Here is a 264,714-nt window from a genome sequence, read left to right as displayed (position 1 = left end):
CAATCCATACTGAAAGAACAGGGGCAGAACTGTAAATCAGGTGCGTCAGGGAGCCAGAGACAGCAAGCTGGATAACGGAGAAAAAACAACAGGCTAGAGGGCACAGAGGGAGGAAATGAAAAACCAGAGACTGGGAGCTGGACAGAGAGAAGGGCAGAAATTAAATGGGCAAGTGCGACAGGCCACAGGGCAGAGAGGGAGCAATGGATAAATACGGACAGAGGACCAGGCAGAACACAATGTGAAATAATAGGAACAGGACTGGCATACAGGGAAGAGGGAAGAATTAAAAAACGGGGACTGGGAAGCTAGACAGAGTGACATGGAGAAACAAAAAATAACAGTGACGGCTTAGAAGACAGATAGGGAGCCTCAGGCAGAGAGAGATGGAGGGGAAACAAACAAATAGCGTGGAGCTGCAAGACAGAGAACATAGAATTAGAACCAAGCATTATAACCAGGTGGGCTAGCTTTGTGGATTTAGCCCCTAGCACCCATCGCTGTGCAGAAATTACAGAAGTAAATACCTCTGCTCTGTGCGTAAGCCTGGCGTACTGCGCACTGGGTAAACAAACCCAGATTTGGGACAGCAAGAGGGATAGGGAGCAGGACAGAGAGATGGAATGGGAAAGGAAAAAATGCTGGGAGGCTGAACAAAGGCAAAGAGAAACAAAGACAGAAAGCAGGGCACGGGAATGGAAGCAAAATAAAAAAGCAATGGCCTGCAGGACTGAGACAGAAATTCAAAAACAACCATGGGGAGCAGCACAGAATGACAGAGAATAAAGGAACAGAGAGCAGGACAGCTCTGGAGGAAAAATCAACTGTGACGGGCAGTCGGAGAGAGATACCGAAAAAGAAAAAAAATAGTGAGGGAAAGAGAAAGGAAAGAAGAGACACCCAGCTGTCCAGGGGAGTACAGTTAGAAAAGACAGGAGAGCAAACAGGACAGAGAGAAACAGACAATAAAGTGCAAGGAAGCAGAGGAAAAGGACAAAAAGAGGAAAAAATAGGAGTGAGATCGGGACAAAATAGGGGGAAAAAAAACACTGATCGAGGAAAAGAGACAGAAAGAGGGACAAGGGAGAAGGCAGAGAAAAAAAAACGGCAGCAGCAGGATGGAGATGCGGGGGTAAAAAAAATAACCCTTGGATAGTCAGCAGGACAGAGAAGAACATGAATATGAGCAACGATCGGGACAAAGGGATATAGCGAGAAAAAACAAGACAGGGAGCAAGACAGACTGACAGACAAAATAAAAAAAAACATTGAGAGAGAGAGAGAGCACACACTTGTGAGAGGCACAGGGGTTGGAGAGACCAAGATAGATCTTGAAAGGGCTACAAAGGCACAGCAACTTAATAAAACAGGCCAGGGAACAGCACGAAGGCCCAGAGACAGCGAGAGGTGAACAGGATGGAGTGAGAGGCAGAACGGAAGAAAAACAGCAACACCACGCAAAGGGGTACAGCACCGAAGGGAAGGGAGGAGAGAGACAGGAAGGCAGGGGCTCAGAAAGGCACGTACAGGCACAGGGAGGAAACAAACGCCAGAAAACAGACCAGAGAAACTGCAAGGAAAAAAGAGAAGGATGCAGACTGGCACAAAGGGAAATAAAAGGAAAAACAGCAACAGGCTGCAGGACAGGAAAGAGGCATGGTCACAGGGATTAGAGAGGTCCCAGAGGGACCAAAGAAGTCTCAGGGATGCAAGGAGCTCAAAAGGGAATTGAACAAAGTACAGACGTCCTCAGGGGACTGAATGGAGGCACACTGAATGGGTGAGATGACAGAAAGACTGACCTGGGTAACAGATGCAGATGCAGGAAGGGTTCTGAGGGGAAAAGCGGGGTGCAAAGTGCCCTCCTGAGCTAGAGCTGGGCTCTGGGGCACAGGGGATGTCTTACAAGAGCTTAGCAAAGGGCGCGCAGGGATCCAGAAGGGGCCCGAGAGACGAAAGAAGCCTCAGAGATAACAACGAGGAACTCTGAAGGGGATTTCAGCAAAGTACCCTACAGAGAAAGAGAGGCAGGCAAACATCTAGAGAAGGCTGGCAGAGATGGGCCCGGATGCAGAGAACAGGACAAGGGACTCACCACAGCTCCTGGTGCAGGTAGGAGACCTTCACCACCCTGAAGCTTCTCTCTCTGCCTCTACCCCTTCCTCCTCCGCAGCGCTGCCTGTGCGACCCTCACCCATTCAGCAGCACGCAGCGGACACCTCGATGCTCCCCGATACGTGGTGGCTCACACAGGTGGCCGACAGAGGCACAGAGCTCCCAGCACTGCGTGCTGGTGTCTGCTCTGAAAAGGACGACTCAAATGGACCAGCCACTCCTTGCTGGAAGCACCTGCCTGTGATTCGCTCCCCAGCCCCCACAGGCAGGCATGCCCAGGCAGCCCCCTTTACAGCTGGAGGCCCCTCATACAGCAGGGCCAGGGCCAGGGCCAAGCCCACCCTCAGCCTCACTGGCTGCCCCACCTCCAGCCCAGCCCCACCCAGAGCCCATCGGGAGCAGGGGCCATGGCCAAAGCCCCACAGCACATCACCCCCTTCCCTGTGCCTGTCCTCAGCCACGAGCTCTGCACCCAGGGGCTGCAAACACATCCAGGGGCACAGAGGAGGTCACAGACAGTGAGATACAGAACAAAAGAAAAACTGTGACAGTGTGCAAGACCAAGAGATACAGAAAGAAAAGAAAGGAAGGAGAGAGATAGGAAGGCAGAGGCACAAAGAAAAGGCCAGACAACAGGCCGGAGAAATTAGCCAGTGGGAGAATAGGGATGCAGATCAGGACAAAGAGATGAAAAATGCAAAAACAGCGCTGGGCTGCAGGACAGAGACAGAGGACAAAAAAGGAAGGAGAGGGAGCAGAAAAAAAGCGCAGGAATAAAACCAAAAAGAAGTGGTAGAATAAGAGATTTGAAGGGAGAGAGAAAGGGGGAGCAGGACAGAAGAACAGAGAGAAGAGGAGAGGTAGAAGGAAATAATAACAACAAAAAAATCACTGCAGCATAGGAAAGGTAGGAGGCCAGGGGAGGGGTAGGGAAGGACAGGGACGCACAAGAGAGGAGGCAGAGCCCCAGGGGCCGAGGACTCACCACAGCTCTCACTCCCGGCACTGCTGGCAGAATCTGACAGGTCAGATGCTGCTTTCTGCTTCTCTCCTCTTCTGTAACTCCGACCACTTGGCTGTCCTCCACCTAAGAGAATACGTGGGTGTCTTACAGCTCTTAGACAAAAAGCTTCCTAGACACGTAGCCACCCACGCTCGCTCGCTCGCTATGTGGCCGTACCGTGCTTCAGGTTCCACGTACAGACTGTGCAGTGCGCAGTGGCGGTCTGGCCTGCTGAAGAGTACAAAGAGGGATCCTTCCTCACCCGGAGAGGCAGGCTAGGCTCTCTCTGGCCTGCAGCGGGAGGCAGCTGCTGGCTGGCTGGCCTTTGGTTTCTTCTTCTTTACCTTTCTGTGGCCTCTCCAGCTTCAGCTGCAGCAGCTCCTCTCCACAGGCAGTAAGCGCTCCATCCGTTCATTTTCGCTCCCGCACCGCCAGGAGAGCGCGGCCGGGCAGAGACAGCCCACACAAGCCTGAGGCGAGTGCAGTCAACAGCATTCCCAGGGGAGGAACGGACAGCCACGGCCTCTGGGAGAGGGAAAGAAGAAGCAGCGACCGTTATTACCGCACGCGGCCCCTGGCCGGAGCGCCTGCTGCCGCAGGGGATTCTCCAGATACACTGAGGTCCCCCCTCGCAGCCTTCAGGGCAGGGCGTGGCCCGGTGCTACGGGACAGGCTTCAGGGGACGCGCCGGAGCGGCGGGCAGCTGCACGGGGCCGGGGGAGGCTCGGGGGGAGCTCTGGCGAGCTGGGGAGGTGCCCGGCGTCTCCGCCCGGGAGGGGGGGCCCCCTCCTGCCCCTCTTCCCTTCTCTCTGCTCTCGGGTCACTCCCCGGGGCTGCCCTCGCCCGGCTCGGCTCCGAGCGGGCGGCTTGAGGCTCCCCGGGCGGGCAGGAGACAGCGCTGCAGCCACGAAAGGGGCTCGCTCACCTCACGGGTGCCCTCGGTACTCACCCGTCACCGCTGCCGGGACCCGTGCGCTGCACACCGCCATGCTGCTCCCGGGCGCATGCGCGGGCGAGCGAGGGGCGCCACAGCACCCACGGGGACAGCAATGCGCAGTCCGGTCCCTGTGCCTGCCAGGAGAAGGGCGGAGCAATGCGCATGAGCGAAGGGAGCCCGCCACCCGCGCATGCCCAGTTCGGCAACTGTGCCTGCCAGGAGAAGGGTACAGCAATGCGCATGCGCGGAGTGTGTCCCAGAACCCCCGCACGCCCGTTTTGGTGACTGCGCCTGCCAGGAGAAGGGCAGAGCAGTGTGTATGCGCGGCGGGCGCCCGGCATCCGTGCGTGTGCCTTCGGGCGACTGTGCCTGCCAGGACAAGGACAGAGCCGTGCGCATGCGTGGCGGGGCGGGGGGGGGGGGGGTGGGTGTGCCTGCACCCGCGCATGCGTGGTCGGGCGACGGTGCCTGCCGGGATAATGGCAGGGTACTGCGCATGCGCGGCTCCGAGCTGCAGTTCCCGCTTTCCGTCACCAGGTGGCAGCAGCCCCCCACCGCTCCGCTCCTGGGTGTTCAGCCGGACGAGCCACGGCCGGTTCCTCCCTCCCGTTCGCGCCGTCCGCAGCCGGTCACCCCTTCCCGGGGCACGGCTACCCCTTCCCCCCGCGCAGCCTGGGCAGTGACATTTGTGGCCTCTGTACCAAAAAGCGTCCCCGTGGGTCGAGCGCCGCGCCCTCCCCTCCAGCGCCTGCAGTGGCCGCGGAGCAGGGACAGCGCCGAGGCGCTGCTGTGTCCGGTGGCCTCAGCCGGTCACCTCAGAGCCCTGGAGGCTCCATCTCCGCTCCACACAGGAGCTCTGCGCTCCTTGCCGCTCCTGCCAGCACGCGTCACAGCGTCACTGTGCTGCCTGCCGCACACGGCATGGGGCGGGGGGCTGGAGGGGCCATTCTGCCACTGCACGGCGAGCAGCTCAGTGACTTTGGCTGCCTCATTTGCCTCCTTAAAACAATCACTTCAACGCTCTCTCTCCTTGTTTCAGACCCCTCTAAATATCTGCTGGCCCACGAGCCGTGTTCAGCCAGCAACACAGCTGCAATACAGCGCCGGGAGAAATCCAGCTGTCATCTCGCTTTGATGCAAAAGGCTTTTGGAGTGAGAAGCGAGAGAAAGGGGCCTGCCAGGTGCCTCGAGAGGCAGAATTGCTGTGGATTGCACCTGCTGCACCCATCATGGCCAGGCTCTGAGGCACAGCTGCTCCCATTTTGTGCCAGGACAGCTCTCCAGGGCCCAGGGAAAGTCTCCTGCGATCCAGCCCTGCTGCCTCTGGGGTCACAGCTGCCTTCGTTTCAGAGGGCTCCCGGCTGGCGAGGGCAGAGGGCACAGGCAGCTTGGGGCAGGGCGAGCTGCATCCCTTCGGCCCCACATCCTCCATTCCTACATCCCCACATCTCTGCATCCCTGCATCCTCCATCTCTACATCCCTGCATCCTCCACCCCTGCATTCGTGCATCCCCACATCTCTGATCCCTGCATCTCTGCATCCCTACATCCTCCATCCCTGCATACTCTGTCCCTGCATCCCGGCATCCTCCATCCCTGCATCCCCGCATCTCTGCATCCCTGCATCCTCCATCCTTGCATACTCCATCCCTGCATCCCGGCATCCTCCATCCCTGCATCCCCGCATCTCTGCATCCCTGCATCCCTGCATCCCTGCATTCTCCATCCCCACATCTCTGCATCCCTGCATCTCTGCATCCCCGCGTCATTGCATCCCTGCAGCCCTGCCCACAGCCCTGCAGCCCCCTCTGCCCTCTCCATCGCCACGGCTCTGGCTGTCGATCCACCGAGCCTTGACTGCCCCCCGCTCCCCGCGGTGGGTGTTCGGGGTGCAGGGGCGGGTGCACGGGCGCGGGGAATGCCCACGCGTGTCCGGGGCGCGGGGGGTGCCCACGGCCATCCGAGGTGCGGGGGAGACCTCGTGGCCCCGGGGAACTACAAATCCCAGCGGCCCCCGCGCGACGCCGCTTCCGGCCGGTACCGGGCGGGGCTCGTGCGGCCGGGAGCGGGTGAGCGCGCGCCGGGGGCCGGGGAGGGTTGTGACGTGGGGCGGGGGGGCGGGGGGGGGGGGCACGGGGTGCGGGGGTCTATGGGCAAGGGGTGAACGGAGCAGGAGGGGGCTGGGGCACTTGAGGCAGGGGGGTGTGTGAGCCGGGGGGGGGCCCGTGGGGCGGAGGGGGCGTGGGGCGGGAGGGTGCACGGAGCAGGGGGGTTCATGAGGTGGGGGGGGCGTGAGCAGGGGGTGCACGGAGCAGGGGGGGGCTTGGGGCTGAGTTGTTTGGGGCAGGGGGTGCCCCGTGGGGCAGGGGGGTGCGTGGGGCAGGGGGTACACCGAGCAGGAGGGCAGGGGGTCCCGCAGCCACCCCGCGTCAGTCCCCAAGCAGGGCCCGAGCCACCATGGAGCACGGCTGCATGATGGACACGTCGGAGCCGGGCAGCGCCGCCGAGGAAGAGGAGGAGAAGGCGATGGAGCCGCGGCCCAGGACCCGCTCCAACCCCGAGGGGGCTGAGGACCGGGCGCTGAGCGCCCAGGCCAGCGTGGGCAACCGCAGCGAGGGAGAGGGCGAGGCGGCCAGCGCCGACGACAGCCCGCAGGGCATGGCCGTGCCTGACGGCACCGCCTGGCCCACTCCCGCTGTCCCCGCCGAGGTCCAAGTCAAGACGCCGCGCGTGAACTGTCCCGAGAAGGTGGTGAGTGCCCGCGAGGCGGGGGCAGCACGGCCCCGACGCCAAGGGTGAGGGGCTCCAGGGGGGGCTCAGCCCTGGCTCTCTCTCCTGCAGATCATCTGCCTGGACCTGGCGGAGGAGATGGCTCTGCCCAAACTGGAGTCCTTCAATGGGTGAGTGCTGGGGGCTGCCCCAGGGACCCCAGCTCTGCCATCCCCAGATTGGCGAGGGGACCGGTGCGGCTGGGGACCGACCGAGGAGGGGACGCCGGTCTCCGCTGAGCTCTGTCCCCCGCGGCAGCTCCAAGACGAACGCGCTGAACATCTCTCAGAAGATGATCGAGATGTTCGTCAGAACAAAGCACAAGATCGACAAGAGCCATGAGTTCGCGCTGGTGGTGGTGAACAACGACGCCACGTGGGTAAGCGGGGCTATGGGGACGGGGACGGGGGCGGGGACGGCTTCACACCCCTCTCACGCTGGCTTCTCTCAGCTCTCAGGGTTCACCTCGGACCCCCGCGAGGTCTGCAGCTGCCTCTATGACCTGGAGACCATCGTCTGCAAGTCATTCAGTATCCCGCCACCTGTGGGGCTGGGACAGGGAGGGGCTGGGACCCCGTGGGGTCTCTTGGGTGCAAACAGGGTCCCTCGAGCGCAAGTGGGGACCCTCTGGGCCCGTTGCCTGCGGATGGTAGCAGATCCGCAGCCTCACTGGCATCCCTAGCGCAGCTGAGCCAGCCGCAGCACAGCGCGGTGTCAGCGTTTGAGGCTGGGGAGTCAAACCGGGCCCCCGAATCCCCCAAGGCGAGGTTTAACGCTGGACCCTCTGGACCCACCAAACACCATTTTGTTGGTGTTTTCTCCCTATCCTGGTGCCCAGTGCGATCACCTCCCTCTGCGGGAGCTTCCCAGTGCCAGTGTGGCACCTGGATCCAGGTGCGGGGCATCCCCAGAGGCGGGCAGGGCTCAGCGTGCCAGGATTGGTCCTTACCTGGGGCTGCAGATCTGGAAGGGCTCTTCAACCTGATGTGAGTACGGCTTAGGGGGTGTGGGGGTGTGGGTCGGGGCTCCCGCCTGGCCACGAATTTTCTGCTTTGCTGTGAGAACGCCACGAGCCTTTCACCCAGACAGCTCCTGGGGTGGGTGCTGCTTTCCCAGCCCCAGCCCAAAGCGGTCAGACGCTCGTTAAGTTTTCCCGAAGCGCGGGGTCGGGGGTGGTCCCTGGGCCACAGGGGGGTCCCTGAGCCTCCCTGAGCCTCCATCCTCCTGGCGCAGCCAGCAGAAGATCGAGCTGCCAGTGACGGAGAACGTGCAGACCATCCCGCCGCCCTACGTGGTGCGGACCATCCTGGTGTTCAGCCGCCCGGGCTGCCAACCGCAGTTCTCCGTGTCGGAGCACGTGAAGGTGGGTGTCTCCCCCCCTCCCAGCCCCGGCCGAGCTCGGCGGCTCCGCATCCGACGCCGTTTCCCGGCTTGTCGTCTCGCAGAAGATGCTGCAGTGTCCCTACTTCTTCTTCGACGTGGTTTACATCCACAACGGGGCAGAGGAGAAGGACGATGAGACGAGCTGGAAGGTGAATATGGGATGGGGCGCGTGTCCGTCCCCCCCTCCCCCCAGCACCATGGCGGGGGGGCTGGGTCACCCCATCCGCGTGTTTTGTGTCCCAGGAGATGTACGCCTTCTTTGGCAGCCTGGACACCAAGGGCACCAACTACAAGTACGAGGTGTCGCTGACGGGGCCGGCCGTGGAGCTGCACAACTGCATGGCCAAGCTGCTGGCGCACCCGCTGCAGCGGCCGTTCCAGAGCCACGCGGCGTACGGCTTGCTGGAGGAGGACGAGCCCCCCGAGATCGAGGCCACCGTCTGAGGAGGGCGGCGGCGGCAGAGGGGGCTGCCGCCTGCGGCGTTGCCCGGGACGGAGCGGGGGGGGCGGAAAAAAGAGCCGTGTTGTTCCTCACCGGGCGTCGCGCTGGTGCTGCGGGTGCTGCGCCAGGATCGGGAACCCGGGGGGGGAACAGAGTGGGGGTGGCGTCGCCCCGCCCCCCGGTGTCGTGCTCCCACCCCACCCCCCCCAAGCTGTGCAGACTGGGGGTCCCGTGCCCGGCGGTGCTGGCGTGGGGACACCGAGGGGCGGCTGGGTGCTGTGGAGCATCGCTGGGGCTCTGGCCATTCAGGGTGGTGGGAGGTGCTGGTGCAGGGCACTGGGAGGCACTGGGTGGTGCTGGTGCAGGGCACGGGGAGACCTGGTGGAGGGTGCTGGGAGCACTGGGCAGCACAGGTGGGGGCACTGGGTGCAGCCGGGGCGGAGCACTGGGAGCCCTGGTGCAGTTACTGGGAGCCCTGGTCAATGTCAATGTGGTTACTGGCGGCCCCAGTTACTGGGAGCATTGGCCCATACTCGTGGAAGGCACTGGGAGCCCTGGTGTGGTTACTGGGAGCACTGGGCAATGCCGGTGCGGTTACTGGGAGCCCTGATGAATGCTGGGCGGTGCTGGGGAGCTATGGGCGGGGCCATGGGCGGGGCGGTCCCGCCCCTTCAGCTGCGCCCACATCTGGTGGGGGTGGGCGGGGCAGAGGCTGCGGCGGGCCGGCTCCTATTGGCCACCTCGTCAACCAATGAACGGCGGAGTGGCCGTGCGCGGGGTGTTCGACCGGGCGGGGGCGAAGTGAGCATGCGCGGGATGAGCGGCGCGGGGCGGTGTGAGCCGTAAGGGGACTTCGCCGGGGGCGGGGGCGGCCGCGCACGGGCGGGGGCTCCGCAATAGCGGCGGCGGGGGGGCCCCACCATTGCGCGGGGTGGGCACGGCATTAGGGGTGCCCTCAGGTTGGGGTGGGTCCTGGTTTGGGTGCCCCCCTCCACGGCTCCGACCCCGGGGGGCGATGCCCCGGGGGACTGCGGGCGGCCCCCCCCGTGCGCTGCCCGGGCCCGGCTGGGCTGGGGTGGGATGGGGGGCGACCCCAGCCCGCTGCTCCCGGAGGGGCCCCCCCCCCTCGCCCATTTGGGACCCCAACGCGGGGGCGTGTCCCCCTCCACGATGCCTGAGCCTTCGGTGACCCCGAGGGGACAGCCATGACCTTGGCCTTGACCTTGACCCGGCCGGGCCGGGGCGGCAGCGGGCTCGGGGTGAAGCCCTGCTCCCCGCTCCAGGTGCCCTGCCGAGCCGAGGCCGCCAGGTGTCGCCGCGTCCCGGTGCCACCGCGGGTGTCTGGGGCTCCGGCTGAGGAAAAGGGCGGACGTGGAGCTCCGAGACCAGGTCAGCAGGGACGGGGACGGCACTTTGGGGGTGCTGCCTGCACTGGAACCCTCGTCATCGGCAGGGGCGGGTGAGCAGCGGGTGCCTGGCTGGCGCTGGCAGGGCCACGTCACCCCAAGATTGGCTGTGTCACCCCACGGTGGCCCTGGCAGTGGTGACGGCAACGTCCCTTCCCGGCAAGATGGGAAAGGAGCCATCGACCTGGCGCTGGAGCAGGGCAAGCACGTGCGCGTGTGGAGCCGGCGGGACGCCCAGGGCTGGCTCCCCACAGACGGTGAGGTCCCCGGCGTGTCCCCCTCGGCCAGGGCAGGTGTCGGAGGGGGCTCCCAGTTTGGGCCGGACGCTGACTTCCATCTCTGCCCTCAGACGCAGGGGGAGCCAGGCGCTCTCTGTCCTTCCTGACCGAGGACGGCACCGAAGGCAGCGTCACTTCCAGGCTCCCCAAGGCTGGGCCACTGAGCAGCACCCGCAGATCCCTGCTGGAGGAGCCGCAGCTGGGGGACAGCTGCGGTTTTAGGGAACCCCCGCTCTGGCGAGACTGTCCCCCAGAGCCCCCGTCCCTCACCATCCCCTCCCTGGTCCCGTGGCCCCACACAGACCTCGGGAGCTTGGCTCTCCTCCCGCAGCCCCTCGCCTACAGCACGCTGCTCTCGGCCGGGGATGAGCTCGGGGAGGGACCCTGGAGCCAGATCGCGGGGAGAAGAACAGGGGGTCCCCCCGGGGCTCTCCCCAAGCCCAGCCCTGGCCCCTCTCCCCAGTCCCCGAGCACCTCCCAGCCCCAGCATTGCAACAGGATCCCGGGGGCACGTGGGACATTCCACAGTGACCTGAGCTGCTCCATGGCATGCCGGAGCCCCAGGGACAGTGACATTTTGGGTGCTGCAGCTCAGCACCATCCCGGTGTCCCCTGGGGACCACCAGTGGGCTGGGCAGGGCTGGGCGTTGTGGCCCCGGCTGCCCTCGACCTGGGGGCGACAGTCCTCGGGGTGGGGGGCTGTGACCCCAGCAGCCTTGGGGACAGCAGCAGTGCCAGCGAGCTCTTCGTCACTGCTGTGGAGACCCTGGAGCCCAGCGAGGCTGGGGGTTGCCCAGGGGCTTGTCACCACGGCTCCCCTCAGCCCAGGGCAGCCAAGGGGCCGGAGCCGAGCGAAGTCCCCTCCCCAACCGGAGCTGCCACCTGGGAGCTGCCCCCTGCCAGTCCCCCGAATGCGGGGCAGGTACAGGGTGAAGATTTCTGGGGGGGCTCGAGGGCAGCCCCTCACTGTGAGGATGGCTCCAAGGCGGGCGATATAGAGCAGCTGCTTGTGCGGCTCCAGGGGTGCAGCCTCCGGGGCTCCCCACCCCACGCTCCAGAGCCCCCTCGCAGCCCGGCCTGCCTCGCTGCTGGGGATGTTACCCCCTGGGGACTGGAGCCCCCCAGGCACTGCCATGTCACCCCCAGGACCAAGAGCCGCCTCCAGGCCTCGGCATCCCGGCTCAGCGCCTCCTCTTCCTCCTCCCTCTTTGACGAGACCCTGGAGAGGCCCCGGAGGCCCCCCAGGCTCAGAGCACCCCAGGGTGTACCCAGGGACCCTGCCACCACCCTGGGACATTGCATCCCCCCGTGGGGCGAGGATGTGTCCAGCGGGGACGGAGAGGGGACAGGCTCTTTGGATGACACCGAGATCCTCCCCGTAGTCCCCAGCCAGCCCAGCGTGCCCCCGGGGGCCAGCAGCTCCCCCAGCTCCAGCCCCACGGTGCTGCTGGTCCCTGGGGACCACGGCCACCCCCAGGACTCCCCATCAGACACTCAGGGCTCCCCCCATGCCACCAAGAGCCCCAACCCCAGGCTGCTGCAGGGTGGCTCGGGGTGGCAGGACCCCTCGCCCTTGGGGACACACCAGCCCCGGTGGCCCCGTGGGAGTTTCAGCCGTCTCCTGGCCAAGGGCAGCACCGCGGTGGAGCCAGGGAGCTCGCTCAACGGCTGCAGCACCCACCGCACCGGGGAGCGTCCCGAGGACGAGGCACGCACCGAGCAGAGCAGCCCCAGCGCAGAGGCCACCACCATCCCCGAGGACACCGTGGTCCAGGACAGGCGGGCGCGCACGGTGCCGCTGCGGCCTCTCTCGGACGAAGCTCTGCGCCGGCAGCTGCGAGCGCTGGGGGATGACCCGGGGCCCGTCACAGAGCTCACCAGGCGGCTGTACCTGCAGCGGCTGGAGGAGCTGACGAGGGGACCCCGCGGGAGAGTGGCAGGTGAGTCCTGGGGAGCCCCCCCTGCCCAGCTGGCTGGACCCCACGGTGCCGGTGTGGGGCTGACGGTGCTCCCCGCTGCCGGCGTGGCCGCCGCAGGGCATAGTCCTGAGCTGGTGGCTGCGCTGAGGACTGGGCACGTCCCCGACTGTGGCCAGGACGAGCTAGCGCTGGCCCAGCAGTTTGACTGCCCTGACCGGAGCCAGCACTGGCGGGAAGGGCTGCTCAAGTACAGCTTCAACTACCTCCTCCTCGACCCCAGGTTGGGCCATGCCACTGCGCCGCGTGTCCCCTCTGCTGTGGGGGGTTCTGAGCAGGGACCCCTGGGAGGCATCAAGCCTCAAAGCGGGGGATTTACACCCCCAGGACCACCCAGAACCTGCCACTCCGCTCCCACCGCCTGAGCCCGGCTGAATGCTTCAGGACCTTTGTCAAAGCCATCTTCTACGTGGGCAAGGGGACGCGCGCCCGGCCCTACTGCCACCTCGCCGAGGCTCTGAGCCAGCACCATGCCGGGACACAGAAGGTGGGATGGGGAAAGGAGGCTGTGCTGGGGGGCTTGGAGCTGTGGTGATGGGCACGGGGGGGGCCGCAGCGAGGGGCCATGGTGACGGTGCCTGCTGTCCCACAGGGCTGCCCCAAGGTGAGGCGCATCCTGGAGATCTGGGCGAGCGGGCAGGGCGTTGTCTCCGTGCACTGCTTCCAGAACGCCGTCCCGGCGGAGGCGTACACGCGGGAGGGCTGCCTCGTGGAGGCTCTGGGTGAGCAGGGCCGGTGTGGGGAGACGATGCTGCCCTGGTCTCCGTTCCCGCGGGGCTGTGGGTGCTGCTGGGGAGCAGGGGGCTGGCGCTATGGGTGCTGACCCCGTCCCCACAGGGCTGCAGACCATCACCAACCAGAGGAAGGGGCACTGCTATGGCACGGCAGCGACCTGGCCAGCGGAGCGGCGACGGCGCCTCGGCGTTCACATGCTGCACAGGGCCATGCGCATCTTCCTGGCCGAGGGCGAGCGGCAGCTCCGGCCAGCGGACATCCAGGGCGGGCATTGAACGCCCTGGGGTGCTGGGGGGTGCCCCTGCCTGCACCCCCCCCTCCTCCCTGTCCGAGGAGGTGGCTGTACTCAGGATGCGGGTTTTATGTCGTGAACACTGGCAAGAAATTTTCTATTTTTCTATTTCCCTAACGGGTGATAAATAAATCACTGCAGGTCTTTTTTTTTTTTTTTGCTAAGAAATCCAAGCTGCAGATGATTTCTGGCTTCACTCCCCTGCTCTGCTGTGCTCCTAGGACAGCCCCCCATGCCCGGCACATCCCTCCCCATCATCGAGTCGGACGCAGCTGCGAATATAACACGGCTTTACTGCGCGATATGGCACTAACACAGCGCGCAGCTCGGCGGCAGGGTTACGGTGCACGGTTTGCCTCGGCCTTAGCACAAGCGATGTGGTACAAGCAGCACAGACTCCGTGGCAAACAGAGGCTGAAGAGCTGTGGCCTGCAGCTGAGCACCGATAGTTGCCCGGAGCCGGCTGGGGGGGTCATGGCAGGGGCAGAGCCATGTTTTGGGATATAGTGGTGTTTCTGGGGACCCTCATTGCAGAGCCAGGCTGTGCTGTGGGGTCTCCCCTGGCCAGGACGGGGTTGGAGGGGTGTTGCAAAGAAAGACTCATGGAAACAATCAATAAAATTCTCATTATGAGACAGGTTGTGGCAGCAGCAGGCAGGGGCAGCACTGGCACAGGAGCAGCCCTGCCCCAGTGTGGGGACAGAGGGGGTTCGCCTGGGGACACTCATCACACAGGGTCCCTGTCGTGCCAGGGCTGGCTCTGAAGGGCCCTTCCTCTTCTACATCGCCCAGTTTGGGGAGGAAGGCAGGCTCAGCCTCAGGGAAGGCGCATTGTAGGTGGGTGCCAGCTTGAGTGGGAGCAGCCCTGCCCAGCCAGGAGCCCCTCGTGCTGACCTGGGGTCAGCGGTGCCAGCCCCGCTCGGGGCAAGGTGGGGTCTGGGTGGGACATAGGCCAAGGGAGGCATTTCCATGGGACTGGTCATTTCTTTGGTTTAAAGGGGGTAAATAAGAGGGAAGCAAAGCTTTGGGGTAGTGGGGAGGCCAGGGCCATCCCCAGTGCACAGGTACGGGGCTGCAGAGCAGCCGTGCTAAGCACAGCGTCCTCCTGGCTCGCTCAGGCTCCCACCCATCTCGGCGCAGCCAGGAGCCCCCAGACCCTGCACCCAGGTCCCCACTCAACACTTCTCATGTACCTTCTCGGTCCTGCCCGGCTCCTGTCAGCAGGATGCGAAGCGCGGAGGGGAGGAGATGATGAGACCGGTGGGTTATGTACAGAACGACGTCAGCAGGTAACGAGTTGTTGTCCATTGTGATCAGATGGTTGCAGTTTGCTTTGTCACTCCTGTGTCACTTCGAGACCCCACGGATCCGTACAGGAGCTGTGGGTAAGGACAGACACGGCGGCAACTGGTCCCCTGGTGCGCGAGGAATGGGTGTGATCCCGGCAGGGACGTGGCCTGGGAGCAAGCGGTGGGTCCCGGAGTCATGGAGGAGATGGAAGGCGGGAAGGGCGAGCTGATCGGATGCTGCGGGAATCGCTGTGTGGTGGCGATGGCTTCAGTCCCCTCGAGGATGTGGCAGTGGGAGGGAAGCAGAGGGCTCTGCAGAAGCCAGTGCTGTGGTACCTAAAGCGACGGTGGTAGGGGATGCGACTGCGCGGACAGTGGCACCGGGGACTGCGAGAGAACTCAGGTTTGGCGTTGTCCTCCCCACCACAGCCATGACAGTCCCACCACAGCAGGGGAGCTGACGGTCCTTCTGGCCATGCCTATGGGAGCAGGTCACCTCCTCGTCCTCATCTCCTGGCCAGGCAGAGACGAGCTGTGCTGCTGACAATAACGGTGGTCCCATCCTCCCAGCCCCACAGACGGCTTGAGCGAGGCGCTGTGGGGCTCAGAGAGCCAAATCCCACTGCTGAGGCCAAGGAGCCTTTGGCTTCTCCTTAAAGCAATCCCAGCTCAGCTCCTCCAGCCTTGGCCGGGAAGGTGCCAGAGCCAACGTGCTCTCCCTGGAGGAACTCATCTGAGCTCTTCCCATTTTGCTGCCGGTGAGGCCAGTCTCCCTGCAGCTGCCTCCTCTCTGTCCCTGGGGGCGGGGTCGCTGCGTGAGGAAAACAATACTACAAAGACACAGGATGAAGATGCTCCAGTGGCTGCCATGCTGTCCCCAAGGGGCCGGGGACCAGGTCTGCCATGTTCCTGCTGCCGGCCCTGTGCCCCCCTGCCTGGGGGAGCCTCTGTGCTCTGCCACCAGCCTCTGATGCGGCCCAGAAAGAAAATCAGCTTAGCTCTCGGCAAGGGCAGCGTCTGCCGCACCCCTCTGCTCTTGCAAACCCCTCTCCACTGCAAAACATCTCTCCCATCGGAGCAGCCTGGTCACCGCGTCCCGCCGCCTTATTTCTTCTCCCCTTGCCCATCCCCAGCTGGCGTCTCGGGCTCCCACAGGACGAACTCGTGGAGCAGCGTGTTCACCGTCTCGGGACACTCCATCATCACCATGTGGCTGCCCTCATCGATCACCTTCAGGAAGGCAATGAGCAGGATCTGGGGGGGACAGTGGCAGCGGCAGGCGTGAGCGCCAGGATGAGCCCTCTGCCCACATCACCATGTGCTGGCAGGTAAACGCCAGCTCTCACCCACCCTCCCAGCCCCACTTGGTCCCGTACCTCAGCCATTCGCTGGTCCTCCTCTACAGGGACGAACTTGTCATGCATGCCGTGGACTAGGAGCACAGGCACGACCAGCTCCGCGTGGTAAACCTCATCACCCTCTGGCCAGTACTGCCCACTCATCATGGCGCGCAGCACGAAGGAGGACACGTTGAAGGCGTTGCCTTCCTTCAGCAGCTGCTTTTCTTTGGCACCCTGGCGAGCGAAGCCAGCCCTGCGGGACAAAGCCGGCACGGGCAGCGGGTTAGCCCTGCACGGTGCCTTGGCATCAGGGGGATAGGAGCGTGGAGTGTCCCTGCCCGTGCTGGGGTCCCTGTGGTGGCTGGAAGCCAGGATGGCAGGGGACAACCTTCTCCAGTGCCGCGGTGCCAGGACAGCCACTTACTTGAGGAAGCTCCACGCCAGGCACGGGGACAGGCAGTGCAGCACGCAGGTGGGCATGTTGAAGATGGAGCAGAGGCTGGGCTCCAGCGCCGTTGGGCCCCCTCCGTTGATCATGATCACCTTATGGACCAAGTCTGGGTACTCGTGAGCGAGGAAGGTGCAGAAGGACACCCTGTGGAGAGAAAGAGACATGGGAGCCATGCTCCAACTCTGTGGCACCAGGGGGTGCTGCATCTCAAGGCAGATTCCAAGGATCCCCAGCCAGAGCCCACACAAACCCCTCCCCCATTTGACCCACGCTTCCCCTTTCCATGGCGGGGTAACCTCAGCCGAACCCCCTAGCTGGTGCCCCGCAGGGCCCAGGCAGAGGGGCTGAGCTTGGGGGTTCCACTCCTGTGCAGACCAAAGCAGGGTGCTGGGACCCACTTGGGTGCACGCTAGCCTGGACCAGCCTTGTCCTTCTGATCCAATCCTGCCCAGCTCGGAGTCCATCTCCAGCTCCGTCTCCTCCCAGGGCTGCTCTCTGCACTGCTTAGTCTCCATCTAATTGACTTTCTTGGGCTTACTCTATTTATAGGCTGTGCTCTGCCAGCTTCCCTGCTGGAGGATGGGCTCTGGGATTAGCTGGACCCAGAGACACACCAAGAGAACGTAAGAGATCAGAGCAGAGAGAGAAAACCAGAATGGGAAACCCCACACCCCTCCTCTGCTTCTCAACCCACAATGTGCAGGATTTTTTGAATGCTTGCTGCCTAGGAGAGGATTGGAGGGATTAATCCATCCTGTCCATGTACGAGTCCCTTACCCGTACGAGTGTCCTATCAAGATATTCCTCTTCTTTGCATAGCGCTTAAAGATGGCCCTCATGTCCTCCGCCAGTGCGTAGAAGGTGTACGCAGCGGCAATTTGGGGAGCTGAGCTGCAGCCGTGGCCAGCGAGGTCAGGAGCCACCACTTCGTAGCCCAGTTTGGTAAAGAAGTCCAGCTGCTCCTTCCAGATGTCCAGCGAGCCGCCCACGCCATGGATGAAGAAGAGGACCACGTCGCTGTGCGTCCCTTTGCAGCTTGTGATCTGCTTCTTGCAGTCGATATTGATGACTTTCTTGGGTTTACGTTTCCGACGCTTGCCAGGGGCAGCTGTTGCTTCCCGTGCACCACATCCTGGCGTGCCGCATCCCGGCACGCCAGCAGGAGCCTGGGCAGGAGCTTGGCTGGCCAGGTCGGAGAGCTCCAGCTCCACGGTGCTGTTGGGTTCACCGGAGCTGTTCTGGCAGTGCAGGATCTCGGAGCGGACGGCGTCGCCCAGGTTCTCAATCACCAGCTGCCCGTTGCGGTAGACGGTGATCTTGCGCTTGCAGTGCACCGTGCCCTGCTCCGGCCCCCTGGGCTGGGTCTCCTCGGGCCCCTCTGGGGCTGGGCGGTTGGGCATGCTGTGCCTGACCCGCAGGATCCTCCCCGGCTTCACCTCCATGAAGCTGTAGCCGTTGCTGGACTCAACGCTGTCCAGCGGCCCCACGGCATTTGTGGTCTTGCCCATCAGGCAGCACAGGAGCCCATCGGTGATGCTGTTCAGCATTATGCTCCCTGCAACGAAGGCAAGAAGGGGGGTTAATCACCAGCTCCAGCACCCCGCGGGGACATATACTGGGGATCCTGGCTGGGGCACAGGGGACCAGGGACAGCCCAGGGATTCCCCCTGCCCCACTTTGCCACCAGCCCGGGGGAAAGCTGCAGCGGTACAAGCAAGGGCAGAACGTGCCTCTGGGGATGCATTGTGGGGGTGAACGTGGTGCTTCCCCAAACGCATAGCCTTCCTCAGCACCTGCAAACTGGCTTTTGTTTCAGATCAAAGATGGACCCAGAACTCCCCATCCAGCTTTGTCTGGGCCATGTCCCTGTCACTGAGCTGCTGCGATGTCCGCTGGCCCAGCAGAGATGAAATCGAGCGGCTGCTAGCCCTTGCAGTCCCTGGGGCCTCTGAGAAGGGATCTGCCCTGGCCAAGGGAAGGAACAGGCAAAGAAAAGCCTGTTTGAAATGAAAATGCTATTTCTGGCACCAAATATAGAGGTAAGGAAAGATTCAGCTATGAAAATAAATTATTTATATAAATTATATATATATATATGTATCTCTAGTCTAAACCACCAATACCGATAGCGAGAGATGGAAATCACAGGGACTGGAGATGAAGGTTCAGATTAAAGTCACTCTGCAAATCAAGGCTGAAAATCTTACAGCAAGAAAACGAGGGTGGGGGCCAGCGACCTGGTGCCCACTCAGGGGTGGGAAACCCCCTCCCCACATCCCCACCCAGCACCATGAGGCCTCGGGGGATATGGCATTGTCCCTGCTGTCCCCACAGCGCATTCCTTGACGTTTGCTCTTCCAGATGCGCTTGGTTGGCTTTGGGAGAGGGCTGCAGATGTCGGGACCACCGAGCCTGGCTGAGAGCGAAGCCAGACCCAAGCAAAGGCAGATGCGAGGTAGGAAAGGCTGGTGGCACCAGGGGCATCGGTGATGGGACCGGAACATGACGCCATCCCGGCGGTGCCGAGGGTGGCTGCAGAGGGGGCTGGGGGCTGCCCTGGCTGGCAGCCTGATGCACCTTTATTATTGATGAAGCTAAACAGGGTGAATTATTGATGGTGATGGGCAGAGAGCCGGAGCGGGCACTGCGCTGTCCCTGCAGGAGGGGGCACCAGCTGCCCCCCTGAGCAGCGGCTGCGGGTACCAACCTCCCCTCTGTGGAGGGGAAGAGAAGGAAAAGCGTGTTCCCAGGGGGGGATTTAACATCTAAATCCCAGTGACGCTGTCAGGAGCAGCCCCTTCAGCTCCCCGAACAACGCCTTCAAGTGCACCCGGCAGGATTATGGGCGCTTTGCTGGCAGAGCGCACAAAACAAAGCGAGGGCTGGAGGCTGGCTGGGAGTGCAGCCCTCGCTCGCTGCAGCTTTTATCATTCACTGCGTTTGGAGAAGCCAATGCTGTGCCCTCCTTAGAGACCTCATAGACCCCAACGCTCTCAGCCTGGTCCCCGCGTGCTGCTGGGAGCCGTATGGGCTCTGCCGAGAGCTGCTGGATAGCAAAGAGCCGAGGCACTCCGCTCAACACACGGCTTGTGGGTTTCCCCAGGAAAAACCAGCCTGTTTGCTCCAGGCAGGCGATCTGGGTAATGGTTCCCTTGGCAAAACCGGAGCGGCTTATCTGGGGAGCCTTGCCAGCTCTCGGGACTGTAGCCAGCGTTTGATTCCCGCCTGGCTCTGCCAGCGACAGTGGCCAGACGCCCATGCAAATGCCGTGTAAGGCTCTGGGTGCTGAATGGTAAGGACTGCAAAGGTGGTCCCGGGTGCTCCTTCTCCTTGCTGCTGGCCAGGGAGTTCCCTGGGGGCTTCCCCCAACGTGAGGCATGGCAGCCCCAGCTCTCTGTGGATTGCTGTCTGGGCTTGCATCAGCGATCTCTCTTCTGGACACAAGCACATCCGTGCAGGATCCAGCTGCGCCGAGAGCTTTCCAGCATCCGCCTGCTCCCCGCAGCCTGGCCGAGCAGCATGCTGAACAGCTGCATCACCCTCTGGGCTCCCTTCGTTGCTGCGAAGACGGACCCAGCCAAGCTGATGAGCAACAGCAGGAGGTCTCAGAGCCCTGGGAAGGGGAAGCCAAATCCAGCCTTCGCTGGCAAAGGGCCGGTCTGCTCTGCCGAGCCACGCTTCCACATGGGTGATGAGCCTGAGGAACCGGGCACCAAACTGGCTGGAAGATGCCCTCGCACTGGCACGGACACGCCACTGCTCCTGCTGTGCTTTTGAGCACCAGCTTGGGCTGCTCTTGATCCCCAGGGAGCTCTGAGCTGGTAATGCGGAACAGAGAGACAGGGCAGGCGGAAAACCCAAGGAGAGAGGGTAAACCAGGCAGACCCTGAGCCTCGCAGTCCCTGGGAGCGTGACCGCAAGCTCTCTGCAAGCTCTGCCCGCAGCTGGCAGGCCGCATCCTGCACCTGCGCTGGGTATTGTTCCCTTGGGCTCAGCCTGTGGGACCTGGACATGATTCTGCCTCTGATTTCCATAAAGCCTGGCTTTGCACTGCGCCTCCATTTCACAAGCCACTAATGATCTCTGTATGGATTATAAACAAGACTTCTGGCCAAACCACCTCAACATTGATTAACTTCTCAGGATTAACTCAATTAGTCCACCCTGTTCATTTCCAGAATTGATTTGCTGGAAGGCTCTGGCGGTCAGGAGCTCTGCAGGCAGATCCAGGAGCCCAGGCTCCAGCCATGGAGCCGCCCTCCAGCCTCATCGGTTCTGGGTATGAGCCTGGATCACAAGAGAGGGGCTATGCAGCAGGGCAGGGCCCAGCTCCCGGAGTGGAGATGCCTCCACTCGGCTAAGTCCAGGCTGGAGCTCATGGTCCAGGACACGGCTGGGTATCAGACTGGGAAAAAAACACCCGAATCCCATCAGAGAGCACATTCCAGTCAATCTGTGCTGGTGGGAAATGGAGGGACAGGAGGTTAAATGACTCGACTCGATGTCAGGCTTCATCTCAGGGGCTGGGAGGCAAAGGGTGCCAGTCTCCCACCTCCCACGCGCCTCCTCTAACCCGCCGCGCCGTCTGCCATGCCTGATGCAGCCATAAACATCAAGGAATGTTCCCTCCGTGAGATGAAAAGGGCTGAAAATGAAACCAGATGGATGCGAGGAACTTTGCAAAGATGCTGGTAACCACGGCGATGAGCTGCTTTCTCTCCCCCCCCCCCCACCCCTTCCATCCTGGCTCCCTTCCATCGCCGCCCCCAGCAGAGTGCAAGATTTCAGCACCAGTTACATAAGGCCAGGCACAACAATGAGTCAGGCATGGCGTGAAGCTGCTCTTGGCCCCCATGTCCTGGGAGGCCGAGGACGCGGCACAGGCATGGGAAGGTGGACGGCATTGCCCCGAGCTGACACCCGCATCACAGTCCCCCCCCCCAAAATCACAGCTGCCCCAGCAGAGAGGGGATGCTTGAGGGATGCTGGGGATTAATCCCAGGAGGATACTTTATTGCCCAGGTCCAGACCTCGGCCCAGAGCATTCACACAGGGTCCTCTGGCTTCACCCTCTCTGCCCCTGCAGTGAAAAACCCAGCTGGGGAAAAAAACAACTTCCTGACCTACTTCGGGCTGCAGCGCCTCAGATTTTATACAACTTGACAGCACCGTGTCACAGCTGGAGAAAAATGGGACGAGACGTGATGTGGCAGGGTGGAGGGCGGAAAGCCTGACGGGATAATGTGACAGGCAGCCACAGAGGGCTGACATGGAGCCCGGGGGGCTGATGTGCAGCCCGTGGCGTGGTGTATCAGGGCAGTGCTCACACCACGTCTGCTCCAGGGGCGCGACAGCCCAGCCAGGACGGGCTAGCCCAAGCTGGCTCTTCCCTTGCCACCCTGCAGAGAGGAGGGTCTCTCCTGCCCCAAAGAGCCTCCTGGTCCTGCCGCATTGGTCCTGTCCCTGCTGGGTTGCTGGGGACAGCCGACGTCCCAAGCACCCAGGATGCTGAGAATGACAAAATTCTCCTCCTCCTGTCGCATCCCTGCTGGGGGACCTTGAATCACGGGCAGGAGAAAGGACATTTCTCCATGACAGCCCTCAGGGCAGCGGTGAGCGTGTCCCTGCCAAGAGAAGTCCTGGTAATCATTTGGTCCCAGTAAGCAAGCTGAGAGAATCATTTACCGCAGGGGCAGCACGAGTGGGGGTCAGCACCAGAGCTGATGGCCATGAACCTCCCCATAACCCAGCGAGTCCCACCACCACTCAGCACCTCCATCCCCCTCCCTGCACGGAGCCCTGGACCCTTGCAGGGAGTAGCAGGGACTCGATATCTGCTAATTCCTTGCAAATCCTCAGAGGATCGATGCCAGAGAGGAGCGTGAGATGCGCTGCAGCCAGAATCCGACCTGCCATAACAATTTGTTCAGCTCTAATCCCTTCCCTCTGGGGCTCACAAGTATTAACAATGACACACGACACTCCTGAGGAACGGGCAAATATTATTATGCTCTTCCCAGCCTCCCCAGTCATTCACTCTCTGCAAAGTGCAGAAACTGCAGCATCGAGGAACACATAAAGAGAACGACTGGTTAAGCACCGACCTCGGAAACACGCAAGAAAACGCTGATGCCTCTGGGTCTCTGTCCCGCAAAGTAAACTTCCCTCTGGGGGAATATGAAAAAGCCGCTTTAGCCGGTGGCGAGCACCTGGATTTATTCTGTTACGCCTGGCCTCACCGTCCTGATACAATTAGAGCAGCTTTATCAGGACAGTCAGGCGGAAGCGGTCAGGAAGGCTTTATCAGTTGTACAAATAGAAAATCAAGGAGGCAGCCCTGAAACCCTCATCATGGGCAGGGATGCAGCCTCCCAGGGAGGGGAGGGCTGGTCCTGATCTGCGGGCTGTAGGACTTCACCGAGGGCCCCACGGGACACACAGAAATTGCATTCAGGCAAGAAACAGCACGGCAGGGAAAGCAGAGCGTCTGCAAGACGTACGGCAGCCTGGAGCCGCGGCTGGCTGCCTGCCACACGTCTCTCTTTAGGAAGGAAGAAGACCTTGAGAAATAAAAGCTTATGCAATGCACAGCGGAGTAACCTGTGCCTGACCTCTGTGACCGAAATCCCGCTTAACCTCCTCCGTTTCCCAAACCTCCTGGATTTCCAAGGGGATCGCCCCTGGTCCCACTGCATAGCCGCAGGGAAGCCGGTTGCATTCCTCCGACAACAAACATCCTCCAGCAGCAAGCTGGAAGAAACCATGGCGAGGAGGCAGGAGAAGAAGAAAACCCTGCCCCCTCCTCCGGGCAGCGATGCATGCAGGTGCCCTCTCGATCTCCAACCAAAAATCCAAGCAGATTTGACATGCACATAGCAACAGCAGGTCTTCAGGCAGAGCCAGCAATCATTTACTGTAATTGCATCACAGCAGAAGCTGTCCCTGAAGTTTTATTGCCAGGCAGCTTTTTATAACCCTGCGCTCAAAGCATGCTTGATATAACAGGGCTATTTAAGCACAAGCAGTGCCGTGCTGCTCACAGGCTACCATCTCCCCTTCTCTCCCTCCAATCCCATTTAACCCCTCTCAAATCCCTTCCCGCTGTCAGCTTCAGAAAAAAAAAAACAAACATCTTTTGGCCATTTTGCTCCCCACACAGAGCACCTTCCTCCCCTCTGCTTCAGTGCATGCCCTACATCACGGCTTGTGCTCCAAGTCCTCTGCACAAAGAGAGATGGGAGAGGATGCTCACCTCATTTATCGACGAGGATTGTCAGGAGTGGAGATTGCAAATGAAAGGCTTAAATCTTGCAGGAGGCAAAGGGGGACAGGAAGAGATGCTCAAGGCGGCGGGAGCCTGTGCAAGATGCAGGGTGCCAGCGCTGGCAGGCTGCTCAGCTTTTCACCTCCTCCGATTACATTTTTTTGGGTGGGAAGGATGGAGCAATGCCTTCAGCTCAGCTCATCTGCTTTAGACCGAAATCTCTCCTTCCATCTTCTCCCCACGAGCAGCTTCATAACTGAGCTCTCGGGTTTGGGGGTGCGATTTGTCCTTGTAGTCTATAGCCACAGAAAGCCCCTTAAATCCCTCCTAAAGAGGAGGGCTCTCGCGTGACAGACAAGGAGGCTTGCCAGTCAAACCAGCGCAGCCCCGCCACCCGCCCGTGGGGAGCCAGCCAGGAGCCCGAGGACTTGTCCTGGGTTTTTGCCCCTTCCAGTGGGATGACTGACCGTGGTCTTTTATTACCTTTTACCGTTTTCTTGCCTTTCTGGTATTTGCGGCTTCCCAGAGGCCACGAGCGTGTCAGTGCCATGAGCATGTCGGAGCTCAGCGCAGGTGACCGTGCACGGAAAGCGTGAACGTGCAGACCCCAGGGGCCAGAAAGGAGGACAAAAATAAAATAACGAATGTCTCTCGGGTTTATTTTCACAGGTGTGGGTTTGGGAGGGCTGGAGGTCCATCCCCTCACCCTGATGGGCTGACTTCTGGCGGGAACACACCAAACGAGTGTGGAAAAACTGGTGCCTGCTCTTGGCAATACGGCTGGGCTTGGCTGCAGCAAAGCAGTCTGAAGGATCTTTTTGATGATCAGAGCAGACAGTGAGGATGACTGAGATCCTAGGGGTTACCAGTGACTCAGCCTCTGACCCCCCCAGCCGGCCTTCTTCCTCATCCTCTTCTTCCTCCTCCTCCTTCATCTCATTTTCCTGCTCTGTAAAACATAGAAAATCACATTCACGTCCTTGGGAACGGGCTGAGGCTGAACCTCTCTGTAGGTGCCTCGGCACATCCGACACGCTGCTGCTCTGTGCGTGTGTGTATACATCAGAGGACAAAGGCGATGGGAGAGCCCAGCGCCAGTTTACCCTCTGCCAGGCCGGTCGCCGCGTCCGATGGGGCTTCCAGAAATGGGTGCCTGCGCTCCACGCAGCTTGCCGTGCCAGTTTTGGGGGCAGCGTGAGCCTCACGCAGAAGAGTGGCGAGGCGGCTGGGCAGCGAGGGCGGCAGCGCGGGCCCCCGGTGATGGCAGGGCCCTGGCCCTGGCCCTCCCGCCCTGGTGAGGCTCAAGCGCTGGAGCTGACGCTGGCAGAACTGTCCTGGTGAGGAATAAATTCACCTTTAGAGGCTGCTTGTGCTCTGTGAGCGGCTTGTGACGGGAAGGAGCCCGGCACTCGGCAAATCCGGGGTGGGGGGGGGACCCAGGCCGTACCCCGTGGCAGTTGCCATGGTAACAGCGCAGTGGGCCTGGCCCTCTTCAAGACTACAACTCCCATCAGACCCTGCGGCCCGCCGCGTCGTTACGGCCGTGCCCCCTCTCGCCCAGTCCGCACGCGCCTTCCCACCCGCAGTGATTGGTCGGGCGGAGGGAGCCAATGGGAGGTGGCGTTGTTGGGAGGACGGTGTGGTCAGGACGGGCGGAGGGTGATGGCGGCCGTGGGCCGGCTCTGGCCGAGGGCTCTCGGCGGCAGGTAACGGCGGCAGGTAACGGCGGCCGCCACCTGCCCGGGGAGGGCTAGGGTGTTATCCTGCGGGGGTGACCATGGGCTGGGTGAGGGGTGCGACAGGGGCGGCTCCGTCCCTCACAGCTGCAGAAAAGCTCTTTATTTTCCTGTCAGTGCCAGCGCCAGGCTCTCTCTTCTCACTTCTCTGTCGTTTTTGTTTTATTTTTTCCAAAGATTTTTTCTACTGCAGCAAGCTACAGCCAGCCCTTTCCAGCTCCGGACAGCCTCAGTCCTCTCCACTTCTCTGGAGCTGCCTCTCAGCCGCCGTCTGCCCTTCGGGCCGGCCGGTGTCTGCCCCAGCCCGCTGGCTTCCTGGAACCACCAGCAGACCCGCACCAAAGCACGCGGCAACGAGTATCAGCCCAACAACCGCAAGCGCAAACGCACGCACGGCTGGATCAAGCGCATCAGCACACCGGCTGGCGTCGACGTTATCCTGCGGCGCATGCTGAAGGGCAGGAAGTCCCTGAGCCACTGAGGGCTCCTGCCCGTGAGGTCCCTTTGCCGTGGGGCGAGGCAGAATCAAGCCCCCGGAGTGCCGTGGCTTTGGAGTGACCTGGCCTGAGTGGCTGTGCCGAGCAGCGGCCACCAGCTGCATGATTCAAAGATAAAATTTGTGAAAACACGAGCTGTAATTAAAGTGTCAAAGCGTCCTGTGCTCATTGTTAGCTTGAAAACTAACAGCAGGAGGAAAGCTGCCTTGTTGGCGGGGTCATGGCTGCTGGGGAGCCTTTCGGAAGGATGGCAAGAGCGTGGAAGCAGGGCTGAGGGTGGAGGGAATTTTGGGTTTTTTGTTGACGCTGGCTGCCATCGGCAGCGCCTCCGCTCTTCCGTCCCCAGGATCAGGGTCCTGGTTCTCGGCTGGGGACGAGGTGCAGGGCAGGAATTGCCTTCTCTTGTTACTGTTCTCCTGGTGCCGCTAAGGAACTGCTGCGTAGTTAACAGTGGCTTAATTAACGAGGGCCAAGGGGAATGCGGTGCGGACTACACCTCCCAGCGCGCTCCGCGGCCTCCGCCACATCCGGGCCCTCCCGGCCTGCGCGCGCACACCCCCCCCCCTCCCGCCCCGCGGGCCTTCCGAGCGGGGCATTTCCTGCCTCAACCTAGCCCAACGCTCCACAGCGCCGCACTGAGTGACGGACGTGGCGCCCAATAGAAAGCGAGAACGGTGCTGCACGGACCAATAGGGACGTGCGGGGCGGGCGGCGGAGGTGGTGGATAGGTTGAAGCGCGGCGGCGGGGCGGCTCCTCCCGGTTGGCGGCGGCGAAGATGGTAGGTGCCTTGCGCCCCCCGCCCGAAATGGCGGCACACCACCCCCCGCCCAACCCCGGCCCGGCCCTGCCAGGGGAGCGCGGCCCCTTGGGCCCCGCCGCTGCTGCCGCTGCCCCGCCCAACCCGCGAGTGGGGCCCGCGGCCGCCTCCGGCCCTGCGGGGCCCGCACCTTCCGGTCTCGCCGCCCCGGGGCCTCGGGGGGCTGCGGGGGCCACGACCGAGGGCTGGGCACCCCGAGGTGGGGGGGTGTCCCACCCTCCGGGGCGAGGGCGGTGTGAGGGGTTGCTGCGCGTCGAGATGGGGATGTCCCGCACCCCAAAATGGCGGGGCTCCCCATCCCCGGGGGGCTGAGGAGGGTGGGGAGAAGCTGAGGACGCGCCCCTTCTCTTGGGGTGGGGGGGTGGGGGGAGGCCAGGCTGGGGTGGGGTCCCCTTCCTTCTAGTGTTTGGGAGCTGTGTGATACTTCAGGGTACGGGCTGTTCCCCACCGCGTCTGGAGGGCGAGGGCTCCCCTGGGGTGTGGGGTCTGGGATGGGGGACTGGGAGCAGCTGGGGCACTGCCAGGGTGCGGGGTGTTTCCTCCATGCCCGAGGGGGAAATTGGGGCACCTCTGGGGTGCGTGGTGCCCTCCCGTCCCCAGGATGTGTGGGGGGCTGTGGGGGTTGCTCAGTCCTTTCTGTGCCCCCTAAGCAGGAACAGACACTTGGTGCCTGAGCATTCGGTGGCGGCTGTCATCGCCAAGAGGCTGCCAGTCTCCCTCCCTCCTTTTGTAACGATGTAGTAATTCTTGGAGAAGGAGAATTTTCCTTCAGCCCCTCTGCAAGCTCAGTAACTAAGGGGAAAACAGCGGCGTGCCAGCGGTCTCTGTGTACGGGCATACCGTGGGTGAGAGCTTAGGCGGCCCTTCCCAAGCCTGTGTCAGTGGTTTTCCTCTGACCCGCGTCTGTGTGGGACGCAGCCCTGCTTTTGGCATGTGTGTGCTGAGCCTCCTCTTTCTGAGCATTGTTACTGCGCTTCCTTTCAAAAGCTGAGAACGGGGCACGTGTATATGGGTTTTTTCATCTTCTGCTTTTAGATGAGGGCTGTCGTCTTCCTAGGAAGCCGAGCACCCTTGTTGACAGAGGAACAGTAGATCCATCTTATCTCTACCTCCCTTCCCAAATCGTAGAAGGAACCAGTGTTGTCTTCTGAGGCTGCATGATCACAGTCATTTTGTTGATTTTTTTTTTTTAGTTTGCCTCTCCCCAAAGGAAATGAGGCATCTGCTCGGCTCGAGTGCTGGTTTTTTGCTTCCGTGCAGGACACTCCATCAGCTTCGGTACCTTGGCCAGGGCGAGCTTTCCTTGGTTAAAGAGTGGCAGAAGGCATGCAGGGGGAACGTTTCCTCGTGTGATGTTGTACGGGAGGTATGGCTCCGTGTGCCTCGTCCGATAAGTGCGTAAACACGGCAGTGACCCGCTGGGGCTTATTTATCTGGTGCCCTTGGAGCAGATAAGGATCGTTGCACTTGGAGTATTGTCTAATTCTGAGTATCCAGGAATATGACTGCAGGCAGTTCCCCTGAGGGAGCCTTTTCGGTGATCTCTGAGATCGTATCAGTAGATAGCCACTGAAACCTGCAGTATCTTTGCAACTGACTGGACGTAATTGACTCTGCCGTAAAAGTTTGTTAAAAGACTGCAGAATCTCTGGAGAGAGCTGTGATCCTGCTTGTCCGGCCTCTTTCCAGGGAAATGTGGGCTCTGCCAGACCGAATCTCTGGCTGGAAAGTAGGGAGTAGCCCGGTGTGAGGAATTTGGGGTGAGCTGTAGCTTATTGAAGAGGTACTTTAAGTTGTGTGCTGCTAAATGAGAACGGTTATTTTTCATTCTTACAAGCAGTAATAAAACCAAGCAGTTGTCAGGCTTTTTGTGCAACAGAAGAAATCAAGTACGTGTCTGGCTCTTTCTGGATGAGGCTGGTGTAGCAGAGCAGGCAACTTTGTCGTAAAAAGCCTGCAAATTTAACACGATGGGAAGGTGAGATGCTTTGAAATGTAACAGGATCTTTTTAAAGAGTCTCAATCCTTCTGAGCAGGGTGATATAATTAGTAATTCTTAAATCTGGGCTACGTGGAGAAAACTGTCTGGCTGTGCCTTCGGAAGTCGTTAAAGGGTTCCCCATCCTTTTCAGCCTGGAAGCCCTCAGGTCGCGTGCGTGTTTGCTGCTTGAGCCGACTGCGGATGTCGGTGAGAACAGATGAACAGAGAGCCCCGTTGGGGCGGGCGTGGGAAGTGGTGAGCTGAGAGCACAGCGTGGTCTGAGACCGAGGGCTTCTGTTATAGCAGAGCCTGCCTTCGTTCCCCAGCCTGGCTGCAGTACGGACATCACACAGACAAGCGGGTGATGGACTCTGTCCTGCAGAACTGGCCACTGAAGGCAGTGGAGGCACAGGGAAATAGTGTTGCTCCTGGGGGGGTTAAGGTGGGCAAGAGAAATTTGCAATTTGAACCCAAGTCCACTCTTGTAACAGGATTATTTCTAAAACCAGGCATGTGGGAAGGGTTGAACGTGGAAACTAGAATGTCAGTAGAGTTCTTTTTAAGAACAAAAGTATGAATAATATTTTCTGGTTTGGCTAATGATAGCTCTTTGTTTTGAATTAAAGAGGCAGTGTTAATAAAAATAATGGCTTCTATTTAAATGAAAACAATGTCTTCCAACCTAGCAGTTTTGTAGCAGCAGAGTCTATTTATGTGTTGCTTCTAGGAAGCGACTGAAATTAAATGAATTCTCATCTGTTGCTTTGCTGTCCTTTTTAAAATTGCTTATAAACGAGGTGATGTGTGTCCTGGAGTAGAATTCTTTAGCGTCCGGTATAAAAGACTTTGAATCCTTAAGCAAGTGTTGCTATGATGGAGGTAGCTGGTCTAACGGCTTTGAGGGATGCTGGGCCTCCCTCTCTCCTGCTTACCGCACAGGTACCTTATGTGCGTTACCCATTTTCTCTTTACTTCAGAGACATTGCTGGGCACCTTCCTTTGTGGCTGCTGTGAGCAGGGAAACTCCAACGCACTTTGAAGCTCAGTTTTCTCCTGATGCCATAATGTTTTCTGCCCACCCTCCTTTTTCACTTTGGAGAAGGAAATTCCTCTTTCATGCTGCTTAATTAAACTGAGAGGACTCGGCAGGGTTCCCGCGGCTGTTTAGCAAATCGGTTTGTTGGCCTGTGTGATCGGCGGTTTTGTTGTGAGTGATGATCTAACAGCTTCCAGCAGAAGTTGAGATTGTTTTTTAGTTTTTTATTTTTATGTAGCAGTGGCCTCGACACACATAGGGATGTGATCTTTCAAGAAAATAAAAAGTTGGACCAGGCTGATGAGTGTGTGATGAGGATTGGGCTTTTGAGGCCACCTAGGCTTTTGTTGTTCTGTGGAACCAGCCTTGGCCTGGGACAAAGAATGTTAACTGAGAAACTGAAAAAGTTTGAAATGGTGTGATATTCAAGACATCAGCGTAGCTGTGGCAGAGTTTCTGGTGTGATGTCGTGATTGGTGTTGCTGAATTGCTGTGGTTTCTGGTCTGCTCGTCAGTGGTGTTTGTATCTGTGCAGTGCAAACCTTACTTCTGTCAGAGCTCGTCCAGTTGGACACATACCTCTTTAATCACCTCTATGCCAAAAGATATTTAATGAGCAGCTTTCCAACGGAGTTACTGAACTTTGGGGCTGTAATGAGCCAAATGCAGAAGCTGGGGGTTGGCTTACTTTACAAAACCAGTTTGGGGCTGGTTTTGGTATCGGGGACGTGGCAGCATCCTTCAATTCCTGCAGTTGTTTGTCTTCATGACCTGAGCGGCTCCTTCAAGAATCAGCACAAAGCAAACAGCGACCAGAACGTCACTCTCATTCCTCGCTTACTTCTCTGTTTGTATTCCTTGTCTTTTTAGGCGGATTTTTTGAAAGGATTACCAGTCTACAACAAAAGCAACTTCAGCAGATTCCACGCGGACTCCGTCTGTAAAGCATCAGTAAGTACTGCCACACCTCAGTGCTCGGGGGAAGGCTTCCTTGCGCAGCTCAAAGGATGCTAGAGTGAAATAAACTTGAAATGAGTGTTTTGTGTCATAAAACACATGTATGATCACAGCTGATAGTTCATGAGTTAGGATTGGCAGGGAGAACTTCCTGCCTGCTTTGGTGAGGAATGTGTCCCTGCATCGGCCAAACCACATCTGTGGTGCTTGCTTTACGTTCTTTAATGGTCATTGCGTTCTTTAATGGTCATCTTAGGCCCTGAAGCACGTAGGAAGAACGGACCTTAGTCTTTATCTGTGTGGGTTTCTGTGTTTTAAAAAGCTGTAGCCGCACAGTGTCGTGTAACGGGGCGGAACATCATAATGCATTTGTAGCCTGCGTCAATGAGGGCCTGTTGGTTGGTTTAGCTGTGCTTGGGTTAGAAATCGCCTTTTTGCTGGCTTCGTTCTGTAACTGTTCTAATTCTCCTACAGAATAGAAGACCCTCGGTATATCTTCCCACGAGAGAATATCCATCTGAACAAAGTAAGTCTGCCCTGCTAAAGTTTGAGTTTTTATAACTTTATTCTGTTCTGTTACTAAAAATCTGGCATACACACAATCTCTCCTATTTTAAACTTCAGGTCAGGTGATATTGTTGAACTGTCATCACAGTGATTAGCAGCCTGTGTCTACTTACTGGTTTTTGTGTTTTTCCCCTGTCCTTATCAAGTGATCGGTGTTCCTGCATACTGTCCTTTTACTGAGAAGGACTGTGCTTACTGTCTGAACTAATGTAGGGATTACTGCACCGTTTTAAAAGTCGTCTTTAAAATGACCTCTGTATGTTTCTCTCTCTTTTTTTTTTTTTCGGCAGTCATAGTAACAGAAAAGACAAATATACTTTTGCGTTATTTACATCAGCAGTGGGACAAAAAGGTAGGTTTGTGTTTTCTTAATACTACCATTTTGTCTTGGTTTGCTGACTCGGGCTAATTGGGCTGAATATTAATCACAGTCAAAATATTGAAGATTAATTAAAGGAAAGTGCAGACTGGGCTTCAGCAAAAAAGATAGTGCAAGGAGGCTCTGCACAACACTTATTTTAAAAAACAAAACAACTTTTTCTTCCATTTCAATGTAAGGGACGTTAACTCGGTGTTTAGTCTAGAACTTGAGAGTTTGCAGCTCCATCTCCCGCTTACTGCTGGTTGCCGTTGTGACCTTGACGAATTGGTCTCCCTGTGCCTCGGCATCTACTTTACAGCTAGGGTAAAGCTGCTCTGTAGCAGCATTTGAGACTAGAAAGCGGGCATACCTCAGTTGGGAGCGCTTGGAGCGAGGCCGTGACTTAGGAGCGGAGACGTCGAAGCAGCAAGAGTAATCATGGACAGAGCAGAGCTTGCAGAAGAAGGTGAAGAGAGGTAAAATGATAAGGAACCTTGAAGCTGAAAAGAAAGTGTTTGTGTGTGACAGAAGGCTTTGGGAGATTTTGGTGAGTTAAGGGGCTGACTCAGAGCAGTGGGAAAGAGAGTCTTACTCGTGTTTATGCAATAGTTGAGATCTGTCTATAAAAGGTGCCGAGATCAATGATTGGTGTTTTAGTCTCACCCTCAAATTTGAGGAACCTTAGAAGGAGCATCTTTTGGCTTTGGACAAAATCCCCTTCGGTGTTTGTTCCAGTTAGGCCATCACAGCACTATATTCCATCTGAAAACTTTTACAAACAAGAACTTCTACTGACGTTAGCTCCCACTGTAACCTAAGGCATAATCTGTGGCTTTCTGTGTCCCAACAGAATGCAGCGAAGAAGAGAGATCAAGAGCAAGTGGAAATAGAAGGTGAGAATTCGGCGCCACCACGGAAAATCGCTCGGACAGACAGCCAGGATATGAACGAGGACACTTAAACTCTTGGCTTTCTCTTCTTACTACTTTGCAGGCGCTTCCTGTTTTGTCTCAAAGTGTGTAAATTTTGCCCCTTGCCCCCATCTCTCACCCCTCCACTATGCAGCCCAAACCACTTCTGACTTCATAGGAGCCAATGTATTTATTTTTTTTTTTTTCTCTCCATTTTTTATTTATGCCATAAAACTTGCAGAGCAGTGTTGGAACAATTCAGTAAATGATGTAGTATAACCTCAGTTCCTCCTTTCTAAAAATATACACTGTCACTTTCACAGGTTTTTTTTTTTTTTTTTGTTTTTTTTTTTTTTTTTTTTAATCTGTTACCTAATCAACCTGATACAGCTACGGGAGCCTGGGTGGGAGATGTGGGTTGTTACAGAACCTTTCCATGGTACAGGCTTTCCGGTTCAAACACCCGTTGAGGTATTACAAATGGTTAACTCTTCTTTGGATGTGCCCAGTCCAGCCATAAGTGTGGAGCCTCACTATTTTTCTCAAATATTCTGAAACGGGCACTGCACTAAAAAAAAAAAAATCATGGGTGTCATTTAGGGTTGTGTTGATTTTAGCAAACATGTTGTCAGCCTGATGTGTCAGTTGTATTCCTTTGGTCTGTTCTGAGAGGGCCACGGTTGTTTGGCAATGTTCGTTAATCTCATGCATCAGTAGTCATGGAGAATTCAAGTGAAAGGTGTGTTGCTTTTGTTGCAATTCTAACCGTCTCTTGGTCTTGAACGGACTAATATGTGGAACTTCTCCGTTGGAATAAAAGGATACGCTTGTCCTATTTGGAGTATTTGATCGACAGTGTATTTAAGCAACAGCTGATGAAATGGAGTTGGGTAGGCACCCTGCAGGCAGCGCTTGGCTGGATAAATCCAGGAGATCTAGCGCTCTGTCCCAACTGCTGGCTCTGAGTGGTGGTACGTTGTATTTTCCTGCAATATCGGCATTGCCAGAATGGAGTCCAGGACTTGGAGTTGATCAAAATGTGAGCTTCCATGGTCTCTGAAGACCAGTCTCTTTTGGACTGTGACAGTTCAGTGCCTGTTGCCTGTAACCTTTCACTGACTCTTCGATAGGAGCCAAAATGGAGACCTGTAAGTCGTCTAGGTGGATTCGGAGGTTCAGAGACTAAAAGGAGATGAGCATCGTCACCTGAAGGGGACAGGAAAGGTGTAGCTTAGTAATGATGTCTCATCTGCTTTCTCGTAAGAAGCTGACTTCACACTGTGTTAGTTTATATTGTTGCATTTAGAGCTGTGTTTTTCTCTCCTTCACAAATCCTAAACACCAATTCAAGAAATTGCAAGAACGTTTTTCTAGAGATCCTGGATAAGCCTCGTTCCGAGCGGCTGCAGTGGCTGTGAGCTGTGAGGATGTCGGCTGTCCCCTTTTCCACGGCATCCCTCCAACCAGGGGATGCCGCGTGTTCAGGTTTGGGGGCGAAGGGAATGTGAAGGGAGATAACCTGCTGTTGATGACCTGGTATTGCAAGGCAGAACCTTAGGAAGAGTGAGGTGCAGCTCACGTTGCATTTTTAAATGTACATTAGGCACCAAGTTTCTGATGCAGTGAGTGAATTTAACACTGAGTAGTTTAGAACTTTGTATCTGCCTCCAAAAACGTTACCTTTTTGCTATGGCAGTAACCTCCAAATTGCTGGAATGTCGTTGAAAATGCCAACTGTGTTGGTGAAGATAAAATATGCTTGGGTTTCCGTGTGATTTCCTGGTGATTGCAAGAGGACTCCTCCCAGAGTTACGCTGTCAAAAAGTGCTTTTCTGCAAAATGCAAGGCGTTGACTGAAGATGCCAGGTTAGCATCCGACCTTGCGGGGATTATCTGAAGCTGAACTGAGGAATCCTTTGAAGAGCTGCAAGGTACCAAGAGAGAAACTGAACGTGCAGCTGGTGGTAAAGCGTGACCAATTTGTGTGTTTAGCAAAGCTTGAGAGCTGCAACCTTGCGGTAATGTTTGTACAGTGCTTTAAAGTTGTAAAATGCTGTATAATTCTTGATTGATACGGCAAGGTTTGAGCTTTGACTTCTCTGCTAGACAGAGTGATGTACTATTAAAGAGAGCCGGCAGTTCCTTTCTGTTGTAAACCCCCGTCTTTGTTCCCTCTGTGTCTTTTAAAAATGATCTTGTTGGTTATGGTAGCCTATGAAATGTTTCAGATATTTTTAGGAAGTAAAAGAAAGTTGCCTTTTTAAATTAGTTCTGAAGTGATGGAGAAACAAGCCTTCTAAGGGATGTGACTTTGTGACGCTGGTTGGTTTTTTGGTTTGTTTTTTTTTTTTGCCTTGGTGGTTGTGTACAAGCAGTATGGCTTTCTGATACCCACAGTGAATCTTTCTACATCCCATCTGATCCGAAGCCAGAGCTCCCTTCCTTCCTCCTTCCTTCTCCAACTCGCTTTCCATGCTGCTCCTGGCTCGAGAGCACTGTCCTCAAGCTGTTGCACTTTGATCCTATATTCACGTCTGTTTAACACGTGGTAAGTGTATCGGGTTTGAATGTTGCATGGAAGACCTTGTTTGCCTAACTGTGACTTCCTGGTGCCTTAGCGCATTGAAAACAACAACAAAAAAATGTTTAAAAAAAAAAAACCCAAACCCTGGGGTTTTGCTGACCACACTGTTTGTATAATACCTAGCTCCTCTGACTTCCAGCTCTTTGGTTACCGAGTGACTGAGATGTAGTGACCCTCAGGGTTTTTTTGTATATGTCTGCATAGTGGTATTTTTATTGTTTCTGTTACCAATGTATACTAAAGGTTTGGGCTTTTTAAATGAAAACTTGAGATACTTGTCAGAGATTGGAATTTCTTGTTTTTCAGTTGAATAGTCTATCTTTTCTCAAAAGTCAGAGCAGCAGAAACGTGTTTCTTGATGCCAGGGGACGATGAGTCCGTCTAGGAGCGGCCCTTTCCAACAAACTGTCCCGTTTGCGGGCGTCTGCCCTGTATTAAACAGCGCTGGAACTTGTGCCCCATGCAAGCAATTAGATGTATGCTGGGTAAGTTTAGAGTATTAAAAAGTTAGGCACTGCGTTTTTCTAACGTAAAAATACACTAGTGACTGATGTGCAGGGAAACAAAGGTTTTGTTTAGCTTAATTCTTGACAGCGTATGATTTTTTTTTTTTTTTAGGGGAGAAGTAGTTTTAAAGAAATACGTAAGAGGTGAGAAAATGTTGAAAGAAAGGACAGATGTTAACAGGTTCTGTGAATTTACAGCTGAGGGGACAGGTAACTGGGCGAGCAGCAAAGTCTGGGTTTATTGTTTGCACTGGTGGTTGGCTCCTGGAGTTCGGGGCAGTTTATTTTGTCGGACTGTGCTCAGTCAGGTAACATTGGCACGTTCAGCTTTCAAGGTGTTTCCTCTTTCTGGCCTTGGAAGTTTTTTTGCGACCCTGATGAACGATGCTCTGCGTTCCGTCTCACTCGTGCTTTGAGTGGGAGGCTGGAGGCAACCTCCCACCATCCCTTCCGACTGATAAACACCGGGAAGCGCAAAAATGTAGCGGAATCTGTGGCTGGAAGGTCTGGTTTTGTAGGAAGCTGGCAAGCTGTGGAAGAATGTTAGCAAAGCTTATGGAGTTTGCAAGTACATGCCAAAGTTGACTTTTCTGTTGTTTGTTTGGTTTTGGTTTTTTGTTTTTTTTTTTTGACAAGCCCTGAAAACACACTGTGCTACAAAGAACAGCGAGTGGTGGTATGGAAATTCCGACTGGGATGGAAGGAAGGGAGCTGCTCAGCTCCCTGCCTGCCCAAGGCTGTCGTGGGTTTAGACTCTTTCCTGTAGGAGTCTTTAAGGTGAGCAGAAGTTTTTAGACGCATTTCACTAAGAGGATGTGTTTAGATGCATTACACTGTAAGAGGACAGGCTTTTTGAATAATTGAGATATGTTAGATCTGAGTTGTGTTTTTTTTGTGTTTTTTTTTTTTTTTTTAAAGACTTGTTTTCTTAGCCTTGGCAAGACAGGAAGCACCAGCGGTGTTCTGGTTTGGGTGTCCGGGATGCGCATCCCGGTGAGTGTTGGCAGCTGGTTGCTGAGCTGGGTTATGATGAATCCAAAGGACACGCTTAACCCAGCCGTTGTTTTCCGTCATCCTGGTGAATTTGCCAAGCTGTTAGCGAACTCCACGTGCGCGCAGCCATTTGGGGTTGTACCAACGCCTGTGAGGTCCGAATCAGCTGGAAAATGGGTTTCCTTCCCTCTCCAGCGCGTGCCTTATGCAGCAGTTAAGTTGTCGGTGTTTGGACTGTTTCCTGGGAGGCAAATTTTGAATGTGCTGGACGCTAATCTTAAAATTTTCACTCTACACCAGGTAGTTATAGCAGGTGTAACTCCAAAGCTTTATTTTTTTATGAGCTCCTTGACACTGGCCTTAAGGGCAAAGCCTGAGCAGGAGTCTTGGATTTTTTTCTGACGCTGCAGCTTTCAGCTATGTGACCACTTACCGTTTCTTGGTTTGTCTGGATACCGCTGGCTTCATTTTTTTTTTTATTTTGAAGATTTTTAAAAAGACATGCATACCTGTAATAGGAAAACTAATTTGTTTTCCTCAATTAATGACGTCAGCCTGGCAGCAGGGGAGTTGTGCGACATGCTGACCGTGACTGGGGGGTTCCTGCTGATCTCTCTTTGTGTCGGGTTTTGTCTTCTACTTTTTGATGTGTAAGAGAGAGTGGGAAATCCTTTTCTTTAAAGAAGAGAGGGTAGCGTTTACCTGGGAGCTGCTCAGGGTGTTTTTGGGAGTGGTGCAGAGGATGCCCTGGCCGCTGTGCCCAGAAGGGGGTGTTGCATCGCGGCTTTGGTGACCTCTGTGCCGTGCTGACCGCGCTTTCGCGGTTCTCTGCTGCTGGTTCCCAACGTCTGCGCCCTGAGAGCGGAGAGCGTGGCCCCAGGGTCTCGTCTGCCAGGTGATCTGGGCTGGTTGCCGCTAGTCGTGACCCAAAAAGGCTGAGTCAGCAAGCTGTCCAGGTGACAGCTTACTTGTGGGTCTCATGGTTGCATCCAGCCTGCGTTAAATGACTTGCTGTCACAGCATCGCCTTGCAGCGCTCGTCCCGAAGCACGTGCGCTGGCAGCTGAGTTGCATTTTATATAAAAGATGTGTGTCATCTCGAGAGCTTAATGTCAAGGAGGAGATAGGACTTCTAGAACCTCATCGTGGTTCTCCCCCTCACATAGGGAGAAAAACATTTTCTAGATACTGAAAAGGTTGAACCTGGCCTGCAGGGGAGACTGTCTTTGAAACAAGGGAAGGAAATATCAGCTTTCAAATTCCCTGTGACGCTGAGATCCTGTTTTTAAAGACACAATTTTCCTAGTGTGTCCCCAAATACAAAGAACCTAAGGCCCCCTACGTGTGTGATTTTAGAATTAGGTTGTTCTAGGAATTAAAAAAGTCCTCTTGGTGGTCAATGCTTTTTGAGGAGTCTGGGTGGCTCTAATTTTCATGGTAGAATTCCCAGTTTTACTGGTGTAAACCTGAAGGCAGGTATTTGGCTGGCAAGACCGAAGGGCAGCGCTGTTAAAACCTGACCCTGTTTCAGATTGGAATGTTTTTCATCCGGGAGGTGGCTGGCTTCATCGGCTGGCTGCCACAGGGTGAGCAGGGATGCCTGCGGAGCAGCATTTGCCGCTGTGCATGCTGCGGCTGCAGATGAGGTTTTTCACAGGCCGTCAACTGCTCTCGTGCTCCAGCCCCTCGGCAGCATTCAGAGGCAAGAGACGTTCCCGCTCCTCAGCTCGCCACCCCATAGGACAGGGAAGCTGCCCTACAGCTCTTTGTGCTGGAACTGCTTTTCATTTCCTCACCTGCGTGACTGAAGCAAGCTTTGGCTAGCAACTACGGGTAATATTTCACTTTTTCTCACTGCTGCCAGCTCTGTAATCGTCCCCAGCGTGACTCGTCCCCGTGCGCTCCTCAGTGAGTTGCAGTGCCATCGTCCCTGGGATGCTGCTGTTGAACACACGCAGTGCTTTTTTTTTTTTTTGAGACACACAATGCTGGACAGTCCAACACATGAAAGACTCGCACCTGCTTTGATCAGCAGCATGTGAGGGTGAAAAGGAGCGAGGGGCTGGAGGGCATGGAGGCAGCGGAGCGAGCTGGGGGAGAGCCAGGCTGGTTGATTCCTTCACGACGGCTCTCCGGGCTGCGGGGACGTGGGTTGACTAATCACTGACTGCAAGAAACGGCCCGCAATCGGAACGGTGGTCAGAGCTGACTCACCGCGTTGTCTGTGCCGCAGCTGTGCTGATTTCCAAATGCCTTAGTTTCTTATTATTCAGTGCACGGTGTGCCACCACAGGCTTTATTGGGTATTTTTGGTTGAACCACCCCGTCCTTGACCAGTTGCACATCACGGCTGTGTGTCTGAGAGCAGCTCAAAGCCTTCTGTCGTCTGCAGCTGCTCTGAACTCCTCCAGTCTGTTCAGCACGCGCAGTCCCCGGCTGCTTTTTTCCAATGCGGCATCAAGCTTTTCGAGCCTCTGTTACTTCCAGCCTGTCCTTGCAACTTGATTTTTCCTCTCTTGCAAAAAAAAAAAAAAAAAAAATTGTCTTGTGGGGCTGGGAGAAGGTGGTTTTACCTGGGAGCCGTGTGTTGGCAGAAGGGCTGCCCTCGTGGAGTGACTGTAAATACACGCTGTTAGTCGAATGTCACAGCCATTGGATTTTTTTTTTTTGCATTTATTTTTAAACTATTCCATGTTTGATACTGTGTATAATAAATTTGCAGAATTTAGAGGATTATCACTTTCTTCATTCTTCCTGTACCTGACAATACGCGCGAGAGCTGCGGCGTGGCTGCCGGCGGGCGCTTGGTGTTGAATTGGGCTGGGGGAGGGCTTGTCCTTGCATTGCTGCCTCAGAGCTTTGCCCTGCAGTAGAGGGACTGCGAAGGGTGACAGCGTCCCTGCCATCCCCTTCCACCTTCCTCAGGGCCAGGAGACCTGAGACTCGTCCCCTGAGCTGATGTGCTGTGCGGGCAATAATTTAGCCCACGCCTCAGGCTTGTTGAAATAGATTTTTTATTGCATTTCTGCAGGTTTTACAAAAATATGACAAAATAAATTAGAAAGAAATAAATAACCTCCTTCATTTATTTTAGTTTCCGAAGAAATAAAACACAGCAAGGAAGAAAAAAAAAAAAAGGAGAAAACAAAACCAAACCAACCTAACTCTTCCCTCCTTTGTGCAGTAACTGCCCAGAAGAGCGAGACACCAGACAGGCAGGCGCTTGTAGAAATCCTTTGTAGAGAGAAATGTTTAAAAATGCCCTGGACTTGCAGGGTCCCAGCAGCAGCGGGACCCTGCCCTTGCCTCCGGGAAGCGGTGCAGGAATAGATGGTACCAGGACTGTTACTCCCAGGAGGGAAATGGGATGAACCGAACTCCCTTTAAGACCAGCGTGTGTCTGAGAGGGGCAGAGGTGAGAGCTGGCCCCAGCCAGCCCCATCCAAGCAGCAAAACGAAATGAAACCGAGAAAGGGAGAGCGCCTCGTGGCCCTGCCTGATCTCAGGGCGCGCAGGCAGAGCGGCCGGGCGTGGGGTGAGCTTTGGGCTCCGCAGAGCCCTGGGGCCGGGCAGTGGCGCAGCAGGGCACCAAGCCGAGGCAGAGGTGGGTGTTTCAGTACCCCCGGCCACACTAGGCTTTCTCCTGCCATCATGAAATGTGCTGCTGCTTCTCCCGCTCCGGGGTGCGGCCACGGCTGTGATGGTCTCGCTGAGTTTCCGAGAGCCTGTGTGCCCGTTTCCCAGCGCTCCATTTTCCCTGGCCCTTCAGCCCAGAAATCTCTCCTGCATCCTCTGCTCTGGGAGAGGGCATGGCTGGTGTGGGAGGGCGAGGGGGCATCACCGGCCCCCTTTGCCCCGGGGAGAGGGTTCTGCCTGACCATGAGCCAGCCCTGGCCCTGCTGTCCTGGGGACAGCAAAGCTCAAGACCGTCCCTGGCTCACACGGGGATCTTGTCCCCGCTGCAGCGCAGGGAGCCCACCCTGGCGAGGAGGACGGTGCCCCCAAGAGCGTCTCCCTGCCTGCTCTGAACCCTCGGGCAGCACCTCGGCTCCCGTGCGGGCGGCGCAGGTGAGCACAGCAGCAGATAAAGCCCTCGCCCTCTCCTGCCCTTATTGCTGTACAGAATGGCTTGATTTAGAGACCAAAAAAAATTACGCAACCTGTGGAAAGAGACGGTGGAGGCGGGGGAAAATCAACCTGACGTTTTCTACAGCCCAGGCCTTGGGGAGAAGAGGGGTGAGCGGACCCTGCGTGACCACCTGGACCAGGCACAGTGATGGGGTGGCCGCCCCAGCGTCCCCTGGCTCCTGGCAGCCCTCCGCCTCTCCCCTGCTTGCTTTGGGAATGCTTGGTGGCTGGTAGGCAGAGAGCAGAGCTGGCAGCGAGGGGCAGGAGGGAGCAGGATCTCCCCAGCCTGGTCCCTGTGGGCACTGCGTCGGGGTGCCACCACCCCGGCCTGGCCTGTGAAGCGAAGCAGCACCGAGCAGAGCCGCTGAAAAGCAAGGAGCAGCTGCGTCGCAGCCCCCATTAAAGCACTAAGATTAGACCCAGCGATGGCAAAACCTTCGCCCTGGCAGAAGCGAAGCTGCTCCCACCCCCCACCCTGCCCTCGCCGAAAGCTCATGTTCTCCCCCAGCCCTGGTCCTTCTCCTGGGCTCCGGCACGACCTCCACGTGAGAGTGCCTTATTGCGAAATAATTCCACGAAATGAGAAAGCAGAGAGGGAAGGGACTGTCCCGGCTCATGTTGCAGGCGCTGGGGCCGCTGCCGACCACGGTGTCGGTGCCAGCTCTCGCGTCCACCGTCAAGCCATCAGATGAAGAAGAGGAGAGTCGCTTGCGTTGGGTTCTGTTTCAGTTTTAGTGCAAGAAATGCTGCCCATGCATGGGAATCCAGCCCCCTCCCTCCCGGTCGTCCAGGCTTCGGGCAGGAAAACGTCCTGGTGCTGGGAAGGAATCCCTGCGGAGGCTGCCGGGAGCTGGACGGAGCAGGGCATGGCCTCAGTGCCAGCGGGACCCCGGGCGATGGCTGTACGGCAGGGGCTGTAGGCACGGGTGAATCGGGCTCCTCTTGCTCCCATCTTGTCTCTCCGCCATCGGGGACGTGGCGCTGAGCTCGGTGGGCTGGTCCTGCTGGATCTGGCAGCGCCGGGCTTCCTTGTGTCTCCTTGGGCTGGAACACGGCGTCTCCTGGGGACGGTGGGTGCAGGGCCAGCAGCTTGAGACCCCAGGCTCGTGGCGCAGAGCTGGACCAAAGCATCTCCCACCCGTGAGCGCATGGAGGGGCAGAGGAGGGAAACCCGGCAGGATGCTCCTTTCGTGGCTGTGGCCAGCCCCTGCTGCTGCTCGCACCGACGGCGCTTTGCTCCGGTGTCCTCGGCGCAGGATGCGGCCGGGCCCTCGCCGGAGCTGGGGATGAGGAGGCAGCAGGTCCCAGAGGAGAGGCTGGAGGGACGTGAGGGGATGCAGCAGAGGGGGACGGTGCAGAGCGAGGGGCCAGCGCTGGCACCCGATGGGCTCAGCCCAGCCCTGTGCTCCCTGCGGCGAGGGACGGCAAGGGGAGGCGAGAGGGTGATGATGTCTACGGCTGCCAGGAGAAGGGACTGGGCAGCCCTGCTCGTCCCCGCTTCCCCAAAAAGTCCTGTTAGAGTTTATAGCCCTCCTCCTCTGCCCGGCTCTCCGGCTCCTCTCGGCCCACCTCCTCTGGCACCCCGTTGAGATGAGACTTGCTGGGGACCGGTCGCTCACTCGTGTCCACCGAGGGCCCAGGCCGGGGCTGTGGGGAGGCGGTGGCCGCGGCGCCGTTGCCCCCGGCCCCTTCGGACTTGCCGAAGTTGAAGAGCTTGCCGGGGTTGAATGGCTTGGTGGGCGACTGGACTTTCTCAGTCCCCGTGTCCCGTTTAGTCTCTGGGGATTTCAGGAACTTGAAGCTGAGGAAGCCGGGGAGTTTGTTCTCGCTGCCCGTGGGTGACTGGGGGGACCTGGCAGTGGCCGTGCTGCTGGCCCCAGCCCCCCCGGAGAGAAACTTGCCCTGCAAAGGGATGATCTGCTTCAGCTTCATCACGTTGTTGGTGGCCAGGAGGGAGCTGGGTCGCTTAGGTTTGTCAGAGCTGTGCAAGGAACCCCCGGAGCCCTTCCCTTTGCTCTGGCTCTTCTCGTGAGCTGGGTCCTGCCCGGTGGCCTCGGGCTTGGCCTCGTCGCGGCTGGACTCGCGTTCCTTGCGGGCCTGGTACTCGGCGTGCCGCTGCCGCTCCTCCTCCTCCCGCTTGCGCCGCTGCTGCTGCTGGAAGTGGTGCTGCGCCTGCCGCTCGTGTTTCTGTCGACGGGGAGCGCGTCAGCCCCAGGGAGCCCACCGGCCCTGGGGACCAGGCATCCCCACTCCGTGCCCAGCCCCGAGGAGGGTCCCGTCCCTGGCGTCGCCTACCTTGAAGGCCTCGCGGCGCTGGTACTCCAGCTTGGCCATCTCCTCGGCCACCCAGGCAGGGATATCGGGGATGGCCACTTGGATGACGTACTTCAGGAACAGGGCGAAGTGCTGCGGGGGGACAGGCGGGTCCGGCTGAGCATCCCCGCCCCAGCCCCGTGGGCACCGCCAACCCCTCCCAAAATCCACCCTGCAAGGGATGGGGGGGCCAGAGGGACCCTACAATAACAGCCTGGGGGGGCCTGGGCCCCTGAGGGGTGGCGGCACCGTACCTCCAGCACCACCACAGAGATGATGGCTCCTTCAGGGCTAAGCCAGGGGAAGAGGCGCTGGAGCTGCCCGCACTGGGCGATCAGGTAGCAGTTGACCACGATGGCCAGGACGCCCATGGCCTCCATCACCTTCTGCAAGAACAACAGTGCTGGGGATGAGCCCCCGGCCAGCTGGGACCCCCACCGGGCCCCCCACCACCCCCCCAGCCCACCTGCCACTGCCCGATGCTCTCGACGCGCTGGCCAAAGGGACGCTGGAGCCCCGTGCACAGCTTGAAGGCGTCGCTCCGGATCTCGATGACGTTGTTCACCAGGGCGCACATGGCGGCCAGGGGGAAGGCAGAGGAGAAGAGCACCACGTAGCCGAACTGGATGAACATCTCCTGGTAGTCTTGGAAGGTGTCCTGGGGAGAAAAAGGAGGAGGAGGAGGAGCACGTTGCAATGGGGCTGGGAGGGGGGTACACTGCACCCCACCGGCCCCGTTGCCCGCCCTGGGGCCGCTCACCTCATACTTCTTCATGCAGCTCTCCACCTCCGCCTGCGTCAGCTGTGTGGAATAGTCCTCCTCCGGCGGGTCAATCCACGATGCCCGGTTGCGCTTCCGCCCTTCCTCCTCCCCTTCCTCCTCCTCCTGGCTCTCAGCCCCCCGCCTCCTCCTCCCGGCCCGCGGGACCACTGCCGGCTCCGCTGCCTTGATCGGGCTGCCGGGGGGACCTTCGGCCTCCTCCTCGTCCTCGCAGAGCTCAAAGACGGACGCGGGGTCCATGCCTTTCTCCACCATGGTGGGGCTGCCCTCCTCGAGGAAGCTCTCATCCTCGGGGCCGCCGGGCTCCCCGCCGCGCCGCTCCGCCTTCTCGATGAAGCTCACCTTCTTCAGCTTCAACCCGCAATCCAAGGCGCTCTCCTCCTCCGAGTCCGACTCGCGCCGCTCTTCCTCCTCCTCCTCCGGCACCCCGCAACCCCCGTTCAGACACTTCTTCTCGCCCCGCGGCCCCTCGGGGTGGGCCGGGGGGTGACGGCGGAGGGCAAGCAGGTGGAGGACGGCGTGGGCGAGCTGGCGGAGGCTGCGGAGGCTGAGGTCCCCCCGGCGCAGCCGGCGGTACAGGTGGGGCTGCGACACCTCCCTCACGTTCTGCAGGAACTGGCGGGTGATGAGCAGCGTGGCCAGCATCTGCACGGGGACACGAGGCACACGCTGTCATCCGGGGAGGAGGAGGAGGGGGACAGCACCCGGGGGTGTTTCTGCGTCCCTGCGTCCCCATCGCCTGCCCCCGTGGGGTCCCTGCTCCTTCCCACGGCCGTGCTGGCGGAGCGGGAGATCCAGACCTGGTGTCCCCCCAAATCTCCTGTGACCCCATGGTCGATGGCAATTGATGGGATGGGACCTCAGCAGCGCTGGGGTCACCTCTGCCACCAGAGCCGGGGTTGGGGACACCCATCTCCCTCCCGGGGGGGGGGGTGCGGGGGTCGCAGGATGGGGGTGTGAGGGGGTGGGATGTGGGGGGATGCCCGGCCCCCCTCCTCCCCGCTCCTACTTTGGATACTCCCAGTTTCCAGCAAAAGCCCAGGAGGCCCTTAAAGAAGATGAGAGAGAGGTGGAGGTGGAGGAGGATGAAGGGAAGGAGAGCCTCTTTGAGCTGACGCGCGAGGCTTTGGGAGAGAGAGAAGATGAGCAGGAGCTGTGGAAGGGACAGAAGAGACAGAGAGAGACTGTGAGTGGGCGCTGGGGACCAGGGGCAGCCATGCAGGGTGGCGGGGGCGTGCGGGGACACCAGCCCCCCAGGAAGGTGCGGAGGGGATGGTGGCAGGGGTCGAGGACATGCGTCTGTCCACCTGGGCGATGCCGGGGGGGGCTCAGGCCAGCCCCGCCGCCCCCAGGCACGGCCCCTCACCTCCTTCAGCCGCTCCATGTCTTTGAGGTAGAAACCGATGTAGAAAAGACTCAGGTACGAATTTACAAACTGGAACTGTGGGAGAGAGGGGGTCATGAGCACAGGCCAGAGGTAGGACCCCACCATCCCCTCCGGCCTCCCCCGACCCCTCTCACCAGGACAATTTTGATGATGAGGTGTTTCTCGTAGGCACTCTGCAGGCGGTAGTTCTCTGCAAAGCAGAGGAGGGGGGTTCAAGGGGGGCTCGGGGGGGGGGTCCTGGCACCCCGCCCTGCCTGCAGCACCCCTGGGTGCCACCTCCACGCACCCATATCGTTCAGCCAGTATGCAATCTTCTTGTAAACCTCGTCGCAGGTGGTGACAATGACGGCCAGGACGATTTTGGGGAGGAAACGGAGGATTCGGGGCAGCTCCTGGACGCTAAGCACAAACTCCTGCGGGGACGGGGATGGGGACAGGGATGGGGACGGGGTCAGTGCATGGGGGGCCAGCAGCCCCGGCGCGGGCGGGATGAGGGCCCACCTGGAGCTGGAAGCAGCCCAGCATGAGGAGGAAGACGAAGGAGAGGCAGGCGAGGCAGACGGGGAGGCTGACCAGGCACTGGAAGAGCAAGCGCTTCCACGGCGGGTAGTAAAACTCCTCTGCACTGGTCACGGGGCTGATCCTCTTAATACCCTAATCGGGGGGGGGGACACATGGCAGCGTGTGACCCTCCCTGCAGCGGGGAGACCCACAGGATCCCCCCGTGACCCAAACACTTGTGGGACCCAGCGCAGACCCCCTCGGGGTGCAGACGGTGTCACAAAGGTGCCGGTTCTCTGCGCCAAGGCCAGGTGGCTCATAGGGGTCGGGGGGAGCTCAGCCGGACCCCAGCCTCAGGGCACTCCCCCACCCAGGGCTCACCCTGAACTGGGGCCGGGGCTCCTCGATGGACTCGGCCGGGGTGTCCAACGTCCCCCACTTGTAGGCGAACTCGGCCCCGCGGCGCTTCCATTCCTCGAGGAAGAGAGTGGCCCAGATGACGTTGAAGATGGCGAAGACCACGCAGCAGATGTCCTGGCTGGTCTGCGGGATGGACGGCACCACACGCACCGAGGTCAGTCCCTTCCCGTCCCTGACAACCCCCTGCAGTCCTGGGGAGCCCCACGGTGCTGCCCTGGCCCCCCATCATGGGCCTGCGAGCCTCCCATCTCAGAAGCAATTGCAGCGTTAAAGCCCTACAGGGAAACCCCCGCTCCAGCCCCCAGCTGCCGGGAGGGACCCCATTTCCCGGCCCCTCTCACCTGGTCACTCTCGGTGAAGGTGTAGAGGATGGAGCCGAAGACAGCGGGGTAAACCATGGCCGAGGTGTAGAAGCCCAGCCAGGCGAAGTACATGGCGATTTTCACTCCGAAGTAGTCGCAGATCTCATCTGCAGGGGCCGAGGACGGTGTGAGCAGGGACCCCCAGATCCCCTCCCATGGCACCCCCCCGCCCCAGTCGGCACCTTACCGAGCGGCTGGGCCTCGCAGATCGCCTGCACCCAGGACTTCATGAGCCGTTTGAGGATCCTCTGCTCATGCAGCGGGAAGACCTGCTGGATGACGCCACGGGCCGCCAGCTCCGGGACTGCGCCACGGGGCACGACGTGAGGAATGGGCTGCGGGGACGCTGCCAGCCCACCCCGGCCATGTGTGCCCCCAAATGGCCCTGGCACGGTGGGGTTTGGGGCAGGGACAACAGGGAGGACAGGTTTGGGGTGACCGTGGCACATCGGGGCTCTGTGCCCAACCCCGGCGCTGCCTGGCCGCGGCGCGGCACAGGCACCGCGCACCCACCACCCCACCCAGCAGGCAGCCCTGCGGATGGGGATGGGTGGTGACATGGGACCCTTGCTGGGCTGGTGGCCTGTGGGGCCACCACAGCACGGCTTGGGGACAGGGTGGGCAGAGGGAGTGGGGCAGTGGGGTGATGGTTCTGTGCCATGTGGTGCCACACCATGCCATGTGGTGCCACGCGGTGCCACGCCACGCGGTGCCGTGCCGTGCTGTACTCACTGATGGGTTGCCCCTCAAGGAAGTGGATGTTGTGCAGCGACTCGCCCTGCTTGGCGCGCAGGTTCTCCAGCCAGTACCTGATGATGTTTTGCCGTTCCTGCAGCACCGCAGAGGGGTTGAGCCGGGGCGATGGTCCCGCTGCCCAGCCCCACTCATGTCCCCAGCCCCTCCCCCTGTCCTGTCCCCTCCCTGGACCCGTCTTGTTGTTAGCTTGAGGGATGGCTGGGTCGGTCCCTGGTCCCCTTCTTCACCTGGCGAAGGGGACAGGACCTGCTGTCCCTGCCCTGTGTCCCTGCATCCCTGCACCCCCGCATCCCACATCCCCGCACCCTTGCATCCCACATCCCCGCACCCTTGCATCCCCGCACCCCTGCATCCCCGTGCCCTTGCATCCCTGCATCCCCGCATCCCTCCTCCCTCCCCATCCCACCTGAGAGGTGAAGAAGTAAAGCTCGTTCTCGATGTTCTCGTAGATGTAATCCTCCTCGCAGGAGAAGCTCCGCATGCCCCCACCGAATTCAGCTTTCACCGGCTTCCGCAGCCCAATCTCGTCGGCCCCACGCAGCAAACTGCAAAGAGAGGGGAGTCAGCTGGGGACATGGCAGGGGACACGGCTGGGGTGGGGGACGCAGTCAGGACCCTACCTCTCGTAGGTGGCGGTGACGAAGAAGGCGTAGGCACGGGTGTGCTTGTGGTGCCGGACCTGGACAATGAGCTCAGGGATGCCGAGGCGGATGTGGTTCAGGAGCCAGAGCAGCGTGTGGTCGTCGGTGGTGTCTGGACGGTGCCAGTCAGCGCCGCGGTGGGGACCAGGCTATCCACAGCCCATCCCGGTCCCCATCCCTCCCCATGTCCCCTATCCCCATTGCAGCTCCGTGCCGCCATCCTGGTGCTCCCCACCGGCACCGTCAGCCCCAGCCCCTGCCCCAGGGACCCCAGGCACCTCCCTACCCGGGAAGGTCATGAGCACATCGCAGTTTTCCGTGGGCACCGTTTTCATCCAGGCTTTGTGGGACATGATGTAGCGCCCAGCCTGGAGCAGCCGCTTCCCGAAGAGTTTATCTGCCAGAGGGAGGGAGGGAGGGGGTGAGCAGCTGTGGGGCACGCCCCCACCCACAGCCCTGGCATCTGGACCCCAAAGCACCCATGACTCAGCTGCCGGCGCGCGGGGTGGGTGTGGGGACCCCTGGCACACCCCTGGCAGTGGCTGTCCCCAAGCAGCGATCACGGTGGGGGGATCATGGCGGTGGCCGTCCCCAAGCAGTGGCCACGGCAGCAGGTCACGGCCTCACTCGTGGTGACACTGGCCCCGGCTCAGGTTTCCCCTCCGGCAGCTCTGGGTGCCCAAAAAGGCCCCGACAGCTGCCGGGGAGGAGCTGACGGCCGTCCTGGCACCCCTGGGGTGCTGGCTGCTGCGGGATCCCCCGAGGTGCCCCCCTGCAGCCATCCCCAGCCGCTGACCTCTGCCCGTAGCCCCTCGGCCCTGGGATCCGCAGCTCCGGGAGATGGGAAACCGCAGGAAAAATGGGGAGAGCGAAAAAAGCAGCCGGTCTCCATGGAAACCTGGGGAGGCCTCGCGTTGCCATGGCAAGGCAGGACAGGGACAGTCCCCAGGGTCCCCTCTTCACCCCCTGGCTGGGTCCCACGCAGGGACATGGCCCCTGTCCTGCTGCTAGGTGCCCATGCCGCAGGGCCACGTGGTCCCCGTGCCCAGTGTCCCCATCACGCTTCTTGGGGTGGACGGGGATGGGGTGCATCCCAAAACACTGCCCAGAGCTGGCAGGGTGGGCAGTATGAGGTTCCCCAAAAGCACTGGTCCCCCGTGGGACCCCCTGTCTCCCTGCTCCACACCAGCAGCAGTCCCAGCCACCTCCCTGCCTCAGTTTCCCCTCCTCAGCAGGGGTGGCAGAGCCAGGACAGTGCAGGGGGACCAATGCCCAGGGGATGTCACGGCTGCTCCGGCTGCCCCAGGGCTGGGAGGGTCCCTGGGCTCCGGAAACGCTGCTCTCACTGATCCCGAAAAACAGGAAATGCCAAACCTGCCATGGCAGCTCACCCCAGGGGTTGCACCCTGATTCCAGGCACCCCCGGACCCCCCTGGGCTGGGGGAGCAGAGCAGGCCTCCCCTCGCCAGCCAGGCTGAGACCTGACAAACTCATGGCCTGAGCCGGGAAGAGGCTGCGGCGCTGGGCTCTGAAAGGCCGCCCTGTCCCAGCACCGTCGGCGAAGGCCGGGGACGGCGCCAGGCTGCCAGCCAGCCGCCCCAGAGCAGACCTGATTCTGGAACCCCGGGGGCGCATCCCGCACCTCGGGCCCCAGTGCTGCCGGGGCGCTGGGGTGGGTGCACGGTGCTGGCAGCGGTGGCTCGGCCGTGCTCGCCAGGCACGTCGCCGGTAGTAGCAGCGTGAAATTCTTTACGCCCTGCCAGGAGCGTGGGCAGTGGGACGGGGGTGTGGCGGGGGCCCAGCCAGAGAAGCCCGCACACGCATGTGTGCCAGCATGCAAACCGGGGTGCTGGGTGCGCACCCCGAGGCCTCGGCTCCAGATGCAGGAGGGTTTTTCCTGCCCAAGGTCAAGGGAAAAGATGTGGGGGAGCTGCAGAGGCGTCCCCAACACCGCTCCTGTCCCCCAATCCGTCTGGGCATGGCGGGCTGGACCCTGCCTTTGCCCCGCTCCGGCCACGGGGTCCTTCTCGCGCCACCGCCAGCCAGAGCAGCCCCCAGCCCCTTCCTGGCACCCGGTGCCATCACCATGCCGGCACGCGGGGTCCGCCAGCAGAGCAAGGGAATGGACCCCCCGCAGCATCCCAGCCCAAGCCCCGTGTCCCCCACCTCCCTGCTGGCCCCCACGGACCCCACTCCTGCCGGCACACCAAGGCCCTGCCGCTCACCTTGGTTTTCCGGGATAAGGTCACGGGAGCCGCAGCATGCCAGGGGACAGGCATGTCGCTGCCCCGCCATCGAGCGGAGCCCGTGGCCCAGGGGGAAGGAGGCATTTTGGGGGTGCCACCTGCCACGGGTGGCTGCGCGCGAGGGTGGGGGGGACACACACAAAGTGGGTCACCCTCCCACGAGTGAGAGTCCTGCTCGGCCGCACACAGGCCCTGCCGGCCCTGGGGACCCCAAACCGGCCACGACCAGGGGGACATTGCCTGCGCCCAGGGGACCCCAGCCCCAACGGGGAGACTCCAGCCCAAAGCCCCCATCCTGCAGCCGTGGCCCAGCTCTGTCCTGGGAGGGGCATGGAGCCACTCTGGGGGGACATGGGCCTGTCTGGGGGGGGTAAACAGACCTTCCCGGGGGCTTGCACGGCCCGGCGGTGACATGGGGGGATGCGTGGACCCCATGCTGGGGAGGTCACAGGGACACAGAGCTGTGCGTGGGCCGCATCCCGGGGGGGCACGGACCCCTCCTGGGGCGGGGGGGGGCTGACACAGCCCCCATCCCCAAATGACCACAGACCCCCTCCAATGGGGCAGAGACAGGACCCCAGGGGCTGCCCAAAGTGGGGCACGGAGTGCCACGGCGTGTGGGGGGGGCCGCATCTCGGCCGCCATCCGCATCCAGCCGCAGGGACCGACACCCCCCCCCCCCCCCCGCCTTGTCCCCCCCTTACCCAGGACACCGGTCGGGGCCGCCGGTTCCGCTCGTTCCTCGCCGGTGGGGCCCCGCCGGGGCCGCTCGCCGTCCTGCGATCCCAGCGGCGGCTCGAGCATGGTGCGGGGGGGGGCGGGGGGGCCGGGGCATGGGGGCCGCCGCCGCCGCCGGTGCCGCCGGTACCGGACGGGAGGAAGGGACAAAGGGCGACGGAACGGAGCGCCGAGCTCCCGGCCCCTTTAATTGTCTGGTTGGTCGCCGTCTACCTCAGCGCCGGTCGCACCGGCCACGCGTGTCCGGCCGCGCCCCGTGGGGTGGTCCTGCGGGGAGCTGGGTGGCGAGGAGCGGGGCGGTGGGCACGGAGCATCCCGGCTGCCAGCCTGCCCCGGCCTCAGCATCCATCCCCCACCGCCCCCCCCGCCCCGCCCGCCACCCCGGGCCGGCCCCACCTCCCCAGCATCCCCCCTCCCTCCCCCCTGCTCGGGACGATCCCACGTCCCCCCCGCCCCACCCGGGCTGCTCTCCTGCATCCCCAACCCCTCCTTACCCTGCCTGCCCCCCTCGCCCCCCCGTGCCTCCCCGCGCTCCCCTGCCCCGGCACGGGCTAGGCTGTTCCCCAGAGCACGCGGGCCGGGGGGGGAGACACGACACAGGACATGAGGGAGCCCAGGCCGGTAACCCGACCGGGGCCGCACGCCGCCTCCCTGACCTTTCAGGAGACGTCCTCTGCCCCCACTCGTGGGGACCCCCCCACCCCGTCCCCATCACCCAGCCCAGAGGGTCCTGGGGCCCAGCGCAGCCCAACCAGGGCACCCTGTGAGCCTCCCCTCCACGGCAGCGTCGGCATTGGGGTGGGTGGCATCCCTGTGCCAGGTCCCGCTTGCCCCCCCGCAACCCCCCAGCTCCGCGCACACCCGCGGCTATTTTGGGGCAGAGGCTGGGTGCCAGCGCTGATGAAGGGTGACACAAGGAGCTGTCCCCTCCTCTGGCATCTCTGTTTCAGCAGCTGGAGGGGGGGGGGACACACAGGCTGGCATGTCGCCCAGACCTAGGCCTGGCCACTGTCCCTGCCCCCCGCCGCCTAGGGGGTCCAGCGGAGCCCAAACCCCACCAAACCCTCCTGGGACCCCTGAGGGGTCCACTGAGCAGCTCAGAGCTGGGGGGGGGGGGGGGGGGGGGGCGGGGAGGTAAGGGAAGGAACACAAGGAAAAGCTTCTGCACCCCAAAGTGGGGAGAGGGGGTCAGGGCTGGCCTGGTCACCTGGGGTCTGTCCCCTCGCAAGGCTGCATGTGTGGGGCACACGCACCGGAGGACCCCAAAACCCCCGGGGAGGTTCCCCCCCTCCAGCCCCAGAGCTGATGCTTTCTGCTGCGGCTCCTCCTCTGGGTTCCTGTCCCTCGTCCCTGGCTCGCAGAGTGGGGCTGGGGGGTTTTGGGGCACCTGCAGGGCTTTGGCACAGGAGGCAACGTTGAGGGGTCTCCAGCATGCTGGGGATTCCAGCATCCCTGTCAGCATCCCTGCCTGCATCCCTGCCAGCATCCCTGCCTGCATCCCAGCCATGCTGCCGCTCGCTCCTCCCTGCTCCAGCGCCTTTGTCTGCATGGCCGCCCCGCGGCCGCCCCCCCCCCCCCGCCACCGCAGTGGCCTGCTGCCGCCCCAGCCCACCCAAAACCGCTGCAAACTGAGAATTTGGGGACCACGAGGGGAGGACCCCCCCCAGAGTATAGGGGACCCCATTGTCCTGGCTGCCTGCACCCCAGCCCCCCTGCAGTGGGCTGGTTCGGTGTGTGCCCCCCCCGCCCCGGCCAAGCCGTGGGCCCTGAGCAGGAGGGGCCGGGATGGGGACGGGGAGGGAGTCCTCCAGCCCCGGGCACGGGTGGGGAGCGGGATGGGGAGCAGGTACCATGCTGGGATGCTGCTTGGGGAAAATTTCTATGGTTTATGGAGGACTGGGGCCACGACTGGCTGCAGGCGCCTCCCAGCTCACACGGCATGGGGGCCTTGTGGGACCCCCATCCCAGCCCAGGGGTCAGCCCCGACCCCCCCGACTCCTGGGACGTGGAGTTGGGGCGGGGGCGCTCCAGCTTGACTCGAGGCTGAGCCTTGGGGCCTGGGGGTCCCCAGGATGGGTAGGGGTCCCTGAAAAGCCCAAGCACTCTTGGACAGCCTGTGTGGGAGTGGGGACAAGGGAACCCCCGCCCCCGCGGGACAGAGACACCCGTGGGTCTGGAGGGGACAGTGGGACAGGGATGGGGCAGGGGTTGTGAGAAACAACTGCTCGCCATGAGCAAAGCATCTTTTATTTGCGAGTCAGCTGCGTCGGGAGCGCCTCAGAGCAGAGGCACCCCTCCCAGGTCAGAGTTACGATATCGACACCCTTCCCCTCACCACCCCTTTTGTCTGTCTCCTCTTCTTTTTTGTTGGAGCTCACAATCTACTCGACTGCATCTGCGTTTCAGTTGCATTTGCTTAATTTTAGTAAACGGGACCCCTCGGTTATCCATACGGCTCAGGATGGGGGTTTGGCGATCCACACGGCTCAGGATGGGGTTTGGCGATCCGTACTGCTCAGGATCAGGTTTGGGGATCCACACGGCTCAGGATGGGGGTTTGGCGATCCGTACTGCTCAGGATCGGGTTTGGCCATCCACACGGCTCAGGATGGGGTTTCCTGATCTGTACTGCTCAGGATCGGGTTTGGCGATCCACACGGCTCAGGATCGGGTTTGGCGATCCACACGGCTCAGGATCAGGTTCCGAAATGGCTTAAGCAAAACCTTCGCCCTTTTCTCACAGGTGGGCTCTGCCATTGGGGGACGCAGGTGCTCCAGCTCCAGACACGAGGACCCTCCCTCAGCTCAGGGTCCTGCGGTGCCAGGGGTTACTTTTAGGGTGCAGCCGGGGGTCGCGGGTGTCCGGCTCCCGCCCGGCCTCGCAATACGGGGGGGACCCCCGGGAAGGGTCGGGGGGGACCCGCTGCACCCCGACACCTCGCAAGGGCAACACCCGGGGGGCAAGCGGGCGTGTAGTGTCTCGAGAGGCTCAGGGGCAGGGGGCTGCAGCCCGGTTTGCCCCGGGAGGTGGGGGTGACGGGCAGGGACCCCCACGGCCGCCCCGGGCAGCACCGTGCCGGGCGGAAGCGGTCGGCTCCTACAGAGCTTCAGGCGGTGCAGCCTCATGGACCGCCCTTTGACCAATCAGAAAGGGGCGACAGGCATAAAGCCCGCCCCTCGCGGTGGGCTGGCCAATCGTCGAGCGCAGGTGGCCCCGGCGAGGCGCCTGCGCTGAGGGCGCCGCGGGGTGCGGGCGGCGTGGGCCGGGTGTTCATGGCGCTGCGGAGGGCGCTGAGCGCGGCGGGACGGAGGTGGGGGCACCTCGGGGCGGAGGGGGGGTGGTCCTGGGTCTGGAGGTATCCCAGTGCGGGGGTAGTGCATGAAGGGGGGTGGGAGTGCATTTGGGGGTGCACAGTGCACCCTCATGGGGGTTGCACAGGGAATGGAGGTGCGCTCTCGTGCCTTTGAGGGGGTTTGGGGTTGAGGGTGCACCCTAAAGCAGAGAGGGGGCTGCGCATTCAGGAAAGGGGCGGCTGGGGGCTGTGGGACGCACGGGGGGGGTGGGGTGTGTGCAAACTGGGGCAGGGGGCTGCAGAAGGAGAGGGTGCACCCCGGTATCTTGGGGGGGGCACAGGGAGGGGTCTGCACCTCAGGGCCCCGTGGGAGCCCCTTGGGGTCTGTGGGGCGCACGGGGAGGGGTCCCGGGGTGTGAATGGGGGGTTGTGCATCCCTGCACACTCTTTGCTCCATCTGGGGGGTGCGGATGGGGACCCCCCAACCCCTGCACCCCCTTTCCGAGCTGTCTGCTCCGTCGCAGGTGGGCGCAGTGCCTGTGCTCCGCGGCGTGGGGGGGCGACACCATCTTCGCCCTCTCCTCGGGTCGGGGCCGGTGCGGGGTGGCCGTCATCCGCACCAGCGGGCCGGGCAGCCGCGGGGCCCTGCGGAACCTCACCGCGCCCCCCGACCTGCCCCCGCCCCGCGTCCTGGCCCTGCGACGCATCCGCGACCCCGCCACCGCCGAGTCCCTGGACCGCGGCCTCGTCGTCTGGTTCCCAGGTGGGGTTAGCACCAGGGCTGGGTGCTGGGGGGGGGTCGGGTCCTGGGTGCTTGCTGGGGGCCTGGGTGCGCGGCACAAGCAGGACTCAGCCCCTCTTGGCTTCCCTGGCGGGGGTGGTCCCGGCTCGCTGCTGGCCCCTTTGCACCGATCCTGTGTGGCTGCGGCACAGCTGCTGGGGGCGGGGGTCTTCCTGAGCCCCTCCAAAGCCGCAGCAGGTGCGCTGCTGTGGGAGGGGAAGGGGTGGGATGTGCCAAATCCAGCCGGTGGGCTGAGCCGGTGCCTGTCCAAGCTGCGTCCTGACTCCACAGGTCCCCAGAGCTTCACCGGTGAGGACTGTGCCGAGCTGCACGTTCACGGTGGGCCGGCGGTGGTGAGCGGGGTGCTGCGGGCGCTGGGTGAGGCTCCTCCCGTCCCTTCTCCCCCCAACCCCGAGGTGCTGTCGGAGGGTGCCCCCAGCTCGGGGAGGGGGGCTCACCCTGGGGCCGGCAGGGCACCTGCCCGGGCTGCGTCCTGCCGAGCCCGGGGAGTTCACACGCCGAGCCTTCCACTGCGGGAAGCTGGACCTGACGATGGCCGAGGGGCTGGGGGACCTGATCCGGGCGGAGACGGAGGCGCAGCGGCGGCAAGCGCTGCGGCAGATGGAAGGCGAGCTGGGCCAGCTCTACCAGCGCTGGAGCAAGACCCTCACCCGGGTAAGGGTGTCAGGGCGCAGGGCCAGATCTGGCCACCTGGCTTCCTCCACTGGTGCCTGGTGGCTTGGGGACATGGAGACAGGGTGTCCCTGCTGAACCCCTCCTGGCCACCAGGCTCTCGCCCACCTTGAAGCCTATATCGACTTCAGCGAGGATGACAATGTGGAGGAAGAAGTTTTGTCCCAGGGTGAGGGCTGGCAGGGTGGCGTGGGGACTGGGACACCCCCTCCTTGCTGTCCCCCCATCCCACCACATCCCCCCAGCCCGCACTCTCCCCCCGCAGTGGATGCCGCTGTGCGGGTGCTGGAGCAGGAGATCGGTGCCCACCTGCAGGACGGGCGCCGCGGGGAGCTGCTCCGTGAGGGCGTGCATGCTGTCATTGCCGGCCCCCCCAACGTGGGCAAGAGCAGCCTGCTCAACCTGCTGTGTGAGTGGGGCGCGGGGGGCTGCCTGCCGCCCGGGTGAGACTCCCCCTCCCCGGGGCCAATGCCAAGGCGAGGTGTCCCTGCTGTTGTCCCCTGAGCCCTGTGTCGTGTTGTCCCTCCCCGCCCCAGGCCAGCGTCCAGCAGCCATTGTGTCGCCGGTAGCGGGGACGACGCGGGACGTGGTGGAGGTGGCACTGAATGTGGGCGGTTACCCTCTGGTGCTGAGCGACACGGCTGGGCTCCGCGATGCCACCGACCCCGTCGAGCAAGAGGGGGTCAGCCGTGCGAGGGACCGGTGAGGCTGGTGGCAGGGGTACCCCCCGCTTGCAGGGGCTGGGAGGTGGCAGAATGCACCCCCTGCACCTTGCCCCTACCGTGCCGCCCCTTCCCCAGGCTGCGGCATGCGGACCTGGTGCTGGCCGTGCTGGACGCCGCGATGGTGCCTGCTGAACCAGCTGGGCTGGGGGCTGCCCTGGGGTCCCTGCTGCCCCACGCCACCACCCCCTCCATCCTGGTACTCAACAAGGCCGATCTGCTGCGGGACGGTGGGGGGTCCCTGCGCGACACCTGCTCCCGGGGGGACCCCCTGCCCCCTGCCGCCCTCCTCTCCTGCAAGACGGGTGAGGGGCTCAACCACCTCCTGGAGCTGCTGGCACGGCAGCTGGCACAGCTGTGAGTGGGGAGAGGGCACAGGCCACCCCGTCGCGGCTCAGGGGGTTGCTCCAGGCTGGTTTTTGGTTTCCGCCCCCCACCAGGTGCGGAGACCCCCTGGCAGGCTCGCCCAGCCTGACGCAGAGCCGGCACAGCCTTCACCTGGGCGACTGCGCGACGGCGCTGGCACGCTACGGCCGGGAACGTCAGCAGGACCTGGGGCTGGCAGCAGAGCGGCTGCGGTTGGCGCGGCGGCACCTGGGCCGAATCACCGGGCACGTGGGTGCCGAGGACATCCTAGACATCATCTTCAGGGACTTCTGCGTCGGCAAGTGAGGGGCGCAGCGGTGGAGCAGTGCCCCGGCCACGGTGCCGCCAGAGTCAAGGACCACAGGCAGGGGAGCTCTTGGCTCCGTGCTGGTATTAAACCGTGGTGCCTTCGGCAGCTCTGGTGTCCGTCCCCCTCCCCAGTGCCACGGGGCTCGGCATCCCCGTGCCAGGCTGCGTTTTTTTCCTGGCCTGTGGGAGCATGTCCCGCACTCCAGGCGTGGGAAAAAACTGCCGGGAGAGGCCCCGTTTCCTGACCAGGAGGACAAACAAGGAGCGGGTGGAAGGGAAAAGCCACCCCCAGGCTTCCCCACTGGCACATCCCCCCTGCCCCACACCGTGGCACAAGGGACACGGGGCTCCATCCCCGCACCCCAAGTGCGCCCTTAGGACCAGGGACACAACGTGGGTGTCTTGGTCCCCCCCCCACCCCTGCCAAGGGCACAGCCGTGGGATCCTGCCAGCTCTTGTACCCACCTGGCAGATTTGAGCTCCGCAAGCCCAAAGATGGGGGCTCTGTGGGGACCCCCCTGCTCTCCCACCCCTCAGCTGAGGCTCCCAGGCTCTGGAAGCACCTCTCTGGTGCTCCGAGAGGTTTTGTAGCGGTGCTTCAGGAAATCTGGCGGCGGGCGGGTCCCTCTGGCTCCCCAGCCGGGCTGTGTGGGGGCAGTGGGGGAGCCCCTCTGTCACCCCCATCCCACCCCAGCTCTTCCCCAGGGATGGGCAGGGACGAGGGGACCCGGTGACATCCCCATCCTCCAGCAGCCGAGGGTGGTGGGAGCATGTGGCTGCCTGTATCCCAGGAGGAATGCGGCCGGCCAGGGGGACCCCGATGGGACCTGGGGGCGCTGGCTGGGTGTTGGGGATGGCAATGGGGATGTGCTGGGAGCGCTGCGTGTCGCCAGCGCGGTGCTGGCGGGGGATGGCGTGCGGGCCGGCAGGAAAGGCTCTTTCAACAGGAAGGAGCGGGAAGCGCGGCCGTAAATCAGCGAGCGGCAGCTGGCGATTAATCATCGTGCTCGACGCGTCCCTGCGCCTGCCGCTGCGCCCCGACCCCGTGCCCCGGCGTGCAGAGGGGGCTGGGTGACAGGATGGGGCTGCAAGGACTCGGCGGCCAAGGGCTTCCCGCTCGCTCGGCCTCATGCACTTCCTGCTCGCGAGCAGGGAAAGCCCAGGGCCAAAGTCTGCCCTGCGCCACAGGGGGTGGGCTTCCTGATGGGGGGACCACTGCAGTCCCCAGAAGAGGCACGTGAAGTCGGGACGGGATGTTCCCGCTCCACATCCCGGCTGTGACCTCTGCACCCCACCCTGCGTAGGCATCCAGGCACACACGCGACAAGCTGTGTCAGTGCTCAGGGCCGGCTGTATTTACAGCTGCCAACCGCCTCGTCTCCAAGTGTACGGGTACATGCGTGGGGGAGGCAAGCGTGCGGGAGGGGATGAGCATGGGGGCTTGGGGAAGGGGACAGGGAGGAGCGGCCCTGGCCCCCACTGCACTGGTGGTCCTCCCAGGGTGGAGGGAGGACGGCAGCGGTGCTGGCCGCTTGCTCCCAGTCAGGATTTGCTGTCTGTGCCGCGGGAAGTGCCTCCCGGGCTTGTCCTCGAGCTCCTCGCTGCCGTTTTCTGTGCGCCGCTCGGCCATTATGTGCTGCAGAGAGGGCGGGATCAGGCCCTCGCTCGCCAGCACCGCTCGCCCCTAGCCCCCTCCGCCTCCCCCGGCCCAGTGGGCTCCCGCGCTGGGCCCCCTCACCTGGGGTTCTTCAGGGTGGACGTGTACTGCTCCATGATCTTCTGCACCGACCGCTGGATCTCCTCCACGTTGATTTTGCCTGGTGGGACAGAGCAGCGGGGCCTGAGGTGGGCTGGGCGCTGCGGGGGGGGGACAGTGGCCCCCAGCATGATGGGGGGACCCAGTCCCAGAGCAAGCCCCCTTCCCCAGGACTCACCCATGTTCCCCAAGATGCCCTGGTTCCTCAGAACGTCTGCGTAGGAGCTCGTGCTGACGAAGGGTCCCGGCCGCCCGCTGCTCCCTGGCACCCGTGAGCCCATGACGTCGAAGAAGGTGTCCATCTGTGGAGGAGAGCGGGCGGTGAGCGTGGGCACCTCTGGGCAAAGGGGGCCCGAGGGCACTGTGGCGGCTGCGTGGAAGCGCACACGTAGGAGCGTGTTCGCGAAAGAAAGGTGAGGTTGCAGAAGTGCCTGTGCGAAAGAAAGGTGCATGTGCGAAAGTACGCGTGCAGAAGAAGAAAATGCCTGTGCAGAGGCGTGTCTGCAAAAGCACACGTGCAAAAGAAAAACGTATGCGCTTGGCATCGCGTGCTCCCAGCCATCCCCGTGCCCCGGCAGCTCCCTCACCTTGGACCCCATGCAGAAGTTGAGCTGCTCCTTGAAGTACCCGGCCTGCGTGGCGGCTTTGCTCTTCTCCTCCAGCTCCTTGCGCAGCTGCTCGTTCCCCACAGCCAGCTTCGCTTTCTCCTCCTGGCTGCCCTTCACCCGTTTCTCAGCGTCCTGCAGCCGCTTCTCCAGCTCCTGCTTCTCCTCGGAGCAGTTGAGGTGACACTGGTTGAGGTTCATGTCGCAGACACTCTTCCCCACGTACTTGGTCTCCCGATCCTGCTGCCAGAGGAAGAGCCTCTCCGTCTGCTGCGCCAGCCGGCTGAGCTGCTCCTGGGCGCTGTTGCAGCTGTACGAGCTGAGCATCTCCTTGATGCGCTCGAAGTAGTATCTCACGTCGGACTTCAAGGAATTGCACTCGTGTTTCTGCAGCTCCAGGTTGGTTTTGGTGGACTCGCAAATCTTCTTGGTGACATCGAGCTGCCGCTGGCAGCTCCTCTGCTCCTGGGCGGTTTTGGTCAGCGTGGCGTTCGCATTGCGGTAGCTTTCTCCCAGCTCCTTCTTGGCCAGGGCCGTCTGGTCCAGCTGGCTCTGCAGCAGCACCTTCTCGGCTGCAGGGTTGGCAGGGGACACGGGGTTGGGGTTCATGGTTCCCCCCCCCACGCCCTGACTCCCACCCCACGGCTCAGGGTGACAGCCCTGCCTGGCACGCGGAGGGGGCAGACCCCCAGTGCAGGCTGCAGTGGGTCCCTTAGGGGTGCTGGGGGTCCCCATGGGGCTGGGAAGGAGGTACGGGGGGGGGGGGGTGTCCCTTACCGCTGCAGCTGGCGTTGATGAGGCTGATGGTCATATGGCACTCGTCCAGCTTCGTCTTCTGGTAGAAGATGATCTTCACCATCTCCTGCAGCTGAGGTGGGGGGAGGAAGAGGAAGAGGTCAGAGCATTCCGCAAGGACCCCTGCCCCCCAGCATCACCTCCCTCCTACCCCTGGGTGGTGGTGAGAGCCCCGGGGGGCTGCTGAGGATGAGGGGGGGGGCTGTGAGACCGGAACCCCCCTTGGCCAGGGGCTGCCCCCGGGGTGCCAGGGCTGAGAGCCTCTCCGGGGCTGGGGGAGCACATCGGCATTGCCCCCCCCACACCCATCCCTACTGAAGCTGGTGGAGCTGAAACGAGGTCCCAGCTCCTGCCAGCAGCCCCCCAGCACCCATGGGTGGGCCGCAGCCCCCAGCACCCAGAGGGTGGGGGGGGGTCTCACCTTGGGGATGGAGGTGGGAGCCTGGGTGCTGTTGCACTTGTCCAGGTCCCGCTGCACCTTCTGGGCCAGGGCCTGCAGCCCCTGCTTCTCCTTGAGGGTGGTGTTGAGGGTGCGCGTCAGGTTGATGTTCCTGCTGCTGAGGGTGATGATCTTGCCGTAGCGTTCCTGCAGATCCTTCTCCAGCAGCCGGAGGTGCATGTCCGTGCCCGCCTGCGCGTTGCCGTACACCATAAAGAGCACCAGCCCCAGGATGATGAGGAATTGGATGAGGGAGGTGAAGAGGAAGATGTATTTCACGTAAAAACCACAGTCCCGCTTGGGCATCGCCTCCTTGGCCTCCAGACCAAACTTGGCCATACCGTAGCTGCTCTTCTCCATCCCACCGATGCTCTGCGCGCCCCACCCCACGGCAGCCCCTTTCAAGGGGGCCGAGCCGGGGCGGAGCTGGCTCCCGCCGCAGTGTTTATATTGCTCTATTTAATATTTCCTTCTGCTGGGCTCCTTCCTGCCTCTCCGGATGCCTCGAACGCGCAGCTTCTGTTGGTGGAAGGTGTTCCTGGTTGATAACAGATGGGAGCGAAGCCTGGGACCCTGCTCCCCCCGCCCCTGGGCCAGGGCCTGGTGGTCCCTCGGGGCCAGCTTTTGGCCCGAAATAGCCCCCAGCGCGGTGGGCAGCAGGGATGAGTCCCCAGGGACGGGCTGAGTGGGCTGTGGCTGCCGGCGCACGAGGTGGGGTGATGGAGGAGGACCCCGCCGCCCACACTGGTCACGTCCTCGTGGTGGGACGGTGGCATGGGAGTCACTGCCAGACCTCCCCTTCTTGCCGGGTCGGTGGGACGCAGGGACCGGTGCTCCTCCACGTCGGCTCCCCGGCGCCTTGCAGGTGGCTGGTGGGCAGGGGAAGGATGTGGCCGGGCGCTGGCTGGCAGGTAGGGTCTGGTCCCCGTCCCCATCTCAGCCAGTGGAGGAGGGAGCAAGGGGCAAACCCAGGCCTCTCCACGCCCACCCACCGGGTCCCCAGGCCGCCCGGGAAGCTGTGGCCGAGCACGTGGAGTGCGGGCGGCCCCACTCCCGTATAAGAATGGCCACCCATGCCAGCGTCGCTGCCACAGCGGCTCAGCCCAGCCAGGCAAGGATGGAAAGAGCTGTGGGCTTGGAGCTGTCTTCCCTCGTCCCGCTCCAGGTCTGGGGTCCCCAGACCCTGCCCTGGGCTGAGCCTGGGGCTGAGGGCTTGGGGACAGGCTGGGCGCATGGAGAGGGCTCCTCAGTGCGGGGAAAAGGGGTGGCATCAGGTGTGGGCAGCATCGGGGCAGGGACTGGAGGGAGAGGGGACGCTTGCCCGCCTGACCCTCAGCACCAGCGACCACAGAGGGGGCGTCTGGGGTGCAGGACCAACACCCCTGGGTCTGGGCTGAGCCAGACCACGTTTGGGTCCCAGTGGCCATTGCCAGCCCGTCCCCATCCCAGGGCTGCAGTGGAGGGACTGGCTGTGCCCAGGATCCCCCCCCAGCTCTGCAGGATGCCCAGCCTGGGATGGATGGGGGCTGGTTGGCTGCGGGAGGGCGAGGTGAGGGGGCTGCGGCAGGCGCTGACCCCGAGCTGCTGGCTGTTTCCTGCCTTCTGGCTGCGCCGCGGTCCCCGGGGGCCGGGAAGTGTCTGCGATGGCTGGGATGGTGTCGGTCCTGAATCCATTCTCAGCTACTGCCGTTTCCTTCCTGAGCCGCAAATAACGGTGAGTCACCCCCCGGCCCTGCTGCGGGGACCCTGCCCGGGCTCTGCCGGACCCCTGACCCTGGGACCCAGCATGCTGGTGGCTTTGCCGATGAGATGCTCCGTCTGCCAGCCCACCCCAAGGACTCCCTGCAGCCTCCCGAGGTCACCAGGGATCCCAAGGGGGCATCTGCCCACGCCCCCACCCACTGCAGACCCTTCCTCTGTTCCACTTTCCAATTAGACTCCCAACTACAATTAATTCTTCCCATGCCAAGGGCTAGTGCTGCGTTGGGACCGGGCCATGGGGATGGCTTTGCCCAGTTCCCCTCCCTGTCCCGAGCTGCTGTGGGACTGGGGTCTCACTTTGGGACCCCCAGGTTTGGGGTGCGGGAATGGTGCTGGTTTCACCCCCCACCAGCATGGGCTCTGTGGGCCAGGAGGAGGCCGGATGCCTGTGCCTGGCCTGCCTGCCCTCTGCACAGGATACCGCGGTGGCGCCGGCAGGAAAATCTGCAACTTTCCTGGAAACTTTCCCCAAAGCGGATCAAAGACGCTGGGAAGCGACAGCAAAACAGCAGTAGCTGCTCATCCGTGTCCCCCCTCCCCGGCCAGGCCCCCCTCGGCGTTTGGGGGTTCCATGGCAGAGCCGGTTCCTGCCCTGGCAGCTGCTGGGCACAGCGGTGGCAGAGCCCAGTTAAAGTCCTTTGGCGGGGGGGGGGTGCGGTGCCTTAGCGGGGCCATGGGGGCGGGGGAGCACTGGGCTTGAGGACAGCAGGAGATGTCCCGGTGAGAAGAGCGGCCTTTATTGCCCGGACGCCTGCCCAGTCTTCCCAGTTTCTGGAGTGCGCTGGGAACATGGCATCCAATCCTGGAGCTGATTTTAAAGAGCAGCTCTGAGCAGCCAGTCGGGAAACTGTCCTTGGGTGGAGAAAAAGCTCTGTCCAAAAGTCGGGCGACCGATGCAGCGGTGGCATCAGGACAGGACCAGGACGCCAACAGGATGAAGGCACGCGGTGACCACCAGCATCATCATCCGTCTGCATGCGCTGGCTCCAGTCAGGCTGAGCCGCTGCTTCGTCCCAGTGCTAAGGGGCGCTGTGGGACTGGGAATGATGGGCTTGGTGGGGCGGGGTGGGGGGGGCCCGGACCCCAGCCCCTAGCAGGGAGGGGGTCGGGGGGCTGAGGGGCTTCAGCCCTTCCTGCAAAGGAGAGGAGGGCAGAGAGTGAGTCCCGGTGTCCCGCTCCCCCGGGGCTCACGGGTGACAGTGGCATGTGCCAGGAAGCATGGGCAGCCGGGCTGGCTGCCCCGGTGAAGCCACCTCCCCAGAATGATGCATCCCCCCCACCCACAGAAGGTACCGGGATGGGGGGCACCTGCGCCCAGTCGCTCGGTCCCTCGCCCGCTGCCGCAGCACATCGACCTCGGCTGCGTACCCTCGCCTGTGGGAGAGCAAAACCGCGTGAGGGGGAGTTCTCCCTGTCCCAGGATAGGGGGCTGGAGGGTCCCCGTGGGCCGGGAGAGACAGGGCAGGGGGGTGGTGGGGCTGGGGTCAGGCTGTGGGGGGTGGATGCTGTGGGAGGGATGCCCGTGGCAGGGGGGGGGACAAGGACCTTACAGGGTGGTTTCGAGCTCCTTCTGCCGGGCCTCGCACCGCTCCCCGCGTGTCCGCAGCGCTCGCCGCTGCTCCGCTGCCGCCTCCAGCCGCTGCCGCAGCCCCAGCACCTGCTCCTCGCCCCGCGCCAGCTCCCCTGCGGGATGAAGGGGGTGGCGGGGTCACCCGCGCACTCCAGACCCCAACACCCCACACCTGAGCCCACACCCGAAGGGAGTGCAGCTGGGACCCCCCCCTCAGACTGGGTTCTTGCACAGGGTGGCGGGGGACCTGCGCCCCAATGCCACTGCTCCTGGGGGACTCACCTTGCAGGGCCGCCTTGCCACGGGCCAGCTCAGCCCGCTCGCGCCGCAGGGCCAGCACCTCGTCCCCCAGTGCCGTCGCGTTGGCCTCCAGCCTGGCCTGGGGAGAGGGGACATGGCGGCGCGGTGGAGAGCCATCCTCCTTTCTCTCTGCCCAGCTCCCTACGTCCCCAAGCTGTTAGGTCCCCTCGCTATGTCTCCCGAAGGGACGGGGACATGGATTTTGGGGAAATCCCTCTTTCCTGGAGGGATGGCTCAGCCTGAGCTTGGCGAGGACGTTGGTGCACCAGGGATGTCATGGGGGCCCCAGGCCACTCGAGTGCCCCATGGGTGCCATCCGGGGTGCTGGGGAGGCGACAGGGCTCCTCCCCAGCTGGGTCCCCAAAAGGCTGCACAACCCAGCCCCACTCCCGGCGCCAGCCCCGGGAAGCCGGAGCACTTTTCCAGCTTCTCCGGGCCATTGTTCGGCCGGATGAGCCCGGAGGGGCGGCGGGACACAGTTCTTCCTCCAGACTGCGGCCACGGTGTTGGGGCCAGGCCCTTTCCCAGCCGAGGCCTCAGCTAAAAATACCTGGGAGGAGAGAAACGGCAGCTCCGCACCAGCTCCAGCCTCTGCTGCCGCTTTGGGACGGGGTAATTACATGTGTGCCACGGCCACGGCTAAGAATAGCTGTCCCAGCTGCGCGCGGGCACCCGGGCAGGGGGATGGCAGCACTGGGACCGTGCCGCGGGACTGGGAGCAGCTGGGGGTCCCCTCTTGGGGGCGTCCCGTGGAGGAAGGCGGCCATGCATGCCTGAGGCGCTGCGGATCCCCCCATCCCGGGGCTGCCTCTCCCCATTCCCAGCTCGTCTCCGCAGCTGGCCTTTGCTCTGCGGGGGTTGCGTGCCTGTGGCATCCTTTCCGTCAGTGCCGGGGCTTTCCACCAGCCTGGTCAAAATCCCCCCCGGAGATGAAGCATCACCCTGGGCTTGGCTACCGCGCTCCCTCAGAATCCCCCTCTCCGCCCCAACATCGCTCTCCCCGTGCATGCAGCCGGGCGGGCTGAGACCCCTGCCCTGTCCCCGTCCCCACCAGCACCTACCACCCGCTCCCGGCACGATGCCAGGCTGGCGTTGAGCTTCTTGCTGTCACCGCGGGCCTGGGCCAGCTCCCGTCGCAGAGCCTCCTCCGCCCGCGCACCCGCCGCCGCCGCCCGCTGCAGCTGGGCTTGTTCCCGCTCCAGCTCGGCCAGGCGATTCCCCAGCTCCCGGCTTTCGTTGGCTGCCTGCTCCCGGCAACCCCGCAGCTTCCCCACTGCCTCCGAGCGCCACACCATCACCGCCACCGAGACCGTCACCGCCGCCACCAGCACCAGCAGCCCCGCGCACAGTCCCAGCACCTTCAGGGTGGCCTTGGGTACCGCGGGGTCCATGCCGGAGGGGGATGTGGGGCCGCTCGCCCACCGCGGCAGCGGCTCCGTGGGATGTGCTGGTGTCCAGGCGGGTCACTCCCTGGGTTGCTGTAATTGCTGCCTGTGGGTTTTTCTCGCCAAACCCGGCTTCGGGCTGCGGCTTCTCACAGGTCACAGCCCAGAATAGACTTGGTTTGTGCTGGAGGTGGGAGGATGCTCCGTCCCGGCGCCCAGCCGTGGGGCATGGCTGCAGGGACAAGCAAGGATGCGGCTGGGGATCTGGTGGGTGTTGGGGACGCCGAGGCTCCTGTCTGCCTGAGGGGTTTCTGTGACACCCCCTTGCCCCATCGTGCAGCAGGTCCTGAAGGCTCGCTGGAGCAACAGACCACTGGATTTTCACAAGGTTTTATTGGAAATCAGTTAAAAATCCCCTAACTGTGGAGCGCCTGCAGACCCTTTGCTCAGCGCAGCCCTGCTGTGTCTCTGTCCCCTCTGGCCCACTCCCCCATCCCCTCGCTCGGCCTGGGCACAGCCCAGGGTGGCTGGAGCGAAGTTGTCTCCCCAGGATGTCCCCAGAGTGAATTTGGCAAGCAGAGCGACCAGGGAGTAACGGGACGGTGTCAGTAGAACTGGTGCAGGGGCCACCCACTGCCACCCCCAGCCCCCACGGGAGCTGGATGGGGGACGGCCCCTCCTCGCTCTGCATCGGGTGATGGGGAAGGACGGGGGCTCACAGGAGGAGCACCCGGGGGACCAGCAGGGCCAGGAGGCTGAGGAATGTGGCTGGGAGCCCCTTCCCACCCGAGTGCTGGCTCCTCATGTCCTGGAGCTGCTCCTGCAGGCCCTGATTCTGCAGCTGGAGCATGTCCCTGGGTGGGGGGGGGGGAACGACAGGGAGTCAGTGAGGGCAGGGGGCGGGGGGTAGGGTGGGGCGCGGGGCTCACCTGTGGCGCTGCAGGTCCTCAAGCTGCTCCTGCTGCTCGGCCACCGTTGCGTTGAGTGCCCTGTTCGCCTCTGCAGGGAGGCAACAGCGGGCGGGGATCAGGGCGTCCCAGGGGACGGAATTTAGGGCGTCCCAGGGGTTGAGGGTGTCCCAGGGGATCGAGGGTGTCCCAGGGGATGGAAATTAGGGTGTCCCCGGGGATGAGGGTGTCCCAGGGGATGAGGGTGTCCCAGGGGATGGGGATCAGGGTGGCCCAGGGCATCAGGGCATCCCAGGTGATGGGAATTAGGGTGTCCCAGGAGATGAGGGTGTCCCAGGAGACGGGAATGAGGATGGCCAAGGGGATCAGGGTGTCCCAGGGGATGGGGATCAGGGTGGCCAAGGGGATCAAGGTGTCCCAGGGGATGGGTATCAGAGTGTTCCAGGGGATCAGTGTCCCAGGGGACAGGAATTAGGGTGGCCCAGGGGATCAGGGTGTCCCAGAGGATCAGAGTGTCCCAGAGGATCAGGGTGTGCCAGGGGATGGGGATCAGGGTATCCCAGTGGATGAGCACAAGGATGACACAGGGGATGGGGATTAGGGTGTCCCAGGAGACGGGAATGAGGGTGGCCAAGGGGATCAGAGTGTCCCAGGGGACGGGGATAAGGGTGTCCCAGGTGATGAGGGTGTCCCAGGGGATGGGGATCAGGGTGGCCCAGGGCATCAGGGCATCCCAGGGGACGGGAATTAGGGTGTCCCAGGAGATGTGGGTGTCCCAGGGGACAGGAATTAGGGTGGCCCAGGGGATCAGGGTGTCCCAGAGGATCAGGGTGTGCCAGGGGATGGGGATCAGGGTGTCCCAGAGGATCAGGGTGTGCCAGGGGATGGGGAACAGGGTGGCCCAGGGGACGAGGATCAGTGTGGCCACGGGGACGAGCACGAGGATGACGCAAGGGATGGGGATGAGGGTGTCCCAGGGGATGGGAATGAGGGTGGCCAAGGGGATCAGGGTGTCCCAGGGGATGGAGATCAGGGTGTCCCAGGGGATGGGGATGGGGTGACCCAGGGGATTAGGGCATCCCAGGGCATCAGGGTGTCCCAGGGGATGGGGATGAGGGTGGCCCACGGGATCAGGGTGTCCCAGGGGATGGGGATGAGGGTGGCCCACAGGATCAGGGTGTCCCAGGGGATGGGGATGAGGGTGGCCCATGGGATCAGGGTGTCCCAGGGGATGGGGATGAGGTTGGCCCAGCAGCCGTTGCCCATACCCAGACCTCCACCCCCCGACTCTGCCCAGGGTTCACCTTGCAGCTGGGTTACCCCAGCGAGCTCCTGCTCCAGCTCCAGGACTTTCCCCTCCAGCACATCCTGAGCAGCAGCAGATGGAAGGGGCTGGGGGGCTCTGGCTCGGGCACTCCCTTGCACCAGCCCAAAGCAGCCAGTCTGGGGCTGGGCGCTGCAGTTTTCCCTGCGAGGTCCCGGCCCCCCACCTGTCAGCAGTGCCCCAGCCCCTACCAGCTGCCCCCTGCAGTTGTCCCACTGCCCGTGGGTTTTGGCGAGGGACTGATTGGTGACAGCCAGGGCCTCCTCCAGCTGTGCCAGTGCCACAGAGCTGTTCCCCGCCACGGCAGAGCCCACGGCCGGCTGGCAGAGCACCACAGCCAGAGCTACCGCCAGCGCCACGACAGCCACCCCGAGGGCCACCATCACGCAGGTCTTCCAAGCTCGCTTGGCCAGGGGCACCCGGTGCAGTCCACAGTCCTCCATCCTGCCTGCTCTGGCGAAAAATCACACTTGACTGAGAGGGGGCTTGACGTTCACCTCAAAATCGAGCTGTTTCGGTTTTTGGAAGGTGGGACTTTCCAGGAAATCATGTGGTCCAGGAGCGCAAAGCACCGGAGGAAGCCGAATGACCTCCAGGCCGGCACTGTGTGGCTGCTTGCCCCGGCGCTGTACAGGCAGCTCCGCAGGTTTTGGCAGGGATGGAGTGAATTTTCTTCATAGCAGCTGATAAGTGGGCTGTGTTTTGGATTTACAGGGTTGATAACATGGGGATGGTTTTGTCACTGCTGAGCACTGCGCACGGCGTCAAGGTCTTTTCTGCCTCTCAGTCTTCCCCGGCAGCGAGGAAGCTGGTGGTGCACAAGGGTTTGGGAGGGGACACAGCTGGGACAGTTGACCTCGGCTGCCCAAAAGGACATTCCACACTGTGCTCAGCAGAAAAAGCTGGAGGGAAAGGAAGGAAGAGGGGGATGTTCGGAGAGATGGCATTTGTGTTCCCAGGTGACTGTTACGCGTGATGGAGCCTCACTTTCCTGGAGATGGCCGAATGCCCGCCTCCTGATGGGTACTTGGGGGTATAGAATTGGAGGTACAGGATACCGGGGTATTGGGGTACCTGCGGTATAGACAAGTAGGGGTATGGGGTACTCAGAGTACTGGGGTACCTGGAACATGGAGAATTAGGGGTACAAGGTACTGGGGTACCTTGGATATGGAGAGGTATGGGGTATTGGGGTACCTGGTGTATAGAGAATTAGGGATACAAGGTATTGGGGTACCCGAGGCATAGAGAATTAGGGGTCTGAGGTACTGTGGTGGTGCCACCCCTCCCCTCCTGGGTCAGAGAATGAAGGGCATGGGGTACAGGGTATTGGGGTACCTCAGGTATGGAGAATGGGGGGACAAGGTATTTGGGGTACCTGGGGATAACCGGAGAGTGGAGTAACCAAGTTTTGGAGTATCTGGGGTACAGAGGTACCCAGGGTGTGGGGTAACTGAGTGTGGGGTTACCGGGGCAAGTGGTACCAGTCTGCAAACCCTTTGTAAGCACAGCCCCCCCCCACCCAGTGCTAACCAGCACGGCCACCCCGGCTCCGACTGGGCAAAGGGGCTCAGCCAGGGGTGGGTTCTGGCCCTGGCTTCTGGCAAACGCTTGGCCCTGCGATCTCTGCATCAGGCCCGGTTTTCACTGGACACCCCAGCCCAGAACGCTCCTCAGCTGTTGCTCAGGACAGGTTTTAGGGCTGGGGAAGAGCTGACGAGGGGAGGAGGAGGGTTAAAGGGTGGACAAGGGCTATGCACCCTCCGCTCCATCCTTGGTGAGCAGCATCACAGTCCAGCCACTGCGTGGGCTGGTTTTTGGGAGGCCAAGAGTGGGGCCAGGGCTCTCTCTGCTTCTGTTAGGGAGAAATCCAGTATGTGTTTTTGGGGTTTTTTGTTTGTTTGTTTGTTTGTTTCCCAGGAGGAGTGCTAAAATCCTGGGGTTTTTAGTGCTTCTCCTGCTGCTGTGACTTAGCAGGGAAATGTCCCCCGAGAAAAGGCAACGCCAGCCGGTCCATCGCTGCCCCAAAGGACCCCGAAGCACTTTGGGGGACAGGGAGAGGAGCCTTCCTGAATCCTCTCCCTCCCACTCTGTGGGGAGGAGATGGGGGGGCACAGGGTGTGAGATGCGCTATTTGGATATGGGACACATGATGTAGGATGTGAGATGGGGGCTGTAGGGTGTGAGGCATAGGACGCAGGGTATGGACAGGGGGTGTGGGATGTGGGCTATGGAATGTGGGATATGAGGTATGGGATATGGGCTGTGGGATGTGGGATACGGGGTGCCAGATACGGAAATATGGGATATGGGCTGCAGGATGCTGCGTGCAGAATATGGGATATGAAACATGGCACGTGGAATGTGGGATATGGGATACAGGACTGAGGTGGCATTCCACGGCTGAGAATGTCACTGCTCCTCCCACCGATCTTATCACCCCAACAAATCCAAGTCCGGCCAGGTCAGAGTCGGGAGGCCGAGGCGGGGGGTCCTGCACTCGCCGTGTTTCCACACTCGGCTGCTGGTGCCACCATCCCCGTCACCGCAACTGAGCCAGAGAGCCGAGACCCTCAGCACAGAGCATGGGCAACCCAACCCCATGGATGCTCCAGCCACATCCTGGCCACTGCCTCACCTTTCCTGCCCCCAGCTCCAGAAATAGCTGTTCCACTTGGTATTTTTATTCTCCTGCTTCATGTGATAGAAAAAGCAATGGCTGTGAAATTAAAAACACACAAATATTTACCAAACTTCAAGTTTTTGAGTCAGATTTTCAACATCTGGAGAATGAAAAGGCTCTGGCAGATTCGATGAGCTGTCAGCATAAAGGCTTTAAATATGTTGTTATTATTATTTATGGTCTGGAGCCTGAAAAGAAATGAAGGCCAAAGGTTTCAAAAATAGCTTGAAAAACGGGAAGGGATGTTTTTTTCCAGAACCAACTTGCTTTGAACAGCACGATATTGAGATGCAACTCTTAAAAAATATATCTAAAAAGCAACTGGGAGAGGAATGTGCATCATTGAGAGCCATCCTGGCGCGCCGGAGCTCAGCCGTCCCCATGGTGTCCTGGCTCGGACTCGCTTTGGAAAGCAAGTGTTAGTGCTCTGGGCAGCCCTTGTCCCTTGTGCCACTCTTTGCCCCCAAATCCCAACTTCCAACGGCCCCTTTCCTGCGAAACACACAGCGATACCCCTCGCTTTGGGAGGGGTAGGTCTTCTCTTTCCTCCAGCTTGTGGGTGTCCGAGGATTGCTTGTTTTCCTCCTCGGACAGGTTGTCCAGAGGGAGTGCCAGGACCAGAGCAGCATCTCTTGGCCAGACTGCCTGGAATTGGGCAGCTGGATCTGGCCCAGCTCCGCCATCACAGCACAGATGGAGAGCTGGCACCTCCTGTGTCCTCTCGTGGCCGGGTGCCCGGGGATGTGTGGGTTTGAGGTCCCTGGGGATGCTTGGATTTGGGGTTCCTGGGGATGTTTTGGGTGCCTGAGGATGCTGGGCTTTGGGGTGCCCAGGGATGCTCCAGTTCAGGGCAGGGGGCCGAGGCTGGAGCCCTGGGCAGGATGCAGCCCTTGAAGCAGCAGTGCTGGGTGTGGTGCAAAGGAGCAAAGCCAGCGAGGAAGGGGTGCACAGGGGAATATTCTGGGGCTGCCGGGGGCCAGGGTCAGCCCACGAGTGCAGCTCCTCACCCCAGGTCCCGGGTGGGCGCAGAGCCTCTGCTTTTCCCTTCCATCCCTTGCCCACTCCTGTTCTCTCTCTGTCTGAGACGTGGATTTCGCTCCTACTTTGGGTCGGCTCCCAAATTGGGGTGGGAGGGGGAGAGATAGTGGAAGGCCGAGAGGGAGTGAGAGGCTGGGAAAATTTAGAGACCAAGATGGAGTTGGAAACCAAAGGGAGTGGGAGGCCAGGCGGGAGTGGGAGGCAGGGAAAAAAAAAAAAGAAAAGGAGCGTGCAGCTTCCCAAAGGCGTTTCCAGCTCCCGGCCGTGGCTCAGAGCAGCTTTTGTTCCCGGCCGGCGCGGGGGCGCACGCAGCGTGGCAGCGTCCCCCTCCTGCAGCCCGTGCCCTGGCTCCCTGCTCCCCGTCGGGCCGGTGGGGGTTTGGGGGGATGTACCCTCGTGGCAGGGATGCTGCGGGGCCCCCCGGGGGGGGGGGGGGGGGGGGGGGGGGGGGGGGGGGGGTGTTGTAAGCGAAGGGCAGCCCCATCCCGCGCAGGGGATGTGCGGGCCCGCGGGCGCAGCGCCCTGCGCGTTCACCTGGGCTCCGGCCAGCGCTGACGCTGCCGGCTCTCGGGCCCCTTCCTCCCTTCCCCCTCTTTGCTGTTCGCCCTTGGCCGGGCTCCGGGGGTGACGAGAAGCAGCTGAGCCCAACCTCACCCGCCGCCCCCCGCCCCACTTTCTCATCGCCGCGGGGCTGCGCGTCCCGCGCCGCGACGGGCCCTCGCCGGGCCCCCGCCCCTGCATCCCGCGGTCCCGCCATCCCGAAGCTCTCCCGGGGTGTTCCCGTCCCCCTCTCTGCCTCCCAGCTGCCGGCGGACCCGGCGGCCGCCCCTCACCCCCTCCGAAACCAGCGGCTGGGACCCACCGTGCCCCGCCGCTCGCCCAAAGCAGCGGGGACCCTCGCCCCGTCCCCCCCCAGCCTCCCACCTGCCCTCCGCGGAGCCGAGCTGGGACCATTGTCCGTGCCAAGGAGTTCAGAGGGCCCCCCCCCCCAAAAAAAAGGGCATTTTTGACCCCAAAGCTGTTGCGTTGCAGAAAATCCCTCAGGACTCCCCCGTCCTGCAGCCTGCGGGTCCGGCGTGGGGTCCCCACGGGGGTCTCCCCTGCCAAGCCCACTCCAGAGCCTCGCGCCGGTGGTTTTCGGGAACGATTACGAGAACCGGGGACAAAAGCGTCCCAGCCAGCAGCCTCGGGCGCTCGGCCCCGTGTCGGCTCGGGCCGGGCCGCGGGGCTCAGCACCGCCTGGGAGGCCGGGAGGTTGTTTTGGTACCCGGGGGTGCTCCACAGCACGCGGGTGGGGTGCCGGGTCTGGCCAGCGCAGGGGACGTTCGGGGCCAGGGTCGGGACCAAGTTGCTCCTTGTCCTCGGGGCTGGAGGGTGCGGGACCCTTGGACGGGGTCCGCAGGGTCAGCTCCCGCACGGAGGGTCCCGGACCTGGTGGGGGGGGGGGGGGAGCAGCAGGAGGATTTGGCTGCAGCCCCCAGCCCAACCCCTGACCCTGGTTGGGTTTCCAGCCCTCGGGAATGCGGGGCTGGGCTGGACACCCAGCACGGACCTCCCGCAGCCCCGGCACATCCCTGCCTGTGTGCCCCCGGCTCCTTCTGGGACGGGGGCGGGGGGAGCCCCGGGCCACCCCCTTGGCTTTCCCCTGCGCCCACCTCCCCCCAGTGCGCGCGGCACACCCTGGCACGATGCTCGGCGCTGGGATGGGATCCAGCGCGATGGAGAGGGCGCGGCCGCGAGCGCACGGGGCTGCGAAGGGGCGGGGGGGGGGGGGGGGGGACGACACACGTCCCTGCTGGCTTTTTGTCAGTTTTCGCCCCATTTTTCTTCCCGATGCCATAAATAGCAGCAGAGCCGGAGGAGCTGCTTCCATCCGCCCTCCACCAAGCCGGCCAGATGGTGGAAAACAATCCTGCCCGCTGGCGCTGCCCCCGCTCCCCCCGCTCCCCCCGCCCCACGCCAGCCGTGCCCGTGGGGGAGCATCCGCTGGCCTTTCCCCGTGGCTGCGGACGGGGGTCCCAGCGGGGCTTCTCCCAGACCCCCCACGGACAGCCAGCACCCAGGGACAGCCAGCACCCAGGCTTTGGAGGGGGCCAAGACCCCCGCGACGGCGTCCCAGCATTTCAGGTGCCTCCCCCCCACACGGCAGCGCGGCGCCGCCCACCCGACGTGGCCGCGGTGGGTTCCCATCCAGGCGGGGTGGGGAGTGGGGCTGGGGTTTGGCCACCGGTTTGGCAAACGGTCCAGCCCCCGCCCCCCCCCCCATCCCCCTGGGCGCCTCGCGGCCCCTTTGATCTCGCGAGCCACCGCATCCAGTGTAAGGGCGGAAAAATGCCGCGCCGCGGCCAGACCGTGCTGTAAAAGGGAAATGTCCCGGGAGCAGGAGGGGTTTTGGCCCCGTAAACCCAGCCTGTTCCATTACAGCATCCCCCAGCAGCCACCGGTGGGAGGGGGGAGGCCTGCGAATCCCCCCCCGCCCCGGTACCGCGAGCCGGAGGGGACGGACAGCAACCGTCGGACGGACGGACTCCTGCCCCTCGCCTCGGCCCGGGCCACGGAGCGGGTGGGCCAGCTCCTGCCCCCTGGCTCTGGCCGCATCCTCGTGCCGGGGGGGGGGGGGGGTGCAGCGGGGCCGACTGGGCCCCCCCGCCCCGGCTGCCACGTCCCCTGGCCGCGGGGAGCTGGCGCGGTGCCCCCCCGACGCCGCCGCCAGCCGCTGAACCGGGCCCAAGGCAAACAGGGGCCGCTGAGACGGTGCTACCGTGCAGGGCGGAGGGCGGGGAGCTGGGGGGACGGGGGTCTGGGCACCCCCGGAGAAGCCCAGCAGCCAGCAGGTGTACACACAACCGTATATTTTGTAATAAATTACAAATCAGCACACACCCTCGGTGGCACCGGCACCGCTGGGCCGCAGGCTGCCGTCACCTCTGGCTCGCTGCCCCGTTGCGAGCTGACAGGGGGTCCTGGGGCTGGGGAGGGGGTTGAAGACATTCCTTTTTTTTTTTTTTTTTTTTTGTTCACCTGGGAAAAAGAGAGTTGGGGCAAAACGCTGCCCGAGGGCAAAGTAGCCAGGTGGGTGGGGGCACGAGGGGTGCAGGGTCGGGCCCGTCGAAGCTCTGCACCGAGCTCAGGTGAACCTCATGGAGACCAAACCTGGCACCCTCAGCACGGCGCCTGCCCCTGAGACCCCCGAAAGCTGGCACTGTGCCGTGCCAGGGCAGAAAGGGCTTTTTATCCCCAGCCCCGGGGTTTTTCCCTGCAAAAACCCCCCATGTTTCCTTGTGGGGTGCAGATCATGGATGCAGCCGGTGCTCCCAGCTCGGGCTTGGGGCAAAGCGCTGGGCAGGGAACCCCTTCCCCACCCAGCCCCTTCCCCTATTCGCTTCCACCCCCTCTTCTATTTTTTTTATTTAAATAACCCCGTGGGGCCATGCCCCACTGCCGGCACCACCGACACCGCGGTCCCCGGGGCTGAGCACCAAGAGGCGGCCCACGAGGGGCTGGGGGCGAGGGCAGGGGCAGCGCTGAGTGGGCTGGTGAGGCCGGTGGGGGCTGCCCACTGTCACCCCCCCTCCCCCCATCCCAGTGGTCCCCTGCCCCGTTGTCCCACAGGGGCACAGTGAGAGGGTCCCACATGGTGTGTCCCCCTCCTCGGTCATTATAAATGAGCGTGGGTAAAAGCAACAGGGAAAGGGGGACAGAGCTGAGCCGGGGAGGGGGCACGGCCGGGGCTGTAGCGCTCACGGCTGCCCCCGCATCTGGCCCATCCTCTGCCGGCTGGGAGTCTGGCGAGGGGCCGTGGGGCCTGGAGCTCGAGCGCCAGAGGCAAAGTCCAGCACCTCGGGAGGAGCCCGGCGCATCTCACCCGTCCCCATCTCCCGCCGGATCTCGGCCAGCGCCTCGGCCGGGGCTGTCAGCAGGCGCTGGAAGAAGCTCTCCTGCCCCGCTGGCCGCTCCTGGCAGGTGAAGGTGACGGCCGTGCCGGCATCTGCCTTCATCTCTCGTGAGAAGCCGTCGGAGGTGCCGTCGAAGCAGCGGCCGATGGCGATCTCCTTGGCCAACCGCGGGTTCTGATCCGTCACTGTGTAGATGCCGTAGTTGTGACCCAAGGGGTCGACCGGTGCCAGCATGGTGAAGGCGGCCGTGTGGTTGTTCTCCGCCACGGGCGGGTGACGGCTCAGGTACTCCCTGAGGAGGCTGTTGACAGCTGTGCGGCGGCAGCTGCCCTGGGGGATGATGGAGACCAAGGTGCGATCCACCAGGCTCTGGTCGAAGAGCATCCCGCTGCACTTGAACTCCACGCAGGCGCCCGAGGTGTTCTCCAGCAGCATGTCCCGCACGCTACGGGTGTCACGCAGCCCGTAGAGCTGCCCCCGGGTGCGGGGGTGGCTACCCCCCACGTTACGGGACCTCACCATGTACTCCTGCGGCCCCTCGATCTGTACCTTGATGAAACAAGCCCTGAACTCCTGCGGGTTGGGCCACCACGAGAGGTAGTCGCCGGTCCAGGAGGTCAGGTCGCTCTCCTTGAAGGGCACCACGTTGTACTCGTACTTGTCCACCTCCACGCGGTAGAAGCGGAGGTGGTTAGCGCTGACCGGCGCCTCCTCGCACTCCTCGAGGCTGCGGTAGGGGTAGATGGGACCGTTGGTCTCATCAACGTTGTTGGGGTCAGGCTTGGCCACGTTGATTTGGAAAGCCGTCTTCTTCAAGTTGGGGTCATCATGGTCCAACCGGCGGTAGCCCAGCTTGCCCAGGTAGGGCTGAGACACCCCAATGGCATTGGGGTTGAGCTTGGGGCTGGAGGCCACGGCTTCCAGCTCCTCCCCGCCGAGTGTGGCAGTGACGTATGCTGAGTAGGCGTCGGGGCGCTGGCCATCGCAAAAAGCAGGCAGGCAGGCGCCGTTGGGACCCGTCACCACGCTGTCGAAGCGGCCCCATGCCCGGGGGTTGGCGGGATAGCCGGGCTGGGGCTCCAGGTTGATGAGGTTGATGACCACCCCTTCCAGTTGATCGTAGGGGTTGAACTTCTCGTTGCTGTAAGCCCTGACCTTGACGAAGCACCGGCGGTCCTCTGGCACGTCCAGGTTGAAGAGGCGCCGCTCTCGGATCTCCAGGTTCCCCACCAGGAAGGTCCTCTCCTCCCTCTTCCCCCGGCTCTTCCCAGCCGGCTGGAGGACCCCCTCCTCCTCCCATAAGCCAGTCTCGGGGTTCAAGGACCACAGCTTCATCTTCTGCAGGTGCTCTGGCATCCAGACCTGCCCCGCGTCCATCCGCACCTCCACTGGCCCCGTCTGCAGCGCCATGCCGGTCTCCCCTTCCCGAAAATCCACGGCGAACATGCCGTAGGTCCGCAGAGGGACGATTTCCCCCTCGGCGTCGGCGAAGTTGAGGTCGCTGGAGGCAGCGCTGGCCGTCGCCATGTCTCTAGGGTCCAGGAAGGTGACGCTGGCTTTGACCGTGCCCTGGAAGACCTCCCCGGAGGGACGGAGGAAGGCGCCAGCGGGAAGGACGAGCTCCCCAATGGGTTCCCGGCCGCTCGCCTCCCCCAGCAGGATGGCATTGCTCTGGCTGCTGTCCAGGTCCACCGGCTCCTTCTTCCGCAGCATCTTGACCTCCTGGTAGATGGCACCACCACGGCGGTTGAAGGGGAGGACCTTGACGGCATCCACGAATCTCTGCTGCCGGTCCACGAAGCGAGCCACCAAGCGCTGCACGTCTGGTGGCACCTCAATGGTGAAGGAGCCTTTGTAGCCGGTGAAGCCGACCTTCCTCCCACCCAGGAAGATCTGCCCGAAGCGCAGGGGCTCGCCAGTGTCAGCCGCTGTCACCCGTCCCTGCACCAGGACGCGGGGCTGGGTGCAGGGTCCGCAACCGCACTCGGCCACCACCTTGATGGGCAGCAAGAAGCCAGCGCAGGGGATCTCCCGCATCTCCATCCTCCGCACCCCGCAGCAGCGCCCCGCCTCCGCCCCGCACCCTGACCGATCGGCCTGGCCGTCGGCGCATGGGGCGGGTGGGCAGCGGCCCACGTCGTAGTAGCGGGAGCCAGCGGCGTCCCGCGGGCACTCACTGGGCAGCTCCACGAGGCTTGGCTCAGGCTCCGGCTTGCAGCTCTGCTGGCCCTGGCCTGGGGGGGGACGGCGGGGACGGGGCATTAGGGTGACCCTCCCCACTGCATGCCCCATCCCGGGGTGATGCCCATCCCGTTCTCACCCAGCACAGTGAGCTGCGCCGGCGCTGATTTGATGGCACCCGCCTCGGTGCTGGCTTTGCAGTGGTAGGTGCCGGCCTGCGCCGGCGTCAGCCCCCGCAGCACCAGGCGGCTGCCGTAGCGGTGCACCCTCTTCTCCAGCATCGTCCCGTTGTGGTACCTGCGGGGACGGTGATGTCCTCAGCGGAGATGCAACCAGGGCTGCCTTTCCCCACCCTCCGTGGCCCAGGCCCTGCTCACCAGTAGTATTTCTTGGGCACGGGGGTGCCTGAGGCTTTGCAGCAGAAGGTCACCTTCTGCCCGGCCACCCGCGCCTTCGCCTTGGGGTGCAGCACCATGTAGGGCTTCTCTGGGGGAAAAGACAGGGGTAGAGCACACAACGAGTCACGGTTTCCCTCCCGCTCGCTCCCCGCCACCTTGCATCCTTTGGGGTGCACAGCTTGGCCCCCGCACCGCGACGCTCACCCAGCCTCTTCAGCATCACGTGTGCCAGCGCCACGCCGGAGCCGTTGGAGACGATGGGCGCCAGTCCCGGGGCGAAGCCCTCACGATGGGCGCTGACGTTGGCAACGGTGCCCTCGCACAGCCCCGCCACGGTGAAGCGCCCGCGGGCATCGCTGCAGGCCAGCAGCACCAGTGGGTGGCCCTCCAGGTAGATGCGGGCGTCCGGCAGTACCGCGCCGGTGGCGGAGACGACGGTGCCCTGCAGCACGTGCCCGGGGCAGGCTGAGGGACAGCACGGCACTCAGACCCCACGGCCATGGCCGGCAGCGGGGCCACGCGGGTGAGAGGCAACGGGGAGAGGGTCCCCGCGTCCCCAAGGGCAGGTACCTGGGCAGGGCGAGGGGGCACATTTCTGCACCTCGGTGGGGCTGCCGGCGCACAGCACCTTCTTGGCTTTCTTGCAGCTCCGGTGCCGGACACGCGTCCCGGCACTGCCGCAGCTGTGGGAACAGGGTCCCCAGGCGCCCCACTCCATCCACACCGGCTCTGCGGGGGAGACGCCGGGCGGGCATCGGGCACCATGCTCCCCCCCGGCCCCCAGCCCGGAGTGGTCCCACACCGTGGGGACACGGCGGGGTCCCCAGCTTGGGAGGCTCCGTCCAGTCGCCCGTGCGCGGCCAGCCCTGGCTCATGCCCGCACGCCCCTGCCAAGCTATTTTTACCAGCGCAGGCTCTGTTATTGCAATTAAGCCGATGATGTGCAGGCAGCAGCTTTGCCTGAGGAGCTGCTGCGTCGGCACGGGGGGCAGCCACCGCACGCCAGCGTCCCCGCGAGACCCCTCGTGCTGCCAGCAGCGGGGCCAGGAGAGGAGTTGGAGGCAGCTGGGGGGTGGGGGGTGCCGGTGGGGGTGCCAGGGTCCCTACCTGGGCACGGGCCGGTGCTACACGGCCGGCGCTCCATGGCTTTGCCCTTGCACTTCACCTCCTTGAGTGCGACAGCCAGCCGGGCGTTGACGCAGCGGCGGCTGCGGGTCTGGGTGCCGCTGCTGCCGCAGGCACTGCGCGAGCAGGGGCTCCAGGAGGACCAGTGCGACCAGTAGATGTGCTCTGGTGGGGGATGCAGAGATGTTAACTGACCACCTGCACCCAGCTTCGCGGTGGGCATGTTTCTCCCGGGGTGATGCCCAGTGCCATGCGCCCAGGGGGCGATTGCTGGATGGGGGAAGCTCCGGCGCAGCCGCAGCTCCAGTGCGATGCAGCAGTGGGGGGGGTGACAAGCAAGGGGTGAGCGCAGCAATGGGTACGGACCCCCCCAAAGTGCCGGCAGGGTCTAGGGGGTGTGGGACACGGGGGGTCAGGCACTCACCCAGCGGGCAGAGGAAGCGGATGTGGTAGTTGGAGCAGGTCTTGCCCTGCTCCTGCTCCTTGTTGACGCAGCGAAAACCCTTCTTGGGGCTGGCGTGCACCACCTCGCCCACTTCCTCGGGCAGCGCCCACTCGGTGGTGCGGGCCTGGATGGCCACCGGCCGCTCGCAGACACGCCCGCGGTAGTAGAAGCGAATAGCTTCCAGGCTTTCGTAGTCCCCGTCCCCGCCAGGGTGGTCGATGTTGAACCAGGACGTCCACTCGGCTCCTCGGCCTGGGATGGAGCCAGCCCTGAGCACGGGTGGGGAGCAGCCCCCCTGTCCCTGAGCTGGGGTTGGGGACAGCTCGGGAACACCGAGGGATTCACGGACACGTGGGGACAGAGGGCGACGGGGGATGCGGCGTGGGAGCCTTGGGGAGCGCAGGGCGGACGCCACGTCCCCGCTGCAAGGGTCCTTTGGGGACAGTGCCGCGGGGGAGACGGCACCTCCTGGGCTGGCGCGGTGGGCGTCACCCCGGGCAGCCCCTCAGGGGCGTCCCAGCCGTGGGTGCCTGATGACACGGTGGCCGGCAGGGGCTCGGGGACAGCAATACCTGCTGTGTCCAGGTCGAGGTCTGCCAGGCTGGGGGCTGCTTTCCAGGGCTTCCCTGCTGCGCCGCTCTTGCCCGGCTCCGAGTCGTTCTCCAGGGGCTCTGGGGGAAGCACAGGGTGAGAGCACCTAGCACCGCGGCACCCATGGGCTGGACTGCTGGTGTCACCATCCAGGGTGGCCGGGGGTGGGCTGCAGCCTCCCAGCTGGCCAGGTACAGACCAAGGGGTGACCGAGGCCAGTGGCACACAGCCAGTTCTGCCCCACGCGTCGGTACCCACGTCGCATCCACGGGCCGCACGCTGGGGAAACGCTGCCCGCAAGCTCCCAGCTGCCCTGGGATGAGAGCTCATCCTTGGGGGTGACGTGGGACGGGGAGACGAGCTGGGGTCCCATTCAGGCACCCGCCGTGCTGAGGCCACGGCGTGACCCCGGTGCCACACCGAGCCCCACCAGCCAGCAAACAGCCACGCTGCCGCGGGTGAGGGTGTCCCCCCCAGCTCCCGCCAAGCCCGGCCAGCCACATCTCGTGGGAATCAACCCCGGGGGATCTCAGCAGAGGGGGGCAAAATGCCCCCACGGAGGAGCCTGGGTGGCCGAGCCGGCCGGGGCTTCCCACAGGTGCTCAACCGCCCGTCGCCGGAGCAGGCAGGGCTGGTGGGTCACGGTGCGGGGCACGTCCCCGTCCTTCCGCTGAGATGGTCCCAGGGAGGGCAAAGCTGCCCCGCGCCTCGCCAACGTGTCCTCCCACCGTCCCCAGCCGCCACCACGGCCCTGGCACACCGCTGGCGCACATCTGGCCCTGGCGCACATCTGGCGAGCGCTCAGCCCCATCCCCGTCCTGCCCCACATTGCTGCTGCCAGCCCCCGGGGAGGGCAGGGATGCCGGTGGCCGGCGGCACAGAGGTGGACCCGGCCTTACCTGGCGCCCCGGCACCGTGCAGGGCGGCAAGAGCCAGGAGGGCCAGCGCCAGCTCCCCCATGGCTGCCCAGGCGGCGGTGGCCGGCCGGCGACTGCGAGTGCAGCGGCACGGCGGGTCTATATGAGGCCTTTCCCCTCACGCCGGCAGACAGCAGCAGTCGGCTCCTGGCACTCGGGGCCGTCGGCTCTGCCGGGGCTGGATCGGTGTCAAGAGGGAAGCGGGAAGGAGCCGTCCCCAGCAAGCCGGCCGCGTGCTGCCGCTCACCGCTCCAGCCCGGGAAACTTGAGGGTTTGTTTTTGCAAAGCTGCTAAAATTGGACGCGTTTGGGAATGCGAAGGGGAGGGAAGAGGAAAAAAAAAAGCCGAGCAAGCCCGACCTCGGCGCTCCTGCGGTTGGAGCCGGGGTGCAGGCTCCCCTGGCACCTGCTGCCTTGGGGCACAGCGGGCTGGCGGGGCCGGTGGGTGCCTGCGCCATGACCTGGCCCACGTGCGTGTGCCGGAGCCGCCTGCGTCCCGGCGCCAAGCTGGAGCTGAGGCCGGGCAGAGCTTGGTCCACCCGTGGCCCCAAGCGTCCCCCCAGGGCTGCGGGATGCAGAGTGCCTAGCGGTGCTGGCGTGTGATGGCGGGGGGGGGGGGGGGGTGACAGGGTAGGGACTCCACCAGGGTCACCCCCAAACCCCAGCCACCCATGGTTGGGGGCTGCAGCCCCCTTCCGCACCGCAGCCAGCGGAAATTCCGGCGCATTCCCCACATTCCCCGAAACTCCGGCTGCACCGGAGGCAGCTCCCAGCAGCACTGCGGGGCTGAGGACATCCTCTCTGCTGGGACAGGTGGGGACAGTCCCCAGAGGTAGATAGTCACTGCCCTCCCTGTCAGTTAAACCCCCCATAGCGAGGGGGCTGCTCCCACGGGGGACGGGGGACCCCGGCGGCTGCCCACGTCCCCACAGGACAGGCAATAGCCGAGGTCACAGCGGGTCTGTCCCCAAAAGCAGGTTGGCAACAGGTCCCAAGGGACGTGGCATGGGAGGGCCGAGCTGCACACAAGGCCGAGTCCCCTGGCCTGGACAGGGCATGGGGCCAAGTCCCGGCACAAGCCTCCAGCCCAAACCCTGCCAGGAGGCCACCGTCCCCTTACCCCGTGTCCCCAGGCCAACACCGACCCCAGGGAAGAGCCACCAAGCGCTTTATTCCTGGGGGGCTCGCAGGGCCACCACGCACTCGGTGCCAGGGTAGTCGGGTGGGTTGAGCTCGAACTTCTTCTGCACGTCGTATGGCAGGAACCGACCGGCCACGAAGTGCTGGCGGCCCAGGAAGCGGCGGGCGCACTGCTTGGGCGCCGACAGCGACACCAGGACATCAGGGCTGATCCCACCACTGCTGCCGGCCTCCACGTCCCACCCTGCGATGGCAAAAAGGACACAAGGAGGGGGTTGGGGTTGGGGGGGCCCAGGGGTGCTGCCAGCAGCCCAGAGCCGGAGCGCTGGGAGGATGCTCTGGGGTGGTGGAGACGGGAGGATGGGGTGCATGTCCCCCCCCCACCCCGGCATCGCCACCCCGCGTGGCTTTGGCCACATCCTGGCACTGTGTGGGGTTTTTCTTGGTGGGGATTCACCGGCGGCCGTGCCGAGGGCTCCTGTTTGCTCCCGCGGCCGGTGGGGGGACGCAGCGGGGGGGGGTTGTGATGACAATTCCAGGCCTGGCCACCAGACACCCGGGTGTTTTCAAATTACATCATGTCTCAGTTCAGGGAGTTTGTTATTTATCGTGGATGCCCTGAACGCATCCGCGGAGAGCACTCGCCAGCCCCGGCTCCCAGCGGGGATGCTGCCAGCCCTGGGTGGGGGGAGAGCTGGGGGGGGGGGGGGTCTCTGGGGCTGTCCCCACCCCGGGAGGGCACCGCGGGGGCTCCCCTGCCGCCCGGGCTCCAAGCCCAGGTTGATGCCGCAGTGGGCAGGGTGACAATCCCGGGAGGGGGGGTCCCACGCTGCTTGGGGGGCTGAGTGCGGTGCCGGACCTGAGGGCACATCCAGGCTGACGATGGGGATGCGGACGTGCTTCAGGGTGGCCAGGATGGCGGCGCAGGGCTCGCTCCCCTCACCGGCCTCAGCCTCGGCTCCCAGCACAGCGTCCACCACGACGTTGTAGGCAGCATTGATCAGCTGCACCTGGGTTGGGGGGGGAACATGGTGGGAAATGGGTGGGGGGTCCCCAGGCCCCCCCCACCATGGGACAGGCACTGACCCTGACACCGGGATCCCACCTTCCTGCAGAAATAGACCCACCCAGCAGCTACTGCCAAAAAAATGCGGCCCCCGCCCCCACCCCCCCAAGCCAAGGCAGAGGAGGGGGGACGAGGGGTGCGGTGGCGGGGCAGAGCCCAGCACACCGAGATGCACGGCCTCAAGCCAGGGCAGCGTTTTCGGGTCACATTCCTCCCGCCGAGCCCAGCACTTCCAACAACAACAGAGCCGGTGGCTGGCGGGGCCGCAGCAGCCGCCGCTGGATTTCATGGCATCCCCGGGCTCCCAGCAGAGCCGAGGGGCGGCGGGGAGGAAGGAATAAAAAAAAGAATAATAAACTCAACCACGTCAGCCGATGAGCGCGGCGGCGCCAGGGGGGCTCACCTCGGTGGGGAGGTAGGAGAGGAAGGGGATGTCCATCTTCTCGCACTGCGTCGTGAAATCCCGGTACAGGGGGTCCGGGGAGCGTTTGGGGTAGAAGATGGTGGGCTCATAGTCCTGCGTGGCAGAGAGCGGGGACGCGGCCTTGGAGCCCGGCACCACTTGGGGACAAAGAGGAGGAGGAGGAGAAGGGGAGGAAGATACTCACGAAGATCTGCAGGTGCCGGGCGCACACCAGCCCGATGGCCCCGTTCTGTGCCGGGCCGCACACCACCAGCACCGTGGGCTGCTTCCGCGGCAGGGACGGGAGCGGGAAGGCCTGGTGAGAGGAGACGGGGACATTGCGCCACCGTCGAGCCCCACGCCCGCGCGTCGGCCCTGGGGACGGCACCCCACGCTGGGGACGGGGCAGGGGGACCAGGGCCTGAGGGGCAAACGGATCCACGGCGGGGATGCGCTGCTGGGTGGGCAGCACGGCGCTCAGTGGGATGGGGACAGCACCCAGGCCAGACAGGGCACGTGACGGGATGGGGATGATGCCCGTAGCGGGGCGAGGATGGCACCCAGGACAGGGATGATGCCCCCAGCGGGACGGGGCTCCCCGCCAGCCTGCAGGGAGGCGGCCGCGCGCTCCGCATACCAGCAGCCGGCAAAGGGAGGCTCTGTTTATCCCTTGACGGATTTTTTCCTGCTCACGGAGCCTGGCTCCCGGTCCCGTCCAACCGCCAGAGACCCGAGTGGCACGGCCCGCTCGCAGCCATCAGCGTGCCGGACAGAGCCGGCTGCCTCGTGGCTCCCGGCGATGCGCCGCGAGGGGACGACGCTGGGGACCCTGGCCGTGTGGGGGGACACGGATGCTCCCGCGCCCAGCCCCATGAGGAAGAGGAGGATGTTTAGCCCCACTCTCTCCAGCTGGGGCTGGTGGTGGGGCCAGGGACGCTGCGATACGGGGGTCACTGGAGGGGTGGGCAGCCCCATGCTGTGGGACCAAGGCCAGCCCCGGGATCCAGAGCGGCTCGGACACCCAAATATTTCCTCTGCCCTCGGAGAAGGAGGGGGCAGAGCACGGTCCAAACACCTCCAATGGAAAAGCTGAGCCTCGCCGGCCTGCGAGGCACAAAGCTGCCCTTGATGCTGCGTTGCCGCTCACCCGCGCTGCCCAGAGCCCGGCTGCTGCCTCCTCCTCCTCCTCGCACCCAGCACAAGCACACGGAGCTCCCAGCAGCAGGAGAGTGGTGCCAGGGCACAGGGAGTCCCGGGGACCCCTGAGCACCCCCCTCCCCGCGCACGGCGAGGGCAGCTGGGGCCCGGCACCGCCAACATCCGGGGGAAATAACGAAGGGTGGCTGAGGAATGCGAAAAATAACCCATCCGGGGAGAGGAGCATCGCTTCGTGCTGGGCTCTGGGCCAGGCCGGCCCCCAGCCCCTCTCTGGGACAGGAGTGTGAGGGCGGCCAGGGGTGCAAACGCCACACAGGGGGACAGAACCGGGGTGGCAGAGCAGCCGGCAGCGAAGCCCCCGGCCGCGGCAGGGCGTCCCCGGCCCCGCTGGCCGCCTCACCTTGGTCACAGCCACGGCACAGGCGTGTCCCCACATCTCGATCAGCTGCTGCCGCCCAAACCGGTAATCCTCCAGCAGCTCCTTCTCCATGGCCTGTGCCTCCGCCTTGCTGCGGGGGGGAGCAGACAGCAATGAGGACCGGGACATCCCCCCGCCCCACGGCACCGAGCCCCTCGGGACCCCGCTCTGACCCCAGGGCGTGGTGCAGGGGACGCTCGAGGGTGCGGGGTCGGCGGGCTGGGGGCTCGCAGGGCTCGGGGCTGGGAACGCAGGCGGCCAGCAGATTCGGGGCCCGGCACCGCGGGGTGGGGGCCGCATTTCGTGCGAGGCATGGCCCTGGCAGCGTCCCCGGGCCCGCAGGGATCGGGCTGTTATATAAAGACGAACAATGCTGCGGTTGTTCCTTCGCTGCCGAGCCCAGGAGTTGGCAGGGCCGCAGAGCCTCCGAATTGGACGATAATTGCTCACATCTGTTGGCTCACCTGCGTCGCGGAGGGGAACAGTGTGTGCCGGATCCAGCCCGCCGCCGCCGCGCTTCTTACGGAAGGGACGGCGAAATCCGGCCCCCGGGAGAGGCCGGAGTCGGGACCCCAGGGGCAAAAACCCACAGCCCCACGGGACCTGGGGTGCCCTGGCCCCAGCCACGCTCCCATTTTGGGGTGCGCATTCACACCTCTCTCTGTCCTGGCCTAGCGGAGGGGACCTCCTGGCCCCCGCCGTGTGCAGGAACAGTGCGGTGCTACCGGCCTGGGGGCTGCGGGGTGGCCCCACACCGCCCAGGCTGACCCCTCAGACCAGCCACGTCCCCTGGGTGTCCCAGCAGCCCCTCGAGGCCAGTCAGACCCAGCACCCCCTGGCCATCCTGGCTCACCGCGCCCCATCCGGACCCCCGCAGCCCCCCCACGCCTCTGGCAGACCCCAGACCCTCCAGCACCCGTCCCCTGGCCGTGCCAACAGACCCCACGCGCCCCACGGCCTCTGTCCTGCCCCACAGACCCCCCCTCCCATTCCCTGAGCATCCCAGCAGAGCCCACGAGACCCCAGTGCCCTGCTCGTCCTGGCAGAGCCCAAGAAAAACCTCCTCCTGCCCCGCCCCGCCCCATCCCATCCCATCCCACCCCGCTCCCCAGTCCTGTGGTGCCCTCTAGTGAGCCCCAGCCCCACAGCGGGGTCCCGTGGGCAAAGAGAGGCGGGGAAAGGAGCCAAATCCAGCCCCCGGTGCCGGTTCCCGTGCCGGGGCAGCCGAGCGGGGCCCGGCGCAGCTGTGTTGTCGCTCACCCAACAAAAGCCGCGCTCGGACAAAACTCCCCACGTCCGCTCCGGGGAGAACATCGCCCCTAATCGCCGCTGGCAGCGGGAAGCTGGGCCTCGGCCCAGGCTGGCTCCCGCTGTCCTGGCACGGGCCCCGGGGAGGGGGGGGCATCACGGGGCTCCCCGGGGCCCCGGCTCGCAGCCTGCCTGGGGAGCGGCATCGCCCCAACCGCTCGGGGCGCGCGTTCGCCACCAGCCCTCTCTGCTCGCCCCTGGGCTTCGCGGTTTGGGTTTGTGAGGGGGGCTGGGGATGCGGTGGGTGGGGGGCGAAACGCTGCTCCCGTCCCCTGGGAGGGGGCAGATACCCCGCAAAGCCTAGGGGAGACCCAGCAAAGCCCAGCTCGACCCAGTTCAACCCAGTTAGCGATGCACTCCCCGGAGTGGACGGTGGACGGCGGGGGCTGCTTAGACCTTGCGGGGAGCAGCAGGGAGAGGAGCCGAGGGGCTCGAGAGGGTCCCCTCCCGCACCCCGGCCCCGGGACACCCCGGGTTCCACACCCCAGTTCCAAATCCCAGCTCCGCGCCCGTCCGTCGTCCCTCCCCGGCACAGCACGGCCCCGGGACCCCCCCCACCCCCGCCGAGGCGCAAGACGGGGGGGACACCGGAGGCACCGGCCCTGCCCGGGACCCCTCCCACGCCCCGAGTCCCCCGGCTGCGCTCCCCGCGCGCCTGCTGGAGCCATCCCCGCCGCCGCCATGGAGACCCGGGATGCAGTTGCTCTGGCAACCGAAGCTATTTGGGTACCAACCCCCCTCCCTCAGCCCCCGCGGTTCGAGGGACGACCCCGGGCTGGGATGGCCCCGGGGGACACGCGTGGGGACCGCAGCCGCCGTATCCCTGCCCAGAGGAGCCCGGGAGCATCAGAGGGGGCAGGAAGCGAACGGAGGGGAGAGTCGCGGGGTGCGGGGGGGGTCCGGGCTCACCTGAGGTAGCGGGGCGGGTCCCGGGGGGGGCCGGGTGCGGAGCTCATGGCGGAGCGCGGCGGGAGCGGCGGCGGCACCCGGGGGAGGTGGCTCCTGCTGCCCCCGCCCCGCCCGGTCCCCCCCCCCCCCCCCCGGGAGCATCGCCGCAGCCCCCGGCCCGCCCGGAGCCCCCGCCCGCGGACGAGCAGCGGCACCGCACGTGTGGCGGCAGAAATCGCCCCTGCGAGCCCCCCCCGCACCCCCCCACGCCCCCCCGGGATGCACCTTCCCCGCCCCGAGCAACAGGAACAGATCAAAAGACTCAAAACCCGGCGGTTTCGCACCCCTCTGCCCCCGCAGAGGCTGTGTCTGCGGCATCAGCGCAGGGCGAGCTCAGAGCCCCCAGGGCCGACCCCCAACCCCCCCACCAGACCCCAACTGCGACACCGAGGGACAAGCCCCCAGCGCAGGGGACAGGTGGGGCCGAGAGCGCGGGTACCCGGCCCCTCTTGGGCGCTTTTGGCAGCCGGAGCTCAGCCACACAGCAACCGGCCGCCTCTCACGGCCCGTCCCGCGCTCCCACCCCGCTCCGGAGCCCCGGGAGCAAGAGCTGGGACCCCTGGGACACGCGTGAGCGGGGCAGAGCGGCGAGCACCCCAGGAACAGCGAAAATGTGCCACCGAGGGATAAGAGGGCCGTGCAGGAACACGCAGGACACCGCACCCAACACCACGGACCCGGCTGGTTTTAATAACGGACGCCGGGACAGGCGGCGCCTCGCAGCCCCGCCGCGGTGCCGGGGGCAGCACCGTGCCGGGCCGTGCCTCAGACGTAGTACTGCAGCCCGAACTTCTCGTTGTCCAGCTCGCGGGAGGGGCGCAGGTAGTAGAGCTCGTCCAGCGTCGGGGGGACCCAGCGGTCGGTGTGGAATCGGGACTCGCCGACCTGGGCGGGAGGAGGCAGCGCTGGGGAGGCAGCGTCTGAGCCCCGACGTGGGGAAACACCCTAAGCCCTCAGCGGAGCCCCCCGCACCGCTGGTCCCTGGGGATCACCCAAGATCACCCAAGGCTCCCGGGACCCAAACCCCGGGGACGGCCGCTTCCCGCCCCTGCTGCCTCAGGGATCAGCGAGAGGCAGCCCCCGGCACGGCCCCCAGCCCACCCCGGGAATCACAAACCTTCCAGCCGGGAACGTCCTTCATGATTTTGGCCTCCTCATCCAGGTTCTGCCGCAGCAGGCGGAGGGTTCTGCAAGGAGGGAAGGCCGAGCCCGGAGCACGGGGGCACAGCGCCCGGCAGGACCCCCCCCGCCCCCGCCGCCGGGTACCTGCGATCCGACTCGGCCTGCAGCAGCGGCATCAGGGCGATCCGCGCCTCCAGCTCCTCGATCAGCAGCCGCCTGCGGCGGGACGGGGAGCGGGGAGGGGGTCAGAGCTCAGCGGGGGCGGCTGGGGCGGGGCGGGGGGGTCCCAGGGAGGGGGCGCGGTGAAAGGAGGGGGACGGGGGGACCCGGGGAGCCCCGGAGCGGGTCCGGGGGGCGGCACCTGCGCTCCCGGTTCCACTTGACGAGGGTGTAGTAGCCCAGCAGGAGGCTGCCGACGCCCAGCGCGAAGAGGCTGTAACCTGCGGGGGGGGGGGGGGACGGGACGGGACACACCGGTGAGCGGCGGCACCGGGGGGCCGCGCCGGGCCTGCAGCGGGGCCGGGCCGCGCCGGGCCTGCAGCGCCCGGCCTCCCCCGCGGAGCCCCCCGGGCCCGGCCGCCGCCCACCTGAGAGGCCGCGGCGCGGGAGGTGCCGTTTGTAGTCGATGGGCCCGTACCCGCCCGGCGGGGCCATGTCCTGCTTCACCTTCGGCGCCGCCATCGCGGCGGCCTCACCGACGTCACTTCCGCCGCGCACGTCGGAAACGCTCGGTGGGAGCGCACCACGTGACACAAACACCCCCGCCCCCCCCGAGCGCCGCCGGCAGCGCCTTAAAGGGGCAACGCGGGCGGTGGGGCCCACCGCCTGCCGTCCCCGTGCGGGAGCTGCGGGTGCAATGCGGGACGAGGAGGGGGCGATGCAGCCGCTGGCAGGCAGCCCCCAGCCGTGTGCACCCGTCAGCAAATGTGCACGAAAACGCGTGCACCCGCCAGCAAGGCACGCACCAGCAAGCGTGCACCCGGCTGCAAGCACGCCCCAAAAAAGTGTGCACCCCGGGATGGGCTTCCCTGCGCCCCCCAGCTCCCCAACCCCCGGCTGTTCCAAAATCAAGGTCACTCTCGCCTTAGCTCTCATCAGTGGCCGTAATCCCTCGGCTGCCGCGGGGATTTAATGACTTTGCAGATGGCGCGGGCAAGGCCGCGATGCTGGGGGACAGGGCGCCCCAGGAGGGGACCCGCGGGCGGCGGCTCCCCGCTTGCTCCGGCCCTGCTTTGCTCCCCGACACCAGCGGGGCTGTGGGATGGGGGGAAGGATCGCTGCCTTCTGGCCCAAATCCTGCCGGGGGGTTGGGGGGGGGCGGGAAGGACGAGCCCAAGGATGGCCACGGTCCTGGCGGGATGCACCGGCGAATGCGGGAAAGCCTCGAGCTCCTTGCCCCATCCGGAGAGACCCAAGGGTCTTCCTCTGCCATGGGTTGTTCAGCCATTACAGAAGACTATCAACTTGCTCGGCTTCCCCGGTACCAAATGGTTCCAGTGCAACCGGATTGGCAGGAGCGCGGGCCGAGACCCTTGCCGGGGAAGTAGCAGCCGCGCTGTGGCCACTCGCTGGCTCCGGGCCTTGTCCTCCTGCTCTGCTTTTGGCAGCGATGGGAGTTAAACCCAACGTTGCCCCGCGATCCTCACCGACGTCGCCCAAGGAGGAGGAAACACGGGCGTTACCTCCCTGTCCCAGTGCTTCCCCGGTGGGCTCCCCTGTGGCAGATGCTCCCCGGCACGCCGGGGCTGATGGAAACCTCCCGCTCCCTCTGTTCTCCTGGAGCTGAGAAGACAGAAATCCATCACTGGCTCATGATTAAGCTCACTGAGCAAACAAGCCAGGGAAATGAAGGCGTGGAGGGGACGGAGAGGCAGCACACAGGGTTTTTTTTGGTGGGGGAGAACATAATGTAAGCAGGAATTCACTGAGGGCACGGCTTGGACCAGCTCTGCAGATGCTCTGGCCTCACCACATGCACCAGGGAAAGGCTGGAAAAATCCCCAGAGCCCCGTCTGGGGATGGGGGCTTACAATTTGGGGCGTGAATTAGAGACCGGGTGAGGGGAAGGGGAAGAGGAAGAAATTCCGCCGTATTTCCCAGCAGAGAGGGTTTTGCTTCTGGGTTCAGAGTGTTTAATACTTACCTAGGGATTTTTCTGCTGGCAAATTATCCTAATGAAGCCGACGTGACTTTCGCAGGACACCTACGCATGTTCCCTGATCCAGCCAGGCTGGAGGGAGGAGAAAAGCAGGAGAGATCAGTCAGCTCATTTACAAAGAGAAATTCTCGTCCTGGAGCAGCCAAAAGCCCCCAGCTCCCTTCCATCTCAGAAGCCAAATTTCTGCATTGAACTCTGACCAGGCCCGGTGCCTTGGCAGGACCCCGGGACCTCCCGGGTCTGGGGCTCCTGGCCGGAGTCGGGGAGCTCAGGGCTGAGGGAAGCTCCATCCAGAGGGAAATCCGAGGCCGGAGCCCTGCTCGGCCACTGGCTCCATGCAAAGGCATCCCGGGATGTTTCATGCCACCTGGTAATCGCCAGAAGGTGCCAAACCCGTCAGGTTTGTGTTCCGCTGCCTCCCCTGCGGAGGGGAGTCCCTGGCCCCCTCCGAGCTCAGGCGATGGATGCAGGGCCGAGCCGGGACCGGGGGTTGCATAAACGGGATTATTTCTGCGTCGCAAGGGGAAAGAACACGTTTGATGAGGTTTCCATGAACACATAAACCCCGATTAACCCTTCTCTGGGGCTGCCAACTCACAGCCCCCCAAATCCCATCGAACCGCCCCATCCGGCTGCTCCGGGCGCGGGCGAAGCCGGTTTCGTAGCGCACAATCCATCCATCTCACGGACCTGTAACGAGCAGAGCGGCCGGCTCAGACCCGGCGCTCGTTCCAGCAGCGGATTTCAAGGAGCAGGCCCTGCCTGTGCCGGACGGCGCCGCGGGGAAGAGCAGGCGAGGGCTGATGTGCCGAGCTCTTAAGCCTGACCAATAAGTCAGGCTTTATTCCTGCAAAAAAGAAAGAAGTTGCTGTGTTTATCAAAAGGCATCACTTCACAGCGCGGGTTGCCTGACCAATCGCCGTTACAACAAGTAACCCTCATCCTTAGGAGCGCAGTTCCTTGCCCAGACGCTTGTTTTGCTCGGCACTCCCTCAGCATCTCCCCCGTTCGCCTGGAGGAGGGGGCTTGGCGGGGTCCAGCACCCCCTTGCCCACCCGCTCCCTGGCCCTGACCATCCCGTTTGTTCCCCGTGGCCGCTTTCCCCCATTGCCCCAAAAATCCTGAGAGGGGAGCGGGGGACTGACACAAAGATGGGATTTTTAATATTTCACATATTTTATACATCGCTCCCCCATAGGCCTCACACGTGCCGTGGCTGTGGGGGTGGGAAAGAGTGGCTCCCTCTTCGTCACTTGGAGTTTATCTTTGCTAGCAAATAAAGTATTTAAACAGCCAAGCATTCCGTTGATTTCCAGGCTGGAATACAGTAGGATTTACCCACCAGATGCTGGCAAGATCTAAATTAGCACATACAATTAGCACACCAGAACTACCTGTGTGACTGGCATGGTGCTAGCCCGGGGTGCGGGACCTCCCTAAACGCCCGGCCGCCCTCTGAGCGCACCAGGTTCGGATCTTGCCGTCTTCCACCATGCAGACCCACAGCAGCGCGGTGGGTTTGGTTCCAAAACAGCCCAGCGTTAATGGCTTGCACTTGCACCCCAGCATAAAAAGACTTCCCAGGCCAAGAGCCTCCACCGGCACGGTGATTAAACGACATCGCTGGAATTGAACTGGTTCCTGAACGTGCATATTCTGAAATTTTGAGATTTTTTCCCCATTTTAGGTCAAAAGCAGCTTGTAAAGGACTTCAAAAAAATCCCCCCATCCCTGGCGTGGGGCAAATATTTCAGCCACCCTTGAAGACGGAGGAGGGTTTGGTCCAAGGCAGACTCAGCCGCGTCCAGCGGGGCCAGGAGCGGTGGGCTGGGGGGCACCCCGCTCTGCTGCGCCCCCCTGGCCGGGACGGGGCTCTGCCCCTCGCCGTGACCTCCTCCTCCTCCTCACCGCTCTGCCCCACGCAGGACGCTCCTCCACCGCCTGGGCGTACAGCCCCAAACCCGGGCTTTACGACGCCAAAACGAGTTCTTCCTGCTTTCGCCCAGAACAAGCCACTTGTCCTCGGTGAATCCGGCATTTCCATCGGGAAATCTCCCCCCAGAGCAGCGACTCCGGAGCACGGGCTGTCACCGAGAGCCCATGGACAAGGTGCACGGCTCGGGGAGCCACCAGCACCCCAGCCCCGGGCGTGATGGGACTGCTACGCAGTGCGCCTGCGGTGCTTCCGTGCGGAGCTATGCCCTCGTTTTGTTTTTATCCAGAATTGGGGCCAAAATCGCGTTGGCAATGCTCTGGTTCAAGTCTGCGATCTACTCTCCCCTTTCTCCTCCCAGAGGGCAGCAATCCTCCCGCTTCTTGAGCCAGCCTGGAGCATTTACGGACTTCCTAACGCACCCCAGTATTTGTGGGGGCACTGGGGTTACAGTCCCAGTTCCACAGCCGTCCAGCGCAGGCAGCAGCCCCAGCTCCTCCGGCTTTCACTTGAGAGGTCGAGTCGAGGCACCTGTGTCCCGTTTCTGCCTGGACGCTTCACCCCGTCGTGGCTTTTAACTCCAATCCACCAAATTCCACAGGGGCTTGGTCTTCTCCTCCCCCTCCCCTTTGCCCAGCACCCATTTCAGGGAAGAAGCCGAGCACGCCCTCCTCTCGCATGTCCCCACCACCGCGCCAGGGCTGCACAGCCAGCCGCGCGTCAAACCCCGCGCCCCCGAAATGAGACGCAGAGGCAAGCGTTCGTCCATCTGTTTATTGTCATCCAAATGCTAAAACCCCTCACAATTCACTGTACAATACCGAGCCCAGATCCTCCTGCATTGCGACTATCAGGGTTCAGTGGGATTTTTTTTTTTTAAATTCTTGTTTTATTATCAAAGATTTAGAGTCACAATAAATACAAGTGACAAAACCATACCCTGCCCTGACGTAACGTTACCGTTACGCTCCTCTGTTAGATGATTATAAATTCTTTTTTTTTTTTTCTTGTTTTAAAAAAAGCACAATGCAAGTTATTTCACTAAATGCAATATACAGCGTAACTCTGCCTTGAGCAGACAAACACTACTGCAGTTCCTTGAGGTCTTTTTGCATCATATATATATATATATTTATTATTTTTTTAAATGCCTTCTGTGCCCTCTCCTTCCAAAAGGAAAAAGTGACAAATGAGCCAAATAGGGTTTCTGGTGAGACCTGCCTGAGCCTGCACCGCCGTCTTCACTTCTGCAGCCCGAGTTCCCCATTCTCCATTCTGAACTGGACTTTGGTAATCTTTTTTCCTTAGTAAGAAAAAAAAAAAAAAAAAAAAAAAGGACAACTAGGTCTGAGAATTCAGAGGTGAATGAACAGTTCCCTAAAACAATTAGAAAAAAGGCCCCAAGAAAAAAAAAAAAAAACCAAATAACCCCAAACTATCTCAAATGGAAGATTAACCCAGAGTCATCCCCACTGTTACAGCTGGAATGCCGTTTACAGGAATCCCTGGAATACAAACATCAGCAAAGTCCCTCTCAACACCAACTGGAAAAACTGCCTGAGCCGACCGTGCTATAAAAACTAGAGGTTCCACCAGGCCACTCGACGCGTTCCTGAGCAGCGGCTTGCCTTCCTGCCAACGCTCAGAAATCAAACAGATAATAAATTAGGTTATAAAAAAATAAAATTAAAAAAACAACAAACCACACAGCTCCCAAGCGGCAACACGGGTTTCAAATGAAAATCCGGGGTTTATTTCACAAGTTGCTAAAATCTAAGTACAATAGTCGTTTTCATTATTACTGAATTATAAAATCTTGTAGTTGCAACGTCTCAAAGAAAGGTTATATGGCTTGCAAGAACCACCGCTGCTCTGCCCCTCTCCCCAGGAGAGGGGGAAGCCAGCAGCATCTGAGCAGTCACACAGCTCATGCAGCAGTCGCGGCGAAGCGGCGGAGGGTCGGGGAGACGGGACACGGCGCCGGGCGCTCCGCCCAAACGGCGCCGGCGCACGGGTCGGACTGCGAGCAGCGCATCAGTCTCTTGTTCCGAGGGAGCCTGGAGGACCATGGTCTTTTCTCCAGGGGAGGGCCGACGTGGGGGCCTTCGGTCGGCTCCGCGCAGGACCGGTAGCCCTTACGGAGGCAGGAATCCCAAACACAGCGGAAACAAACCAAAGATTTGTCCTTCAAAGCGTCCAACCCTCCCTCCCTCCCAGTTCCCAAAGGCTTCACCTTTAGGGCGTAACGCATTACGTGACTGTTCCTCTAACTGAGCTTTCCTGTCCGGTTGGTGCTGCTCTGGGTTTTTTTTTTTTCTGGAAGAAAGGGGACATCAGACGGGGAGGAGGAGATCTGGGAATCCCACAGCAAGGGTATGAGCAACGATGCAAGCCTGGCGCAGCACCTCACCCAGCCCAGCGCAACACCACCCAGCTGCGCACGCAGCTTTGGCTACGAAGGGAGAAGCAATTCTCCTGGCATTTAACATTTAACACTTCTGCCCCTCTTCCCAGTCCCCCTTTTCCAGCGTCAGCTGATGCCAAAGCCACCCCAACACTAGAAAGAAATGGTGAAGCTGTCCAGGCTTCCCAAAAGGGTATTTGAATTTTAGTTTGAGAAGTTTTGCTTGTTCTTTTCAAACAAATGCACTCTTCCCAGGGGATTTAACAGTGCCAGACATTTGCATCAATGAGATAACGCAGGCATTTGTCAGGAGAAAAAAAAAAAAAAAAAAAGGAACCCCCAAAAACTCCACACAGGTAAGTAACTGAAACTGTTTCATAATATTTCAAAGTGCAAAAATAAAATGCACTCAATTTCTCTCTCCACATCTCCCAGTCCAAAACACCTTGGAAGGAAAAGAAAAATTTAAAAACCCAAACCAATTCCTCTCATCGCCATTTAGCTCTTCACATACATGGGTAAAACAAACAAAAACCAAAGTCAAATTGAAATTCTAGGGCTTTATACAGCAACAAATACCATTTTGCAAAACTAGGTTTTCTACGCTACCGAACAGGTCTCAAAGGGTCTAAACAGCCATGTTCACACAGCAGAAGAGGGGCGAAAACGAGCGAGTTCTCTTTTTCACGAGGCAGCAGTCTGCTCCGGAGGGGGACAGCCCGGGGCAGTTACCGGGTCCAAGTCAGGTCCAACAGCAACTGCTAAGAAAATAGATTCAGCATCGACTGAACAGCAGCCCCCCCCTTCTCTTTTATACAGAGTATATAGATATATAGATATAATTCTGCAAATCATTATCATCAGCACTACTTCTAGTACTGATATGCGACACAAGGAGTAAGGCAAGGATTTCTGCCACTTGGACCGAACTTTAATTTGGGAGAAGCACAGGGAAGATGACGAGAAGGAAAAAAACAAAACAAAACAAAACCAAACCAAACTCTGGACCTGATGGATTTGGATTTAACTTTGGAATCCCCAGAACAGATGAAAACCACGTAGAAACCTGTCCTGAAAGCAGGGCTCCCTAAAGCTCTATCAAACCCAGAACGCTGACGTGACGGACAGAGGAGCGTGCTCGGTACGCCCGGAAGAACGGAGCTCCAGAGGGATGAAGGTCGGCAATCCTGCCCCCAACACGCACGGGCACCCGGCCGCCCCAGCACGGACCGGGAACGGGCAGAGGAAGGAGCCTGCGGCCTGATGGCGGCCTCCCGCTCCCCGGCTCTCTCCGCTCGCCCTTGCTGATTGCATGCAGCTTCTGGAATTGCTGGAATTTTATTTTTTTTCCTCCTTTTTCTTTTTCTTTTTTTCTTTTCTTTTTCTTTTTTTCTTTTCTTTTTCTTTTTTTTTTTTTTTTTTTTTTTGAGTAAAATTGCTCAAAAACAACAACAACAAAAAGAAACCCTCCAAGAAGAAAATAATCAAAACAGTTTCACTTTTAAGTCTCTGGGAACATATGAAAGGCCCAACTGCTCTTCGCTGAATTAGAAAGACTGAACAAAAGTGTCTGTCTATTCAGTAAATGAGATTTTAGACTACCAACAGTTCAAAGTCTATTCAAAACAGAATCCAACGAAAGTGAGAGACTCCTGCACCGGTTCTCACCTACCAGAGAAGTTTTGGTGGCAGCCAGTCCCTTCGAAAAAAAACCCCATACTCAACTGGAATTTGAGTCTGCACTTATTTATCATTAGCTCATCATCAGAAGATTCGGAAACATTATAATCTGTAGACTGCCTTCCAGGCTGGAGGAGGGGCAGGGAAGAAAAGCAAACATGAACTCGGCTCACTAAATGCATCGGCAAGACCGGGTTGAAGTTCCTCTCTCCTTGAGCTGACATCCGTGCTTGATCGCGAGCGAGCAGCATGTTCCTGGAGAACGGGTAGTTACCAATAAAGACACCGAGGGCAGAGAGTCGTTTCGTCCTCCTTTTGTGCTGGTGACAAAGAAATCCAAACTAAATACAGAAAGCCAAAAAAAAAAAAAATTCTTCCCCTTCCCTGACAGCCTTCATCATCAGTCAGTCACCAGAATCTGAGAACCAAACGAGCTTCGGTCTTGCTCGCCCACGCGGTGTCGTTTTCTCGTAGCAGGGACAGCAGCACTTGATGGGATGAGGAGTGGTCTTCTTGCATCCTATAAAGCCTGGGGCATATCCAGCTGGGATTAAAGCAGGTTCCACTGCACTGTGGTACAAAAAGGATGGCAGAAACAGGAAGAGTCTTCCTCTGGGGCATTCCTCTGCATTATTTCCACGTGGCAGACTGTGGGATGGACCGCGGGGGAATCATATCCAGGAGATATTCGCGCTGGCGGTCTACTGCTGAACTCGACTTGTGCACAGCTAAACTAGGGTTAACAAAAGGTAAAGCCCCACCTGACGAGACAGAAAAGAGGAGAGAGGAGCGTCACAGCACGATACAAACATGAGACAACAGTGGCAAAAACACACCGCTCGCATTTCCCCCACGTGAAAACAGATGGTCTAGGCACGGACCATCTAAGGATGGGGCGCTACCGGCCACGAAGGTCAGGCACCTTCAGAATATGAAAGCTTCTAAAACAACCTGAAAAAACAGGAGCAAGATTTTGTACCATAAATGAATATTTGAGCAGGCTAGAGCTCTCTGCAATGAAATTACATTTTAAATGATAAATTAAGCTGTCAAGAAATAATTAAAAAAAAAAAAAAAAAAAAAAAAAAAAAAAAGAAGTCCATTCAATACTGGGCAAGAAAGTGGATCACGAAAGAGCTAGCTGCTACAGCGCTTCCTTCCTGGAGATCCTAATTATTTAAGAAAACAAATGACTTCTCAAGTCAGATCCTTTTATATATATAAAAAGATTAGATTAGAATTTAAAATTTCCATTTGTTCAAAGCAACAGCTTTAGTTCCTGCACATTCTGAGGAAGGCTGTGAGCGCGCGCTGTAGCCTCACCTCCAGCAAAACCATCCATTTACTGCAGGTTGCTTCCGGCAAAGAGAAAATACCAGTCAAAACGCAACAGCTGAGTTAAACTCCCAGAAACGAACGTCCAACTCCCACAGCGCGGTACTGGCCGTACGCATGGACTCAGCAGCGATCAGTCTGACATTACAGCTGTTTATAAAGGTGCGAAGCAGAAGTTTTGTCTGGCAGCACCACCCCAACCCCACCAAAAGCAAGTGCTAAGACCTCCACGAAGAGCAAAGCCTCGGTGCCACCAGGCTTTCGTGCAGGAAGCGTCAAAGAGAAAGCGTCCTTACCCAAAGAACTATGATTGTTGGACAGAGTGCAGCTTAATAAGTACAAAGAAAACAAACTTTAGAGAAAAATCTACCTGTATTGATGGGAGTCTTCTTCCAGGCGGCAGCGCTGCCCTTGCTGACAGGTCTCTCAGCGTGCTTACCTGGCCTGCTCCCAAGTGCTGCTGCAGACGATGCATTCTGCAACTTGGGTGACTGGCTAAACGCATGCAACACTCCTCGCGGGGCTCCCGGGCCTCGAGATATCTGGCTGGAAGCCTGCCGAGAGAACAAGCGGTAGGACAGGCGTAGCAGTCTTCTGTCTCAGATACAACAGCCCTGATGAAGCTCTGCCTCAGATCTAAATTAGATTATCAGGTCCCCACGTGACAAAAAGCACTTTAACCACTGGTTTTAAGCTTACACTCGTGCACACACACCGTGGAGCTTCAATAAAGGAAGTTCATGCATCAGCTCCACGCCTGCAGCCCAGCGCCTGTGCTCGGAGCCGCGCAATGCCCATCACCAGCAAGATCTGGCTTCTGGTGGACGAGCCCTACCTGCTTGAGCGAGTGGTGCTGCGCGATGGGGTCTGGCTTGCTCTGGACAGGAGACGCGGTCTGCTGCAGTATCCTCTGCTCGATCTCCTGCTCCTGCTGCAGAGCTTTGACGAAGGCCGCCTTCAGCCGGTTAGTGTGCTCAGCTTTCAAGGCCTTTTTCTGGTTGGATGTCATGCAGGTTTCACACATGATGGTTCCGTTCTTCTCCTCCCTCCAACGGCAGGTGAAGTCAGTCTTACACTGGGCACACATGTAGGGCTCGCGAGATGATACAGCGACCGCAGCTTTACCTGGAGAACACAAACAGCTCAGCTGTGGCTTCTCTGAGTGAACAGTAATTGAGACATCTCAAGAATATTCCAACATAAAAAACAAACCCAAAGCAAACTCTCCACCCTTAAGTCTCCTGAGTGTGAAGCCTTTTGCATTACCAAACCTTTAAACTCTTTACTTCTGGAGCGTGTGTGTAGGTATCCAGCAGATGCTTCCTTAGATACTGGTTGGAGAATTCCGTAGTGATGGACAAACAAGGGACAGAAGTCAACAGCTCTGGGGAGAGCTGGATGCATTTCAGAAAAACCTTTACAATCAGTGTCTAGCCAATGAGAAACAGTAACCTTCTTTTTTAGACTTTTAAAGATTTTTTTTTAATTTTAAATAGAACACTTCGAAAATTATTAAATGAAGTGAATCCTAGATTTGACAGAGTACGAGAATTTAATCCTGCGAAGCCTGAAACTCCTTGCTGCCTGCTACTGAGATCAAGTCCAGATGGGAAAGGTTCTCTCCTTGCCTTTGAGGAGCACTCGTAACGCTATCTCACCTTGGGTTTCCAGCAAATTCTGCACAACTTCTTCCAACCCGACTAAGTAAATAAATTCATTATTCGCTGCACTTGGCAAGAAGTTCATCTCTGGTGCAGGTGGCTTGGGAGGAGGGATCTCCAGCAGCGTCTTCTCTAGCTGCTTCCGCAAGGCGAGCTTGGCGGCGGCTTGCCGGCTGGCTGGCGAGTCGTTGGAGTTGACGATGGAAGCGGCGCTGGTCGTAGTAGCGTTAGCCTGAGCAGACGTCACGGTGGTACCTTTGATTGAAGTCGGTGACGCCTGCGAGGAAACACGACACAGCTCAGTGAGGCTGCCAGGCGGTCTGGCGCTCTGGAGACACATGCTCCTCTCCAGCGAGGGGACAAGAGGCAGGTGAGCAGCGCCGGCTCCGACATGGTGCGGGGCTGCTCGGGGCGGGATGGAACCACCTGCTTTAAGTCTTGGTTTTGCATGCGAGCGAACAGATCACAAATACGCGTTTACTGTCAGACCATACCTCCTGTTACCAATATCACCTGTCATCTAACACACCGATACTTTTTCTAAAGAACTTCACTTTACTGATCATTTTTATAAGGCTGTTTTAGAAATTCTAGAGAAAAAAATAACAAAAAGGAGTTATTTTCCTTACGATTTTGTCAAAGCACTGACTTTAAATCGTTTCCTTTATCGACATCACTTGTATGGCAGTATCAGCATTAGATGTTAAGTGGCTGCTTCAGTATCTCGGTGTTTCAACAAGGAGCGCTAACCAATTCTCAGCCCTTTACCAAAACAGTCACTTACACTTCTTAAGGAAGAGAGAAAAAATAAATAATTGAAATATTCTATTGGACAGCTCCATATTGAAACACCAAACATGAAACGAAGCACAAAGTTCAGTTCAGTGCAATTCCTATTTCTTCCCAACACCCTGTAATGTTTTTTCCTCATCCCTACGCACAGGAGGCGAGCGCGAACAGAGGAAGAGACCGCGTGGGAAGAACGAGGAGCAGTCCTCAGCAACCACACCAGCGAGGTGCCAGCAGGCCACGCCAATTAGACACAGCGGCCCAACTATCATTAATTACAGCCGTTCCTCCGAGATGAACGTTGCGTTTGGCACGCAGCACCTCTGGGACTCACCTGCGGGATGTTGACGAGCAGGCTGGTGTTGGGGACATTGGCGACGCGGATCAGACCCTGCTGGATGATGCGCTGCCCCTGAATCTGGACGCTGGGCACCGACGCCCGCGGCGCCAGCAGCAGCGGAGGCGGCCCCGTGCTGGAGTGCTGTCGGATATTGTGGATTTGCTGGGAAGACACAGAAATGGGCTGATGCAATGGTGCCGTGAACGACAGGGAGGATCAGGGAGCGGGAAGGGAGTGGTGGGAGTCGAATGGGATGGCACGAGAGAGTGGGAATGAGGCAAGGCGGGGAACGCAAAGAAAGCGTGGTAATTAACATCCGGGTCTAAATGTGATGTTTTTCCCTTTCCCTCTGTCAAAATGAAACAAGTAGAACGCAATGTGAAAGAGATGCTCGAATGTGAGGCTGTCACACTACAGCCAAAACAGCTGTGCCAAAAAAAAAAATGTAGGTTTCTGAAGCAAACTTCTTTCAAAACGTATAGTTGTTAAGCCTGTTTCATTCTGAAGGCATTAGGAAAGCTATTTCTCAGAATGAGTTTTCTCCATAATCAGAACAGGAAGAAAATGAAATAGCAAATCTCTACCTCCTCTTAACACTGGCCATGCAACAGACAAAAGCAGATCTTTCGCTACAAAACTAATCCTCATTTAACAAGGAAGTGGTTTTATCCTGTATCCCACAGAAGTCATAATTTTAAAAGACCATATCCAATCGAATATTGCTTTCCTGCTCCTTCAGTGACACCACTATTTTCTGTTACGGGTGACAAAGACCCTGCAGAGCAGCACTTTCAGACTTCCAGTCAACGCTCTCATTTCAGCAGCTCTTACTCAATCGCAAGACAGACACAATGGGGAGGGGGAGTTTCAGCACTTGAAAAGGTGAAATTGATATGACAGAAAGAATAATGAGGGGAAAAAAATGGAAGAACGATGGATTGTGTTTCATTTCCTTTGCTTCTGCTCTCCTAAAAAGCAGGTGAAGGTGGAAGTCTGTAAATGAACCTTCGTAACGAAGGCAAACTAAGAGAACAGTTCAGATGCACTGAGGAAAACCAGAGTGGCTCCAGCACAAGCTGAACACTCACCTGCGCTCCTCTGACGAGAGGCGGCATTACTATCTGCGTGTTTTGCTGAGTTCCTAACTTTGAAGAAGCCTGCTGCCCTCCGCGGACCAAGGGAGGAGGAATAACGGTGCCCGGTATACGTGTAGAAGAGGTCTGCAGAACAGAAAACAGTTTACTCGCATTTTTTTGCTCTGCTGTGTCGATACACACGCTCTCTTCTGCTGTTCAGCGTGGTGATAAAGCAGTCCGCCCTCCCACCGCGGAAATTCGGCAGATGGAGACCCGCCGGACTGACACGCACCACGGGCACGCCGCCGCCCGAGCGCGAGAGCACGGCACGCAGTGCAGCTCTCCCGTCGGGGTGGCGTGGCAGACGCAGTGTTTGTCTGGAGCCAACGGAAATACTGTAGGACAAGAGGTGGCCAAGCTGGCTTCAGTGCAGCTAGGGTCCAAAGGGGGGAAAAAAAAAAAAAAAAAAAAAGTGTATTTTGTGGGGGGAGTAAGAGAATGGGGAAACACAAACTGTCTCCAAGGAGAAGCGCGGGGCAGGCAGGAGTCGGAGATGCAGGAACCCGGGGAGGTGAGCGGACTGGGCACACGCATGTATGTGGGAAGGGAAAACAGAAACAGCAAAAGGGGAAAGCTTTAGAAAAAATGAAAAAGAAAAGGAATCAGGCTAAAGTAGTTTAAAAAACTGCTAGCCGTGCTTTCTGGGCTGCAGACTGCATTAAATCCTCACAAGTCCCTCACGATGCTATAAAAGGCAATACGGTTCCATGCATCACTCATTCCTGCAGCCCGCTACCGCGACGCCACCCAGCCTGAGCAGCGCTCGTGCTGAGGAGCAAACCTCTCCATCCCATCCCTGTGTCCTTACACCGCCCTCGCTCCAGCCCCAGACTGACCACCGTCTGCGAACGAACGTCTAACGCCACCAAGGCTCTCCCTGCCGTGAGTCACCGCGTGTACACACGTGCGTATTTAGGCAGGGGGAAGTTCTATCCACTTCTGTTCTGCCCTTCAACTGAAGACCAAACATGACCTCAACTCCTACACACAGGAATTAGTAGAGTTTTCACAGTTAAGCAAAAGCAGATGGAGGTTAGGTTAATTTGCCCAAACACTGCAAATTAGACAGAACAACTTCAACTCTGGATTCTCAGCTCCCAGCTCTGTCCAACCGAAGTTCTACTGTCTGACCGCTGAAGGTTTAACTCGTGGTGCAGTTCCTCTGAAAGTGCTGTCTTCTGTGAAGGCAACTTGCCTCAGGAAGAGGTCACTCCACCTGACAGACCGCTTCAGGTTTGTGAACGTTTCCTAACGGACAGCAATGGTACCCCTTCCCTTGAGTGCCGCATTCCAGGGGATTTGGAAATGAAGAGTTGCCTTTTTCCAAGTGAAAGCGCTTTGTGCTGAAGCAGTTTTGAAGTTTGTTTCAAATCAGCCCAAGGTATATCACCAGAAATGTTTTAAATCCAAAAGCAAAACAAGATGCTAGGCTCAAGAGGAAGATTAGGTTCACAGATGTCAATTGCTTCTGCTCTTTTTTCTTCTTCCCCAAGGCCTTCCAACATTTCACTTCACTTAGTCTGAACCAAGACCTCTCCTACCACCACGTGCCATTCAGCCACCAAGCCCGAAGAGAAAACCATACGATACGCTCAGCTCTTACAGCTAAATCACACCGAGGGCACGGTTAAGTCTCTTCAGGGTGCGGCAACAGGCTGCCACAACATTTCTATGCCATAATTCCACAGCACCCTCTTTTGTCACAGGTCGTTAGAGCCAGTACGGATGTATTTACCAGCAGAGCGGATCAGGATGATCAGCCACTAAAAAATAAGCTCATGAGAGTTATCTATGTGTGACATCCTACTTTTATCTCCCACCCCAGTTGTTCTGAAAAAGCTTATAGTGGGGTTTCGGGAGATAAAAGAAAAAAAAAAAAAAAAAAAGCCACCTGGCTGCAAGCCATGAATGTGATGTGACTGTCTTCCCTACGCTGTGCACCATCTCCGCTCCGTGCCCTGAGCCTGGCAGCCTGGCCCACCCCACTGACCTGCAGGGACGGCTTGCCAGCAGGAACGCTCTGCGCTCCCCGCACCAAGGGCGGAGGGGTGGCCACAGCACTCCCAGAGGAACCAGCAGGCTGGAAGAGGAAAAACCAGAAAGAAAGCAGACGAGTGTAAGGGTGTAAGCAGAATCACAGAAGCTAAGGGAACAAAAGTGTTTACCTCCTTACGCCTTGGTAAGAGAATCTCCAAAGACTGGTTTTCCCCCTCCCCCCATCCCTTTTTTCCTCCAAGCACCTCAACATGCGTATTTAAAGGAAGAAATTATTAGGTAAGTATAGATTAGATTATACGGGGAAAATAAGAGTCTATACACCAAAAGCAGAGCAATTAATTTTAGCAGTCTCAGCTCAGGGCCTGCTCCACTCTTCTCTACCCATTACCACCAGTCTCAGCTAACTAGGCTCAAGCATAACGCAAAGTGAAATAAAGTTTAGGGAAAAAGACTCCAGGTATTACCAAGTTTAGGATATGCCATTTCACCCTAGCTAGCTCCAACATCCAGAGCTCAGCGTCCAGCAGCGCGTTGAGCGATGCAGGTACCTGCATTAGTTTTAAGCCCACCTCCTGAAGCACTCAGAAGTCCGAGAGAAAGACGCCAATAAACCCATCAAAACCAGCCAAGAGAGCTGGATTAACATCCACCTGCACGTGCCGTGCACTCAAACCTACACATCGCCCCCTTACACACTGTAAAATAAGATAGTTTAGTTGTCATTGTTACAGGTACTTGAAATTTAGCCTGTGCCTCGCAGCAGCGCGTGGGGTGTTCACACGCCTCCTCTGCTCTTCTCCTGCCACCCTCCCCTCTACCCTTCCGTGTCAGCACAAACGGCACGCGCAGCAGGGAGACCAGGCAACTGCTCTGACAAAAAGGCAGGCTTCTTTGCCAGGTTAGCTTCTGAGGAAAACAGCTCTCCTCCCAGCACTCTGGACGTTGCACGTGGTCGTGTGAGATGAGGGGTGGGGAGAAAAGAGGAGGAAGGGAAGGGAGTTCAGGGTGGGAGGGCTGAACCATTCCCTCCAGGTGCTGCCTCCGTTTTTTTCTGGATGACGAAACCGTGCCGCTAACCACAGACTCGCTTCACCTAGCAAGTCCTGGAAGCCAGACCTGGGCTTCTGCCACGCAGCAGGAGATGCAGCCCTCGGCTGCCAGCTCCCGGGGTCTGGGGTTCAAACGCTTTCTGTTACCTTCACTGGTCTCCTCCCAACGTTCTCCAGCAGTCTCTAGGCAGCACTAAAGAGTGCACGCAGCGTTTAATAACTGGAAGTGTATTACATTCATAAACGCATCTGAGTTTTAACAAAAGGCCTTCAGCTTTTGAATGCAGCTGAGGCAAGGCAAGGCCTTGGCAAGGCAAAAGAAGGAATTCCACAAAAGGGAATGGTTACCGGGATAAGCCACCATCCATTTCATACAGATTCTACGAAAAGTGAGATATGCTTTACTGGAAAGCTACCTTATGTCCCAGAGCTCACTGCAACTGCCACAGTTATTTCCATTTTCCCCCCTCCATTCCAAAAGAAGAGATGATCGGTATCTGTAGGGAAATAAATACCTTCTGAGTAGTGGTCTCCTTCTGGATTTGACTTTGCCGTAACTTCTTCAATAAAACAAGCTTTGCTTCTTCTAACCGTAACTCTTCTTTTAGCTGTTTAATCATTCTCTCACGCTCCTCCGGACTGCTTTTCTGCAGGGCCAGGCAAGGCAGTACAGGATGGGAAAACAGGCAGGGGGAGAGGGAAAAGACAGACACCGTACGAGTTACAACAAGAACGTACAGCACTGTAACTGCCACATATGTCCCAATATTACCAACACGCCTGCAACGCAGGGACACAAACTGAGCATGGAGAAAGAGCCAAAAGGCAAAAAAAAAAACCAACAAAAAACCCTGAGATATTTGCACTAGCAAAACAAGTAAACAAAGTAAAATGAAGAGTCAGACAACAAATCTGTGTTATGGCCTGCTGAGGAAGGGACTCTGTGTCCACTAAAAAGCCGATTCTGAAAAAGGCGCACTTTCAAAGCATATAAAACCAAGGAGTTAAGAGCCTGAAAGAAATAACAAAGGGCAGCAGCCAGGAGACTCACCATGAGCGCCTCCGTGTTGGTCTCTTTTAACGCTATTTTTGTTAAACCATTCATCCTAGGGCTAGAAGGTTCGTTGTCAGATAACACTATAATGTCCGGTGAGGGGACTCTCTTTTCTCTCTTTATTTCACTGCAAATCAGAACAAAAATACAGAAAGTGAGTTAATAAAAACCAGTAAACAAATACTTCATGCTGCAAAGTAACTTTATTTACAACATTCTGCGAGATTAATCCCAAACCTCTCAAATTCTGAATGAACCTCACACGGACGAGCTCCATCATTTCCGCTCGCCTCGTGGGTTTTCAGCTTCCCAGCGTAATGGCGTGCGATGAGGCAGGGCGTAGCCACGACACGCGGCAAGGGCGAGCTCCTTCGAAGGAGAAGCTTTTCCCTCAGCCACCTCACCCCCTTGGAAGACTCAGCGGATTTCCAGGGCTCTGCTTGTGCCTGCATCCCACCCCTAACCCAGGGACAATCCAGGTCACTCCTGCTTCTCTTTAACGTGCCGAAAGGCAAACCCACGCTCCCCTTTTCTTCTTCCTTTCCCAGTGCAAATATTTGTAAGCCGTGACTTTTCCCCACTCAAGCTACAGGATCTGAAGGAAACCCAGGACAAACCATTCACACCTATTCGGTTTAAGTACTTGATGGTATTATTTTCTTTCCACACCAACACTACTGAATTCTTTTCCGTTATTAACAGTGGAAACCTGTAACAACCTCAACACAGACACATCCACGCAACTTCATCAAAAACCACCGGAACACGCCCAGACTTATATTGATTTTAACTCTTTATTTGGCTTAAACGCTCAGTGTTTTGAGTGACGGCTGCACCTTCCACCTGGATCCTTCACAATAAGTCACCTCTTGGCCCCATCACCTACAATTACCACACGAGAACAGAATCTTAGACTAAGTGACAGCGACGATGTGATGCGACAACAGACACCAGTGCCTCCCCTCTGCCGCGCAGCTTGGTAACTGTCAGACCACCTCTGACTCCAGGATCTGCGACTCCAGACTACAAAGCGTATTTCAGAGAGAGGTTTTCGGTACGTGATTCCCGAGAGGTTTCTGCAGGAGCTTCATGGGACGGGACAGCAAAGTCTTCTGCACTGCCCAGGAACCAACAACGGTGCTCGAGTTTGGGTTTGTAACCCAAAACCTGAAGCAGGAACGGTAAAACCTGAGAACCTTCTGGCGAACAGCTACGCATGAGACAAAACGCACAAAGCACTTGTATCAGCAAGAGACTGACGTGTGGTTTGCATTATTCACAAATAAGACCTGGAACTTAAATATCTTCAGACTAAACAACAATCACACTTAACTGATACGCCACATTTACTAGGGACTCAACGATCAGCAGGTTTTAGCCCTTATTGTCTTATTTAGTGATGCAAAGGATCTTCACGCTGAGGAGCGGCCCTGAAAAGCCGCATGCCCTGCCGAGCTCTGCGAAACACACCCCTCCAGGGCGGGGGGCAGGTCAAACGGCATTTCGCATACTGCGGGAACAGCCTCAAATACCGCGAATCCCAGCTTTTAACAGACGATTTCCATCTCGGTGGGAAAAATAAGGAAAAATGTAGCGCGTCCTCTAGAGGGCACAGCAAGCCAGGGAACGGGAGCTGCTTAAACTCAAAATTAACGGTGGCACAGGTGAAGTATTTCCAGCTTTCTCCTGTATCTGAACGCACCAGACTGGCCCAGGTCGCTCTCAGCAGGGCAGGAACTGGGTGGGGCCAGGCTCTGACCGGCTCGATGAGCTGCTCCCGGACAGCGGCGCAGAGCAGCGCGCAGGGAACGCGCCGGCGCTGAGCTCACTGCCGCCGAGCCCTTCTCAGACGGCAGCTGGAGGGGCTCTGTGGGGAGGACTGAGACTCAGCTGGGGCCAGGCGCCGGCTGCTCCGCCTCAAACTGTGAGGTTAAATCCCTAGTGAAAAGCACGGACAGTTCAGCCACCCAAAAACCCAAGAATTGCAGAAATATGAGACTCGAGCAGCCAGAGTTTGCCAGCTGAGCCAGCCCGCTCCCGAAACACACGGGCTCCTCTTGCTGCAGCCCTGAACCAGCCCCACGGCTGCACAGAGCTCCACGCCCAACGCGGACAGCCCGAACGCAACCACGAACGGGAGGAGATGACGGGACGTTATTCGGCCGCACGTGGCGGCTCGGCCACCGGCGAGGCTTCGCCCCCGCACGAGCAGCGGCCAGTGCGGCCTGGCTGCCGCTGGGCCATCCTCCACGGGGAGCTCGGCGTGGCGGCCAATGGGGCCGCGCAGGAGCCGCCGCCGCGCTCCGGCCAGCGCTCCTCCGGTGGAGGCGGCAGCGATGGCGGCACTGGGGCCTCTCCACGGCCACCGCCAGGTCACGTGAGACGCAGGGCACGTGACCTGTCACGGCAAAAACCATGGCAACGGCCGGTCCCAGCCGGTGCTGGCCAGCCTTCATTTTGTGAGGTGAGGTCGGGCTCAGGTGCCAGCAGAGAAAATGGAGCGGCTGCACCCGGGGGTCCCCATCACCCCCAGGGTCCCCGCCACTGGCACCTGCGCCAAGGGGCGCTTGGCATTTTCTGAGGAAATAAGTGAGAAATTACAAAAAAAAAAACCCCACCAGAGCCCCAGGAGAGCCATCGCGCTGCCTGGTGGAGCGCTCCCGGTTCGTGTTCAGGCGGGATGAGGAAGGCTGGCTGGAGGATGAGGGGTCTGCCGGCCCCCAGGCTCCCTGGACACTGCAAGGAGGAAAATCTTCACCCCGGCCCAGCTCACGGCACGCGCTGGTAACAGAGCGACCAGACATCCGCAGCGAAGTGCGATCAGCAGAAGGCTGCGTTCATCAGCCATCTGGATGCTCTGCCTTTGAGAAGACAAAACCAAATTTCGGAGGAGGGGGAGCGCACCTCGTAGCCGCTGGCCGAGCCTGGAACTGCCAGGCAGCGCGCAGGGAGAACGGCCGGTCACGCGCTCAACGTGCAACCCAGCGCCGGCCGCTGCTCCACACGCTCCTCATCGGCCAGGGCACCGGGAGCCGGGATGAACGCCGGCCTGCCCGGCCAAGGCGAACAGCCCGGCCAAGGCGTGACACCGCACGCACCGTCCCCTCCAAGGCCCTTCCCGAGACGGACCAACAGCACTGCCGCCGAGGAGCTACCACGGCCCGGAGGGGGATCCCCTCTGCTGCGCGGGTACCCCCGTTATCTCCTTGCACTCGGAAGAGAGCAACATCAAAACAAAGCATCTATGCAAGATACCACTGCTTTGCAGAAAAAAAAAAAAGCTGCCCAAGCCATTTTGTAGGACCGTGACATGAAACGTGGAAGCAGGACGTCAAACCTCACCCTGAAGAGCTCTGCAAAAAACCCCATCCCGCACTCAGGACGCAGGAGGAGACGAGACCAGGGCTGCCCGCCACCAGCCTGACGGTACCTCATCCAAGGGCTTCCTCGAACCCGCACAGTGTCTGTTTTGCAAGACACATCACGATATTCCTAACAGCTACATTATAAAACACTGATCCAATAAAAGCTGCGTTAGAAACCACTATATCCAGAGTTTTAAAATACCGCATCTCCACAAAAGCATTACAGAGTCACATCTATTCAGGATCGTCTACCGACACCAGCTCTGAGCCTGCTGACACGCGACCTGACAGAGGAAAGCCCTTCTTGAAGGGGGGATACTGCATCTTCCTGAAGGCAACACATACCAGCCAGAGCCCCCAAGGCAACCTGTGCCCAGCACTGCAGGATTTACAGCACCCGTGCAGCAGACGAGGCAACCGAGCTCCAGAAACCGGGACCAGAACTCCGCAGAACAACCTTCCTTCCATAAGCAGTTTGCGTTACTCTTTTGTTAGCCTGTGTGCAAAGCAACAAATTCAAAGCAGATGTTTCAAAATAGGAAAGACAATGGAAATATCACCACTTTCAGAAAAATACTGCCACCAGCAGTTAATAATTTGGGATAACGGCCCTGATGCTACGACCTTTGTCCTCCGAAGCCATCGGGCATATCCTTTAGCTAAATAAAGACACAGTTCTATTATTCTCCCTTCAGCTTTCGCAAGCGTTGCTGTCCCAATCACTTGGACTCCAGGCTGGAAGATGAAAGCGGAGCTGCTGTCCAGTAACGTACACCCATTTGAGCATCCGCAGCAACAGAACGCAACTTAACAGAGACCTTGTGAAAGGTTTGCGTACGGAATCAAACGCAGACCTCCTCTGTCACCAGGTGCCCTAAGAAAAAGGCCGTGCTTGCTCCAATATCCTCTTTGGAAGCCTCAGAGCACAGGGAACGGCGCATGACGCTATTCAAGAGTTTTCCTTAGTGTCTCGGAGCATCCCGCGGCAATTCAGAGCACATCTACTCCAGAAAAAACCAAACCAGACCAAGCAGCCACTCCCCTTGGGGACGCTGTGTATTTATTTGTTGGTCTGAAGGAAAGAAGAGGGTCAGGCAGCCAAATCCAGCCCTGGAGGTCTACTTCCACAAGATTAATTTTTTTGGTCTTGCGGATGATACGTCTGAGGTCTAAGGTACCTCAAGATGGACTCAACTTTTCTGACAGATTCATCTTCCAGCAGACAGAAAGTTTCAACGCGGTATGACCGAGGAAGATAAAGTTTAAACTTCACAACAGTAACAGAAAGAGAGGCACTCAGCAACCACTGGCTCTAGCAGAGGGTTTAATTTCAGAGGACTCGTGCTGCAGTGCGCAGAGAGCTCCACGACACCAGCAGAAGAGCTCCTGTATCTCAACACGCAGTCTTTGCGCTCATTCACAGCGACCCAGAAGCACCACACACAAAAATAAGCGTCCTTTTACCTACCAGACGTCATCTGTGCTCCAAACCACCCTTTCAATCACTCAAAAAAAATAGGAAAAAAAATTAAAAAAAAAAAAAAATTAAAAAAAAAAAAAAAAATCAATGCGACGCTCACTTGGTTGAAGTTCCAGAACTGACCCGAAACACCAAGCCCCTCAGTGCGGGGCAGCAGCCCCACACAGCCACGTCCCGCAGCGTCCCAGCGGGCTCTGCCCAGCCGCGGGTATCGGGGGGAGCGCCACCGCTGCCACCCAGGCTAAAGCTTCAGCTGCGTGAGCAAACACGCAACACTTCTGCCCCAGTCCATTCAACAATCTCTCCTCCAAAAATATTTGGCAAGCAAGGAAGCCAAACAAGGGGAGAAAAAGCAATGCAGTGGGGAATTTTTATTTTTTTTTCCCCCTGGAGATGCTTTATCCGCATGAATCAAAGAAGCTGCAACGGATCTAGTGGCTGTGGTGCGAAACTGAAGCAAAACAAACTTCATCTGCGCCTCTGAACATAAAGCAAGGAAACTTTAATCAAGTTTTAAATGTGATTTGGCCAGATTAAAACAAAACAAAAAAACCCCAAACCAACCCAAAATCCTTCAAAGCTCCAAAATTCAAATCCTAACAAGAAAATTGGGAGTGCAGACCTAGGTCAACTTTCACACAGCTTCAAAACCATTTCTGGTACATGTTATTTTTAATTATCCCAAGGAACAAAATGAGAACACGCTCACCCCGAGGTTCCCGGGCAATACACGCAGACCATAACCAGCAAGCCCTACAATTAAAGGAATTCAGGGAGATGATTTGCCTGAGAGCACTAACTGCAGGGATGCCGACAGGCTCTTCAGTCCCACCTTTCCGGGCAGGTTTTATTTCGGTGCGGTAAGTCAGGCCAGCTCACTGGCAATTTTAAAGTTCTTGGTATGTGTGTGCCACAGATCAGGAGGCAACAGACAGGTGCAAGCCATTTTTGGGGAGAATAAACCAAAGGCAGCAAACGCAGACTTTGGGGTTTATCCAGACTCATCTTTCAGCCCGAAGGAAAAATCCAGACTCAGCAGCTCAACCAGAGAAGACAACACAATGCGCATAGTGGTTTCGGAACGTGGGGGCTTTTTGTTTGTTTGTTTAAAAAAAAGATCCCAACCGATACAAAATCTGTAGGAATAATTTGTTTATCAGTCAGCCTTAAACTATTTTTGATTGAGCCACAATTAACACAGATATGACAGCTTTATGCCGATTCACCACTCTTGCCAAGTAGAGAAAATACAGGAAAACCTGCAAGGCACTGCTGAGGAGTTTTGCGGTTTGCTTTACAGAGGACACGTCCGTTCCTGGATTGCTAACACGACAAAGAGCTGCGGAGAGACAGAACTCAACTCTTCCATTTGTCCTTCATGAACAACATCACCCCCACCATTGCCATCATGCTGGTGGGCTGCGACAAAGCCACTTTCTCACTTTCTCTCCCTTCCCTTCCACCACTGAGAAGCTTCACTTTTTAGAATTCTGAAGCGAAATACATTTTAAGGTGATCTATTTGGAGAGGTACTACAATTCTGAGGATTTAAGATACCACAGTGCAACAGTGAAGAGCAACAGGGCTGCTGAAGGGTCCAGCAGCACCCTTGCCTGTAAACACCCCTGCCCCTACTCACGGGTGAGGCTTTCCTACAACTGCAATGACACCACGTTGTTCCTGAAGGATCCCGACACTTTAGCTGCAAAAGGGAGGAAAATTTGCCCTTGTAGACGTGAGGACAGCGGCTCCCGTCCAGTTACACAGCTGCGTCCAGGAAGATCGCTCATGGCCTCTGCCAAACCTCGCTGCAAGGGCACCAGACACCGTGAGCTCAACCAGCACCGCACAGGTGACCCGTTCATTGTTCATGGGTCAGGAAAGAGCAGGAAAAAAACCCCAAACCAACCACCCACCACCTTGGAAAACAGTCAGAACGTGTGCTGTAGACGAAGGGAGCTGGATCTGGAGTATAAGAAAACGCAACGTGGCGCCGCAGGCAGGATGATCCAAGACCGGCTCTGGGAGAAAGCCCCAGCCTCAGCTGGGAGCGGCCAATGCTCCAGGCAGGGCAAACGTGGCAGGTAAGTCATGCACTGAAGGGGAGGAAAGCATGGAGCAGAGATGAAGAACAGGGACAAGGGAAAGCAGAGCTCGAGAGCAGGATAAGACGTCAGGATTGAAGCAGGTTTGAGAAACGTTCCTCCCCTCCAGCACCCACACTGATGCGAATCAGTGCACTCGCAGGCAGAGCCATGTACGTTGCACGGATTTACCATCCCACCACAAACGAGATGTGTCCTTATCAAGAGGGGAGGGCTCTCCTTCCTCCCATTCCTTCTCCGCAGTAGGTCTGGGATAATTACACACCAGCGTAGCTGGCTCCCAGTGCTGCAAAAATGCCAGGCAGAGGAGTGAGATTTTGGTTTGGCCTCGTGCAACCTCTCATCAAAGGCTCCTACCACTACAGACTTCCTTCTGTTTCTCCTGGCAGCAGAAAATGTGCTCAAATCAGATCCCATTTTTAAATTTACCTTCAAGGTTTAGAAAAAAAATAATATTAAAAGAAATACATGTTTAAGTTTAATGCAGAGATATTGCCAGGTTTGCATTTCAAATCTTGAGAATCAACTGATTTCAGAAAGAGAATCCATTCAATCAGCTTTACGTCAGCTGAACTGTTATTATTGCTGGGCCACCTTTTCCAAGGAAAATATTATGTTTTCAGTTCTAAAAGCATTAAGGAAGTTTAAAAGCCAAAACATCATACATCACTGAGGATGAATTTTACCCAAGAAGTTTGTAGCAGTTCTGTGATTTTAAGTAACAGCTCTTTTTTCATCTGAGAAAATCACCCCCGCTGCTGATAGGTCTTCAGAAAGCTGCGAGCTAAATTCCTCTCAATACCAAAGCCTTGGAAAGGTAAATCCCACACTTGAAGAAAAAAACCCACCTCCTTATGACACGAAGATCCACCTTCCCCACAAATGCCAATCGTGTTCCTAGATACGCAGGGACCAGACCCACCCAGAGACAAGGCTCCTCTGTACCACAGGCATCTCCAGACCCTGACTGCATTCGCTCGCAGATATCTGCGTCCCGAGGCCGGTCAGCTGCTCAGCACCGCGTCCGTGCTCTGGGAGTGGAGCCGCACACAGAGCGAGGGCACCGCCACGACGCAGAGCCCCGGAGCCTGGGAAGCTGCGGCCTTACTTCCCTGGCAGCGTCCGAGGCCAGGCTGGACGGGGCTCTGGGCGACCGGGGCTGGCAGAAGGCGGCCTGCCTGGGGCAGGGGGCTGGAACTGGATGAGCTTTACGAGCCCTTCCAACCCAACCCACTCCACGATTCCAGAAGCTCGCAGAATCATTCAGGCTCATTGTCATCTGAGATGACCCAGGCTTTAATTCCTCTCTATCAAGAATTTTATACAGACACGCACTATGAAAGGTGTTCCAGCTTACAGAGAGTATCCAAAGAGCTCAGCCAAAGCCTCACGAAATTCTTAATCATATTTATTATGATTAACATCAGCAGACTTGGGATCAGGCCGCCTCGTTACACAAGCATATTTTTGTACGGGGAAGCCTCTTTCCCTCCTTGCAGAAACCGAACACAACGATATCCTGTTACCCCCGGCAATCAGAACGCCATACGGCGAGAGGACGTCCTCTCATCGCACGTGAAGAGGTGTTATTGCTCCCGACGCTCTCTGGAAAGTCAGGCGTACAGCCCCTTGTTCACCATCCTGCTTGTGCATCTCGCAGCAGAGACAGACACCAACAGAGCAGAAACGCTGGCACGCGTTTCACAAACATCACACGTTCACAAAGAGCACACGCGTGTGGGGGCAAGTACTGCAGCAGAAGAACCGGAAGACCTGATTTTAATGTATTCCATTTTTGAGATGAGCAATCTTTTGAGATATTCTTCAAAAAAGAGCATGCATACCTGTGTTAATTAGCAGGGAGCGATTACGCCAAAAGCCACCTTCAGAGATTCACTCCCATCCAGCACAGTACAACCGCCTGGCGTGGAAGCTCTCCGTCGCCCCAGGTCAGTGCTTCTGAGCAAGCTGTAAGCACCCCCTAAACACCAAACTGAGCCGCTCGTACCATCGTCCCTCTGGCGGGAGCTCTCTGGGGAAAGCTGAAAACCACCGCCCTCCCTCAGTCACGCTCTCGGCAGAGGTGCTGCGTTACGTACACGGAGCAGCGTGTGAACACAGCCACCGGGCTCTTCCAGTCTAAGCCATTTCTCTTAGAGAAACCTCCAAGGTTAGGAAAGTTTAGAGATGAATTGCCACTAAACATCAGAGACACCCGGGTTTTAGGAGCGCTCCTACAGTAATTCCCGTGCAGCTGATAAGGATCTCGCGTACAGCTCGGCCCCGCACAGCTGTAACGCCCGACATCCCGCAAAGCCGGGTTTAGGGGAACTGCCTAAGCCCTTCTGCAGGGACAGGCAGGTCTCGGCTCCCACACATCACGGCTCCTGCACCGCCTGGTGTCAGAACCGGGAATGAACACGGCTTCTAGACTGCTCAACACAGGGAAACCTACTGCACGACAGAGAAAAAACACAAAGACTCTGAAGGGCCAACATCAGGCCCACAGAATTTTTACGCAGTTTTTATCCTGGTACAGCCAGAAGCTGGGTTAGAGATGTGGAGGAAGATTTGGAATCTGGCTTTACAGCGACGCTCATTAATCTGTACGTCAGAGCCACCCGATCCACGTGCACACCTCACACACATGGGAAAGGAAAAGCTTTGTGTTTTTGTAACAATAAAATTCTCCAAAGTGATAAGGAATTTTCAGATGTCAAAATTTAGACATCTTAAGGAGGCTGTGCTTTCAAAAAAGTATTTAGAACCTGTCCTACAGAGAACTGCTGCAGACAGGCGCTGTCTTTTCGCAACACTTCCAGTGTCAAAATCCACAAGTTACTTCAAAAAGCAAGTCAGGCTTATCTGTACGTACTGCCTGTCAGGAAGCATCCTGCCATTAAAACTCCTCTGTTTAGACAATTATAATCTATTATTTTTCCTATATCACAGGTCAACTAAAAAAACCCAAACCGCACTTTCTCACATAAATCGTGGTCAGCAGCTGAAAGCGCGTGCTCTTTATAACCCGGACGTTTTCTATTCAAGGCCGTATCTCTTTACTCAGCTTGCTCATCACAGCTGCCACTGCTGTCACGGCTTGTGAAAGAAAAATCAGTGAGGAAGTTACCCAGAAGTAGCTGTTGAATCTCACCTGAAGAGCCAGAGCTGCAACATATATGTGAAATTTTAATTCTCTCTGCCTTTAAGATGCAGAGAACTTCTTCCCAGTGCTACCTGAGCAGGTTTTCCTGTGCCAGCATCCCACAGGTTACAGTGCGACCGCGGCACGTAGCTCGGAACTCACCTTTTTGAGGTACTCATGTCCACAGGCTCGTCTCCCGTCTGAACCTCCACTTTAATGGTTGCTTTCACCTCTCCGCTTTTTAATAATCCTTGCACCTTTCCAGCTCCGGGATCTGCTTTTATTTTCATGTCGTCTTCAGCGTTTATATCCGTTCCTAACAGTCCTTTCTCCATTTTTATTTTTTTACCGTCCACATCGTTGTGTGTGATCTCACGTTCTAGGGCTCGTTTCTGACTCCGTGTCCTGCATGCTTCCTCTGTCATTGTGAGGCGCTGGGGAGAGAGGAGACACAAACGAGTTAAGTACACTGGAAAAAAAAAGTAAGTTGGACAAAACACCTTCATTTCAAAAGAGGGCAAAGTACAGCGGTTACTGCAAAAAGAAGTTCAGAAAGAGCAGTAACAGTTTTGCCGGTATGCTCGCTTACCCTATCTTCAAAACAAATCTCAGTCTGGAGCTATTAAGCACCCGGCACCACTGAACGTAAACTTTTCATGTTAAGCAAAAACAAACAAACCAGAGAGCAAAACAAGAACACACACACAAACTTCACGACGCATAGAGTCACAAAGGAGAAAAAAGCTCTGCGTTAGAGCACAGGAGAGTACACAAACCCCCACCACGAAAAAAGCGTGGCTCTTCACCCAAAGGCAGGAAGAATGTATGCATTTGCCTCCCATGCAAATAAACGCAATTACAAAACTCTAGATTAGATCTCCCCGGGACCGCTGCCATGTCGTTCTGAGGACCTGAGCCCCACTGCGGGTTTCGGGAATCAGACGCTATGGGGAAGAGGACCACCACACCCTGCGTGGAGAGAGGCTCCATGTTTCTCCACAGCCTGCCGCCAGGCTAAGGCGCTGCCATTGTAACACCCCAGTTGAGACCTTCTCCCCTCCTGGAGAAGGAGCCAGGCTTTTCCAGGCTGCGGAGGAAGCGATGGGGAGCCAGGCTTAACTCCTCGACTGCCGGGGGCGCGGGAAGTTCTGCCGCGTGGGCTCCGACAGGGCAGCCCGCGCTGGGGTACCTGCGGCCACCCCCGCGTGGGGCGCAGAGCTGAGTCAGGCTTTGCTCCCATGACATCACTGGGCTCCACATGACCCTTCCCAGGATGCCGCCCGCCAGACAAAGCACTTTCCAGAAACCAGTCTGAGCCGGCGGCCGGCGACCAGCACCCCCGGCATCCCTCCTCCTCCTCCTCCGCATCCCTCCGGGTGCTGAGGGACGCCAAGGGGGTGGCACGGCGTGGGGCGGGGGAGAGGGAGAGAAACCCCTCCCCCTCCATTTTTTTAATTAATTCACCCATTTATTTATTTATTTCAAGTGTTCCTCCTATCCCAGATTTTTTTCCTCCTTCTTTTAAAATGGATTTCAAGAGTAAGGCCAACATGACACAGTTGGACAAAGTCTTTGAAATGTTTTTAGCAGCGAGAGATTAACATAATTATGCAACATAATTAACCTCTGCTCACCCCCACCGCCCCATTATTCAACAATGTCACACCAGCTTCATGGGAAATTGCCATTCTGATAGCAGGAGCCCTGTGCGAGCGACACAAGTTTCTCTGCGATGCGTGGGATGAAATATGTTTGTTTTTTTTTTTTTTAAGAGGAGGAAGGAACATTAAAATCCCAGCCAATACGCAAAGTGCCTCGGCTGATCTGCATTTACAGGGCGACCACGCTGGAACCGACAGTGAGGGAAGGTGTGTTTTGCAGAAAGGCTGAGGTCACGCCGATGTTTGTGAAAGCAAGCAGCAGCACGCAGGCCAAGCAGGCAGTCAGCGGCAGGGATGCTCGGCGCAGCTCAGCGCACCCCAGCCGGCAGCCAGCAGCCTTCTCCAAACCCCGCTCCAGCTCCGACAGCCCTCGGAACGCTGCGCTTCCCACTGTCAGGGTACCTCGGTTTAAGCATCTCTGCTGCGACACAGCAGCACCACTGCCTCTCCCCTGAGCCACCGGACAGCCTGACGGCGAACCGCCAGTCCTGCTCCTGTTAACCGGGGGCAAACGCACCTGAGCCCAGGGCTAAAACAAAGCACCACCGGCTAACGCCCAGCGTACGCATACGGAGACGTGCCACTCATCAGTGACTTTCTTGAAGCAAGACTGCTTAGCGAGTAGGAAACCTCCTTAAACCCTGATCTGGGTTTATTTCCAGTATGTCCATACTCTCCAGCCTGACGGGGTGGGGAGCAGCAACTCCAGCAGCCTGCGCTGACCCCAGAGCTACAGCAGCGCTTTGGGCACTCGGGCTCCAAACTTCAGGAACCTTTGCAGGACACGTTGTTTTTCCCAGTTCTGACTGGGCTGGGGAAAGGCAGAACCCTGAGCTGTACCGGGGTAGTTCTTACCGCGCCAGACCTGCACGGCTGAACCTCACTCACTGCGTAAGCTGGTAACCCGCCACTTACCAGACAGCTCACCTCAGCGACAGAGACGCACTGAGCACCCTGCTCGCAGCACTTCCAGGGGCAAACCCTTCCTACACAAACTGCTCACAAAGGCCAGAGCGCACAACGTACCTTTTCAACAAAACCCTCCCCTGCTACAAATTCCCAAGGACATCACATCTTGCGCCCTGCAATTCCCTTAGGAACCAGCAGCAGCCATTTCTTCTCGGAACCATTGCCCCCTTATCAACAAACTTGACTTGGAAATGGCCTCAGCTTCCCTGCGCGTTCCCAACCCGCACAGTCAGAAAGCAACTCCTCTGCTTTCCTTCGAGGAACCGTACTGCTGCTGCTACGACAACTTTTCTGCAAATCGAAACGCAGCCCAAGTTTTTGTTAAAAATTCAGTGTCTTGTCGCAAGGACGCAGGCTGGAAAGCAGCAACTGGGAACAGCGATTGCTACGGAGAATTCGTAGCACAACTGAAAGAGCGCGTTGAGAAGATCCGCGTTACTGAGAGACCTTGGGACGAGATTGCGCTGAGATCTTCACAGCTAAATCTGAAGACTGCAAGCGCAGGCTCAAGGTTTATACACGCTGTAATAGAGAGATCTGGTTGCGCAGGTCCCCTGCGACAACAGCAATTAAATCATATTTATTGTAGATGAGCCTTAAAACCAAGCTCCCTAAAACAGTTTTAACCCTTTCAGGAAACCGTACAGGAAAACAATTTGCTAACATGGATACAGAGGCAGGGAGACCTAAAGGAAAATTAACGTGGCACCGACAGAAGAGGAGGAGAACAGTGAGAAGGATTTATTTAAAAAGGCTATTCTGCCTCTCTTTCCAGGAGGAGAGACGAAAACTGCCAAGTCTTTACTGGGAATCCCCTGGGTTACTGGGTCCCATCTCCTGCGAGTCAGAGGGCATCAAGAAGCAGCTGTACAGTTCAGGCGAGTCCTTGGCAGGACCAGCTTCACATCGCAGACTACAAAACACTTCCCAAAACAGCCTAAACTCAAGAGCTGTAGGAAAGGGTTAAAACCAGACGGGTGCCCTGGAAGAGAGGAGGAGGAAGAGGGCACCTGCAGAGACCTGCACCAGCAGGGATGGCGTCCTCGTTCGAGAGAAACCCAAACCCACCTGGGAAGAAAACTCCATCCCCATGGCCAATGTGGCAGCTTGCTTAATCCCCAGCACCCGAGGACAGCACGCCAGTCACCACGTGAGACTCTACCACTGCTGTCAAACTGGAGTCACTGAGATCGCACTGCACCAGCTGATTCCACTAGATGAGGATAAATCAGCCAGATGCTTCAAAACATCCAGGCTGCTTCAAGGATAACACACAACTTCTGAAGCTGTTCCCGAAATCCCCACCTCTGCTCCTCCACTGTTAACAGCCAAAGGAACCAACCAAGATGAACAGCAAGCAGCTTCTGTTCAACTTGACTGTACCTTTTCTTTGAAAGAAGGAAGAGAAAGTAAGGATTACACAGTAAATTTTAAGTTTTATGGAAGGTTCTGCTTTTTATTACAAGGAACGGCATAGCTCGGGGCGGAGCGCGCGGGGCCTGAGCAGCAAACACTGGGTTGTAAGCACTATCGCTGTCACAGATTAACCACTCCATCAACTCACCAGGCAGTTCAGCACACCACATAAAACACAGCACGCTCCTCGGACTGCAGGCTGTTACGCTGGTCACCCCAAAGCCTTGCCAGGAATTCCACCGAGCAGCTCCTCTGCCCTCTGAGCACACTGACACAGGAAAAAGCCCAAACCTCCCGAGTTCACAGCCTGGTCATGCTGGCCCGCTGAACACCGTGCGCACTTGTGATGCCACCTGTATGCTTTCCATCGGCAAAAGGGTCAAGAGAGCTCTCTTGCCACCTTCCAAACCCTTTCTCCCTCCAAAGAGCAGAGCAGCCAGGACCAGGAAGACAAACCTGGTTTGGCTCAGCCGTGCCTTTTCCAGCAGGGACGTGTAGGACACCGTGACGCACGGCCCGTCCCCTGGCAAACGGCTGGGGATGCTGCAGCCATCACCTGCTTGCTTGCTTTTGCTACAGAAGAGAAAAAAAAAAACTCACAAAGTTCCAGTTTAAGACTTGGGAAATTAATTACTTGGTGCTGATTTTTCCAGACATGCAGTCCAGCCCAGAACAAACACAAGCAGCTGCAGAAGCCATGCCCAGCTTGCCTGGCTGCTGCCTGACCTGGGCATGAACAGGCAACCGGGACGGCAGCTGAAACAGGTTTGATGCACAAGCACGCAGAGAACACCGACACGGTACATGAAGACAAAACCACAATTGGAGAAGAAAAAAAAAAAAAAAAAAAAAGGCACACTTTGTTTGTAATGTACACTTCCACTTTTCCCCACATCAGATTCAGCTATCTGTGTCGCCTCCTCTCCCGTTCAGGGTTTATAACTTCCTCATGCAGACTCCAAGCAATCCCTCCACCGAGCAGTACTCCTCACTTTTCACCAGCTAGCACAGCTCGGTAGTTTGAAGTTAAAAGGACAAAGCAAAATAAAAAATTTAAAGGTGTGCGTCAGTCTGCACAGCGCTGTGTGCGTGTGCATTGCTGTGCATGCACATGCAGACACGGAGGAGTCTGTGACCTCGGCACACGGGTGTTTAGAAAACTTTAGAAAGCCGAAGTAAGAACTAGATTTTATTTTTTTTAAAGACTAAATTAATGCAACAGTAAAAGGGCAAGAATATCGGTTATTCTGCGGGTTGGGAAAGAAAAAAAAAAGTAATCCTGCACCTGAATTCAACTGGGCAACCACAAATCCATGCTTTCCCCCACGAAGGCGACAAAAAGCAGAGCAGCCGGAGGTGGGCGATCGCTGCACCCTCGGCCATCGCCTCCACGCCATGGCACCCAAAAAAGAGGAGAACCTGCAGGTGCCCAGGCCCCCTCAGCCGAAGGGCGAGGAGGGGCCGTGCTGGCAGCCCCTGGCAGCCGAGCTCGGCAGCCCAGCAAGGGTTAAGCCCTGCCATTTTGGTGCCATTCACCGAGGTGTCCATGAAGGGTGTTACATAACAAAATGGCAGCCCTTAACCCTTCCCGCGCCGGGCCCGGCCGCCTCTGCTCCCGCGGGCCGGACACCGGCTGCACGCCCCGCCGCCGGATCCTGCTGTTATTGTTATCTCCCCTCTTCCTTAAGCATTTGGGAAGAAATAAATGAGCTTGCTCAGGACTGTAAAGTACTGGCAGTTAAAAGGGGACGGAGCCCACAGAAGTTTCCTGGAGGCAGCAGGGGAAGGGGTCTCGGGTGGGCAGGGGACAGCAGTGGCTGGTCCCAGCACCACCTCCAGGACACCAGCGCAGCGAATGGCTGAAGGAAAACAGCCCAGATGTGGGGTACTGCAGTCCTAGGGTGTCCTGACACGGCCACGCCATCTCCTCGGCGGCACCCGGCTGCCCCGGGGAGCACCCGGCGCTGTAAGCCTGCCGGAAGCTGCTGGTGTCCATCCCAGTGACCAGGCACCCGGACACGCCATGCCACGGCGCAACTGCTCGCCGTCATTACAGTGCAGTAGGAAGCGATTCAGCCTGGGTTTGACTAAATATTTACTAAAATGAACAGATAAACATTTGTAGAAAGGCACTGAAGTGGAGCTCTGAGCACCACGAACACCAAGTTCTGTGTCTGGCCAGAAATGGGACTTTGGCAGCCGAGGTCCCGCTACACTCGGGGTCACCCTGTTGCACGGGATTTCTGTCAACTCACCTGAAAAATCACTGTCGCGGCTGAGTTTGGCTCCATTTATTAGTGAGGAGTCTACCGCTACCTAAGGCCTCTGTGTAACAAAGGGAGAAGTGCTCACAATCCTGACGGAAAGCTCAGCGTGCCACGCAGATTATACTAAACCTGTAGCTGCGTAAACAGAAAATAGCTGCTGCCTGTAGAAACCAACCTAGTCATCTGCTGCAGAGAAGCGTTCCTATCAAGGGGATCTTAGAAAAAATTATTACAAAGCACCCTAAAAAATCTGCATAAAAACGAGAGGTTTTCCTCCTCAAATACCTCTCAGTAGCGCTGCCGTTCTTTACGCAGATCATCCAGCCTAAACCCCCTCGCTGCTGAGTCCCGCCACAATGACACAATTCCCCGGTTCGCCCCACAGAGCGGAGCTGGTTTTCCGCGTGCTCCGAGGTGGCGATTCCCCGCTGCAGTTTTCAGGAATGAACTGCGCGGTTCAGGACGGAGTTGGTTCATTGTCACCCCTGAGCGTGCCGGGGGAATTCAGCCGGCCTCACACGAGGCGGCCGAAGAAGAATGAAATCAAAGTCGTTTTGTTAGAAGGCACCAGCTGCTGCCAGAGGTGCGCGGCCTCACTCCACCTTGCTGAGAAAACTACACTTTTCTTCAAGGCATGGATTCTCTAGGCACAGCCATCCTCACCGATACCCGCTGATCATGAAAAACTGTTTGTCCAGTGTTTACTTTGACTCAAAAACAAAACCTCCCGCTTAAAGGACTACCACTCCATTTAAACTTTTATTCGATCGGAACAGATTTAAATATTAAGCAACGGCACTGCAGATTGCAATCAGATCCTCTCCCCTTCCTCCAGCCCCTCCCTATTTAATGTATGCTTCTTATTAGAGGAGGGACCTAGGTTGGTTCATTTATTTTAATGCAGGAGCAGCAAAATTAGCATCTTTAAATACTCAGTCACAACAACAATCAGCTTTTCCAGCACCACATGCTGTGCATATTATAAGAGAGGCGATTCCTTGGGTTTTTTCCCTGCATTTTAAAAACTTAAAGAGAAGGGAGGCTCTCTGTGCACAGCCCATCCAGACTGGATCAGCATCGCCCCTCTCCACGAAGTGCTGTGCTCTGGATTCTGGTTCAGCCCAGTATAAATTATTTAATACAGCCTCAGTACGACCGTAGAGGGAACTGGTGTAAGTGGATATAAAGGACGAGGTACCAAAAGAAAGATCTAAACAACTAACGAATCCTATTTACCAATCAATACTCCAGTTATTTTAAAGAGAACGCTAAAATTGTATTAATTCTAAGGTCCACTCCTCTGGGTTTGAAGAGGTGTTTTTAGAGGGCACTACACAAGGGATTTGTTTGACCTGAATTCTCCCCCAGGTTTTATGGATCTATTTTTGTCTAGAAACTACTGGGCAGGAAGTCTGCTAATGACTATGTCTGGGCTTTGTATTACCAAAAAAAATCACAGAGATGCCCCAGCCAGGGCAGGCGTTAAACACCAGTTCCGACCATGGTTCAAAAGGCAGTATTTGGGTAACAAGCTGAATTGGCAGAATGAGATAGCGTTTATGCACACTGCTCTACAACTGCACAGAGCCGTTTTTCAGGTGTTTTACGGCAGTAACTCACTGAAAAAGATAGCAGATTAAGAGATTTCTATTACTATGGTCAAGACATCCAAGTCCGATACGAGAGTCAACTGATACTACTGTCAACTCCTGCTCCTTCACCTTGGACTGACATCATTAAGAAAGGTGGTTTTATGATTTCATTTAGCCTTTTGGTCTCGAAGGCACTACTTTGCAAGATTTGGGAACTTATGTAATAACAGAAAAAAAAAAAATCAGTGGTGCTCATGGCTTGCACAGTGTTAGTTCTGAGGTTGACTCTGGTAAAACAGAGTAAATCAAATGAGTAAATCTACGAGCAGAGACACCAACATCCACGTCAGTAAAATTGAGATGGGATGAAAAGCTAAGACCAGAAATGCTTAATACTCATCACCAGAGCCTTGGCAATACATATTTTGGAGAAAAACCATTGGAAAAATCGTTAAAGTGCTCTTTATAAAATGCTTCATTTCACAATACAGTGAGAGGCGAGCAGCGCTGCGCACAGGACCGCTGACCGCAGGAGCTTTGCTTTACCTGTGCCACCACAGCACGGCCAGAGCTGCAAGACACCTGCTGAAATTTCATTTCCATGCACAATTTTCCTTCTGGGAGTTGCACAAATGGCAAGAACATACAGAAAGTCTCAAGGGAGGAATTTTTGTGCATTTGCTTTTGCTTCTCCTCTTGTCCAAGACCGACAACACTGTGCAGCTGTTGTGACTGCCCAGTTAAGAGGCAGTGCAACCTTTCTCCCACAGTGAGCTAGGGAGGTTTACCCACACCAGAGCGTGGATCGAGCGCTAAGGGAAAGGCGGCTTTTGGTTAAGGCACAGGAACCGAACTCTGGTCAGAGTTTAACCTCTGAGCTCCTCTACAGCTCTTCCTCGTCCTCCTGGACAAGGCAGGAGCTGAGGTGCACAGAGCAGAAGACAATCCCACCCTCCCAGCCCACCTCCCCATTTTCAGTACTGAACGGGGCAGATGGGATGTCTGCGCAATGTCAGAGACTCATCCTCCCTCTTACTCACAGCTCCTACCCGTCAGTGAAGTTCATGGGTTCCACGTGGGATCCTGACCAGGCTGAGCGGCTGAAAGTGATGGCAGCGAGGGTCCTGAGAGAAGAGACAACAGCCCAGTTAGTGTATCTGGTGAGGCGCAGCCCGCCTTCACCCCAAACCTGCTCGCTGACGAGACAGCCATCCTTAAACATTGGTACTCCTGTGAAAGATGAGACTGCACCCGGTTATTTTAAGGAAAGGAACCGCAAGTCAGGCTTGTGTTCAAATGCTTTCGGATTAAAAACAAAAGCACACACAAAAACCCTTTGAAGTTACTGCTTTTCTAACTCCATATTTCTTTAGTCTTTGTTTCTTAGGTTAACACTCCAGGAGGAAACCAACTGCTGCTTGATATCTCTGGCTGGACCCAAACACCTGCTGGGACAGGCATTCCCATTTCTAACTGACAGTTTCCCTCGAGGAGGAGGCCTCCAAGAACTGCATCGATCCTAACGGCCAGCGCCACAGGAGCTCAGTGTGGGCAAGCCTGTGCCGCTTCCCCATTTCGCTTGGACAAAAGCGGTACGGGTCCACGCGTGCGTGCAGAACACCACCTGAAGATGCATCTTCAGAAAGAAATGCGTTGCCTGTAATTTATCCAAGTAGCCAGCAGACCCCCGGACGAGCACCTGAACAGCCAGTACGATGCAGCCGACACGGCAGCATCTGCCCAGCGGTACTGCAGGAAGGAAACGTTACTGAAGTGGCAGGAACACCGAGATGCAAATGAAGAGAGTTGTCTTTGGACATGACACCACGGTCACGCGCATGCTCACACGGGGGCTCAGTTCAGCAATTTCATGATAATTTGGTATTTCCACTTAAAGAACAGCAGAGCTAAGCTGGAGGCACTGGCTAAACACAGCTGGAGGTTTGGTGGGGTACCACCACTGCCCACACCCCGTAACACGGAGGAAGTCAGCTGTCCCCCTGTGCCTGCTCCCTCTTGAGACCACATCACCGTTCTCTGCAGGAGCTTCTGCATGTGAAGCAGAGAAAGAAGAGGGAAACGACTTCTTGGAGAAGTTTTTGTCCTGCAGGATAGCATATAAAAATAATTCTGAAGGAATATGCTCGTGTGTTTATCTGCTTCTTACTCCAGACAAAGTTCTGCTGGCTGACTCCTGCTCACGCTTTACAAAAATCCTTTTATGAGCCTGTACATAGCGTGTGACATCCAAACCTTCCTTCTCCTGTGAAAACACCGAGGGAAGAAACCCGCAGCCAGGGTACACCGGTCCGTTAGAAAAAGGAAGCAGTTCTGCCTTACGGCTGGATCGGCGGTGACCTGCACCCGCAGCACAGGCCGAGGCAAACGCCCCGTATCGCAGCCCACTGCCGCACAGCACAACGTGAACAATCGGGCGACAGCCACAATTTTAGCAGCGGGTCTCGCGCGGGGCTGCGCACGCTGACTCAACACCAGCGTCCGCGCGCGGGGCGGGCAGCAGCGCTGGGCTGGAGGTGGAGCACAGTAATTGATGCACGCCGGCTGCCAAGATGACTCCTTGGAAGCTTGGCCTCTTATTTCTGCTAAGCCACCACGAACTGAGTCATTTCCCTCCTCAAAAAGTTGCAGAGTTATTTTCCTTTGTCCAGAAGGCAGGACAACAGCTCGCTGACTCCTAGTGCTCCTCTCCGGGCAGGGGACAAGGGCCGCGCAGGGCCACCCCTCTGCCGCTCACCCGAGAACCAAACCGTCCCCCCGCGACCAAACTCCAGCCAGACCAGAGCTCCCCTCGTCCCAAAAGCTGGGCGATCGCACCCAGGACGTATTCTCTGTTTTACTATTTTAAGCACCCCAAAAAGGTTCCAATAGGTTAAACAAATCGCTACGAAGTGCAGGTATAGAAACTGAATGAATGGATATGCAACTGGACTCTGGTCCCTGATTAGCTATCTAGAGGGCAGGTCTTGCTAATTATAGCTCATCCTATTAGTCCAATGCTTTTCTAATTAGAAGCCCATTGAAAACCACTGTAACAGCTACTTCAGGGCCTTCAGCAGCGCTAAAAAACCCGAGAGATACACCCGTACTTCCACCCTGCTTCTCACGCATCTGGCTCGGACGCGAACAAACGCTTCTTCATCGCCGCAGACGACAAAAAGCCACACACAAACACCGCATGCCGCGTACCAGGTCGTGACAAGCGCGACGGCGCAGCCGCAATCGTCGGTGGTTACGACAGCGCTGCAGCGAGCAGGAAGCCACGAGATGTAATACTGCTGGGGGGGGAGAAATAAAAATAAAGTTTAAAAAGGAATTATGCTGCCTGGTAGAGAAAACTGCTGAACGGGACCAGGAAAGGTCATAGCGGGAGGGAAGGATCCTCCCTGCATTGGCTCTGCGCTGGCCCCGTCCAAACCTGCCAGGAGGACGGCACGCAGGGCACCTCCAGCGCAGAGGGAGCCTGCCTTGTGCCGAGTTTTCCCTGACAAGAGGAATACGGTTACGCGAACGGGCCTGGCAGCAACCTTGCGCCAGCTTTTCCCGTGTTTTGGAGGAGTTCAGCAGAGACCGCTCCTTCCGACGTGCTCCGGATGGGGGAAGCTCAGGCTACCAAGTCGCGTTCCTGAGGCTCCGGCCAGCCTCCATTTTTAATGAACTGTAGCATTAAACTCCCAGAGTGCTCGTGTCATGGGACTAAAATAGTTTTCATCTTGCAAGGACACCAGAAGAGCAGTTTAACCGCTTCAGTGCCGCAGGACGCTGGCGGCGCAGAACCGGGGCCGCCCCTCGCGCTGACCCACATTCAGCACCTGGAAGTTTCCACTGAAACCCAACGGACTGCTGGCAGCGAGCTGCCCGGGGAGGCAGCAGGCACCGCCGCCCCAGATCCCACTCCGGTGCCCGCGCCCCGTCCCTCCGCGGCCGGCTCCATCCACGGCTCAGCCTTCTCCTGCATCTCCAGGATGGGAAGGTTGCTTTAGCAGTGCATGCCGCCAAGGAAAAAAAGTTTAAAATGCTTATAAAAAAATATTCTGAAGGATTAATTTTTAAAGCATCTGTTCAGGGAACCTTGTAGGAAGCCGGCGATTAAACAGTTAACACTCGGAAGCGAAGCTCTGTCCAAGCAGCAGCTCTAGGATTTGACAGCACTTCCATCAGAAAAAGTCTCTGCAGAAGGACGGGATGCCCGAGCCACAGGCACCCGTCATCCAAGGGCAGCGGCGTACGCTGCCAACACCCAGGGACACGAACGCCACACGCTGCCTGTCCTGCGGGTCCGGCATCGGCTCCTCCGCCCTTCGAGAAAACTGAGCCTGGGGTACCCTGTCATCTGCACGGGCTCCCAAAGGCTGGGCGCTGCATTTAAAAAGAATCCGGGGTCTCATCCTGATACGGTAACTTTCAAAGTGGGGCGTTCCGGAAATCAAGCCGGCTCTGGACGGAACAGCATCTCCTGCTAACTGGCCGGACAGAGCCTGGATCCGTTTGCGCAGAGCCTGCTCTGTCACTCCTGGAGTTTTCTTTCTGTGGAATGATGGTGGAAGGTGTCGATCAGAATACCAGGCACTGCCTTTTTAGCAGCACTGCTGAATTCTGTCAATGCTGTCTAGAAGAGTTATGGTCCTGTAACATTCAAGAGAGACTTAGCCCACACAGCAGGGTTTTAAAAACATTACCTCTTCAGAATAAGACAGGCTACGGGCTCTCTGAGAAGATTAAGGCATGGAAACGATGACACAGGTACTGCGGTTCAGCGTTACTGATGCACATACCGCCTTAAACAACCGAGATAAGAAAACTGCTGCACGTTTTGGAAGGCTGAGTGAACTGGTCAGCAGAAAAAAAAAAAAGGAGTTACACTTCAATTTAAATATTGACAGACAAGGGACAAGCTTCTGCCTCACGTGTTCAGGCCTCACTTCCATGAACGTTTTGGAGTACAAGAGTAAAGTCTTCAAATGCTTCACTGGTCTAGAAGGAGAACTCAAACTATCAAATCGGGTTTTTAAGCACCAAAGTATCAGTTGAAGGCATTTCTGTATGCTCCAAAAGCACAGATTCCTCCCTGCACGCACCTCAAGACACTCCCAGGAAGAGCCATCGGACAGAAACACCAGTGATGGTGTACGTGTCCATCAGCGTACACAACCACCGTGGCATGGAAAAGCGCTTCTCTGGCTTTGGATGAGTGACCCACTCTGTACCTGGCACACGCTGGTGCTTCTCCAAACATCCAGGCATTGCTTCTCACTTCCGTCTGCCTGAAGGTTCAGGTGAAAGCTCCCGAGCGCCCTGCACACCCGCTCTTGGGTTTCAGCCTCTCTGCGGTGAAGTGCCACCTGGCAGGACGGGGAAAGCTCCTTTCGGATGCTCATTAATACCACCGCTGCCCGTTAATACCACTGCTGCCATTTATTGTGTCCGAGTCAGGCTGCAAATAAACCTGTTACAAATTAAGAGTCTCTGCTGCTCACCCCCGAATTCCTGCGCCAGAGAGGACCTCCCGGACCACCAGCAGCATTTGTAATCACACCCCTCGGATGGATGCCTGCCTGCACGCGCAGGGAAAGCGGGGGCCGCGGTAACCCGTCGGCGAAGCCGGTCCGTAGGCGGGGCTCACGCGCTGCGCCAGCCGGCGCGGGCATCGTTCGAGCCAGCAGCAGAAAGTCAGATACAGAAGAACTGCTCACTGGCAACAGCTGTTCTCTAAGCACATCAGCCCAGCGCATCCTTCTTCTGCAGAATGCTCATTTTCCAGCATTGATTTCCTACTGGATACCAAGGGCTGCCAAATCACAGGGACGAGCTCACAGGTCTTCACGGAGAAACCCTGCCTTCACTCCTGGGTCTGGGCGAGTACGGCCTACTGGTGATGCTGACCGCAAAGCGCTCCGTGCAGATCCCGACGCTGATTTAGCAGAACTGGGGTTCAGCTTCGCTCTGCCCTCTCAAATCCCACCACACACCTGCGCCAGCGTGCAGGAACCCAGGAAATCTCAGAGTAAGTTTTCTCCAGAAAATTCAGGCTGAACCTTTTGAAAAACACTGGTGTAATCTAATCTCCTGCCATCAAAACTGCCTGTTTTGAGAACAAGGTGCAAGTGCGTTCTGACTTCTCTCATTCCTTGGTCTGGAACATCTCCGCAGTCATGATGTTACCAGGCTCCCTCCTCCCCAAATAACCCTCATGATCTACCTGCGCTTTCCTGAGATCAGCCAGGACCCAGCCAGGTGTGGATACCTGGAAGATGCAAAGATAAAGAGGTTCCAATAATGCAGTTTAAAAAGAAAAATCAACTGCTTGCTTTTTTTTTTTTTCCTTCCAGGAAGCCTTGCTATTCCAGACTTTGCAAAACGGGCTTTCTGTAACCAGAGCCTGGAGTACCCAGTTACCGCTCTCCTGCTCAGCCGTTCACAACGCCGAAGCACCAACAGCAAACCCAACAGAGTTTACAGATGCTACGTGGCAAACGCCGCGCTGGCTCGCCCCGCGCAGAGTCTCAGGTCAGCACAAAATGGAGCGCGTTTCTCTGCAGGTTGATTCAGAAGACCAGGCAGGCTCAAAATACCCAGATCACGATCTGCTTGGCTACTCGTGAATAGAAACACCCGTGATTGTCTAGGGTTGCACCAGGACGGGCTCTAGCAGATGCAAGCACGCAGCTTGCTTTTCACTCATCATACAATTTCTGTCTTCAAACAGGGGCGAAGCAGGGCTGGTTCCCCAGCAAATCCCTGGAAAACCAGTTACTCCTCAAAAAGTCCACAGGAAACAGCTCCAAGACGCTTCAGTTTCACTAATGTGTTACAAAAGCTGGGATTTCTAGACGAAGCCAACCTGAGAGCAGCCCTTTGGGCAGGCAAGTTTGGTTTGCCGGGGTTTCGAGAGCTGTATTCCTCTGCACAGAGGCATTTATGCAATGCCCTGTTCTCTCTCAAAGGAACAAGGAGGGATCGTAAGGTATCAGGGAAGTCTATGAGTGAAACAGAGAGAAAAGGTTATTTTTATCATTAATTTTACAACTAACTGCGAAATGGGAGTTAAGTCAGAGAAAGGATGAAACCACGGATGGCGAGGTTGTGCTGGAGCCAGGTCCAAACAGTTTTACACATCTGTTTCACATCTATCCAGGTTAATCTCTGTAATTACTACACAGGCAGGCCTGACTCATTAAATCAAAACCTTGCAAGAGGCTGACGTGCAGGAACAACAAGAAAACACCCTGCGCATCAGAGGCGGCAGCCGCGAACAAAGCAGCGCCCGTTTCAAGAAGAGGAACTGTAACATCTACTCTAAAGCAAAGCGGAGAACACCAAGAGCAGCTAAAAATAGACCCAAGGGCTTGGTTTGGGGGTTGTGCGTTTTATACACAGCGCAGTTTGAACTGGTTTTCAGCTACTCTGTATTTATGGCCGGTTACATGGATCCTCACCGGGGCCACGACCTCCTGGGTGCACAGGCTGAGCACGAGGGGCTCCTGTCACAGAAACGTTCGTCGCCCAGACCAACAACGCCAGCCGTGCGACGCTGGCAGGGCAGGACAGACGCGCTCTGCGTCTCCTTCGGGACGACCGAGCCCGTCCAGCCGCCTCCATCCCTGCCCAGCAGCTGTACCGAACTGGTTTTAATCACAGTGCAAACGAATCGCCTAACGGTGCGCATCTCCACAGACGTTGTATAAACACATCTTTCAAGAACTGGAATGACCTTCAGTTTTCAGATGCAGAATACATTTCTGCAGAGGAAGGGGGTGTCTCTCTGCTATGCAAAGAGGCAGCGCTACAAATCGTGTCTGCAGAGCGGTTTGGCAGAGCCCCGCACAGCGGAGGAGGATGCGTCCGTGAGCGTGTCACCTCTCTCACCAAATGCCCAGCAGCCCCAGGGAAGACAACTGGAAAGCTCTGGATCTCTCGCTGGGAGAGATTCGACTGAAATGAGCGGCAACGGTCAATTTAAAAAAAAGAAATCAGTTCTACATTCATCCTGGACTAAGATGTGGTTTTGTATGCATCGCGTTTGCTCTGGAATGCTGTGTTTGGGGGCTCGCTTCCATCTGCTGCGGCGACGCTCGCTGCTGCGGTGAGGCTCTGCGGGCAGCTGGTGCTCACCAAGCGCCGGTGACTTTAACTGGGCAACCTGGCACCGACCAAAACACCATCACCTGGTTCCTCCTGGGTAAGCTGGTTTGTGCCTCCCCGGCTTCGGCATCAGCTACAGGAAGCACAGTGGTGACCTTTGTTAAACACTTTTTTTTTTTGGGAGCTCAAGACACCATCCTCCACTAACGACACGCTCTCAATCTCAGTTGTAGGAGCACGTTGATAACTCATAAGCTAATAATTTTGTAGCAGCAATTTTAGCTTCCCCAACTGTATTATTTAAAAACCTAACCGAGGGTGTGTGTAGAGAATGACACCGTTCAGAAATCCAAATAAGGGAACGAAACGGCAGCCTGGCCGGGAGCCAGGGCCACACCTATTCATGGGGCAGCCGGGCACAGCCGCTGTCATTAATTCATTCAGAAGCCTCGGCACACAAAACTTATCCGGATGCACAGCGCATTCCCCACCTGAGATCAGAAGGGAGCCCCGTGTGCGTGCAGCCGCATCCCTGTCAAAAACGCGGGAGGCCGCGGGACGGACGTTCAGCCCCGGGTCCTGCCACTGGAAAAGGGACCAGGAGTTGTCACTGTCACCCAGGCACGGAGGCGGAAACGTTCACCTCGAGCGAGCCTAACCAGCGGTAAGAAACCTAGAAGGGTCCCCCCACTCGAAATGAGCAGAAAGCAGACGGGTACCAGATACGAGCGAGGTGGAACTTCAACTCTTGATTACTTCAGCGGCTTTATGTAAAACACCTCACTTCCACAAAAACAGGAGGGCAGTCCGAGTGAAAACCACCAGAGCTGTCATGGTTACACCAAACAGCACTCTGCAAAGAAAATAATCTTATCAAGTTTGGTATCTGAACGTCCTAAGGGATCAATAACATGCGCAATATTAAAATGAGCCTTCTTTAATTACTGCTATAGTCTTCATCACCATAATTCTCAGGCACCTCACAGAAATGAGTTGCTCATCAGGCCTGAACCGACAGGATTCACACGCTTTTGTTCCCCAAGCCACTCGTATCACTTTGGAGTCCTGGCTGCTGGTTAAAGCTTCACCTTCAGGCTTAAACGCAGGTTTTGGTCCAGCAGAAGGAATTACCGCATCCCTCTCTGCATACCTTTGATAAAGGCAGGAGAAAAGGCAGAGGACTCAAACACCTGGAGCAGAAGCCAATGGAATAAAGACTGCGGGTAACTGGTTTGGAGCTAGGCTCTGCCTCCCAGATCCCACCTTCCCGCAGTGTGGAGAACTGTGCGATCACAGCCGCAAAGCTCACAGTATTTATTTAAGGTTATCAAGTAAAAATTTTACCTTCTTCAGAATTTAAGAATTTCAGAGCTTTTCGCGCCACAGAATACCCTACACGTGTGCCATATACCAGACCCTCCCGGACGCTGTGCTTTCCACCCTGGATCCTATCTTACTGACTAATTTGGCTTCTTTTTTAACTATTCATAAAACTTTCCCACAAACAGTATTTGCAAAATATATTCAGACCTGTTGATACAGCCACCAGGAAGCTTCTCTCGGTGATCCTGCTCGCTCCTGCCATTGTAGCCCACGGAGCAGTAACAGTCTCCACATATCAGCAACCTTTCACTATTTGCAAGACATTAATTTAATGCCAGCCTTAAATGTAAGGGCCACCTGCTATCTCGGAGCACGATTTCAACAATGAGAATTGTTATCAATAGCCAACCCGGATTAGTCTCGAGTTGAGCTTCTGGAAGTTACACAAGGATTGCTTTTCAGGTTTTATGGAGAATGTCATCTCCTCACAGGGACCGTTCCTCTCAGAAGGGTCTGCTGGCAGTACCGTCTGGTTTCAGGAACAGGTAGGGAAAAGCTGTTACAAACGTCATCTTCCTCTTCCTCCCAGTACAGAAGTGAACCTGAACTTAAAAAAGGCCTAAGAGAACAAACTGCTGTCAGGTGTACAGAGTTAACCAAGGCACTAAAGGCGCACTGCTCCCTCGCACATGCGTGGCCCAGAAAGGGGGACGCCGCCCGCAGAGCACCCTCAGCCCCCCACGCGCACAGCCACGGTCGGCGGTACCCTGGGTACCCTCCGCAGGCAGCAAACAAAAGCAGGCAGCACAACTAGGTGCTCGCTGTCAAATACCACATCTCATCAGCCTTAAAAACCAACAAGCCAGCCAGCAGAAAACAACCTAGAAGTCCGTCCTCAACGGCACCCTACCGAGCAGAGCACCGGCCCTGCGCCTGCAGTTGGTACAGACGTCATTTCGTTATTTGAAAACAGCAAATTCTAGATTTGCATCATGTCCGGATCTCAAGAGGTGGTTCGGTGTGTTCGCAGTACCTAATTCTGCTGGAGACAGGATTTTCTCAGATCCTATTAAATATGAATGCCTCCCGTTTACCTCCTCTAATTCGTGCAGGCATTCCAAGGCTCGTGACCGCACAGCTTTCCGCAAACGAACGTGCTGGGCGCAGGCTGTGGCACGGAAGCTGCTCCTGCTGACAGCAACAGGTACATCGGCATTAGCGCGAGAGCCAGTCACCGTTTTCTGATGGTTTTAGAATCCAGAAAGCCTTCAGTATTTGTAGCATCAACCAAATGAAGACAAGAGCAACTACTGACCATCTTCAGCAACGCTTCCCCCACAAAACAGCTGCAGAAGCGCTGCTGCTGCTGCGAGGAGGCTTGGCTCGTTTCACCAGCACCCCACGCGGGTGCTGGGCGCCATTCGGCCCAGCCGCACTCGAGGCATTTACCAAACTGTTGTGAGTAAACCTGCTGCTCACAACCGCTCCAGCAGCCTGGCACTTCAGTGCAAAGATGCAAAGGCCTCATCATCACCTCCTACTTATTTGGGATTTTTAATAGAGAAGGGAAAAAAATCCAAATCCCACGGACTGCCTTGAGATCAGCTCTCTCTTACCTACATACCCGTCACCGCGTTCATCTGCACACCCATCCAACACGACTGGAAAAAATAACCCCCCTTCTGAGGGGCCGCCCAGCATTCTGAGATGTTGTCATTACCCACTTTTGTCAGAACTTTGAGTAACACCACTTAAAGAACTAGTAATTACGATAGAAAGAGTTAGCGGAACCTCGCAAAATACCCATTGCCATGCTCTCTGCCGAACCACGTCACTCACAGAGCTACAACAGCCCCAGCACGGCCTGGGCTACTGGGTCCAGAGAGACCTGGGCCCAGCTCTTGACTTGAGTTTGGTTCGTGTTTACGCAGGAACAGGCCCAAGTGAGAAGGTGACATGTAAGACACCAAAACCAGAAGACGAAGCGCTCGCACACTGATCCCTTTCATGCCACGGCAGAATTCACTACAGGGCACCGCAAATTAGCAGGGAACCTGCATTTGAGTCATTAGTCACCTCAGAACTGTGAGGGAATTGTAGACCATCTCTCCTTCCGAACACGGCAGGAGTAAAGCCTTTCCAGAGCTGTAACTGAATGCCAGGAAACTGGAATACCTGACCTGCCAGCGCCTCCGGAGAGGCAAGTCGTGGCCAAAACGCCAAACCTGGAGGGTCACCCAAAAACAGCCACGAAAACTCCTTTACTCTTGGAAAATACCAATTGTTTTTTGTTTGTTGTTCTTCTGGGACAAAAAAAAAAAAAAAGGGGGAAGGAGGGGAGAGAGAAGGAAAGGGAACAAGGAAGTAGGAGACTGAATAGAGGCCGAAATGCTTGCCTTGCTCCTGAGAGTAAAAAGATAAAGTCAAAACCAGAGTTTAGTAAGAAAGAACAGGAGCAGAACAGACTGACAGGAACTCAGACGTGCAGGTTAACCAGCTCTGCGATAACCTAAACGAGACGTGAAGCTCCTGGAGCGCTTTAAGACTCCAGTCATTTCCATGATGCAGCCCGCACGACGTATCCTGCTCAACGTGAGCAGCGCCTGGCCGAGCCGTTAAACGGGAAAGGCCCCCGCCAGGTCCGGGCCAGCAGATGGGCTGGTTTGTGCACACGTCGGAAGCCACGAGGGAGGACGCAAGGAGTCCAGGAGATGCCCAAGGGGAAGGACAGCAGAGAGAGGAGGAATGGCCTCCTGAAATGCAACCTTCTTAGAAATACAAGACAAAATAAACGTGCCTGGTCATAAGCTTCCGCGCACCGTGGTTAAAAGCGCTTGGACTTGCCCCTGCTGCCGGGACAGGCTCACCAGCTGTAAGGGAGACAGAGAACAAAATTCTGCAGAGCTGGAAAATTCACCTGACCCGTGCACATCACCTACACAGACACAAAGTCCTGAATTCACAAACACGAGAGCCAGGGGCGAACTCCCTGCTTCCCTGGCCTCGGGGTTTGCCAGCTCCCGGTTCCCCACGTGACACGCCTTCCCTGTATCCGCCTGGCCTTCAGCGTCTGTGGCTGGCTGTTCAGTTTTACTCTCCCAGGCCTTTCAAGTGTTTGCATTTCCTAACCCAACAAACTGGCATTGCAGATCGGGAGCCAAACCTGACAACTCTTTCTGCCCGCCCCCCCCCTCCCCCCCCCTTAAGTCCTACCAGCAATTCTCATTTGAAAATCGAGATGATGTGAGGTTAAATCATTTCAGAGGTAAAAGCTCAAGAAGATGAAGATTAAAACAAAAGGAATTGTTGTTACAGGCCACATTGTGCACGCCTCCTTTGCAACACACTTTACCCATTTTGCAGATGGGACAGTCGAGGCACGGAGAGGTTTAAGTTACCAAGGTTTAAGTGACACAGTTTCTCCTTGAGGGAGGACAGGGGAGCAAAGGTAAAAGCAAGAACAAGTTACCACAGCACACAGGACATCAGCTGGTCCTGAGCAGGGTGATTTTCAAGATGAAGCAACAGGGACAAACACCCGGCATTGCCTACTCCATCTCTGCGCTGTGCTGGATCCAACAGCTCCGGCCAGACACCAACCCGCTGCCGGCCAGCGCCGCTCTGCACGCACATGGCAATGCGGACCGGCGTCAAACCCTGCTGATCACAGAGACAAGGAGGGGAGAAAGGGGCACTGCTACAGCTGCACGTCGCGAAGGTTTTCCACTTTCTGCCTCATTTCAGGATGCTGAAACAGCAACGCATTCAGAGGTTTTTGCTTCAGAGTCAACACATCGGAAGTGTGCAAAACTTTCTTGCCAAACCTTGGTTTTGTCCCGTACCACCCAAATGGCCTGATCAGTTACTTTTCTCCTCCAAACTCCCCAGCCGCTCCAAGAGAGTGAACCGTGCCCACGAAGCGAGAGTCACGACGCTGCTTTCCAGCCTGCCTTGAGCTAGAAAAAGAGGAGCGTGGTGGACAATGGGTTAAAAAGCCCCAGCACAAGGAAGAGGTGCTCTGTCATCAGGAGGCAGGGAAGCTGGACCAGAGAATTCCTCCCCGCCAGCCCGGTCTCCCCAGGTGATGCCGAACAAGTCGCGCAGACGCACACGTGCTCACAGGTAAACCAGCTGCCTACTGGTGCCCCACTGGAGAGTCCCTAGACTTGACGCACCAAGAAGTCAAATACCAAAGAACGCGATTAAAGGCAACAAAAGCTGGAAACGTCGGTACCTTCGGCAGCCGGGGAAGGAAAAGAAGTGCTGAAGAGCAAAAAGCCAACATAGGAAATGACATATTAATAAACCTTGACCTTTGTTCTGTCCCTCTCCTACAATGCTTGCTTCGGGCAGTTCACTCTGCTTCTCCCCACCTCAAAACGGACAGAGGATTCACCTGACAGCGAAGTTCACGGACATTCAGCCTGAGCAGATAGAAAACATCACAAAGAAATGAATAACCTCAGAAATCTCAAGTAACGCGTAAGAAACAAAGCAGGAACCACGAGCTGAGTGAAGGTCGACACGTTCCACAGATGTCCAGTTCCCCAGGCGAAGGGATAGCGCAGAAACGCGGAGAAAAGCAGATGGGACGAGAAGGCTAGAAAAGCCCCCCAAAAAAATCCCAAGCAGGTCGATCAATCGTAAAATAAGCAGAATGTCTACATAAAAAGTCCCAAACTCCAGCTGGTAAGTTTTAAAGGCACAAACGTAAAACATGCAGTGTGGGCAGCGCAGGGAGAACAGGTGCAGCCTGAGGAAAAACTATCAAGAACAGACTTTTGAAGAACACGAGCGGAAGGCTGTCCTGGAGCGCTCAGTCCATCCGTGGGATGGACTCACACTCACGCTGCCTAATGCCAGGAGAAGGGGAAAGAGCGCTCACGTACCATTTGTTTTCCCCAGTCAGCTAACTACACTGCACTTCACACACTGCTCCGCAGACCGTGTGCTGCGATACCTCCACTACGAACAGCGAGACACAAAAGCCAACGTTACTTCCCCAAGTCTAAAAATAAGTCCACCATGTTTTCAGACACCACGGTATCCAGGAACATTTGGAGGGGGGAAAAAAAAACCAAACCAACGAACCACACCATACAGTTCTACATTAATCAGATTATTACTGAAAAAGATATAAATTGGAAGTCGAGAAGTGGCTGAGCATAGCTGTAAGGCTGTACTTCTAGGAATAAAAACTCCTCCAGGTCACAGTTAATTTTTCCTTTTCTTTTGTAACTAGAGTTCAGCACGTGTTTTAATTGAAAAGGGGGACGCACACACTGCGCGTTTTCCTTCCCACTTCTTTGTTGCGACCTGTCTGCGCAGTACCTGTGCCCAGGATGGAAGCGCAGGTGCGTACCGTGCACAGCACACGACACTCCACCTCACCCGACACGGAAAATGGAAACGCGGTGCCTTGTGAAACACCGGGAAAACCAGCACACCACTGCTCCCCTCAGAGAACGGCAGCGAGGAACCCCAGGGTTAAAGGTAGCATAAGCCTGGGGAACAGCTCACAGTTCATAGGCGCACAGCATAAAAAAAAAAAAAACATGTTCTGATGCCCACCGATTTGAATTTTTAACTGTGCAAGTACACTTCATACCTACTGTCAGCGAGCAACATCCAGATCCCGCATCTAGAAGTTTGTGGTTCAAAACACGCGCAATGAAAACAGTCTACATGGAGTCAGCAAAACAGCATTTTCCACTCAGAAGTTACGCATACAGCGAGTGCTCCATCGAAGCAGAGAACCTGAGCTCTGCCGACCACCGCGGCACCATGCAAGTCCCGTCCTTCCCCATTTCTTGCACCAGGCACCGCGGCTTTCGGTTGGCTGGCGACTGGCCGGGGACTCCGCAACACGGACACCGTTCCAAGCAGTACCACCGCAAACGCAAGCCGGGCTCACACGTGGCCTCATCAGATCGGGGTGCGTTTCAGGGTTAATTTTTAAAATACCTCCAGCTCTATCCGCAAGACGTCAGAAGACTTCCTTGATCCCAAGCATCATTCCTTCTTCTTCCCTCCCTGAAGTGCCACAGCGGGCGCGACACAGTAGGAAAGTGAGAATGCTCACAGCCCGCGTGGCGGGGCAGGACTAATGAAGAGCACTCCCAGAAATAGCAGCGTAAGACCATAAGACAGTAAGCCCGGAGTCCCTTCCAGAGCCACAGCTCCTTCAACAGCAAAGGGATAATTCCAGATCAAACTCGGGCTGCGCAGAGAGGTCCCTAAAAGGGCCGACGCATACCTACGCACGCGTGCTGCTGTCCGGCCGGAAACGCGGTTCAGACCCTTCATCAAAAGCTTCCCAAACATCACACAGCACACCAGTGCCGTCCGAGCCTGAACCAATGGTTTTAAAGAGCTCCACATACGACTGCTGGCCTGTAATTACCACAGAAAAGCCGTAACGCAGCTATATTAAGTTACAGCATTAGCATACTGGCACTGCATCATATGTCAACAGCATTGCATCATCACCCGCTGATGTAACCTCCCGGCTCCGCAACACTGTCAGCATCAGCCACCCCTCTGCGCTTCCACCCGAGGAAAGGGAAATGCGCTGGGCTGCCTCCATCGCACTCCGCTGCTGGATACCGAGTGACCGCAGGCACCGCTCGGTCTCCTCCGGTGACGCTCAGCGAGGTGGCTTTTCCTTCCAGCACCGAACTCCATCCCTTTCGTGCTCACGCAAAGTTCAACCCGAGCACGCTAACCAGCAAGATGCTCGCTCTTTTTCCACGTGGAAGTTGGAAGGGCATCGTCCTGCCGCCTGCCCACAGACAACGCGTAGAGGGGCGGGCTTTTGCAGCTGCACAGCCCTCCTCATTTTCAAAACCAGACAGTCAGAGGGAGAAAAAACAAACTGAACAGTTCCCAATCCCGAAACCAGTGTATTTAGTGATCCTATCTGAGATAGGTAACCGCAGAGCCTCGCTGCCGCCAGGTTATCACACCCCCTTTTTTTGTCCAGAGCTTGACAATCCAGACCTACCGAAGGCTCCAGCAGCGAGTGACGGAGCGTGATGTACAGGAATAGGCCGCTCCGTACACGTCATGGCTGTGAGGTGGCACTCAGGAGTCACGTCCCCGCTGGCAGCCAGCTCTCCCCCTCAGGTGCGGTACGGTCCCTGGGGGCCATCGGCCTCCCCGCGTGCCAGCAGGCATCAGCGCGCTATCACCGTCACACCCCCGCAGGCACCATCCCAAGACGTGGTGGGACCGTCACCAGAGCCGGGCCCGCGGAGCGCGCGGCAGCACAAGGCCCGGGAGACCACTGCGCAGTTCACTTACACAAAAAGCTTTCCACGTGCCACACTCCTTTATTCCCTACTTTTTTGTGCCGTCTCCTGCCTCTGGTCCCCTACCACCTCATCCTCTCTGCTAACAGCACCTCTCTTACGCTCCTGCTTCTTCCTGCCCACGTCTCCATCCACTCGAGATGCTGGCCAACAGTTTGGGAGCAAGCGGGGTTTCGTTCTCCGCTCCGGCGGATGCTCAGCAGCCTCCAGCCTCCTGGCACGTCTCTTATTCCCAAAGGCCCCTTGGTTTCACTTCCTGTGTAACCGTCTCTACAAGCAGCTCTGCTTCCAGCTGCGCTCGCAGCCAGGCGAGCGAGAAACATGAAAGTCCAACACCTGCAAAAGAAGCTGGAACGAGGATGAGGGCCATGCCTGCGCAGTAAGTCACTGCTGTGTCCCTCGGGAGCCTCTGTCCTGGGGAAGGGAGCTTGACTGGACAAAGCACAAAGATGGAAGAGCTCTGGGGAGCCAGAAAAAAAGTCAAGTGGAAGTAAAGCCCAAGACACACTTTTCTTTAAAAAAAGTACACAGATGCTCTAGAGAAGCACACACACCCCAACTCACGGGCTTCCCCAGCTTTGTCGTTCAAGAGCCGTAAGCGGTGCCCGGCAGCCGTCCGTCACCGAGCCCCCACTCCTCCGCGGACCTCAGCGGCAATTCCTGGGCGCCCCGCTTCCCGGGAGCGCGGGGCAGCGCTGCTCCCAGAGGACGGTCCTGGCCGGGGCCAAATCCCGCCGGCCCCTCCCGCAGGTAACGGCGAGGCCGGGGCAGAGCGGCCAGCGAGCCCTTCCCCCGCAGCCCCGTTACCGACACGGCGCCCGCGAGGCGGGGGGTGGGGGGGCGGCGGCCTCGCCGCGCGCAGGGGGTCGCAGCCCGGTGCACCTTGAGCCGCGGGAAGGGCGGGCGGCCGGGCGGGGACTCTTATTGTGACACGGGCCGCAGCCTGGCCGCCAGCCGGGCCAGTGCCACAGCGGGGGCTGCCCGGGGCGGCCGCTCCCCCCCCCCCCCCCCCCCCACCCCGCGGGGCCGGGCCCGGCCGCCTCCGCTCGGCGGCGCCGCTGTGCGCGGGGGGCGGCGGGGGCCGCGGCGCTGCCGGCCCCGCGCCCTCGCCCCGAGCCGGCCCGGGCGGCGGCGGCGGAGGAAGAGGAAGCAGGCACGGCGGAAAGCCCGTAACAACTTTCCGAAACAAACGCCTCGCAGGCTGCCGTCCCAGCGCCCAACAAAAGCCGGCGGCGAGCCGGGGCGCTCGGCCCCGGGCTGGGGGTCGCGCCGAGCCCCCGAACTTTTCCTTTACCCCCGCTCCGCGCCGCGGGTAGGGGCAGCAGCACGCCCCCCGCCCCCGGCGGGCGTTAACCAGCCGGTCCGCCCGGCGGCCGGAGAGCCGGACTTTGCACTTTTCCCGGGTTAGCGAGCGCTGCCCGCCGCCCCCGCACGGCCGGGATCCCTCGGAGCTGCCCCGCGAGCGCACACGCGTCCCCGCAGCCGGCCGCCTCTCCCTCCCCCCAGACAATAAACCCAACGAGAACTTTTAATCTGGGAACTCACACGCCGCGGCACCTCCCCGCCGGTCCACGCGCATCGGGGCGCCGCCGGTCCCGCTTCCCGGCTGCCGATTCAGCTTCCCCCGCGCCTCTCCGCCGCCGCCGCCCCCCGCCCTTTTTTTTTTCCGCGCCGCCGGGGATCCCCGGCTAATCCTCTCCGCCGCGGCTCCCCGTGCCAAATAATGCGCTTCTCACACATGGAGTCGCGGCGTCACTCGGCGGAGCATGCGCGCGGCGGCCCCCGAAGCACAGGGCGGCCCGTCCTGCGCCGCGGCGGCGGCGGCAGAGCCAGGAGCAGGAGCCCGGCGCCGCTTCCGGGCAATGGTGGAGCAGGTCTGTGACCCGGGGCACCATTGGCCGGAGGGGTCGCCGGCACATGGCAGGCGGGTGGGGATTGGCTGCGGTGTCGGGCGGGGGGCGCCGCCGCGGGGTGCGCGGGTCCCGGGGCCACGTGGAGCGGCGGGAGCGGGAGCAGCGGCGGCCTCCGCGCCCCGCGCCGGGCGGGTATTGTTCCCGGCGCGCCGCCGCGGTCCGGCGGGACGGCAGGACCCCCGCTGACACGGATTGCTCTCGGGGCCGCTTATCTTTTTCCTTCCTGAGCGTCCGCAGACGCCGACGAAGGAAAGGGAGAGCCGCGCGCCGCTGCCGCCCCGCCGAAGGGCAGCGGGCGAAGAGCGGAGCCGCGGCGGCGAGCGCGGGGCAGATGGCGCGGCCCGGGCGGCGCTCGGAGGCCGTGCGGCGGGCGGGACGGGCCCGGCCGCCGCTGGCATCTGTCTCGGGGACAGCAGAGTCCGGCAGAGGCGGCCGAGCGCCCAGCCCGAGCAGCGCTTTAAGCAGCCGGCGCCAGCAGTAGCTGTGCCCCAGGGCAGCCGGGGGGGCCGCTGCCCGCAGCTCGCCGCGGGCCGGCAGCGGCCTGGAAGCCTCTTTACCCGCCGAGAGCCGCGGGGGGAGCGCGGCCCCGCAGAGCCGGCCCGCAGCCCGGGGGCGCCGCTCCCCCCGAGGAAGGGCTCTCCGCAGCCCTGTTTACCTGGTCTCAAGCCCGGCGGGTAAATTATTTTAGACTCGGCGAACCGAGCTGTTTCTGTTCCTCACCGGCCCCGCCGCAGATCTCCGGTGCAGTTTTCCCAACGAGCTCCCGTCCCCCCGCCCTGCGGCACGGGCAGCTCACCGAACGCTCTGTTCTCCCCGGTATTTCGGGCTGCTCTGCGCTCCCACCGGGCTGTGCCGCTCTGCTAAGGGCGGCGGTGTGTGAATAACGCTTCCGAGTGACCAAAAGATCCACATTCTAGCTTTCCTTGGCCCTGCTCCTGGCAGGGGGCCGGCTGGATGACCTCTAAGGGGCCCTCCCAGCCCAAACCATGCTATGGCTCTGTACCAGACCAATGCCAACGAGCCCCAAGATCGCCAGGTCTCCACATTTCTGGAGATGGGTTCATTTTTGGCTCTGCCCATTGGCCCCCGAGTCACTAGCCCCTACACCACGGTGGCTAAGCCCAGGAGGTCAGTCTCAGGTGAACAGCTCTCAGTAGGGCTATACCCCATACTTCAGGGTTCTCCCCCCTCCCTCAGAGGAAGCAGCTTCTGGTTCTGCAGTCCTGTTTCTGACACGTTTTCTAAAACCTAGCTGAAGCGTGGAGTTAAAAACGGGAGGGATGTGACCAGGAGGTACGGAAGAAAGCTCCCCCAAAAGCACCATTCTGCCGGACCCAGGGTCCGAATGCTCCCCGCCAGCGCGTTTCAAAGTGTGACGCTTACTGAAAGAGCTTAAGAAGCAGAACAATTAGCAATGGTGGGGTGGTTCTTTTTCAGATTTTGATGACTTAATTCTGAGGCTGAAAGTTAATTTATACCTCCTGTGAAAAGAGGGGGACCCTCTTCTGCCCCTTTGAGGGTGACATCCCCTGATCAAACCCCCCATTCAAGCGCAAGGGATTTCCAACAGTGACGGCTCGCTCATCTGCACCATTACTTTGCCTCCCGGTCACCGCATCGCCCAGAGTCTTGCCAAATATTTTTTTTTTTACATTAAAAATGACGGACACTCCCTTGTCAAAAGAGTGTAGGCGCGCTCTCAAAGAAACGCAGAGGGAGAGCCGGCACGGGAAGGGAAGGCCACCTCACCACAACAGCTTGCTCCTCTCCGCCTTCCCACTGGCCCCTGGCAGTGGGGCCAGGCAGCAAACCTCCCTCCGGTCCCTTTTCACAAGACCACTACCAGGGGAAGTTCAGTGTCAGCTGTTAAGCGCAGGTAACGGTAAGCCTAGAAATCCAAACCACCCATCTGCAGTCCTTCAAACGCACAGAGATGCCACCACAGCCTGAAGAGAATGCTTTTTTTATGTGTTTCTATCACCAGCTTACTGAAAATACCAAACTAAGTGATTATTTAGTAAATACTTCAGTGTGGTTTAAGACCAGCTACTGATTTTTTTTTAGTTTTAGTTTTTAATAAAGACTACCTTCTCCCTGGGGGCAAAGTTAGGATTTTAGCTACGAGATGTAGCTGGAGACAGCACGGGCATAGCATCAAGAGGGACTGTTGATGATCCAGTCACCTGGAAGGCCCGTCAGTGTTGTAATTGCTTCACGGAGACGCAAGCTGAGGTTATTTCAATCACAACCAAGCGTGGCAGGTGGGGGGCTGTATCGGCAAGAGAAACACAGAGAACCACGGACTTGTGTATTCCTAGAAATAAGTACGTACCGTGAGGTAACTTGTTTGCAACAGGTTTATGTGAACTGCTGAAGTGAAACTAGTCCTAAGCTGCTTTCAGGAGGAAAGTTCTATGAAACTGCAACAAATTAAGGAAAAAAGCTAATTAGATTAATCTACCTGTATCTGCCAGACTTTGAAAGAGTTGGGATTTGGGGAGGAATTCTGTAGGTATGTTAATCTTGTGTCCAGAAAAAAATAAAGCTGACACTACTTTGGTCCACACCAAGCAAACCAGACACCTGGGACAGTAACTAATGAACAGTATCTTGTCCCTGTTTTAATACACACACATCTCTGCCAGGTAGGGAGTATTTGCCAGGAGAGAGTATTGCGAAAACACGATTACAGCAGTCCCCTCCCCTGTTTAAAACAGCACCTAAAATCTTCACAGCCGAGGGCCAGCGCGCCTCTAGTCTGAATGTCCTCCTTCTGCAGGCTCTGCACCTTCCAGCCCAACACCTGGGCGCTGGGCATCACCACATCACCCTTTCACTAGAGCAGGCAACATTCTGTTATTAACATGATGGGATTTTAATCTAAATTAAACACTACCTTTTAAATTAAAATCCAATTGTTCAAAATGAGAGAAGCCATTTATGTAAGCAAACAGCCACACTTCTGCAAACCCCTGCCTCGTCACGAATCCGACCGTGCAGAAAAGCAACACTGGAACAGGATTACCCCGCCGCTTCTCACCTGGGCCTCCAGTAAAGCCCCGCGCGTGCGGTCAGACGGGAGAAGGAGAGCAGGAGTTCAGCTGGAGCTGGCACGTCCTGGGTGTGTCACCGGGGTGACACTGCTCAGAGCAGGGCATCAGCTGCGCAGCGCTAATGACGCTCCCCGCTGCCCTGCAGCCCGAATGGCCACGCGTGGGTGGCTCCAGAGGGACGCTGGCCCTGCCAGCCCAGCCACAGCAGTCACGCGCTTCTTTCGTTTCTATCAGTCTGTTCAATTTTTATAAAGATGTACTACAAAGATCCAACCCAGCAAATTGCCTGGAGTACTTACTTGCACATGATTTTCATTTAAGAATGTGGCATAAACCCAGAAAACTGCATAAATATTTGCTCTGATAACCAAAACTGATGGTATGTAGCCTCGGTTCTAGTGTGAAGCCACACATCTCATCACAGAAGCAAAATTTTGCCCGAGCCACAGAGTCCAACTATTAAGTTATTCTTCCAAAGGTATTTCCCACATTCCAAATGCAAAGTCCATAGATAATATGGACCGAATACTTCGTTCTTCCTGAGTATTTTAATCCTACGCTATCTACGCCCTTCATAAAACCACCTCCCAATATAGCATACATTAGGAAGCTAATTCGATGGCAACAAGAGCAGAATTTGGGATTGGGATGTGAGAAAAAAAAACGGAAAATTCAGGGAAAACTCACAAGCATCCCTAAAGGAAGAATGAAGACTGAGATTAAGCCTTCACTCAGTGCACACCAGAATGTAGGTCAAAGAAGAACACGAAGAGCTCAAGCCAGATCTGTTCGACTTGGTCGTCTTCGACAGCCACCAGCAGCTGCGAGACACACGGGAACACGCTAATATTGCCGTACTGAACAGGCTAAACGGGTTCTCCGGCTCAGCAGCCAACACGTGCGCTAGCAAAGGCAGAGGGCACAGCTCCGCAGTCGCCTGACGGTCTGGAGGGCCACAGCAGCCGCAGCACAGGCACCTCGGGTCCGTGCTGCTCACCTCATCTCCAGCGTTCGGGAGATGAACCAGGGGCTGCTGCTGGGTCCGTGCTGGCCTGCAGTCTGACACTGGGACAAGACAGCCTGCAATCCTTTTTAAAATTCTTTTTTAAAAAAGCAAACCCCAGCACCTTGTAAAGGATGGGTCGGTTTTCTTTCTCTTTTACATTGCTGGCGATTAACAGACCACATCCTTCAATAGATAAACGAAAAAAAAGGATAAAACTGTAAGCATGCTGCAACAGTGCTCAAAATCTTCAGAATACAAATTTAAGATGCCTTATGCCAAGAATGAGAGGAATTCCATAGACTTGAGACCAAGAGACGGTCCTTTACTTATTTTCTGGTGAAACTGTATTCATGGAAGCACAAGTTGCAGCTCCCACCAGCTGCTGGAGACGGAATTTCTGGTCAGTAGTTCGGGAGCAGGACAAGGCAGTGAAGCGGTGCTTTTGGACAAGAAGGACCTGGGACACTGCAGGGTCACTGCGTAGTCGGGACCACCAGGTGGTCCCCACACGCCTGTCTCCCACCCAGTGGAGTAACGCCTAAACGCAAAAGGTTTCCTGCAGCAAAGCAGGGTGCAAGATTGGAAACAGCCACAATTCCGTGATCTAAGCAGGGAGGTGAATGACCCTAAATAGACATGAAAATTAATCTTTCTGGAACCAAAAGAAATTAAAGATCAGTAAGCTGTTGAGAAAATGGGGAAAGCGGCGCACTGCAAATCCTGCTGTCCCAAGACGGTGCCTTCACGGCAGCGTTCTCTGAGCCTGTCTCTGATGAGCACTGCTGTGGCTGGGAGAGGATGTGTTAGCAGCTGTGCTCCGATCCAACAAGCGCTTCACGGACTATCGATTTTGCTCGGAAGTGGGAGAAAACAAAGTTCACCCAGCACTGCTTTCGTTTAAAGACCTGCCAAAGAACTTCTCAGCCTCCTGAGAACTGGTCCACCAAGGACCATCTCCGATCGCGTCCGTTTGGACACGAGTGTTTTGCTGGCAAACAGCAAGTCAGGCCCGCGGAGCCCCACTGGAGGGAACGGCTGTGAACAAGCACCTCTCGCTGTCTACTGGTCATCCTTCTGCTGATGGTGTCCATCCCTGAATATTCCCGAGAATCTTCCTCGTCTGGACCTTGCCAGCCTATTTTTCACTGTTTCATACCCGAAGCCAACCAGGAGCCCTCAGGAACCTCACTGGTTTTATCACTTTGTGCAAGAGGTAAGGCTCAGTTCCCGAGTCTCTTCTCCAGCGTGGGGAGAAGCCCGCCAGCCGGCAGCGGCTTGTTCCACGTCTGCGGGACTGCTGCTCACTTAACACTGTCCTTTTTCAATGGAAGCTCAGGGTCGCGCCGCAGTCCGCACGTGCAATCACAGTATTTTAAAACTATCTGAATTTCCTCCCATCTTACACATACATTCCATTTTGCCTCCCCTAAGCGGTAAGCGCTTCAGGGTGGGGGCACTCCGAGTGCCACAGGACCACTGTGCCATCAAACTCTGCGATTTTAAGAATGAATGGCTTCCCGAGTGCAATAGTGAACACCTCCAGTTGTGTATCTTTTTTTTTTTTGTTGACTCCTGATTAAAAATTACTTAAATCACTAATTCACACTAGTATCCACGTCCATATACTCAGAAACCTGAAGCAATGAAAGCAGGATGCACTGTGACCAGGAAGCGCTCCTAGAATTAAAACGTGTCCGGCGTTTCCTCCAGCATGGGGAGCAGGATGGTCTCTGTTGCCCTCCAAATTACAGGTGATGGGGAAAATGTAAATATGGCCTCAATAACTGCTCATTTTTTTCCAGTTGTGGAAGAGAACAGACCAAAAGCTCCCCATTTTCTTTAAAAGCCCCCAGCTTTTGTCCTTGAGGGGACCAGTCAGGCTGTGGGCTGAAGCGGTTCCTTTCTCGAGCTGATGAAGCAGCAGATCTGGAAGTCATGCAGCACTGTCGATGCCACGATGACAACTTCGTTCTCTCCTGAGACACACCCGAGATGTCCCCGCACAGGGCTGCGGTGCTGTTTGCAGGAGCCGTACCACAGATCTGGATTCTGAAAGCCGGATTGCGCCGCTCAGCTGAGCTGTGAATTTTCAGGATATCGCACTGAAAAGGTTCAGCGGTATTTTCAAGTAGCCGCCAAAGTGTTTTGGAAATTGCAGGCGGTGGTTGTTCCTGACTCCGGGTTGTCATTGTTAATGATACATCGTTATTAATCAGATTTGAACAACCCCCCCAGTCAGTGTTTACCAGTTGGCAAACTGGACGCAGAAGAGCCTGATTCAGGAAGGATTTGTTTTACAGTTCAGACCCTGCGAACTAAGGGCTTCCGAGCGCGTAGGGAATGTCTTTCACAAGGTGAACAGGTTTGCCGTTCCAGCCTGAAGAACTCCACCTAAATTCCACAGGTCTATTTGAGCAATTCCCAGTAGTTTATTCTCTCGATCCAGCATCAGACCAGATTCCTCACGGAGATTAAGGCTCGCACAATCAGATATCTGTCTGTACGGATGCCATGACATCGACAGCTCTCTGTGGTTTAACAGACGAGCTTTGGCCAAAGATCCTTCAGGATGGGGTAACTGAGATATAACGAGCTGACAGAACGTATTCTGTATTACTTTTAAGTTCTGCCTATACAAGACCTTCTTTTTCCAGGGATATAGTTTTGATGAAAACAGGCACAAGATCCTCCACAACAATGTCAGGTCACTTTAGATTTCTTTAAACATGCAGACAGGCAAATGATTCATGCTCTCCCCGCTGCTGAAACCCGTACTGTGTACGAACACTGAGGCTGGCTGTGTGTAAAAGCATCTTTTAACTGAATTAGCTTCAGTTTTAACTTTTTTTTTTTTTTTAAACTGAAAGTAAAGAAGCCCTTCTTATCCCCAACAGCAGGACTACTGGTTGGCTACAGACAACGGAACCGAGCAGGGCGGTCGTTAGGAGAGGTTAAATTGCAGACAGGGATTGACCTGAGCACGCTGAATCTGCAGGAGCCTTGGAGGGAGCCAGGCAGAGAACCGCGGTCAAACAGAGAAATCTTGCAACAGAGACGAAATTAACTTAGTAAAATCCAGGTTTAAAAGTGACTGCAATAAAAGGTACATACGGGGCAAAAAGTAGGAACTTTGAGCGAAACGTGCAGAATACTGTCCCTTCGCTAAAACCGAGCGTTTTCCTTAGAGCTGCGGAAGGGGGGCCGCTTGTTGCCGGTTTCTCAAGGCATCCACCAGGGACCAGCACCGCGTTGGAACTTGCACTGCGCCCGGAGACACCAGTGCCATTCTGCCACAAAACCACCTCCTCGACTGTAACTCAATGTATTAGCATTTTTATCATGTCAAGCCCAAGCGAGTTATCCGCACCTCTCAAACAACTTTCTGTTACACTTTCCCGCGTGAGTTCAAGTTTGACAGCTCCGCAGGACCTCACTTTGCCCCGGCTCCTGCTGTTATTTTCAGGAGATGAATACCCGGGGTCCTTTGTTACCTGTCACCCTCAGGGAGCTGACGGGGTATTTGTAAGATGCCGACAGAGCCTCGCCGTAAAATGACAAACAACCGTGGGCACGCTGATGTAACACCCGAGGCCCGAGAGAGCACAGCCAGGTTCTCCTGGTCGCAGGCAGGCTGGCACTGGAGGACGCTGTGCGCTGAAAACCTCTGCATTTTCACCAGGATGATGGGAGTCTTATTCCAGGATTACTCTAAGCACTTGCTACCATTGTTCCTCCTGGTAGTAGGATGTTTATGATCAGCACGTGGAAAAGGCCAGTCTTCTCCCCTAGCCCCCTGCTCACGCTAACCTCAGTTCCATGGAGTCGCCTCTCTTCCCCAGCACCATACACTGGGTCAGGCCTGTAACCTGCCTTCCTGCTGAAAAGCAAGGCTTACAAATTATATTAATTGCTAAATTTAGGACTGAGAGGATCGGTCATTACTGGTCTGATTTTTTTCAGGCAGATGCCAAGGGAAAGGTATTCATACAGCAACTCCTACTTCTTGCTTAGAGTTCACCGCAGTCCCAAACTGGAAATCTCAGCGCCCACCTTTGTGTTAGTCGCTGAGAGCGCCTGCACAGAAATAACACAGAGCTTTTACTGGAAGACCAAGATTAGGGGTTGTCTTCTTCCAAAATAATCATGTATTCTAACAGTACTTCACAAATTGCATATGGAGTTTCCCCCAGTGAACAAGAATCGGCTCAGGAAGAAGAGAAGAACGCTTAGTCGTGCCAACGGGCAGACTTTGGTAAACTGGTTTCCAATCCGGAATCTGCCCCGGACAATGAATCCAAAGACTTCTACTGAGAAAAGGCAGTGGGGGAGATCCCTGGCAGCCACCAGAAACTGCTGCTGGTTACACCCGCTCCCAGTGCACTGCCAAGAGATGGCTCTCAGGACAAAAAAAAAAAAAAAAAAGACCTCTATGTCACCAAAAGCTGGAGCACCTTTGTTGTCCTTTGGAGAGGAGGCCGGTGTGCAGGCGGGTGCAGAGGCACGTGAGGCCAGGAGGGAGGGCAGAGGCTGCCACAGAACCGCATTCCCAGCGCTCTGACGAATAACCAGATACTTGGTTAATAACTGCAAAAAGGGACAGCCCAATTCTTATCATCGGGCTCTCTGGAGATTTGACATCCTTGGCATTGTATCCGAAGAGGAAGGAAATTTCTCACTTCCCTAGCTATTTCAGTTATATAAATCAATTGTTGAGGGATGGTTTAACTGGTCTGCACATAGGAACCAAGGCAACAGTGTTTGGGCTCAGATGTACTTTGGAGATACCTATCTATAAATTAAAAATACAATGCTTTGTAATTTATCAGCAATTGTATTGCATGTACGTTGAAAAAAAATGGTGAAATCTAACAGCTAGGGAAAAACCCACTTGGTTTTACGCTGGCAGTCACGATGCCCAAGTCTGCGTTCCCTGCCTGCGAAGCTGCTTGACTGGGGTCCTGTGGACCCAAAGCCCTGATGGTGTCACCAAATATCGGCCATCCTCCTCACAACATCACGTCTTGTCAGCTGGGCAAGCGGGTGCAGCTGCATCGACTTAACAAACTTAAAAAGAGACTATTAGTGTGGGCAGTGGGTTAGGAGATGAAGTTTTCTGGCAAAGAGAGGTCTGCTGTGGGCCCCAAAAACAACAATAAAAGGATGGAAAAATCCTGAAAATACCTCTGGCAGCTCCGTGAGCGTAAAGCCTCGGGTTTACCATGCCAGGCAACCCAAAGCAAACACTGCAGGTATTGTTCCAGTATTTCAGCTTGTCGCTAACACCCCAGTCGCTCACTTGCAGCAAGGCAGAGCTCTGTCCCAAGTGCGGCAGCTGAAGGGTGAACTGATGTCACGGCTGACTAAGGAACTCGTAAAACAAAACCGTGATAAAGACACGAACATCTCCATGGACCCGTTTCTAGGGAAATGGTGTTTTCCACAGAGAATCCCTCACTACAAGCATTAATTTGCTTATTTTGCAAATCTAGAAACCTATTGGATGAAAGGTAACGTCTCAAGTGAAAAGGTGGGGGGATTCAGTCACACAATAGTAATTCTCATCCCCTCTCCGTGCTGGCTTTTAAGCTTTCTCCTCCACCTCTGCTGAAGGGCCAGGGCAGTATTTTCTCCTGTGACTACGATGGGTCAATGGAGTTGGCTGATGCGACTTATTTCACTTGGGGAAAAATACCTATAATCCTGTTCTAGAGGTAACTCCTGGCACCTCTGTATGTAACCGACCAAAGAGGTTCGCTGGCTCTGGAGATGCTGTGCAGCAGCCAGCCTCCCTGTGCTACACGGTACGGCAGCTCAGTCACCCGCAGTGTTCAGCGCTGGGCTGGTAACCAGGCTGGTGAGGATTCCAAAAGCACACACACCACCTTGCTGCAAAGAGAAGGCAGTTAGTCAGCCAAGGGCTATTCTTACAGTGTGTCTTCTCTCATTGTTCTTTGGCTGCGGCAGCCAGTGATATTTTTGGTTGCACACCAAAATTGTGAAACTAGGCACTGTGAGTCAGCCCAGAAACGTAGAGGAGATGGAACCCCAGCACTCTGCGAGGAACGCAGGACAGACCGGCAAGATGGAATAGGCAAATGTTTTTCACACATCTTCTGAAGAGTTTTTTCTACGCAGGAACACCACAGAGGTATTTCAGATGACGGCCCATTGATGCTGCTCGGCTCCTCAGGCGGAAATGTGTATGTCAAGGGATGCAAGCGGTCCAAAAGTTTTAAAACTAAAATTCCCCTGTAATTTGCAATTCACTGCTCCGGTTCATGCTGGCTTTAGCAGTGAGAAAAGCTGCGAGTCCTCATTCCATTTCACTACTGCTAGGAGACATTTTAGGGTTGTCTCTCCCATTCTCCTGGGAGCGCTGCTAAAAACGCGGCTGTGACCCACCGAATACGTCTCCACTCTTAAATTCCCAACTTGCCTTTGGGAAACTGGCACAACACACACGCCAGATTTTCCAGAGACTGCCTAAATTCAAGCTGAAGATGCAAGGGTGGAAAGCAGCCGACCTCCTCTCTTCTCAGGAGAAGAGACGTTCAGGAATACCTACATCTAGCAACGGCCTTCTGGGTTTTGCTCCAACGAGGATGTTAGTGCTCAGCGCTTCTGCCTCTTACATACAGTCCTTGAAGCCCTCAGTCTGTCATGATGGAAACGGGATCATTAACTCTGGATGAAAGCTTCCACATTCTTCTAGCTTTCACAAGCAAAGCTAGTGCGTTTGTGTACTTTTTCAAACAAAATTTTGTTATTTGTAGTCATCAACTCGTTGCTCATAGACAAGTTTCTTCCTGCAAGACCCTCTGCCATTGGTCACGGCAACAGGAAATCTAGAGTTTTAAAATGAAGTCAGCCGGGAGACATGAAATAGCCTGCGGCATTTGGCTTGCTTCAGATAGTAGCCCGTTGGATTTGGGGACCAGTGGTACGCAGACATAATTTCAGCTGTATTTGTGCAACAACATCCTCTGTTTTACCCTCTGGACGATCAAGTCACTGTTTGAACAGTATGCGTACTCAGGTTCACGTAAAACGCGTCATTACTTTTTTCCAGACTTTGTCAAGAGTTTAATCTGTGTCACTGAGACCAAGATTAGAAGAAAAGGTCAATTTACAGCTTAAAAGAAGACTGCTCACTAAAAATATATGTTTTCTGTCTTAAAACTTTGTGCTTGGTACAGTCATGAAAAAATGCTTAAGTATCTCACATCATTTTCGTGGCATTTGATAGCACTTTGTGTTCAGCTAGTTCCAATAAATACTTGTACTACCAATTTCTAAACTGTTTAGGAGTGATATTTAAGGGTCCTTCGCAAGTTAAAGTGAAAAGAAAAGCTTTTTTTTTTTTCTTCCCTTACACTTTTTTTTTTGTTTGGAATTTGCTGCTAAAATGCAGTGAAGAGTCAAAATGTGTAAAGTTAGTTACTTCTAAATACTTAAACCTGACAATATTCATTTACCTACAGGAACCGCCACAGCGTATACCGCTCGTGCATTTACTCCCTGAAACTCTCTCTAGCTTTTCACCGCACTTTGCACAAAGACGGTAGGAAAAAAAGTGGAAGACAGATAGAAAATTAATAATGAATTAGATTTTTAAGAAGCCCTCTAGATATGTTCTGTGAAACACGGCAGATAGCTGGGGGTGAGGAGAAGGTGGCAGACCACAGACAGGATATAACTTTATTTTGAATAGAGCTCGTCTTGCGTACAAACTAAATCCCCCCCCGAAGTAGTACAGAGATAAAACGTTGCCAGAAAAAGAAAGCGGTCGAGGCAAACGTAACAGTGGTGTTTTCAAACTGGTGAACACGAGCCTGGTTTCAATCTTTGTGCACATAACCCCCGCGCAGCTAGAGAGAGGGGTACGAGGACTCCTCTGGCATCAGCCCCACAAAACACCTCCATCTTAAGTCCTGTCGTGAATTCAACCCATCTGGCACTCTCCAGCAAGCAACCAGGGTTTGTTGGTTTTTTTTTTTTTTGTTCCTGCTTAGCAGGTCCCCTCCGTCAGTGGCCTCACCCTGCCTGCATTTCGCCCTTCCCTCCCGGGGAGGCCGGGCCGGGGCAGACCCCCGGGCCGTGCCGCCCCGGGACAGGACCCGGTCCCTTGCGGGAGCTCCGGTTCCCCCCAGCAGCACGCAGCGCTGGGGCTGCTCTCGGGCGTCCCGGCCCCTCCATCACCAGAAAAGCTGCCCCCTCCGCGTCCCTTCCCTGGCAGCCTCTCCCCGCCGGCTCGGGGCTGGCGACCCCCGGCCCGGCCCGGCGGCCCCCAAGTTGTCTCCCGGATGGCCCATCGCCAGCCTCGGCGCCGGCTCCCCTCCCCCGCTCCCCTCCCCCTTCCCAGGGCTCCGGAGCGGTAATCTGGCTTTGCTGACATGCTCGGGTGGCTGTGCCTATCGGGCAACTCCCAGGATGCACTCTTCGCTCCTCCCTGGCACCCCCTCGGCCTTGCCCACCCTCCGCGGGCACTTCCCCCGCGCTTCCCCCCTCTTTCCCTCCCCGCTTCCCCCTTCTCCCCCCTCCCCACCCCCGTTTTCTGGCCGCCCGCTCTTCCTCAGGGCCAATTCCCCGGCGGCCCTCCGGGCCTTCCCCTCCCCCGCCGTCCCCGGGCCCCGCCGCCCGCGGGGGCGCCCGCACCCCTGGCCCCGATGGGGTGGGGGGGGATGGGGGTCCGTGCTTCACACCCACCCCCCCCGCGCACCCCCTTCACGGGCCCGCGCCCCCCCACCCCCACGCAGCGACCCCCGGCCCCTCGCCCTCCTCACTCGCCCCTTCCCCTCAGCCCCTCGCCCCCTCGGGGTGTCGCCCCCTCCCCTCCCCGGCCGCCCCCCGCCCCGGTCCCCAGGGGCTGCGGGGGGGGGGGAGGGGTGTCACTCACTCTCCGCAGCCCCCTCGGAGCCGCCTCCTCCTCCTCAGCGGGGCCCGGGCCGGACTGGGGCCGTGGGGGGAGGGGAGGCGGCTCCCTCAGGTGGCCACTGACAGGAGGAGGGAGGGAGGGGGAGGGGGCTGCGCGCGCAGGGAGACCCGCCTCGCGCCGGGCTCGCTCCCTCCCTCTCCTCCCTCTCCCCCCTCCCCTCCCCTCCCCTCCCCCCCGCCCTTTCCCCGTGCCGCCCCGCGCGCCGCCGGCGGCGCGGGACTCCCGGGGTGGCGCGCGCGCCACCAACCGTCACCTCCTCGGGACGCCTTTCCCGCCCACCCCGGTTGCTAGGCAGATTTGGACAAACTTTCGCCGCCGCGCGCCTGGCCCCGCCTTCCCGCTCCGGCGTGTGCGCGGGGCGGGGTGGCTTGTTTTTTTTTTTTTTGGAAACGAACTACGGACGGCTGCGACTTCCAATGAAAAGCTGGGGTTGCCCACCCCGCTAGCCAATCGCAGCCAGAGCCCGCCCACAGACGCGTGGGTGAGGAAAAGCGGAGGAGTGGGGGCGGTGGTTGACGGGCAGCCTGGCCAGTGAGCGCCGCGTGGACCGCGGTGGGTGGGGAAACGGAGGCCAATGCGCGGCGCACGGGGAGGGGGCGTGGCCGCCGGCCGGGCCGCGAGGCTCGGGGCCTGGCAGCTCCCCCCCTCCCCTTCCCGCGACCCGGGCACCGCGGCGGGACGGGCCCCGCACCGCCCCCCGCCCGGCCCCGCGCCGAGGCCGGCTGAGGTGATGCGCTGCCCGCAGGGAGGGGCCGGAGCCGCGGCGGCCCTTATCCGCCCGCGCAGGCCGGCCTGCGACCTCAGATAGGGGCCGGCGGCGGGGCGCGGAAGGGGAAGGGGAGGGGGCAGGCGGGCCGCCCCGCGAGGGTCCCGCACCCCCCCGTAGCGTCGCGGTAGGGGGTGAGGCGGGGGCAGGCCCCGTCAAGCCGGTCCGGGGCCGGGCGGCCCGCGGGAGCCCCGCGGCGGCGGTGACTCATCCCCGCTTCCGCCGCCGATCTGGGTCAGGGGCGCGCAGGCGCGCTCCCGCCGCCGGCCGCGCCTCCGAGAGGGCCCCGATAGCATCTCCTCCCGCGGGGGCCGGCGGAGCGGCCTTAACCCTTCCGCTGCGGGCTCCGGCAGGCCTCCCTCGGGCCCGGCGGGTGCGGTTGTCGGGATCCCCCCGGCCAGGCCAGCGCCGAAACGGGAACAAAAGGGAAAAAGGGAAAACCGGGAGCGTTCGCTCTCCCCGTGAGGTTCCCTGGACAGCCGTGTTCACACGAAAAAGTACTGAGCTGCCAGCCTGCAGCTGGCTGTCTCTGCCGTAAGCCTTCGGACTCGTTCAGCATTTCCAGGCACTTGCGAGTGAGCTCGTTCTTAGAAGGGAAAGAAAAATAATGTCGGGTGCAGCAAGTTTGTAATCGAGGGTGACAGGAACTGTGCTTTATTTATAACGCCAGCACCGATCCTTCATCAGTTATACTCCACGTAGAGACTATTACAGGCTTAGAGGCAGCTTCACATCAGGTTATTCAGGCGCTCGTTTCAAAAGTAAAAGTGAGATAATGCGTCTTATTTTAATTCATAATCGTTAATAAGCGTAGATCAGTATTTTACTACCCCGTTTTACTAGGGTGGGGAGGGCAGAAGGCACATGATCAAGGCTTTTGCGAGAAAAGAGCAGCAGAAGCTCAGCTAGGATGCTCCGGGACTGTGTTCAGCCTTTGCTGAGGAAAGGTCCAGCATACTCAACTTTTCCCCTCTGGATCAAAGATTCACCATTTCTGTCAACGACTTTGTGCTCAACATCCTTTATTTAAGACTGGACAGGAGTCTTCCTGTTATAAAGCACCTTCCTCCACCCTCTCTACAGGACAACTCCAGCCACAACTAACCAAGGGTTAACAGCGCAGCTCCCAGCCAGTCCTCACTGGTTACTGGCTTCTCCCAAAGCCACCCAAAGCCACTGGCTTCGCCTCAAGCCGTTCAGAACTTGATGGTTAACTACTGAAGGCTCGATCCTTCTGAAGCAATGCTTTAATCCACGCAGGGCTGCCTGCATCTCAGCTTGCTTCCTTTGCTGTGTCATCAGGAGCGTTTCAAATCAGGTCTAGCACAAGACGCATTTTATTACCTCAAAGTCAGGTAAAGTTACTTCCAAAAACCTCTTCAATACATTTTTTTTACTTGCCCTGGTTGGCCAGACTTTTACCGAGGTGCCAGTAAGCTTTGCCATCTCTAAAGGCAGCAGCCAGCAATCCTAGCAAACACTGGGAAATCTGTTTTCCCTTGTAAACCCTTAGTTTGAAATACAACCGAATAACGACAGTCGCTTGTGCGCAGGCTAGCATCTTAGTTTTGCTTTGTCAGCTCACAACAAGCCTCTACACATAAAATACAAAGAGGATCTAACTCGGGATGCATCTCCGGATCCACTGGGCAAGTATCAAGCTTTTGCATCTCTTGTTTATGTATTTTAGATGTGTTTCACAGGGAGTTTCGCCACTGGGTACGTCCTCCGCAAGGAGCTGCTTCGGAGGAGGCGCCAGGGCCGGCCCCGACCGCAGGCACGGGGCAGGACAGAGAGAAGGTGGCGGTAGCTCAGTTTGTGCCAGACATGGTTTTCTTTGGAGAAGGGAACTGCAGGTAAGCAGGGTGAGGAGAGTGGAGCGTCGGCACAGCCCAGTCTCACTTTCAGGTTAAAATTTTCATACGGTGAGTAACTTGTCGGGACAGAACCTGCTCAGCTTCTGTGACAAAATTCAGGGGACTAGCTTAGCAGCTCAGATGACATTTTGGAAAGAGACACACGCAGTAAGGTTTAGAATTTTGAGTTTTCCGAAGTTTAATGAATTCTGCAGTTTTCTTCCTTTTAAATGGAAGCTCAAAATGTGAAATTTTGAAAAGCAGTCTCCGTTAAACCAGATCCCATGTGTGAGTATCCAGTACAGTCAGCATCCTTCCCGACTGTGCAGCTGCAGTGAGAAGTACTTCTGTCCCAGACCAAGCGAGAAAAACTCCCAGTGCCCCGCCGATCCGATCCTTCCAGCCCAGACACCTGCCGGGGTTCCTGCCGCCTCCGGGGCGGGTGCACAGCCATCCCAGCGCTGCTGCTCGGGGCGAGCAGTCAGGTGGATGTTTTCAAGCCAGAAATTCTGGTTCTTGTTCCAGGCAGGAGCCCTCAAGACTGCAGGCAGCGCAGGGATCCATCCCACCGGCAGCCGCAGCGCTCTCCACGCAGCACCTAGCACCCACCCTCTGCGGCGTCCTGCCTCCTGTCCCACAGCCGGGAGGGCCTCAAACCGCTCCCGGCGCCGGGCTGGGCGAGGGGGTAAGTCACCGCTGCCACAGAACACGCGTCCTTTGTAGGCGGGACCGACTAAAGGAATTAGCATTCTCCAAACTGCTAGAAGAAGTAAAATTAAACTTTATTTAAAAATTCTTCTGATATAGAAAACGAGAGGAAACAAAGGCAAGGAAGTGACGCCCTCTGTCCCATCTTGTGACGCGAGTACAGCTGCAGGAAGGAGCACTGGCAGAGGGACACGTCCTGCTGCTGACAGAGCTACAGACACCTAACAACACATCGTACAAACCCACAGAGCAGGTACAGGCTCCCTGCAGGAAACAATTATAATTAACACGCTTGCTAAGACAGTAGAAGGGCACAGACGGGTGTCATTTCATCCCGATTTCTCCCGGGGTTCCATACAGCCTCCCTACCCGCGCGGTTTCCTCGCTCGTGCCTTGCCGCTGCGGCGAGGACTGCCGTACGTTACGGAAACGGGACCACCCAGCGGGAGCTGGAGCGGCCAGAGATCTCTAAGGTAAAGCGGGACATGACTGAACTCCCCACTGCACTTGCTGGAGATTTGGGAAAATCTGAATAAAACGAGAGCGGTGAAAGGACCCGGCGCGTGCTGCGCTGCGCTCCGCGCGTCCATGGGCAGCACAGCCACTGCGGGCCCTCACGTTACGAACGCCCATTTCTGCTCGCGGTGCCACAGTGAGCGTGCACGCGGGAGGGAGGGGATGAAGTTCATTTTTTTGTTTTTTTTTTTTTTTTTAATTCCCCAGCTGCCCAGTCTAGATTTCCTGTGTACGTGGGCCTTTCTGATGTTCATACCGTAGGAAATGAAACACAACAGGCAACACTTCTCCAGACTGCGTTCTCTATATATATACACGTCTTTACACTATCTACAAACGGCGATTAGATGCTTCTGTGTAAGTTCTGCTACTCATTTAAAAATACTAGAGAAAAAACTGTACAGTTCTCTAAATTACATCTTTAGAAGAATAATTTTTTTTTTAGAAGTTCATAAAAGACTTCATCTTTGTTTCCATAGAGAATTAAATGATTGGACAAGAAAGATTAGAAATCTGTTGTTCGAATCAAGTCAGACAGACCGAGCACTTACAGAACATTCTCTGTAAACTCCTGGGTTTCTGTTCAGCTTTACATAAGCGCTCGAAAATTAGGAAGAACTTCAGTTATGAGGTCCTTGTTTTAATCTCTGCTACATACAAAAGATACTGAAAAGCAAAAACTATTAAATAATTTAATATACAAGTGTAGTTAAAAAGCACTGTACATTGTAACAAATGTACATTGAATTTCAGAGATAGAAAATCACCCAGCTATTTTCAAATTTACATGGTGTTTGAAATTGCAATGGGAAGAGGACTCTGGTAACAGCGCCGTTCTAAGTGCCGCGGGGCAGCGGGTGAGCGCGGCCGAGCGCTGCTCCGCACCAAAGCGCGGCCCCGGTGAGGCTGGCGGGGAAATCCCAGGCTGCTCCCGACCTTAGGAGTTCAGCAGCCACGTTCGGCAAATGGTTCCTGTTCAAACCTGAGCGCACTGGCATCAGAAGGCAGCAGGCAGCCCTTCCCTCAAGTACTTCCTTCCCTCCCGAGAACGGAGCGGCAAGGGATCCAAGCCGCAGCGCAGCCTGGCTCGCACGCAAACACCCACACGGAGAAGCCAGCAAATCGCAAATGGCTCTCCCGTAACGCAGTCCCCAGCTCCGCAGGTCCCTGAGCTCCCAGCTCAGGGCAGATGAGCTGCCTGAACGGGTACCAGCAGACATCTAGCATGCTGCGAAACGCTTTGCTTAAGCTCAGCCCAAACCACAGCTCTCCGGAGTTGGGATTTGTTAGTATTGCCGTACGGAAGCAGCGCTTTTCTGACCGTTTACAGCAATTCTTGATAGGTGCCGTGGGCATGCAGTCCGTTAGCTAACGGCCTCAGACTGGAGGACAAAAGACAAACCGAGTGCCTGGGTCACCCAAACCGGACTGCAGGTTTAAAGGACGTTTTCGTTACGACCGTTCCTCAGCTGCTCAGACGCAGCCCAGAAATCGGCCGTTGCGCTCGGCTGCTCAAACAGGTACCGAGTTCTCGCACCTCGGTGGCTTACAGAGAACAGCCACAGGCAGACACCGCTTCCCATCCACAAACACGCACACGGAAAAAGGGCCAAAGACTTCAAAATAGTCCGTGGGGGATCAACCTTCCCAGTGCAGAATTTACCTGATCGCTCCTCGTCAAAACCCCGGCCCGGACAGCTGCTGAGCTTACGGGGCGGTTCCGGCTCCAACCGCGCCGGGGGCGCAGCCTGGCTGACCCGACCTCCTCGCCGCCAACCAGGGCCCCGCGCGCAGCGCACTGCCACGAGGCGCTGGCGCGGGGACGGGCTCCTGCGCCCGGCAGCTGGCGCAGGAATGCCGCGGCAGGCCGGCTGTGGCTCTGGGATTCACAGCCTTCACTGGGACCGGAGACACAGCCGGGTGGCAGAGACAGAACACGATCCCAACGCGCAAGTGACGCGGAACAGGGCGTGTCCGCGCGGATCCTCCCTGTACGTGGCACCTCCGAATACCCTGTACGCTAACTCACAGCTTTCTGTCCTATTTTTTTGAGTTCTAAGCGAGACTTTAACCAGCACTGATTTTTTTTTCCTTGCAAACCCGGTAGTAAGGCTCTCTCCCTACACCAAGATTGAGGCCATGGTTTTCCCTGCTGGAGATTTTACAAGGCCTAGAAGATACATGGCTTCTGCAAGAGCAGACAGCTAAGAACAGATCTAAATCAGCATCGTGTGTCCCGCAGAGGAAACAAAACCCTGTTTTGGTGGCTGGACAAGCACTTCTCCCCTTAATACAGTCAGTGGTGAAAACTGCGGGGTTTGAATTGCAAAAGGTGAGCGTCTGAGCTGGCCCTGGACAGAGGGCTAGACTTTGTACAAGTGACCATTGTGGGTTGGAGCAGAGGACTTCTAAGGCCCCTGCCAACCCAAACCATTCCATGGTTCTGATTAAAGACCGATTTCAGATTCCTTCTACAATAACAGCTCTACAGGTTTGAGGGGGTCAAGTATTTCCTCTAAAATATTCTCCTCCTCCCTCGAAAACAAAGCCATCACAAAGCCCTACGCACGTTATTTTTCTAGGGGATTCCTTTGCCCTCCTCCTTTTAGGTTGGGAGATAAATATGCAGAGCTACCAGGAGAGAAAAACACCTTTATTCAACCCCACGAACCTCACAAGCTTGACAGGGCGCTACGATGGACTGGCACGGATCCTCACTATAAAGCTGCTGGTGCTTCACAGAATTAACAGCTCCCAAAGAGAACCTGGGCCCCGTCTCTCCTGCCCTGAGACAGCTGCAGGGGCACATCAAACGCAGTGAGAATCCACAGCTGAAGGGTTAAACACCGAGGCACAACAGGAAAGCTAACACAGGGAGGTTTGGAAACGTTAGGTTTTTGCCAAGGCCAAGACTATAGTTTAGTTTTTATCACAAGCTTCTGCCTTGCACTGCGTCTGGGTTTTACTGAACGGGTTTAACTCCGACTTCAATCACTGGTAAAAGTCATTAAGGCACAGGAGCTGCCTTCCCTCCGTGAGGCTGCAGTGGAGATGCAACACGCTGCTTCCCGGTCGCTTGGCCACGGAGGGACTGGACAGGGCAGGAGCCTTCCTCCCTCCCTACAAACGACAGCAAAGCGGCAGAGCTGGACAGAGCGGCGGTTCCGCCTTGCCCTGCGCGGGACTGGGCGTCAGTGCAGGGACACCCTCGGAGGGACGAAGGGGTGGCACATCGTCATACAGTCCTGAATCTGGGACACGGAACCTTGACATGCACTCCTGAATCTGGGACACGGAACCTGCTTCTCTGCCAACAGCCGCCCTGCTCCGCACAGCCCGGAGCCCACCCCGCGGATGCTAACGCAGCCCGGGCTGCGGCCGCGCTGCCCATCACAACTCAGATCTCGCCCCTCTCCTCACCTCCACCACAGGGCTACCCACGGCCCTGCAGCAACTGCCACAGCAAACAGGAGAGAACATTACCTCAGAAACTAAGTGTCGCACTTAGGGTGCCCTCCCATCAATCGTGATTTAATCCAAGCATTCCCAGGAGCGGAAGGGCGCAGAGGGCATTAAAACTGGCATGCAGCGGACTCCAGGGAAGGTGTAAGGAATTAGAATACAACTGGTATTCAGAACTGTGCGAGTCCTCTTCACGTTCTGCGACAATTTTTAAAAAGGTATCCAACAACTGAAGGAACAAGCGTCCTTTGGACTGAACCTCAGTTCTCAGTGCGAGGGAAGCAGATTAAAACCAGCAGGTATACACACACGAGCTGTGTATTCACACACGTCAGGTAAAAGCAGCTTAAAATGCCCTTCTCACTTTGCAAGTCTATGAAATGTACGTTGTCTTTCTGCAATGTTTCCTACGAGGCCCTCACTAGAAGAGGAATTTGCTGCCTTTTCTTTGAAGAAAAGATTTTGCATGAATTTTTTCTCCTTTTTTTTTTGGCTTTTTTTTTTTTTTTTTTCTTTTTTAAACACACTGTCCTGATCGTTTTTCTCTTTCACAGGAGACTGGCCAGGCTGGTGGTGGGTCCGTTCTGTGCCTGGAACTGTACAGGAGGTGGTCCATCTGTCCACTGAAAGATAACAAACAGCGTGAAAACCCTACAGCCACTGCCCGGCGAGGGGAGGAGCGCGAGTGAGGCCAGCAGGAGCTCGCCGTACAGACGTTCGCTACCTTGAGATAATTAAAAGATTTCACCACCAGAAGTTGCGTATCAGGTTTAGCTTTGTTTTACACGCGTGCAGCTCCTGCTCACGGTATGACGCCCGTCATTCCAAGCCTAGCTGACTGCTGTGCTGAGTCCGGGGTGAAGGGCAATCGAGCGGAAGCATTTCCTGCTCTCACAGGTGAGCACCTGACCCTCCAAACACGGGGAGCCGGGGCTGGCGCAAAGAGGGACCCAGCTCCAGAGGTGTCTGAGCCCATCCTGCGCTGAGCTGTAGCGTTCCCAGAGCCCCTGCTGCTCACCCATTTCCTTACTGAAGTATTTCCCTCTCGCGTTAGTCAAAATCATCTAAAATGGGCAGATTCCATATTTGTTTCTTGACCCTCTCCCCCCCCCAGATTTGTAACCCAGCACAGATGATGCAAAAGCCAGCAACAGCAAGCAAAGATGGAGCAGGCTGGAGCCCGGGCACCCGGCTGCAGCACAAACACTGTCACTCTCCCAGGTCTGGGGATCCCTTTGCCAGCAAAGCCATCAAACAGCGTCTTTCTATCGGCCTTTGTTCCCCCCTTCTTCTCCCAAAAGGGAATGTTGGGAAAAAGACGTCAAGTTCCTCACAACTCACATTCCCACTCGGACATGGTTTCAGTCTGGAACATTAAATTATCTCATGCCGTTGCGGAGTTGCAGCTTAGGAAACCATTTTGTATTTTAAAACCAGTGTTAAAAATGTTTCCGACATCAATATTTGAAGCTCAAAGAAGTTGCACCTTAAGGCAATGGCTATGCAGGCGTCAAATGGTATCAACTGGAAATTTAGATTTACAGGTAAGTTGAAAAAAGCCCTTAGGGATGCTGCAGTATCAGCAGAAACTGTATCTTCAGGAGTCTACAGCAAAGCATTCCCCAGACCAAGGCAAACTGGACGACCTAAACCTTAAAACTGAGCCTGCGATCATAGTTCAGTTTCTTTCAAAAGCAGTGAAGTGGCTACCTGCTACAGAAGCCATTTTAAAAAATGTCAGTTCTGGGCTACCAGGAAGAGACTTCTCAACCAGCGACCTCGCCCGCCAAATAACCCTCCTACAAGGGAATTAATGGAGTCACTTCTCCTGTTGCCAGGCCAGGCTAAATAGCAGGAGGGAGACTGAATTTTGGCAACTTCCTGAGAAGTGTGCTCAGCAGAAGAAAGGAATAGCCAAGGGAAGCAAAGCACGTTGTTCTGCCCCAAAAATGCTCACAGCTGCAGGGCGAAGAGTGCTTACCGTGATGAGATTGTGTTCTGGAAGACTGCACGCTTCAATGTGGTCCTGGAGGAGCTGCTGTGAGAAGTTCTGATGCATCTGCGCTGCCTCGTGCGCATCCATGGCGTTTCCACAGGCTTTGTTCAGGTCTGAAAGACAAGAGCATCGTGTGCTCATCAGGAAACACGGGCTGTCCTGCCCTCCGGCCGCCCGCTCTCTCATCTGTTCCCTGTATTTGATGAATTTAATTGATTTAAACCCTCAATGTACCGAAGTCTCATGACTGCTGAATCCAAACCTCTTTGAAGAGAAGCTGGGGCATACGGGGAACCTGGAGCCTCCCCTCTCCACTGGTACCAGCAAGGCGCGCTGCAGGATTTGGTGTTTCCCACTACTAAAAATAACACCACAGCAGCTTTCAAAAGAGGGAGCAAACTCCCCACGCCAATAAAAGCCCCCGTGCAGTTTGTGTTTGCGTTTTTAGCTTCCAGCCCCATCTAGTGGGAACAGGGAAGACGCGCAGGGTTTTCACCTCCACAGTTCAGAAACACGGGTTTCAGAGGTCAAGCAGTATTTTTGGGGGGAAATCCTTGCTTTTGCAGAACTACGGATGCCTGCAGCTTTGCATCTACTGCAAGCTGATGGTAGCGCCCGTTTTCAGTGAGGTCTGGTTCCATTACGCAGCCTCCTCATCAAGCACCTTCTCTTCAAGGGCAGGTAATCAGTTCTAGAGAGGAAGCTCTTAGGAAAAAATGAAGTGGAACGGAAACTGCCTCTCGCTGTTCCCAGGCTGCCGGAAACGACTGGAGGCAACAGCGGCTGAACATGGGCTGGCGTTTCCTCATCGCACTATCGGCACGGTTTGTATGCAAACTACCGCTTGGAAATGAATAAAAAAAAAGGACTTCAATTGCCTGGAAGTGGTTTTGTAGCAACAGCAAAGCAGAAAACAAACCTGGCCTGCAGTGCTCAAAACAGAGCACCGTGCTTATAGTAAACATGACAATTTAATATAAATTGAGGCTGCAGGCTGAGTTCTTGGAAAAAGCGTAGAGTCACTGCTGTATTTTCTAGTGAGAGCTAATCAATTGCAGCGTTGATGCTGACAGTCTGCCAAGAAGCCAGTCAATATTTGAACAGAGCATCCCGGGGCTGTGTAAAATCGGATTAAACAATATTTGTGTATGAAGTGATGTAATAGTCTCTTATATTTATTAAAGCCCATGCACAGCAGCAAAGCCTAAGTGAAACTTAATCAAATGTTTACTGCAAGGAGAATCGCAGCCAAAAGAAAAGCAGAGCAGCAGCAGAACAGATGCTACGGGGGTGCGAACTGGAGCCCCTTCCAACGGGTCACCAGTTCCAGCCACAGCAGGAGAAACCAGCCTGCTCCCTCGCACCAGTCCCACGGGGAAGCTGCAGCCCTACAGGGCCTGCTCGCCCCCCGCATCTCCCAGCCCCCCACCCCCCAACCCCACCCGGAGCACCCGTCAGCAGCACAGAGCTGCAGCCAGACAGGGCGCCGAGGGGCTGAGGATCAGGAACTGGAAGAACCGTCCTGCGCTACCAGTAGTGTTTCCTAACCCCAGCCTCTCGGCGAGCGCTGGTGCTGGCACAGCTCCCCACGCTCAGCCCCGTCACAGCAGCGGGCTCCCCGCCACTCTCTCCCAGCGCAAGGCCTTTTCCTGACTCACCTCTCAGCAGAGCCGACGACCACAGCTGCACGGACATGTCCGGTATCTTGCTGGCGAGCTGCATGGCCGGCACTACCATGTTATTACTCTCCTGGTGAAGAGCAGATACCAAAATAAAACGGAATTTGGTTTTCCTCTTGCAAATACACGTTACACAGAGATGTTAAATTTGTGATTAAAAATGTGTGCACTTCAATCACTGCCATGTTCTAGCTCACAGTGGAAGCGCTTAATGGGACAATAACCCAAATGCATCCTATGTAAAGCTGCCTGGAATTCTGCTCTGTCCTAGGAATTACGGTGTCTGTGCTGTACAAGACAACAGAAATATTTCATGCATACGGTGAGAGGAGGAGCTTGTACCCACAACTCCTCCCCAAACTATCCAGTTTAATGCTGCTGTTTGTCCTTTATTCAGCTCCTTTTTCAAGTGATTTCAGGCATTATAGAAACACACACTTCTGGAACCGACTTCAAACACTACTGTTCTGTTAGTGTTATGCTTTCTTAAAATAAGATTAATTTCACAAAGTGTCCCAATTCTCTTTGGCAAGCAACAAGTCAAGTGTTTACACGGTAACACCAGAGAGCGAAGGCTTACCCTGTGATTCCCTAACACATAGAATATATGGCCCAGGAGCACGAGAGAACACGCCGTCAATCGATTCAAATCTTCTGCATTTGACATTTTCAGTGTCTCTCGCAAAAATCGCCTACCAAAACAGCAAAAATAAAGGGTTTTAAAAACTCTGCTTTCCCTCCAGTAGGTAAGAAACATCATTAAGAACAGAATTAACCCAACTGGCAAATATGAGCACTTGGGAATAAGTGTGTGCTGCAGGTGACCTTAAAGCGCTTAATTCCTAAACCGCACCCTTCATTTAGCAAAAATGACTCAGAAGCGAGGTTCTCCTTCGGCAAGCTTTTGTTTCAGATGTGCCGCCGCGGAACACCGCGCAAGTGTTCTTCTCAGTGTTCAGAACAACAGAGATCTAAACCAAACAGCGTGACGGCGTTTTCCTCAAAGTACAATGGAAGCTGGCTAAATCCACAGAGCGGGAGAGCTAGCAGGTTTGAAAGCAAGGCCGCAGGGCTTTCATTTTCATCTTAAAAAGCTCAGTTTAGTTTCTCCTTTTTCCCCCCATCTTCCAAGCGCGCTGATTTTACTCACTTTGCCTCGTTGTATCTTCCTTGGAAGAAGGAGAACAGACCTCGGATGTAGAAAGCCGCTGCTCGAAGACAGTGAGAGCTACGGAGAAAGCACCGCGTTGAAACGCAGGCATTGCGCAGCGACTAAACGCGTTACTGACCTATTTCTAGGAATCTGCCCAATAATCAAGTCTCCAAACAAAACATCGTATTTAACGCACGGTCAGAACCTCTGCCTTGAAAAGAAGTCGAGTATTTGGTTTTCTTTTAAAAAAGCCCACTACAAATCCAGTATTACCGTCACCCACACAACATCAGCACATAGATAGTTTCTGGAATTCTCACCTCACAGGAAAATTATGGTCTGGATTTATCCTTTCCAATAAGCTGTAAAGCTACAGAGAGGGAGGGGAAAAGAAAGACAATCAGCGTTTCTCACAAACAGGCTTACAGCGCTGACAACAAGCACATTTACAGCGGCGCAGGTCACCACCAGCACACTCAAGTTTACTCGTACGGGTTAGATCACAGCACAAACATTCCAGCACTAGGAGTTTTCATGCCCATTTTGATCCTAAAAAAAAAAAATCAAGTTTCATACAAGACATGCTTCATACAAAAGCATACAAGATGTGCTTTCTCAGACTTCACAGAACTTTCTACACAGTGCTAATATTTCCCAGGAAACTTTTAGCTGCCACATCTAACTGAACTGTTCAAGACCCAACTGAATGCTGCATCAGATCTGCTATTTAATTAAATCCAGAAATCAACTAAGCAAAGAAAAGTCAACTTTTGTATTATTTTTGCTCTCTAAGCTTGTTAGCAAAGTACTGCGTGCTGGGTGAAAAAGTTCATTGACAGCCTCTTCACAAGAACGCTGCAAGCACGTCTCTGAGAAGTTCCTACAGAAGGACCAGACACGTCCCTGGGGGCGCACGCAGCCGAGCCTTTCCATCAGCACAGCTCTGGGCACACCGCTGCACCAAAATGAACACACACGTGCACACACCTATTTCTGGGTGTTTCGTTAAACCTTGGCTAGGCCTTACGTAATCTAATAAAACCCCTCCACAGATGGCAACGGAAGCAAACAGGTTGAACGAGTCCAGATGACAGTTAACCACACACTCCACGCTGGGAAGCTTGCCCTCCCAGTGCTGTAGAGAATTCTGTGCAGGATCCAGAACGCTCTGCTGGTGCGCAGCTAGGCCAGGTCACACCACTGGTTCTTTACTGCCCATCAGTGCTACCCTGATTAAGGAGCTGCCTGGCTGTGGGACAAGGCACTGCTTTGCAAGAATGCTCAGAAAAAAAGAGCAGTCCAAGCACAGCAGCAGTTCTCTCCCCAAGGAAGTCATGACTTTTATAACGACTGCTTACCTCTTGATGCCGGTTGCCTTCCCTGATGTACACACTGGCTAAGTTTGTCACGATAAATGCCCACAGCTCCTGATGTGTAGTGAGCTGAAATAAACAATTACCAAGAGCACAGTCAAACACTTCAGCACCTAACCCAGAATTTGCTCAGCCCATTTAAGTCACCACTTCGGTGTCTGACATGGCTGTTAACAAATCCTCCTGACCGGAACTGTGATGAGCACAGAAAAATGATGAACTAGTGCAACTCATGTAGACGATCTCCACATTTCCCTTCCAACCTCAACCATTTGCTGAGGCACACAACGAGCTCATTTCCACACCGAGCAGGCACAGTAAATAGTTTGGGAAGAAAATCTTACCCTCAGTGCTGTAGTAAATTGTGCTTCTGCATTGTCCATGCAGTTAACAGAAATGCAGTAGAGCCCCTGTAGAAGACAGGATATTGCTAAGGTAACACACAAGGCAGTTACAGCGAGCCAAGAAGGCAACAACGGCATGCACAAACCCACAGATACCTCAAGATCCTAGCAGGAAAAAAAGGTAACCAACAAGTCTTAGCTTTGCTGGCCTCTGGGAAAAACAAGCAACTTCCACACAAAGTCCTTCAAAACACTATGCTCCTGTAAAAAACCGCCCCGTTTATCTAAAAAAAGCCCCTCTTGATTTCTTATAATACTCCAACAGCAACGCTAGATAAATTCTTCCCCCCGCGCAGTTCCCACAACACACTGTCTCAGTATACTGGGCACAGTATAAATCTCCTGTATCTACTTTGCACGCTAATGATGCTGCTGCTTTTTTAAAGAAGGGATTTACGCTTTTGACTGGCTTAAATACCACTGGGCGTGAGTCCGCACAGCGGGGCTGGCAGTCGTAACGCAGGCTCCATGACTCAGCAGGAAATCTCGCTGGCTGTGGCACTACGTTCTCATTAGTTACTGGTGACCGGTCAGTACGAGCCTCGCACAAGGGCTTCCAAAGAGTCAGAAGTTTACTACTCATCGCAGACACTTACTAATAGCGTGTGCAGCTGGGCAGCGTGGTTAGAAAACAGCCTGGGAGACTGCTGGCAGAGCTGACAGACTTGGGAAATCTGTTAGGGAAAAACCAGAATTTTAAGAAACTCTTTCTCCATTTCATTTTATGCTCTAAATCCGTCTACTCGCACCATACGTGTCACTCCGTACATGTCAGTGACTGGTTTAAGAATCCTAAGTCACGCTCCTAGGTGAAAGCGGAGGCTAGGCTTGCCTCCAGCCAAGGCACGCACGCTGCTCCGTACACACTCCTCCCACTCAAACTGGTTCTGAATTATTTGCTCTGCAGCAGCTCCACCATATGGTGGCACCACCTGCAAACCCAGTCACAGAGCTCTCCTAACACACTCAAATTGGGAGCTGGCACGCAACAGAAAAACTGGAATCAAGACCTTCCACAGGGCAGGTGTTTGTGATGAGTTTTGTGAGCCAGAACCAATGACTGTTCCTCCAGCAGGCTAAATTCCCCCCTCCTCCCAAGCACACTTGTGACGGCAAAGGTTGAGATTGAGAGGTTGAGCAGCGTGTCCTATAAATCAGCGTTCTTAAATAAAATATTTAAGAGAAGGCTAATTCCACAGCTTCACATTTGCAGTATCCTGAGCGTTGTTAGGCCTGAGTACATCTGTTAGCAGCTTAGCATTGCTGGAATCCCCATCTGAGCCCAAGGATCTTCCTCAAACGGAAATTCCGTATTTCAAGAGCTATCCCTGCACACATCCACACCCAGGGAAATGATGAAACCCCATTTTTACCTCCTGCAACGCTGTGGCTTTGTGTCCCGTGACAAGCCGACACATGATAATGTGTTCCAACAAAATGACTTGGAAAGATGACAAGATAGGACTGCAGTCCAACACTGAAAAGGGTACAAAAGTAACTCAGTAAGTGAAGTTAAGACAATCCTAACAGCCGAAGCATGCAGCCTCCCCCCACCTAGCCAGCTGCCTCATCTGCAGGTGGCTCAGCAAGACTGCGGTACAAAGATTCCTTTGTGGAAACCTAAGAGTGATGCCTTCGGCTCGACAGCCTGGTGTCAGGAGAATCAGCACAGCGCGCTGCCCAGCTCCTCCACAGGCCACGAGAAGGATGGCACAGGTTTAAAAATAAATCAAAGCAAAAACTTCCCCAAAACCACAATGCTTGAACTGTCAGTAGCGGGAACATGAGCATAAGCTAAGGAAAAACTTGGGAGCACATGTCTGTTTTACAGAATCAAAAGCTGGGATAACCATACGCACGGACAGCCAGCCAGGCAGCATGAACACACGCGTACTTACAGCTGCTTTGACTGAGGGACCATGACCCCCCCAGACTTGATTCCTGGATTCAAAGTACACAACCAGTTTTAAAACAGAGCGAAATTCTTAGATGCAGCAGAAACAGACTGACAGCAGCCTGGCCCACTGAGCTAAATAAGGTTGCTGTGGTTTTGCTGGGTTTTTGTTTTGTTTTGTTTTTTTAATTTAAATTAGCAACAAGTAATAGAATATTGCAACACCAGCTAAATTGTAACCCTTATCCTTACTTTTTAGCTTCTCTAGCTGCATGAGTGCTTTGTCTGTGTACTTCTGAGCCTTCTCCAGGTACCCTGCTTGCATGGAATGCATCACTGTCACCTGCCAGAGAACACAGGAAAGATTACCAAAAAATTACCTTTGCAAAGAGGAAAGGTCTGGGAGTTCTCCCAGCTACCAGCTTTTTGAACTCATTTTTGACATAATTTAGGATTATAACCATATTCAAGAAGCGGGGCAACTAGTTTCAGGAAGGTGAAGTCGAGACTGCTGCTGTGGTGGTAAAAATAAACCAACGTAGCTCTACTTGGTACGAGCTAATTTGACTCGCTTTGGCTGGGATATTAACAACGTTACATTCCAGTTTCCAGACTCCTCCCACAGTCTCTTCAAACACTGACACTGCTGAAAGCAACAGTCGCACAGATGCTGCGGCAGAATTAAACTGTCAGTGTAACGTAAAGCAGCATATGGTCTGCAAAAATCCATCGCTGCTGGCTCTAAGCAATTTTTAACCAATTCCTCGTTAATTAGCAATATACACGAAGTAAAAAAAGAGGTTCTCACCAAGTAGACAAGCACACACATGTGTTCCTTGGGCAGCCAGTGAAAGAGATCAGCGGGGTTGCTGGGCAAAATTTCATCATCATGCAGCGTGGAGATGGTCTGGATGCACTGCTGAAGCTGTTTCAGGCACGGCTTCACACTTTTCACCTGTGAAAGATGATTCACAGACACAGCTGCTGCAGCCCAGATGCCTGGACACTTACTGAGCTGGGAAAACTCGCCAGGCAATAAATAATCTTCGCCTTCAGGAAATCAGTTTACGCATAAATCACAACACTAGCATGACAGAACAGTGACTGCTTTAGGCCTGTTCCCAGATTAACAACAACCAGTCCTTCATATTTGTATGTATGACCAACAGACACTCAAAATGTTTTTCAAAATTACGCACAAAGCCTGCTATCTCCACCAACATTACACAGAAGCAAGAGCGGCCGCAACAGTTGTAAGCGTATCACGGTAAACCTTTCCTCGAGGAAGAAGAAATGGATGTAACTTCTTCACTCGTCATTTCATGTGTGATTAAAATCCACAGAAATCAAGCTTCTTTAACAAAGAGCACATCACAGCAAAAAAAAAAAAAAATTCCCCCAAACCACCACAGCGCAACAATGAGCTGCTTTTGAGGCAGCACCCTGTTTCCCAGTTCTCACGCACGGGAGCTGTAAGCAGCAGAACTGGCAAGTACCTGCCCAGCATCCAGGTAATGCGTGACCTGCAGGACCAGGAAGAAGACGCGCAACGACTCCTTCTGGATGGGGTTTCCTTGCCAGTTTTCAACTATCTGCCCGCAAAGAGTAAGGAGAGGGTGCACCTCTTGCAGCTTTCGTTCCATTAGAAGGAGCTATAATTTAAAAGAAAAATTCATTATTTTTGTGCTAAACGGTTTAAACACCCAGAGACCCACAGCAGAGCCCCCAGGTACATCAACCTACTGTTTAAAACCAAAACAGACGCAAAGACATCTTCTTACAAGAGCTCCAGCCTTTTCACACGACCACATTTTTCAGCCCTCATTACAAGGGCTCCAGTGACAATTTACAGTTATCCTTTTCCCTTCCAGAAAATTATTTTCCATAATAAAGGAGGAAAAAAAGGCAAACCTATTCACAAGAACCTTGCAGACTTAAGGCTTATCCCAGGTGTATTTCAATACTACGCTTGCTCACGTGAACAAAACAATATATAAAGCTCAGAGAAGCATGCAAGATACCTTAAACCAAGTACCCTGGGTTCCAGCAGGTGACATAGCATTGCTCTGCCATTCGCATTACACTACTTAAACAAGGAAATCGTTTATTTTAAAAGTACATCCAACTTACCATCCCCTTGCTTAGCAGAAACAGTGCTCTGAAATGAAACAGAACAATGCCACCATCAAAAAAAGTTACCCAAACCACAACCAGAGACAGAACCCCGAGAAAAATGTCCACCTTTCTCCCCCTCAAAGACAACATACAGAACACCCCTGAGGAACCGGCCCCAGAGAGCACATGTAAAAGCTTGATGAAAACAGCCCAGTCGTAGCCCCAGGAATCAAAGTCTCAGCTTCCCAGGTTTACATCCCAGCTTCGGACAGTTCCAGATACAACCCGGCCAAACCGGGCTACCGGGAAAGCTTTCGCCAACAAAGACAATAAACAAAATTCAGCTTAACAAAAGGCTCTCCAAGGTCTTAGTGGGCATTATTGGTTTTAACAGAGAAAGAGAGCTGGAGAAATCATCAGATCTAAGAGAACAGTCAGAAATAGTGGCTTGCCTTTAAAACACACATAGCAACCACATCTCTGAAAATTAGAACATCTCTAAACAAAAAGAGGAGGAAATCATAAAGTTTTCCGTGGGAAGAGAGAAGAGTGCCGGGAACTCACCTGGTATACTCTGACCCTACCACCCGAGCGTATTCTGCTCCAACTCCAAGCAGGTCACACGCTGACACCAAGTCTTTTTCAAGTGTATGTAGTTGCTGAAATGAAAAGGCAGCCGTAAGAGATGAGCATTTTCTTTGTGAATCCCATCAGAAATTTTTAAAAATGTGATTACTCCTGTGCTTTACACGTGACAAGCGCTAAACTGGTGCTTGTTAAACGTATCACCTGATTCCACATTCGTTTTCCAGGAACACTCGGCAGTCTCCAAAAAAAGTCTAACGTTTCAAATAAAATTTCTCAGTCCACCTTCACATCACATTATAATTAATTAAAATCACATGCAGATCAGATCCCAACAGTTCCAGTATAACTGTGGGGCATTATACTGGAGTCACTGGAACAAGAGGGTGTTTTCCAGCAGGAAGAAGAGAGGAAGCCTGCAAGGTGCGTTTCAGGTGACAGGGAGAGGACAATGCGACCACCAGAGCACCTCTCACTCCCTGCTGCCCGCCAGCTTCTGAACCTTCTCCAAGCTCAGGCTGAAAGCCACACCAAGGCAGCGAGACACACAGGCCTCTGCGGTCAAGCAAAAGCCAGGAAAGAAACAGCACACAGAAGAGAAAGCAGCAAAGAACGGCAAGCTCCAAGGAAGGACCCTGTTCCGAGAGGGGCTCTGAGAAAAGCGCTCCAGCTCCTCAGGAGTACTCAGCAGTAACTCATTGCAAAGCAAACATCTGTCCTTTAATCGATAGGATTAGGCGCTCGCTGCAATTCCTTTTAAATTATTTTGCTCTGCTCAAGCTCATCAGGAAGGGCAAAAAGACAAGTACAGGTGACTATTAAAAGTCTTCAAAGATAAAACTACTTGCCAACTAGCTCCCTGCTCCAAGGTACAGTAATGAGCAATTAACTCCCTCACATCTCAGTTAAACGCCTCGAAGAGGCGTAACCTGGAAAACCAGGGAGAGTTCTTCAGCGATAATCCGCTCTTCCCTTGACCACCTGCCTTTCTGCGTATGCTCCCAGACCTAATGCTTTGGGCCACTCAGGAAAATCAGCACGTTAAGAGCAGCTACACAGCTGAAAGCTGCTAACAAATGTTAGACACTGCAAATTCCAACATGCACCAGTTTATTCCCAGAAGCAAAGATATCTGGCCTGTGCAACTGAAGCCACATTTAGAGCATATTACAGAACAGGAAGAGTAACGCTGCTTGGAGGGCCCTGCACCAGCTGCTTCTCCCACCCCAGCTCTGCTCTGTGCACTAATTAGGTTGAACACAATCAAACTCACACTTCAGTTTGGCAAACTCCAATTCCAGCAGGCTTTAGAAGAACATTTGCCCTTCCTGCAAGCCATAAAGTGGATTTTATTTTGCTCCACCTCTACAGTTGTGTGTTACTAGAGCCCTCAGGATGATCCTCGCCGCTTCTTCCCCCTCTGTCACCAGCAGATAAAGTGGGCTTGACCCAATCCGTCACCTACCATTACTTCAGAGCATAAGCTTTCCTTCTTTTGTTTATCCATGAGCAGCAATGATTTGGCAAAAATAAAGGCATCCAAGCTCTTTTTAAGAAGAATACAGATATTTTCTAGGCATTTTTCTCCAGCCACAGTACTAGAGTAACACACCCATCAACGTAAATCACTTACTGCAAGTTGAAAAAGCAATCTGCAGTGCCAGTACGGAGTCTGCTGTGAAATCTGAATGGCTTTGCGTAACAGAGGTTTTGCTGTATCCACCGAATTCTGAAACAGAAACACGCACTCCAGTCATCATCAAAGAGAGGCTCCTGGGAGCTCCATCGCTAATAATAATAACTTTTAAACTAGTTGCTTTCCGTGTCCATCCTCCATTAAAGTCTCACAGGTCAGGAATTTTAAAACACGAGAAGCAACAAAGTCAAGTATCTACCACGCAGGGCCACCTACACTCTGTTCAAAAGTATCACCTATTTAACCCCGTTAGCCATTATTCCAATAAGCACTTTGCTCCTGCATGCGAGAGAAAAAGTAAACATTTGCTTTAGAGAAAGTAAAGACTAGTTAAGGCTCTTCTGTAGAAAAAGAATAAAAATAATCTAGGAACATAACAAAAAAAAGGAAAATAGTCTACTTCCCCCCTCCGCCCAAGTTAACTCGTCTTTGCCTAAACGAGGGCTAAAGAAATACTTTGGCCAAGTAAACTTCCTTGGCTGCAGAAGGCTTCATTGCAACTCCAGCAGCAGCTTTCACAAAAAGAAAGACCAAAAATATTTCAGGCTTACGCTTTAGTACTCTACATTTGCATGGCAGCTAACTTGTAAAAACTCCGCAGACCCTGTTATTAACAGTTACACACTGCTCCAAAGACGCTCAAATTAAACGCAGCCCTGCGGTCTCAGGACAACCAACCATTTCTGAGGCAGCTTCAGCGCACTCACCTCCTGACAATACAGTTCGGACAGGAGGCTGGCTGCCTCAAACTTAACATCTTCGAACTGGGGAATCTAGCAGCATCAGAGTTAAGTAAATATTAAAGAGTCTGGGACAGAGCGCCGCCCCAACATCCCCAAAATGCTTTACAGAACACAGACGTTAGGAAAGCAACCCACGATTGTGGAAGCAGACTAAAAACCCCAGCTAAATCCCCATCCCCAGGGCCAGGCTCTTTCTGCAGAGGTGTTTTGTTATCGGAGCCCTCGCTGCTACAGCGAGGTGGCCGGGCAGCGATGCTCCTCGCCCGGGCGGCCAGGAAAAGGATACTTGTTGGGATATCAGCCACTGCAAGAGAAGACAGCGCGTTAGTCTGCAACCACCACGGGCCGGCCCCGCCGACAGGGCCCCCCCCAAACCCTCCACCTCCCCGGGGCTCACCGCCTTCTCCAGGTGCCCGCGGGCCTGGTCGCCGTTGCGGGTGTGGTGGTAGAGGACAGAGCCGAGCTGGAGGTGGGTGCGGGCCTCCATGCGGGCCGGGGGCTTGCGGGGCAGCACGGCCTGCAGGCAGTGCACGCAGAGCCGCACTTTGGGCGGGCTGGACGTGCGGAAATGCTCGGCCAGGCCCAGCAGCGCCACGTACCACGACTCCCCCCCGGCCGCGCCGCCGCCCGACCCCGACCCCGGTGCGGGCCCAGCGCCGCCGCCGCCGCCGCCGCCACCGCCGCCGCCACCGCCGCCGCCTCCACCACCCGTCTCCCCGGAACCCGCCGCACCGCCCGCCGCCGGCTGCGGCTGCTGCTGAGGCGGCGGCTGCTGCTGAGGGGCCGCGCCGGCCGCCGAGCCCGCCGCGCCCGCCGCCACCGCCGCCATCTCAGGGCCGCCGCGACAACACGGGCGGGGGGGCGGGGAGGGGCGGTGGCAAGGCGCGGCGCGCGGGGAACCATGGGACTTGGAGTCCGCCCGCGCGGGCCGCTCGGAGGCGGCTGCGCGCCTGGTGGGAAATGGCGGGGCTTGCGCGGCCTCATAGGAGTTGTAGTCCAAGCGGCCGCGACCGCCGGCCTAAGGAGGGAGGCGCAGGCCTCCGCAGGACTACATCTCCCAGAGGCCTTTTGCGGCAGCACTGGCTGGCGCCCCCGCCCCGCCAGCCGCGGTGCATTGTGGGACGGGAGCTCCAAAATGGACAACCACAGGGATGCGCCAGGTAACGCCCGGTCCCGCCGGGCCCTCGGGGCCTGCCCCGTCCCCCTCGCTCCCCACCAACCTCCCCTCCCCGGCCCTGCGGCCCGGCTGCAGAGCGGGAGCGGCTCACCAGGCTCGGCAACCTCCCCGCCGCTGCCTGGGCAGCGACCCACCCGCCGAGGCGCCGGTGGGAGTGGGGGGTCTGCCTGTGTGCGCCCGGGGCACGGCCCCGTCGGTTCGCGGGGGCCCCGAAGGCCGCAGCGTTAATTTTTATCTCTCCCTCTCCGTTTCCCCAAGGGAAAGCGAACCGGTGGTTTGGGGTTGCACAGTCTAAATCAGCCAAGACGAACGTGAATATTCTTCACCAAGAGGAGCTGATAGCGCAAAAAAAGAGAGAAATTGAGGCCAGACTGGAGCAGCAAGCAAGGCAGAATTACCTGAGCATACAACAGCTACCTCTGCTTGGAGAGTATGTGGGATTTGCAGTGGTTTTAGATGGGAGCTTTGCTGGCACAAAACAGGCATGTTTGTCAAATGAAGCCGAAGGGATGAGCTTTACAAAGCTGTGGTACCTGGATGCAGATCCTAAGAAAGTTGAAATTGATAAGTGAGCAATGGTTAGAATAGGATACTTGCACTTTAATTGATCCAGCCAGATTTTTCAGGTACTAGTGAGAACAGATACATGCTAATAGCAATCGTATTTTTAACAAGGTATAATTATGCTTTTCTTCTGCTTCCTACTTGTTCTCTTTCTCGTAATCGTGACTGCAAAGAGTTAGCGCAGTTCTCCAGCTAAATGCAGCCTGGGGCTCTTGGAAGCAGGGTGGCATAACAGAGCAAGTAGGAATCCTGTTTCAGCAGAGCAGTAGCGAGGCAGGCGGAGAGCGTGGGTAAGTGTTGAGAGCAGCAGGCTGAATGGTTCCTGCGTGTTTTCAGCGTTAGATGAGAGCGCTTAGCAGTCACTGGCGTTTGCCTTGTTTTCTGTTCAGAATAAATGCATGTGAAGGGGGCTGGGGAGGATGATGAGTACCATCACTTACTTTTCTTTTTCCGTTCAGAGATGACGGTACTGACAGTGAAGCCTGTGTTTCCAACAAGTTTGTTAATGACGGCAGTTTCCTCCAGCAGTTTCTCAAGCTGCAGAAGGAAAAGTCAAGTACTGGTAGGTCGACCTCTGAGCAACAGGAGGCCTTCCTTCTCCTGGTGACACCAGCTTTGTGTGAGCTGCCTCTGTGTGCGTTCGTTTTAGAAACCCTGCTATGAGCCGTTGCCGGTACGAGTAAGTTCTAAAGCAGTGATGACCCCTTTAAATTCGGATTAAAGTCTCCAAGATGTGATAGGCAGGTTTGCCCTTTTTTCCTCTCTAGATGCTGTAAGGACAAGCATCTCTCTTCTAGCTTGCGTAGAAATCACAGCTTTTGTTTAATTATACGGCTTTTACCAGTCAGTGTCTTTAACTTACTCTGAAAAGAATGGCTTATTGCAGCTGTCTTACTGCCTGAGTTGTTATTTGTGACTCCTGAGATTCCAACAGTAAGGATGCACAGGAATTATTTTCCCCTCGTTCTTTTCTAAGAACCGCCCCCAAGTTCTGCTAATAACTCGGCAAACGCTCCTGCGTCACACGTGGGGAAGAAGCCGATGCTGTTTGGGAAGCGTCCCAGCCAGGTCCTGAGCAGCATGCTGCAGCAAGCGAGGAACTACTCCCATTCCAAACAGAGCCCGGTCGTGAACCGCCTCAGTGTGTTTCAGTCGCCAGATGAAGATGAGGAGGAAGATTATGAGCAGTGGTTGGAAATTAAAGGTAAATGACACCTTGCGCTGCGTTCTTTGTTTTGGGGTGTGGGCCCAGTACCCTAGGGATAGGAGTTGAGTGTGGGAACGGGATTCGCTCAGGACCTTTCCCCAGTGGAGGGTGGGTTTTTTTTCCTTATGCTGTGGATTGGTATCCTTAGCACAGCTCTTGTGCACAGATTTCTGCATTGTGAAATATAAGTGACGCTGGTTACTGCTGGCTGACTCCTCCGAAGCCAGCTTCAGCAGAAGAGCTGAGGGCTGGATGCTGCTGGATGTCCCTGGCCCAGCCTGAGCTCAGTGTGGGGGACGGGTCACTTGCTGTGGTTACACCGGCTCTGCTTTGTGCCTAGGAAACTTGATTTTCTCTCAGTCTTCAAAGCAAGTGCTTGATTGGTCTGTAACTCTCTGGAGGAAAAAAAAAAAACAGGTGAAGAAGAAATATATTCTACTCCTAACGCAGCTTGATTGTTTGCTAGTTGTAAGAATTCTGCTTTTGTACAATTCATAGAGTCATAGAATGGTTTGGGCTGGAAGGGACCTTTAAAGGTCATCCAGTCCACACGTGAAGTGTCTTATGCCTGCTGCTGAGTTCTCTAGGAAATATATAGATGTAATGCTTGCATTTTAAATGGATTTTTAGTTTTTTTTAAATTACAGGAAATGGAAAGTCCTCAGTTTGTGCGTGGTGGTGTAGGGGGAAAAGTTGTGCATGTTAATAAATACGATTACATGTTAGGCACAGAACTGCGATGAGGTAAAATCAAAGTGCCTGCCTCTTTTCAAAGTTTCGTTAGAAAATCTCACCTCTAGGTCCTGACTCCTTTAGTTAAGACAGAAAGCCAGAGAAGAATATTGCAGCACTTAAGTAAGAAAGTTTATCTGGATAACCTGGGCTAGGAAGCCAGAAGGCAGATTTGCTTCGTAATTCAAATTTCATGCGTGACTATTAATCAAGTATAAAATTAGATTGCAGTTGCTAAATAAGTCACACTAAGCTTTGTGTCATAATTTAATTCATTATATGTTTAGGAAACCATGTCTAGCTGTTTCTGGTGGGATTTACAAAAGTGTAATCCTAGCAAGCCTGACCATAAGCGTGAAACGCACTGCAGGAATGTGAGAATAGCCACTGGCTGCAGAGGGCGAAGATGGAGTCCAGACCCCTAATGTGGAGATTCTGAGTTCGAATCTAGTCTAGATCAGTGTGGCCAGCTCTGCCCTGTGTGCTCTTTGTTCAGTGCCCTACCCAAAAAGCGCTTGTCCAGACAGGTGCCTGCGTTTAATTCCCGCTGAGTGTGTCCTGCATCAGCTCTGCGATCACTGTCGCTGTCAGTGGGTTCCATTCTTGGCACAGAAGCCAAAATACAGTTTCCTGGCGACCGAGCTCTCCTCTTTTCTCTGGTGGGATTCCCTCCGAGCTAAGGCTGAGACACGGGCGTATGCCAGCAGGAAGAACTATCTGCTCCAGCTACACAATCTGCCTCTGCTAGCTGGGTTCAGAGCGATGTCTTGGGAACTGGAATATGCAAACTTTAGTGAGTGATGCGGCTGTTGAAACCGCATTCCTGTTCCTCCCTGTTGTGTTTTTTGCGGAGTAGAATTGTCAGAAGCAAACGGTGTTGCAACTGAAGTTGCACCCTGGACTGTGATGATCCAAATCTTAGGCTTTTCCTGGGAATAAAAATAAAAAAAATATTAACTTCCTACTAGGGGAGTGCAGAGGCTGACAGTAACCTCGGGATTGTGATTTGTACAGCTGCGTGAGACTGGATCCCCCGTTTCATCCTTTTTCTTCCCGTTCCCGTTCTACTTCTGTCTGCCGCCGTGGTTCTTAGAAGTAATGTACCTGTTGCCTGTTTGGTGTGTGAGTTGAACCCCAGTACTGACAGCCTGCTTAAAGTTTTACCCCCAGAGGATGCGGAGACCCGACAAGTGGTGGAAAAGCTGGCTAGGTTCGTGGCTGAAGGGGGACCAGAATTAGAGAAGGTCGCTATGGAAGACTACAAGGATAACCCAGCTTTTTCGTAAGTGTGGTGATGGCTCTTGGCTTCCAAAGCAGAACGCTGTCTCTTTGTAGGAGGAAAAAAAACAGCCCTGTGGATGTTTGGTGTAATTATCGTGTGGTGGATTTGAGCTCTGTTGCGAGTAATTTTTTTTACAGCTAGGGAAGCTGAGGCAGAAGGGATGCTGCGATGGCGCTGAGGAGGCAGATCTGCTAGAGTCAGGGATGCAGCCTGGGAGCTCTGGCTGCCAGTACGGCGTCGTGTGTGGGGATGCTGGGCTCGATCTCAGGACCGGTTCTCTTTCCTCTGCTGGTGACACGCTGTGTGGCTGTGGGCAGAGGATTCCCTCCTGCACCAGAGGGCGCTCTTACTTATTTCCCTTGAAGTGACACCAAAAATTTGGATGCAAGTCCTTAGATTAAAGCTCAGTGTATTTACACGCTGAAAACTTCTTAATCCACATTTTAAGTGCATTCTGAATAATTTACCTATTTTGTATTTCTTGGGTTTGAGCTATTTATATCCCAAAGTATCAATGTTTGTGTATAGTTGTTGCTGATGCATATTTTCTGCCCTTTTTTCCTCCATCTGCACCCTAGGTTTTTGCATGATACGAACAGCAGAGAATTCCTTTACTACAGAAAGAAAGTGGCAGAGATAAGAAAAGAGAATCAAAGTTCTCAAGCATCCTCTTCACAGAAAGGTAATTAAGACTGGGATCTTGAGAATATGAATTGCATAAGTTAAGTTTGACTTCTTTGTTCTTGGTAACTGCTTGCTAGGTCTGTTCTGTAAACAGCTGGAGTGGATATTTGGCTGTCAATGTGCTGCCTGTAAATAAAATTTCAAAATGGAAGGAAATGGTGATCAAACGTCACCACGATGGCATCAGACTCCTGTGCCAGCGATGGTTGTTTGCCAAGCCTGCAGCATGCTGTACCGTGCTGTATGGAAAAGGCTCTTCAAGGAGAGCTCTTCTGTTTCTCCAGAGTACTTAACAGAGTGAACTAAAACGCTTCGCCATCGTGCTCTTATTTGGTTGGTTCTCGATGAAAATGATTGGTGTGTTTGTTGAACAGAATCCCCATTTCTGCTGCCGTTTTCCTAACTGAAGCTTTAACTTTCTGCTTGGGACATAAGCCCTTGCGAGTGAGTGTGTTTTTTCAGGAGGGAAAACAGCAGAAGTGGATGATCAGCCAGCAGACACGTGGTGTGAGCAGTGGAATCTAGTTAACTGTGTTGAGACAGAAACTATTTAGTGGGTGAAGTGTGGTCTGTGGGCCAGGCATTTATCGCTCCTCGTCCAGCCCGTGTTTCAGGCCTGCTGTGTGGCCCTGCCGAATCACTCAGCCTCTCTGTGTCAGCTTCCTTTTCTCTGGAAAGGAGTCTTGGTGCAATTTAGCTGTCATGCTGATGTGTTCACAGCTCAAACAAGTCATGAGTTAATAGACTGTAGGCTGAAAGAGCTTGTTACCGATATCAACTGACTGATACAACAGTCTGGAAGCTAAGCAGTATTATCCATACTTTACATGTGTGGAATATTGAAGCAAGGAAAGGTTATTACTTGTCCGTGGCTTATAATCATGTCTTCTGCCTCCTGGTCCTGTGCCAGCACGCTGGAGTACTGGCACTGGTACTGCGCAGGTAGCAAATGTCGTGTAAGGCTTCCGTGGCTAAATAGCGTATTTGCCTGGCTCCTTATAAACATCAAATATGCCTGAAATATTAATGCTCCCAGCCTTCTCTGGGCCTTTGTGCTAAGGCTGCACTGGCCACCTCTTCCAGGTGAGAATTTGGACTGTTCCATGGAGTCTCCTCTGCCCTCCAGCCCTCCCCTAAAACGGCCAGCAGGTGTGTGGTAACAGTAGGTGCAGGTGGGATTACGGCGCAGTGTTAGTTTGCCACTGTTTCTAAGGCCTTCCCGTTGCTCCTGGGAACATCGGTGGCAAAGTCTTTAACTGGAGATAAGGGAGTGCTGAGGTGTAACCCTGTGGAAAAGTGCCTGAAATGAGGAAGAGGAGACTTCCTCTGCAGCAGAGAGAAACGGGTGGCTTTGAAGACAAAAAGCTGTTTTGTCTGTTAATCTGCTCTGATCTGACTCCTGGCACAGAGGAAGCTGGTGTGCGAATGGGCGCTGCTCTGGTTACAGAGCTGTTGTACAGCCTGATGCAATGACGTGTTTTTGTGATATAAACTCTGTGACTGTTTATGTGTAATACTTCTGAAAATTAAACTCGACCTTTTGCCCTTATTCTGCTCTTGGGGTTCTTAGAACAGATAGGCTTTGACTGTTGCTTGTGTGAGTTGGGCCCAGTACTGACAGCCTGCTTAAAGTTTCACCCCCAGACGACGAAGAGATAAAGAACTCTGCTGAGAAACTGGCCAGGTTCATAGCAGACGGGGGTCCCGAGGTGGAAGCTATCGCCTTGCAGAACAACCGAGAGAACCATGCTTTCAGGTAAAGGAAGAAACCTGCTGCTGAGTGTCACGTGAGGGGGCTTGGATGGATTTTTTTTTTTTTTTTTTTTTTTAACAGAGAAATACTAGACAAGCTGTGCTAACTCTGAAGTTACAAGGACTGTGCACTTATATAGTGGTGATACTTTTACGTTCTCAAGCTTCACAGTTTAAAGCAAGGCACAGTGAGAGAGAAATCGATTTGCTTTCTGCAAAATTAATTTATGACTCCCATGCCTCCTCACCCGCTTTCTGTTGCGATGTGCTGGTATCATTCTAACCTTTGTACTTTCACCTGTAGCTGTGTTTTGGTGCGGGCCCCCATCCACCACTCATACTGCTGCTGTCCAATTAATTTCCTGGGTTGCTCTTTATGCAGCTTCTTCACTAACGTGCGGGTAGCACTCCTTCACCATCAGGTCCCCCTTTGGAATACCTTTTCCAGCCTTTCCGAGGTGAATTGTTCTCTTCAGTGCTCACTGACAGCTGTTTAATGCCTCCCTTTGGTCTCATCCGTGTTTCATTTTTCTGCTCTTACAGACAGTTTGGTGTGTTCCCTGGAAGCGAGGTGGGGCTTGGCAAGCCTTGTTTTGTTGCCGATATTTTGATGTTTTATTGGCTGCCTTTCGGCCCTCTGGAGTACTCCCTTTGTGTTGTGAATTGCGTTAGGCAGGTGTGCTAATATCTGAGCTGTTTTGTTATTTACTTTAAAACACCGCTGTGATCCCACCTGAGCGCAGTCGAGTTAAACGCGGTCTCCCCTGCTGGGTTCTGCCAGGTTTGCTGTAGGGCAGGCCCCATCCTGCCTTCTGCTAGGGCCTGGAGCAATCCTTCGTGCCGTTATTCAAATGGAGGGCTGCGAGACCACATTTAGTGAATTTTAAAACGCATTCAAGAGCCGTTTGTGTCTGTGCATGTTGTGCAGCGATAGGTGGGAAAGGCTTGTCATCTCTTCAAGTTTTGTTGTGGGAGCAGGCACTCTCCTGAGGAGAGGTTACACCAGGCGTTGAACTGGTCCTCTAAAAGGAGGAGGTTGTAGAGGAGTTAGGAATGGAGAGATTTTCTGTGTGAAGTGTTTGAACTGGAGTGAGCCCAAGAAGATAACGCGTTTGTAACAAACATGACTGTATTTTTATTTTTTTTTTTTGCATAGCTGCTAGATTGAGGATTGTTCATGTTTTTCTCACAGAGACTAAGGAGTTTGATTTCACCCAAAAGGTCAGAGATGCCTGTTTCTGGAAGGGGTAGCAAATAAAGCAATGTATTTTGTGTATGAGGGAATGGAAGGAGGAGTCATGGTGTGAATAAGCAGACTGGTAATGTCAATGCTTCTAGCTTGCCCTGAGAGTTTGGCAGCAGTTTCTTTAGTCGGTGGCTTGGCATTCCCAATGGTGAGACCTGAACGTTTATTTTCTCCTGTGAACTGAAACCCCGTGTATTGTGGAGCCCTTGCAGTTTTTCCAAACGTGTTCTGGAAGGCAGGTGAATTCTAGGGGAGGACCTTGCATTTCCGCAACAGTAACACAATCCTTTTTAGTGCTGTGTATGTATTTGGCACAAGAAATAGCTGTGGTCTGCTCAGGAATGGGAAATAGGCTTCCTGATCCCAAAGGCCTGCAGCCTACCTTGCAAAAGCGTGCAGAGCCCTGCACTGTGTGCGCATACACACGGGATGGTGCTGCAGAGCAAGGAAGTATGCAGGAAGGCTAGTTGTGCAAGAGCAGGCCCGAAAGAACAGCCCTGACCAAACTGTGCTGTAGCCAACCCTTGCGCGTAACTGTCACATCAAAACTTTCTTCTTTTTTTTCTCTTTATAGGTTTTTATATGAGCCAAACAGCAAAGGCTACAAGTATTACCGGCAGAAACTGAAAGAGTTCCGTAAGGCCAAAACCAGCACTGCGTGTGCCCCCTCACCTGCAGAGTCCAGTCTGAAAAGGAAAACCAGTCCCGAGGCATCACCCTCACCTTTGTGCTTATCATCTTTGCCCTCGTCTTTGCCCGTGCCCCTGCCCGTGCCCTCACCTTTGCCCGTGCCCCTGCCTTTGCCCTTGCCTGTGCCCTCGCCCTTGCCCTTGCCTGTGCCCTCGCCCTTACCCTCACCTTCACCATCATCCTCTACAACTCCACCTGATCAGACAGCTGCAACCACTGCTGCCACAACAACTACAGCCGCTGCCACAGGCACTACTAAAAAGAAGCGGAAGAGCAGGTGGGGGCCGGAGGAGGACAAGGTTGAATTGCCCCTCCCGCAGCTCGTCCAACAGCTGGATTCTCCTTCCCCTCTGTCAGGTTAGTGGGTCTGTATATTGTGTTGAATAACTCTTTTCCTGGGGAGGGCATTCTGCCTTAGCACAGCTGGTTTTGTAAGCAGAAAACTCAGTGAGCCTTATCTCTTGTAATCTCCTTGGTTGCCAGCCCCCTGTTTTGCAGCTGGGCCTAGGAGCTAACTCTCCCCTGTGTGGAAACCCAGATAAACCACTTTATCTCGCTGACACCAGGGACTGGATGTTATCACTCTCCAGCTCTCTCTAAAGCCCTGCTGTGCTATAGCTTGTTACAGCCTCAGCCTCCACGCTGTTCGGGGCTATTTCACGACAGGAAGAGAGCCTGTCAGAAAACAAATACCAAAGGCTGAGCTGTGCTTATTCCTCGTGGTGGGATGAAGTCCCCGGGCAGCGCTTCCATCTCACCCTAACTGATGAGAAGGCTTAATGGGAATGGCTGTTCCCAGGTGCTGGCAGGTGCAAGCGTAACTTCCAGTTCCAGTTTATACCCACTTCACTTGGTTACAGATGGGCTTCACTGTCCTCAGCCAGCTTTGAGGCTCATGCTCCTGTCGCCTCACCTGCCAAGTTCACCCAGGGGGTGCAGCTCTCTTCCAGGGCTGGAAAACAATTCTTCCAGTCGGGGCACTTCTCGTGAGCTCTCAGAGGTGGAGCTCTGGTGGCACGTCTGTGCATGTGCAGGTAGGTAATTAGGCAGGCAGTTAAGAGATGGGTATGAAAATTGAGTCACTCAAGGACAACAGGTGAATGCAGACTTTCAGGACAGCATCTTTGAATCCTTTGCCCAACTAGTGTGGCATGGGGAGAGGATGTGAACAGGAGAAAGAAGACACAAAATAAGGCAGTTGGTGTTGGCAAACTGAGAGGATTAATAGCACAAGGCTAGAGCCACTGGAAAAGTCCTAAGTGCCTGTCTCAGGAAGGACCTTTTTCAAAAAACCGTAGCAAAACAGATGAAGTGGACGAGTAATAGGAAAGCTAGAATTTCCTGAGCTGCAGGGTGAGACCACAGTTAATTCTCAACACGTGGTCATTCTGTACAGTTCATTGCTCCAGCGCGTCTGTGGGTCTTCTGCTTCGGCTGGGTTTTGGAGGAGGTAGATGCTCAGCCATGAATAGCTTCGTTAGGCTTGGGTAAGACGTAGGGCTGGCTGGACGTGCTGTGGTGTCTGTTGGCTCTGCAGAGTCGGGAAGGAAGGAGGGACTGACTCCTAACCCAGCACTTCAATGGCAGATTGAGAGAAGCTGCTGTGTAATTCTGTCTTCTGATCACAGCCCTATACAGAAGTCTTGGGTATACATCTTGCAGGTACAGGACAAGACACCAACCTGCGTGGCGTATTGATTTGACCTTGAATTGCTGCTCATAGAAATCAGATGCAGAACTCTTTCCTAATTTTGTACCTCTAGAATAGTTGGGTTTTTTTTCCTGCAGACAGTAATGAAGCTTCGCTGATGAAGCTGGGCAGGCACTATCAAAACAAGCATCAGATTCCATCTTAATACCTCCTGCTGCAGTCGAGGGGCTGCGAGGGTATCCACGTGCATGTTCCTGCATGCTTCCTGCTGAAGTCTCCCCTGGCTCTCTGAGCCTCCCCGTAATTAGGCAGGGACACGCTCCTTGTGCTCATGCTCGCTTTCTGCAGGGCTTTCTGTCAGGTAGAAGAAAAGGACAGCAAACAATTTGCCAGGCACAACAAATCAACCGTTAATGCGCTGTTAATGCTCTGCAGGGGGAAGGACTTTTTATCAGTTCAGAGGGACTAATCCTTTTTTAGAATTAACATCTTCAACCTGACAGGTGGAGAGAATTCCGGATTACACCCCTGGTCCCATGGAAGGTTGGAATTGCACGGTATGCTTTGGTACCTAGATAGCTACCTCTTAGTCCTTTATCCTTAGCAATTGTTTGGGAATTAGTGGAGGACTGTTCTGATTCTTTTCCTGTCTCTTGGCAATAAATCAGTACAACGGAGAGGAGAAAGTGCAGGCCTTTTGGACAGAAACAAGGCTCCTTTTAAATGTATCGATAGCGAAACGCTGAACTGCGTGTGTGCTGGGGGACTAATGCATCTGAAAAGCTGACCAGAACTGAGATGTTGCCATTAGTGAGTTCTGTGGATAGTGGGAAATTACAGGCTGTCATTAGAATTTTCTGAAACCTAATACTGGATTGGTTTGGATCTGATTAGTTTTAATTGAGCGAGATATTCAGACGGAAGAAAAAAATCAGACACTTCTGTATTGGGATTTCTCCTGCTATCCTTAAAGGACATTCACTTCTCTTGTAACCAGCTCCTCTTTGGGCGTGTGGAAAAGGGATAAACCTTCAGGTAGTCTTCTGCCAATGCTGCAGATAGACTGCACCATTAACCCTGTAGGCAAAGCTGATGTCATTCAAGGGAAAAAAAAAAAATTCCTAGGCCTGCTGAACACGAGACTGAGAAGCAACTCCTTATCTTTTGCATAGTGTTTGCCTGGTGCTAGACGGTGTAAGGAACTTATAAGTCTTATCTATTTTTATGCAGATTCATTTACTGATCTTATTTATGCATCAACTTTTCTGTCTTCAGAGGGGGACTTGGGGTGTAGCTTTGCTTCTTCTGTCAACTTTTCCTCTATTGTGATACTTTGTGCTACGCCTGCAAAAACAGCCCCCAGAGCTAAATTTCTGCAGAGGCTCTTTTGGCATCATCTCAGCGTAAAGTCTGCGCGGTACCAGCGCAGTCAGACAAACCAGATGTAGCTGTAGCACAAGAAGGAGCAGTGGCGTATGCTTTCTGGGAAGGAAGAGAAGATGCTCCAGTCTCACCTTTCTCCTTTAAGGTGGTTATATATGCTGGCAAGCCACCAGCTCGCAGGGCCTCTAGAGCCATGCCTGGCTCTTAGCCTGGGTGTTTATGCAGTTCAGAACTAAGGCAGAGAGCTGCTGATCTCTGCGAAGGGCAGAGAGTCTTCCTCAGTGCATTCAGAGAAAGCTTTCCCATGCCCTGAGACGGGAGGTGACTCTGACTAGGGCCGGTGCTGCAGGGCCCCGATCTCACGTAACATTTGGAGCCAGGTTCTTCACATGGAGCGGATGCAGTGTGTTCATTAGAACAGTTTCCAAATCTCGGTGCTCTCCAAGGCAGAAATTGGGCTGTTTATCAATAATAGGTTTGTTTTTTCTATTTGTTCTTATTTCTTGGGAGCTGAAAGTGCGTATCCTAGCACCAAGCCTAGCGTAACACGGCCTCTTCCTCCCCTCCTCTTGGAAAACCTCTTGCAGTGTTTTACATAACTCTTCCTGCAGAGTTGACTCCTGGCACTGGTGCAAATGAGCAGAGGCTGGAGCCGTGCAAGGGAGGGTGGATGTGCTGCTTTATGGGCTCCTTGGGAGGCTGGAGTTAGGAAGCTGCTTTCCAACCGTGGTGTTCTCCGCCAAAAGCATGCGGAAAAGGAGGGGAGATAAGAGTGCTCGGATCAATTGCCTTGAGTGGAAATAAGAGGAAGGGAGAAGATGACCCCTGGGGCATAATTAGCATGCTGTGTAGACATTTGGTGTCATGAACAATGATCCTATTATTATTTGGCTTCATAATTAATAGATAATGAATAATTAATGAAACATCCTTTAGCTGTAGTCTGCACTTCCATTCAAATGGAGGGTTTTTGCAGTCATCGGGAAGAAATCCTTTTCCTCGTATTGAAAAATGCAACACACTTCCAAGTGCAGTTGTGTATCTAATCCCTTAAATATTTAACTGTTGGGGTCATAGCTCAGAGGTGCTCTAGAGGGGAGCTGCCAGTCCTGTTACGTGTATACGGACCAAGTTTGCAAGTCTGTAAATCTCTTTTTTGCAGCCCCAGCAGTGTTTCTATTACTTTCTTCCACAGTACAGCAGTTACAAATAGGCTTCCTTTTTTTCCCTATCTCTTTCCTTTAACTTGCCCTTTGAACTCAGAGTGCCGTGTGGTCGTTTTAAATCAGTAGGTGCCCTGCCCAGATAATGCTCATATCTAATTTCAGGGCTTATCTGATACAACAGCAAAAATCATTCCGCGGGAGGACCTTCCAGAAGAGACTGCTCCAGAAAAAGGAGGATTCATCAATGGGGTTGTCAAGCAGAGACTTAAAATGCTGCCTCTTTGAAAGCAGGGGCAACGTCTCCGGCAGTGCTGCTCTTGAGCCTGTAGATTAGAAACTAAAGTCTCCTTGGGGAATAGCAACTTCCAGAAGCAGCCTAACGCTCTATTCTAACGTGGTCATTTGCTTTCCATTCTGAATGAAGGAGCTGTTTACATAGTAATCAGCAGACACCTACGTGCCCAGATTGGGCAATGTGCTGACAGGCGCAGATCTGCCATGACTCAGTTCTGAATAATTACGTATCACTCCTCGCAGTGGCTGGGGTTCATGAGGAAGCCTTGTGAGGAGAATTAATCTTAAGGAGAAATGATTTGTAAAGTGTGGTGTAGCAGATTGCCATGCAGAGTGACCTCTGAGGATGTGAGATGTAGTTAGGAAGTCTGCTAACGCGACACGGGCAGAGCCTTGGACCGGGGTGAGGGAATACTTGGAGCTTGCTGGCAAAGGAGACGTGACCCGGTGGCTTTCCTGCTCCCGTGGTTCCTACGTCCTGCCAGGCAGTTGTTCTTCAGTTAAGTGTCTCAATGCTGGCACCATTAAATGAGTGTAAAACTTCGTGTGGATATCCTGAGATAAGATTTCACTGGTCTTAACAGCTGCCTCAGATTTTTGAAAGTCTTTTAACATGTGCTTGTTACAGTTCAGGACCTCAAGGGTCTTGGCTATGAAAAAGGGAAGCCGGTTGGTTTGGTGGGTGTGACGGAGCTCTCCGAAGCCCAGAAGAAGCAGCTGAAGGAGCAGCAGGAGGTAATGCCCTGAAATGATTTCCAAATTCATTTGTGTACCAGCATATTGCCTTGCAGCATGGCTTGGTTAGATGGGAAAACGGAGGTGGAGAGAGCAAAGAAACTTTCCCGGTGGCCCGCAAATAAATCTCTAGGATTTATGCTGAATGCTTAGGAATCATGTGATGCTGCAGTCAGCAGAAACATTAGAGGACTTTGGGGAATATGAATTAAGCCAGCCAATTGCTGTCCTACCAGACTAAAACCCCAAATCTGTGAGGTTTGTTGTGTCGCATCTGCGGCTGGTTATGTATTGCTTCGGCAGTGGGGAGAAGGTGAGAGGATGCTTGCGAGCGTTGAGGGAATGAGAGCAGGGTGGGCTTTCACCGGAGTGCGAGGGTGGCGCTTAAACTGCGTGGGGATGATCAGACGGCAGCAGGCCTCAGTGTCAGTGTCAAGGTACTTCTGTCTGAGGAGCTGGCGTGTAATGCTCCGGTTTGATCTGAGAAGCGAGCGGATCGGATCGAGCAGCAGTGCTGCCTGCTGGGATTTGTAGTTGTCATCACCGGCGTTCTGTACAGTGGCTGGGGCAGGCACGGGCTCTGCTGCAGAGCCCCACGTGCCTCTGTGGCAGACCTGCTTGTCTCACTGAGCGTACTGTTGCATCCCCCAGATGCAGCAGATGTATGATATGATCATGAAGCACAAGCGGGCCATGCAGGAGATGCAGATGATGTGGGAAAAGGCGATTCAGCAGCACCAGCATGGCTACGACAGCGATGAAGAGGTGGACAGTGAGCTGGGGACGTGGGAGCACCAGCTTCGCCGCATGGAGATGGACAAAACGCGAGGTGCGTAGCAAGCTGCCATGCTGACGTCTTGCTCACTCCGCAGTTGTGCAAAGGCCTCCGTCTGAGCTCACGCTGCTGGTTGGGAATTTCAGGGTCACTTTGCACTCTGTGCTGTGGTTTCCCTGCCTGTTGAGTGGAGATAATAACCATGTATTGCTCTGAGGCTTTATGCTTCGCAGACCCTCTGAAATCCCGAGTCAAAGAACGCTGCGTTACTGCTGTTTTCTCTCCTCGGTGTCTTGGGCAGAGTGGGCCGAGCAGCTGACCCAGATGGGCAGAGGGAAACATTTCATCGGAGACTTTCTTCCACCTGACGAGCTGGAGAAATTCATGGAGACGTTCAAGGCATTGAAGGTGAAATAGCAGGGTGGTGGCAATGCTTCAGACGCGTCCCGTAGCAGTGAGGGAAAGACCTCGAGCATGCTTTGCCCTTTTTCACAGCACTTTGCGACCTTGCAGCCTTGAGGTGCTTCTGCCCTTGCAGTGGGAGCTCTGTTGTTTCTGTAGGGAGCAAGGGGTTAGATTTTTGCTCTTTGCAGAGAAGTGGCTGTAGCAAATTAGAGAACAGACAGTTGAGACAGTATTTGGGGTTAGCTGAAACTACAGACAGACCTCTCAGCCTGCCCACCACGTGTCTGCTGTTCCTGTTTTGGATAAGCGGTTGCTGATGCCAGGCAAGGAAAACTTGAATTTTTATCCAGGCGACTGCAGTAAAGTGAAAGTACAAAGCCTGTGAAAAGCTTATGCAAAGCACCTCGATACCTGCCAGTTCTTCCTAAACTGTAGAACTTCTTGGTGCTGGCGCATCCCTCATAACGTTTTCCTGTAACCAGCATGGGGTCTGACGTTCCATGGAGATCCTGGCTTAACTAAGAGCTATATCTGAAGCTTGGTCCAGCGAACAGCTTTAAATTCAGGAGCTAAGTATTCCTCAGCTTAATCTCACAGTAGCATTCCCTGCTTCTTGCAGATTGTGTTGCAGGGCTGTGCAATGCTTTATCATTCACCTAGTTTCTTCTCTGTGGTGGTGCAGAACTGGAATCCCAAGAAATCATGCTAGCGATGGTTTGCCAGAACCATCCTAACTTTGAGGGGCTGGGGCTGGCTTTCCCCTCCTCTGACCCACGAAGACAGGCGCATATGAAAACTAACCAACGCTACCTTTTGTGTCTCTGCAGGAAGGACGTGAGCCAGATTATTCGGAATACAAAGAGTTCAAACTGACTGTGGAAAACATAGGTTATCAAATGCTAATGAAGATGGGCTGGAAGGAAGGCGAGGGACTTGGCTCAGATGGACAGGGGATTAAAAACCCCGTCAGCAAGTAAGCAGAGTTCTACTATTGATTTAGTCCTTTCCTCTTGGGCTGATAATTGATGCTCCTACCCTAGCCTGCTGGAAGCAGCTGCAATGAATGTGACTGTAATCCATCACTTGAACAGAATATGGAATCCTCGCAGCAAAGGAGAACAATTGTTTCTGATTTCTTTGGAGTTCCCTCCCCCCAATGCCTCCTGGGTTTGTTACTTCATCTCAGGCCGGACATATGATCTGAGCCAAGAGTATTTTGTTTCTAATCTCAGTTTGCATAGTGTGCTCTTCTGAGAGGTGCCTTCTCCCCGGTTTCCCCACCTGTCCAATGAAGGGAACGCTTGTCTCCACCTCACCTCTCCCAGGCCGTGAGAGGATTAAGTCATGTCTTTAAAGTCATACATTTATTTCAGTATTAAGAACGTGCCTTTGGCATCTGAAGCGCTGCTGGGGCCTGCCAGCTAGTCCCTGGTGCGCTGTGGGTGAAAGGCAATTACCAGGATTTGCTGCTGCTGGACCTGTGTTGGAAAGGTGTTTGTCCAGATCAGAGAGCTTTGTGATCACACAACTGTCTTGACGTCACACTTCTGCACAGAAGTTTTCTGACTTGATCACACTTTCTCTGTAACAAAGCTTTATGAGAGTTCTATCCAGAAGTAGATGAGCATCTCTTTAGGTGGATCATCTGCTGGCAACATATGCTGAACATCAAAACTGGGGATAGGAGATAACTCTGAATCCGTTTTTAGCATTAGATCCTTTTAGAAATAGCAGTTGTTTGTTTACTGCGCGATAGAAAGGATCTCTACAAAGCACTGCTGCTCCTCTTGCACAAATGAACTCTCTGGGAACATACTGTGGGTTCAAAGAAGCCCTGCAGTAAAAGATCGCTGTGAGCAAAACAGCGAGGCTTACAAACAGCAGACGGAAGGCAGTTTCTGTCAATCGCAGGGTTGAACAAGGGTTGCGATTTGCTTGGGCTCTGCCATCTCTGGTGTTCTTAGACTGCAGATGGAAAGGCTTTCATTGCTTCCACTTTTGGACTGCTCTGGAGTGAAGGACTGGGAGACAGGCATGTTCTTTACCCGTTCTGTGTGCCTGCAATCAGTGAGATACGGATCGGCAGCTCTGGTTGCCGAAGGTTAGTCTCCCGGTCAGCGTGCCGTTCAGCAGGGAGGCTCCCAGAGCACAGCCTGTATTTCTGTCCCAGCTGCGGAAGGTTAGGCAAGTACATGTTGATAGTCCTGCTTCCATCTAACAACAGCACGTGTCATTGATTTGGAAGGGCAGCGTAGGAACGTGGCAAATGCAATAAGCTCCTCGGAATTAGCTGTCTGTCTTGATGCAGCACGCTTTCTGTGATGACGCCCGCTGCTCCCTGAGACTTGTTTTCTGCGCAGGTGTTTCTGGTGAAGAGGAAGGTGATCTGTCAGGTCTGCTTACCTCGGGGGCTCTGTTCCCTCTTTCCCTACAGGGGGACTACTGCTGTGGATGGAGCTGGCTTTGGCATCGATCGTCCCGCCGAGCTGACCAAGGAGGATGACGAGTACGAGGCATTCCGTAAACGAATGATGCTGGCCTACCGCTTCCGACCAAATCCGTTGGTAAGGTGGCCTTGCAGTGCCCTCCCGAAACCAGAGCAGACACGCTCACAAATCGGTTGAGGCTCCTGTGCGTATCTTGTAAGGGTGGAACGTTTCTAGTGCTCAGCCAAGAGAGCAAGCGCTGTGAAAGTTTCTCTTGAATTCTCTCCTCATGCCAAACCAAACATGCTGCTACCGAAACATCCGTGGGTGTGCGGTTTTCCTTGCCGTGATTTTTCCCAATACAAGGCCACCTGGTTTGGGGTTTGTCTGGTGCATTCCAAGTGTAAACACTGTGCACAAAGGAAGTGGATGCATTGTCTGTGAACCCATGGTTTATTTTTGAATAGTTGCTTTCCTGGTTGCAAAAGGCTTGTAAGTTTGCATTTGCCTCTTATGCTCAGCATGCCAGCACACCTAGAGAGCTTCGTTTGTAATTTTTGATGGGCAAACCTCAGGTTTCACTGTCAGAAATGTCACGTTTCGGTTTCTTTTTCAGATACTTAAGCTCAAATGTTCATTGTTCTGTGAAGACAGCAATTTTGATTAATTTTCTCTTGTTATTCCCCACAGAACAATCCACGACGACCTTACTACTGAGAATGTTTTGGGGACAATGTATTTTCAAAACAATTGTAATTTGACTGTGAAATGTTATGAAACTGCATTATCATTCTCTTATTTGCTAATATTGTAAAACTTATTGAAGTCACAATACCATCTTTCACCCAGAAAAAAGGCCTGCGAGCCCACTCACCGCACACTCGAGTGTCATGACAACCGTGTCGTAACGTAACGAGGCCTGGGCGGCGTTTGAGAGGAGAGAGCAGGTGAGAACAGAGCCCTTCGCACGGTGCTCCGCTGACGGTGGAAGGGCGGCACCAAAGATACCACCGGGAATGGTTCAGGGACTCCATTCCTGTTTAGCTCGGTGCCGTGGTACAAGAAATGCGTTTTTTTGCCTAACGACAGATCCTCTGTTCCGATACGCAGCTTGTGCTGCTCTGGGGCGAGGTTTTTTTGTTCGGTTTTTTTTTTAATCGCAAATACAACGAGGGACTGCCTCTGACCCAACTTTTGGGGCTGCTGTTCCCTGAAGAACTGGGTCCTGATGCTGTCCTAAAACCTGCAGTGTAGTCTGACCTTCAGCTGACGCGGCAAAACCAGTGCCGCGGTGTTTACCTCTGCCCTGGGGACGACAAGGCGCGGATCGGTGCGTGGCTGCAGGGGCTGCGGGGCGCGGGGAGGGTTCGCTCGCCTTCAGAGGCGATGGCCTCTTGATGTCTTGAACACTAAGCTCACCCAGCAGACCTGCCAACACTTCCTGGGCATTGGGGTGATGAAGAATCAAGCCTTCCAGCACAGTTTCTCAAAGGCCGTTTGGATTTTGTTGTCCCAAGAAACCCTTCTACAAATACAAATTTTCTTCATTCAGTCTGTAAATACAATAAAACTCATTTGTTCCTCAGTTTTAATCGCTGAATTTTTGGAAGGAGTGGTCCAGCTGTGGGTCTTTGTAGGCCAAGAGGCTGCTCTAGATCTCTCCTTCCCCCAGCATCTTGGAGAAAACACAGTGAGGTTGGTTGGTTTGGTTTCTTTTGCATTTGTGTTCCCTCAGTCCGTACACTTGGCACGTGATTCTCTTTTGTTAGCTTTTTCTTAACAACATCGACTCAAGGACGTGGCTTCCAATAAAAAAACACTTGAAATGCTAAATTCAGTAGGGGTTCATTCTGAGAAAAATTAAAATGCGCGAGCACCTCCTGGGAGCACCGAGCTGGGCTGGCTCATGTGTGCTCGCTATGGCTTCTGCCTGGCGGCGCCGCACCAGGAATGGCTCACCAGCACGGGCAGCAATCCGGAAAACGGGGAAATAAGGAAGGAAATCTGGCAGGTCTTCAGTAGGGCCAAGCTTCTGCTCAGGTGATGAAGCTCACTGCGCCAACTGTGCTCTCCTGGGAAGCTGGGACCCCCATCCCCGGCGTGACCGTGCCGCATCACCGTGAACCACGCGCTGTTCCCCGCGCCCTGCCGCTGGCAGCAGGAGCCAGGGATCGGTTCTGCGGGAACCTGGCGAGCCGCTTAGCGCCGTCCTTGCAATCGTCAGCTGCAAAGCAGGGGTTTCATCTTCAGAACCTGAATCAAACAGGTGGCTGCTGCGGCGTGCGCAGGAGGTCACCAAGATCAAAGAGCAGGTTCCCGGCGCGTGCTGTGCAAACGCCGCGCCAGCTGCCCGGCATGAAAACGCCCGTGGTGAGCGTGGCACGGGGAGGCACCGTGAACTCACCTGGGCGGGGAGAGGCAAAGGGATTGGCGCTTGTTTGCCGCGAGCTGTTGCAAGAGCTGGGGGACTGAAGAGATGCTCATGCGGGGTTCAGTGTCTGGGAAGGGCTGAAGTGCGGAGTCACCCCAGATGAGCTATTTTCATGTCCCCCTTTCTTGTTTCGCAGGATGTGCTGCTTTTCGTACGTCTCCCTGTATGCGTAGGGCTGCTGGGTGGGTTCTTAGCTGCAAAGCTCGTTCCCGAGCCCTGGAGACTGAGCACCCCTCGCTTTCAGGTGCGCTCCCTTTGCCGCCGCGCTGCCTAACGAGCCTTTCCTCCGCAGCGACGAGCCTGCTCGTGACCTCCGTGCTGGCGAGGTGCGGGGGGTACGTTGGGAGTTCCTCCCGCACGGAGGAATGCCGAATGAGCCCAGGGCAAAGTGCAAGGCGGCCAACTCAGCCTCAGGACTCTGAAGCAAGAGGGCGGAGGAGGGACACAGCGGCGCATTTGTGAAGGCTGCGCGAGGAAGGGGAAAGGTTGAGCGGCTGCGTCGGGGGTCCGCTAAGGGCTGTGGCAGTTTCTAAGTGCATGCTCATTCCGGACCACTGAGCCAGGTCTCTCCATGGGCTGGTGGGGAGGTGAACGCCTGTGTTTTGAGCAGAGAGCGGGAGAGGAGGAGGTCAGGGGAACACTGGGCTCCCAGCTGGACACAGAGACCTTCAAACTCCCGCTCTCCACTCACTTCAGTCCATTATTAAAGGCAGGGATGAAGTGTTGGCTTTCATGTGCTGTACTCCTTCTCTCTTCCTGCTACAGACCTGAAGAGGTTTGTCCTCTTGGCTTTTTTAAGTACTTAAGGTTCCCAGAATGAATTGGGGGAAAAAAAAATCGCCAGCATGCCCCAAGCTTACAAAGCCTCTTCTGGAGCGGTTTTATCCCTTCCCTGCAGCCCTTCGCGCATTCCTCACGGCAGCCCTGCAGCCCGGAGACCGGCGTGGACCTGCATACGGGGACAAGCGTGTTCGGCTGCTCCCTGCTTCCCCCTGGGACCCCCTGGCCTTCCTCCCAGTCGGGTCTGGCGCTTTAAGGGCGCTGCCTGCTCACCGACAGCGGGGCCAAAGTCCGCGGGCTCCGGCGGCGGCGGCCAGGCCGGGGATGCAGCTCCCCGCTGTGCCGGGCGCGCTCGCCCCTTCCCTGCTTGCCATCCCCGTGGCCTTCGGCATCAATGGCGCGACCGCCCTGGCAGAGTGAGTTTTGCCTGGGAGAAAGCTCTGGGATGCTGCCATCTGGCTCGGGGCAGGGTGCTGGGTGCTGTCCTCCGCTGGTCCTGGATGCTGGGTCCAGTCTGGGACTTGGGGGGGATCATCCAGTCTGGCCCAGGACAAGGCTCTGTCCCAAGGAGCCAGCCCACCTGGGATGGGCCTCTGGGTCCCATCCGGGCCTGGAGAGGGGGGAGCGGTGTCCAGGGCAGGGTCCTGGGTCCCTGCTGGAGCCGGGGGGAGCGGTGCGGTCCAGCCTGGGGCGGGGGGCTCAGTCTGGGTGCTCACGGGAAGGGGCTGGAGCCCAGGAAAGGCTGCAGTGGGCCGGGACTTTGCCGAGGTGGTTCGTGGCTGCCTTTACGACTTCCATCCCGTTATCAGTGACCAGGCGCGCGGCGGGGCTGCTGGGGCTCATTGCACAACGCAGAGCAGCGCGGGGCTCGCCGACAGCCCAGACCCCCAGAGATTAGGGTGCTCAGCACCTCCCCAATTTCTGAGCATCCTCCCCAGCTGCCTGGCCCCAGCACGGCCCCCTGGGCCGGAGGGACGGGACCCCCAACACTGGGTGTCCCCTCCGGACACGGCCATGCGTTCCTGCGCTGAGGACCCCTCCAAATCCGTCTCCCCCTCCCAGAGCCATCCCCCTGGCAACTCGGCCACCGGCGTGTCCCAGTGTGGCCGATGCCACCCCTCTGCACCGGCCTCGTCATCGCCACCATTGTGCTGCCTGATAACCGCCCCGCTTTCGGTTTTACCGCTGAGCGACACCGCAGCCGTGTCCCGACCCAGGCGCTTTCGGGCTGCTCAGCGTGGCCCCGGCCGTCACCCTGGCGTCAGGGGATTTGGTGCCAGCTGCTGGGCAGAGCCCACTGCTCCCTTCCGCGCTTTATTGCTCTTCCGTGTCAAACCGCGCTCTGGCTGGTTCCTTCTCTCTTGTTCCCAGCCCAGCGCCCCAGGACCCGCTGGCCATGGGCTGTCCCCTCGTGCTCCTTCATCACCTCACTGCGCTTTCTGTCCTTTCACTGCTGCCAGGCCCCTGCTCCCTTTGCGTGTTCATCACGCGTTTCTTTTTGCAGTTAATTTCTGCACCTGCTTTCCCAGCAGGAAGGGCCTTTAGCCAGACCCCTCTCGATGGCAGAGCCGAGCCGCTCCTGGCCCCCTGATCCGCCTGTTTTAACAATCTCCCAATTTTCCTTCCCATCCTTTCGCTCTCCCCTTCCCCTCCCATCCTGCGCGGCACTGCGCGGTCTCAGCCCGGCTATCCGAGATCCATCGCTGTGCGATCACATCCTGGGCGATGCAGCGCCGGGTGAAAACCGCCTGTAGGCGTGGGGAGCACTGGCCCCCCAGCCTGCCCCCCAAACTGAAGCCGTCGCTGTCCTGCCCAGGCATTGCGGGTGGATATGGAGGGGGCACATCCCCCTGACTCTTAATTAGCCCCCGCTGCAGGATGAGCGATGGAGGCCTCAAAGCCCCCCAGGCTGGCTGGGACCCCTGGGCACGGCACAGAAAGTGGGGTGGCCCCAGCGTGGACACGCCTTGGTGCGTCTCGAGCCCAGTCGCACGCGCGGCTGCGTCTTACGGTGTGCAGAGGGGTCCGGCGTTGTGCTGCTCCACCGCAGCACCCGTATTTGACTATTGAATTAATCATTCTGTGGGAGTAATTAGTTGTGTAGTAATTAATTATACACTACTAATAATGCACTTAGGCAGTGACACTTCAATTATTTTATTGTTCTGAGGTTCTTTTCGAGAGTATCTGTGTTGGTTTGGACGCTTAGTGCACGTGGGGAGGAGGAGTTGGCCTCGCTCAGCGCCGCTCTGACGCCCGTCCTGTCCCTGGGCGCGGGGTCCTGTGCTCCCCGGCCCCGGCCCCGGCCCCGGAAGGCGGTAGCTGGGTGTTTCTCCGGGATAAGCCGTTAACTTCGGTCTGACCCTGCCATTCCCCCTGCTTTGGTGCAGCCCTGTCAGAACTGGCGCGGGGTGAAGGGTTTTTCACCTGGACTGGGGGAAACGGGGCTTCGCCCCCTGGCTGTGCCCAGCTGCTGGAGCCTGTGCCCTGTTCCGCAGCAGCCCGCTGGCGCTGGCGCTGACTGGGGTGCTGGTCCTTGCCGGCCTCTTCTCCATCATCTTCTTCGTCAACGGAGGGAGCCACTTCCAGGACCCCCTTTTCTGCGGTGAGTCCCCCACAGGGCGTGGGGCCTGATCCCGCGCCGGGGAGCGGAGGGTTGGGATTCGGGGAGAGCCGTGGGACCCGCTCGGAGCCGGCTGGCTCTCCCGCAGTGTTTGTGGTGTTCTCCTTCGCCTCCGTCGTCGATTTGATCATCTCGCTGGAGGAGGACGGCTACATTTCTGGCTTCATGGAGGTCTACGTCAGAGAGGTACCGCTCACACCGCCTCGCGCACGAGCCTGCGCCCAGGGCAAGCAGCTCCCGCTCCCAAAGCTGCTCCTGCCGCAGAGGGACTGTGCGCCCGGGGAGGGGGTGTGGGAAGGCGCTTGCCCCCGCCCCGTACGATCCGCTCTCTTCCGAACGGGCAGGGCGAGCCCTACCTGCGCACGGCGCACGGCATCATGATCTGTTACTGGGACGGCATTGTCCACTACGGGCTCTACCTCGCCATGACCGCGGCCATCGGCCGGAGGTGAGCGGGGAGGAGAGCTCAGAGGGAGAGGGAGGGCCCCGGATTTCGCAGGGAGGGGAGGCGTGAGCCTGGCAGGGGTGTCTGATCCCAACGTCTCCGCAGAAAGAGCTACAGGAACCTGGGTCTCTTCTGGCTGGGCTCTCTGACGATGAGCGTCGTTGTCTTCCTGCTCGGGAATCTGATAGGTACGGGGGCGCGGAGAGGGGCTCAGCTCTGGCCGGCCCTTGCTGACCCCTCCAGGCTGCCTCCATCCCCCTGTCCGTCCGGCAGCTTTGCTCCCAGGGGAAGAGGAGGAAGGCGCTGAGCTGGGGGCAAGCACTGGGTCCTGGTCGTGGTCGCCAAGCGCTCTGCCTTGCCTACCCCGTGCTCTCCTTCCACAGGGAAATACAGCTCCGACCTCAGCCCTGCCTTCCTGCTCCACCTGCCCTACGTGCTGGTCCCCGCCTGGGCTGGGCTGCGGCTCTTCCAGCAGCCCAAGGCCCTGCCGAGCCTCAGCCCCGAGAGGGTGAGCGGGGGGCCAGAGCCGTGGCGGGGGGCTCTGCTGGAGCCGTCAGCCTTATCCTCATCCTGGGGGGGGAGCCCGAAATGACGGCATTTTCCTTCTCCCAGGTTGTGGAGGAGCAAGGCAAGCGCCTGTACCAGCGACCCTGGGACGTGGGGCTGGTCCTGCTCCTGCTCCTCACTGCCGCCTTCACCTTCTTCAGGGGGCTGGTGAGTGCCGGGGCCCTGCACAGGGATCCCGGAGGGGCCACGGCGGTCCCGGAATGGGTTCATCTGCCCCGTGCCCACCTCCCCTCCCCTGTACGCGTCCCCAGGTGGTGTTGGACTGTCCCGCCGATTCGTGCTTTGAGTACATCTACCAGCGCGAGCCGTACCTGCGCGACCCCGTCGCCTACCCCAAAGTGCAGGTGAGCGGAGCCAAGGCGGGGCCGGAGCCCCCCTGTGCCACCAGGGAGGGGGTGACAGATGTCCTCCCTCCGTGTCCCCGCCCAGATGCTGATCTACATGTTCTACGTCTTCCCTTTCCTCTGCCTCTGCGTCTACGGGCTGGTGCTGCCCGGCTGCTCCTGGCTGCCCGACTGGAGCCTGGTGTTCGCCGGCGCCGTGGCGCAGGTGAGGGCTGCCCCGTGTCCTTCCCGGCTGCTGGGGGGGCACACGGCGAAACCCCCGGGCTGGGGTCTGGTCCCCGCCAGGAGAAAGCCAAGCGGGGAGCCAGGGCCGAGCCTGGGGGGACAGATCGGCACCCGCGGCTGCACGTGGAGCGGTTCCCACCGCTGCCGCCTGATAATTGCTTTGGCCTTGGCGGATCTGAACGGAGCCGGGGATTAGTCTGACAGAAATAGGCTGGAGCGAGCCCACGGGTCTATAGATAGGACGTGCTCCTGCCAAACACCCCTTGGTGCCGGGCGGGTTGGCGTCCCCGCCGTGCCACCCCCTGCCCTGTGTCCCCAGGCTCAGTTCTCCCACCTGGGCTCCTCGCTGCACGCCCGCACGCCCTTCCCCTACCAGACCCCCGAAGATGTCTGGTGGAGCTTCCTCCTCACCAACGTCCTCTACACGCTGGGGCCCCAGCTCCTGGCCTACCGCTGCCTGCGCCGCCCTGCCTTCTTCCTCCGCGTCACCCCTGCCGCCCTGCGCCCGGGCAAGAAGCACCAGTGACCCGTCCTGCCCACCCGGGGGGCTGCTGCCCACCTCCCCTCTCCCCACGGCAGCCGGCAGTGGGAGCTGGCTGGCGGAGGTGTCCCCAGGGATGCGCCAGTGTCCCCTCCCGCATCACCTGTGAGGCTGTGGGGTGAGCGAGGGGACCCCGGGGTGCTCTGCCAGGGGGTCGCTGCAGCCGTGGCCCAGCCCTTGCCCGGGCCCAGGGGTGTCGCTGGCTGGGGGGGTGCCAGGGGCCGCGGGGGCCTCGTCCCAGCCTGGTGACACCGGAAGGACGCGGGAGCGGGGACCGTGCCAGGAAAACACTGTTTACAAAATAAAGGAGTGAGGGTACAGCTGCTGAACCCCAGTCCGTGCTCCCGCCGGGGACGTCATCCCAGCGCCAGCGGCCGAAGCACCGCGCCGCTCCCCCCGCGCCGTCGGCTGGCGCCCACCTGCACCCCGGCGCCTGACTTTGCCCCCTCCTGCCCTTTGGGGTGCGGGGGCTGCGGGGGGCTCCCGCCGCCCACGGGTGGGCAGGGGTGTGCGAGCGTGGAGGGGGTGTGCGCGCGGGTGGGGGGCCGTGCATCTGAGTGGATGGGTGGGTGTGCACACAGGGGCGGGTGCACATGGATGGGGGGGTGCCCGGGTGGGTGTGCGCACGGGTGGGGGGTGCGCACGGGTGGGGGTGCTGGCGTTGGCTCTGGGCTGCCCTTGCAGGGGCCCGCGGGCCAACTTACCGGACAAAACTCGTTGACCCCGCGGGTTCCCCACCCGCAGCCCGGCCCGGGGGGCCGGCGGGGCCGGGCGGGCCGGTGACCTTGGCGAGCCCGCGGCCCCTGCGCAGCGCCGGGAGCCGGGGCAGGGCCGGGCCGAGCTCCCGGTGCCGCCCCCTGCGCGGAGCCGCACCGGCACCGGTACCGGCAGCAGCGGCGGCAGCGGAGCGCTCCTGCGGCCGGGCCCCTCCCGCGGCCGGTACCGGTGCCCGCGGACACACGGTGAGTGGGGGGGCTGCGGCGGCTCCGCTCGCTGCGGTGCGGCCGCGGGGAGCGGGGGCGGGACCCCCGGTACCGGTACCCCGGGCGGGGGCTGCTCCCGGCGGGGAGCGGGGTGCCGGGCCGGGCTGGAGCCCCCCGCGCTGCGCTGCGCGCTCCCGAGTACCGGTGTCCCGCAGCCCCGGGGCTGCCGCCGCAGTGTCCCGCACTGCAACACCGCACCGGCCCCAGGGCCGCCGGCGGGGGAGAACCGGGGGGCTTCGCTCCCCCTTCCCCAGGACCGGCCAGCGGGACCCCCGGGGGAGCTGCCCCGCTCCCCTTGCCTCCCAGCCGGGTACTGGGACCCCCGGGGGGGCTGCCCCACTCCCCTTGCCTCCCAACCGGCCACCGGGACCCCCGGGGAGGCTACCCCACTCCCCTTGCCTCCCAGCCGGGTACTGGGGCCCCCGGGGGGGCTGCCCCGCTCCCCCTGCCCCACAGCCAAGCTCTGGCTCCCCTTCCCCAGCCCCACGGGGGGGTCATTCCCACGAGGAGGGGGGCACACCCCTGGCCTGCCCGTGCTGGAATCTGGGGCACCCCCAAGAATGGCCCAGGCCCTGGCCCACAGGGCGGGGGGACCGCAGCCCCCCAGCTCTGGTGCACGTTGCCCCCGGCTGTGCCCAGGGAAGGGGGGACAGGGCTGGGGGGCTCAGGGGGGCGCTGGCAGCCGCAGCCCACTCCCACACCATCAGTTCAGTTTCCAGATGTGCCGGTGCTGCCATAAATAACTCATGAGATCCAGCCCGGCGCGTCTGCCATGAAATATTCATCCCGGCTGTAACTGAGCGGGTGAAGCGGAGTTCAGCGCCGGCACAGGCCGGGGGGCTCGGGGTCCCCACGGGCAGGGGGTGCTCAGTGCGGGGAGCAATCTTGGGGTGGGTGACAAGGTGGGGGGCTTCCTCGTGCGGGGTGTCGGTGGGTGCTGCCATCTTCTTCCCCTGGCCGGCACAGCCCCGGTGGGGTGCAGCTGGGGACCCCCACGGCTCTGGGTCGGGCAGAGCGTGGGCTCGCTCGCAGCCGGTGGGTGCTTAGGGGCTCTGCTCTCCCCCCAGATGCGTCCCCGAGGCCCCTGGGCCACCGGCCCTGCAGCTCTGCTGCTCCTTGCCGGCCTGCTCGCGTCCGACGTGCCGCTCAGCACCCGGGGCCGGAAGAAGGTGGTCCACGTCATGGGTGAGTGGGGACGGGGGTCCGCAGCAGGGAGCCGGGCTGGACCCCTGGGGTGGGACGGGGGGAGCAGTCCTGCAGCTGTCGGGCTGTTGAGTTCAATGTCCGTTAAAGCGTGACTGGGGGCTCTGGGGCATCCGTCGTGTCCCCCCCACCCTGGCCAGGAGCTGCCCAGCCCTCCCTGGGGTTTGGAAAGCCCTCAAAAGAGGGAAATTACCCCCAAAGTTGACCCTTCTGCCTGCCCCGTGCCCTCAGGCTGCCTTGTCCCCGCCATGGGTGCTGCCTGGGGTGGAGGCAGGGCCAGGTTTGGGGACAGGGACTCCCCTGAGCTCCATGTCCCTTGCAGAGGGTGACAGCGGGGCCGTGGTGGTGCAAACGGCCCCGGGGAAGGTGGTGACGCACCGGGGCGGCACCATCATCCTGCCCTGCCGCTACCACTACGATGTGTCGGCCCACGGCCCGGCCGAGATCCGCCTCAAGTGGACCAAGGTGACGGAGCCCATGGCCTTCGTGGACGTCTTCGTGGCGCTGGGGAAGGCGCGGCGGGCGTTCGGCAGCTACCGCGGCCGCACGGCCCTGCAGGAGGACGGCTTCGGCGACGCCTCGCTCATCATCCGCAACGTCACCCTGCAAGACTACGGCCGCTACGAGTGCGAGGTCACCAACGAGCTCGAGGACGACACTGGCATGGTCAAGCTGGACCTCGAAGGTAGCGGCGCGGCTACGCCGGGGACGAGGGATGGGGACGGGGAGGACCCCGGGTGTCCCCGTGTCCCGCGCGGGATGGCTGGGACGGGGTTGCCGGTGCCACATCCCTGCGCCGGGCTCGGTCCTGCCTTACGGCCGGTTGTTTTTCCTGGCGCGTGCCGTGGTTTATCGCCTCTGTTATTGGCTTTTATTGTTGCTCCAGGTTTACGGGCTGGCAGCTCATAAACGCCGGAGACAGATAGCGGCACGGGCTCATAAAGCACCGGGGGGCCCGGGATGTGGCGGCAGAGTTGATGCTCTGCGCGGCTCCGAGCCCGCTGGGACGGGCTGCTGCGGCTGGGGCCACCAGGAGAGGGGGGAGACTTTTTGGGGGGCTCGGGAGGCACAGCTGCGTGGGTTGGGCCAGTACGGGCTCACTCTGGGGACGCCGGGGCTTGGCTGGACCCCGCGCCAGCACCGCCGCTGTCCCCAGGTCGCAGAGCAGCAGGTCCTGGAGCGGGGTGAGGGGGCTTTGGGGTGACGGAGCAAAGCCCCCCGAGCAGCGGCGACGGCAGCTCATCTGCGCCGGGCTTTGCAGCCGCATCTTCCAGCCCGCAGCGGCCCCCGCTCCCCGCCGGCTCCTGGTGCCTCATGCGGGTGCAGCGACCCCGACCTGCAAAATCAGGTCGGGGACACCCCCCCGGCCCACACCCCCTCCTCTCTGTCCCCGCAGGCGTGATCTTCCCCTACCACCCGCGCCTGGGCCGCTACACGCTGAACTTCCATGAGGCGCAGCAGGCGTGCCTGGAGCAGGACGGCATCCTGGCCTCGCACGACCAGCTGCACCAGGCCTGGCTGGAGGGTATGGACTGGTGCAACGCCGGCTGGCTGCAGGACGGCTCCGTGCAGTATCCCATCTCCCGGCCGCGGGAGGAGTGCGGCCGCAAAGACACGCCGGTCGGGGTACGCAACTACGGCTACCGGCACAAGGAGAGCGAGCACTACGACGCCTTCTGCTTCACCTCCAACCTCAACGGTAATGGCAGCGGGGAAACTGAGGCACGGTGCACCCAGCTCCCCGTTTTGGCTGGGGGGGGTGGGGAGGGTTTCCCACGACAGGCTGGGCGAGGACCACGTGTGCCTTCCCTGGGCCCTCCAGCACATCAAGGTGGGGGGTTTGGTGCTGGGGACCCCCAATGAGGACCGGGATCTGGTCCCATCACCTTTGGGACTGGGGCACCCGGTTTGGGTGCTGGGCAGGAGCGGGGCCGGCGGCTGTGGCGGCGGCGAGCGGCTCGGGTGATGGATGGGGAAGGGGCCGCGCAAGACAGATGGGAGCCGGGAGGGCTTCCGGGCCCCGTAAATTCCTGCTGGCTGGCAGGGGCGCGCGGGGGGGCTCTGCCAATGTTTATTTAATGGTGGCAGGCAGGATAAATAGCGGGCGTCATCGCCGCAAGAGGCCGTCACCCGCCGCCGCCGCGCAGCCCCCGTAAATCTGCGGCTCCTCAGGGCCCACCTAGCCCCCTCCCAAAAAAATAAATGTGTTGAGAGGTGGGGATCCGCGGGGCTCGCACCCCTCAGCCCCATCCCTGCCCCGTCCCACCCGCCGGGTGCCGGTGCCGCGCCGGATGCGGGACACCACAGCTGGGTCCCCGTCCCCAGCAGCCCCCGCCTCACCCCCTCCCCAGGCAAAGTTTACTTCCTGAAAACCTTCCGCAAGCTGAGCTACGCCGAGGCGGTGCAGGCCTGCAAGAACAACGGGGCGGCCATGGCCAAGGTGGGCCAGCTCTACGCCGCCTGGAAGATCCAGCTGCTGGACCGCTGCGAGGCCGGCTGGCTGGAGGACGGCAGCATCCGCTACCCCATCGTCAATCCGCGGGCTCGCTGCGGGGGCCGGGAGCCCGGCGTCCGGAACCTGGGCTTCCCGGACAAAAAGTACAAGCTTTTTGGGGTTTATTGCTTCAAAAAAGCCGGTGACGCCGCTCCCGACAAGGCGCTGGGCGGAGGGCACCCCAATCGCGTGTGAGGCTCGCCCCCAGACTTGGCCGGGGACCTCCCGCCCCCCCGGCACGTGCTGGGCTCCGTGGCGTCGCGGCGTCCCGGGGCGCGGCGAGCTGCGGGCAGCCTCTGTGTTGGACCGGGAGAGGCGCCCAGGCCGTGCCGGGGTGGCTGCTGTGCCGCGGGCCGCGCGCAGTAACACTGGGGAAATTGAGGCAGCAGGCGGGGAACGACTTCGGCCCCCGGCCAGGAGCCTGGGGCGGCTCCCCAGCCCGTCACAGCCCTCGCTTATCGAGCAGCGTTTTGCATGTGCTACAGGCCCCCCCCAGAGCAAAGGCGGCTTGAGCCCCCGCCATCCTCATTGTCCGGGGGTCCCCAGCTCCGCGCTGTCCCCGGGGCCGTGCAGCACTGAACCCCCGGGAGATGCCGTCCCCAAAAATCCTACCTTGGCACTGGGCGAGAAGCGGGGGCGCTGGGCTTGGCTTTGTGCAGCACGGGCAGCCGGGGGGGAGGTCACCTGCGGCCCCTCCAGCACCTGCTCACCGCTGGCCGCCCCGCGGGGCCGAGCGCCCCGCGCCGCGAGCCCAGGGCGGCTCCTTGGCGCTCGGCTTGGGCAGAGGCGGCCGGCGGCGGGAGGGGGAGGCGCGGGGTGGGCACCGGCCCCCGCACCCACCTGGCCTGGCACCGGCTCCCGGCTTTTTGCAGCCCCGGCGCTCGCGAGCCGGATGTAGATGAAATAAAAGCTTCGGCCGCTTTGGAGAGCTGAGCCGGGCTCTGGCGTCTCCTTCGCTGGTGCCACCATTGCGGGGCACCGCGGGGGCAAGGGGAGCCTGGGCTGCGCCGAGGGACTGCTCCCCCCAGCTCTTACCTTCGCTCAGAGCCCCTCGCCCCCTCTGCGCCCTCCCTCACGGCCGGAGCTGGCACGTTGGGAGCATCCCAACTGGAGCATCCCTACAGCATCCCACTTGGATTCATGGGGACCAGATCCAAAGGCACAGCGTCAGCAGAGCCCCCGCGGGGACAGAGGGGTGCGGGTGGGGACCACGGGGTCCCCCATGCCGGAGGAGGCTCGGAGCTTCCCCTTGCACAGCTGAGCCCAGTCCATCCATCACCTTTACTGGCCAAAAATCAAGCTGCTGGGACGCGCCGTCCCCCGGCCACCATGACCCCGGGAGGGGGCGGTGGGGACCGCGCGGTGCTGGTGGCCGCTGGAGCCCAGGTGGTGGCTGTCACATGCTGATGGATGGCAGCGGGGCCGCAGCCCCTGCGCCCACGCCTAACGCAAGCAGCACCCTGAAAAATGGATCGGCGCCTCCGCATCACATGGTGGGGGAGGCAGGGAAAGCTGTGGTCTCACGGCGCGGTGACAAAGGCCATGGGGGGAGCGTCCCCGGGGTCCCCGTGCCCCCCCCATGAATGCGCAGGGCTGGGACCACTGAACTGTTAAAAAAATTTATTAAAATGTCCAGCAGTACAGAAAGGCAGAGTCAGAAACGGGCCGGGGCGGGGGCTCGGACACGGCAGTCACGTCGCAAACAGCAGAGATCAGAAAGCGCCGTACACACGCACGCACACGCCAACTCCAACGGGGACCCGACGACGAACGGGAAGGGAAAAGGAAAATCAACCCCCAAACCAGGGGCAGAGCGGGGTGCGGGCCCCGGCAGCATCGTCCCCCCCCCAGCACCGGCCGCAGGGACCCCCGGGGGCAGGACCGGGGGGCTGGGGCGGGAGGATGGGGGGGGGCGCTGCTAAAAAAAACGGAGCCACCCTAGGCCAGTGCCGTATGATGGCCGAGGTGGGAGATGGGGGGGCTGGCAGATGAACCCCCCCGCTTTGGGGAGGGGGCCAGAGCCCAGCCGGGGAACAGCCCCAGCACGAGGATTGGGGGTGGGGGGGGTGGAGGGGGTTCCCCGTGTGGGGCTGGGGGCTCGACCCCGGGCTGGGGGGCTGAGCGTGGGGCATGCAGGGAGGGCTGGGGACGCACACGCAGCCGCCCCCTCCGGATCCTATTCCCTACGGGGCCGGGCATCCTAGGAGCTAAAGCCAAGGGGGTTATAAAATGGGGGGGGGGGGGGGGGGGGGGGTGGGAGGGGGGCGGAAAACGTCACCACATCCCGTCGGGGACCCCTCCGGCCCTAGAAGTAGTGGCCCTCCTCCATCCAGTCCAGCCGGAGGTGCTGGCGGCGTTTTCGCCGCTCCTTGCGGGGTTTGTGGTGGTGGTGCTGATGGTGGGGGTGGCTGTGGCGGTGGCGACGGTGACGCCGCGCTCGGTGCGACCGCCTGGCTAACGGGGGGCAAGGGAGGGGACCCGGGGGGGTCAGGAGGCGCAGCCCCGCAGGGAGCCGCTGCCCCGGCCACCCCCCCCGGCCCCCCCCGGCCCCGCTCACGTTTTGTGCAGAGGATTTTGGGCCGGTCCCACTTGCCGGTGCTGTGGCACTTGATGGTGGGCACGTGGCGCTGGGCGAAGCCCTCCTCGCACTGGTAGCGCACGCTGGCGTGGATGCTGTACTTCTCCTTCTTCTTTCCCACGATGAAGGCGTTCGCCACCTCCGGCGGGGGCCCGCACAGCACTGGAGGGGGACACACACACAGACCCCCGTCACCCCCCAGCACCGGGAGGGGACAAGGGGACGTCCCGCCGCTGGCACCGGTTCTCCCCGGGAGCCGGAGCGGCGGTGGGTGCTGCTCCAGGCTGGCAGCCAGGTGTTCCCCAGGATTTACTCCGTTAATTAACAGCCTTATCGGGGCGAGCGCATCGTTAACGCGCGGGGAGAGCGGCGCGCTCCTCCGGCTCGCAACGAGCAGCTGGAGGTTAATATAACTCTCAAGATAAGGAATGAGAACTTAATAGTTTAAATGGTGGCAAATTAAACAAATTAAAGTGGAGAGGGTAGAATTGACTGTGGGGAAAAAAAAAATAGAAAAAGTGGAGATTAAGGGGAAATGCTTGAGTTTTCCTGGACAAGGGGCTGGGAGAGGTGCCCTGAGGATGAGGAGGTGCCAGGGGCTGCGGGATGGGGATGGGAACGCTGGGGGCTGCAGGATGGGGACGCTGGGGGCTGCGGGACGGGGACAGGGATGCCAGGGGCTGTGGGATGGGAACACTGGGGGCTGCGGGATGGGGATGGGGACGCTGGGGGCTGCGGGATGGGGACAGGAACGCTGGGGGCTGCGGGACGGGGCCGTGGGGCAGGCCGTACCTGTGCCTTTCTTGCAGATATAGGGCAGGTTGTAGTTGCAGGGCACGTCGTTCCACTTGCCGATCTCGTGGGACACCAGCACCACACAGTCCTCGCCGCCCGCAAAGAAGTTGTCGGGTTGGTTCTCCCGCCAGTTCTCGTATTGCTGGTGGGACACGGGAGAGGGTGAGCGTCCGGCGCCCCCCGCACCCCACGCCCCGAGCTCCCCACGGCTCCCACCAAGCCGGTGTTGTCGGTCCACTGGAAGTCCTGCTCCACGATCCTGTCATTGAGCCCGATCCAGGTGTTCTCGTGCCCAAAGCCTACGGAGAGAGGCACCCACGGCTCGGCCAGCGAAGGCGACGAGCACCCGGGGACGCCGACGCTCGGGGAGCTGCGGGACCGGGCGTTATCCCCCCAGCCCGCACCGTTGATGAAGCCGTGCTCCTCCCGCGAGTGGATGCTGGTGAGGTGGCCGGCACGGCGGCGGCAGTCCCGCTCCGCGTCCTCCCAGGAGCGCCGGCGAGCAAAGTAGCGGTAACAGTGACCCTGGAACTTGTGCCAGTTGTGGTCGCAGCCCTCGGTGTCTGCGGGGAGAGTGGGACGGTGGGGATGGCATCCCCTTCAGCCCCCCCATGCTCAGCCCCAAAGGGACAGGGGCTGGGTGGTGTCCCCACGGGGGTCTCGCCCACCGGGGACGGGGACATCGGGGGGGGGGGCCGCAGTCCCCACCTTTCTCGCAGCGGCTGCCAGCGTAGCTGGGCAAGCAGAGGCAGACGAAGGCGTTGACCTCGTCAATGCAGGTGCCGCCATTCTGGCAGGGGCTGGACAGGCAGTCATCAACATCTGCGGGGACACGCCGGGAGCTGCGGGTGCGCGGAGACCCCCCGCCGCCGCCCACCCAGCCCGCCGTCCCCTCCGCCGGGGTCAGGCAGGATTTGGAGCCGCGGCCCCATCGCCCTCCCGGCGGCGCAGCGTGGCCGACGGCCCCGCGCCAGGCTGGGGAGGACGCTCGGCCGCTCACCGATCTCGCAGTTCTCCCCGGTGAAGCCCGCGGCGCAGCTGCAGCCGCAGCCGGTGCCGTTGGCGCGGGACGTCCCGCCGTGCAGGCAGGGGTTGTTCTGGCAGGGGTCGGCCGGGGCTGCGGGGTGGGAGTGGCCACCCTGAGCCCAGACGGGGCAGGGGGACGCCACGGCACCCACCACGTCCCCACCAGCACCCAGGGCCTGGGCCCAGGCCCGTCCCTGCTGCGCTGTAAGGGTGGTGCCTTTTCCGCCCGGCCACGGTGGAATTTTGTATTTTAAATTTCAAGTTTAAACACACGCGCTGCCTCGGCGCCAGCCGTGGGGGGGTCACCCTGGGGGTCTCCCCGCCGCCCTGCCCCATCTCCCCGTGCTGCGCGCTCACCGTGCTGGCTGGCGGTGCTGGCGCTCGCCCAGGCCAGCAGCTCCCGCTCCTCCAGCCCCAGCTCCTCGCCGCTCCCACTGTCCGCATCCAGCAGCCGGGACCCCCCCCGGCCCGCCCAGCTCTGCCGTCACGGACGCCTCAAAGAGGGGACCAGCGCTCAGGGATTCGGGCGTCTCTGGCACCCCTGGGTGGGGGGCGGTGGGTGACAGCCAGGGGCTGTAGGTGGCTGAGCCGGGGGGCGCGGGGGGCTCTTCCCTCTTCGCCTCCCCCGAGGCGTCCTCCTCGCCGGGGGCCGTTGGTGCATCCTCACGGCTGGGGACGCGTGGGGGGCTGGGGCTGGCAGGGGGCTGCCGAGGGGCCGGGGGGGGCAGGAGGAAACGCTCCGCTCCCCCCAGCTCCAGTGCAGCGTGGCTGGGGGGCTGCGGGGCCAGGGACGTGAAGCCCGTGGACCCCTCCTCGGCCGCCAGCTCCAGCGCATCCACCTCCGCCAGCCGCGCGGTGCTGGCCCGCGGGGTCACCTCACCGGCCGTGGAGGGAGTCGGAGGTGAATGGGCGTCCCGCACCAGGGGTGACACGGCTGCTTCGCCGCCCGCCTCGGCTGAGCCCTTTCCGACATCCCCGTACCCGGCCGGCAGCGTGCGGCTGGGCTCAGCCGGGGGCTCAGCTGGGCCGTGGGGAGCCGTGGGGCTCAGCCCCCCTCGGGACCAGGGAGTAGCCACCTCGGTGGGGCCAGGGCTGGTGGGGTGCCCCATGGAGGGGCCGGCCGGGTGGAAGAACATCACCGCTTTCCTCTGCCTCTCCAGCGAGCCATTGCCCGGGGCCCCGCTGCCGTCACCGCCATCCCTGCGCGGCTGCGGGGCCAGGTCAGGGCCCTCGGCCACCAGCGGGGCCGGGGGAAACGGGGGCTGCGGCGGGATGGGGCTGCCATCCTCCTGGGATCGGGCGTCCCCGGAGAAGTCCTCGGCGGCATCCGCAGGCGGCCAGGGAGAGTCCCCGCGGGCGCCGGGGACGCGGGGCTGAGCCCCGACCGCGGTGATGCCGTGGTGGCCGACAGCGCCATGGGGAAGCGTGGAGGCGGGCAGGGATGGGGACAGCGGAGGGGGTGTCCGTGCAGGCTCCCCGGGATCGCGGGGGGCTGTGTGGGGGCTCCACCACAGTGAATCCCTCCGGGCAGGCACCGGTGGCGAGGGTGACAGCGGGACAGTGGCCGGTGCCATCAGCTCTGCAAGAGACGGCACGGCCATGGGGTCCCCGAGCCGGCACAGCCCCTGCCTGACCCCCCCAGCCGCTGGCAGGCATCGCTTACCGGGGCCGATCTCCACCGCGTTGTGGGGCGGGTGGGTGCCGTCCCGCCGGAGGCTCTCGGTGCCGGCACGGGGGATGCTCCATGTCTCCACCGCGTTGGCCGCAGCCCCCTTCACCTCCAAGGCCACGACGGGGGCCTGGGTGACCGTCGCCGTCGGGTCCCCGGCCACCACAGCGTCCCTGGTCACCGTGGGGTCCCCGGCTGCCGCCGCAGGGTCCCGGCTCTGACGCTGCAGCTGGAAGTAGCGCCCGTTCAGCCCGGAGTAGCCGCTCCGCCGCCGGGCGTGGGAGCTGGCCAGCGGGGTGCTGGGGGTCTCTGCTGCCATGCTGGGGACCATCCCCAGCCCAGGCAGTGCCGTAAGCGAGCCGGTGACGTTCTCCCGGGCCGGGGTCTGGGATGGCAGCAGGAGAGCGGCCGGGGGCTCCTCAGGGCCAGGGGCTTCTGTCACTGGCGGCGTGGGGCTGATGCTGGCCGGATCCTGCCAAGAGCTTGCCGGTGCCCGGTCCACCACGTTCAGAGCTTCGTCCTCACGGGGCCACGCCAGCGAGGAGGCCGTGGTGGGAGGCAGGGATGCGCCATTGCCCAGCCCCAGGCCAGGAGCCGCCAGCGCCCAGGACGGCGCGGCCCCGGGGAGGTCACCGCGCCGCGCCGCGGGGCTCCTGCTCGCCGGTCGCAACTGCTCGTCCTCGTCCTCGCCCAGCCCCGCAGGCCCCGGCTGCAGCGGGAGGCCGTGGTGGTCACGCGAGGCGTCCCGGGCGTCCCCCGACGTGCCCAGGTCCTCGCCGTGCTCCACCAGCGCGTTGTCGCTGCCCGGCAGGTCGGGCGCAGGCGGCACCGACTCCTCCGTCTCCCCCTGCCCCGCGGCTGCGTGCGCTACGGTGAAACCACAAGCATCAGCCGCGCCGGCAAAGGGACCGAGGGACGGGACAGGCACCCAGGACACGAGCGGGGACCCGCGTCCCCCCCAGGGCTCGGTACCAGGCGCCGCGTCCCCCGTGCCAGGGTGACGCGTGGAGCCAGGCTCCCTCCCTCATTCATCTCATCAATTCCCCAATTAAACATTCATCCGCAGCAATTTTCCTGGCCGTGCCTGCTGATTCCCAGGGGAAGGAGGGCCAGGGCTGGTGGGGGGTCTGGGGAAGAACGCGGCGCCGACACCGCGGCCGGCCCCTCTCACCTTTGAAGCAGTAGGCGTCGAATCTGGAGGCGGCGGAGGGGAAGCCGGTGCGGTTGGGGAACTGGTAGAGGGTCCTGACGCCCGAGGCCTCGCCGCCACATTTCCTGCGCGGGAGCCTGATGGGGTAGCGGACGCTGCCGTCGGCCAGCCAGCCCGGGTCGCACTGGTCCAGGCCCTCGCGCCACGCCAGGTACAGCTGCCCTGTGGTGGCTAGCGAAGCCCCCCGGCTCCGGCAGTGCCTCCGGGCCCCCAGCCAGGTGAACCGCCCCGGCGCCGCGGCGTAGAACACCGTTCCTGCAAGAGAGCGGAGCCCGTTGGGGCGGCGAGGACGGGAAGCGTGACGGTCCCGATGGCTCGGAGCCAAGCGGTGGTTTTCTTGGGAATCTCCACGACGCGGACACGACAGCCACGCCGTGCCGCTCGGCACCAGCACCGAGGGTGACGCCGAGCGCTGGCATGGCACCGGCACCCGTCCCCGCAGCCGAACCATGGCACGCAGGAGCTGCCCGTGCTCTGGCCACAGCCACCGCCAAGGAGCAGTGGCCCCGGCCACCGCGGCACCGCTTGCCTTGCAGCTCCCGGGCGTAGCAGTAGACATCGTACTCTTCGCCGGGCTCCCTCCGGCCGTAGCTGCGGACGCCGGGGAGGCTGTTGCGGTCTCCATAACAGCCGGGCCGGGACAGTGTGATGGGGTACCTGCCGGAGAGGGCCACGGCGGGCGCTCAGCTCCGCAGCCGCCCGCGGCGAGGCGTGCCCGGCCAGCGGCCCGTGCCGCGTGCTTACCGCACGGTCTGGTCGGCCAGCCAGCCAGCGTCGCAGTTGTCGTAGCCATCCTCGAAGGCAGCCTGGAGGTGCTGGGGCGAGGCGATGATGGCAGAGTTGTCCAGGCAGGCACGCCGGGCGGCGGTGAAGGTCAGCGCGTAGCGCTGGCCCGCAGGGCGATAGTGGAAGACAACGCCTGGAAGGGCAGCGGAGGGCACAGGGCGCACGGGGCGCACGGTCCACGCGGGCTCCCGCACCAGCCCGCCGCGGTACTCGCGCCACCCCCGCGGCTCTCCCGGCTACGCGGCCCCACGGCGCGGTGCCCGGCTCACCCGTCACCTCCAAGGGCAGCAGGTCCTGCTCATCGTCGATGCCGGCCACCACCTCGCAGCGGTACAGCCCCGCGTCGCTGGCGCGGGCGGCGTGCAGCAGCAGCGTGGCGTTGTAGCGGTCACGGGGGTAGCCGGGCAGGGACACCCGGCCCTCATAGGCTTTCACCACCTTCACCACGTTGTCCTTGGCCACCAGGATGGGGACGTCCTCCCTCTGGCCGGTGGCTGAGCGCACCTTGCTCCATTTGACGCGGGGCGGGTCGGGGGGCTCGTTGGGCCCCAGCGAGACGGGGGGCTGGAGCAGGAAGAGGCAGGGCAGGGCCACGGGCTCCCCCAGCCCCACGCGCACGGCCCGGTGCTGCACCCTGTTGATGTGGATCACCTTCCCATCGTCCTGGGAGCCTGCGGGGAAGAGGCGCCCAGATACCACGGGGATGGGCGGTGGGAGCTCCTGCACAGCTCTTCCTCGTAGCGGGGAGAGCTGGGGGACTGCAGGGGTTCGGGGGCTCGGTACCGGGTGCCCCCATGCACCGGAAGACTGGGACACCGGAACTCCCCGGCCCAGCCCGCAGAGGTGGGCCCCTCACCAACGACCCGGTGCCGTCCAGCCCCCAGGGCACCAGCGCCAAAGCCGCCCCCATGCTGGGATAAAGGCAGCAGCGCCCACAACCCCCTTCTCCTCCTCCTCCTCCTGCACTAATCCTGCCTTCGCTCCCCGAGAGGCACATGGGGAGCGTGCCAGGGCGGGAGGATTCCCAATCCCGATCCCTCTGCCACGAGGGCCGGGGGGGACGTGGGCTCTCTGGCTCAGAGAGACGGCAGATACACGGGGGGCTCAGCGCTGCAGTGGGGAGGGGGCCGCCAGCAGGATTAGGGATTTAGTCTTGCCTGCGGTGATCTCGGCGCGGGGGGTCACCTGGGGGGCTTCTCCCTCGCTAATCCCCCACAGCCCGGGGCAGGGAGGCACGGGGGGGCCGCAGCCCGAGCCCACCCCCGGTTATTATCCACCCTCACAATTTCTCATGACCAGTAGTTCATTATCTGCCGCTGTTTCCCGTTAGTGGCTAACGAACCACGGCTACGGGGCGTGGGCGGCACTCACCCAGGACAGCGATGGGGAGGAGGGAGAGCCCGAGCAGGACCCAGCGGCCGGCATCCCCCATCACATGGACCATCCTCGACCTGCAACGAGAGCGCGGGGCTGGCAGGGCACGGCTCGCCCGGTGACGCCGGCGGGCTGTGCGTCACCGTGGGGCCACGCAAACACCACCCCCTGGGAACCGCAGGGAAAGCGGGGTGGTCCCCGCTTAGCGAGACGCCGCTACCCCAAGGAGAACGCAATTTCACTGCCGGCACGAAGCCAGCGCGGGATCGGGATGGAGATGGCACCCACCGAGCCCCCGGCAGCCCCACCAGCGTGTCCCTCTGCGTCACCCCCGGTGCCATCCCCGCACCCACCCACTGCGCCGCTGGAGGCGGGACATGTACGTCCGGGGTGGGGGCGGCAGGTAAGCCAGGGGTCCCGCGGCCCCCCAGCCCAGCAGCGGCGGAGCCAGCGGCGCTGGAGCCGGCCCTCGCTGTGCCCCCGGCATTAACATGCAGCGGAGGCCCCCGGCTGCCGGAGCCGGCACACGGCACGTGGAGCACAAAGCCGGCACCGCCACTTGCCGAACATCTCCCGTCCGTCTGTGTGACTGCAGCGACCGTCAGGATTTCCCAAATCAGTCGGGCTCCAGCCTCAGAAGGAAATCAGACAGATCGCCTGCCCGGCACGGGCGCAACCATCGCCCGGCTCCCACCGCAGCCACCGCCCCGCTCGGGCTTTGTTTGGGATTTTAACCGCGCTCCGGCACGCCGCGTCGCCAAACCGGCCAAGCAGAGGCAGCGGGGATGCAACCAGCGCCCCGAAACCCCGAATCCCAAACTGGGCCATGCTGGAGCTTGGGACCACGTGGCCGCCGGCTTGGAGCAGGGTCCTCCCTGCGCCGGCAGATCCAGCGTGGGGTTTGCTGGTCCCAGCGGCAGTGCGCGGGTCCTGCCAGCTCCGACATCGACCCCTGCCCTGTCCCCTGGCTAGGACGGCGAGCTGGGGAGCGCTCGGCTTTTTTGGGGACACACAGCAGGAGCCCCCCGTCCCTCTCGCAGCTGCCCGGAGCCCAGGCTTGGGCTCAGCCTGCAGGTTCCCCCGTCCCTGATGCTCCATTTTCCAGCCCTTGATTTCTCATTCTGTCCTTTCTGCTTTTATGGGACAAAAATAGCAAGAGCAAAATGGAGAGAAAAAAAAAAGGAGACCCCCCGCGTTCAGCGGTGGAAAAGGGCCTTTTGGGGGGCGCAAAACGGGGTTTGATCTGCTCTCTTCTGAAGAAGAAAGCACTGGCAGCCCCTTCCTCCCACAGCAGCTCCGCGGGGCTCTGCCACCGGACCCCGCTGCGGACAAAAGCCGGGGAGGGGACCCGACCCCAGCTCCGGCTGCGGAGCGAAGCACCTGGGGTGCGGAGCGGGAAGCGGGCTGCGCCCAGCCACGTCCCTCGGGAACCGAACAACCCCAGGGCTGCTCCATAGCCCCCGCAGCGCGACGGCAGCTCCTGCTTCCCGCTCGGAGATGCTCGGGGAGGGAAATCCCCCGGGCTCGCGGCCCCGGCAGCGCCACGCTTTTCCCCATCTTCTCATTATGGGGGAAAAAATAAACTGCTTGGCGCGGCTGGGCTTGGGAGGCTTCGGCTCCCACCCACCGAAACGCTAATGCTGACTTTCTGGGGTGTCAGGAGCTCTCAGCACAAACCCTCAGCGCCGGGGCACGGGATGGGGTGTGGGACGGGGTGGCTTTCACACATTTTTTTCTTCGCATCCCTCAACACTCCTCCCCTGCAACTTTTCCCATCGAAGGGCAAACAGGACAATTTTCCCGGCAGGACAACAGCGACCGAGCCTCGCTCCTACCCCTTCTCCATCCTCCTCCTCCCCAGCCCGCAGCCACCCCAGCTCCCAGCCCCCATTTCCAACCACAACCCGGGGCCACCAGCCCCAAACCCAGGGCCACGGCGGGGCGGTGGGATGCAGCAGGAGCCAAGGGGATCCAAGGGACCCCGAAGAGCCACGTCAGCGTGCGGGCGCACGAACGCTCAGCTGAGCTCTCGCCCATTTACTCCGAGCGGCCATTCCGGAGCCGCGTCCTTGCCGAGCAGACGCCGGGCAGCGCCGCTGAGTAGACAGCGCGGGGTTTACTTAAACGTTACGCGGAGAAGTTGCTCTCTGGATTTACAACCGCTACGCCAGCCGGCCACGGAGTCGGGCGCATGTCGCGCCGGGGCTGGACGGAGCAGACCACGGTCCCCAGCCCGGCCGGGGACACCGGGGCGCGAGGGGCTGCGGGCGCAGGGCCGTGTGGCTCCGGCTGCGCCAGCGCCTTCCCTGACATCAGCGTTTCTGCAGGGTTCTGCTTTCACAGCAGGGAAGGCGTCGCGGTGGGAAGGGTCGACCCCGCTGGCAGTACCCGCCGCCTCCCCGGGGAGCCCGGAGTGTGGGTGCGGGGGTCCCGGGCTCCCCTCGCCCCGGGACAGGACGTGCAGCCCCAGCCACCCAGCCGGCACCCCTGCCCTCGAAGCACATGGGGACCGCATCGCCAGCGGCACCGCGGCTCCGCTCCCGCCACGGAGACAAAGAAGGGTCCCCGCCATGCTCCCCCCAGCCCCTCGCGGGACCCCCAGCTGCTGCCTCTGCCGAGCCTGGCCCCGCGCTGAGCCAGCACAAAGTTTATCCCGAGGTCACGGCAAGCGGCACGGCAGCCTCCATCGCTGCCGGCACCGGAGCCACCGCACGCGGCGTCCCCCGCACGAGGAGCAGGCAGCGTCCTCCCAGCCTCGACGCCTCGTGAATTATTGAGACCGTCTCCTTCCCGCCTCCTCGTGATCCACTAACCCACAATCCAACTGCAGCAGTGCCCACGAGGCAGCCCGGGGCTGGCAGGGCCGAGACCTGACCCGGCGGCACCACCGGCGTTGCATCCCGGCTCCCGACGGCAGGCGGGGAGCACTGCCGCCTGCGCGGCTCAGCACCGGCGGCCTCTGCGCCAAGGCGGGGGCGAAGTGGCACCGGCCCCATCCCGCTGGCGCAGGATCCGTCCCAGGCCGTCCCGGGCGCAGTCGTGCTGGGCGTCACCGCACTGGCCCCAGCAGTGACAGCAAGGCGAGGAGGGTGGCACGGAGAGCCAGCGCCCGCAACGCCGCTACGAGCCCCAGGGGCTGAATTTGATGGGAGAGGGGTCTCTCTCGCTACAGCCAGAGTGATGCCACACTCTCAGGGCGCAGTGACGTCGCCGGTGCCACGCGAGCGGCCCCTCTCGGGCACAGGGACCCCCACCCCGTCCCCGAGCGGCCCAGCCCTGGCCGGGGGAACGGCAGATGAGTGAAATTTAAAATAACGCCGGTGCAAAGCCGCCCCCCCCCCCCCAACCTGGGCGAACATTTTCACATCTGTCACTAGCTGTCACCTCGTGAATAATTCATCCGCCTCATGAATATGCAAAACCGGGGCTGGTGATTAGCTTCGGCTGAAACAGAGCTTAATTCCGCACAGGCCAGCGCGGGGACCCGGCCGGTTTCGGGGTCTCCTCTCGCCCCAGCCTGCCCCAAGCCATGCGCTGCGCACCCCACGGAGCAGAGGGGACGCTTGGGACAGCGGGGGGGACGTGGGTGGGAGGGGACGGGGGACACTGCCCACCCACCCAGGAAGCCTGGATGCAGCGGGACACGGGTGCCCCCCACCCTGGGCGTGCTCCAGCCCTGGGGGTGCCTCCAGCTGCCCCCACCCCAGCCAGAGCGCAGACCCTGTGACCTCCGCTGTCCCCACAGGTCACTCCGGTCCCCGGTGCCACCAGCGCACACACGACACTTCGGTGCCCACCCACCCAGCGTGTCCCCCCCACTCCCACAGGCCTGATCCCGCACCCCTCATGCCCAAACCCCCCCCGAGCCACCAGCCCTGCGCAGCACCCACCTCCCTCCCAGCGCCCGCTGCCTGTGCCACCCCAGTGGGGAGGGGGTGTCCGCCGGGGCCCCTCCGGGGCTGCGAGGCCGCGACGGGAGCCCGGCAGCGGGGCCGGCTGCACGTCCCCTCCTCTCTGCCCACAACAAAGGAATTCTGCAAACCCGCTGCCGTCACATCGCGCAGGCAACGTGACGCTTCCCGCTCCCCCCAGCCTGTGAGAATAAATTAGCACCTCGGAAAACTGTGATCCCTTCCAATATGGGCCCTTCGCTGGGTGCGATTTTTATTAGGCAGACAGTCTGCAGCCTTTATTTTAGAATTTGCTCTTCTTTTTCTTTTTTTTTCTTCTCCCCCCGCTTTCTGTCTCTGCCCTGGAAGCCGAAAGGGCCGCGGGAGCCCGAAAGCCAGCGCAGCATCGCAGCAAACCCCATCCCTGCGGATGGCTCGGCCGCACGCCGACGAGCGACTCCGAAAGCAGCGTCGGTGCCCGGCACCCAAAACCGGGAGAACGCCGGGCCGGTGGGCCTGGCACAGCACCCGGCCTCCAGCAGCGTCCGCCCCGCCGGGGCTGCCAAGCTCCCGGGCCGGCGTGGGAGCGACGAGCCCCCGGGGAACCGCAGACCCCTCGCCGTACCCACACCGCGTCCATCCAGCCTGGCCTCGCCGCGTCCCCGTTTCGGGGCGCTGGGCTCCCGCCGCCGCACTGCCAGCCCTGCCCGCTCCCGGCAGCCGGTGACATCCCGGGGACGAGAAACTTCCCGGCACCGACAGCACCACCGAGAACCGGGCGGCCAAGGCAGGGGAGGGGACCGAGGAGCACCCAGCTCCAGCGGCGCAGGGGGACGAGGCCCCGGTGGGCACCCGCTGCCCCGCTGCCACCCCTCGCCCCTGCCCCTGCCTGGCTGCCAGCTGCTCGGGAGCTGGGCAGGGGTCAGGGCACAGCGGTGCCCCCCAGCCCCGGCATCCCCAGCCCCGAGAGCCCCGGTCCCCTCGGTGTCCCCACAGCCCCGGTGCCCCCAGCCCCCTTGTCTACCTGCCCCAGTGCCCCCAGCCCCACTCCTGATCCCCGCTCCGCTCCAGCCCCGCCGTCCCCAGCCTCAACCGCAGGGTCCCCTCTGTGTCCCCAGCCCGCGGCCACCGCATCTCCCCATCCCCGCATCCCGCATCCCTGTCCGCTCCGGTATCCACAGCATCCCCCCGTCCCCGCTGTCCCCCCGCCCTGACAGCCCCGTTGTCCCCACCGCGTCCCCCTGCCCGCATTTGCCGGAGCGGTGCCGGTGCCCCCGTCCTCCCGCATCGCCCGGTCCGGCCGGTACCGGGCACCGCAGCGGGGGCGCGGCGCGGGCGGTGCCGGTGCCGGTCCCGGTGCCGGTGCCGCACGTACCTGTGCCGGTGCTCACGGTGCACAGGGGGTCATCGCCGCCGGTGGAGCCGAGCACCCCGCCGGCACCGGGGGCTTAAAAGCGGGGAGCGGAGGGGGGGTGCGGGAGTGGGGCGGGGGGGGGCTGCAGCGGGGCCGGGACCCCCCCGGAGGGGGCCGAGCCGGGCCGGGCCGGGCCAATGGCGGCTGGCGGCGGGCGCGGGGGGGCCGCTGCCGCCCGCCCGCACCTGCCCGCAGCGGCGGCGGCGAAACCCGCGCCCGCTCCGCGCCCCGCCGCGCTGCCCGGCGCAGGGCGAGGGGCGGCCGCGCATGCGCCTCCCCCCCCACCCCCCGCAACCCGTTCTCCCCCCCAGTAGCGGGGCCGCCCCCTCCCCAGCGAGCGGGGCCGCCCCCCCACCTCCCGCACCCGAGGTTTTGCGGGAGGGGGTCCCTAAGAGGGCAGGGGGAGTCCCTAAGGGGGGGGTTCCTAAGAGGGGAGGGGGAGGTCAAGCCCCTCTGCAGCCCCCCCCTTAAATCGGTGGGGGCTCCGGCGAGCCTCCCATCCCGCTGCATCCCGCAACCCCCTGCATCCCTGCGCTGGGAGCTGGCTGCAGGATTTTCGGAGGCGGTTACCCAAAAGGGGGTTACCCAAGTCAGTTCGGGGTCCCCTCTGTCCCTGCCCTGGCACCCAGCGGAATTTGGGGTGGGGGTGTCCAAAACCAAGGAGCACCCTCTTCCAGCCCCTCTACAGCCCCCTCCCCAAGCCAGAGCGGGGACCCATCATGCCCCCTACCCTGGCATCCCTGCCCTGGCATCCAGTGGGATTTTAGGGATTTAGGAGAGCATCTTCCAGCCCCTCTGCACCCCAAAATCCCTTCCAAGCCAGACGGGGTGCAACCAGCAGCATCTTCCAGCCCCTCTGCACCCATGGGGCCGTACGGGGGTGCGGAGGGGCTGGAAGATGCTGAGGAGGGATGAAGGCTTGAAAAAAACCAAAAAACCCTAATAAAAAAGGCGAGATGACCCAGGGAGCTGCGATACCAGAATTTTTTTTGGGGGGGGGTGTCACCTTCCCACCAGTGAATGGAGAATGCCACCCTGTCTCCCACAACTTGGCACCAAAGAAATATTTCTCCCCTTCTCTTTATTTTTCCCCCCTCCCATAGGATGAGCCTGCGGAAACCCAAGAGCAAAGTTCTCATTTCCGATGCCATTGTGCCAAGATTTTTCCTGGCGTTTCCTGCCTTTTGTGAAATCCCCCCGCTCCCCGGCACAACCACGGCCTTGCGACGCACAGAGCTCTTCTGTTCCCCCCCCCCACTTTCTTTATGTGGCTGCAGCTGGCGGCCCCCAGCCCCGCGTGGGTGCCCGAGGATGGGGGACAGTGACGGGGCTTTGCCAAGCGGAATTGGGGAGAGGGTCCCAGGGGATTTGCCGCCACCCTGATATCCCAGCTGTTCCCTGCTCTGAGCGGATCCAGGTGCTTCCACCCTACCAGTCTCCATCCCGCTGTCCCGCTTTGGCAACGGCACCCGTGGGTGCTGGTTGGGGTTTGCCGCATCATCCGGAAAGGACGGTCCAGCGCTGACGAGCGTGGCTTCTGGCGGACCCGGCACGTCGCGGGATGGAGCCGGCTCTGAAACACTTCACCCAGCTCGTGCAAGGGCCTGGGCACCCTTTGGGGTGAGGGTGCTCCTGCTGCTGCCCACCACAGCTGGGCCCTGCACCCGCAGCAAGACCCGCACCCCACCCGGCTGCCCACAGCCTGCTCCCAAACCCTTCCTCCTGCTCTTCGTCTTCCTCAGCTCTGTCCGGAAAGCTGGCGGCGTCGGCAGGGCCTGATCCACACGCCACGTTGTGGGTTGGGGATTAGACGGGTTCACCCAGGACCCAGGCTCCTTCCCGCGCCCGGCAGTGGGAGGGGGCTCCCATCAGCACCCACCTCCCGCAGGCTGCCCTGCGCTAACGGGCACTGGGCACGGTGACAAAGCTGCACCCGCCCTTGACCCTGACCCATGATGGGGCCATGGGTGCAGCCAGCGAGCAGAGCCGGAGCTGCTCGGGGACACAAACCTCCTGTGGGCTCGGAGCAGCAAGGGGCGGGCCAGGAGGGAGCGGAGGGACCCCCGGCACCCACCCGCCCACCTCCCGGGGCTGCCGGCCGTTTGTCCGGCGGAGGAAGATGCGGCAGCGAGCTCTCGGAGCGCTCCCCTCTCGCGGGGATCCCTGTCGCAGCAGACCCCAGCCCGTGCGCCTCGCCCGCGGGATTTCACAGACACCTCTCCCCTGCCAGCCTCCCCGCACCAGCGGCCGCTCTGCGCCCGGGCACTGCAGCTCACGGCCCCTCCACCACACCAGTTTGGAGCCCCAGCGTCCCCCTGGCCCGTCCCACTGACTGGGAGGTGACTTCATGGGGATCCCCTCGCCCCTGGCCCAGCCTGGAGCCCCGACACCCGCCATACCCGTCCCTCCGTCCGATGGGACAGCTGGCTCCGGCTGGCTCAGAGGGCTGTCCCCACGTCCCCATCCTTGTCCAGCTCGGGGTGCCTTCCGCACCCCCGGCCCACGTCCGGTGTCACCCCGAGAGCTCCGACGGCTCTGCCTTGAGCTGCTCCCACAAGGCAGCACCTGCCATCACCCTGTCCCCGCTGCACCCAGTGTCCCCAGCCCCACCGGGGACAGGCCAGGCCCTCGGGGCAGCGGTGCCTGGGTGACTCCATCCCTCGATCCCACTCACTCGCCCCGGCTCCGCTGGGTTTTGTGGGCGAGTGGGGACCCGAGCATTGTTTTGAGGCAAAACGCTGGGTTTCTGGTGAAATCCTGCAGCAGTGTTGCCGTGACGACCCTCCTGCAGTTTCCATCCAGAGATGTTTTCCTTTGTTGTGACAGGGACGAGGGGAGGCGGCTGCCGGCGGTTGGGGTGCGCAGTGGCGATGGTGAGGGGCTCCCACGGCGAAGGGCCGGGACCCACCACTGACCCCGGGGTGACCCAGCGGGGCTCCGGCTTGGGGCCGAGGGTCCCCGTGGCTCCAGAACACCCCTGGCTTGGCCTCAGCCTCCCAGGGGACAGCAGAGGGGCCAGGAGCCACATGACATGAGTTTGATAGGTCTCAACCAGGTCTCGCTCCCATCAAGAGCCACAATAGAGAGGTGACGTGGCCAACCCGCAGCGTGGGGGCAGGCGTGGGGACACAGTAGGGTCCTGAAGGGGGTGGAGGGGCCAGCCCTGCGAGAGCGGGTGGTGAAGCACCATTGTCGCCCCGATAACAGGACCAGTTTGAGGGATGGCGAGGCCAGGATCCTCCCGAGCCCTGGTTCCGCCCGATTTGGCTGTGGGGCCACGGCGCCGTGACCGGGGTGCTGAGCAGCACCACCGCCGCCATCCGGTGGGTGCTGAGCACTGGGGCCAGGGTGCCAGGGACCCCCCCCGCACAACAAGAGGCCACCCTGCTCCCCATGACAGGAGCGTGGCTGCGTGCCCCGGTCCCCGCATCGCCCAGGGTGCTCAAGGGGACCCCGTCCCGCGCCCCGGCAGAGCCGCTTGTTATTCCGCTCAGGTCCGCCGCCGGCTAATGAAGCCGGTTCCAGGAGAGCTGCCACATTCACGGGGAGCGCGGCTCGTTAATGACAGCCCCGCTGCCGCAGCTGGGGCCAGCGCGGGGCAGCGGCAGGGGCCAGGCCACGGAGGGGCGGACGGACGGATGGACGTCTCCGTGACAGGGTGAACCGGCAGCCGGTGCCTGTCCTGGCTGGGATGCCGGTCGGAAGGCGAGGCCGGAGCAGGGCAGGATGCTCCGACTCAGAGTCCGCGCCGGAGGGAAGGGGCTGAGAGCTGGCACCACGGACCCGCTTCCATGCTGCCTCCGACCCCTCGCCCGCGGCTCCTCGGGCTTCTTTCTGCTTTCGGCCAGGGCCAAACCTGCCCCGCGGCACGACCTGGGCATGGCGGTGAGGGCACGGAGGGGTCCGGGATGGGGGCTGCAGCGGCCCCCCCAGGGACACAGGGACCCTGCGCTGGCCAGGCCCAACTTATCTCCAAACCCCTCTGCAGGATGCATTGATTTTATTTTCTGTTTCCATGGCAACTGCCTCCTTCCCTTCCCCCTTCCGGCAGCTGGACCCGCTCCTTCGCCCTTCCGCAGCACCCACCCTCCACCCGCCACAGCACCAACAGGTGATTTTGGGGGAGCAGCCGGCAGCGCCGGCACGGGACTGGGAGCAGGGGGACACCAACTCCGGTCAGCCCCTCTCTGTCATTAGCACCAGGGCCAACAGGATGCCACGCTGGTTCGTTAGCCAGGGCGGTAATTGCCCCCCCGGTATTGCCTGCGCAGGGATGCTGAGCAGCATCTCCCGTTAGCAGCGCCAAGCTCATTAACAGCACATCCCGCCTCACACCTGCTCACCGCCCCTGTGCCGCATCTCCAGCACCCGCCGCACCGGCACCGCACCGGCACGGCGGTGGCCCAGCCACGAGCCCGATGCCCTCGCTCCTTTGAGAGGAAACACCAGTTTGTGGCTTAAAAGCAGGGCTTTAATAAGATCGTTTGCAATTATAACCTTTCCTCCGTCCCCTTCCAGAGGGACGCACCCACTGCCCGGCACGGAGATGCCACCACGTTGTCGTTCAGCATGAATTACCAGCTGTGCCAAATCCTGCCCTTCCCGGCCCCCCGGCCCCCCGGCCCCTCCACGCAGGCAGGGGGAATAAAGGCAGAGGTGTGGCCGGAGAACAGGCAGGGCCCTGTGCTGGGCGGAGAAGCCACGGCGCTGAATGGCGCCTGTGCCGCATTCGCCAGTAATCTCCAGCGTCTACGCGGAAGTGGAAATCAATCGTCGCCGATAATTAACGGCGGAGGGCACGACACCCACCGCATCTTCGGAAGCGGCTCCCAGGGTTGCTCAGCAAAACTCGCACGCCGTTGCACAAAAGGTGGCAGCACCCGTTTCCTGTGCCACCGGCACGAGGTGGCCGCGCTGGCACGGGGCCGGCGTTGGCTCGCGGGTGGGAGCGGGGTCTGGATCCGTGCCGGTGCCGGGTTTGGCCCCGGCCTCTCCATTCGCACTTGGATGAAACGCGAAGGCCCTCCCGGCGGGCGGCTGAGCACCGGGCTGGACGGCGGCCAGGAGCCAACACCGCCAAGCCACTCGTGGCACAGCCCGGTGCGAAGCAGCTGCGTTTGCCTCGTTCCTCGAGAGCCAGGAGGGTGAGGAAGACGCTGAGGCTGAAGAGCCCTGGGTTGGAGCGTCACCCCCCAGTTTGCTCCAGGCGGGCAGGGCTGGAGGGGCAGAGGGGTCACTGGGGCGAGGGGAGATGGTGCCCGCAGGCGCGGGCAGGAGGTGACGCTGGTGGCGGTGGCAGAAATGTCAGTCCTGTACCCTGCCGTGCAATTAGCCCAGGGGCAATTAAGGCTCCTGCAGCTTTTGACCCAATTTCTCAGGCGAAACTCGGCGGAGGGAGAAGGGGAGGAAGGAGGAGGAAGACGGAGCCCATCACGTGTGTGCTGGGGTTTGTCAGCACATGTGTGGGCATGCATGAGCACACATGTGTGCGCTCACTGACACGCGTGTGCGCAGCCCTAGCTGGGCGCCGAGCCCCCAGAGCTGTGCTACAAGGGGGAGGTGACGGCTTTGCAGCACTCAGCTGGTTTTATTTTTGCTCGTGGCTGAGCGCAGGCAGCCTCGGCGCGGCCACCGTGACTCATGCAGGCAGCACCCGGGGAGGCTGGGAGGGCTGCAGAGCCGCGCTGCGCCCTTCCCTCGCATCGCCTCCCCCAGCAAAGCGGTGGTGGGGGGCCAGCCAGGGCTGCGGGGCCGCTGCGGGGGCAAGGCTTGGTGCCCTTGCCGAGCACCGCTGCACGCCATGGGTGAGCGCAGCAGCACCAGATGCCTGTGCGGGATCATTTTAAGCAGCTGCCATGTTCTGTGTGTGTAGGGGGGTGAATTCTCCCTGCACTGCTGCTCCCGGCTCCCCGCGGCTCCCCCACAGACTGGGGGTGCAGCTCAGCCCCCCACGGCGGGGTGTCCATGGGGCAGCAGTGCTGGGAAAGTAGGGAGGGCTTGGACTTCCCGGGGCTTTGTGCCAGGGATTTGCATCGAAACGCCGGGGTGCGTAGGGATGCGCCAGCGTTGTGGGAAAGCTGGAGCACGCAGGGATGCTGAGGTGCCCAGGGATGCTGGCGTGTGCGGGGATGTTGGAGGACATAGGGATGCCGGGATGTGCAGGATGCTGGCACACAGAGGGATGTTGGACCGTGCAGGATGCAGGGATGCAGGAATGTGTGGGGATGCTGGGCCGTGCAGGGATGAAGGGATGCAGGGATGCAGGGATGGAGGATGCAGGGATGGAGGATGCAGGGATGCTGGGCAGTGCAGGATGCGGGAACGGAGGGATGCAGGGATGCAGGGATGCTGGGCCGTGCAGGATGCGGGAATGGAGGGATGCAGGGATGCAGGGATGCTGGGCCGTGCAGGATGCGGGAACGGAGGGATGCAGGGATGCTGGGCCGCGCAGCATGCGGGAACGGAGGGATGCAGGGATGCAGGGATGCAGGGATGCTGGGCCGCGCAGCATGCGGGAACGGAGGGATGCAGGGATGCAGGGATGCTGGGCCGCGCAGGATGCTCCCTCCCTGCCCTCTCCGCAGCCGCGCTCCGGCAGTGCCACCTACAGAGCTGGCCCAGGAGGGCACCCAGCCCTCGGGGCGGGGCTGCGGGGGGGCGGAGCGGCGGGGGGGGGGAGGGACGGAGGGGCGGGGGGGGCGTGCCCGGTCCCGGGGAAGCAGTTCCGCCGCTTCCTGCAGGCCGTGAGTGCGGGGCGGCGCGGGGACTGGCTGGGCGCGGGGTGCGGCGGCGGGAGCTGGGGTTGCGCGGCGTGTCCCAGTGCGGCTCGGGGGTCCCCAGTGCTGTCCGGGAGTCCGCGATGCTACCCGGGGTGTCCCGGGTGCTGCTCAGGGGTCCCGTCGCGGCTCAAGGGTCCCCAGAGTTGCTCGGGGGTCCCCGGTGCTGCCGGAGTGCCCCCAGTGCTGTTCGGGGGTCTCCGCTGCTGCTCGGGGGTCCCCAGTGGTGCCAGCGACCCCGGTGCCGCTGAGGGTCCCCCCTCGCTGACCCCTCCTCTCCGCAGGCAGCGATGCCCCCGGAGCCCCTGGTCTGCGGCGACACGGCCACGCGGTGAGTCCCGGCCCGCGACGGGACTGCGGGCAGCGGGGTGCTGCGGCCACTCCCCAGGCGGGGCCCTGCGGGGGGCCACGCGCTGCCCCCCCCGGCTGTGCGGGGGTCTCGCGTCCCGTCACCGACCCTTGTCCCCATTGGCGGCGCGTGCCCCCGCAGGGTGAGCTCCGTGCTGAACCGGGATGTGAAGCAGTTTGGGAAGAAGCACATGTTCGACGGCAACGAGGAGACGTGCTGGAACTCGGACCAGGTTGGGGGGGGGGCGAGGGCAGGGGAGGCCGGAGGGGTGGGACGGGAGCCGTGCACGGGACAAGAGCCCGGGACGGACCCGTGCACGTGGCGAGCACCCCGCTCTCCCCGCCTGACGGAGCCCCGCCATCGTTCTTGCCTCCAGGGCACGTGCCAGTGGGTCACCCTGGATTTTCCCCGCACCGTCAAGCTCTCGCAGCTCCACATCCAGTTCCAGGGGGGATTCTCCAGCCGGCTGTGCACACTGGAAGGTGAGGAGCTGGTTTGGGGGTACGGGGGTCCCTCTGCCTTGCTTTACCCACACCTCGATCCCGCAGCCGTTTGCTGTGAGGCCCAGAGGAATTTGTTAGCTGTTCCCGAAACACAAGAGGGGCTGAGGCCGTGGGCTGGAGCAGAGAGGGGTGAATAGTGGGGACCCAGGGTTCTCCAGGACGGTTTGGGTGCAGATGGGACGGACCACTGCTCCCAGCCCTGCAGCAGAGCCAACGCGGGGAGGACTTTTGGGGCAGCCGAAGCCGTGACAGCCGGCTCCCCCAGCACCTGATCCTCCGCGTGGCTGCCTCCACCTTCGCCCTCCGCAGGCTGCAGAGCAGGCGAAGAACTGGTGAAAATATCCGACCTGTACCCCAAGGACAGCCACGCCATGCAGATATCCTTTGCCGTGCGGCGGGCTGGGTCGAAGGGCTCGGCAGGTGGGTTCGGAGCCACCCGTGGCTGCGGAGGGACAGCGAGGCGATGGCAGAGCTGCGATTTAAACAACTGACCTGCGAGTACCCGCTGGGGCTTTGCTACCAGTAAAGCAACTCGGCGGAGCTGGAGCAAATCTGGACGTCGCTGGCTGCGGTACGCCGGGGTGCGAGCCCCACGCGGGCCGCTCAGAGCGGGTCTCCCGCGTGTCGTGGCGTCCTCCTGCCTGGTTTTTCTCCTTTACGGGCCCCGCACAGATTCCAGGTGGAGGAGACGGTGCTGGACAAGCTGAAGATCACCTTTGAGAACAGCACCGACTTCTTCGGCAGGATCGTGGTGTACCACCTCGGGGTGCTGGGGGAGAGGCTCTAGCGCAGCGGCGAGGGGCGGTGTGGGGGGCCGCTCCCCCATCGCCTGCGTTCCCCCACAGGGGCTCTGCTGCGGGGGGGGGGGGGAATCGGGGCAGCAAACCCTGCCAGTGGGACCGCGCTGCCCCAAATTGCACCCCAAGGCGCTGAGAGGGAACCCCCGCGGAACGGCAAGGACAGAGGGACGGTAGCACAGAGATCCGTGTGCTGGACTTCCGAGCCTTTGGTGGGACACAGCCTGTGTAACCGCCCAAATAAAGGGTGTCCCCACTCCTCCCCGGTTGCTCCTTGGGACCGAGCCCTCTGGGGTTTGGCACGGCCATGGCGGCGCGTGCGAGAGGAGACGGGCCGCCTCCACGTGCTGTGGGCTCTGCCTGCCTCTCGCCTTCGCAAAACCGCCCCTCAGCTTCGTGGAGCGGCCGTCTGGGGCCTCGCGGGGCTCCAGCTCGGGACTGCAGCGTGCCGGCTGTCGGCTGGGGCCATGCTGTGTTCCCGGCTGGCAGGGTGATGGCTCCTGCGGGGTTTTGCGCCTGCCTGTGGCTTTTTCCCTGGCTGGTTATAGGGCTGCGTGCAGGGAGGGCTTGGCAAGCGGACGGGCGTGAGAGGGAGCTTCCCTCTTTCAAGGTGATGGCTCCGAAGAGGAATACCAGGGCACCGGGAAGGGTGCAGGCCTTGGAGGGGTTGGTTGGCCCAGTTCCCCTCGCGGTTCCACAGTAGCTGGTACTGGGATCGGGGACCAGCAGCTGTGACAATGGACAAGGCTCCACGTGGCTGCTTTAGATTTTATTTCCAATAACGCGATACCTGAACGCACGCACATGCGAAGCAGCCGAGCCTGGACAGGGCAGGAACGCAGCTGCCCCGAGGAACAAGCGTCCCGGGGCTCAAGGCACTGCGGCCGTGCCGCCGTCCCAGAGAGGCACAGATCCACCCAGGCAGGCAGTTCCCGGGCTCCCCCGCGCACTCCTTGCTCGAAGCGTCGCGCCGCTGCCCGTTTCGGGACGGCTGGGTGAGGCCGTGTCGGTCCCGGAGGAGAGCCCTGCGTCGGCCGGGAGAAGCGCTGGTGCCGCAGCAGCGCAGCACGAGCCGCCGCGTCACGCCAGCTCCTTCTTCTGAAATAGCCTGAGGATGTGATTTTCTATAACCTGTTGGACTAACGGAGGGAGAGACGTGAAAGCCAGGGAAGCCAAGCCTGGGAGAAGCCGGTACCGCTGTGGGTGTGACCTGGTCACCATTTTGCTCCCGTTTTCCAGTGAGAAGCTGGAAAACCCCTTTCGCAGGGGCCTGTCCCCATCTCCCCGTCCCAGCCCAATCTCCAGCACAGCTCTGGTTTGGAGGGGAAGCAAAGGGAACGGGACCCATCTTGACTTCTCTAGCTCAGTTTCTCTACCTGGCAGAGCAGGGAGCTGTGGTAGAAGGTCAAAAAAAGCTCTGAGCAAGGCTGGAAGCTGGGAATTGCCCGAAGGCTTTTCAGGGAGGGCAGGCAGGGCTCCCTGCCAGGCACGGAGGGGACACTTGCCTTTCTTGTGTCCCAGGGCCACGGCCAGATCCATTGGGGTGTAGCCAGAATCCGCCTCCGTCGTCAGGTCGGCGCCGCGAGCTGCAAGCAGGCAGCGCAGATCAGGACACGGCACTCCCCTGCCGACGCGGCGTCCCCTCCGGCTCAGGCACGGGGCGAGGGGACCCCCAAAAGGTGCCCGTCCTGGCCAGGCAGCCCCCCATGACACCGCCAGCCTGCTCGGTTTCTCCTTGGCGGTTACCAAGGAGGCCAAGGACTGAGCGCAGATCTTCCCCGTTACCTAGCAGGGCCTCGACACACTTGACGTGATTGCCACGCACGGCGTAGAGCAGAGGGGTGCCGCCGTTCTGCAGGGAAAGGGAAGGGGCTGCGTCACTGCCGGTCTCGCAGCAGGGCCATGCTCACGCAGCTCCCGCTTCTCCCGGAGCGGAACGGCCCCGACCCGCCGGGATCCCCTTTCCGCCCTCTCCCAGCTCCGGGCTGCGGGTTTTCTCACAGAGCAGCTCTGTGCGGGTTCTGTTCTCTGTACGCAATACAATAACTTCTAAACTGTGTAATTTTAAAGACAACCCTAAGTTCTGAGCGCTGTTTCCTCGTGGCTGGTAACATCACTAGTGTGAACAACTGAGGAAACCATTTGAAATTATTATCCAGATTAATTTCTGGGAACAACCGCACGAGCATGGGCAACAGCTGGGAGAAGGGCACTGCTACGAACTCAGCCCGGAACGATGCGAGCTCGCTGCTGCTTTTTCAAATTAGCTTTGCGGAGCCCTGCCCGGCGGCTGGTGCCGCTCCCGGCGCTGAGGCGGTTCCCGCGGCAGCCCGTGCGCGGCAGCACTCACCCAGTCGTAGATGTTGATGTCCACGTTCCTCTCCAGCAGCATGATGACGATGTCGGTGTAGCCGCCCATGCTGGCCAGGGACAGGGCGCTCTCCCGCTCCTTCGCCAGCGCGTGGGGGTCAGCGCCCTGGGGACGGCACGGGCGTCAGCCTCGGCGGGGAAGGGGCCCTGCTGAGGCCTGGCGCGCTCAGCACAGCATCGCTGGGTACGCCGGGGGAGGCTGACAATGGAGCCAGGTCCTGACGGCCTCACGGGGCACAGACAGCTTGCGCAGTCCCAGTGACCTCTCCCTAACAAAGTCCTTACCGGGCGTACTTTAACCACCATCAGACATCCCAGGTGAGGAGTTAAAAGCCCTTCTCCGGTGTCAGTAAACTCAGCCTGATGTTCTGTTACTCAGCCCTTTTCCCCGTCACCACTAAGCGTTACCGGCCCTGTCTAGAGGTGTGTACAGCATCCACCGTCTCATTTACTGATTGACCTAGAAAACCTCCCTGTCCTCCGCGCCCTGCCAGCCACGGGCCTCTCCTGGACGTCGTTACATCCTTTATCAGTCCTTCACCTCACTTATTTGGGTCCTGTTTGTCTCTCTGGTAATGCATTGCAATTTTGCTGCTCATACAGCCACTGAGCCGGAGTTCGGGCAGCGCTCGCGTGGCGTGAGCGCGCGCCGATCATCGGCCACGCGTGGATGCGGGACTGAGCTTCGGGGAGCGGCGTGACGCAGAGCGCAGGAGGATCTGGCTCCTGCTCGCCCCCCAGACAGCCCTCGGCTGCGAGGCCGGCACTCGAGGACGATGCAGCGATGAGTTCATTAACTGCAACGACGCCTCGGTGAGCACATTTGCTGGCAGATTACAGGGCCCAAGCGATAAGCCTGATCTCAAATTACCAATAAGCAGATATTTAATTACAAACAGTTATTGCTAGCTGTGAGATAAGGCTCTTCATGCTCCTGACTTAGCTCACAGCCCCGCGGGGAGCAGCATCCGACGGCATTTGAGCCGTTAGCTCTGCTAACGTGTCCTGTTTGGCGCCATGGGAGAGACTGGCTGAGACGGTACCGGGACGGTGCGGCGTGAGCGTGGCCTTACCCATTCCAGCAGGTGACGGACTGTTTCGATCTCCCCGAAGGCTGCGGCCCAGATCAGCGGCGTGAAACCTCTCTCATCAGGTTTATTTACCAAGTTCTCACCTGCACAAATGTGGATGAGACATCGTAAACATGAAGGATAAAGCCCTCTCTGCTCCCTCTCCCCCCAGCAAACCCAACAAAGGCTGTAAAACCAAGCCAAGCGTTTATCAAAAGGTGTGCTACGGCCTGGAGGGACCTGCATGATCTGGGCTGAGAACCCAAAGAGACGTGTACCTTTCCGAAGGTGCTCTTTCAGCTGGCTGAGCTCTCCTTGGGCAGCAAGCTGGTGGATGGACAACGCTGGGGGACAGAAAGAATTCACCCATCAGGACAAAATGTTTCCCCAGCTCAGCACCCACCATCTGCAGGTGGGTCCCTGCAAGCCCAGGGCGGTGGTGACTGGACAGCCCCTGTCTGAGTCCCAAAAAAAGCACTGGAGGGAGCAGCCTGAAAGACCATCCCGAAGGACACTGAACAGTGTGGCAGCAGGAGATGGAGGGAGGCTCCCGTCCCGCTGCTCCCTCTACACCCCCTACGCATTGGTGTCTGGGATGCGCAGCCCGCTCTGCCCGGCGGTACTCACTGTCCAGCGTGGCTGGGAGGGCCGAGACCTCGTTGCCTCGCTGCCTGTTCGTCAGCGTGTTCGAGTGCTTCAGGGGAAAACCTGTTCCAGAGAGAGAACAGAGTCACGGCACGTCTCCTCCTGCACGGGGACGAAGGACACTGACTTGAGGCCAAGAGCTTCAGGAAAGCTCAGGTCTCGTGCGACTTATCTGAAGCTGTTCCCTCCTGTCTCTGGCAAAAAAAAAAACAGACTTGCAAAAAAGGAATTATTGCCTTGCAAGAAAAGAGCCTGGAGACTGAGGTTGACCAGTGTGCAGGGACCAACAGCTGAGCGGGGCAGATAAAACAGCTGGAACAGCTGCCCACGGAGGGGCAGGGTCCACCTGGGGCACCGCGGGAGGCAGAGGTCTGCATTAATGGCATGACTGCGAACGATGTGCTGCAGAGGACAGCCTGTGGGATGCGCTGACCTTCATCCCCATATTTCCTACCCTCGAAGAGCTCCACCTGGAAATTTCGATGTGTTTTCAAGGAGCGATTTGCAGTGTAATTAGGAAAGTGTAGGAAAAGAGTTCGCCATCTCCGGTTCCCCTGCACGGAGCTGCAGCGACCTCTCACTGCTGGCACGAGTCAACACAAAGGTCTGGCCTTGGGCTTGGCCTGGCCACCTCCTGGAAGGGACTGGCAGCCGTAAAAGACTTTTTTTTTTTTTCTAGCTGTTTTGGGGGGATGAGAGACCCAGATGACCTCTCCCACGCCTGTCTCCGCCTGGGGCTGCGCCCGAGCATCTGGGAGCCCCCCCGGCTCTGCACCACTCACTGTCAAGGGCGGGGAGCTCGGGGCTCCTCTGCCTGTCCGTCGAGGCGGCCGAGGGCTTTGGGACCGCGCCTGCTCCCCCTGCGAAACAAGGGCGGCCGTGAGGGACCTCGGTCCCGCTTGCTGGGGCGCAGGCTGGGCTCCACCGAGACCCAGCCGGCACGGCAAGCACCCCGCGTGCACCCCGGCCCTGCGCGGAGGGCGCCTTGGTCCCACTTAGAGGGGGGCAGACGCTGCAGCATCCCGGCTCCCGCCGCCCCGTCGTCCCCGGCACTCACCGAGCCCGCGGTCCACGCGTGCCGGGTCCTGGTCCGGCCACAGACGCGCTGGGGGGGCTCCGTCCCCCGTCTCCCTGGTCCCCGCCAGCTCCTCCGCTCCGTTTTCGCCCTCTTCCCGTTGCTCCCGGGTGCCCCTGTCGTTCGGGGGGGTCTCCGCCAGATCCGCGACGGCTTCTGCACCCTCCATGGGGCAGCTGCCACACAGCACCGCGCGAGGAAGGGGGAAAGGGTGGGGACACGTCCCGGGACGGAGAGGGCGGCGGGGGTCGGCGGGGGGGCTCCCCGAGCACCAAGCGCTCGCGGCCGCCGAACTCCCCCCGGCGCCCGCAGCGCAATTTGGGGTCCCGCCCGCCGTCCCCGGCCGGACTCCCCGCGCCGCCGTTCCCGCCTCCTGCCCCAGCACTTCCCCTTCCTCCGGCCCGGCCGGGCCGGGCCTGGCGGGGCTTGGGGGCCGCCCGCGGGGAGCGGGGGGCACGGCGGGGCCCCCGTCCGGCTCCACCTGCCCGCTGACGGCGCGGAGGCCGGGCGAGGCGGGACGCCTGGCGTTAAAGCGACAGTCCCCGTCGGGGGACGGGGCGGCCGTGGCGGTGGCCAAGGGGCAGCAGGTCCCACTGACATGGCGGGGGGGACATCCCCCCCCCCCAAATTTGTCCTTCGTCCCGCACGGGGGCCCATGTCCTGCCTGAGGAGAGCGACTCCGGCCGCCCGGGCGCTGGGGACGGGAGCGCTCCGGTCCCGCAGACCCATGGTGCGGTGGCGGGGCTGTGAGGGGACAAGTCCGGGGTGGGGGGGGGGGGGGTGGTCCACGGGGGGGAGATCCCGGGTCTAAGGTGCCCGGCGGTGACCCCACTCCCCTGTGCGGCACCGGGGGGGCACCAGCGCTGGGCGCCTGAGGTGTTCGCCCACCCGAAGGCTCTACACACAGACCTCGAGTGGGGCACCGACGAGGAAAGGGGCGATCGCGGTGTTTTAACACCACCACCCCCCCCGACCGCGGGGGGGTCTGGGCTGGCTCAGGGCAGCGTGGACGCAGTGGCCCGACCGGGGGAAGGCCGCCCCGGGACAATCCCGCCGCCCAACCGCGATGTGGGCCCGGCCTCGGGGTGAGGGGAGAGCCCCGAGGGGAGCACCCGGCCGCGGGGGGCGTCGGGGGGGCTGAGGCGGAACGATCGCGTTGAGGCGATGTTTCCAGCCGGGGCTCTGTGCGGGGCGGGGGATGCCGCGGCGGTTTCCGGCCGGGGCGGGTTTAACGGGCGGCGGCGGTGCGGGCCATGGAGGAGCCGGAGATGCAGCTGAAGGTGAAGAAAGGTGGGAGCGGGCCGCGGGCACCGGTCGCGGTAGGGCTCTGCAGGTGTGAGGTTGGCCGGTCGCGACAGGGCCCGGCTCCGACGGGGCCCGAAAAGGCCCCGCAGGCTGAGTCGCGGCGGGGTAGGGCCCGGCGTGCCCCGGCAGCACCCCGCCGTTCGGGGAGGGCAGAGCTGGCCCTGTGCCCCGTCCCCCCCCTCCCCCCCCCCCCCCGGAGCCTGGCCCTCACAGGGAGCTGCACTGTCCCGTCCCCTCCTCCCCGGGCCCCCGCGGGGCTCTGCGGGTGACCCGTGTCCGAAGGGGCGGCCGGGCTGCAGCTCTGTCCCGGCGGCTGTGGCCGTCCCGGAACGGTCTGCTGGCGTTCGGAAGGCTCGGCCTGTCTGCTGGCGCAACAGAGCTGTGGTATCTGGGCAGCTGTGGCTGAAACCGAAGCTCTGAAGGGAACAGGAGAGTATAATTCTCCTTAAAAGCTATTTTCCACCTGCAGAAGGTGGAAAGCGTTCTGCTTCAGCTTGGTGAGTGCCCTCCCCGATTCACCCCCCTGGCACTGAACGAGACAACCTCTGATTTTTGTGCCCGTCAGTTATGAGGAGCTGTCGGTGTCCTCGCAAAGCCGCAGGGACATCACAGCCGTGATGCAGCTGTGCAAAGCACCAGCTGGCGCAGGGCGGCCCGGTCGGGGTAAGAGGGGTGGAGGGAGGGGAAGCGGCTCAGCAGGCAGCTCGGAACGGCGCTGGAGCTTCCCAAGCCTCGCTCTTTGGCCTCCGTGTCCTCCTCCGTGGATGTTTTTTAGGATGTCGCCTGGGGAGGGTGTCTGGAGGGGAGCGACAGAAGGACCCTGCAGCGGGCGAGGGGCTGGGATGCGGGAGAGCTGGAGCCCGGACGGCCAGTAATGAGCCAGGGAGGCTCCGGACCGAGAGGTGCCAGTGCTCCTGGCCAGCTGGGCTGGCTGCAGGCGCAGGAGCGGGAGCCAGGCCGCTGCTGGGCTCTGCTCGTCTCCTGCCACCCTCCGAACTGACCAGAAAGGGCCCAGTGAGGGGCGTGACCCATGTGGTCCCTGAAACCAGAATGACCAGAGCTGGCAGGGGACCACGGTGGCATCCCAGGCTGGTCTGTCTGTGGCGGGAGCCCAGCTCGCCGCTGGCTGCAGGTGCCCTTATGTGGAGAGGGGAAACGGAACTGCCTGTTCAGTGGGGTTTTGCTTTCGTGTTCCCGTTAACAGACTAGTTACAAAAAATGAGTGGGCTTTTGCTCTGAGCTCTCTGTTTTTGTGTTGGGGATGGGACCGTGGTGCTCTTTCCAACCCCTCCTTCCCCCTTGTTGCTCCCCGCTTTCTGTAACTGTTCTTTTTCGTGTTGCAGTTACAGACAAATTCACAGAGAGCATGTACGTCCTGGCCAACGAGCCCTCCGTGGCGCTGTACCGGCTGCAGGAGCATGTGCGCAGATCCCTGCCGGAGCTCGCGCAGCACAAGGTGAGTCGCGCTTCGCTTCAGGCTCCGAAGCTGGAACGCTGTCGGGCACAAGCCGTTTTCCTGACTTGACACCTCGTCCCCCTTTCAGCTCCCACAGGGGATGGGAAGGAGGGATTTGGGGTGTGAGGTGCCATGGTGCCCTGATTTGAGCTGGAGGGAGCGTTGCAAATTTACCTCTGGACCGGAGGAAGAAAACTTGAGAGTCCAGCCCCAATGCCATGCTTGCACAGCTTGACTTGTGCGTGGAGACAAAGAAAAACAAGCAGTCAGTTTTGTAAGGGGAGGAGGGAGATGGTAAATCTTATTACCACTGCCTGCGCCGTGAGGTTTTTCTTCCCTACATAAAATAAGGGGCAGGGTGAGGGGAGGGGGAGCATGAAGAAACAAGTGAGAAGAGCCCACATGAGGCAAGGCAGGATAATGAATAGCATCTCACAGCTGTGTTCCTGCTTTCCTCCAGAGCACGGAGCGCAGATACGTTAATGCCAGCCGCCTTGTCCTCCTCCCTCTCCTGCCAGTCGTGATTCATTAGGAGTGATGTCTCATGAATAGATTACTGCTTCGTGTCTATGCTAATGCACTGTCAGGCCCCATTTTTCACCTTTGCTTTACAGCCCTGGTTTCCAAATTAACCTGGATGGTGACACTTTATTATTCAATTATTTATTAACGCTTTATATACGTGTCTGCACGCAGTGGTAGGTGTATAGAGACGTATGCGTATGTACAGCACGTGCTGATGCCGCTGCATCGCTGCATGCAGCAGACAGGTTTGTAAGATTATTCCTGAGCTGTCGCTTGCTTTCATTTAATCAAGATAGTCCCAGTTTCAGGGAGCGTGGCCCGAACAAAAGGAAATTGAGCAAATTGTATGACAAGTCACGCAGAGGGAAGAGATCAGCTTCCATCACGGGACGGTGCGTACCGGGGGTGAGGGCAAGGGGCAGCACAGAAGAATTCATGGAAGTGGCAGCCGAGTGAAGGTGCCGGACACAGAACGTGGTGTGGGGCAGCGGGGTTTGTGCTGGGCAAGGTCTCTGCAAACCTTTGATTCTCCCATTTTCCCTGCTCATCGCACTTATCCACGGTGTTCTGCAAACTCTCTGGCTCAGCTAAGTTCATTTCCTAGCTGCAGCCATCGCAGAGAATTCTCTTCTGTCACCAAAATTGCTGCTGCTGCTTCCCACTTTCTTCTTGTGAAGAAGGAGGCCGTGCTGTCCTGCAGATGCCAGCAGCTAACGCAGGGACGCTGCGTCCCCCTGTGTGACTGCAGCTGTCACAAGCACCAGACACCTTTGCTCTTTGCCTTCACGCAGAGCCTCGCAGCCTCCCTCCTGCCCCGGCCGCCAGCCGCAGCTGCGGCAGCGCTGCCCTTGCGCACGAGGAAGAGCTCGTCGCGCTCCCCGCGGTAGCGGTGCGCCTCAGGACAAAGCTGAACCGGCCGTGCGGCACCCTCTTCCCCAGGGCGCTGCCCCAGTGCCACCCCAGTACCTGTTTGCCTCTCTGGTGTTAAAAACCATTTCCTGAGGTTGCCTGAAGGTGTTGCTGTTCTCATCCATTTCTTTTTGCCCGGTGCACAGGCTCTTCCAGCTCCTTAGCTGCTTTCCTGGTGCCTGGCTGTGTGCAGTGGTGCGCTGATGTGGCAAGAGCTGGCAGCACATGGAAAGAAAATTCTTTGTGGCAGCTGGACAACAGCAGATCCAGACCTGCTGCTGGTGACTTTTCCACCACCCTCGTCAGCTCTGGAGCTCGTTTTTTTTTGTTGTTGTTGTTTTTTTGGTTGTTTTTTTTTTTTTCCAAGGCTGCAGCATCGTGTTTGGGCGCATACTCTCCTTCCTGCTGGTAACCAGTCGCTGGTAGGAACTGGGAGGGTTAAGCATTAGGCCAGTGTCCTGACTGTGCTGCCAGGCTGCTGGAATAGAATCACGGAATGGTTTGGGTTGGAAGGGACTGTAAAGATAGAGTTCCAACCCCTGCCGTGAACAGGGACACCTTACACTAGACCAGGTCACTCAAAGCCCTGTCCAGCCTGGCCTTGGGCACTGCCAGGGATGTGGCCACACTCTCTCCGTTGTCCTTCATCCCACTCTCCTTTTATCCCAGTTTCAGGTGTGCTGTTTGCAGTGAACAGGCTGGCCGCACCAAGCCCTTGGGCCCAGGCAGCCAAACTCCAGGCGAAGGGGATGTGCGCAGGGCCGTTGTCGCAGCAGAGCGTTCAGCCAGGTGGGGATGGACGTTCTGGGTTGCTCTGCCAAAGCCCATCAGCTGTAGCTAGACGCTGGAACAGGAGGGTGTCAGCAGGGCTGCGCTCTGTGGAAACGCTGTCAGGTTTTATCTGCATCAGAGCAAAGGCATTAAAGTGAGGTGTGGCTTTAATTCTTCTGAACGGAAAAGAAGGAAAAGGAACCTTATGTGTGGATCTGTTTTCAGGTAGCTTAGTCCTGAAGGAAAGAGGATTTATTTGTGTTTTCCAGCTTTCCTTCAGCCACACAGCAGCTCCATCTCTGGCTGGCTGAGTTCTCCTGAGATGCAGCCTTTGGAATTTCCAGGGGGATTAAACCTAGGAAAAACTGGGAGGGAAGGGGCTGGGAGAAAAGTTTCTGCAAAGAGGTCACCTCCAGGCCTTCACGACAAGCAACCTTCTGTGATGTGATAAAACAATCATCTTAATTCGTTCCTCACCATCTCAGACTCTCTGATACGAGACAGTGCGAAGCAAGGCCCTCGCCACCTCCGCGTGTTGTAGCTGCGCTGCTCAGCCCCGCTCCGCACAGAGCAGCCTTTCTGGATTTCCTCTGATCTTTTGAGAACTTGTATCTCCTCGGTAATTTACTTCTGAGCGTCGGTAACGAATCGTTAGTGCTGTTGTGTACTAACAGCTGGCTTTAGGTCTTAAAGTGCATCCGAGGGCACATCCTGGGAATTTAAGAAAGGACATCAAGAACAGATTAAGAAGTGACAGCTCTAGGGAGAGACCCTTGTTCCTAATTCAGGACATGAAAATCCCAGGAACTGGTGGGAATGCTGGGAACAGACACCTCTGGCTCTGATACCAGGAAATGATTAAAATCTGCTGGGCTCGGAGGCAGCAGGACCCCGGGTGGGCGGCTGTGACACACACGACTGAGCCAGTGCGACGTTGGGGTCTCGGTGGTTGTTAAAGATCAGCTGGCACCTCCTGGGGAGAGCAGGGTGAGGAGCTGCAGGTCAGCTTCTGCGCCTTCTGCAGCTGCCTTTGCATGCACGTTCCCAGCAACAGATCCAGCAAAACGGGATTGGACTCTGGGACAAGCGCGGTGTCTGGGGCTGCGAGTCCTGCGTTGCAGGACCCTCTCCCACAGAGAACTGCCTAGAGCCCTGCGTGCAGAGGCTTGTTTCTTTTGTCGTTTGAAGCCATGTGGTCCAGCGTCCTGCTGGAGGGCAGCCTTTGAACAGCAGAACGGGTGATTCTGGATGCGGTCCGAGCTCCCGCCCGCCCTCCTTCCCTCGCAGAAGAGCCCTCGGATTGTCTCTGGCTGGTAACTACGGCCAGCAGAACAGACTGCAGAATTAGCTCCCGTGAGAACGTATTTTTCAAGAGTGCACAAACTACTTCAGGACTTCTGAAATAGTTACCTGTTGAGCTACGCCTCTGAATTCGGCTGCGCTTTCACTGTGATTCGTCTTGGTTTGGTTCTCCCTTTTCTTGGAGCTACAGCGTACAGTTGTGTCCCACGCCGGAACCGGCTGCCGGCAGTGCTGCTCGCGTTCACGTGAAGTTCACAGGGCTCCTTCCAGGTGTGTGGAAGGAAGGGCCCGGTGCTGACTGCTGCTGGGGCTCAGGCGCCAGAGTTTCGGAGCAGGCTGAAGGAGTGGGACGCTTGTGACTGCGGAAACGTTTTATGAACGGCAGGGCTAATGAAATGAGAACTTTCAGTGCTGCAAAATAAAATTTTCCCTCGTTTTGCGTGAAGGACTAAGGGCTGAACTCCGCAGGAGCTGTGTTAGTTCAGATCTTGGCTGGCCTGTGGCACTTGGCACCACTCCTGGTTGCGTGGAGCCTGACTGACCCTGGCTTTCAGCTGCCTTGTGGGCTAAAGCACCTAAAAAAACAGGGAATTTTGCCGGAGTATCCCAAGCGTTGGCCTGAACTAGTAGCCCTTCCAGAAATACGCTCAATAAAGTTTATTTGAAATGCTAGCGCGTAGCACCTGGACCCCAGAGCGTGTGGAGACAGCATCCAAATGCAATTTCCAGTGAAAAGCAGCCGGAGGCCTCGTTTGGGCAGGGCTGGCAGAGCCGATTGCTGCGGGCTGCGCCGCTGCGTCTGGCCAGTGCCTGCCTAACGACGCGGCCTTCTCTTCTCTTCTCTTTCAGTCCGACATGCAGAGCTGGGAGGAGCAAAGCCAAGGAGCCATCTACACGGTGGAGTACGCCTGCAGGTACGGGACCCCTCCAGGCAGGAGGGTTGTGTGCGCAGGCGGAGGTGTTGTGGGAGAAAAAAAGTAGAGGCTGCCTGCGCTTCCCTGAGGCCTCTGAGCCAGAGAGCACGGTCAGGGCGAGGGTGCGAGGCAGCGCTCTGAACCATCCCCGTGAGTCTCATGGCTCGCTTTGGGTGTGCCAGTTTTTCCCCGTTTCTGCATGGGGTGCAGACCTGCCAATCTCCTGCAATAAATGCACCCACCAGCTCACGAGCGTGTGGAGATGCAATGCGCCACGTACAGCCTTGGCGCTGAGGTTTCTTATTTACCATCCGCTCTGGCAGAGGCTGTGTGCTCTAACACCACGGTGCCTCCGGAAATGCTAACCGGTCTCCTGTCTCCTTCCTGCCCCGCTCTTCTCTTTCAGTGCCATAAAGAACATGACTGACAGCAGCGTGTACTTCAAGAGCATCGACAGCCTGCTCAAACACGCCATAGCCATGAAGGATCAGCTGAACGCCGCTCAGGGCCGCAGGTAACGAGGAGATGTGACACTGCTTGTTTATCTGAGCAACCGCTCCGGCTGGCAGAGGCTTTGGTGACGTACCGCAGCCCAGTGCAGTTATCTCAGAAATGTGATTCTAGGCTGTTCCTTGAAAGAGCGTGCTGCCTGCCTTCCAGTGGTCACCTGGCTTTGTTTACTGGGAAGCAAATAACCTTGTTTACAAAAGGGTAACTGGAAAATAATTTATTTCCGTGTTTAAAAAGGGTGCTTGGTTGTGTAGTATGTGAAATCTTTGTGCCAAAGGCGTTTGGAGGGAGATGATGGTACCGAGATGGAGTAGGTGAGAGGCTGCGTTCAGTGCTGCTCTGTCGTGTGCGTGGCTCTCCGGGCAGAGTCCCACAGAGACAAGCGGTGCTGACAGACGTAGTGGAGAGATGATGTGGTTTTGTATGTTTGCAGTTGAATTACAGCTACTGAAACATCTCCCAGCAGATCGTCTGAGTCTGGTGCATTTGTCTGTCCTGCGAACGGTGTTGGTATGGGAGTCTGGGTAGGAGTGAGAAAATTCCCAAATGTCCATCCCTGATAAATGCACCCCGGGGAACAGAGAGCTTCTGTCTCCGCAGAATGACTCTGCCTTAGACACTTCTGGTTCAGGTTCTGTATTTTCCCCGTTGACCACGTGTCAGCATCACGCTCTGTGCAGGCCAGAGCATTTTTAGTGGTTTTCACGGTGGCGTGGCTGCAAGAATTGCTGCTTGATGCCCGTGGGGGCTGGCATGTGCCACTCCGCAGTCTGCGCAGCGCGCTGAAAGGTGTGCTTGTTTAGCTGCTCTCCCGCTGCAAGCAGTGAGGTCTCGGCTGAGGGAGCCCTTGGTTCTTCACGTTCTCGCGGCTGCTGGTGTTCTGCCTGCCTGCTGGGTGTGACTGCCTCTTTCTTTTTACAGCACTGTTGCCCCACAAGCCAAGAATCCTCCAGCCAGTTCCTGACTTCAGACAAGACTGGCCATCCTCTGCCACCTTCTCCAGCCCAGCTCTCTGCTCTCCAGGCACGGGGAGGAGTGAGGAACCACCTGCTCGATCTGTGAAGCTGCACGGAGGCCCCTGCCTGCCTCTTCCTTCCCAGAAACAAGGCGCTGCTCCTGAGCAGGCAAATCCTGCCACTGGCATCAGGACTGCCTTTGTGGGGCGCTTTGGGGGGCGCTTGTGTCCCTCCCCACAGCGCTCCGCAAAAGGGAAGTGGGGTGGCTCTGTGCTTGTCCGTTCTGGTTCTTCTCAATGGTGTGTTGCTATGGGGCATTTTTCTCTCTACCTCTTGGCCGCAGAAAACTCAGAAAAACTGGGTCTTGCTTTGTGCTTTGTAGATAGCTGTGTAAAGACGTAATGCAGGCCCACTTCAGCTTTGTTCAGAGGATATTCTGCAAGGAGAGATTTTTGTGTGTGTGCCAGGGAGTTGCTGAATTTGGTTTTGGAGAGAACAATAATAATAAGAAAAAAACAAGAAAGTTCTGTCTTAAAACCTTCCCCTGTTGCTCGCTCGGGCTAGGGGTTCTTGGAGCCTGCTGGCTCTGCACATTTCAAAGGGCACAGAGCAAAACAAAGACAGGCAGAGTTGGAGCCTCTCAAGTGAAAAAGAGACTGTCCTGTTCTTCAAAAAAACAACAAAAAAAGGACTTTCTTCATCCCTTGTCAAGCAGTGGGAAGCAGAGCTCTACACACAGCTCTGGAGGGCACTTTAAAAAGCATGCAGCTTCAGTGTTAATCTCTCCTGGAACCAGCAGTTCCCTTCTGCTGAAGAATTTACCAAGGATGCAGGGATGAAAGTGGTGCTAGACTCAGTTTCCAAAGAAACTGTATTGTGCTTGGGATAACAGATGTCTGTCGGGATAACAGCACGGGAGGTGAGAGGGAATCTGAATCGGTGGCCTCCCTTCACTCCCTGCAACATGTTACTGGTGGCTGAATGGTGAGGAATGGAGGAGGAACCACGCGTGCTGCTGCTCTGCGCCTGGGCAGGGCTGGCAGAGCGCGGGGCTGTGAGGAACCTGGGTCTGCGGGGTGAACCGTCTCGGTGTGATTCTGGCTTCTCGGGTGGAGGAGGGAGGGAGGAAGCAGGGGAAGGGCAGGGAGGTAGGCATCCAGGGAAATCATCTGCTGGGGGAGGAGGGTGGGTCTTGTGAACAAAAGCCACTCGCTTCTCCTCACCCACGTGTTCTGCTTCCTTTGCTGCGGCTGGGACGGTGGTGGGGGTCCCGTGTGGGTCGCCGCTGCCCTGCCAGTGTGGTCCTTGTCTGCACAGTGGTGAGTGCCGGCAGCATGGCAGGAGGGGCTGGGGGCTCGGGGCAGGTGGCCCGGGGCTTTGGGCTTTGCGTGGAGGTGGCATCTTCTCAGTAAAAGAAGTGAAGAGCGGGAGGCCGTGGCTGCGCAGACCCCCGGGCAGAGGGTGGGAAGCAGCCGCCCTCCTGCTCTGGTGAGATACGACCCACGTTAAGCTCTGAACAGAGGTGCAAATCTTTGTGCTGGTGCCTGCAGCTCCCCTGGGACAAGATGGAGATGAGGTCCCACTTCACTCACACCAGAGTGGAGTCCTTGCCTGAGGCTCCCGGTTTGCGTGACAGCACGTTCCTCATCTCCTGCGTGATGCCGTTCCAGGGCTTGCCCTGTGCCTGCAGCAGACCCGACTCTGCCAACAGCGTCCTGTGCGTTCGCGGCAGGTTGTAGCACTCTTTCTTGGAGTGAAGCCCGGGGCTGCCTGAGGAGGTGAGGTTGCTGCTGTCTGGAGAGCCCAGCTGGGATTTTCGCTCCAGAAAAGGAGGGAAGGAAAATTCCCTGTGGATCTCAGGCCGGGGCGCTGCCGTGTTCTTGTTGTTCAGATCGCTGGTGGAGGATTCGCCGTGCTGGGCAGAATCATTCTCATACAGGGTGTGAGAGACCTCAGAGCGGCTGCGGAGTGAAACCTGGGAAGCCCGTACCAGGGCGTGCGTCACCGTGATCAGCAGGACGATGACGCCGGAGGAGAGAATGCAAGCGCTGGCAATGCCGGCCTCCAGTTCAAACAGCAGCAGCATGTAGATGGCGAGAGCTGGAAGGAAAGGAGAGTGCAGAACATCTTGAGGAACCAGAAGGACTAAGGGGATACATCTGACCTGCCAGCTTCAGGCCCCGGGAGGGCTGGGCACCAAGAGCAGAAAGCCTGCACTACGGGAATGAGGTGGCAAAGCCATTTGCAAAACAAACCCCATTCTGAGGCAGAAACTCGCAGCTTGTAAGTGCTCAGCAAGCAGCGCGGGATGCACGGGCCGGGCTGAACGTGCCCCATCCCTGCTGGGCTGTGCTGGGCGCAGACGAGCACTTGCCTGTTAGGTAGACTGAGACCCCACAGCAGAACAAGCCGATGGCAGCGTGGCGAACCGTCCGGCTGTCCAGAAGGAACCAGTCTGCCCTGCAAAACAGGGGAGAAAAATACAGGTCTGCGTCCTCTCCTGGCCCTGGTCTCAGCACAGAAACAACGCCGATGCTCTGCCCCCCCGCCGAGAAACCGAAAGGCTGGTTTTGCATAGAGGAGAGGTTCAGAGCCAGGTCACGAGCCCAGGGGCCTCTGCTGAACTGGGGTGTTGCGCAGCTCTGGGCTGCGTTCTTCCTGCTCTGGAACAGGAGATTTGGAGATCGCTTGAAATTTCAAACTTTTCCTGCCTGGTTCGAGAAACCAGAAACCTTCAGAAACCAGACAGGGGCAAGGGATCAGAAGAGACAAATGGCTGGAGGCTTTTTGCGGGTGATTTGCCCCTTTCAGCAAACCCTGAAGAGCAAGCAAGGAACAAAACTGGGGCCAGTCAAACCCATCTCTGCCTTAAAGAAAGGATGACAGGAAAGCGTGAGCGCATTGAATTAAGCACGGCCAGGTTCTCTCTTCACCCTCGGGACTGGATTTCTGTGCTCAGCTCAGATTGCAAGCCTTTTGTCTGGACGGGGCTTGGTACTTGAATTGTGCTTAAAACACTGAAAAGACCAGCTCCTTTCCAGCAGGGCCTTTGTTTCCCACCCAGCGCCCGCTGCCTGCGCTTTCTGCCGGCATGCTCTCCGCCGAGCCGCTGGCAGCTCTGCTTGGGCGTCTTCAGAGCCAGACTGACTGGCAAACCTCAGCCCTCGCTGGGCTCTGGAGGCTGCTGTCACCAGAGGATGCCTCGGCTAATTGGGAGAGCGGCATGCGGTCGTTAGGGGACGCAGCGTTGCGTGGCCGGGGTGGAGGTTGGCAGGTGGATGCCAAGTGACTCGGGAGGCTGAGAATGCGAGTGCTCGGGGAGACGCTGGCAGGACTGTGCTGCTGGAAGATTCAAACAGTCCCTCAAAACACCTCAGGGTGCCCAGGGCGTCGCTTTGTCCTGCTGGCCACCTCCAAAAGTCTCAAGGAGCTGGCTGGAAACATGCCCTGGCTTCAATGGGGCAGCGGCCCACGGTCCTCCTGGCAGGACCAGCCCTCCTCTTGCTCCCCTGTACCCCGGGGGGTGAATTTGGCAGCCAAGGATGCTGTGCCCTGGCCCAGTCTCCTGCCAGCATGGCCTGGTGCCCTCCCCTCCTCCTGGACTTGTTGTAGCCCCTCGGCCGTCGCCGCCTGCGCGGGGAGCCATTAATAGACCCTGGACCCGCTCCGGTTCCTGGCTGCTGGTGGGGAAGAGCGGCCGCTTTGTTTTATTAATTACCTGAGTCGGGAGGGGGATTAGCGGGGAGGAGGAGGACTTTGTTTGGAGCTGGCTCAGACTATTGAGTGCGGTGCTGAGAAGCGGAGCGGTAATTCAGTGTGACAGGCCCAACGTGGGAAAGGTCCCTGGGACGTGAGTGGGTCCCCTAATGAAACCGGTGCCTGGTGGGGCCAGGCCAGCTTGGCCACGACGAGACAGCACCTCCTGCCCGGGAGAAGCCCGCAGACAGGCTTCCCTGCATCCCGAGAACCTGCCCTTTTCCTCCCAAACACCAGCGTACCCCTCAGGCTGCAGCTGGGGAAACCGAGGCACGGCCGGATTAAACGATCTGCTGGAGATCCCGGGCAGAGGGGTGCTGACCGATGGCTCCAACCCTACCAACGCCTCGCGTCGCCTGCAGCAAAGCCAAGAGCAGCTTCTCACTCCGCAGGGGCTCTGAAGCACAGCACAGAAATATTATCTGAAATCGAGTTGTTTGGGAAGAGCTTTCCCGCTCAGCGAGACACGCCGGCGGGGCCCGCAGCCGTGCGGCGATGGTTGCTCCGACCTGTAGGTCCTTGAAGAAGTCGCTGCTGTTGGATGTGGGCTGCCCTGCGGCCGGCACGCTCCGTCCCTCTGCCTGTCACTTTGCATCTGGCTGCCTGATTCATGCTGCTCCCCTTTCGCACTCGGGATTTTTAAACCTGAACCTCACAACTTCAAAACCGAGCATTTCACAGCCCGAATCAATACCAGGTCTCAGACCGATTTACAGCCGTTGGGGGATTTTCTGCTGTCACAGCTTTCCAGCCGAAGCGGAGCTCCCACCAAAAGCAACGTTTGCTGTGGGAACTTTGTGCTTTGCAGAAATGTTTTGCTCTCCTTCATTAGTGAGCGCACTGAGCACCAGCTTTGTTTGGAAGATGCTGTGAGGAGACGCTGGCGCTTGCTGGAGCACCTCCAGCCGTCGGGCTCCGCGCAGAGCATGAGGCATTGATGGGTTTTGCTAATTAGGAACACAAGTAACTGCTGAAACATTGTCATTTCCTTGAAACGAATTCGGGCTTGCCGAAGTCAGAGTAGTCCCAAAAGGGTCCCATGGGGACCATCGCATGAGCTGCGTTGAGGGACCTCCACGTACAGACCAGTTTCCACCAAGATGCTTTTAAATCTGACCGTTCATGCGCTGGTTTTTTTTTTTTTTTTTTTTCTTTCAGCCCAGGAGCAGAGCTGGGGCTGGGCCGGGCCAGCGCGGGCAGAGGAGCCAGGAAGCCAGCCCAGGTCTCTGCAGAGCAGGGTGAGGGGAATTGCTTCGGAAACGGTTTTGCAAGTGTAAACCTGCTGGTAATGGTTCAGTCAACACCTGTCTGTGGTCAATGATCGCAGGCCTGCGGTGGTTTGGTGCTGCGCGAGCGGCCGGTGCCGTCCCTGCGGCAGTGACCCCCAGAGCCCGGCTCTCCCGCGGCACAGGGACAAATCTCGGGTGCTCCTGGGCGTCGTGGCTGGGCCCAGCACATCTGCCCTGCCTTGACCCTGGAGCTGCGCCGGGCTGGTGTCCCACACGCTCCGTGAGCAGAGAGGCACCCTAGCCCGCGGACTGGCTTCTTCTCAGGGAAATGCAGTAGCCTGTGTCAGTGCAGGCAGGCGGACGTGCTGCTAGAAACTTGCTCCTGGGCCATACAGTCAGGACACTCAGCGACACCCCAAATCAAGGGGCGCATTTACAGAGGGATCCGTCAGCCAGCACTAATCCAGCGTCCTGCGCAGGCACTGCGGAGGTGAATTTGGTGGTACCCAGGCGCTCAGCGAGTGCCAGAGCATCATTCCCTCCCCGCAGCCCCCTTCACAGGGGCAGTGACTGGGGGGTCCCTGGCAAAGGCTGGATCTTGGGGTGCAGGAGGGGTCACCCTCCTTGCACCCCTCATTCTCCCCATCCCCTCTGCACCCCTCCAGCACCCTCCATCCCCTGCAGACCTCCCTCCTTTCCGGCCCCCAGCTGCACCCCAGCCTCCCGGTGCCCAAGCCCCCTCTGAGCCCCCCCTGGTGCCCGCCAGGTCCCCCCGCACCCCCAGGCCCCGGTGACCCCCACTGTTCCCCTAACCCTCCCGCAGCCCCAGGGCCCGCTGCCCCCCGCGGCTCTCACCGGTCGGGCCCGGGCTGCCCCCGGCACAGCTCGGTGCTGAAGTAGCCGTGGAGGAGGCAGAGCAGGAGGCAGCTCACGTTGAGCACCAGGCAGAGCGCGGCCAGTGCGGCCGACACCGGCAGCAGCACGGCGGCCGCCGGCTCCGGTAAAGCCCCTCGGCCGGTCAGGGGCCCGGTGCCGGGACCGGTCCGCCCCGACGGCAGCTGGAAGATAAGGCTGGAGGCCAGCAGGGCCATGGCGGCGGCCAGCGTACCGAAAAGCAGCAGCACCGTCAGGGCCCGCTGCGGGTAGGTGGCGGGCATGGCGGGGCCGGTACCGGTACCGGGAACAGGTAGAGGGCACCGGGAACCGAGGGAGCAGCGGGCCGCCGGACCCGCTCCGTTCCCCAAAGTTGCGTGCTCTCCGCCCCCGGTGAGCCCGGCCCGGGGAACCGGTCCCGGGAGCAGAAACTGGCACCGGCCCGGGAGCAGCGCTCGGGGCGGCGGAGCTGCGGGCCGGGGGCGGGCCAGGGCGGGTCGGTCCTGCCCCCCGACTCCGCCCCGCATCCCTCCCCGCCCCGTAACGGGGCCCCGGAGCCTCCTGGGGGCCGGGAGGGAGCGGGAGGCTGCGGGGACCCCGTCGGGATGCCCAGAGGGGCGGGCGGATGGAGGACCAGCCCCCCGCTCCCCTCGGCTCTCCCCGTTCCCAGGGGCCAAGCCCGGCTTCCCCACTGCTGGGAAAAATCCTGGGATCAGCCCCGCCGATGTAACCCCGGCCTGGGCGCGGAGAAGGGGACACCGCGGGGGCCCAATCCTGCTTCCCCCCGGGATGAGAGGCGCGTTTGGCCCCCGGAGCATCCTTCCTGGCTCGGGAGAGAGCCCCCAAAATGTTCCCAGTCCCGCCAGGCTGAGAAAGGGCCCGCGAGGCGCTGCCCTGTCGTCAGCAGTTTCCCGTGTCTTATAAATACCCTGGGAAGCAGAAGCGCCTTTTTTCCCCTGGGATCCACCCCGCCAGCAGGTCCCCCTGGGAATCGGGGAGGATTCGAGGAGGATTAATTCCAGAAAATTCACTCTGCAGGTTGCCTGTTACCTCGGGAAAGACCCTGTGCCTTGGAGCAGTGGGGAAACAGAGGCACGCTGAGCCCCACACCCACGGGCACAGCCGTTTCCCCTGCGTATGAGCCGAGGGGACATCGGGATCGGGCCTTTCCGTGTGCGTCATGGGCTCCCTGCCAGGGCCAAGCCGAGGGGACTGGGATGCGACGCTGGCTCCTCCGGCTTGGTGTTCTGGGCCCGTGCCTGAGCCCGGCTGTGGGATCGGGACGGGGTGGCCTTTCCGTCCGACAGAGGAACGCTGCCCACCGCGGCGCTGCCAGCCTTCCCGTCTCGCGTGGGTGGTTCCACTGGCACCCTGCGCTCCGGCCGGAGTCGCGCGGGACACGGGCTATTTTGAAAGCTGGTGTGTTGGCCTTGGCAGCCAGCACAGGTTTGGCTCCCGGCTCCTTTCCAGTCTCGCTTGCATTTTTGGCTGGGAGGGGATGTCAGTCCCCAGGCCTGTGTCGCTGGCGTTTGGCCCAAAGTCCCCGCACCAGCTCCCGGTGACGACGTCTCTGTCCCTTCCCCGTGGCCAAGAGAGCAATGGGGCTCAGCCGTGTCCCACCGGCTGCGTCGCTCGGGGTGCAGAGCACTTGCAGGGCTCAGCCCGCAGGTGCCCAGCAGCTTGGGCTCCCCAGAACTCCAGGATTTTGGGGCAGGGAGGACCTCGAGAGGGACCTTGAAGCTTTCAAGCTGCCGACCTGCAGCTTGCAGGGTGCAGCCAGGCAGAGCCCAGCCTGGCACCCCCTGACCCGGGGGTCCGGGCAGCCCCTGTGCCCAAAGAGGGGGTTCGGCTGCTGCAGCTGAGGCAGCTCTCAGCCAGGCCAAGCCCCTGGGCAGCCTGAGGCAAAGGCGAGGGGACAGGGCAGGGAGGTCCCACGCCCCGGGTGGGCAAAGGGCCACCCTGGGTGTTCTCAAAGCCCAGCCTGGGGCAGGACGGGGTCGTCTCGGACTGCTGATGCCAGGTTCCCGCTCTGCCGATGCTCACGTGCTTCTCCTTTTTCCTTCCACCTCCTCTTCAGGATCAATTAAGATTATGAGCAGGGCTAATTAACAGTTTGCTAATTGCACTCTGAAGCCCTCTATAAATCACAAGCTTTAAAAACAGCTCTGGGAAAGATGTCGTGTCCTCTCTGCCAGTGCAGCCTGCACTGAAAGCCTCATCCAGGGAGTCCTCGTCTCTCCAGCCCCTCTGCCTCGACACCCCGGGGCTGGGACCGGACCCCCGGCACGGCCAGGCTCAAGGACGTGTCCCCACCGCAGGGCTGGTGTGGGAGCTGATTTCCAGCGAGCCCTTGGTAACCCCCTTCCCACCTGCTGCCCGGGCAGCCCCGCTCACGTAACGGGAGCTTGGGAATTGCATCAGTTCCCCCTTGCCGCTGTAAACATGGGTGCTCCTCACAGGAACGCTGCACTGAGCGGCTCCTGGACAGCCCTTGGCCTTTCTGCCGCAGCTGGAGGGAGCAGGATCCCCGGGACAGCCGCCCTCCCCGCACCCGTCCGGGGGGCTGCCCGGCAGATCAGGGGCTCAGGGAAAGCTGGGCAGAGCGTGGTGGTCACTGTCACCCGCGGCTTTGCCCCCACCCATGCAGAGGTCACTCATGGACAGATGAGCTGGAGCGTGAGCCAGGCGGTGCCTTCTCCAGGGTGAGATTTTGGGGTCAAGTACGGACCCAGGCATGAAGCCGGGGCACATCAGCGTTCCCCGAGCTCAGGTTCTGCTCCCACCCGAGGCAAAGCGCCTTCTCAGGCGGGCTGCCCCGCACCCTGCACCCGAAATGCTGGTTCCCAGCTCTGATGGTCCCCTCCGTCAGACCCCGGCCGCCTGTGGCCCTGTCACTGTGTGGCGGAGCAGCGCCTGCCTCCCTTCGCTCTGCAACGTCCGCGCCGTGTCGTCTCCGCGGGCTTCGAGCCACAGGATCCACAGCCACCTGCATCCCCTGGTCCCCGCCCGGTCCCCTCTGATCCCTGATGGCGCCGGGAAGTCACAGCACCGGATTGTCCTGGGCGTCATTGAGGCGTGTCCCGTGCCAGCTGGGGGGATGCCGCGGCGGTGGGCTTCGCGACGAGCAGGCGTTGGGTTGCTTTACACCAAAGCAGGTGGCCAGCAGCGCGCGAGCTACGCGCGGAGGTTTCGCTCGACGGCCCCAGCGCTTCCGTGGGTTGTGTCACCGCTGTTCAGCGTCCCCGCGCAGGGTTCTGGGGTGGCCTTGCCAGCAGCGGGGGGGTGGCTGGGGGCAGGGGCGCGGGGCAGCCCCCTCGGGGCAGGTCACTTCATTTCTAAAAATAAAAGACAAAAAGGAGAGGGAGGGCGCTGGACGTTTCCTTTCGGAGCTGCAAACCAGCGGTGGGGGTTCAAGCCGGTGAGTTTTGGTTTTGCTGTGGTTTCACGGAGCCCTTGGTGACCCTGGGGACTCGGGGGACCAGCACCTCCCAACCCTGTGGCGGAGGGGCCTGGGGGTCCCGGGGATCTGGGACGAGGCACACCCAGAGCCCGGCCTGACCCCTGCGCCCGGGACCTCAGCCCGAGCCCCCTGACGAGGGCACAGCAACCCCCGGGACCCCCCCCCCCCCCGAACTTCGCCCCCATCCCAGCCCCCCAATTCCCACACGCTCCCCCGCGTCCTCCCCAGCCTCACCCCGTCCCAGGGCCCCAGTTCCCCCGAACCTCCCCCCCACCTCCCCCAGTCCCCCCAGCCCCCCAATATCCCCAGCTCTCCCCCAGCCCCCCCACCTCGCCCCGTTTCCCGGCAGGGGCGGGGCTATGCAAACCAGCCCTGCGGCGGTCACCAATGGCGAGCCGGCCCGGCCGCGTTATGCAAATCTCGGCGCGGGGTGGGCGGGGTTATGCAAATGAGGCCGGCGCGGCTGGGGCGGGCGGCGGGCAGGGCGCTGCTCCGGGGACGCCAACCGGGACCGGACCGGGACCGGGTTGGGACCGGACGGCGGCGGGGTCGCAGCAGGGCCGGGCTGGCTCCCCTGCAGCGCCGGGCACCCGCGGCCGAGCCCACGAGGAGTTGCCGAGGAGGAAGAGCCGGTGTCCAGGTGGGTGTCCTGGGGCGGGGAGGGGGCGTCCCGGGCTCACCGGGGGCACCGATACTGGGGGGACGGGGGCAGTGTCCGCCGAGCACCCCTCAGGTCCCGTCCGACCGCCCCGACGGGGCTCCCCTCCACACCGGGCGGCTCCACGCATCCAAGCGGCCGCCCCGTCGGGGCGCACGGGCTGGGGGAGCGGTACCGGCCCGGGAGGGTCCCGGTGCAGCCGGGCCGGCGCCCCGCGGGCTGCCCTGGGCACGACGGAGCCCCGTCCCCCGCCGCGCCGTCTAGGGATGGCGGCTATAAAAAGCCTGCGGTCTGCGCCGGGCTCGGGCGGTTATTTTTACTCGTGTCTGCGCAGGGAGGAACGCCCGGGTTTAACCCAGAAGTGCAGCCTGGAAGGCAGCCGCCCTGCCCCGGCCCCGCCGGCCACAGCCCCGCCACCTCCGGGTGCCCCGAGGCCTTCGGGCGCTGGGGCTGAGCCCCCTGCACAGAGGAGAAACTGAGGCACGGGCATCATCGTGTTGGCTCGACAGGGGTTGGTCACGACGCCGCCGGTAACGCTGCACTGGGACACCCCAATGCGGGGCCAGGGCCTGGCGTCACCATAGCTTCGCCGGGGTGTCGCACCCATCCGGCAGTTTCTAGCCTGCGCCGAGTCGCAGCCCGGTCCCTCGCCGCTCCCAGGTGGGGAAGTGACCCGGCCCCGGCCCCCGGTCGCGTGGCAGCTCCAAGCGTGTCCCAGAGCACGCGAGTCTCCCTCCATCACCCGTCTCCGCGGGGAGAGCGAGGTGGATCCTCTGCCGGATCCTCTGCCTGCCACAGCCACTTGCCAGCGAGTCCCCGTCCCTGGGGTTTTACTCTTTTAATGAGAGAGAGTTTCCCAGAGCTGCTGGCTCTGGAGATGGGGGTCGCAGGGAACGAATTAACACGGCAGCCACGGTGCGCTGGGAGGGGGGCGATGGGCCATGCCCCCTCGGTCCACACACCTCGCTCAGGGGGTCGGGTACCGGCTGGGACGGGAGTGTGAGTGACCTGGCTGGAGAGCCGGATCCTGACCCTTTTCCACTGGGCCACTTTCCCAGCCCCTTTCCAGCTGGGCACGGCCCAGGCGGGTGACGTGTTGGGGGAGACCTGCGCAGCTCGGCACGGGGCGGGGGGGATTTGGGATGCGGATGCAGGCCCCAGGTTTGGCTTAGGATGTCAAACGTTCCCGCTGGCCTCCGAGCCCCAGGCGCTGGTGATGCACCGGTGCGGAGAGGCGAGCGGCGCAGCAATGGGGAAGGAAAGCGAGTTTGGGAAACTGCGTGGTGTGAGGGGAGGGGGATTCCTGCTGACACCCGGCAGAGGCACCCCAGCAGTGAGGGGGCTGGAGGGTCGGGCATGCCGTGCTGCCGTGAGGGTGCCCGGAAGGATCGGGACGGGAATTCGTGTATTTAAGACCCTTCGCTTTCCCTCGTCTTCACCAGAATTACAGCAGGATCGCCAGGAGCACAGCGGGTCTGTAAGCCACACAGCCCTAACACCGCGGGGATGGGCTCAGGCCAGCAACTCCTGCCTGCCCCCGGCAAACCCTCCCGCAGCGACTGGCATCATTTCCCGTATCAGTGGCCAGCTGTGGCGCGGGGCGGCCCAGCCCCGGGGGAACAGCACGTTCCTTCCTTCGGCTTCTGCCAGCGGCATTGCCAACACGTAAAAAAAAAAAAGTGGCCTAGGCTGCGGCGGGGGTCCCTGTGCCCATCCGTCTTCCCAAGGGCAAGAGCTGCCTCGGTTTTTCGGGAATGTTTCAATCCTTCCTCCTTCCACACAGTCATTTTGGAACCGAAAAGCCTCCGCCCATCGCCGCGCTTCGCCCGACGGCACCAAGCCGCAGCGGCGCTGGGTGTTGGCGGGACTTTCGCTCTGCGTCACCCCGAGCGGGACGGAGCCCGTGTGGCAGCCAGGTCCCCTCCGAGCCCAGCCGAAGCCTGGATTTGGCTCTGGAGGGGCACGGGGCCACGCCACGCCGGATTCTCCTTTCCCCTGCTTCCCAGCAGGCTCCTCCTGCCTTCCCTGCTCCCCTTCCTGCGCCGCTGGCCCTGCTCTGGTTTATGCTGGTTAGTTGTTTAAACAACTGCTGTTCCCCGGGGATCGGGTGCTTGGAGACCCTGACCTGGGGTTGTTAGGTAAGCGCACGGACCCCTAATAACCCCCTTGCTTTGATTTTTGGGCTAAACTCTACGGATTTAACGTTTCTGGGATCATTCAGGGATGGAAAGGTAGCGCTGGGACCTCACTGAGCATCCTGTGCCAGGGCTACAGCGCGCGGGAAAAAAAAAACGAGCCTCTCTCATGGGGTCGCCTTCGTCTTGGCGTGCTTCCTGGGATAGGAAGTTTCCAGGCTCCGGCGGGATGCGAACGACCCCCAGACATGTAGAGGGGCCGGGGAGTTGATGATAAACCTGGGGTCGGGGTGAGAGCTCTGCGCGGGTGCTGGCCACGGGACGGTGGGGGGCTGTGCCGGGGCGTGGAAGCGAGCTCGGTGCGTGCGAGCGAGCAGAGAGCCCGGGCTAAAGATAAGCACGCGTGGGAGGGCGCGGAGGCCGGCGGGATGCCAGGCAGCACGGGAGCCTCTGCCCGGCGCAGGCAGGGAAGGCGTCTCCTCCCTGAAAGATTTTGAGGGCCCGAGAGCTTTGCGTGCACCGGGTTTCGGCGGACGCATTCATAATGCCGAGACTGGAGGGTGCTTCACCCCTGCTGCCACGCCGCGGCGCGGGTCGCCATCACGGCCACGCTAACGAGGAGCCATTGGTGCGAGGTGGGAGCTGGTGGAGACCGAGGCAGCGAGAAGCTGCGGGGTTTCTCCAGGGCTGGCACCCCAACCCCGCTCCCTCCTGCTCGGGGAGTCCTGGCCACGAGCCCTTCCTGGCCGGACGCGGGCTCCTCACAGCTGCTCCCTCGGTGCCGTTCCCGCGGCTGGAGGCCATCGCCTCACTGGGCCGCGAGGTGGAGAGGGCAACGCCGGGCAGAGCCGCCCCGCTGTGCCCGTCACCGCTGCCGTGCAGCCCTAACGCTGCTTCACACCTTATGGCAGCAATTAAACCCCGCAGCGCGCGCCCCGCTCCCCTCACAGCCCTTAATACCTGTCCGGGGGGAACCGCGCGCCCGCGCCCTGCCGCACTGCGGTGGCTGAGGCACTGGCGCTTGCGGGGGCTCGAGCCGAAATGCCTGGTACCCAGCTCCCAGAGAGCGTCCCCCCCTGCCCCGCGGGCTGAGCCCCGCACCCCTTCGAGGAGACGCCAGCGCGCGGTGCCGGAGGCGGCGGCAGCCTGACCGCGTGGGTGCCACGTGGCGGCGGTGGCCGAGCGGCCGGGGCGATGCCCCAGGAGGAGCAGAGGAGCCGTAACGCGCTGCGCGGGGAGGCGGCTGATGAAACCACCCCGCGCGTTGCACGAGGCCTCAGACGGTTCCCGTGCGAGGGGACGAGCCGCCCTGCGCCCAGGCCAGCCCGCGGCTCATCCCCAGCTCCCTTGGCCCGAAAGCGCTGCAGCTTCGCTTTCTCCTGCTTCCCGTCCTCGCCCTCTGGTCTGGGCTGGGGTCCCTGCAGCATCGCCCACGGGTGCTGGTGCCCCCCTAGGACCTCCACAGCATGGTCCCATGGTGCTTGTGCCCCCCCACAGGACCCCCGCAGCATCACCTGTGGGTGCTGGTGCCCCCCTAGGACTTCCACAGCATGGTCCCACGGTGCTTGTGCCCCCCCCAGGACCCCCGCAGCATCCCCCCCGTGGGTGCTGTACCCCCAGGCCCCACTCCTGGAGCACCCTGCCTGGATGGGTGCGCAGATGTGGCCCCTGCGGGGCTCAGAGCCCCGAACCTGGGAGCTCCCTGGCCCCCCAGGCCTGGGTGTTGGTGCCAGGAGGGCAAGGGCAGCCCCAGCCCCGCGCGGGCACCAGGAATCCTTCGGAAAACCTCTGCCTTGTCACCAGGGAGCCACTGGCTTTTCCGGGGCGGGGGCCCGGGTGGTCCCAACGCCCCCCGTACCTTGGTGTGGTGCGTGGGCCCCGGGACACAGGGTGGCAGCGGGGCCGTGGGAACGGCAGCACAATTTCCTTCCATAAATTAAAATTAGTTTTGATCAGCTAAATATAGCCGCTGAGCAAGATGGTAAATTCGACCGTGCTCGCCAGGGGGAAGCGGGACGAACTGGGGCGTCGGGGGAGCGGAGGGCAGGCCGCTCCCCAATCCGCACCCCTGGGGTGCATCCCTGCGATGGGGGGGCTGCTGGCCGGGTTCGGGGGGCTCGCGGGGTGCTGTGGCCCCCGGGGAGCCACGGCACAGAGCTCCCAGCCCCGCCGGCTGCCCAGCTCGGCTCTCACCCCATGGCTTGGGGACGGGGCCCAGCTCCATGCCCAAATTGGGGTGGGGAGGCTGGGGTCCCACTGGGAGCCTCCTGATGGCACCCGTGGCTCTGCGCTGGGCTGCAGTGGCACCGGGGCATCCCAAGGGGTTTTGGGGCGAGCGATGCCGAAGGATGACAAGAGAAGCACGGGTGTCCCTGCGGCGGCAGGGGGATGGCACGGGGGGCGCGATGGGTGCTGGCACCCCGCAAATGGGGGGGATGCGGGGTCCCCGAGCCCTCGCCCTGCCCGGCGAGGGCGCACGTGGCCCGCAGAGGTGGGTGGTTTTGCTTTGCTGTCTCCTCGTGCAGCCACTTCCTGACCCGTGAGCGGCGGAGGGCAAATTTAGTCTGTTCACGCTAGAAAAAAAAAAAAAAAATTAAAAAAATAACTTTGAACCTAAAAACAGCCTTTTTGTGTGATGGACCCTCCCCGCCGCCGGCCCGGCCCCCCCTTATAACCGTGCTGCACGCGCCGGACCCGCCGTGAGCGGCAGCAGCGTGCGGGGCAGGCCGGAGCAGCCCCCCGCCTCGGTGGGCTCTCGGGGGTGCGAAGGCTGATCCCGCGCTCCCGGCGAGTGGCCAGGCGTCGCGGTGCGGCGGCTTTCCGGGTCCCGGGACGGCCGTGGGGTGGGTGTCACGGGGCCGGCTGGGCAGGGCTGCGGGGATTTCTGCCTCTTTCCGCAGCAGAATTTCCCAATTTTTTATTTAATTTTTTTTTTTATTTCTGCTGAAAAAGAAATGCCGAAACTTCATCAGAAAAGTTTTTTTCTTTTAGTAAAACTTATTTTTGGTGGCCGGCGGGGCGAGGAGGCGCGTGCGGTGCCGGGGCGGACGCCTGCTCGGGCCAGCCCTGCGCTGCGGGGGCTCAGGGGCTTCTCACTCTCTTCCAGCCCCTCCTCGCACGCAGGCGGCAAAAATGGGCCGGAAAAAAATTCAGATCAGCCGAATCCTGGATCAGCGCAACCGGCAGGTAGGAGCTGCTCGGGGCGAGGCGGGGACGGGGGGACGGGAGCCACGGGGCCACAGAGGAGGCGAAGCTCCCACCTTCCCCGCGGGTGCCGGGTCCTCTGGAGCTGAGGGGGCTCGGGGACCCGGGCGGAGGGTTTGGGGCCGCGTCCAGGGGTCCTGGGTGCAGCGTCCCGTCCCCTCCCCTCCCCTGCGCTGCAGGTGACCTTCACCAAGCGGAAGTTCGGGCTGATGAAGAAGGCGTACGAGCTGAGCGTCCTGTGCGACTGCGAGATCGCCCTCATCATCTTCAACAGCACCAACCGCCTCTTCCAGTACGCCAGCACCGACATGGACAGGGTGCTGCTCAAGTACACGGAGTACAGTGAGCCCCACGAGAGCCGCACCAACTCCGACATCCTCGAGGTAGCGGCGGGGCCGGCTGGGGGGCGCTGGGGGGGGGGCGCAGGACCCCGCTCAGCCCCCCGCTCCCCACAGACGCTGAAGCGCAAGGGGCTGGGGCTGGAGAGCCACGAGCTGGAGCTGGACGAGGGGCCGGAGCCCGGGGAGAGGGCACGAAGGCCGAGCGAGGGCGTAGACCTGTCAGTGGCACGGCCCAGGTTTTACGTGAGTTGTCGCCATTCCGTGGCGCGGGGGGGCGAGGGTGCCCGTCCCCTCCCCGGCCCTCACCTCCGCTTGGCCCCGCAGAGCCCGGCGCCACTGCCCGAGGCGCCCTACGGCAGCTCCTCACCAGCCACCGACGCATCCCTGGGCGGTGCCAGCGGCTCCCCACATGGCCAGGGCCGTGTGCTCGCCTTCAAGCCGGCGACGCCGAAGGCACCGGGACACTCGCCGGGGCCGCTGCCCCCAGGTAGGTGGGACCCGTCGCCCAGGGGTGCTGTGGGGAGGCGGCTGGGGGGAGAAGGTGCCCATGATGGGCACCCCATCCCTGCTGCGGGCACCCCATCCTCGCCATGGGCACCCCATCCTCACCATGGGCACCCCGTCCCCGCCATGGACACCCCGTGCCCACCATGGACACCCCGTGCCCACCATGGGCACCCCATCCTTGCCATGGGCACCCCGTCCCCGCCATGGGCACCACGTGCCCACCATGCGCACCCCATCCTTGCCATGGGCACCCCGTCCCCACCACGGGCGCACTGTCCTCGCCAGCCCCGTGGGGATTTTCCCGAGCAGGCGCCGCATGCAAAGCTTCTTTCGCAGCGTCTCCTGGTGACTTGCCGGGAGCGGGGCCGGGGTGGGTGCGTGGGCAGGTCACTCCGCCACAGCTGTGGAAACGCCGTCGCTGCCGCCATCCAGCTGCTTCCTGCACCGTGCCGGCACCCAGCACCCCCAGCCCCGGCACCCCAGTGCCAACCGGGGCTGTGCAGCAAAAAAGCAGCTGGAAAAAATGATGCTTGGGCTTGGCCAGCGGAAACCCCCCGGGCGGGTGGGAGGTGGCACGGGGGCGGCCGGGCAACATTCCCAGTGCAGGACGCGGGATGTGGCGTCCACATCTCCTTGGATGGGGGTGGCGGGGTGCCCCGGGAACGCTGGCCGTCCCCAGAGGAGGTCTGGGCCACTCCGCGGGGAGCTGGGATGAGGATGCTCCCTGCCGCAGGGTCTGGCCGGGGAGCTTTGCAGCCAGCGGGCCCCGGGGCCGGATCCGGCCACCGCCTTCGCACGCCATTTCCGCTGGCAGCGTGCGGCCGCCGCAGCCCAGGTGCGCCCACGGCCTGGCGCAGGAAGTGGGTTTGCCGGAGCGCGGCACCGTGCACACGCGCACAGCCGCACGCAGCATCGAGGGCGTCAGGGCCACCGGCCGCGCCCGCGGAGATCCCCCGAGGGCCGGAGCCCCCAGGACCCCGCACCCCTCGGGGCCACCCTGTCCATCCCCCCCCGTCCCTCTGCCCATCCAGGTGTCGGCTACCCGCTCTTCCCCGCCGGCAGCCTGACCCGCACCCTGGCCACCAAGATGTCCCCGCCGCTGTACCTGGGGGCCGAGGGCCGGCGCGGCGAAGCCCACGGCAGCTTGGCGAGCGGACGGAGTGGCGGCAGCGCGGGGGTAAGTGCTGCGATGGGGGGGACACCGGGCCAGCAGCTCCCCAGATGTGCAGCCCCTTGTCCCCAGGGTGGGCTGGCTCTGGTCCCAGGCTGCCCCTATTGCCCAGGCGGGGGATTGGGACCCCCCAGCCGTGGGGTTCCTCCGGGGTGGGGGCTGGCAGGGTGCTCGGCACCCCCTCCCCAGCAGCGACACGGTGGGAGGGGGCGGCAGGGCGGGCGGCGAGGGGTTCCCCCCCGGCTCGCTGCAGCCAGGCATCTCCCAGCGAGTTACCGCTCCTGGGGGCCACGCGGGTGTCCCCCTCCCCAAATTCAGCGAGGAGCTCTCCGATCTGCTCCCACCTCCTCTTCCTCAGCCCGACACTGGAGGTCTGCTGGGCGGCGCGGGAAGGGGCTGGTGGCGGGGGGACATTGCTTCATGAGGTCGGCAGCACCAAGCCTGACAGGGGGCACCCCGATTTCCCGCAGCGGCCGCTGTACCCCACTCTGCAGACGCTGAGCCCCGCGCTCACCCCAGGCAGCTCCGGTGTCCCCAGCCACGGCCTCGCCGCCTTCCCCTTCCTGGCCCCGGCCCAAGCGGGTGAGTCCTGGCCCCTCGGCCCCAGGACAGTGCGCAGTCCCCCCGGCTGCAGACCCCCCCCCACCTTCTGCTCACTCTTGGCCTCCTGCTCAGCAGAGTTTGGGGCTGGCGAGGCCCCGCCACCCCCCACCTTCCTGCAGCCCGGCCCCACGGCGTGGCAGCACCCTCGGGACATGGCAGCGCTGGGGTAAGGATGGGGGGGGCGGCTGTGGAGGGGGGGGCGGGAAGGAGTGTGTGATGGGAATGGGCCTGTTTGTGGGGAGCTGCTGCACCCACGGGTGCCACCTTCCAACCGTGGCTGCTGCCGGCACCTAAGGCGCAGCCCCCCCACCCACGATGGTGGGGTCTGTCCAGCTTCACCCCAAAACTGGGGTGCATGTGGTTGCTCCCCCTCCTCGCTGCTGCCAGCGGAGGCCATTTCCCACCAGATTTCCCCGGGGGACCGGGTCCCCGTGTCCCCCCGTTGCACACCAGGCTCCCAGCAGCTGGGTGGGCGGCTGCCCGGTGCCCAGCTGGGTCAGAGCTGGTATGTGAGGTGAGTCTGGGGGGTCTCAGCCTCTCTAGGGAGGAGAAGGGGGGTGAGCTTGGCCTCTCCCCAGCTCAGGCACCTCGGCAGGGGATGGGGGGAGACCTGGCTTTACTCCTCGTCCCCTCTCACCCCAGGGTCAGCAGCCGGATCGCCCCCACCGCGGAGCCCACCCCGGCCGCCGCCGCCTCGCAGCAGCACGAAGCCATCAGCATCAAATCGGAGCGGGTCTCCCCGGGGCTGGGCTGCCCCCCGGGCACCCCCCAGCCCCCTCTGGCCGCCTTGAGCGAAGCCTCCCGAGGCCCCGGGGACCTCCAGCCGCGGGACGACTACGCCGAGGGGTACCCCTACCCCCCGGGCCCCCCCCGGCCGCCGGCGGAGGAGCAGCGAGCCCCCGGTCCCGCACGGCGGGCGCAGGCCGCGGACGCTTGGCAGAGATAGCGAGGATGAGGGGGCGCGGGGGGATTGGGGGGGTGGGCAGAGCCTGGGGGAGCAGCCCCCCGCTTCGCCCCCACCCTCAGAGCCCCGGGAAGCTCCCCCGTGCCCTTTGCAACGCTGCCGGCGGGGGGGGGGCGGGGGGGGCGGGGGGGGGCGGCGGTGCCGCAGGAGGGTCCTGCGCCCCCCACCCTGGGGCTGCAGCTCCCGGCAAACCCCCTCCACACCCCAGTGCCCCCCATCTGCCACTGCCCCCCACCCCCACCTTTCTGCAGCTCTGTCCCCCCGGCCCCCGCGAGGCCGGGACCCCGGGGGCGAGGCGCGCGCTCCCGCTCCCCTGTCCGGTGCCGGACCCTGTGCATCCCAGTCCGCCCGGCGCCGGGAATGGCTGGGAAGTGCCACGGGGTGGCAGCAGGACAGAGCACCAGCAGCGGCTGGGGGGGGCGGGGGTGAGGCCCGATCCTGCGCCCAGCCCGGGGGCGGGGGGGCTGCGGGTTGCCGGGAGGGGGGGACGAGGGGGTGCTGCTCCCCCGGCCCAGGGTCTCTGTTCTATTTATTGTCTTCTCGCCAATAAAGAGCTGGGGGTGTCGCAGTGTCTGACGTGAGCTTTTGGGGTCAGGTGACGCGACTCGGGGTGGCCTGTCGCTGGGGTCCCCAAGGGGAGAGGTGACCCATGCCCTGACCTCCCACAGCCCAGTGTTGCTGTCCCCTGTGCCCCCCCCCCCCCCGTGACAGCCGGGTCACCCCTGGATCCGACCAGGTCTTTGGGGCTCAGCTGTGTTGCTCCCTGGGAGGACCCCCCCAAAAAACCCGCTCACTGCCACAGCCTGGTGCAGGGAGGAGGAAAAACCCTCCGGTGCCCTTAAGATTGACATGGGGGGGGCGGGTGAACTGGGTGGTGGGACTGGCCCAGTTGAGCTGCATCTCTCATAGCCCAGGGCTGGGCTGGGGCTAGGGGGTTTGCTGCTCTTTGGGGGGGGAGCATCCCGTGGGGCCTGCGGTGTGGCGGCCATGATCGCAATCACAGTCACGGCCGCGGCTACAGCCACGGCCACTATCCCGGCCACGGCCACTATCCCAGCCACGGCCACGGCCACGCTGCCGGGAGGTGAGTGAGGGGGGTGAGCAGGGCTTGCTGTTACCCACCGTCCTCTGATTTCGGGGGGTTGTGGGTCCCCCCTCCCAGCACTGC

The 264,714-nt window shown here is 59.0% G+C and overlaps 25 protein-coding genes and 2 long non-coding RNA genes across 56 annotated transcripts in view; 12 read left to right on the top strand and 15 right to left on the bottom strand.

The window, feature by feature from the left end:
* LOC147597623 (uncharacterized) overlaps window positions 1-4,113 on the bottom strand; it is a 4,860-nt gene extending 747 nt beyond the window's left edge. For 2 of the 8 annotated variants that reach the window (XR_015261182.1, XR_015261181.1), the window contains exons 1-5: window positions 4,068-4,113; window positions 3,463-3,643; window positions 3,296-3,349; window positions 3,101-3,202; window positions 2,096-2,302 (exon numbers count right to left, since the gene is read on the bottom strand). Coding sequence is in view for 2 of the 8 variants with exons in the window: in XM_086767593.1 (XP_086623719.1) it covers window positions 3,142-3,202; window positions 3,296-3,349; window positions 3,463-3,643; window positions 4,068-4,107 (336 nt within the window). In the remaining 6 variants the exon portion in view is untranslated. Of the gene's footprint in view, window positions 1-2,095; window positions 2,303-3,100; window positions 3,203-3,295; window positions 3,350-3,462; window positions 3,644-3,735 lie in introns of all 8 variants that reach the window. The other 6 variants (XM_086767593.1, XM_086767594.1, XR_015261183.1 and 3 more) reach the window with 5 other exon arrangements.
* A 1,948-nt stretch (window positions 4,114-6,061) lies between these two features.
* On the top strand, window positions 6,062-8,682 carry BABAM1 (BRISC and BRCA1 A complex member 1). Its single transcript, XM_086767314.1, has 9 exons — window positions 6,062-6,124; window positions 6,475-6,806; window positions 6,897-6,955; window positions 7,083-7,203; window positions 7,276-7,354; window positions 7,786-7,810; window positions 8,058-8,187; window positions 8,270-8,356; window positions 8,451-8,682. The coding sequence occupies exons 2-9, from the start codon at window positions 6,513-6,515 to the stop codon at window positions 8,649-8,651; spliced, it is 996 nt and encodes a 331-aa protein (XP_086623440.1). The 5' UTR covers window positions 6,062-6,124; window positions 6,475-6,512; the 3' UTR covers window positions 8,652-8,682.
* Window positions 8,683-9,400: 718 nt separating this feature from the next.
* Window positions 9,401-13,394, top strand: ANKLE1 (ankyrin repeat and LEM domain containing 1). Its single transcript, XM_086767685.1, has 7 exons — window positions 9,401-9,450; window positions 9,933-10,312; window positions 10,405-12,273; window positions 12,370-12,532; window positions 12,637-12,796; window positions 12,902-13,031; window positions 13,147-13,394. Exons 1-7 carry the CDS (start codon window positions 9,401-9,403, stop codon window positions 13,317-13,319), a joined length of 2,925 nt encoding a protein of 974 aa, XP_086623811.1. The 3' UTR covers window positions 13,320-13,394.
* Window positions 13,395-13,609: 215 nt separating this feature from the next.
* ABHD8 (abhydrolase domain containing 8) lies at window positions 13,610-23,962 on the bottom strand. Its single transcript, XM_086767613.1, has 5 exons — window positions 23,669-23,962; window positions 17,194-17,971; window positions 16,390-16,560; window positions 16,002-16,218; window positions 13,610-15,879 (listed from the first exon to the last, which is right to left on the bottom strand). Exons 2-5 carry the CDS (start codon window positions 17,961-17,963, stop codon window positions 15,730-15,732), a joined length of 1,308 nt encoding a protein of 435 aa, XP_086623739.1. The 5' UTR covers window positions 17,964-17,971; window positions 23,669-23,962; the 3' UTR covers window positions 13,610-15,729.
* Window positions 23,963-25,249: 1,287 nt separating this feature from the next.
* Window positions 25,250-26,008, top strand: MRPL34 (mitochondrial ribosomal protein L34). 2 transcript variants are annotated; one of them, XM_086767433.1, is made up of 2 exons: window positions 25,250-25,386; window positions 25,610-26,008. In XM_086767433.1, the coding sequence occupies exons 1-2, from the start codon at window positions 25,291-25,293 to the stop codon at window positions 25,895-25,897; spliced, it is 384 nt and encodes a 127-aa protein (XP_086623559.1). In that variant the 5' UTR covers window positions 25,250-25,290; the 3' UTR covers window positions 25,898-26,008. The 2 variants fall into 2 exon arrangements, with proteins under 2 accessions (XP_086623559.1, XP_086623560.1); XM_086767434.1 differs by having other exon boundaries at window positions 25,274-25,386; window positions 25,594-26,008.
* Window positions 26,009-28,913: 2,905 nt separating this feature from the next.
* On the top strand, window positions 28,914-36,523 carry DDA1 (DET1 and DDB1 associated 1). The gene is made up of 6 exons (XM_010124286.2): window positions 28,914-28,919; window positions 29,016-29,048; window positions 30,619-30,699; window positions 31,180-31,231; window positions 31,563-31,624; window positions 32,484-36,523. Exons 1-6 carry the CDS (start codon window positions 28,914-28,916, stop codon window positions 32,592-32,594), a joined length of 345 nt encoding a protein of 114 aa, XP_010122588.2. The 3' UTR covers window positions 32,595-36,523.
* A 3,171-nt stretch (window positions 36,524-39,694) lies between these two features.
* On the bottom strand, window positions 39,695-51,185 carry ANO8 (anoctamin 8). Of its 4 annotated transcripts, none has more exons than XR_015261145.1 (19): window positions 50,866-51,185; window positions 48,202-48,312; window positions 47,895-48,027; window positions 47,681-47,819; window positions 47,251-47,347; window positions 46,706-46,822; window positions 46,498-46,625; window positions 46,118-46,279; window positions 45,737-45,889; window positions 45,522-45,648; window positions 45,370-45,425; window positions 45,215-45,289; window positions 44,858-45,001; window positions 43,828-44,493; window positions 43,534-43,725; window positions 43,322-43,453; window positions 43,050-43,160; window positions 41,978-42,941; window positions 39,695-41,815 (listed from the first exon to the last, which is right to left on the bottom strand). XR_015261145.1 is itself a non-coding variant. In XM_086767216.1 (19 exons), the coding sequence occupies exons 1-19, from the start codon at window positions 50,963-50,965 to the stop codon at window positions 42,270-42,272; spliced, it is 3,189 nt and encodes a 1,062-aa protein (XP_086623342.1). In that variant the 5' UTR covers window positions 50,966-51,185; the 3' UTR covers window positions 39,695-42,269. The 4 variants fall into 4 exon arrangements, 3 of the variants coding, with proteins under 3 accessions (XP_086623342.1, XP_086623340.1, XP_086623343.1); XM_086767216.1 differs by having other exon boundaries at window positions 39,695-42,941; window positions 43,828-44,064; window positions 44,191-44,493; XM_086767214.1 differs by having other exon boundaries at window positions 39,695-42,941.
* A 1,943-nt stretch (window positions 51,186-53,128) lies between these two features.
* On the bottom strand, window positions 53,129-53,980 carry LOC147597618 (uncharacterized). The gene is made up of 2 exons (XR_015261169.1): window positions 53,529-53,980; window positions 53,129-53,469 (listed from the first exon to the last, which is right to left on the bottom strand). It is a non-coding gene; the product is annotated as an uncharacterized LOC147597618 (long non-coding RNA).
* A 192-nt stretch (window positions 53,981-54,172) lies between these two features.
* GTPBP3 (GTP binding protein 3, mitochondrial) lies at window positions 54,173-57,169 on the top strand. The gene is made up of 9 exons (XM_086767218.1): window positions 54,173-54,210; window positions 54,717-54,955; window positions 55,265-55,351; window positions 55,446-55,648; window positions 55,763-55,835; window positions 55,932-56,075; window positions 56,203-56,368; window positions 56,467-56,745; window positions 56,829-57,169. The coding sequence occupies exons 1-9, from the start codon at window positions 54,173-54,175 to the stop codon at window positions 57,058-57,060; spliced, it is 1,461 nt and encodes a 486-aa protein (XP_086623344.1). The 3' UTR covers window positions 57,061-57,169.
* A 1,225-nt stretch (window positions 57,170-58,394) lies between these two features.
* Window positions 58,395-61,080, bottom strand: PLVAP (plasmalemma vesicle associated protein). Its single transcript, XM_086767303.1, has 6 exons — window positions 60,641-61,080; window positions 60,202-60,292; window positions 59,407-59,996; window positions 58,998-59,121; window positions 58,802-58,880; window positions 58,395-58,699 (listed from the first exon to the last, which is right to left on the bottom strand). The coding sequence occupies exons 1-6, from the start codon at window positions 61,016-61,018 to the stop codon at window positions 58,693-58,695; spliced, it is 1,269 nt and encodes a 422-aa protein (XP_086623429.1). The 5' UTR covers window positions 61,019-61,080; the 3' UTR covers window positions 58,395-58,692.
* Window positions 61,081-63,381: 2,301 nt separating this feature from the next.
* CCDC194 (coiled-coil domain containing 194) lies at window positions 63,382-65,680 on the bottom strand. The gene is made up of 5 exons (XM_086767609.1): window positions 65,351-65,680; window positions 64,272-64,368; window positions 63,970-64,102; window positions 63,713-63,793; window positions 63,382-63,552 (listed from the first exon to the last, which is right to left on the bottom strand). The coding sequence occupies exons 1-5, from the start codon at window positions 65,678-65,680 to the stop codon at window positions 63,543-63,545; spliced, it is 651 nt and encodes a 216-aa protein (XP_086623735.1). The 3' UTR covers window positions 63,382-63,542.
* Window positions 65,681-66,048: 368 nt separating this feature from the next.
* On the bottom strand, window positions 66,049-68,451 carry LOC147597615 (uncharacterized). Its single transcript, XM_086767420.1, has 4 exons — window positions 68,098-68,451; window positions 67,887-67,950; window positions 66,604-66,673; window positions 66,049-66,528 (listed from the first exon to the last, which is right to left on the bottom strand). Exons 1-4 carry the CDS (start codon window positions 68,347-68,349, stop codon window positions 66,390-66,392), a joined length of 525 nt encoding a protein of 174 aa, XP_086623546.1. The 5' UTR covers window positions 68,350-68,451; the 3' UTR covers window positions 66,049-66,389.
* A 6,892-nt stretch (window positions 68,452-75,343) lies between these two features.
* Window positions 75,344-81,223, bottom strand: CILP2 (cartilage intermediate layer protein 2). The gene is made up of 9 exons (XM_086767468.1): window positions 81,163-81,223; window positions 80,245-80,343; window positions 79,652-79,924; window positions 79,210-79,392; window positions 78,673-78,831; window positions 78,307-78,567; window positions 78,082-78,190; window positions 77,844-78,001; window positions 75,344-77,757 (listed from the first exon to the last, which is right to left on the bottom strand). Exons 1-9 carry the CDS (start codon window positions 81,221-81,223, stop codon window positions 75,368-75,370), a joined length of 3,693 nt encoding a protein of 1,230 aa, XP_086623594.1. The 3' UTR covers window positions 75,344-75,367.
* Window positions 81,224-82,330: 1,107 nt separating this feature from the next.
* On the bottom strand, window positions 82,331-87,635 carry YJEFN3 (YjeF N-terminal domain containing 3). Of its 2 annotated transcripts, none has more exons than XM_086767367.1 (6): window positions 87,582-87,635; window positions 85,347-85,455; window positions 83,994-84,104; window positions 83,789-83,902; window positions 83,179-83,329; window positions 82,331-82,563 (listed from the first exon to the last, which is right to left on the bottom strand). In XM_086767367.1, exons 1-6 carry the CDS (start codon window positions 87,626-87,628, stop codon window positions 82,349-82,351), a joined length of 747 nt encoding a protein of 248 aa, XP_086623493.1. In that variant the 5' UTR covers window positions 87,629-87,635; the 3' UTR covers window positions 82,331-82,348. The 2 variants fall into 2 exon arrangements, with proteins under 2 accessions (XP_086623493.1, XP_086623494.1); XM_086767368.1 differs by lacking the exon at window positions 87,582-87,635 and adding an exon at window positions 85,829-85,932.
* Window positions 87,636-88,283: 648 nt separating this feature from the next.
* NDUFA13 (NADH:ubiquinone oxidoreductase subunit A13) lies at window positions 88,284-89,485 on the bottom strand. Its single transcript, XM_086767304.1, has 5 exons — window positions 89,330-89,485; window positions 89,104-89,182; window positions 88,887-88,958; window positions 88,738-88,807; window positions 88,284-88,505 (listed from the first exon to the last, which is right to left on the bottom strand). Exons 1-5 carry the CDS (start codon window positions 89,421-89,423, stop codon window positions 88,386-88,388), a joined length of 435 nt encoding a protein of 144 aa, XP_086623430.1. The 5' UTR covers window positions 89,424-89,485; the 3' UTR covers window positions 88,284-88,385.
* Window positions 89,486-95,777: 6,292 nt separating this feature from the next.
* GATAD2A (GATA zinc finger domain containing 2A) lies at window positions 95,778-156,239 on the bottom strand. Of its 7 annotated transcripts, none has more exons than XM_086767160.1 (12): window positions 156,173-156,239; window positions 125,329-125,403; window positions 116,537-116,808; window positions 106,277-106,406; window positions 105,741-105,872; window positions 104,169-104,258; window positions 102,131-102,262; window positions 101,037-101,204; window positions 99,911-100,190; window positions 99,088-99,377; window positions 98,623-98,806; window positions 95,778-97,678 (listed from the first exon to the last, which is right to left on the bottom strand). In XM_086767160.1, exons 3-12 carry the CDS (start codon window positions 116,797-116,799, stop codon window positions 97,548-97,550), a joined length of 1,800 nt encoding a protein of 599 aa, XP_086623286.1. In that variant the 5' UTR covers window positions 116,800-116,808; window positions 125,329-125,403; window positions 156,173-156,239; the 3' UTR covers window positions 95,778-97,547. The 7 variants fall into 7 exon arrangements, with proteins under 7 accessions (XP_086623286.1, XP_086623287.1, XP_086623283.1 ...); XM_086767161.1 differs by having other exon boundaries at window positions 156,167-156,186; XM_086767157.1 differs by lacking the exon at window positions 156,173-156,239 and adding an exon at window positions 155,881-156,002.
* Window positions 156,240-156,678: 439 nt separating this feature from the next.
* On the top strand, window positions 156,679-163,983 carry LOC147597611 (uncharacterized). Of its 2 annotated transcripts, none has more exons than XR_015261138.1 (5): window positions 156,679-157,322; window positions 158,376-158,541; window positions 159,067-159,226; window positions 159,349-160,122; window positions 163,782-163,983. It is a non-coding gene; the product is annotated as an uncharacterized LOC147597611 (long non-coding RNA). The 2 variants fall into 2 exon arrangements; XR_015261139.1 differs by lacking the exon at window positions 163,782-163,983 and having other exon boundaries at window positions 156,680-157,322; window positions 159,349-159,722; window positions 159,973-160,107.
* Window positions 159,303-177,694, bottom strand: MAU2 (MAU2 sister chromatid cohesion factor). Its single transcript, XM_086767155.1, has 20 exons — window positions 177,263-177,694; window positions 177,152-177,169; window positions 176,830-176,895; window positions 176,060-176,155; window positions 174,406-174,500; window positions 173,857-173,884; window positions 173,223-173,378; window positions 172,535-172,681; window positions 171,979-172,069; window positions 171,206-171,309; window positions 170,429-170,506; window positions 169,773-169,838; window positions 169,414-169,497; window positions 168,376-168,425; window positions 168,053-168,130; window positions 167,483-167,594; window positions 166,882-166,972; window positions 165,209-165,336; window positions 163,065-163,850; window positions 159,303-163,030 (listed from the first exon to the last, which is right to left on the bottom strand). The coding sequence occupies exons 1-19, from the start codon at window positions 177,692-177,694 to the stop codon at window positions 163,776-163,778; spliced, it is 1,995 nt and encodes a 664-aa protein (XP_086623281.1). The 3' UTR covers window positions 159,303-163,030; window positions 163,065-163,775.
* Window positions 177,695-178,000: 306 nt separating this feature from the next.
* Window positions 178,001-196,616, top strand: SUGP1 (SURP and G-patch domain containing 1). Its single transcript, XM_086767250.1, has 14 exons — window positions 178,001-178,025; window positions 178,301-178,472; window positions 179,065-179,168; window positions 179,583-179,810; window positions 181,704-181,827; window positions 182,406-182,509; window positions 184,144-184,267; window positions 186,084-186,556; window positions 191,322-191,428; window positions 192,080-192,257; window positions 192,505-192,611; window positions 193,436-193,581; window positions 195,043-195,172; window positions 195,725-196,616. The coding sequence occupies exons 1-14, from the start codon at window positions 178,001-178,003 to the stop codon at window positions 195,749-195,751; spliced, it is 2,049 nt and encodes a 682-aa protein (XP_086623376.1). The 3' UTR covers window positions 195,752-196,616.
* Window positions 196,617-198,552: 1,936 nt separating this feature from the next.
* Window positions 198,553-203,310, top strand: TM6SF2 (transmembrane 6 superfamily member 2). 2 transcript variants are annotated; one of them, XM_086767487.1, is made up of 10 exons: window positions 198,553-198,661; window positions 200,747-200,850; window positions 200,957-201,054; window positions 201,213-201,316; window positions 201,419-201,501; window positions 201,697-201,821; window positions 201,926-202,027; window positions 202,132-202,224; window positions 202,310-202,429; window positions 202,769-203,310. In XM_086767487.1, exons 1-10 carry the CDS (start codon window positions 198,570-198,572, stop codon window positions 202,973-202,975), a joined length of 1,128 nt encoding a protein of 375 aa, XP_086623613.1. In that variant the 5' UTR covers window positions 198,553-198,569; the 3' UTR covers window positions 202,976-203,310. The 2 variants fall into 2 exon arrangements, with proteins under 2 accessions (XP_086623613.1, XP_086623612.1); XM_086767486.1 differs by having other exon boundaries at window positions 198,558-198,661; window positions 200,744-200,850.
* A 558-nt stretch (window positions 203,311-203,868) lies between these two features.
* On the top strand, window positions 203,869-208,603 carry HAPLN4 (hyaluronan and proteoglycan link protein 4). Its single transcript, XM_086767488.1, has 5 exons — window positions 203,869-203,952; window positions 205,041-205,158; window positions 205,499-205,861; window positions 206,573-206,875; window positions 207,528-208,603. Exons 2-5 carry the CDS (start codon window positions 205,041-205,043, stop codon window positions 207,863-207,865), a joined length of 1,122 nt encoding a protein of 373 aa, XP_086623614.1. The 5' UTR covers window positions 203,869-203,952; the 3' UTR covers window positions 207,866-208,603.
* A 672-nt stretch (window positions 208,604-209,275) lies between these two features.
* Window positions 209,276-222,564, bottom strand: NCAN (neurocan). The gene is given in 16 exon segments (XM_086767483.1): window positions 209,276-210,124; window positions 210,228-210,410; window positions 211,041-211,185; window positions 211,260-211,342; window positions 211,448-211,606; window positions 211,752-211,865; window positions 212,044-212,160; window positions 212,427-212,550; window positions 212,552-213,648; window positions 213,733-214,605; window positions 214,910-215,203; window positions 215,478-215,605; window positions 215,693-215,867; window positions 216,004-216,405; window positions 217,106-217,185; window positions 222,374-222,564. Coding segments are annotated over 15 exon segments (4,116 nt in total). The 5' UTR covers window positions 217,179-217,185; window positions 222,374-222,564; the 3' UTR covers window positions 209,276-209,975.
* A 4,973-nt stretch (window positions 222,565-227,537) lies between these two features.
* Window positions 227,538-231,096, top strand: NR2C2AP (nuclear receptor 2C2 associated protein). Of its 3 annotated transcripts, none has more exons than XM_086767429.1 (5): window positions 227,538-227,556; window positions 229,473-229,519; window positions 229,679-229,769; window positions 229,914-230,019; window positions 230,350-230,673. In XM_086767429.1, exons 2-5 carry the CDS (start codon window positions 229,479-229,481, stop codon window positions 230,529-230,531), a joined length of 420 nt encoding a protein of 139 aa, XP_086623555.1. In that variant the 5' UTR covers window positions 227,538-227,556; window positions 229,473-229,478; the 3' UTR covers window positions 230,532-230,673. The 3 variants fall into 3 exon arrangements, with proteins under 3 accessions (XP_086623555.1, XP_086623554.1, XP_086623556.1); XM_086767428.1 differs by lacking the exon at window positions 227,538-227,556 and adding an exon at window positions 229,133-229,155; XM_086767430.1 differs by lacking the exon at window positions 227,538-227,556 and adding an exon at window positions 230,711-231,096 and having other exon boundaries at window positions 230,350-230,417.
* Window positions 231,097-231,593: 497 nt separating this feature from the next.
* Window positions 231,594-236,474, bottom strand: RFXANK (regulatory factor X associated ankyrin containing protein). Of its 6 annotated transcripts, none has more exons than XM_086767423.1 (9): window positions 235,980-236,474; window positions 235,705-235,782; window positions 234,905-234,985; window positions 234,556-234,621; window positions 234,281-234,381; window positions 233,188-233,313; window positions 232,584-232,689; window positions 232,343-232,423; window positions 231,594-231,968 (listed from the first exon to the last, which is right to left on the bottom strand). In XM_086767423.1, exons 1-9 carry the CDS (start codon window positions 236,164-236,166, stop codon window positions 231,607-231,609), a joined length of 1,188 nt encoding a protein of 395 aa, XP_086623549.1. In that variant the 5' UTR covers window positions 236,167-236,474; the 3' UTR covers window positions 231,594-231,606. The 6 variants fall into 6 exon arrangements, with proteins under 6 accessions (XP_086623549.1, XP_086623547.1, XP_086623550.1 ...); XM_086767421.1 differs by having other exon boundaries at window positions 232,623-232,689; window positions 235,980-236,297; XM_086767424.1 differs by having other exon boundaries at window positions 231,769-231,976; window positions 235,980-236,297.
* Window positions 236,475-237,202: 728 nt separating this feature from the next.
* On the top strand, window positions 237,203-245,150 carry BORCS8 (BLOC-1 related complex subunit 8). The gene is made up of 5 exons (XM_086767496.1): window positions 237,203-237,287; window positions 238,646-238,758; window positions 243,115-243,179; window positions 243,586-243,693; window positions 244,611-245,150. The coding sequence occupies exons 1-5, from the start codon at window positions 237,251-237,253 to the stop codon at window positions 244,651-244,653; spliced, it is 366 nt and encodes a 121-aa protein (XP_086623622.1). The 5' UTR covers window positions 237,203-237,250; the 3' UTR covers window positions 244,654-245,150.
* Window positions 245,151-245,385: 235 nt separating this feature from the next.
* Window positions 245,386-250,929, bottom strand: TMEM221 (transmembrane protein 221). Its single transcript, XM_086767497.1, has 3 exons — window positions 250,486-250,929; window positions 247,020-247,105; window positions 245,386-246,745 (listed from the first exon to the last, which is right to left on the bottom strand). The coding sequence occupies exons 1-3, from the start codon at window positions 250,785-250,787 to the stop codon at window positions 246,234-246,236; spliced, it is 900 nt and encodes a 299-aa protein (XP_086623623.1). The 5' UTR covers window positions 250,788-250,929; the 3' UTR covers window positions 245,386-246,233.
* A 3,556-nt stretch (window positions 250,930-254,485) lies between these two features.
* Window positions 254,486-263,591, top strand: MEF2B (myocyte enhancer factor 2B). Of its 3 annotated transcripts, none has more exons than XM_086767596.1 (8): window positions 254,486-254,603; window positions 259,863-259,942; window positions 260,140-260,544; window positions 260,626-260,788; window positions 261,840-261,985; window positions 262,450-262,561; window positions 262,655-262,748; window positions 263,225-263,591. In XM_086767596.1, the coding sequence occupies exons 2-8, from the start codon at window positions 259,889-259,891 to the stop codon at window positions 263,526-263,528; spliced, it is 1,278 nt and encodes a 425-aa protein (XP_086623722.1). In that variant the 5' UTR covers window positions 254,486-254,603; window positions 259,863-259,888; the 3' UTR covers window positions 263,529-263,591. The 3 variants fall into 3 exon arrangements, with proteins under 3 accessions (XP_086623722.1, XP_086623724.1, XP_086623723.1); XM_086767598.1 differs by lacking the exon at window positions 254,486-254,603 and having other exon boundaries at window positions 259,740-259,942; window positions 260,140-260,343; window positions 260,416-260,544; XM_086767597.1 differs by lacking the exon at window positions 254,486-254,603 and having other exon boundaries at window positions 259,740-259,942; window positions 262,658-262,748.
* Window positions 263,592-264,714: the final 1,123 nt, after the last annotated feature.

This window comes from Chlamydotis macqueenii, chromosome 26, assembly GCF_036417535.1.
Source record: "Chlamydotis macqueenii isolate bChlMac1 chromosome 26, bChlMac1.mat, whole genome shotgun sequence".
NCBI lineage: Eukaryota > Metazoa > Chordata > Aves > Otidiformes > Otididae > Chlamydotis > Chlamydotis macqueenii.
This window is presented reverse-complemented; position numbering and strand designations above follow the sequence as displayed.

Excerpts from the sequence above, each read along its gene's own strand:
- HAPLN4 (XM_086767488.1), top strand. The coding sequence starts at position 205,041 with ATGCGTCCCCGAGGCCCCTGGGCCACCGGCCCTGCAGCTCTGCTGCTC. Across the intron at positions 205,862-206,572 it reads GGTCAAGCTGGACCTCGAAG|GCGTGATCTTCCCCTACCAC; the intron begins GTAGCGGCGCGG and ends CTGTCCCCGCAG. Across the intron at positions 206,876-207,527 it reads CTTCACCTCCAACCTCAACG|GCAAAGTTTACTTCCTGAAA; the intron begins GTAATGGCAGCG and ends CCCCCTCCCCAG.
- MEF2B (XM_086767596.1), top strand. The coding sequence starts at position 259,889 with ATGGGCCGGAAAAAAATTCAGATCAGCCGAATCCTGGATCAGCGCAAC. Across the intron at positions 259,943-260,139 it reads TGGATCAGCGCAACCGGCAG|GTGACCTTCACCAAGCGGAA; the intron begins GTAGGAGCTGCT and ends CCTGCGCTGCAG. Across the intron at positions 262,749-263,224 it reads CGGGACATGGCAGCGCTGGG|GGTCAGCAGCCGGATCGCCC; the intron begins GTAAGGATGGGG and ends CTCTCACCCCAG.
- TMEM221 (XM_086767497.1), bottom strand. The coding sequence starts at position 250,787 with ATGCCCGCCACCTACCCGCAGCGGGCCCTGACGGTGCTGCTGCTTTTC. Across the intron at positions 247,106-250,485 it reads GGGCAGCCCGGGCCCGACCG|GGCAGACTGGTTCCTTCTGG; the intron begins GTGAGAGCCGCG and ends CCTGTTTTGCAG. Across the intron at positions 246,746-247,019 it reads GGTCTCAGTCTACCTAACAG|CTCTCGCCATCTACATGCTG; the intron begins GCAAGTGCTCGT and ends CTTTCCTTCCAG.
- GTPBP3 (XM_086767218.1), top strand. The coding sequence starts at position 54,173 with ATGGCGCTGCGGAGGGCGCTGAGCGCGGCGGGACGGAG. Across the intron at positions 55,352-55,445 it reads CGGGGTGCTGCGGGCGCTGG|GGCACCTGCCCGGGCTGCGT; the intron begins GTGAGGCTCCTC and ends TGGGGCCGGCAG. Across the intron at positions 56,746-56,828 it reads GCACGGCAGCTGGCACAGCT|GTGCGGAGACCCCCTGGCAG; the intron begins GTGAGTGGGGAG and ends GCCCCCCACCAG.
- ANKLE1 (XM_086767685.1), top strand. The coding sequence starts at position 9,401 with ATGAACGGCGGAGTGGCCGTGCGCGGGGTGTTCGACCGGGCGGGGGCG. Across the intron at positions 9,451-9,932 it reads TTCGACCGGGCGGGGGCGAA|GTGCCCTGCCGAGCCGAGGC; the intron begins GTGAGCATGCGC and ends TCCCCGCTCCAG. Across the intron at positions 13,032-13,146 it reads CTGCCTCGTGGAGGCTCTGG|GGCTGCAGACCATCACCAAC; the intron begins GTGAGCAGGGCC and ends CCGTCCCCACAG.
- PLVAP (XM_086767303.1), bottom strand. The coding sequence starts at position 61,018 with ATGGAGAAGAGCAGCTACGGTATGGCCAAGTTTGGTCTGGAGGCCAAG. Across the intron at positions 59,997-60,201 it reads CATCAACGCCAGCTGCAGCG|CCGAGAAGGTGCTGCTGCAG; the intron begins GTAAGGGACACC and ends CCAACCCTGCAG. Across the intron at positions 58,881-58,997 it reads GGGCATCTTGGGGAACATGG|GCAAAATCAACGTGGAGGAG; the intron begins GTGAGTCCTGGG and ends CTGTCCCACCAG.
- LOC147597615 (XM_086767420.1), bottom strand. The coding sequence starts at position 68,349 with ATGGAGGACTGTGGACTGCACCGGGTGCCCCTGGCCAAGCGAGCTTGG. Across the intron at positions 66,674-67,886 it reads TGGGGTAACCCAGCTGCAAG|AGGCGAACAGGGCACTCAAC; the intron begins GTGAACCCTGGG and ends GCCTCCCTGCAG. Across the intron at positions 66,529-66,603 it reads GAGGACCTGCAGCGCCACAG|GGACATGCTCCAGCTGCAGA; the intron begins GTGAGCCCCGCG and ends CCCCCCACCCAG.
- BABAM1 (XM_086767314.1), top strand. The coding sequence starts at position 6,513 with ATGGAGCACGGCTGCATGATGGACACGTCGGAGCCGGGCAGCGCCGCC. Across the intron at positions 6,956-7,082 it reads AAACTGGAGTCCTTCAATGG|CTCCAAGACGAACGCGCTGA; the intron begins GTGAGTGCTGGG and ends CCCCCGCGGCAG. Across the intron at positions 8,188-8,269 it reads CCGTGTCGGAGCACGTGAAG|AAGATGCTGCAGTGTCCCTA; the intron begins GTGGGTGTCTCC and ends GTCGTCTCGCAG.
- MAU2 (XM_086767155.1), bottom strand. The coding sequence starts at position 177,694 with ATGGCGGCGGTGGCGGCGGGCGCGGCGGGCTCGGCGGCCGGCGCGGCC. Across the intron at positions 176,156-176,829 it reads CCGAACTGTATTGTCAGGAG|AATTCGGTGGATACAGCAAA; the intron begins GTGAGTGCGCTG and ends TTTCTGTTTCAG. Across the intron at positions 166,973-167,482 it reads ATGTGTTAGGGAATCACAGG|GAGAGTAATAACATGGTAGT; the intron begins GTAAGCCTTCGC and ends GCTCTTCACCAG.
- ABHD8 (XM_086767613.1), bottom strand. The coding sequence starts at position 17,963 with ATGCTGAACAGCATCACCGATGGGCTCCTGTGCTGCCTGATGGGCAAG. Across the intron at positions 16,561-17,193 it reads TTGATAGGACACTCGTACGG|GGTGTCCTTCTGCACCTTCC; the intron begins GTAAGGGACTCG and ends TTCTCTCCACAG. Across the intron at positions 16,219-16,389 it reads CTGGCGTGGAGCTTCCTCAA|GGCTGGCTTCGCTCGCCAGG; the intron begins GTAAGTGGCTGT and ends TTTGTCCCGCAG.
- ANO8 (XM_086767214.1), bottom strand. The coding sequence starts at position 50,965 with ATGCTCGAGCCGCCGCTGGGATCGCAGGACGGCGAGCGGCCCCGGCGG. Across the intron at positions 48,313-50,865 it reads GGCCCCGACCGGTGTCCTGG|ATAAACTCTTCGGGAAGCGG; the intron begins GTAAGGGGGGGA and ends TCCCTCTGGCAG. Across the intron at positions 44,494-44,857 it reads GGAAACTGGGAGTATCCAAA|ATGCTGGCCACGCTGCTCAT; the intron begins GTAGGAGCGGGG and ends GTCCCCGTGCAG.
- SUGP1 (XM_086767250.1), top strand. The coding sequence starts at position 178,001 with ATGGACAACCACAGGGATGCGCCAG. Across the intron at positions 178,026-178,300 it reads CAACCACAGGGATGCGCCAG|GGAAAGCGAACCGGTGGTTT; the intron begins GTAACGCCCGGT and ends CGTTTCCCCAAG. Across the intron at positions 178,473-179,064 it reads CAGCTACCTCTGCTTGGAGA|AGATGACGGTACTGACAGTG; the intron begins GTATGTGGGATT and ends TTTTCCGTTCAG.
- DDA1 (XM_010124286.2), top strand. Across the intron at positions 30,700-31,179 it reads ACTCCGTCTGTAAAGCATCA|AATAGAAGACCCTCGGTATA; the intron begins GTAAGTACTGCC and ends ATTCTCCTACAG. Across the intron at positions 31,625-32,483 it reads ATCAGCAGTGGGACAAAAAG|AATGCAGCGAAGAAGAGAGA; the intron begins GTAGGTTTGTGT and ends GTGTCCCAACAG.
- BORCS8 (XM_086767496.1), top strand. The coding sequence starts at position 237,251 with ATGGAGGAGCCGGAGATGCAGCTGAAGGTGAAGAAAG. Across the intron at positions 238,759-243,114 it reads CGGAGCTCGCGCAGCACAAG|TCCGACATGCAGAGCTGGGA; the intron begins GTGAGTCGCGCT and ends CTTCTCTTTCAG. Across the intron at positions 243,180-243,585 it reads ACGGTGGAGTACGCCTGCAG|TGCCATAAAGAACATGACTG; the intron begins GTACGGGACCCC and ends CTTCTCTTTCAG.
- MRPL34 (XM_086767433.1), top strand. The coding sequence starts at position 25,291 with ATGGGAGGTGGCGTTGTTGGGAGGACGGTGTGGTCAGGACGGGCGGAG. Across the intron at positions 25,387-25,609 it reads CCGAGGGCTCTCGGCGGCAG|CAAGCTACAGCCAGCCCTTT; the intron begins GTAACGGCGGCA and ends TTTCTACTGCAG.
- RFXANK (XM_086767423.1), bottom strand. The coding sequence starts at position 236,166 with ATGGAGGGTGCAGAAGCCGTCGCGGATCTGGCGGAGACCCCCCCGAAC. Across the intron at positions 234,986-235,704 it reads CGAGCTCCCCGCCCTTGACA|GTTTTCCCCTGAAGCACTCG; the intron begins GTGAGTGGTGCA and ends TCTCTGGAACAG. Across the intron at positions 234,382-234,555 it reads GAAAGAGCACCTTCGGAAAG|GTGAGAACTTGGTAAATAAA; the intron begins GTACACGTCTCT and ends ACATTTGTGCAG.
- CCDC194 (XM_086767609.1), bottom strand. The coding sequence starts at position 65,680 with ATGGACCCCGCGGTACCCAAGGCCACCCTGAAGGTGCTGGGACTGTGC. Across the intron at positions 64,369-65,350 it reads CATCGTGCCGGGAGCGGGTG|GCCAGGCTGGAGGCCAACGC; the intron begins GTAGGTGCTGGT and ends CCCTCTCCCCAG. Across the intron at positions 64,103-64,271 it reads TGGCAAGGCGGCCCTGCAAG|GGGAGCTGGCGCGGGGCGAG; the intron begins GTGAGTCCCCCA and ends TTCATCCCGCAG.
- CILP2 (XM_086767468.1), bottom strand. The coding sequence starts at position 81,223 with ATGGGGGAGCTGGCGCTGGCCCTCCTGGCTCTTGCCGCCCTGCACGGT. Across the intron at positions 79,925-80,244 it reads CCTCGACCTGGACACAGCAG|GCCGAGGAGCCGAGTGGACG; the intron begins GTATTGCTGTCC and ends GCTCCATCCCAG. Across the intron at positions 77,758-77,843 it reads GGCGCAGCTCACTGTGCTGG|GCCAGGGCCAGCAGAGCTGC; the intron begins GTGAGAACGGGA and ends GTCCCCCCCCAG.
- TM6SF2 (XM_086767486.1), top strand. The coding sequence starts at position 198,570 with ATGCAGCTCCCCGCTGTGCCGGGCGCGCTCGCCCCTTCCCTGCTTGCC. Across the intron at positions 200,851-200,956 it reads CCAGGACCCCCTTTTCTGCG|TGTTTGTGGTGTTCTCCTTC; the intron begins GTGAGTCCCCCA and ends GCTCTCCCGCAG. Across the intron at positions 201,055-201,212 it reads TGGAGGTCTACGTCAGAGAG|GGCGAGCCCTACCTGCGCAC; the intron begins GTACCGCTCACA and ends CCGAACGGGCAG.
- YJEFN3 (XM_086767367.1), bottom strand. The coding sequence starts at position 87,628 with ATGAGCTCCGCACCCGGCCCCCCCCGGGACCCGCCCCGCTACCTCAG. Across the intron at positions 83,903-83,993 it reads CCCGGCACCTGCAGATCTTC|GACTATGAGCCCACCATCTT; the intron begins GTGAGTATCTTC and ends TCTGCCACGCAG. Across the intron at positions 82,564-83,178 it reads CAGCCTGGATGTGCCCTCAG|GGTGGGACGTGGAGGCCGGC; the intron begins GTCCGGCACCGC and ends TTGCCATCGCAG.
- NR2C2AP (XM_086767430.1), top strand. The coding sequence starts at position 229,479 with ATGCCCCCGGAGCCCCTGGTCTGCGGCGACACGGCCACGCG. Across the intron at positions 229,520-229,678 it reads TGCGGCGACACGGCCACGCG|GGTGAGCTCCGTGCTGAACC; the intron begins GTGAGTCCCGGC and ends GTGCCCCCGCAG. Across the intron at positions 230,418-230,710 it reads AGGACAGCCACGCCATGCAG|AGATTCCAGGTGGAGGAGAC; the intron begins ATATCCTTTGCC and ends CGGGCCCCGCAC.
- NDUFA13 (XM_086767304.1), bottom strand. The coding sequence starts at position 89,423 with ATGGCGGCGCCGAAGGTGAAGCAGGACATGGCCCCGCCGGGCGGGTAC. Across the intron at positions 88,808-88,886 it reads CAGGCCGAGTCGGATCGCAG|AACCCTCCGCCTGCTGCGGC; the intron begins GTACCCGGCGGC and ends CCCTCCTTGCAG. Across the intron at positions 88,506-88,737 it reads AGGACGTTCCCGGCTGGAAG|GTCGGCGAGTCCCGATTCCA; the intron begins GTTTGTGATTCC and ends CCTCCCGCCCAG.
- GATAD2A (XM_086767160.1), bottom strand. The coding sequence starts at position 116,799 with ATGACAGAGGAAGCATGCAGGACACGGAGTCAGAAACGAGCCCTAGAA. Across the intron at positions 106,407-116,536 it reads GACATGAGTACCTCAAAAAG|TGAAATAAAGAGAGAAAAGA; the intron begins GTGAGTTCCGAG and ends TCTGATTTGCAG. Across the intron at positions 99,378-99,910 it reads GAATTTGCTGGAAACCCAAG|GTAAAGCTGCGGTCGCTGTA; the intron begins GTGAGATAGCGT and ends TGTGTTCTCCAG.